Source organism: Neopsephotus bourkii, unplaced genomic scaffold (genome assembly GCF_033783945.1).
Source record: "Neopsephotus bourkii isolate Nb327-2 ecotype Australia unplaced genomic scaffold, CSIRO-AGI_Nbou_v1 NB_1825, whole genome shotgun sequence".
Lineage (NCBI taxonomy): Eukaryota > Metazoa > Chordata > Aves > Psittaciformes > Psittacidae > Neopsephotus > Neopsephotus bourkii.
Window position 1 is genome coordinate 11770728 of NW_026902298.1, and position 288358 is coordinate 12059085.

The following is a 288358-nucleotide window of genomic DNA, read 5'->3' on the forward strand; positions in this document are numbered from 1 at the left end:
ACTTCTCATGTAATGTTTTTAATGTGATGACAAAGTTTGAAGTTTATTTTTTTTTCAAGCAATGAAAATACTTTCCTGCTACTACGACGTTTCTTGTGGTTTGTCCTTTTACACCTCAGGTTCCATGCTTCTGTCACTGCCAAGCTTACTTGAAGCCCCTGAAGTAAGCCTGCCTGCCTGCTCCCCGCAGCCAGCCCTACAGTCACACTTTACACACCAACTGCTGTCAGCTGCTTTATGTAAAACAGTTATACTGCTAACTGCTGTCAACAAAGTTGTTCAGCTGAGTGCATTCATCTGACAAAGTTATACATATTTATATTGTGATATATAACATATATATATACACACATACATACACATCCTCTTGCTATGGAGTGGGACTGAACTGTCAGGGAAGTTATTTTTATTAACACTCACTCTTCGTCTTCCATGACAACTCATGGCATGGAAGATGCGGATACAATGCCATTTTGAAGTGGCTTAATAATGGTGCTGGGCTGGCTTGGGTTTCACTTACAGAGCAAGATACGATTACTATTTCTTTCTAATCCCATTTCTGTAAAGACTTTCAGTAAGACCTAGGTCTTGCCCTCAGGTTACTCTTGCCCAGCATCTGCATTTACACCTGCAAGATGGTGTCCTTGCTTGTTTGATTGCAGTGGGCGAGATCTGTCTTTCACTTGTGGGATTAGAGGGAGTTTCAGGCTTTCTCCTCCCAAGTTCCCTCCACTACACCAGCAGCTGTGTCCTCCCAGGGCATCACAAAGTCATTATCCTCCACAGTGCTTTTGGAGGACGTTGCCACAAAACAAGTGTAAAAGCACACTCGTATAAAACACCCCCAGCAGGTTTAGTAGCCTCTGAAGCACATACGTTTATGGACAATTGAATCTCTCACTATATCAACTAGGTGCGATAGGGCCAACATCTGAATGCACAAAAGCAAAACCTATAAGAGCAGGAAACCAGTGCTGCTCTATTTTAAACCCAGACTTTTTTGTTGCTGTTGACAAAATGCCAAAAAAACTTCTTAGTGGTTGATGCTTTTCCTATCTTTCTCCAAAATAAAATCGAACCAAAATTTGACACTTTTGAAAAGAACACAAAACCCCCACTGGTGTTAGATAAGCACCATAACAAATTGTTTTAATTTTTTCATTCACATACTGCAAATGATGGTTTATAAGGCTCCTTCTGGGTGTTATTATTAAGGTTACATAAATACTATTTACTTGGGATGGTTTTGTTTCTCCCTCAGTTCTATTCTTAGCGAAATTAACTCTCAAATCCCAGCCAGTTTTCCCCTGGCCACCATAAAAACAAACCTAAGATGAAACTCAGAAATAAAAAGCCACCTCCCCCTCCCCAAACATTCACCCTGTAGAGCAAATTATGAAAAACAAGCCATTGACAAAAAGCCGAGCAGATGCTCCCTGCTTGCAGTCCTTCCTCGGCAATGTGAAATAAACCCAACAGATGCCTCTCTTAATTGAGCACATGGATTACATACACACATGCACTCTGTCCTGCTTAAAACAAAACACACACAAAACTCAAACAGGAAAATAGCCAGAGAACTCTTCCCAAAGCCGAGGCAAGCAGGAATGCTAAGACCAAAAAAGACTCAGCTTTTCCTGCTCAAAACGAGACAGGAAACCGTATCTGTAGACAGAAGGGAGTTGAAATCCATTAAAACCCGTGGACCTGATTATGGAGATCCCACAGGGTAAAGCAGGTACAACACATGCCTTTGTGTAGCCACACAGGAGAGAGGAAAGAGAAAAAAGCATCAGCTTACAAGGAAATCTGTGAATATTTACTGGAGGCACGACTGCACTATGCAGCTACCAGAATAGATCACAGATCCTACACAGGAAAAACAGGAGCGGTGCCTGCTTCCACACAGGAGGAGATGGAAAGCATATGTGAATCTATGCACGTGTGCACATCCCCAAGTCCTTGCCAAAGAAACCACAAGCAAATTAGCTGAACACAGAATATGACCTGGATTTAACCCACAGCTTGGCCAAAAATGTCCTTACTGAGAGGTGCTGTGCCCTGACTGCTCATCAGCCTGGCCCCCTGCAGCGAGCGCATCTCTGAACCACAGTATATGAACTCACCAGGGGGAGCTCCGAGATCCTCCCTTCTGGGCTGTAAGGACTTGACCTGAATGTCAAAGATTTCTTTTGAGGGTCACAGATGATGCCAGGACCGCAAATGTACTAATAAAGAATGCCTTTTCTCTTAACAAGCTTATAGAGTTCTCAGGTCCAAGTGTACAACTAACGTCTCTCAGCATCATTCGCACCAACAGATTTGGCTGGAGTTCTACACCTAAACTTGGCTTTCATTTTCAAAAGACTCACTTAAATGCAACGTGACAAACCAACAATTTTAAGAACGGACTCTGACTGAGAAGCTCTTTGGTGTTCCCTTGTGTTAGCACCTGACAGAAACTATTTCACAGCCACACAGAGCCCTTCAGCCTAGGCAATCGCAGAGCTGGACTGAGCGATAGGGGTGCTGCTACCCGCAGCGCTTCACTGAAGTTGTTCCATGTTTGGCTACAGCCCTTCATTTACCTCTTCAACCGGCCCGCTGATTAGGGGAAACAGATGCTGGGATATACCCGTAGCTATAGCACCCACTGGTGCTGAGACAACACGCAGCAGGACTGTGCTGATGCAGATACAGCTCAGGGCATGGAGTTCAGTTAGGGCAGATGACAGATGCTTGTAGAAATTGTTTGATACAGATGTGCCTAAAATAGGATAAAATGGAGAGTCTTGATAAAATGCAGAATACATTTTATTATGCACAATACTTGTCCAGCAACAGCTCTGAATGAGCTGCTGAGAAAGCTGAGATTAGTTATTGTGCAACTGCAACCATGTAGTCCAACAGATGAAGCCATCTCTGTAAAAATGCATTTCAAGTATTTTCATTGCTACTCAGTCTTTTTTCATTACTTCATGCTAAAATGAGATGGGCATAGCAGTTCATTAACAGGTACTTTAGTGGCTTAAGAGACAGTTATGTATTTCTGTTTGCCCATCATTCCCTTATCTCATATACCTGATCCATAAATATAGACTGATTTTACGCGCAGGTATGACACTCCCAGCACATTTTGTTCACAATTCAGACTCTGGTTGTGCAGAACTGACATAACCCCGCAGCCCTGACATAACCCCCTGGCCCTCTGCCATGCTTCACTGTTGTCATAACTCCAGTTTTACAGCCTCTATGGAGAGTCAACATCAAGATTTCCCCCCTCCATGCTCTCTCTGTTCAAGTTTTGCCAGCTCAGCTCCCAGACCCTGCGGGCAGTGACCATGCTGGCTGGTGACGGCCAAAGTGCTGAGATTTCTCCTTGATCATCACTCTTGCGCCTGCTCTAACCCTGCCTACTCTGCTCTCAGACCTTGCCTGGGCAACAGCGTGACTCAGCACCATAAAACTATCCTTTCTCTTTCTCCTCCCTCTTGCTGGTCTTACCATCTCCTTCTGTCCTTAGGTTTCTCTTCCCCTGTGCAGCTCTGGGGCATGTTTCTGCAGCACAGTGGTCTATCATGCTGCAGGGTTAGAACAGAACTCTCTGATTCATTAGGTACATGATGGGGCACAGAACAATAATTTCAGATGCTTAAGCAGTTGTTCCATACACAGCATTTAATTCTGGGGAGCAGCACGTACCTTTGTTCTGTCCCCTTTAAATTTGATGGCAGACCACCACCTTCCCAAAGGTGTTCCCATTTCCACAGACAGATCAACCGTCCCTTCCACTGAGCTCTGCAATCCTGGGGAGATGCAAGGAGGGGAGACACAATGTCCTCCTGTCTGACTGGGTCACTCAGGGCTTCTGACTGACACATCATATGAGGAGGAACCTAACAGCTAAGGGAAATACAGTGGTCCATATCTGGAGATAACATAACTTTGGATGTTATGTGACCTGCATTATACAGGTGATCCCGCAATTACTATATGTCTTCCACATACTGTAGTGATAGCTTGCCTCTCACATAGGTAGCAATGTTGTATGTAGCTACTACAGAAAGGTTTAATCCTTCATTTCCTCTGCAAACACTGAGTCTGTCCTCCTGTCAACCACAGTGGAGACTGTGGTCAGACTCCATCTACCCCTGCAGCCAACCCACCCTGGAAGAGTCCCAAAGTGCAAACCAGCACCTTGCTCATAGTCATGTTTAGCAAATACATGGACAAGAGAGGGAAACACGCAGTTTGGGGAGAGGCTGTTTGGTGATGACATCTTTTATCTGTGCTTTATGACTTATTTATTGAGCTGTTGCTGGCTTCACAGTGGTTTTGTTGATTACGTTTTTAACTGCCTAGAAGGTCACAGAGGCACTGTGTTTGTTTTTATAAATTAAGTTAAACCAACTCATATTTAACATCCAAACAAATCTGCTGAGAGTTAGGTTTATAGCTGGAGAGGCCGTTACCAGTCAGAACAGGAATCGACCATTCCTGGCACAATGCAAGAGCTCTGACAATCCCTGTACTTGGGCACATGGCTCCCACAATGGTTTATGAGCAGGGTCAAGATTCCTGCTGCAAATATGAATCACTGTGCGTTTGAAATTCCTTTTCTATTAACACTCTTTAATATTTGCCTTACATGTTCGAAAATGCCAAAGCATTGCCAAAGCATTTTTGCTCCTGCCCTGCTCTTCCTAAACTCATTTGTTCTCTGGAAGATTGTCAGCAAAGAAACACATGACAATCTGAACAAAATGTATTTGGGGGGGATATGATCCACACAGGATAAAACTGTGATAATTACAAAAGAAACAGCCCTGCTCTAATCCCCTCTTTCAATTCAACCCACCAGGTCTCAGTATTAGCTTCATTATCAATAGCTTCTCCTCCTCTCCTGTCTCCTTAGAGTACAGAGGCTCTTTCCTTCCTCCAGACCACCTCACACCTCCCCCTTCATGTTGGATTACCCTGATTTTCACTCCACTAATGGTATTTATGTTTGTCATCAGTTGCTTAGGAGGAGGGGTTTGACGTTCTGACAATTCACAATGCATGGCTGGGTTTCTGGAAACAGCTAACTTGCATCCTAGCAAGAAGCAGAAATGCCCATGTGCTTATAGCTACAAAAAGCTCTTTTTCATGGATGCAAGCGTGTTTAAGAAGCCTTTACATCAGATGCACGTTTTTCATAGGTGGGAAGAATTTCCTCACTGCTCTGGCAGTTGCTCCACAACCTGCTCCATCGCCTTCAGCAGACGCAGGTTCATCTCACCTCGCCGCAGCCATCCACGCGTGAAGCGTCTACTTTAAGCCAACCGTGTGGTTTGTCCAGGGTCATGGAAAAGGTAAAACCTTCCAGCGTTCCCCCTGGAGAGGCATCTGACATAGCTGTGAGTGAAGGGTGACTCTTGGAAGGCCCAACGCCATTAAGGGAAGTGTGACAACTACCTTCATGATGGTTGCAGCCATGAAACAGGCATCCTTAGGCATGAATTTGAGGAGAAGGCAATGTTTCTATGGAGATGCAGACGCTTAACCCTTACATGCTCTTGAGAAAGCCTTCCTTTCAACAGCTGCCCTTCCCCTCTCCCGACACACAAGGTGGAGTTGTTAACACTAACATGACTCAGAGGATGCTGTGAAGACTCATTCATATCCTTCAGAGTCCTCACGGCTGCACAAGTGCAAACCAGCCTTTACCATTCCCATCTTATTGTTTAAATTGCTGTTCAGTGTAAATAGCATCTGAGCAAAGCACACAGCGATACACAGGCGCTCCCACTGCCTCCCCTTGCAGCAGAGGAGAGCTTTCCTTGAGCCTGAGCCCAAACCAGGCTGTGCAGTGTTGCCATCATCGCTTCCTGTTTGTTACCTCGCGACACCGTTTCCTGTTTCCTGCCTGATTACAACGTGCCAACTGTTTTTCCCAAGCCTGAACCAGCTTCCCAGCACCCCCCTTTTCTGCTCAAACACTGGTCTCGTGGTGAGGGGTGCTGCTGGCTGCCTATGAAGAACAGTCCTCTTCCCCAGTCCACACCTTCCCTCTCCCTGCCCGCTTGGGTGCCCAGTCCCAGAGTAAAGGAGAGAGTCTCACCCATCCCATAAAATGGGAGAGAAATAAATAAGGTGCTGGTAGCTCATAGGGGTTTATTGCAAGCAAGCACAAGGGAACAAGGCGCCCTGCTGGATGCAGAAGGTTGTGATGTGAGGGACACATGGGGTTCACCTCTTCAGACACCCTATATGTCACAGGGCTTTCTGTATGTTCAGCAACCTGGCACTGAGATGACTAAAGCAAATGGTGTGGGAAAGCACATAAGACATCAAAATGCAGGGAATTAATGTGGTGCCCAGTAGTTAGGCCCAGTGGCCCACCACCAGATGTTAGAAATGCTCCCACTTCTGTGGGATGTTAGAAGTGCTCCACCTTTCTCCTATTTAGGGCCTTACGTGATGTCCCCAGTCCTGCTTTGGTACCTGAGGTAGCTGAGCTCTTTCAGTCTCACCCTGAATGTCACAGCCTCCAACACTGAGATGAATTCCCTGGCTCAGGTGGGAAGAACACCTTCCTCCTTCTATTCCCTACCCTTGTTTACACCCAAGGACCACATGGACACCAGAAGGGGTCCCTTTTCCAACCCCCTGGAGGACTGCTGTTTTATTGCCAATTGCTTCATGAGGTACCCATAGTCCTAACAGGATCCCAGAGGCCTCTTGGAGACCGGCAGTAGCCTGCAGGCTGCCAGAAAGCCGTTCTGATTTCCAAGGGGCTGAGGTGTAGAGACGCACAGGAGAACAGCATGCATTTAATACCAATTCACACTTCAGCACACAGGAACCTCCTAGGAGCTGTTAAGTAACTCTGGTCCGTGCCTTATCCTGCTCTGCTGCAGTCACAACAGCAATGACCTCTCACAGCTAGATTAAGAGAATCCTCTTTAGCATCCAGTACCCAGTTCAGTGCCTGACCCAGCTAATGCGTATTGCCACTTATGGTGTTGGGTCAGCACCTTTCAAGTATGAAGAAAAATAAATAGCCTTTGCAGACATACACCAGAGGCATGTGCCCCTTTAAGCTTAACAGTGCTAGTGAAAACGTCTGCTGGCACTTTGTTTCTTCACATCCCACGTAAAGTAGGCAAAACTACCGCCAAATCCTCTCTTTTCCTCTGTTCCTTCACCTTTTGCCTGCCCTGTCTATTTAAACTGTAAATTACTTGAGGAAGGAACTGCCCTCTGCTGCAGTTTTCCTAATACCCAGGTGTTTCTGAGATGCAGCACAGGAAAGACCTTGGACATGCTGAACAGCAGAATGAAGACATCAAAGCGGCAATAACTGATCTACAATCAGAAAACTATGTCCCTTGCTGACCCTAAGTGAACATAATATAGCATGCCTTGGACTAGCTGTTTCTTACTAGAACACATGGAAAGAAGACTGCACCACTAGGAGTGGTCCCATTGCAATATAAAGCTTTCTGGCTATTCCATTTGAGCAGGCAATAGTAGCAGGGCGTTTGCTGTCCATTACCTTCACTACAGACTATCCCACCGTGAGTGACTGTGAGGCATGCTGCTGGGAACAGGCTGGAGACAAACAGATCATACCATGCAAATCCAAACTGGCAGCACGTGAGAGCTCTGGTGTGGAAGGAGCTCTTCACCATATACCAGCTGCTGCACTTACAGTTTGTCTCTGGAAACCCGAATACATTCATCTTGTGCCAGAGGACAGGGAGAGAAGTGGGAAAAGGATGGAAGGGGTTGCAGCAGTTCCCAAAGCCTCACACATGCACGTGTAAAGGAGCCTCGCAGCCTTACAGGAGCCAGAGCCGCAGCATCCCTGACCAGCGCTGTTCAGCCAGTAGAGGTCTGTAGAGGAGTCGCAGCCTGAGGCCGCAGCCCTGAGGCTTGGGAAGGCTCAGGGTAGGTGGGAGGCTCTGTGCACCTCTCGCAAGAGGCACCTTAACTGAGCGGAGCTTTAGGGTCTCTGGTGACTGAAGACACAGCAGGGCTCTGTCACTGTGCACTCTGTTTAATGGAGAATAGAGTAGTGGGGCTAACAGGGCAAAGTGCCCTGTGCTGCCCAGCTACAGGCATGTACTGCTACTGTGAGCAAGATCTGTGGCTACCAATATCAGGGTTGCAGGGTCACAGATTGAAGATGCCTGGCCAAAGTGCTCTTTTGGCACAGCTAGAAGGTTTTGCACAGCTCTGGGATCACAATGGGAAGGTCACAAGTGAGCCTGCAAATAGGAAGTCTGTATCACCATGGGAAGCACTCTGAGGTGTTGCAAAATGCTGCCTGCAAGGACAGCTTCCAGGTTGGAGTCATGGGAAGAGAGTGTGCAGCACCAAGACCCACATTACAATACAGACAAGGTATCAGGACAGACCCCTGCAGCCAAGGGGAGGCAATACAGGCATTTTCAAAGAGAATGAAAGCTAATCCCCTCTCCCAAAGCTGTAAGAGACAAATCAAACCCTACCCTATGAGAAACCTACAGGGATTGGGGAATTTATGCCCTGACTCTGAATGACTCATTGCTGTGTGACACTTGATGCAGTGCACCAGGTAATGCAACACATGAATTCAGGGCCAGGAAGGGCATCTCTCTGGCAGTCACTGCTCACGTTGCAGCTTCAGACTGCAGCTCTACACAAGGAGCATCACTGCAGAGCAGCAAACAGCATTGTTCCCCCTCAGTATCAGATTCCCACTGCAGGATCCTGCTCCCCAGCCACAAACAGGATCCCTGGGCTGCAGCTGTAGCATCAGGATGAATTCTTCACCCACAATAGACAGCTAACAAACAGAGAAAGAGGTCTGTGTGGGAGACAGCAAGCTGCAACTCTCCCCAGGCTGCTATCACAAAGCTGACTGGAAATAGCTGAACTAAAGGGCTGCAGAACAACCACCCTCTGGTCTGAAAGCTTTGAGGGGCACAGAGAGCTTCCTGGTTTTCTCAGTTGTTGCTTTAGGGAACACCTGGCTCAGCAGCAGCAGTGGGGGACCATCTCCAGCCCCCGAATGGCAGCCTGTGCTGCACAGCGTTGTGTTTCTTGTCAGAGGCTCATTAACACATCAATATTTAATCACTACCAGCAGAACACAAAGGAAGAGGGGTTGGGGAGTGCAGGGCTTTCAAATGCTTGCAGGAGAGGCAGCACACTTGTCAGTGAGGCTGCAGGCTTGAAAGCCTGACTCCCAGGGCAGCCTGAAGAAGGGTGGGAGAGCAGGCTATGTGCTTCTCTATGTGCTTCATCTTTGGTTGAGGATGTCAGCATGTCCCCTCACTTACTCACTTCTGCAGCATTGATGGTTTGGGGTATGGCTGGTTGGCTTCTGATTTCTTTTTCTCAGGCTCACACACAGGATGGAAATGATACCAGTGAAGGGCAGTTAGTGTAGTTTAAGGAGTATTTATAACCCTACAGAAAAGTGGAGGTTAAAAAAAGGTTACTGTTATGCACTGTAACTTACAGCAGTTGCTTGTACAGTGCTTTGTCAGTGGAGGCTGTGTTGCCATTAAAGACAAACACCCCTCTCCAGTTCTGCTGTCAGTGCCACCTTACCGGATGTGCCCAACTGAACGGCACAGCTCCTATCCTGACACAAGCAATGCGGTACTGAAGAGCCTCCTTTTTGCTGCAGAACCAACTGCCAATGCTAACTGCTTGTCCAAGAAGAGGTGTTACCACACCATGGCGCTGTGGCTCCTGTGGGCACTCCAGTTCCTCCATTCTGAGCTGAAAAGCATTTACACTGAGCAAGAAGAATTAAGAGAACATAGGAAGGGTTGGTCTTTACCTGGTGCTCCACTGGGCCAAAATGTTTTCAGCATCGTCCATTTTTTTGCTCCTTTCTTCCCCCTTCTCAACGAAAGGACTGCAGATCCTCACACAGGTACTGTCACACATAACACAAAACATCTACATGAAAGAGAGACACGGGCTGTACTGTGCCATAGAGGACTGTTTTGGTGCATAGCCATTTACACTTGCCTGACAGGTGAGACACACACACACATTTTCTATTCATGACTACCTCATTTAGGGAACAGTTAAGCTACGCTTCTGGTGACGTTTTCCCCTAGGGCCATGGGGACCTCTCAGGGGGTGAGAGAATGTACCCTTAGTGCTGTTAGACAATCACACAAGTCCTTTGAATAAGCCCGTAAGGAATTCATCCTTCAGCTCATAATTAAGAGTATTATTATCTCTATTAGCAGTGTACTGTGCAGTTTCCAATAGGCTATTGTCACTGTCCCAGGACTCATGCTCTCCAAATCATTGTGAATGCCGGATGCTGTTGTACGGCTTCTACTGGAATTCTCCAAGCCACGGCTCGGTACACAATCAACTTTGCTTCTAATGTTCACTTACAAATTCATCTGCCATAGAAGATGTCCATAGAGTAAAGGGAAACGCTATCTTTCCCAGTTGTGCTTTGCCATAGACACAGTGCCTACTGCAAGAAGTACCTATTTAGTCAATGAATACCTTGCTACTTCCAGGCTTCCTCTTCATATTCCAGGTCAGCAGCTGATAGTGAAGTTTGAGGAATGGCCATGAAGGATGAACCCTTCTGCTCTTCGGATCACAGAGGAGCTCACTTGTGATGCCTTTAAACCTACTCACTCACGCTTTCTTGCAGAGAAATTCCTACTAGCTCAGGATGACATTCCTGCCAGACTCTGAATGTCATCATATGGAGATCTGCTCCCACACAGAAGGGTGCAGAAAAGATGATGTGCTAATGAGCTACCTTCTTATCCCTGCTGTCAGTTCAGTGACTCTCCCTCCTCCTCTTCCCTTCCCATGAACTGCAAATGTAATTGCTTTCCAGCAGCACTGTGAAGAGCCCAGTCCATCTGCAACCCTGGAATCCCTCCAGAGGGCAAAGTCTTGGCTTTGTGCTTCAAATTATCTTGTCTTTTCTCTAGAGAAGAAGGAAGGAAATACCAACCAGGGCACTGATGCAGCCAGACTGAGCAGTTGAAATGAGGCCAGAATCCCTTTGGCCATTGGACTACCTAGGCTGTCCTGCCAGCACTCAGCAGGCCAGTGCAAGCCTGTTGCCACCATGTCACTAGTACTGTTACTCTGCTTGGCAGTGCAACTTGTGTCTCTGAGCCTGCTCCCCTCATGCCTTTCTCACTACCTAGCACCCAGCAAGCAATATAATAGCTAATGTAGAATGGATAGCCCAACGCTTCACTCATCTCCCATGTTCAATGAGGAACTTTACAACCGCTGGGTGCACAGGGTTGGGATGCAAGCAAACAGGGTACTCCAACATCACTCACACCAGCTGCCACTTAAACGTGGGCAAGCTACTTTCACCTCCCGCTCTTCCTAGGTGCAAAGTGGGGCTACTACTTACTCACCTGCATCTGAGACAGATAGTTAGTCTCAATTAGCTAGTGTAAGAAGAGTTCTGTGCATTAGTAGAGGACACTGATGCAATGTCTGAGCCTGCTCAGGCGAGAAGTATGCTCAGGCTAGAGGCAATGAATACAGCAAGATCAATGCTATGGTTCCATGCTACTTGTGGTCTACTGAAGGCACAAAATCATTTCAACTGTCATGGTTATCAGCATCTTTCTTCCATATTCTCTCTCCATATGCTGATTAGAGTGAGCTGAGTGGCAAATGGCTCTGCTTAGGGCCCTTGGAAACGAATAAGGAGAAAGGGATATCAGCAGAGGAAGAGAACTGATAAGTGAGAACCCTGCATGGGAAGAGGAGCAATTTGCCAGTTTTTTGGAGGATCCATAGGTGCAACATTTGACAAGCAACAGTATCCAAGAGGTTATTTTAATTTCTCTCATACAGAGGCAATATACCAGGAAAAAGATTTGTCAATAAAAATTTGATGAAAACCAGTGATGCTTTCAAATTGTGTTGTTCCCCAACTCCCTTGTTTATGAAATCTTTGCCAGCCATTTCAATTTAAAGGGTCATATTGAGAGCTCAACACTGTTTTTCTGCCCTCTCATTGTTTCTCGGTTTCCTATTTATAGCTGCTTTTTGACTAGCCTGGTCACAGAGTATGAAGCTATTTGTTTTCATATCCAGTGCACTTGGTTCTCAGCAAACAGCACAGAAAAACTGGAGGATTCAACTTGTACCTATTTTGATCTGATGTGTTCTGGGAAAAAGCAGGATTTTCCACATGGATTTCTCCCACTTTGCAGCTCTTCAGATGGTCTTTACTGCTAACACTCAGCCATCTGATGCAACCTCTGCTACATATAGCACCAATACTGTACCATGCCACAATGACCCTTCCACTCAGGTACTGAGTCCTCTCACCTCATTGCGTGAGCAATATGGAAAACACGAAGCTATTGCACAACCACACCATGACACCTTTCTTCCATTACTTCCACCACAGCGTCTTGTAATTCCTTTTTAATGGCTCTCATAATCTTCCTCTACCACATCTATATATAAAGCCAAAAATAGCTCAAAGCAAATAGGCAAATTCTGTTACGGGAAAGTGGCTGAATTTCACAGAGGGGTTACTTTTCAGGCTGAAGGTGTCACAGAGGATGCTATGGAGTCCAGTTTTGACTCTTCTTTGGTGCAGAACTCGTGATAGTGACAGAACTAGAAGACCCCCCACCTGCTGATGTTTGAAAGAAGACACATGGCAGAATTCTCTTTATGTTCAACATACACCAAGTCACCCTGGCTTGAAGGGAGCAAGTGAAGAGACCCAGTTCTTGGCTTGGATTCGCTCTCTCATATTTGTACTTCTTGACTGCATGAAGTGCAGTATGTAGGCATTAGATGAGTGGAACCCTCCTCAGCTACATCTGTCACCACTTTGGGCCACTCCGTCACCTTGCAAGCAAAATCTGAACCCAGGCTGTTGCACTTAATCTGCCTACCCATCTATTCATGGACAGTTACTCATTCATAGCCAAGCCCTTGACTATGCAACAGCCATCTGCTTCCCTCTGTCTGCTCACCCATGGAAATCCGAGGGCTAAGTAAACCCAGGGTTCTACTGTGGTGCTTTGCACTACATGCAAACTTGGAAAGCCATTTTAATGAGGCAGCTCAGGGGAAAAGGGGAACGTTGGAGGTGGATGTGTACTCTAAACTGCTGTGCCATCAGATGTGAGCTTAACCTGTTGAATGGCAGTTTGCTTGCCTTGCTTATTTAGGCTAAAATGTATACACAGAACCCTGCCAGCAGGTCTGGAGGGCAGTGAGGAAAAGCTGGGACAGACTGAGTGTGGTGAACTGTCTCACCAGCCAGACCTAGAAGAGAACAGCCATCCACAACCTTCGTTCAAGGAGATTTCATATTATAGGCCCCCATTTGAGCACAGAAGGTAATGAAATAGGGGACAGGAGAGGGATAGCTAACAATGATTCAACTAGAGGTGAAGAATTAAACAGTCACTGAACAACAGTTTGATCACCTCAGCCATCTCCAGGATCAGAGAGAAAAGGAACTGACAGATTTAGGGGGATTCTTCATACCTCTGACTCTGAAGGCACTTGTTTTGCATAGACTCAGAGTCATATTAAAAGAATCACTAACTGCTTAACCTTAAGTACATGATTAATTTCAGCATCAAGTGATTTAAACACATTCCTTCCAGTCTTCACCCAGGAACCTCTGATAATTTTGACCAAACCTTGCTTTGGCACGATCCTTATTTTCATGTGTAAGCTTTAAAACAGAACAGAGTCTGATCGTAACATTATACACACAGACAGATGGTCGGTCCATGAGTGGGCAGCACTATGACTACCCTTTCCAGTTTGAAACAGTGGAATATGGAATAAAGCTAAAGATTTTGGCACTAGCCTGCAGTGACAGACATCAGGAATAAGCCTGCAGCAACCAAGATCCTACATAGCAGAACACTTCTGTCCTCCCATCCTGCATCCATCTCTGCATTAAGCCTCTCTCCTCCAGACGGCATCTAGGTGCTCCAGCTGAGGTTGCAGGCTACTGGCTGCTAGATGCTAGAGTCTTGCCAGGTTGTAGCCGAGCTCTATGGGATTGGAGGCAACATCCTTCCTGACTTAGCTGGGACAGATTTCCTAAAATGGGACTTCTGTTAGAGAAGACTAAAATACATTGGAATATATACTCCTTGCTGTACCAGGACATGACATGCATGTGTGCCCTACAAGTAGGACTACAAATAGGCTGTGAATGTCCCAGCACTGCTAAGAGCAGTTTAACATTCATCACAAGCTGAATGCAAGCAACTGTACAACCACTTTGCTTCAATAGTCCAGGAGCTCTGTAAAGATGGACTGAAGGTACTGGTTTCTATGCAACACAGGCAACAGGACAGTCTTTCCTCAACACTCCAATCTGTACCAAGACGGGGCTCACAGGTCTTTGAGGGCTTAAAATACGCGTTAGCTGAGAGTTGTGAAACCTTAGACCAAGGATACCATCCAGGGAACATTTCGAGGCTTTTCCTCAAAACAAGAGGAGGAAAATACCTATCAAAACCAGCTGACATTATCAGTTGTTGTCTTGGCACCAGCCCAGTGTTTCCACCTCACAAAAATCTGGCTGTGCTCTCCTTAACCCAGTGTAACCTCAGGCTATGTGTAACATCAGGCTATGCGTAACATCAGAGTTAGTAAACAGGCGATGATGGTGCCTCTGCTTGTGTACAGCATTCCAGTCCAATCATTACGTCACATACCAACCACGCAGGTCATGACTTTGATATTCCACTGACACACCAGTCATCAGCTTCCAGCGTCCGTGCGGCCAGGGTGCCCACAGCTTTAGCCTGCCTCAGGAGAAGATTCTCCATAGTCAGCACTGTACAGCTCATAGCCACATCTCACACCATTAAACAGGGAGGGTGCCCTGGTAAAATTTGGGTCCGATTCATCCAAACTACACTGCATTTCACCCTGTGTTGTTATGACTGGCTGGGTGGCTCTGGGGGATGAATGCTACAGACGACATGGAGAGACGCACGTGGAGTTCAAATTGGATTAATTTAATCATAGAATCGACTAGGTTGGAAAAATCCTTTAAGAACATCAATTATAACCATTTCCACTTAAATTAAGTATATTACTTGCAAAAAGTACACGTAAGCCACGTAAACCACATCAGCCTCGCTTCTCACTCTTCAACAACTCCCCTCAGAAAGTCCCATTATTTTTGAAGAGCCCAATAGGCCCAGATGTCTGTATCCCTGCACCCACACTACCCTTTACTTTAGCCAAGGCAGATAAACTGCACTTACATTCTGATCTGGTCACATTGCCACTGCCACCATGCAGACAGACATTAACTAGGCAGGGTATTTGGCACTGGGAAGATGCCACAGCCCCTCAAACGACCAAAGAGCTGCTGAGTGCTGACATCAGAGGGGAAACAAGAAGGAAAAATCTGTCCTTTTTATAAGTAGATGAAGCTACTGAATTCAGCATGGCCAAGTTGAGCTTCTGCTCTCAGGTCAGTTCCAAAAAGCTCAGCATGTAGCAGGGGCTGGGATAAGGTTAGGAGCATGACAAGAATTAAACTCTGCAATGGAGAGATGTCACGGCAGAGCTGGAAAAGGTTACTGCCAGGTCAGGATCAATAACAGAACCAGAGCAGATGGAGAAAAACAATTTCATAGGGAGCACTGATAGGTCAGAGTCAGCCAAGGGAGCAGCAGTGCCAGGACATGGTCAGTGAGTACAGGAAAACGTTCATCTCATGCCACAGCAGCCAGAGGTACAGAGGAGTTACACAAGCAGATGTGAGCACAGGGTAACAGCAAATACCTTGTTCTGGCAACACTGGATGCTGTTTTCATCCACAGGAATCAAACACTGGCAAAGTACAACAGCTTTCGAGGGACAGGAGCTCTATTTGCTGGTGCCCACAGGTCACTGATTGCTGAGGAACTCCTAAGCAGAGCTCAAATGCCTTTGCTAGTGATCTTAACCAGCCAAGAGCTTGGTCACTGCCAGTCTGCACCATTCTGCTGTCAATCTTACAGATACCATGTGGCCCAGCACCAGTCCCTCAAGTCACCATGCTCCCCGTGCAATGCCACATGAGTCACTTTCCTGTTGTCTCCCAATTAGGAGCACAGACCACAGAACCGCACTGTCAACACTTCCCACACACTGCTTACATGGCGAGAAGGTGCAGCGGGAACATCTTCCCTCAGCCTGGGAAAGCTGTCAAGTTATCCTTCCTTACCACGCATCCCACCAAAAGGATTACAGTGACCTTCTCGCATGCGTGCTGGGAGCAGGGAAGCTGTAACTGGTTAGCAAACTGGCTGTTGAGGGCTGCAGGAGCTTTGCTTGCTTAGGCATTCAGACACAGCATGGCAACACAGCTACCAGTTCATGCACAGCTATGCCCAGGGAACAAAAGCAAAGGACACGGCCTCTGGGTAGTGAGTTCTTGTTTCTGCCCAGAGAAGGGAGGTGCAGTCAGTGCCTCCAGGTACAGGCATGTCCAGATGACACAAAACCAGGGCAGAAGCACCAGCGATCATGGTAAGCCCAGCTGGTACAGCCACACAGTCCAAGGCTCTTTGCATTTAGAATGCCATGAGTCATGGGCAGTAGAGGTGGAGTAGCCCAGCAGCTCCTGGTCTTCATACGTGCCTGGAGTCAGCTTCCCTGAAACACACCCCCCTGCACAGTGCAGCCACAGGGAATTCACCCCAATTTATGCTAATGCTCTGACTCACCCTGTTCATCAGCCTCTTTGCAGCCACTACAACAGCAGCCTTGGCTGGGCAGTCAAGCACCTGAAGCCTGGCCATTGGTGTTCCTCCCACCTTCCTTCTGTTACCACCATAGCCTGCGACTTGATGCAATATGCCCCCACAAACCTTCTGTTTCCATCTTAGGGCAGGACAGCACAGCCATTCTGCCACATGGCCCAGGTTTTTCATACAGAGCATACATCTTCCCTCCCACAAAGAGCAGAGTAAGACACGCTGGTTTTCTTTTTAAAGCCAGACCCAGACTGTGACCAGAGCCATTGCCAGTCTGGTACCAGACCACACAAAATCATGACTTCTCTTTAAGAAAAATCCATTTTATTTCTCCAGAAAAAAACTGTTCCCACATGGGCTACAGCTGCACTTTCTGACCCCTCATTCCAGAGGGCCTGGAAGCATCGTAGCTCCTAAAATGAAAGAGGTTTAATGTTGAAAGCATTTTATCTTCATCATCTTTAATAGTTTCTAAGTGTTTGAGAGTCATGATATCCCCATGATGGAAGTAATAACATTAAGCTTTCAAATGCTGCTACAGTGAACTGCCAACAAAGGTTATGAAACATGGAATGCCCCAGGACCATCCAGAATGGGTCACAGCCAACACACACAACAGCTCTGTCCAGGGAGATGCTTTTCCTGTTTTGATCTTGCATGTGGTTGAGTGCAGGAGGACAATGCCCATTACTGGCCATACAAAAAGTCCAGCAGCCAGATAACTTTTGAGTAACCTCAACTGTGCAGCCATGCAAGTTCTTGCTGTTCCCATACACAAGAAGGTGGCAGACACTTGAATTCACAGAGCAGCATGACTGGCACCCAGGTTACAGGTGGGAGCATATCCAACTTTGGAGAGCTGCTCAAGAAGTGACGGCTGGCCCAGAGCATGGGAAGGATGGTTCGGACGGGCTGCTGGGCAGCACACGTTACTGAAGCATTTGTGCTCCAGGCTGAAGGAGAGCGTTTCTGTGGAACCTGTGCGTATTCATGCACGTCCTCCATGCCTGTTATCCTGGCACTCAGCTTTGTCTTCTGGGGCAGAGAGACAGCCTGATCTGATACACAGATGCTCTCTCTGAATTAAAGAGCTGGCAGAACTTGCTTATCGTATTTGCCAGGGCACCACAAGGAAGACAGGCAATGCTTAGCAGGTGTGTGAGTCATTTCTTGGCTTATTAAGTGGTTTTTTTCCCATAACATTTTGTTCTAAATAAATAGCATTGTGCTTAAGGAAGGTGGTGATCACTGACACGATCTGCTCCTCGTCTTTGGGAAGAGCACCTGTAAATAGTAAGGACAGAGCTTCAGGTCTCCTGGGCTAACCACAAAAAGATCCAGAGGGGAAACTGCAGGCTAGGTTACCAAACTAAAGGGAGAAGAAGGCAGGATTTTACTTTGAGACAGCTGAGAACCAAGAGCCCAAAACCTAAGTGGACATGATTTAGGAAATCACAAAAGGAATGGAGTTACTGTTGAGCTAGTATCTGTCCTATTAATGCCACAACTCTAGACATGCTAGCTCATGTGCAACACATTTACAGCTATTTTTCAAACCTCAGTTTTCAATATAAGTCCTAGAGGTACTAAAATATACAGACAAATATTTTTAGCTGTTTATTAGAGGAATTTTCCCCAGGACTGCAAATTCCCTTCAGACAGAGACATAGACTTAGCATCAGAGCATAAAATTCTGCCCAGTGTGGCCATGCTTAAAGAGAAGTATTTCAGTATTCACCACTAACAATAATCTGCTTGGGTTTTTTTGTCACAGGCTTTTAGTAATTCTAGAAACAAGCAAATCTCATCTGCAATACAACAGCAAAAAACATTTTATCTTCCTCTGCAATGAGAATCACATTAGCTAGCTCAGTTGCTTGCGGCAACACTCACCTATTCAAAAGTAAGTTGCAGTGTAAGTGAGGCATACTTACACATTAGAAGCTGTAAAGGAGAAAGGATCCAATGCAGGAGCAGTTTCTTATCAAGATAACTACTTATCTCTCTTTCTCCGCACTGATCCGTAAGCCCCACATAGGGACTCGTTGGTTTATTGCTTTGATTGGATAGTCAATACACACATTTTCCTGCCCTGGAGCAATCAAGAGTCCAAACAGAAGCACTGTTACTACCCTCCTGTTTGCCTTCATGGGGGTTTAGATGAGTGGGTAGCAGGTGGGTTTCCTTTCTGTCTCAGGTGAAGACTATTACTGACTGCTGCAGGTACAAATCCTTCTCTCTGACCATACAAGGAGGGGTAGAGTATGTTGGGTGTAAAGGGGGGGGGAGAGTTGGTTCCTCTTTGTACTGGTTACTGTCATTCTAGACTTCATCCTTACTCATCCTTCATCTCTTTATGGGCCTTTTCCACACTTCTTTTGCTGTGTGGTTAATGGGCTTTGTTTCTAAGGAAAAGCCTCTCATGGCATTATTACTCTTGGGAACCTGTTGCCTCCTGTCCTCAGAAGGCATGCTGGCTACTTCTGGTCCTTTCTTAAAGCTTGGTGACAGAACTGGTAGCTCAATTCTCTGCTGGCAAGTAGAACATGAATTTCAGCTTCCTTTCACCCTGCAAAATTCCAGTGATACTGTAATGTCAGCTTGTGCGGGGGTTCTCAGTAGTCAGGGGATGAGATGGTGCTTCATGGTGTGCATTTGTTCTGCAGCTCTTGTTTTGCCATGCACCTCAATCAGATATTTCAGAGCTCTTAGTTTGTCTGGTTGGGGCTTAGGAGCCCCAAACTTAGCTTTGGTCATTCTCTGACTAGCTGTGTCTTGGGCTTAGTAAGAAAGAAATCCTTAACATCTAGGTCACACAGAAGCAATGCTGGTTATGAAGATGTTGTGATGATGTCTGCAAGAACAGCTGTTGGCAAATCAGGACAAAACCTTATCGTTGCAAACCAACAAAGCCCTTCTGACACCACAAATACGTGAAAATTCATCTCCCTTTAGCCTGGTAACCTTGGTCTGCAGTTTTCCTTCTGAATCTTTTTGTGATTACCCCTTCGGTTCTGAAGTTCTGTCTTTACTAATTCCAGGTGCTCCTGGCTCCAGCTGACTGAGACTACACTCAAGCTGTTCTCTGTGATGCTCCTGAAAAGGAAACCTTCTGCTCTTCCAACAAGAGCATCAGATGGAAAGGCGCTGTAGGTAATAGATGTAATGACATCACATAATCTCTCTTGCAGCAGAGCCTATATAAAGTAGTTGTTTTTCTGTTATTGACTCTTCATCTGGAGGAATGCAATTTTAAAGACTTGCTGCTCTGCAGGTTAGGATACTCTTTTCAACCTTCAGGCTATGCCACTGACGTCCAGTTAATGCTCTTACGCTTTTGTGCCAATTCAGTTTAAGTAACATCTCCCTTCTCCTCTTTCTCCCAGTCACCAGGATAAAGTAAGATGATGTAACTATGTCCTACTTCCCTGTTTACATATGGCCAGACTACGCAAATCCAGCATCTCCTAGGAGGGAGGGCTCTTCATGCCCTCAATCAGCCTGATAGCTCTTCCCTGATCTGTCCATGCTTCCAGTTTCGTTTGAACTATAAAAGCCTTTCAGTCACAGCTTCAGCACAGTATTGTGCACCAGCATTAACTCTCATTCATCTGACTGGTGTTCCCCTCATGCAGCCCAGAACCACACTAACATGTCTCATAATAGCAGCACTCAGTTAACACCCCCGTTTTGCTCTCGTCCATTGCAGTCATCTTTCCTTTAACAGTTCCGACTACATCTTACCTAGTATCTAGTTATGCATTACCCTCTTAAATACTTTGCTGAAGCCTAGACAAGCTACATCTGCATATTCTACTCCCTGCAGAAGTCAAATACTGAAGACAGTTGTGAAGTTAGCCTGCAGTTTTGCTAAGCCCATTGTATGTTTCAGCTACACTTGCATCCGGAGTTATTCTTTCTGTCAAAGCATATGATAGATTTATGTGCCATTGAGGTCAGGCTAACAGGGCTTCAGTTTGCTACATTGCATTTTATTTTTCATGTCTCAATACAGGCACTGCTTGCTATTTTCCAGTCATGTGGTACCTGTCCTGCTTAGATGTTTACATTCCTTGCTAACAAAGCCTTGGTTTGTGTCTATTCTTTCACCTCCTTTGACACGAGCTCCAGGAGTTTAGAACCGTGCTTTTGCTTCAGACGTGGTAACTTATTTAAAAGCCTCACAACAATCACCAGCCTGTCTTTTATTGGTGTGCATTTATATTTCATCTTGACAGTCACATCAATGCCTGTTTTCTCACTTCTTTCTTGATCCTCTTTTCATGGGATTAGAAAGCTTCCGAGTCTTAACTCTGCAATGTGTAAATTACCCCTAACTTCTGCAGCTCTTGCTTCATTCCATAGCAAAGTGCCGAAACAGAGGTTTCTCTATTGCACCCTTTTCCATCCTGTATGAGCTCCCTATTATTTCTTAAACCCTTTTTGAAATGAGCTGGCTACTTCCCTATTCACTTCTCCTTCCCTGCTTAGGATGCAAATCACAGATTGCTTTCTACCTTTAGCTTAAAGTTCGGAGGGTTTTCCACATTTCTGTCTTTGGACTTTTCAGTCTCTCTGCTTTTATCAGTCCTTCAGGTTTTTGTCAAATCAGCTTTGTTAAAATTTTAGCTATAAGCCCATTTTTCTTCTCTTTATACTGGAAGTGAAACTAAATCACCTCCTGAATTGAAACTAAATGACAAACCTAAATCAGCCATGATAAGGGGCTGACATTTATAGGCAAGGCTGAGGTTCCCAGCCCCAGGCATGTGAGCCCATGTGTCCTCTGTCTGTGTCTCACTTTAAAGGTGCCAACGTGGAAATCCACATGACTCCTCAAAATGCCCTTCTAGGTGCCAGCTTAGTGCCTGGGCAGCAGAATGGAACAAAGAACAGGGAGTTATGCTGCAGCGAAGGATGAGCCTATCTAGTTCACAGCTAGCACTGGCACTCAGATGAGCTCCTAGGCTTGGGATGCTCTGGGCTCAAGAAAAACAGGTTTCCAGCAGGTCCGTACTCAGCCTTTACGTTCAGTATCCAATCTTCTCATCCCTCAAGTTGTACTAGTTGAAGTGTTTGACTTTCTTACCTACCCTAAAGGAAGAAAAGACAAAATTCCCTAAGCTCCTGCTACAGCCTTCCACACTATCTCAATCTCTGCTCACTGTGTCTGCCTTTAACCAAGCCAAAATCCAGTCTAAAACAGGAGTTCCAGCTCTTTATGGAGAATACTTTTATGGACCAGTGCTGGGGTACCTCAGTATTGGACAGCAACATGGAATGTGACAGAGGGACAGTGTGACCAGAGCAACCAAGGGTTGACCCTGCCAGCAGCGTCAAAACTGCCCACCAGCTCCAAGTGAGCAGGGGAGGGGAAGCTGGTGAAAAGTATAGTGCATCAGATCACTTTGGTGTACGAGACCCAAAAGTCAAAACCATAATGCTGGGTTTTCTTCAGAGGCTTTCTCAGTCAACTTCCAGGCCACAGGCGATTGATGTCCCATTAAAATGCTCTTTGGATCTATAGATCTATTTTTTTTTTCCTCATGTAACTAATTCAAATACAAATCAAGTTTGTCGTGGCTCAGACACATCTGCCATTCCCATCTGTGGGCGCTCAGCAGTCCTTGGGTTCTGAATTGGGCACACTGCAAAATCTACCAATAGCCAACAGCAGTTACAGATGCAGCAACCGTAGGGGTGAACAGACTGAGCATGGAGTGGGTCAGCATCAGCTTAAGTGCTGTCCTGCAGAAGAATCCCCCCCAACTATTAATCCCATTATTAGTGTTGACATTCAGATAGAATCATAGAATGGTTTGGGTTGGAAAGGACCTTGAGATCATCCAGTTCCAACCCCCTGCCATGGGCAGGGACACCTCACACTAAACCATGTCACCCAAGACTCTGTCCAACCTGGCCTTGAAAGCTGCCAGGGATGGAGCATTCACAACCTCCCTGGGCAGCCCATTCCAGTGCCTCACCACTTCTTCCTTATATTCAATCTAAACTTCCCCTGTTTAAGTTTGAACCCATTACCCCTTGTCCTATCACCACAGTCCCTAATGAAGAGTCCCTCCCCAGCATCCCTATAGGCCCCCTTCAGATACTGGAAGGCTGCTATGAGGTCTCCACGCAGCCTTCTCTTCTCCAGGCTGAACAGCCCCAACTTTCTCAGCCTGTCTTCATACAGGAGGTGCTCCAGTCCCCTGATCATCCTCATGGCCTCCTCTGGACTTGTTCCAACAGTTCCATGTCCTTTTTATGTTGAGGACACCAGAACTGCACACAATACTCCAAGTGAGCTCTCACAAGAGCAGAGTAGAGGAGAAGGATCACCTCCTTCGACCTGCTGGTCACGCTGCTTTTGATGCAGCCCAGGATACAGTTAAATCACCTAAATGTGGAGACGGTTTTCCCTGCCTTGTTTGATTTATGCCTGAATCATGCTGTGTATGCCCGTTTCCTTGTTATCTTAGATATGTAGACTTTTGTTTTTCAGTCTGGTGTCCTTACTGTACTGTATCCGCTAGCGTTCAGGGTTGCTCCCTTTAAAGTACTTGTATGTTCTTTGCCATAGTTTCTTCTTTTTGCTTGGGACCAGAATTGCACACCATGAGTTAGAGCATTTAATGATGAAAAGTGCATTCCCTTTGGATGTAGCATACAAATCCAAATACACCGGTGACTACCATTCCATATGTAGTTCCTGATCCCATTGCTTTAACATGGAAGCTTTGACATTGCCACTTCTGTGTTTCCATGTTTGAAATGAGGATGATTGCATATTTATATGGTAAATGTTTACATCTGGAGGAGATTTGCAAATGCTGCAAGAATTGGGTTCAACAAACAGAAATAAGACCCTTGGTGATGGACATGGATATGGCATCATGAATATCAGGGGAATAGTACTGATTTACTGATCTACATCACTTTAAAATGCCTGTGGCATTGTTTGAACCTCACTTCCAGTTGCAGTAGCTGTCATCTTTGCTGAAGCCTCAGGGAAAAGGGGCAGATTTATTTGTCAGATTGTCCTGTTTGCTCACTATAGAGAGAAGAAAGCAGGGCCAAGCTGTTGGAGGAAGATGTGGTGGTACCTGCCAATGAACTGCCAATCCTCCTGTTCCCAGTCAGTATTTTATGAATAGAACAACCGGCAAAAGCCAGTGGGTGCCCTCAGCTTATTGAAGCAAATAAGAGCCTGAAACACGAGATGCAGTTAATGACAGTTTCAGTCCACTGTTACGTGTCCTGCCAGCCCTGTTGTTGGTTCCTCTGGCTCTGGGGTGATTCACCACTATCCTGAAAAACAGGCAGCTCTGGCACTGTTAGTCACCCTGGCCCGACATGGGAATGCTCACTCTGGGGAAGCAGAGCACATACTGCTAAAGAGAAACTAGCTCCTCCTTTTCCTGAAACCTGGAAAAAATAGTTGTAGGATGTAACAAATAAAGTTATGTTTGCCTTTTTCTCCTTCCTAAAGGTTTCCAAGCCAAACTTGTTTAAAATTGCAATTAACACAGTATGACCATTGTCTTCCAGTCCTTTTCCCTTAGTCACTTTTGAACTGTTGAAGTCCTATGTTTTTTTCCATCTCCTTCTATTGCACTCCTGAATCTACATCATGTTGCTTAACAGTTAAATCCATTGCTCCCCCACATCCTCCTTCACACCTGGTTAAGCATTCCTGTGGTTCAGTTTGGCAGGCTGTTCTTGTCTTATGAATGCAAGCTCCAACAACACTGAGAGACACTAAATCCTCTCCTTAGTAGCTACCTGCTTCACTTGCATAGCTGCATCTATACCATCTGCACTCACCTCTGCTGCTCAGCCCTTCAGCCCGGTGATCCTCAGGCCCTTGGTTTATTTAACCAAAGTACAATGACGGTACAGTCAGCAACAAGAAATGGAGTAATGAAAGCTTGAAACCAAAAAGATTCTTAACCTCTTGCTGTATATGCCACAAGTGCAGTAACAGTCTTCCCACAGGCTCTGCTCCTCATGATGGAGCGATATCCCAATGTCTTTACACAAGAAAATCAGGGACTTGGCTTCAGAAGGAGTCTCTAACCTCATACGTAACTGATTTGGGTGTAACAGCACTGAAGGGAGCAGAGGTCTGCAGCGTTTAACTGATGTGGGATCTGAAGCTGGTCCCCTAATGCTTTTGCTTTATGCATTGGCTCTGCATTGTGTATCTGGCCAAGCTATGTAGCAGAGCCTGTGGCACAGGCAGATACACAACTGAGGCAGCTCTACAACGGAAAGGAGCGATTGTCCTCCCACCTCAGCAAGCATGCAGTCACTTCTCAGTAGCATGGGTTTCATTTCTTGATTCCATTTTCTTCAGCTTTTCCTAGCAGATATCCAATGCTTTGTCTGGGAGACGTGCATAATCCAGCATGTTTCTCAGGTGGATAAAATCACATCCTGAGGAAAGCTGAAGAAAGAGGCTAGATGTTTTTCACTGCATCACTAAGACCAGAACCCAGCAAGAGCTTCTTCAGCTGTTCTTTTAGACACTGATTTGTCTGTCACTGTTCGTGCTGTTGCATGATAAGGATGATGCAGCTACAACCAAATATCTTAATGCTTTTATTGACGGCATATTGGGGGTTTGCTCAAATTTCCATGATTTTAGCAGGGAAAAAAAAAAAAAAGAACTAAATATGAAATATATACACTTGCTACAATGGGACACAGAGGACTGGTTTAATACTTAGTTTATACTGGTTTAACTTGATTGAAAGGACACATTCACATCGACAAACTGCACGGCTAAGGAAGGAGTCTTGTATCTTAAGAGCCAGGATCCGCAAGACTGGAAATGTAAGAGTAGAGATTTAATTCTTGTTTTGCCAAGCAGAGCTTTGATACAGACAGCTGCTAAGAAGGTCACTTTCTAGAGCACTTTCTTGTCTATGACTAAGACCTCCAAGTACAGCAGCTACATGAACAGGAGATGCATCCACATTCTGTTATGGAAAGGGACTGATGAGGAATCAGTAGGAGGCTGCAAGCCTGTAACAGCACAGGTGTGCAGTGTGAAGGGCTGGGGGGACACAGCACTGACCCCATTCCTTTGAACCTGAGTAAGACAGAGAAGGTGACAAGGAAAAGCGCAAGTGGAGAGGGAAACTCAGGGGCTTTGTGTTAAGGCTGGCCTCGTGAAGGGTCATCCAAAGCGTCAGGTCAGAGTCAGGAGTGAAGGGCAGGCTGTGTAGGGCACGGCAGACAGGCGAGACAGCCATGCTGGCTGTTGATGTCACCCGTGGTCTGTGTGCCAAGGTACAGGGAGCACCCACCATGGGCTGTGTGTGTGGCGGCTGCAACGCCCTATTAAATGGAAGGGAAAGGTGGGTGCTGGTTGGATGGGACCCAACAGGAAACTAAAGAAAAGAGTGTAAATAGACTGTCTGGAGCGATTAGAAGCAGAGGACAAGAACAATAATGAGAAATACTTCTACAACAATACCTCAATGGGTTCGCTTCTTGTTCTTTCCTCCCTCTTTTCTCTCCCACTACCAAAATGAACAACTCTGTAATGTGAGCCCGTGTCTTTGGATTCTTCAGCCATCACAACCTGCTTAAAGCTGATGTACAGCCAGGTCTCCCGCTAACACATAGGCAGCTCTTGGACACACATTACGTACCACAAGCCCACACTCCAGCCTGGATGTAGTACAAGGCAAAATGCACTCAACTGCCCACACTCCGCACCATTTCCTTGCACTTGTGTGGATTTCATTGCTTTGTTTCACTTACATGTCTTACACCTCAGCCCTCTTGACATAAGGAGCTGTTGCTTCCCCCAGTTTAATATTAACTGCTTGTTTTTCCAGCAGCAGCTGGATGAAGCCAAGGGAGTGTGGAGCAGGCTGCTGAGGGCTCATTCCGCCTCAGTTTCTCTCTTTCGGGCATGATGCAGCCTGCTCCATCCACCCCAGGACCCTCGCTAGGACCAGTGTGCAGAGTCTGACAGCGGGGGATCTCCTGGCACCCCAGGCGGGCATCCTCAGGCGGGCATCCCCAGGCGGGCATCCCCAGGCGGGCATCCCGCAGGCGCTACCGCGCTCCCTTTGACAGAGCAAGCCCCTCGGAGCCCACCAAGCCCCAGCTCGCACCCGGCCCTGCCCGAGCCGCTTCACCCTGATCAGAGCCCGGCTGCGGTCGGGGGTCCCTTCCCAGCGCCCCGCCTGACGCAACCCGCGCCCCGCTTTGCCCCACGGGCGGCGAAACATCCCGCCCTCGTTGCATCACCCGTGCGGGGCGGGGCGGGCGGCCCGGCGGCCTTTAAAGCACCGCGTCCCTGCCCGTCCCAACGCCAAACGTCGCCATGAAGCGAGACCTGCAGTGCCCCGAGGAGTGCCCCAGCCGGCCCGACCCCCCGCCGGCCCCTCGCATCCTCCCCGAGCCCACGGGGGAGGCGGAGGACGCGGAGCTGAAGTGCGGCTCGGCGCCGGTGTGGATCTTCGGGTACGGCTCGCTGGTGTGGAGGCCGGGCTTCGAGTTCACGTCGCGCAAGGTGGGCTTCATCCGCGGCTACAGCCGCCGCTTCTGGCAGGGAGACACCTTCCACCGCGGCAGCGAGAAGATGGTAAGGGCAGGGGCGGCTGTGCGGGGCCGGGGGAAGGCGTTGGGCCGCCGGTGGTGCGGGCTCGGCTCCTAACGGCTCTGCCTTTGCTCTCCCTCACAGCCCGGGCGGGTGGTGACGCTGCTGGAGGACTGCGGGGTGAGTACCGAGGGCTGGGTGGTGGTTCCCATCGGCTGAGGTAGCTGCAGCCCTCCCGGGATGGGGGTCGGGGGTGTTCCCCTCCTCTGCCTTCGTTATCAGTCGTGCAGAGATCACAAAGCGAGGCAGGCTTGCACTGAAATGTTAGCAGATGTGTCCACTGCAGCTACAGCATCCCATAACCACCTTTCTCTTCTTAGGCGTGCACATGGGGTGTAGCCTATGAAGTGCGTGGGGAACAGATCCCTGCGTCGCTCCAGTATCTCAACATGCGAGAAGCTGTCCTGGGAGGCTACGACACCAAGCTGGTGAAGTTCCACCCTCAGGAGAAGGATGCAGAGGAACCCATCCAGGCTCTTGTTTACATTGCAACACCCCAGAACCCTTCTTACCTCGGGCCAGCATCTGAAGAAGACATCGCAGCTCAAATCATTGTCTCAAGTGGCTGTGCTGGTCATAACATCGAGTACTTGCTGAGACTGGCAGACTTTATGCGTTACTTCTGTCCTCAAGCAGAGGATAAACATCTCTTTTCCATCGAGGAGGCACTTATTTCCATCCTTCCGTGCCTGTGCTGCACAGAAGAGCCTCTAGAAGAAACTGCAAGCAACTCTCAGAAGTCTAAGGGTTGAAATAGGTTGCAGGGTCCCAGTAGAAGGGACATAAGGGACAAAGCAATGGGGACAGTCTTAACTGATAAAACATCCTGAATAAAGGGAGCACTAGCAAGTAATAGGGGAGGGAGGAAGTGGTGTAAAACGTGCTTGCTATAGGACTTGCGATTACTATTTGTTCCACTCCACAACAGCTATCACAGCTTTCCAGCTGGGGAGCAGGGATCTTTTGCTGGAATTCTGCTCTGTGAGACTTGCTTCCAGGGACAAGCCTGAAGCACTCAGAGAAGAGAGGCTCCTTTTCTGTCTACTTCTTTCCTTTTTAGTTGGAAGACTAGTTGAGCAGGACTTGACTGGGTTTAAGCAGTATACATGTAATTCTACCTCAGATTGGTAAAAAGCTCTTTGTGTAGTGGTGGAGACTTGGGCAGGTTCTGCCAAATAAGACCTTTCATTTCCCCCCTGCCATGTCCCACCTGCAGTACAATGACCTAACACTAGATTTCAGGACTCTTGTGCAATATTAAATGAAGCAGCCTCTGTAGGCTCTTGTGGATCCTATTTCCTTATGTTGTGAAGGATCACAGCAATGCACTTATTTGCTAACATGTATTTATTATGTGTTGTATTTCCCCTAGGAGGGGCGTCTCAACTGCTCACGTGCCACAGCGGTATGCAGCCCACATTCAACCTTGCACTTGTGCCTTCTAGTTTGAAATCGGTTTCCTGAGGAGCTAAGCCTGCTTTAATGACAGCAGCTTTTCTCCAAGCTTCACTGACCTTGTGCTGCTGCAGACTTAACTGACCATAAGAAACGGTCCTGCCTGGGTGGGAAGTCTGTGCTGCCTGCAGGAAACACAGCAGCATTTTTAAGTAGCCCTGTACTGGGTGAACCTCTGGTGCTTCAGGATAACGTGGGTTTCTATGGAAGCATTTGAGGGTTCTGTTTCCACACTGGGGTGGCTGGTATGCGTTTATCTGACTGCAGAGGACCATGACTGAGCATACTTGCAAGCGTTTGAGCTATTGCCAAGCCTGCCTTGAGTGTGTTAAGCAGAGAGGCGCTGCTTCAAGCTCAGGCGTTCAGCTTCACATCATAACAGCATGAAACCCCATAGTATTTTGTAAGAAAACTTGCTACTGCAGCAAAACAGCTCTTGGGAGCTGACCCCTGGGACACTTGACTCCTCCCAAGTACCATGTGGGGTTTTGAATTATACAAAAGGATAGGGAGTGTTTGTATTACTGTGGCTTGTATGTATATAAAGTGGTACTGTGCTGTGCCCAGTAATAAACTGACAAAGTTAGCCTTTTGTACTTCGGTGTTGGTCTTTTTCATTACTGATTTAACTAAAAAAAGGATCAGCTTGAACTTAAACCAAACCAAAACCCAGAAACCTAAACCTTAGCTGGAAACGCTGCTGTAGTTCCTGTGATGTGGGGTTTCTTTGGTTTGTTTCAAACAAAACCCAACACCTTGCTGCTGGGCAGCTGGCCTCTGCTCTATGTACTGGAAGACACCCATTGACTTTCCCTTTGAGGAAAGCAGATTCAGTGACTTTCCCTTCCTGTTTTCCAGCTCTTGTTGATTCTGCAGCACTAATGCTGATGACAGATGCAAGCCAGCCCTCCTGACTGTACAGGGCAGGCACAGAAATTCAATTCTCCCTTGGCAGGACAAAGGATTTTTGTTCCAAGTGTAACTTGGCATTGCTGTGTCCAAGAGGTAATACTGGAAGGACAAGAACCTGCTGCCACAGCCAGATCTGCTGCCTGCAGCAAGGGAGACAGTTATTTCCCTTCTGCCTTGTGCACAGGGGCGATGTGCAACCGCCCTTGTGATTCCTCTGGCTGCCAGCTGCCTTAGCCCTGGCAGATCACAGTACAACCTGCCTCAGGACTTGAGTGATGGGGAGAAAATGAATTGAAACAACTGAATTTAGCAGTAATTAAAGGCAGTGCATGTTTCAGGGGGAGTAGATCAGGGGAAATACACTTAACCTGTTCTGTGGAGCTCTCACTGCAACCAAGCAGCTGCATCTTCCCATGGGGGCTGCATCCCCCAGCTGAAAAAGCAAAGGGTTAAAGAGCCAACTTACCTGCAGGGAAATGCTCCCTTACAAGACAGGGGTCAGGTACCAAATTATCGCCAGGTAAAACAAACATTTTCACACCTTTCAAATGTTCAAAGGCACCACTGACAGGAATTAATAGCAGCTGTGCCCTCAGCAACTTGCATGGAGAGCCCCCTGCTTCATTCATCCTCTTTAGACTGTGTGGCCCCATAATCTTTCGCATCACTGGTAAAAGACAAGCAGTGAGTGCTTGTGAACAACCCATCAGCTGATGTTTCTTCTTCCCTTGAAAAACTAAGTGTTTTAAGCACAGATAACACCACTGAACTACTGTTAATTCCCAATTAATTCTTTGCAATGGACTTCCAAAAAGGATCCCATTTTCTTCTCATCCTGTAACTGCATCTTCAAGTCACTAACACAGACAATGAGATAACATGTGAATTCTTTCTCCTGAGGCTTTTACAGTGCTCTGTGAGTCTCAGAACTGGTCCTGTTTTGATGAGTTGCTGAATTTAAAATATCAAGAGCCCAGATTAGAACTTTGGTCGTGTGAGAGAAGAGAGATGACACCCTGCAACACTTAGAATCATAGAATCATAGGGTGGTTAGGGTTGGAAAGGACCTCAAGATCACCCAGTTCCAAACCCCCTGCCATGGGCAGTGACACCACACACTAAACCATATCACCCAAGGCTCTGTCCAGTCTGGCCTTGAACACTGCCAGGGATGGAGCATTCACAACTTCTTTGGGCAACCCATTCCAGTGCCTCACCACCCTCACTATAAAAAACTTCTTCCATATATCCAGTCTAAAATTCCCCTGTTTAAATCTGCTACTCAGAGATGGGGACCACGGTGGCCTGCCTCTGATGAACCAAATGTGAGGAAGATAAGCGCTGCTTGGAGGCAGTCACACAACCATGGCACTTGGGAGTGCCAGGCCAGCAGTGATGCACAAGGACAGTGTCCTACCCCATACACATTTCACTACAGGCTGCCTTTCCCCATGACACGACTTAGACCAGGGCAGGTGGTTGTGGGTTTCTGGCAGCTCTGCTGCTGGCCTGGTGGTTGGCTTGGGAATGAGCACCTACCTTGTCAGAGGGTGAGACAAGTGCTCTCCTTTGCAAAGTGCTGCAAGGCATTTCTGGAGATGCATCCCTTTGCACATGAAGTTTTCTCTAATATCCCTATGACCAGCCTGTGCCTATCAGATCACCTCACATTAGAAACCGGTCGCAATAGAAACGTTTACAAGCACTGTAAATCACATTTAGACTTCCCAAGTCTTAAACCCAGCACAGCTCATGTGATTGCAGTCCCTTCTTCAGCCTATTCAGTTTTCCTGCCCAGCAGCTCCCACACACCCCTGGAACACTGGCCTGAGTCACCCTTTCCTTGAGTACATTAGGACAGGACCTACCCAGCTGCTTTGCAGTGGCCCAGCCAGCTAAATAAAGTAGATGACAGCAGTTAATCCAGCCCTGGCCTTCCTATGTATAAAGTGCTCCTGAGGACATGCGGTCCTTAATAGGGCAGGAGAAAGGATAAAGAAACTCAGCAATGTTAAAAGCATGCAGAGGATACAAAAACAGAAGGAAGAGTGTCTGGTTCTTGGGTACTACAGTGTCACTTCATCTTCAGAGGTGAAGTGTTGAGAACTGAGGAGACTTCACACAGGTAAATCTCAAGCAAGATGATTCCAGCTTTAGTAAAAATGTAGTTTCAATACAGCATCACTAAGTGTGAACTTACCCGTGCTTGGTGCACTTCTCTACATGAGATGCTGGATCAGATAACTAGTGAGACCAAACTCCTGTGTGTGGCTGGAGGCAATACAGGCATGCAGCCTGGCAAGGGAGGGAGATGACAGGAGAGCCCAGTGGCCTAGGAGAGGGGTAGGAAACAGACCAGCATTCCTCAGCAGGGTGCAACAGCAGCTGACAGCGTGGTTGAGTCTACTGGAGGAGAACGTATGTTTGAGCATCCAGCAAGTGGGACCAGCACAGAGTTTGAAGGCTATCAAGGAGCCAGCATGGGATCTGAGTGCCAGGAGGGGCTGAAGGGGAGAGGCACGGCATCTGATGCACATAACTGTCTTGAGAGGGTCCACCATGTGTGGTGGGGAGAGGCTTGCAGGTCAGAAGCTGGATTTAGCAGCCATCGCAGGAGCTGCACGAGTTACTCCCTACGTGTCTGCTTGCCACTCAAGAGACAGGCTGAACCGTGGATTTAGTCACTTACAGATGTTTCACAGGCAAATAAAAAAGCAAAGGATAAAACCCCAAAGAATGCTCATTGCTGCTCCTGGGCAGCCTCTGCAGGGGTACACAGGCTGAGCAGCCGGTGCTCTGCTGTTAGGAGCCTGTCAGGCTGTGCTCTGACACGTGCTCCCCTCGGCAGCAGAGGCTGGACAGCACTTGGTGCACACTGTACATAGAGTTGATGTGTCCAGAAATAACATCTGGCTCAGTAACAGCCTGTTCTGCTCCTGCTACCAGGAAAGGTTGGATGGTGAAGCAGGGGAAATTGAGAGGGTCTATTTAATAGGGAAATAATCTCTATAAGCGAGACTGACTTCGCAGAACATACCCAGCACAAAACATGCAGACCTGGTCACCTGTGCATTTGGACACTTCTCCATATAACATGTTCCATGTTGGGTGCCAGGATGGTAGCGCTGCCAGCATGTCCCAAAACCCGGAGTCAACCTATGCAGTAGCACCAAATCCAAAGGGGTTCTTTTCCAAGTCAAGGGTAGATGCAACATAAAGAAGTGCAGTCCCAGCACGCAAGTGGGCAGTGATGTACCAGCAGCATGCAGCCCAGCTCCGCACGGCACGGAACAGGAAGGGACTTAGTCAGGCCATGGAAAACTCACTTGCAGCAACACCAGCAGCTGCTGAGCAGGGTTTGGAATTTCCTACTAACGACTTGCCTTGGCTTAAGCGAAACCCTCCCTAATTTATATGCTGTATTAACGTTATGAGAGGAGCCCCGTGTGGCTTTGAAAGGGGGGAAGAGAGGGCGGAAGGAAGTGGGCACTCTGGGCAGCACTGGGAAGCTCTACATGCTGTGTTTACAAACCCCATACACTTTGTGTTTGGCTCTTGGCTGTGTTCTATCCCTGTTCATCTCATTGCAGTGCCAACCACACTGAGGAGCGTTTATGTTTGTGAATTCCTGAAGCACAGCCAGTACCTTGAACGCCAGAGAATGAGACTGAAATAACGTTAAAGTTCAGGGAAGTTCAAAGACACCGAGGTGCTGTTTTCCTAGCTGGGGACACCACACTGGTCCCAGATCACGCTCGGCTGTTCTCAGGACACAAGAACAAAGACTTCTCTCTTATGTCCTCCTGTTTACGCTGCTTTTTGCCTCCTTCACCTTACTGTTTTAATGGGACTCATTTCCATGGAGCTTCGATTAAAAGCACCAGGGATCAGTGTGGCCTGAGCCTGACAACTGAAGAGACACCTGATAGCTACTGGCACTTCAAACTCCTATCACCAAAGGAAAGGGGAAGTTTTCATCCTTAGGACTGCTCAAGCTCTACCAGTTGACATCATGGAGTGAGCCCCAGAGCGATGCTTCATCCACAAGCAGGTACCAGCTCTTGCAGCAGCCACAAACCTGTAAGCACCCATGGGAAGACAAGTCAGAGGATGACTTGACAAGGGGATGTTTCATTTAGCCTTGTTGCTTAGCAAGCCTGTGCTTCAGAACATGAACATGATGGATGCATACCTGAGCTGATGAAGCACATGGCAGGTACATGCAGCTCAACTGTGCTATGCAGAGTGGTCACGGGCAGCCTCCAGTGCATTGGGCACACCATCCCATGCACAAATCCATTGGTCATACTTCCAGTTGCAGGTTTCTACACACCTAGCACATACACAACACGATGTGCTCATTGGCACAGCCCTGCATCTGCCCCACATACCCTCATCTTGAGGGGAAGGGAGGTAGGGAACAGACCAGATTAACATGAGCACTGGGTTTCACTAGCTCACGGCCTCAGCTTTGCCTTGAGCTGGAGCCATGGACCGAGCGACACCACCAGCACAGACACTATTGCAGTCATGTCACAGCCTCGCATCCAACCCACTTACAGCAATTATAACCTCATCTACAAACAAACTGCCTTGGGGGGGGGGGGGGGGGGGGGCGCAGCCAGAGCCAGCTTGCTGGTATTGAGCTCTGTCTACACAAAACATATGTGACATTTGAAAACATTCAGAAAACAGACTAAAAATGCAGCTTTTTATCCCCTCCTTGTCTAGACCGCACTCCAGCCTTCCCAAACCCCATGCCAGCACCGATGGAGCACGTGATGCCATGGGAAGAAGGGAGCGGGATGGTGAGGAGAGGCAGGCGCTGCCTATGCATGTGTTGATGTTACCTCTGCTCACCCCATGGGCACCCCGTGCCAGGGCAGCGCTGCTGGGTGCGTGTTCACATGTCACAAGTGTCAGTGCTGCAAATGACCTGACAGGACCACGGGGCACATGCTGCTGGTCCTTGAGGTGCGGAGGGGGGGGAGATACTGTTACAGACAGCTGGGGTCAGCAGCTCTCTCCTCGGGATGTCACCAGCTGAAATCTCTCCCTTAGTTTTGTTTTCCAGTGAGGTATCCATTTCTTCCAGTAAAATTGAGCCAAAGGTGCATTTCAAATAGCTGGAAGGGCTTTAGATTGTACATTCATTTTAGATCATAGATGCATTCAGTTTAGATCATACATTTTACATTATACTTTCATTCCACCACATTTGGATTATAATTCATTCTTTTGGTCTGCTTTATAAGTATATATTTTTCTCCAAGATGTTCCTCTCCATAAACACATAAACCTGTTTTCAGAGAAGAAAAGAGCAGGAATGCCAGCTCCTCACAGCTGTGATAGATGCTGCTTTTTATCTTCCCTTTGACAGCAACCGGTAAGAGACTTGATTACTTCTGTAGGGCAGGAGCCTCATGAAATTGTGTCTCCTGTTGCTGCACAGCACAGTCAATTCTGGCAGCACTTGTGTCTCTAAACTGCATACATATTTAATCTATTCCTGGAAATACATCCTATAATTTTAGGGCAACGAGTTCAGAACAGAGGATAAAAAGTAACTGTGGGACGAGCCTCATTCAGAATAAATATGCACTGTATTCCTGCCTCATTTCACTTGATTGGAGGATGCTAAAAATGAGCAGCAGTTTGATTCCTTTTGGTCCTGTAGTCATTTATCCACACCTTGCTCCAAACGCAGGGGGAACATTCCCCATTTTGACTTTTCTTTGGCAAAGCACCACAGCAACCTTTGCAAATCACTGCAGCACCGTTGCAAACTGTAATTCCTCTTCACAGGACCTTTGTGACGAGGTATTATTTCCATCGTACGGATGGGAGACTGTGACATCAAGAGCATGATTTCAAAAGCATACAGTGACTTCGAATGCACAATGTGAACACTGAGGAATGATGTTTTCCAGAGTACTCAGAACTATACCTCAGGTATTCAGAGGCCATGTGGGCAAACAGATAATGTGTGCTCATGTAATCAGCACTAGCTCCTAGTGCAAACAAGCGAGAGTCATCTGAAATGCTCATTGTGCCAACCCTTATGTTTGCCATTGCCCAAAGAGGACCTGTGTGGTTGCCAGTTTAGCAGTTGTTTAGCATTCTTAAACCTTCACATACCTAAACTTGCATAATGGTTATTTGCCAACTAAAAACTAAGCTCAGAAGAGAAACATTTCATATAGCTAGGGATGGTTTTGCTTTATGCACATCACTCAAATCTGTGGCAGTCCCTTTTTGAGGCCGAGGCTCACAGCTGCTGGCAGTCCCACACTTCTCACATGTGTTTATTCCTGTAACATCTCAGACATGAGATCTGTTTTAAATTAAATTACGCAAACAACATTACTTGTCTCATTTGCTATCAATTATATCACTGCAAGGAAGAGCTGGGCTTCTCTAATCTGGGACTATTCTACCAAACCATCTCTCACCCTCACCATGTAGTTACTTGATTCCAGACACAAGGATACAAGGCTAAGGACAGCAAACCTCAGTGTAGCCGAGTGACGTTAGTTATAGAATCATAGAATGCTTTGGGTTGGAAAGGACCTTGAGATCATCCAGTTCCAAACCCTTGCCATGGGCAGGGACACCTCACATTAAACCATGTCACCCAAGGCTCCGTCCAACCTGGCCTTGAACACTGCCAGGGAGGGAACATTTACCACTTCTCTGGGCAACCCATTCCAGTGCCTCACCACCCTCACAGTAAAGAACTTCCTCCTTGTATCTAACCTGAACTTCCCCTCTTTAAGTTTGAACCCATCACCCCTTGTCCTATCACTACAGTCACTGATAAAGACTCCCTCTCCAGCATCTTTGTAGGCCCCCTTCAGATACTGGAAGGCTGCTATACAGTACACATTACATAATATATACCTCTGATTGTATATGCTAATAGCAACTTACCAGAGCTAGGGAAGCAAGCCTCCTCCAGCAAGGCTCATGATAGTGTGTTTCAAAAGCACGTAAACCACTTGGGGATATATATAGCAGCCAGAAGAGAAATCATCATCACTTCCAGTCCCAAATCAACACTGTTTAAAACCCCATTTGTGCATTACACAGTCAGCATCACAATGGCATTCAGTTTTCAGTTTGTCCATAGGAATTGAGCTGAGTAACAAACTACTAAAACCTAGGCAGCAAATATTTTTTGTGCTTCCCAGATTAAATCTGTACCACAGTGAAATTATGACAACAAATCAGATGTGGTAACTTCTTCCAAACTCTGAACAGAGAACGATGAGAGACTGCAGTCACCTGCACAAACAGACAACACAAAGCTCAGTTATTGCTTCAGCAGGACCTGAGATCCAGAGCTGGAAATGGGCCACTTTAGAGCTATTTCAAGATCCATGTCGAAGAAATACCAAAATACTTTAGTACTATGGCTGTAAATGAGACTAAATCTGTGAAAAAAATGGATTAAATGTAAAGAGAGCTCTGTAGGAATGCAGCAGCTGTCCACAAAAATGTTCATATTCTATGATTCTGTGATTGACAGGCAATAAGTAGAATGTCTCATCTTACAGTTAGGGAATGAAGATGAGAGAAGAATGCATCAGAAGATGGAAAGGGAGGCTTTTTGACGGCAGCACATCCCTTCCTTACTGCAGAAGGGGTACTGTGAGCATTTATAGGCCTCATGAAGGTTCCCCAGTGAAGCTGTGGCTACCCCATCCCTGGTAGCGTTCAAGGCCAGGGTTGTACGGCACTTGGAGCAACCTGCTCTAGCAGAAGGTGTCCCTGCCCATGGCAGGGGGTTGGAACTGGATGAGCTTTAAGGTCCCTTCCAACCCAAACCATTCTGTGACTCTATGTGAGCAATACGGAGACAGCAAGAGCCACAAGAAGCAGCAAACCCCTCACATCGGCGCCCATCAGACACATGGAGTGAACAAAAAAAAGGAAAAAGGTTTTTTTTCAATCTTTTCAAGCTTCTCTGGAGGCTCACAGAGCCCAAACATCCTCCTGCTTGCAAAGGAAAACCCTGGAGCTTTGTCACAGGCAGTGAAGCATCACGCAGGGGTGTGTCGGGCCACGTGCCACTGCATTTATAGGGCCGCAGCACACTCTGCTGAGCAGCACGTACCCAACTGCAGTCACGTGCCAAAGGATTAATGGAGCTTAAAAACATAATGAAAAGCAACATTGAGCCAACTACGTGTGAAATTCGCTGACTCTTCCGTTCTTTACACAAACCCCAGCAACCCTCTACAGGTAGAACATACAGACGAGCTCTTGGCACTGCTGTTTAGGACTGACTGCAGTGAGGACAAGGATTACCAAAGGCAGCTGCTTCAAAGACACTTCTGTGAGGAAGTTAGATGGGGTTTATAGTAACCTCGATAGAAGTTTGGGCTTGTCTATGGAGAAAAGTTACTTAAAGAATTATGTGAATTAGAGAATAGATGTTCCCAATTAACGTGAATGTTCTTACTCTGCATCAAGCCTACCTAGGAGGGGTTACTCAGGACCATTGTTGCAGTGGTTGTGTGACTGTCCAAACCAGTATCATGGAATGGTTTGGGTTGGAAGGGACCTTAAGGCTCATCCAGTTCCAATCCCCTGCCACAGGCAGGGACACCTTCCACTAGAGCAGGTTGCTCCAAGCCCCTGTGTCCAACCTGGCCTTGAACGCTGCCAGGGATGGGGCAGCCACAGCTTCTCTGGGCACCCTGTGCCAGCGCCTCAGCACCCTCACAGGGAGGAATTTCCTCCTAATGTCTAATCTGCCTCTCCCCTCTGTCGGTTAAAGCCATTCCCCCTTGTCCTGTCACTGCATGCCCTTGTAAAAAGCTCCTCTCCAGAATTCTTGTAGTAAGTTTCCAACTAGGTACCAGTTTTTCTTGGTTTTGAAAAAGCTGGTGAAGGTTTACTCAGGGTAACAGTGCACACAAAATACGTGCTTTGCTTTACCTTAGTTCACAGTCCTCATAATGCTGAGATGCAAGGCTAGGAGTGTCACACCTTTAATCAGAAACATTTCTCCTGCCAACCAAAAGCCCTGAAGACAACACTTGGGTCTTGAGAAGAGTTGGGTGAGTCCAAGGAGCAGGGAGGAAAAACCCAGGTGCTTGCCAACAAACATCACAGAGATGACAAGGGATACAGTAATTCCTGGATGCTTAGAAGCTCACATCGACTGCTGTCAAGTACAGTGGTCTTAACACAAGCAGCAGCCCTGTCAAAGAAGGAAGAGACCACAGGGAAACGCCAGAAGGCACGAAAACAGGGTTTCAGTGTTTTCCTCCCCTACCTCATTCTATCAGTGATGCTCATGAGCTGAGGAAGGAAGGAGTCATCATTTCATACCTGAGTGCTGAACCACATCCTCATGCCTGGGATGCAAACAAAGTCCCTCATACACCACTAGAAAAACATGATGTAAATAGAGTTTGGTACAAAATGCTGGAAGACCCATTAGCTTTGGAGTAACTTCACTTTCCTGAGGCAGGAGCTAAGAGGAGGGTGAAGACGGAGGAAACCCAACTCATCACACATGTCTCTGTTGTAGGCTTTGCAGAGGAGCAAATGCTCCATTGTACTTCACATGCAAACAGCATCCCTTTGGGTAGCGAGTTGCCCAAGACTGGAGAATTGTTTTTCCAGCCATTCCAGCAGAACTTTCCAAAGGACAGCAAGGAGTGCACCACCATCCCCTATTGAGCAGGAATGGATGTGCCTGCAAGGGTCCTTCAGAGTTGTTAGGTGTGTTTCAGGATGAATAGTCAACAAATAGACAGAGGTAGAAGGGAGAAGCTGAGGAGCCTGTAAGTGTATCTGGGAGCAGAAACAAGACAGCTTGCTCTACGGGGAGCAGGAGATCAGGACTGGCAGCGCAGTGGTCACAGGGCAGCATTTCCCAAATTACACTGATCCACATCCTGCCCCCAAGTGACTCTTACCAATTTGTGCTCTTCCTCCTCCCAGCTGCAGCTGTTCTGAGCTACAATCATAGTGCAGATCCCTATTCCTTCTGCAGTGAGCTTTTCCCACTGAGCTTTGTGTGCCTTCCCCACTGGGAAATGCTGTTAAAGGAAATACTTCAGGAATATGGGAATAAAGCAAGATACAGCCCTAGGCAGACAAAGCTTTCTACAAACAGAACAGGAGGCAGCAAAGAGCAGATATACAGTGGTGGGAAAGCACAAGAAAATGGGAGAAGGCATGGAAATAACACTGCATTTGGACAGTGCAGTATTAGTACCCTGAAGTTTAGACTTAAACAGCTCTAGGTGAAAACCCTCCTGCAGAAACCAGTTTATCTCCGCAGAACAGGATCTAGCAGCTGACTAAAGGAGGACGACAACAGACTTTGACCGTTGATAGAGAAAATGGCTTGCAAGGTAATTAATCTCCCCTTGATTTAGATAAGGTGGACTCCAATTGATAACACAATAATTAAAAACAGATGTTAAAAGAATTCTGAAGGCACCATGAAACCAAGGAACCAAACCATTTGTAAGAAGTGGTTTAAGAGTTTGTGTGCCAGGGACAGCACAGTGACTGTACAGCCAAACAGGAATTCAAGCAATGTGATGCAAGTCCCTGTCTCATATACATGACTTTGAAAAGTTGTCAAGAGGATACTGGAGTGCTCTACTTTTATAATGTCATAATCCTACATGCTGGCTTTCACAACCTGTCTGTGCTGAGCACGGACAAGCTTTTCCCTCACTTCTTCAATGCATCACTTGGCTTGGGACTTTTTCCCTCCTTGGTTTTGCCATTCTCTAGGGTACTGACAATGAACCACATGTAGAGAGAATATGTAGGGCAAACTGCTTGGGTGCTCATAATGGTACATTTTACCAGTGGCCTGGCTGGAATGTCCAGTCCACAAACTTAAGTGTTAAATTCAGCATCCTTTTCCCCTGTCTCCAACTACCCTGCAGTATTTCTAGAGAAAAGGTAACAGTTTCAATCACTTTTGCTTTCTGCCACTGCAATTTTTGGTGTTTAAGACTCAATTTTGTCACTGCTCTATAACCATGTGTGACAGCATGAAGAATAGGGACTCTGGGGACTCTTGTTGAACATCCCATGTAGGTTGAACTACAAAAATAGAATCATAGAACCATAGAATGGTTAGGGTTGGAAAGGACCTCAAGATCATCAAGCTCCAACCCCCCTGCCATGGGCAGGGACACCATATCACCCAAGGCCTCGTCCAACCTGGCCTTGAACACTGCCAGGGATGGAGCATTCACAACCTCCCTGGGCAACCCATTCCAGTGCCTCACCACCCTAACAGGAAAGAATTTCCTCCTTATATCCAATCTAAACTTCCCCTGTTTAAGTTTCAACCCATTACCCCTTGTCCTATCACCACAGTCCCTAATGAAGAGTCCCTCCCCAGCATCCCTATAGGCCCCCTTCGGATACTGGAAGGCTGCTATGAGGTCTCCACGCAGCCTTCTCTTCTCCAGGCTGAACAGCCCCAACTTTCTCAGCCTGTCTTCATATGGGAGGTGCTCCAGCCCCCTGATCATTCTCATGGCCCTCCCCTGGACTTGTTCCAACAGATCCATGTCCTTTTTATGTTGAGGACACCAGAACTATGAACCAGAAAATGTGTGTGTGGGACAAAACAGCACGTTTTAGTCCCAACTTGTCAGATGACCTGAGAAAATTATCACTTTTAATTGTCTTCAACAATAGTATTATGCAGTGAACTGTATTTAACATCTTTGTAGTAACTGACAAGTAAAATGCTGTAATCAAATAGCAGGAATACACAGCATGCCAAACATCCCCCAAACATCTAGTTCCCCATTCCAGCTTAAAACACAAACTCAGTTCGTTCGTTAAAACACAAACTCAGTTCTTTCTGCCACTAGCAAACACCTTGAGGTATTGCAGTAAAGTGACTTTCTGCCATCAGTCCCTAAGACAAGGACAAAACATGCAGTTGTAGTGAAAAGCTGCTCAGACTGAAACTTCGAAGAACAAATCTCCAACGTGCATGTCCATTTTACTCACTTCAACATAAGCATTTCCCAGTGTTGATCACAAAACTACCTCCACTTCCTTCAAATCCTTCCCCATCATTATCTTTCTAGCAGTGATTCCTTCTTCAAATCAAGAAATCAGAACAGCCATTGCATTAATTCTTCCTAATTCCTTGATTAATATCACAGAATCCCAGTTCTTCTATGATACATAGTACAAAGAATGAATCCGTTTAGCTATTTACAGAAACTGAACTGGATATCATCTAGTAGTTCATCCACTTCACTGCTGCATTAAATCCTCCTCAACCTTTGAGCCTGACACAAGCTTCACAAGCACTACATTTGTCACAACTTGTGATGCCATTTGGTATTTCTTTTGAAGACGAAATGACTTTAAATCTATTTTATATTACCAGTTTTTAAAACAGCAATAATTTAGTCTTCCAAAAGAACAGCATGCAGCAGTACACATTACATTTTTGCAATGTTTTTACCTTACCAATTTTTTTTTTCTCTCCACTTTGGATTACAAATTGATGCAACTGTCCAGCAGCTTGAAAATCAAGACTGCATACAAAGAAGTCATTTCTACTCCCACTAAAAAGAATAAGGGGAGAACAAAAGAACTGTAGAGAATGATGTCCCAAAACAATCAACTGTACTGAATTCAATCATTGTAGTTCAACTACTGTGTAATTACACATCTTACACTTGCTTCTGTTTTCTTGTGATGGGCTGCACACCTACTCCAAAACACAAAACAACTGGTGAATACAGACACTTGATAAGGGTACAACTGTAACTGAAAGGTTACTAACATGATACCTGAAGGAATGTAGACACTCTAGAGCATTATAGTAAGCAGCACACATTTCCAGCTGTTTCCAGATGTGCCCTCCGTGCTGTCTTCCCTAATCTTCTCATTCACACAGCTACATGCATAAAAAACACAAAGACACCGATTTACATAAAATTATCTCACTCCATTTTATTTAAGATTTTCTTCTCCAGTTAGTAAAAGAAAGATGTGTCTCTCTTTATACATATGTACAAGTTCAGTTATAAAAATAGACAGCACATTCAAAGAGAAAAAAAGGCTTGGCATTTGTCTGATTCCCTCTAAATATCATATATACATGTGAATAAGAGGGGAAGGGGGAAGTCTTCATGAGTTAATTAAACATCACCTCCCCCTCAATTATCCCCTGCAAATCTGTTTAAAAATCAATCTAAGCTCAGTTCTGCTATTTTCAGGTGTGCAAATTAGAGGCAGAGCCAACAGGAAGCACTTGCTCCACACTGTAGGACGCCAGGCAAAGGATTTGGGGTTGGAAAAAAATTATAATTATAATAATAAAAATAATAATGAAAACAAACAACAAAAAAGTAATCTTCCACTGTCACAGCCCAGACCTGCAACTCAACTCGCTTCTCTCTTAAGGGATGAAAGTGCCCCGGCAGAACAGCCTTTTCATTCAATGTGTCAGACAGAAGAACTGCCCCACACCTACATCTCAGTGCAATGCAGACAACACTTACAGCAAAGCAGGGGGCTACGGGAGGAGCTGTGCATTGAGAATGGAGAAGGAGCAACCAGAGACTGAGAACACAGATGGGCACTGGCAGCGCTGCCTTCTGTCAGCCTCATGGAACACAGCTACCGGTACCCGCACACTGTGGTGAACTCAACCAAGCTAGTACGTGTGATGATCACAAAGATGAAGGGAAAACACACCGGAGGAATAGTCAGGATGGCTGGGATAAAGAGACTTTTTGCAGGATTTGGCTGGAAGGGGGAATGGCACAGTTCTCTATCTCTTTTTGTTGCTCCTCATGCAGCACTGCAAGCCGCAGGACCGCACTCTGCTATGGCCTGGTGAGAAGAGCAGCAGCAAACTCTTCCTCAGCACTTCAGCTCTCCATCTTCTTGATACTTGTACAAATAGAACCTTCTTTTGTTTCTAAGCTTTCAAGAGTTCTGCACACCTCAAAAGTGAGAGGAATCATTTTAAACACAAGCGTTTGTGCTGATAACTCTGAAATGCAACCAAACCACTGGCGGCTTCTACTCTGTGAAGCAGAGGCAGTGCTGCTGCTCTCACCAGGCCTCCCAGTCTCCTCTGTATTCTGCAGTTCTGAGCCTTCTCCTGACAAATGGTACTGAAGAGAGACCACTCCCTGCAAACCCCCTGAGACACCTTCCATTGCATTTCAAACTTTTAAAGAACCCAGAGGCCCATGCTAGAAGAATACAAGTTTTTTTTAATCACACATCATCTTCAGTTTAGCCCTCAGTTACCCCTGCATGTACACACTGACCAGCTGCCAGCATGGAATCTTGCAACTCTACAGGGTATTCCTGGGGTTCAGATACCGATTTCATAAGGTAAAATGAATGCTGGGTTCCACCTCAAGCTACAAGAAAGAAAGTACACTGGTGTGACTTCAAGCACACACACAGCTGCAGGATATTGCATGGAGGAGCCAGATGCTTTCCTGGGAACCTGTGCCAGATGCATCAGTAAAACACAAACTGACACTCTCCCAGTTACCCAGGACTCCTCTCCCTCCTTCTTGCAGTGTCTGCAAAGATAGTTTTTTGGAATACAAATAATCAAAGTGCTCACATAAACCACCCACTCCAATTGTGCTTTGATTTTCTTTTCACACACGTGCTGGACAGCAACAAGGCGTTTGTCTGTATGCCTTCAACTGGCAGGGTGGTCTACTCTGAAAGCCAACACAGCTCAGACAAGCTTTGGGGGTTCAATATTACTACCGACCACCTGAGGTGTGGGCACCTTTGCTTTGCTTCCGAATTGGAGTTTCTGATATGAGACTGCTGGTCAGGTTTAAGCTTTTGGGGGTCCCACACACACTGTTTCCTTTGCTCAAAGGGGAACTCAAAGGAGAAGAGGCGCTTGAAGGTCCAAAATCTGCAAGTCCAGAAGGCCGAATAATTGCTGTTTGCAGAGGGCTATTTGCAGACATGCCTAGCAATGGAAAAGAGAATCAAACTCCATGTGAGCATATATTCCACTTACAATTCTCCCAACAACAAACAATATACTACCTGTCAGCCCTAAGACCATCATGTATAAATGATTTATGAGAGTTTAATGAAGAGGTAAGTCCCTAAGATATAAACCATCTTGCAGTCATACCCTGGGCCACCTGCAGCTGGTATGAAGCTGAAACTCCCATCACCATGAGGCGATGGAACCTGATGCTGTAACTTCAATGTAACAGCAGTGCAGCAAAGCCATACCCATGGGATAAACATCACTATCCAATTTGTCTGCAAGAAAACATTCAGTATGAGGTAATTTAAGGGGCAGACAAAACTTCTGCAGGACTAGCCTCTCAAGGTCATCTGTGGTGAAACCGGCTATCCACTCACACCACTGCCATGTCACTTGTGTATTGCCTGGATCTCAGAATATAATGGACAGGCAATACCAACAATACAATGTTTTTTATCTATGTTTTGACAGGCTGTAAACAACAATCACCCCAAGTCATGTGGTTGGTTCTGCTGCCTTCCCTTCCCCACATACCTTTTGAGACACTGTACCCATATGCTGCGTACGCAGCTGCCGAGGCTGCTGCTGCTCCTGCTTTGGCTCCTGCCATTGCAGCTGCGCTTCCTGCTATTGACTTCCGGCTTCTGCCTTTCCCTGTGCCCCCTTTTGAGCCACCGCTCGAACCTTTAGGACGACCCCGGCTTCGATTTGACTGGCCTCTTCCAGTGAGAGGAGTATCTTGCATTGAAACACCTTAACAAGAAAAGAAGATAACTGCTATAGTATTTCAGGTGACTCACAAGTGAATACAGCATCGTAACTACCTGCCATTGACATTAGTACTGCTCCCATCAAGTGATACTTTTCATTTACATTAACAGGAACACTGTTAGCAGGCAGTGATGGCATGAAAAGAAAGAATGTTTACATACTTCACTTTGTATGTATACAAAACTTCACTCTTCATTAACCACATTCTCACAAATTCCAAGTGCTTATCATTATTATGAATCCAATCCACAAACAGGTGGAGAATTCTGGGTTCTACTTCAGGATGAAGCATTTTCTTACTTGAAGACAGGAAGTTTCTTCCATTTGCTTATCTCTACAGAAACTCTCCAAAAACTATGGCTCTACTCATGTCAGTGTAGAAAACTATGGTAGTTAAAAACATCCACCATTATTTAAAATTACAGCTGCTCCAATCACCCACTGGAAATAGAGAACTAATTCTTAGCTCAGCAGCAAATTCAACAAAAAAGCTTAAAGATTAAAAGTTCTGTGGCTGGCTGTAATTTGGTAGTACGAACATAATGGAAAGAGAGCTCTCCATAACATGGCAACAAAGGACAACACTTTTAAGAGTAACTGACACAGAAGAGAAGAAAGCCTGGTGAATGAGACTATAAGCACATTTCCTATCTAATCAGAAGTAATTTCTCAATGAAGAGGCATTTTTTTTCCCCCATTCTTGTCAACTATGCATATACTCTGGTTAAAACACAGAAAATGTATTGCCTAGCCATACTAAGTCAATAAAAGAATACTGACCATTCACGGTATCTGAAACTGAGCCAGTAATGGAAGCAGGAGAGTTTGTTGCCCTTGACTGAGGTGCTGAAGAAGCTGGATCATCCACAATCACAAGCATATCACTACTGCTCTCATCGGGAGGGATAGAGCCCATATGTAATTCACTGCTGATGGATATCTAAATATGACAGAGAACAAAGCCATTAGCTTCTCAGGTTAGGAAAGGGCATGGTACAGTAATAAGATGATTTTTAAAAGACATACAATCACAAGTAATTAACTGGTACTTCTGTCTCATTTTCTCTATGTGAGGCTACGTAATCTGCCTAATCACACCACACCCTCTATTTACATGCTGAGCAGCAGTAAAGACCTCCAGGAGCTACATCATTCCAATTCATGAAAGTACACGTTAAGAAGCAGGAGACTAATGGGCTCATCAGAGGTTTAAGGAAATTGCTGTTCAACTCTGTACCTGTTCAACTGTGTACCTTCAACTGCAAGAGAGAAAGTGATAGAATTCTTAACCTACATTACTGCTAAATAAAAAAAAACTTGGTCAATAAGAGAATAATACAACTTAGGAGTCTTAATCAACATGGTATAGAAGAAAATGTATTTGCTGCCTAAACCAGTTTGCAGTTCTTTACAAAAAGATGAAGTAAAATGTGTGCCACTGAGAATTTACAATTTAAATTCCAGAGGGAAAAAAAAAAACCCACAGTAATTCAGAATCAGAAGCAAAGAAGGCAGTAGAGGAGACGTAAATGAGACTAGCAAGACGTACTTGCAAAGAAGCTGAACATCAAGCAGCTATTTGAGAGATACTGTTCAGGAGCAGACAGACACTGTTCTTGCTATGGAAGGTGTTGGTATGGGAGAAGGCACATGGTTATAAATGTAAGCATGACAAAGGCAGGAAAAAAGGGGAAAAAAAGTAGGAAGTCTCCAGGACTGCAGACGGGAATGGAAAGATTTCAGCAGCTGAAAGGAAGGAGTCAGGGTATGAATTCATTGTAAGAAGAGGGGCAGAGAGTGAATGACGAGGGGAATAATGGAATGTCCAATAACATGAGGTGCTGTGAGACAACTTACTAGCAGCTGTTATGTTTTCAGTATATTTCTTTCACTTCCATGGTTCACCTTTAAGACATTTCACTCCCTCACATACTCAAAGTTCTACACTGGCTAAAATAACAGAAAGTGAGAATCCTATAGGATGTAAGGCCACAACTGAGACAGAATATGTTTAAAGCAGCAGTGAGTCTTACCTCACTGAAAGGGCTGGGCATGGCAGAGTCTACACTAATGAAGGAGTCATCCCCATCAGCAGACAGGTTGGAGTTATCAGCTGAGGGAACAAATGGGATCACAAGGTTCATGCCCTCTTTCTTTCTTTTCCCATCTAATTCATCTTCCTTCTTCTTCTGAAATAAGTAAAGCAATACGAGGAATGAAAAAGACAGTAAAACAGGAGAAAGAGAATAAGCAACCCAAAATCTCAACATCTAATGCAGTATTATAACTGAAGGAATGCCATGTCCAGAATTTCCCAAAACAAGTTCCTGAAGGTCACAGTAACACATGCCTTAAAGGCTCCTTCTTTAGATTTAAGTAGGGGGTATTTTTCTGTCACGGCTCCCCCCCCCCCCCCATTCCTGTAATAGATGGAATAATAGAGAATTACTATTAGAGAATTACTTTGATTTCCATTACCTTTTGGAGTGAGCTTGAAATTCTTTACCATTACACAACCAATTCTAATGGTCTTTTTAAAACAAACTGGCCTTCCTTTTTTCCACAGAAGCCACATGGCTATAGGGGTTTTATCTGTGTTTGGTGCTTCATGTGGTGCTTTTTGCCCTTGCAGAACAAAATCTGGATTAAGTCACCATTTTATGTGCCACAGAATGATCAGTTGATTGCTTTGTTTTTTCATGCATGAGTCCTCAAATTGTTTGTAAACTACTGGTAATCACTAGTGTTGGTTGGGTATGCAGCACTTCCTTAGTTTTCAAGTTGCTAATGATTAAAATACAGATAACTATGCATTATGTGTTTTGTAATATCCCTCTTCTGTGGAAGGAAGTGCCACAGATTGATGTTCAGTGGTGAAGGGAAGAAAGCTTTACTCTAATATTAAACTGCCTTTGCATAAAATGTTTCCAAATCACGTAACAGTGAGTCTGAAGCTCTTCTGGCTCTGTCACTGACACAGGCAACCTCTTAGCATCAAAGTACCTTTTCAGCATATTTTTCCCTTTTACGTTTACGTTCCTTCACACGATTTGTTTCCTCTTGCTGTCGTTTCTCTTCTTGGCGCTGACGCACTGTCAGAAAAGAAATACAAAGTAGCTCACCACCATAAAGATATTTCATATCCTTTTGTGAATCTTACAAGAAATTCCAGTTCTAACAGAACTGTGAATTGAAGTCAGCTGTATTAAAACTAAAATGCATTGAAAACAATACTGTATTAAACTATTTGCATCCAGATTGCTAAAAGGTCTTACAGTGAAATCCTTCTTTCAAGCAACATAAAAGCATATATACAGCTTCAAAGGTATGATAAAATACAGCATTTTTACTAGTACTATTCTTGTCATGACCTACATAATTCTTGTTAAAGCTCTGTCATTCAGAAACAATGTAATGATCCTGAATGAGTGCCAATAAAAACTTTATCACATCATCATGTCTCTCTTGCACAACTTCATCTTTCAGCTCAGCAGTGATATGAAACCAGCTTGTACTAACAAGAGTTGGCAATACAAGAAGAGCCAGGAAACAGAAGCTGTTATCAGCAATACATGTGTTTGTAGAGATAAAAACACAGATTTCATAAGCTAATGAAGTGGAAGATGGGGAAAGTGCTCCAACATGAATTTCACATACATTTCTTTTCTAGTTCCTCGTCATCCAGCAGAAGGCTGACCACTTCTTTTGGCTTCAAGGTGTCAGGTTTGAAATTGCCACCTGAAATCACCATTCGTTGGATCTAGAAGGGAAATAAAGGGAGGAAAAAAAAGGAAAAATTACTCAAAAGAGCCATGAAACATTCTCACTACCCTTCACTGAAAGCCAGCCAAAAAAAGATGCCAGGGCATCTGTGTAAGTCAGAATTGACTCAAATTCTCTTTCATACCAAAGTTAGTAGCAAAATTTCAGGGAAGATTTATTAAAAGTATAATTAAGAGTATAAAACAGGAGAAACCATCAAGCTAGAAAGCAGAAAAATGACATCCCTTGTGCAAAGTTTCACTTCTTCTAAAGCACAATGTACTAAAAACCAAATTATAATAGCATTAATAAAAAAAAAGAAAAAAACCCCTTCAATATTCCTGTCAGGTCTACATTACCAGTTCAATTTTTCAGTAATCTGCACAAAGGATCATGCAGATCAGATTCTTAAAGGGTACAACATTTTTAGTCACTTTGAAAGCTAAATCTCATATTGGGTAGTGGCTCAGTTGCAACGACATATATAAAGAAACCCCAAAGAGCTGTAACTTAACAAAGGAGAAAAAGCTTTAGTGTAAGCAAATTGTGATGATTTGGATCATCAGCAAAAAAAACTATGCTTTCTTTTCCACGCTGGTGTCAGGTGACTCTAGTGCAGTATCCTAGAGAAAATGGGTAAGTCCCAACACGGGAAATGTGAATGCATTCAGCTGGAGATGCTTCAGTTGCTGCAGTACCATGACCAGAATTTAAGTAAAGACAAAAGCTAGAAGAAATCTCATGTAGACAAAACATTTTCATGCTGTATACAGTATACCTGCTGCTACCAAAGAAAGAAAACCCACTTCATTATTTCTTGCCAATAAAGATTCACAAGGTTTCAGGTTTCTAATACACTTACTGCTTGATGCTGCAAGACACTGAGCTCTTCTGGCAACCCTCCCACCTCAAATGATTTTCACTTGATTACCTTCCAAATTTCTTTAAAAAATCAGCTGGGATGTAACAGTTTAACATGAGAGGAATCAGTAGCCCTGACACAGCAAAGACAGACACTCTAGTCTTAAAGAATCCCATATCGTTTCATTGCATCATAAGAAATAGCTTCATAAAGTCATACTGTGAATGATTAGCTTCTTCCCAGTTCATATAATGCAGCTGCAGTGCTGCTGTGTTAGGGGCACAGATTCGTTTATATGAACAAAAACTTCTGGCTTCTGTCTCCCTATAGATACTCTTTCTGTTTCTTTACTCATTTTGATACCATTTCTGCAACTTCTTCCTGACAATTTCTTATTCCTACCTCACTCTTTTCCTTAGCCCTTTGTAAGATGCGCTCCTCAATGGTGCCTTTACATATCAACCTGTACACAGTGACTTGTTTGGTCTGACCCAGCCTGTGTGCCCGGTCCATGGCTTGCTGGTCTACTGTTGGGTTCCAATCACTGTCATAGAAAATCACCTGCAAAACAACACCAAAACAGAAAGGATTAAATAAACCTACACATTTACAGCACCCTAAATAAATGAAAATCCAATATCCTGATAAAATATACGTCTCACAGAATTATCCCTCTTCTGTAGGCTGTAATAACCAAGCTTTGCCCAGTCCTATGAAGTCTTTTCCATTGCTTTTCAGATAAATTTGAACTAATTGACACTGTATATGTTTCAACTTCAACAGAATGTCTTAAATATGTTCTTCAACAAGTCTGCTTCAGAGGCACAAAATTCCTACATTTGCCACCACATTAAATCACTGTCATGTAATTAATTACAGGCTTGCCACACCATGAACCCATTTTAATGTTACTTACCTAAAAAAAAAAGAGGCCCACAAATTAGAATTTCATACAAAAGTAATACTCCAATTTATTTTTCTTTCAAACCTGGATAAAGTCTAGTCTAGCACTTCTGGTGCTTTTACCATAAAAACTTGAAATGCTGCATTGCGTCCACATTGCCCTGTCATTCCAACAGTACTTTATACACAGGAAGCACATAACCCAAAACCATTTAAAAATAAATTTGGACACCAAAGTATTGAGAAAGCTACAAAAACACAGAACTTGTGTTTTTGTAACAGCAATGCTCATGTGAGGAGCCTGCAGGGCCATGCCTGTGCTTCCATCTGTTTATTTCCTCTGTTGAAGTAACTTCAATCGAGACAACTTTTCAGGTCTGAAAATGTTACAGATACTTGCTCTCTTCTGATTTCCTGTAAGTGACAGGAAGATCTGATGGGGTATTTTTAAAAAAGAATTATGTAATATTTTTGATTCAGAGTTCTTTGGCTTTGTGGGGCTAAGGACTACAGGCTCTCCTGGGGTCAAATCAGCATGCACACAAGGTATTGGGTTAGAAGCACAAGAACAGCTGTTACTGCAAAGATGAATGCATCATGTAAGTCAATATTCCTTCCCTAGTGATTAGTGACAGCTGCTGTAGAGTGCAAAGTCTTGTAATTCACCTAAATCAGTATGCCTTTACACCTCAGGTGAGTAACAGGGAGGAGAAATTTATCCTTCCTAAGTAGTTGATATTCAGCTACAAAATACATTGTACTGTCAGAGGCATTGCTTCATTCTTCTGTGTACAGGAAAGAACATAACGCATACTTGTCCTACTGATTCCTTTGCAGCTGAACCTTAGAGCAAACAGTCACGCATGAAACAGCATTCAATGTATGAAAATGTCAAGTGCATCTGTAGACACCTTTAGTCATCCCTCCTTTCTAGACTCTGGTACTGAAGTATGTGTGGAGAACGAAGATACTTCCAAATACAACCCAAACCTGTATACCATGTGTCCAGTATTCTACAACTTTACCATCAAGGTAATACTATACTGTAATTATGAACAAAGTAAACAAGGTTATGCAATTTCATGATGTGGATGGCTGCACTGAAAATACTGAGCAACACGCTGAGAGTGCTGGCTTTCATAGAGAAAGACCAATTTTCCTACATAAAAAGTGAGGCTGGGAGGCAGGACATGAGCAGCTTGGAAGGAATGGTGGTTGTAGGCATATGAGGCAGGAAAAGCGAAGCAATATTTATACTGAAAACTATATACTATATATATAAATACTGGAGTATTGTGTACAGTTCTGGTGTGTCCTCAACATAAAAAAGGACATGGAACTGTTGGAACAAGTCCAGAGGAGGCCACGAGGATGATCAGGGGCTGGAGCACCTCCCGTATGAAGACAGGCTGAGAAAGTTGGGCCTGTTCATCCCAGAGAAGAGAAGACTGCGTGGAGACCTCATTGCAGCCTTCCAGTATTTGAAGGGGGGCTACAGGGATGCTGGAGAGGGACTCTTCATTAGGGACTGTAGTGATAGGACAAGGGGTAAGGGGTTCAAACTTAAACAGGGGAAGTTTAGATTGGATATAAGGCAGAAGTTCTTTACTGTAAGGGTGGTGAGGCACTGGAATGGGTTGCCCAAGGAAGTTGTGAATGCTCCATCCCTGGAGGTGTTCAAGGCCAGGCTGGATAGAGCCTTGGGTGACATGGTTTAGTGGGAGGTGTCCCTGCCCATGGCAGGGGGTTGGAACCAGATGATCTTAAGGTTCTTTCCAACCCTAACTATTCTATGATTCTGTGATCTTTTAATTCTGTATTACTTTACCAAACTTCACTTACCGTATCTGCAGCTGTAAGGTTAATGCCCAAGCCTCCAGCTCTTGTGCTTAACAGGAACACAAAAATATCATTCCTATAGAAGGAAAAGATTTATATTGTGAGTGATAAACAAGAAATAATCACAGAAGTAAATTCTTTGGCCCACATAAAGTGATCAGGGCTATTTCTATTACTTGAACACTTCAGAACATTATGTGCTGCTCATTCATGGTCAAGTAAAAAAAAACCCATATGAATGAGAGAAGTTAATCTACAAATCAGGACTGTTGGAACAAGAAACATTCAATTTGCAATAGCATCTTATTAATTTCTACCAAAACAAACGAGGCCTTGTTTATCTTGCCTGAAACGGAAATTCAGATTTCATATGGACAAAGAACAATTCGTTGTTTCACAGAACTGACCACTGCTGAAAAAAATCTCGCCTGAACAATGCTCAATTGATAAAGAAAGATAAATAAATGTTGAAACTGTGTAGATGCAAGTTTTGTTCTAAATAGGGTGCTTTGAACAGAACAAACCAGGAAAGAGGTCTCTACAAAGGAGGACCAGGTACTATTGAAAATTCAAGTGGTAACAGTGAAATCAGGGTTTCCACAAAGGTTGTGAACCTCACTAGTGCTACTGGGGGGTCAGCAGTATTTAAAATTGTTAACCATAACCAGAACAACCAAATGGATCTGTGAACAGGTTGACACTAACAAAGCAGATGGTACTAGTAAGAAGTCCGAACAGGCTGACATACTGTACTTCAGCAGTGACAGAACAAGGCCCTCTGCTTAAGAGAAGACACTCTGCAATGCCACGTCCTTTTGGGACCAGACTGTCCATATGCATATGGCAGTCCAAAATCTAAGAGTACAAAACTCCACTCTGACCTATGGACAGCTGGGAGGAACTGAAGCTGAGCTGTCTATCTCTAGACCTCATCTTACAGGTACAAAGTCAAAGGAGCCAGCAGGTGCCTGCTCACAGTGTAGGTAATCCTTGGCTAGGAAATCTTTTCTATCTCGTAACAATAGTGGAACATGCAATAAAGGCAGTCACCTGTAAAATCCTTCTGGAAATGCCATATGAGAAGGAAAGAAAGTGGACAGTGCTATAGACTATGGGAACAAATTATCATTCCATAGCTACGTATTTTCTGCACCTTGCTAGGATATCCTGCAGGACAGTTTAGTCTCAGTCAGGCTTTTTTTCCTGGAAATATTTCTCATCAGTAAATAATGTATAAGAGGAACTTAACTAACATTTTAATAGGAATCTTTGTTTAGACTGGCTGACCTGTATTTCAAAAGGATTTCCTGCTGAAATGATTATTTTTCTTCATTTGTTCTATTCATTAATAAAAACACATTCTGTTCATTAATAAAAACAAATTTCTTCACTTCTTTTGGTTAAAGGACCTTACAGGAAAGTGCCAGGATTCCAGGAGGAACCCGTTTCTGACATCCGGAAAACAGGCAGAAAAATACTGCATGGTCCTCTCACTTCAGGTATTTGGCACACATTATTTCCAAGTTTCACTGCTCTGAGGAGTTCACAGTCCTTCAGATCTTTAAGCCTGAAAGGCTGTATACAGCTTCCCTCCTACCTTCAGCTATGATACCTTGGGACCACTAACACAAGGACTATTCGCTAGTCTAAAATGTTGCTTTCACCCTGCAATAAACAACCATCTATGAACCCAACTCCTTTGAAAAAGGGAAGTTCTTAAAAGCTCACATCAACATCCAGGGAGGATAACCCTACTGTGAATTACCATACCAAAGTGACATCCTGTCAAGCCACATCCCATGATTAAATGAAAACTCAATAACCATAAACTCAATCATTATAAATAATGTGCCCTAGTGGAGACAAAGTTATACTAAACTATATTAACTTCTAATAACATGATTACATACTTTTCTTTCCTGATGTGCTCATAAATGGATTGCAAGCATCCATTTTGGCTTACTAAATGAAAAGGTTTATAGCATATCTTACTATCCAATAAAATCCCCGTTTTATCACTTATATACTAGTTTAAGGTTTCTTAATAAAACATGCTTGAATGGCCTGTTTTGCAGAAAAATAGGTCATTTTCAAAGCTCTAGCATATGTGAGATTTTTCAATCTCATCTTCACAGTGTCAACTGTCAGGGTATATAACAACCAAAGAACATCTGCCTTTCTCCTGAGCTTCTTTATAAGCAATAGCATATTTGGAATGGTAAGAAGCACAGTAGGTGGGTATACTAAAATTGCTTCCAATACTGCTTCACTGATGACAAAATCCTAAACATCAACACCACTGACTACTGGTCAGCAAATCGCCTAGAAACTGCTTCACATGAGAGGCCTGTTTGATATCAGGGAAGGTAATTTAAGTGCAAATTTCATCTATTTCCATTACATCTAATACCAGTTCTCTATGTACACACGATTTAGCACACGCTGTACATTACCTGTTCTGAAAATCTGCTACCATGTCCCTTCGTTCAGAAATCTTTGAAGAACCATCCAATCTCATGTAAGTATGTTTCCTATAAACCATGTATTCCTGTGAAGGGGACACAGCAGAAAGATAAGAGTTGTTCTTGAAACTACACAATCTTCCAGAAAAACCCAGTAAAAACAGAATTGCTAATTGAAAAACAAAATCCCCTAAATTCCAGCAGCATCAAATATTCATGCAGAATATGATCTGACCCCTTATCACATGAACATAATGAGATTCTCACTGAAATTATGGGCAATTTCATATAGGGGAAAGCAAACACATTGAGAACAAACAAGCATAAGCTTAAAAAATATGAAATATACATCTGCATCAAAGAACACTACTTTATCCCTTTGTGTAGAAAGAATTTTCCTCTTTGTATTTATATGTGCCATTTTCTAATTGCTGAATTAAGCAGCAGTTCTTCAGCTGAAGGCAAATCAAATAAAGATGGTTTTATAACTCTGTAAACAAGGTTTTGTGATCTCTGCCCTGCATAGATTAGGTTAGTATGATACCACAGCACTTACACTGACACAGTTAAAAGAAATAGGACATATTCTGTCCTTTCATATTCAAGTAGGCAGAGGAGATGTATTTTGATCTCTCGGGTCGTATAGCTATGTCCTGAGTTCAGCAGTAGAAGTCATTTTTCTCCTTCTTAGCAGCCGGTGCAGTGCTACTGTATCTACTGCTATATAACTTCTGGAAGGATTTTCTTACAAAATGAGCCCTTACACTTGATTTTTAGCTTGCTTAACTCCAGCTTCTGTTATTTGGGTGGGGAGGAAGAAAAACTTGCTAGGTGGCTTATCCAACAAATAAAGTTGAACATTTAGGAGGTCAAATAGCAAAATGGTGTGCTCCCAAGCCTTTAAATGGAATGCTAACAGAAAACGCTGATTCCTTTTTCAGATCCAACCAAAACCTCAAACTTTGCTGTCCTCCACAAAAGCCCAGGGAAATAAAGGTATTTCTTTCTAACCACTGTTAAGTATCACCAATGGGAAACCAAATTAATAGTTCTCCTACAAACGTCTCTTCAGACCAGCCCTTTAGTTGTATGGTTGCTAATCAAATACTAATTTTTTTTCCCTTCTGAGGCAGATTGGCTGTATTTAAATAACAAGTAATGACTTAATTCCTAATTTCCTTCCTGTTGTATAAGCCAGAGAACTTCTATCAAACTTTGGCACAGGATTAAGATGATAGAGGGCAACAGTAGAAGTCTGCGAAATTACAAGCAACGTAAACAGCATACAGTTATTGACTGTTCTCCCTCTTCCTTCCAATGAAAAGGCACATGAAAATCATATGAAAACACAATGAAGCTGTTTAAAACCAGCAAAAGAGGATAACTGAGCTATGCAACCCCTCTTGTACATTTTTCACATAGCATGTGCTGCTGTACACTGCTGGAATCATTAACACTAGACTGGACCTTAGATCTAACTTTGTGTGGCAGTTCTTATTTTTTCATATTGATGCATTTAGTGTACATCCTTCACTACAATTTGAAGTCAGGTTTGCTGCATCCAAATGACAGTATTTTCTCCAAAACACTGTTGCTAAATTTGCATCTTCAGAATTTGTCTTCTGTAGGCTACAGCTCTCCTACCTCCAGCAAGTCAATCATCCGTGTCATCTGGGAGTAGATGAGAACTCTGTGTCCTTGAGATTTCAGCCGTGTCAATAGAAGATCAAGAGCATGAAGTTTTCCACTGTCAGTGATCAGACTCTCTTTGTCTAAAAGAAACGGATGAAAAGCAGGTAACTAATAAAGCCAGAACAGCTATATGCAACAAGCTAAATTCTAAGTTTTCCCAGCACTTCACTGCATTATAATCCCTAAAGTAATGAGCTGTGATCAAAGAAACTGCAACACCCCTTCTGGCTGACACTTACAATCACACTGCTAACAATAACTTCTGTTTGCTAAGATGGGAGTATATGAATATACCCACATGGCAAAATTTCATCACAGATTGATCTCTGCACGAGTACAGACAATCCTTTTTTGGACAGCCATTTCCCTCATCTAAGGATTCTGACCACATCAAAATCACAACATGTCTTGACAGCTGAAGAATTGTTTTTCATTTCTCATGTTAAAACGCTGTCCTTTGGACATTCGCTGCTACCTGCTGCTGAGCTTTGCATTCACCCTCAACAGATCTAGTTTTGATATCAAACCCCTCACACTAACATAGAAAGCGAAGAACAGGAACAGTTCTCTAGGGTGGCGAGGCACTGGAATGGGTTGCCCAAAGAAGTGGTGAATGCTCCATCCCCGGCAGCGTTCAAGGCTAGTTTGGACAGAGCCTTGGGTGGCATGGTTTAGTGTGAGGTGCCCCTGCCCATGGCAGAGGAGTTGGAACTTGATGATATTAAAGTCCTTTCCAACCCTAACGATTCTATGATTCTCTGATTCACAGCCCTGCCTTAACTCTTATTTTTCCTCCCTGCCCTTTGCCTTTAAGAAAAAAGAAAAAAATAAAGCTTGCCATCTGGAAACATTTCTTAAGTCACTTCAGATTTTATACTTTATGTCCTCTCTGTTTCAGCACTGCTCATGAAGTATTTTTCAGGAAGGAGATCTTCCTGTTTGTACATTCTGTACATAAACTTCAGTAAACAATGCACTACCGCTGAAAGAGGATAAAGAGATATTTTCTTCCAAAAAATTATCAGTTGGAAAGGCCACTGATGATTCTTTATTCTTTGGGATGTCTGATTTTAGGTTTACAGCCAAAACGGAAAGTTGACAACTGCAGATGGTGCAGGCTAGTACAGAACCCAAATATTTTCAACATGTCTAGCAGGTAACACTTCTGCACACTTCTTGTTGCACAGAATGAATTAACTCATGGGCTGAAGAAAATCCAGCTTTCTGGAAGGCAATTAACTGCCTTGCACAATATTCCAGCTACATTAAAAAGGTACATACAAAAATTAAATCATTCACCTGAACATTTGCATACAGCTAAAACCAAGTCCACACTAGTGGAACAGAGGAGTACAGATCACACAACAGTGCTCCTATAAAGGGCTTATCAGAATGGCAGGCAATACAGTCCACGAGTACCCAAGTGCAGTGATGCGGCACAGAGGGCTAAGTTTGACTCTTACAGGTGCAACAAGGGCTTTGGTAAGAAAAGCAGGAATGTAGATGTTGTTCTACACTTAATTCAAGAGGTCATTTTGAAATAATATGTCCAGGTATAACACACCTTTCAGACAGGCTGTAAAAACAGAAAACATTCAGGAAAAGTCCCCACTACTTCATTGTATTAAAAACCTTTTCCTGCAGTGAGGGAATTCAGAAACTTAGTTTGTTTCAATTCTTCAAAGGGCAAATGGCAATACTCAAAGTTCCTCTTTTGGACAAAGGTTTTTAACAACTGAAGAGAACCGTATACCAGCAGAGAAGGGCGCAGTATCCAGTGACTTACTTGAAATGTAAAACCAAGGCAAACTTCCCTCTTATCCTTTTAACAGTGAAGAAAAACTAGTCAGAAACACTTTTATCCAGAAACATGGGAGACTCTTCATCACTTTAATACTTCAATCAATATTTCTTTCAAAAAACTCCTTTAGCTTAAATATAAATAATGGACTTGATGCTAGAACTAGTGGGATCTACATTAGACATCAAAAGAAGGAGCCAACAACACTCTTTTCCGAAACTCAAGAAACTGAGATGTCAATAATGCTTAAAATTATCAGCTCTTCTATTTGCACTAGAATTCAATGCTGTGAACTCTCCTTCGGCAAGTTTAGACCCATGCTCCTGCAATTCGCTAGCTAAGAATCCAAGACAAGAGAGCTCTGCTCTTTCTTGCTCGTCTGCCTATCCAGACAGTCACTGTTTTTTCCTCCAATTTGCTCTCCCTTCTGAGGGTGATCTTGTTGCTTTGCCAGGAGCAAGTGCCACCTCTTTGAATGAATCATTAGCAACCACCTCAGGGAATCCATCAACTCAGGAGCTAAGCCAAAGAGATACAGTAAACTCTAGACCACAGCTCTGGATGGTATTTGTTCCAAGTGCAATGTATTTCTAATGACACACTCATCTCTAGGGAGAGCTCAATTACATACTATTAACTGTTGTTAATAGTTTCATGAATTCTTCTAAAGAAAAACAAGCTTAGAACTTGGGCAATTAAGTAAAAATGGAAATTACTTGCAGTTGTTTGGTTTTAAAATACCAAAAAAAACCTCCAAGTCTGCACAGTAGCAATGTTTACTCTATACAAAGTATTATTTTATCCTTTAAATCCATAAAGCCGTGGCATTCTTTCATTGTAATTGGTAAGCTTGCTGTTTCAGAACGAATTAAATTGAGTGAAGCAACATGGAAACTCTAGATACACATGACAAACTAATATGATTATTAACCAAAAGCCATCTGACTGGAAGGAAATGGAGAACAAACAGGGTCTGTTCAAGTGTCAGTCTTGACTGGCTCAGGTCAACATATTAACAAGTTTTTAAAAGCAAAATGCTCCTGGTGTCTCTCACACAGGCATACATAGGTAGAATTAAGTTTTGGTAACTGGAAACAATGAGTGTCCTTTGCTGCTGGCTCCTTAGGTCTCCATTGTGTAAGCTACTATTTTTAAATAGCAATAAAATACAAATTACAAGTAAAGAAATTATTTGCAGATGGTTTTACAGTCTGAAAAGTTACCAACTTATTAACAGCTCATAATTTCTCCAGTATCTTAGTGTCAGAGCAGACTGCACTGGTGAGAAAGTTGTGGGGTTTGGCTTTTTTTTTTTATGGTTGGAAAGCAAAACAGAACTAACAACAACAACAAGGATTTATCATCTCTGGAAGAGAAAACCATTTGATTTTAACCTGGCATCTCTAAATGTGCTATCTTGATATCACTGTGTTTTGTAAGATCAAATAGGTTTACATGCTTAAAGTCTGCCACCTAGTGCTTCAAAGGACAAATTCCGGGAAGTGGAAGAGAAAATGTACTTTACTCATGCCATCTTCAGGAAACACAAGTATTCAAAAAAGAAAGTGTCTTCTACCTCTAATTCCTGTCTATTTCTCATTCCCTTGTGTTTTGGAGAACAAAAAAGGTGGTTTACTTCTATTTTTATATGGTATTTCCAAAATTTGCAGTTCCACATTTTCCATTTTTAATGATTGGTGGAAAATTCCAATTACAATGTCTTTGGAGATACAGATATATAGATAGATATATATGTATTTAATGTTGTTTCTTAATAGCATCAAAAGAGCTTTTGAAATTTGAAGCCAGTCAGGAGATAGTGGTCCTGGACCGCACGTGAAAAAACTCTCTCTAAGATGCAGTTTTTGGGTTCTTCAGCACTGCATGAAATAAACAAGGAAAGAGAACCAGACCACAAAGAAAGTGTTTGTTTAGCTTTCAGTCTGAAATAAAAAGTCCCTGCCTCCAGCTATGCAGGGATATGGACATAAATTATCTACATTGGGACGCAGTGGGATCCTATGGCCTGGGAAGAACAGTCATGAATGATTATGACTCAAAATAACCCTTGTCAAAAGCTCTGGCTAACGACTGTAGTTGGGCTCAGTGCTCTCTGGAGAATGAGGAAAAGTGCCTCTGAGCATGAAAATGCAGAGGAAAGAGAGATAAAGTCTGGGTTCCAGTTGACACCCCTGGTTCCCCTCCCGACAGTCTGCACGGCACAATGGGGTCAGTGAGGAGCTAGCTGACTCTCACAGTAAACAGCCAGTGAGGCCGGTGCTTTTTATCGATGCTAAAAGGACTCAGACACTTCCTGCCATTTAATCCAGGACCATTTTTCTTTCAAAGAACAGGAAAAGCCTCAAGAGATTCCCACAGTGATCGCAGCTGAGCCTGCTGCCAGGGTACTGGGAACACCGACACTGGGAGAGGATAGATGAGGGTTAGGAGAGAGACATCCTTTGGTTCTTCTTGCAACCCATTTACTGCAGACCTTCACACCACCCATTCCATTTGACACTTGCTAGACTTCAGCCTTGTAAATGGTTCCTTGAGTGTATCAGTTGTTTTCTGTAATGCATTGTGCATGCTTCTGCACATATAAACACAGCTGTATGCAGAGGTATGTGCCCTTTCCTTTCAGATTAAGTTTAGGTTTGAATGCTACCTTCCACCTAACTAAAACACAGCTGTATGAAATTATTCTTCTTTAAATTCACTTGCAGTTCCAACATCTCCTAAATGCAGGCAGCTTTACACACACACTCATCCCAGCCATCAAAGTCATCAGCTTAAATAGAAGTCTTCTGAAGAGAATGCAGCCCTCTCTCAAAGCTACATCTGCCACTTTTCTTCATTTCTCTATGCATGCATCCACCTTAATTTATCCCTTCACTATTTCTCTCCTTTCTGCTACAGCAATTCACTTCCTGTTCCCAAATAATGGATAATTCAATGAATTCCTGAAAAAACTATAAAGGCATCAACTGTCACTTAACACTATAGTCTAGTGAGAGCTCATGAAAAAGGGTTTCTCCATTACATAGATACAAACATGCACGTGCTTCAAATGACTCCAAGTACTTATGAGGTACCTTCTCAAACCGGACTGTAGCAAGCAAAAGGCCATTTTCCTTCTACTGTACTAACTTCCCCTGCCAAACATCCTTGACCCAAAAGGGTCTGGGAATAACTTAGCATCTGGCAGTGTAAGCTGTTTTTCCTCTTGGCTATCTCTCAGATCTCTAGTACTTTCTGCAGAACTCTGCTCACTGCTCAGGACCATCTTCCGACAGCCCGAAGGTGTATGCCCCATGGAATTCAATGCAGTACTGGTAATCAAATTCTAGCAAATCTTGGATTACTTTAGTCTAATTCTAAAGGGGGAGGAAGTATATTTACAAGTACACTGGTACATTTTCCCCAGCTCTACCAGGAAACATGAGTAAGTCCTCTTTATTCCAACTGAAACTCTCTAGATCCCACACCACATGCCTTGTTGCCCAGGCCAATTTCCTTTAACTTGGTCCCCAAACGCATCCTTCTCATTGTACACTGTTACAAGTAATTTTTATCTTTTCACAAGGAAGACCAACAAAAGATCTTCTAGGTCAATACAAAGGCCTTCCAACACACTAAGAAGTAAGATAGGACTGTTAATTTTCCTGCAAGCTTCCTATCTCCAACCTCAAAACCGTATTTGGTTGTGAGAGAGGACTGCACTTCAGTAAGCAAATCTCTCTCTTTACAGTCAACTTAGGGACTAACATGCTAGGAGGGGTTTGTAAGCATTACAAGTTTTTGTGTGAGGCTTTCTCAGTACCCATGGACAGCTTTGCTGCAGATAGAGGATGTAAAATCATGGTGTGTTTTAAGATACCAGGGTTAACTTTCACTCAGGAGGAAAAACAAACACATAAACACACAACCACCCCCTCATAAAGCCCATAACCAAGTGTAATTACCACCAAAGAACAGATGTCCGTATTTATCTCATCTCTGTTCCATGACAACCTCCAAACTTACCTGGTATCCTGATATAAGACCAGCCGTTCTGAGGCCTGATCCCTAACAGCCCTCCTGGATACTCTGGGAAGAACTGGGAGGATTGCTTCAGCCAGTCAGCTGCTAGCTCAGGGGCTCCATTGAGTACACACTGCTTTGCTTCCAGACATCCTCCTTCCTTCAGTGCCCTGCGCTCGTATTCTGCACTTCGGTCATTGCAGTAGAACTCCAGTGGCACAGCTGTTACCTACAAGTAAAATAATCATCAATATTCCTGTTCAGATTTCCCCTCATCCCCACATTTCCAGTTCAGGTACCTTCCCACAGGATCAAATTTTAAGAATTAAAGAGTTACTGACATGTACAAATGGAAAAAATCTTAAGCTAGGCTTAAAATAAGCAAAGATGCAACATCTCCCCACACCACATAGAAGTCCTGTGAAAAACCAGGCACATACTACTTGCCTTTTGATGAACAATGCCTCATGCCAACTGCCACACAACTAATAGAAAAGCTGAGAATAGTATCCTTGCTGCACCTTTCATTTTTGCCTTTCACAATCAAGTATTTACCTAGCAGAGATGAGACTTACCTATCGTCCTTAACAGAAACTCATGTGATAATTTAATATTAAGATACATAAATTAGAAAGGAAAACAAATGAACAGGGAAACATCCCTATTTTGGAACAGCACATTTCTTGGGCTTGACAGCTGATCTGAACAGAAATGGGCCACAGGAACAGTGCCAATGAGCACAGGGTGATCTTTTTATTCTGGCCATTCTCCGAATTCCTTGCCCTATTACCTGCTTTAGTATATACAACCCAGCTGGACAGACCAGTGTTGCAAACACAGCAACTCTGATTTCATGCCATGTGAGCTGTTCTGGAATGGCTCCATTATCACTTTAACTCCCTCTGCTCTGCCACGTCTACCCAAAGCTGTACAGAAAGCAGGTGGTCCATGTTAGCCAAACAGCTGTATGCCAATGACTGCAACGTCCTTAGGTAAGGAGTCTGTTCCAGCAGACAGGGCTGTCCTTTGTACAATCCAGAGCTTTCTCTTACCTCACTCATACTAGGGCAAGGGACAACTTCAAGATACTGCAGTAATAAAAACCAAAAGCGGAACTGAGCCATGGTACACGCCACAACAGCCTGGGTTTTAGTTTTGATACTTCACCAAGAGTTAAACCACATGATCCAAGCAAATACAAGTAGAACACTCTCACACAACTATAAATACAAAACAGTTCACTTATCCAGCACAAGAATCATTCCAATAAAATGTGGATCACCAACTTCTATTTTTCCTGAATATAAATATGTTTTGGGCCAACATTCTGGGGTGTTTACAAAAGCTATTTATAAGCAAGTTTAGACAAGAAAGCTGGTAGAAACTTTCACATAGTACCTACAGACCTAATAATGTGTTGAAACTGATGTAAAATTGCATCTAAACTTTAATATTAGGCAAATTAACCTTACAGTATGGGCTTATAACAGAGAGAAGTTACAAACTTGCAATGCTTCGTAGGTTTCTTCACCAACATAGGAAGTAAATACATCATTACTTTAGAAGTCATTGTTGCTTTGATTTCAAAAGTAAAACAGAGAAAAAAGAAATCTATGTAAATCCATGTAAGTTAAAAATATTGTCATGAATCCCAACAGTGTGCAAATGACATTACCTATGGGAATATGAAAAGCAATGTGACAAATGAAAATGAACGCAGGGGAAATCAAGCTTGCAAAAGTTTTCACATTATAAAAAAGGAAGTGGATCTGTGTTGGAAAAAATAGTATGGGGGTCTTCTGGTTTTGACAGGGAACAGTAAGCAGTGGGGTTTCTGCACAATTGGGTAGGGGTGGAAATCAGTGTGATAATGGAAAAATTGAAACATTAAAAGAAGTACCTTTTTATTGCAGATTAAAAGCTTTCATGTATTTGGAGGGGTTTTAATTTTTTGTTCCAGCTTACTCTAGCATGACATCATTAACTGCTACATACTAAGAATAATAGATATGTAGCATTATATCATGCAAATGAAGGTATTTTAATGACTTAACTAAATGATAAGCAATAAAATAGTTTAAATATCACCAGTTTTAAATACTGTACTTCAGAATGGTAAGGTGAAGGGAGCAACCCATACCTCAGGACATACTGTCTGATACCTTAGATGTTGGCTGCACCTCTCTGAATATTTACCAGCTAACCCTAAGTAAAAGGTATTTAACAAGATCTTCTGGCTGCAAGCTGTGGTCCAGTCCTGTTTTACAGGAGCTCTGTGGAACAGATTCATCTCACAGAGACTTCTATATGCAAGAGCCAAACAATTATTTAAACAGATACATGAGCACAATTATAGTACATATTGAAATAAAACTAAAAACACAGACAAAATCTTAGCAATAATGGTAAAGTCACTGCTTTGCAGAAAGCCAAGAGCTATTTTTAAACCAGTCTGGCTTATGGGTCTACACATACAGCCACCTGAAACACTACAAGGTGAAACAGTCTGTGTTGTACACCTTTCCATCACTTAAAATAGACTTTTAGGGTTGATGCTATCGTGTACTGCCATCTGCAGTCAAAGCATAGGACTGATTTTGGGGGGAGATGGCAAAATCTCTCAATTCAACCCCAGCTCTCTCAGGCCTGTCTCCATAGCAGAGGTGCTCCATCCCTCTGAGCATCTTCATGGCCTCCTATGGACTTGCGCCAACAGGTCCACTTCCCTCTTGTGTTGGGGGCCCCAGAGCTGGATGCAGGACTGCAAGTGTGGTGTCACAAGAGCAGAGAAGAGGGGGAAGAATTACCTCCCTCGACCTGCTGGACACACATCTTCTGATACAGCCCAGCATACAGTTGGCTTTCTGAGCTGCAAGCACACACTGGATCTACTGAAACCAAACAATACTGCTTGAAACTGAATTAGTCACCTTCCTAATCAGAATACAACATCCATCCTCCAAGCTATATGTACCCCAGAAAATTGCCTGCTTAGAAAGAAAACTACGACACCGACTCGCCCCTCACCATCCCACAGCTGCTACATAAACCTGCGCTCCTATTTCTACCATTCACTCCATTAACTTCCCAAAATTCATCACAGGTCAAATGACAACAGAAGGCTACAGCTCCTGAGAACATATGTACCCTTTCTGCTGCTTCAGGTCTTCTGCACTCCTGCCAAAAGTTTCTAACAACCGTAAAATTAAGTCTTTGTATTCCTAGAAACAAAAAGCCATGCTTCCAGTTACTCATCAGCCAAGCCAAAACAAGTAACTTTTATTCACAAGGATAAATATTAGAGACAAACTCTCCTTGACCTTCCCTTGCCCTTCATATTAAGCCCCTTCTCCTCCCTGAATTCAGCTCAAGCAACAGCATGTAGGTAATAAGCACAGAGTCCTACTTGCCATCTACCCTTCTCCAGATGCGTATGTATAATTGCACGTGGACCCATTTGATCAAGCCTACAGCAATAACATCAACAGTGAGTAAAGAATGTAACATCTGTACAGTCTGGTAATAAAAGCATGTTTTGCTCAATTTTGTCAAGATCCGACAACATGGAATTCAGTATCCATAGACTTCAGAAGGTCTCTTGTGTCGGCCCAGGAAATTTCAGCCAAAATAATTTCCAAATTCAACTTATAGGTGATGGACAATCCCAAGCAGTACCACTTAATATCCAAAAGATTTAGAAAATGCCAATTCAAGTAATTCTTACACAGTGCAATTTGGTGTTTCCTTTTTGGCACATAAGCAGATGCAATGAGAGACAACTAACATCCTTTTCAAAAAAGCATTGCTCCTCAGCCCCCTTCTGTCATCAGTGTTGACCGAACAATCACCCCATTCTGTTCATAGCATATCTTCATCTCCCTCTTAGATTATTGGGCAACAATCTACTTAACCTGTTCTGTAATTTTACTGCTTTTGGTACTAGGAGAGAAAGTGAAATCTTATGTATCTCAGAACAACTCCTGTGAAGTACATCTCAGAACTCTCCTTTTCCCTTCAGGGCACATTACAGTCACTTCCCCTACAAAAAAAACTACTATTGAATACAGTAGCAAAAGGATATCCTCACAACAGTTTTGCCCAACCAAAAGAAAGTAATAGATCATCCTGTTCCTAAGACACAATTCTAACAAGATTTAAAACACAATAGAAAATACATAATTTACAACTTAACTTGGGACTTACCCGTGGACTGGCTATGCACAGGAAGGACGGCAGCTCAGTCACCTGGCAGCACCGTACACATGAGGTAGCTGATCTCCTTCGATGTATGACATGATCTGAATAGCCAGTAACTGCTTTACAGTGGCTGCTGAACACAAGGTTCTGAAAACAAAATTAAAACTACTAAGTTACTATGTCTATAAAGAAATACTCCTCTTAAACATTGTGACCACCCACGAGAAAGACAGACAAAAACCACTGACCAAGTATTTCTCTTTGTAAAAGGAGACTACACATCTTTTGCAGCGAGAATGTATAGGATCTTTGTGTAATTACCACGACATTCAAATCCTGAAACAGTTGAAATCAAAATAGCCCGTACCAATACCTGTGTTTATGCCCAGCTGGAATCAGAAACAAGTTTTAGGCTCTTTGAACCTTTTGACTTTAGCTTTTATAATGAAGGAAGGACAGGAATATTCTAGGTCTGCCCCTCAAGGTGTTTTCAAGCTAATCCTTGATCTACTCTGAAGCATAAGTAAAATGAAATTTAGAAGAGAAAAAAAATTAAGATTCTAAATGAGAGTAGTCTGGTACCCTTGAACTTTCATCTTTTACCCTTGAACTTTCTTCCTTTTCTGTGCAAAACAGCTCTGAATTTTAACCTGAGAACTTTCAAGATGGCAGCATGATTACTCATACACATGAACACACCCATGTATAAACCCTGGAACTTGTCACATGTGTATCAATATCCTTTTGATAGATAAAAATGTACTGATTCAGAACTGGGGCATTGAGATGCCCCAGCATTAAAAAAAAGGGAGAATTTTGAAGATACTCAACCCCCCACAGAAAAATATCAGAAAACTAAATTTTCTAGAGCAGCTTGCTCCAAGCCCAGTCCACAACCTGGCCTTGAACACTGCCAGGGATGGGGCAGCCGCAGCTTCTCTGCGCACCCTGTGCCAGCGCCTCAGCGCCCTCACAGGGAACGATTTCTTCCTAATATCTCATCTCAATCTCCCCTCTGTCAGGTTAAAGCCATTCCCCTTTGTCCTGTCACTACAGGCCCTTGTAAAAAGTCCCTCTCCAGATTTCTTGTGAGCCCGTTTTAGGTACTGGAAGACTGTTGTAAGTCCTCCCCTAAGCCTTCTCCAGGCTGAAGACGCCCAACTCTCTCAGCCTGGCTTCATAAAAGAGGTGCTCCAGCCCCTGATCATCCTCATTATGTATTATCATTACTTATAATTATTTTTTAAAGCACACAGGGCATTCTGCATACTACAGGAAACAAAATAATTTTAACCATGTAAGAGGTATACCTTTCATTGACCACAGGATGTGCCCTCCTGGCATTTCTAGCAGTTCACTTAAGTAAAATGTGACTAGTATGTAAAGCTTTGGCATTGCTCTGCTCCAGTTCCTAATGCACCAAAATCAGCTGCATGCTACTTCCACTTTACAGAGCCTCCCAATTTCCTAAAATCCCAGTGTCTGAAGTTATATACAACAGGTTACATGACAGAAGCAGACGCCTTGCCTGTAACACTGCAACTGGATATATGCATTCCTCCATATTAAAAGCGAATTAAACACATCCACAGCAGCACTTTATTATGGATCATGCATTCTGGGCCCTTTCCATTTCCAGAAGTAAATTCACTGGGCAAGATGCAGACGGCCAGCATGTATAATTTGGAACCTGCTGACAAGGGAAATATACCCTTACTGTACATATGGGCTAGCACCACCTATGAAATACAGTCACTCCTAGCATGTAAGTGGGTCTTTCAGTTGCTACCAGCATGACTTGTGGCGTGGAGCTGGCAAAAATAAAATGTGTATGCTCTGACTTAACATCTGCTCCTCCCTATAGAAGGTGAGTGCAGAAAGAGCTGACAATAGCCTTTCACTGACACTCAGCAGGGCTAAAAAGCACAGGTCAAAGCTTGGGCCACACTGGATATGTGATCCCAAAAGCAGGCTTTACTCAGCTGGCAATTCTTCATCAGTAATGCTGGCTTAACACAACTGCTTCACATGTTCACTCCTGTCCCCGCAGAGCCCCTTCTTGTTGACCTAGCTGTTTGTACTCCTTAAGATGCTGATCAAGATGAAAACAAATCTTTGCTCCTCCACTTCAAGTTAGTTTTGTGATCTGTTTCACCACCTGGTAAAACAGGCCGTGTGCTGAAACAGCAGAGTGGGAAATACAAGGCTGGGAGTACCTGGCTGTGGGCAACAGATGTGAATGGTGGCTTATTCATCTGACGACCAGAAGCGGTGGCAACAAAGCACCAGCACTGCTGCTGAAAAGGGGAGGAAGGAATCCTTTCCATGGCATTTGTGACACTTCTTGCCCAAGTTCTATCACCTGCCTATGCCTCCAAAAGCCTATTTATCTACATATGTAACCAAAGAACCAATTCAACAGGCATGAAAACAGTAAGTTTTCTGCAGTTGGTGCATACAGGATGTGACAGTGCAAGCCCACATCAGGGGAGGCAGGATTCAGCAGCTGGGAGTAAAGAAAGTACAGCAAGGATCAGAAGGGAAGAGTGACTTCCTTCCCAGCAACAGCAGGCTAGTATATGGACTCAGACCAACTGCCTTTGAGCTAAGTAAAAGCCCACTCACTGGGGGCACAACTCATTTTACAAAGAGGAATCAGCGTTGCATGCAGTCACAAGAGCTTTCCAGTAAGTCTTACAACACCAAGTGGTGGCATACTAATTGTGGCCCTGGTCACGAGAGGAGTTTGGTAACTATTTCCTGGAAAGCAAGAATACAAGAAATGGCTAACAAAGTGTAATTCCAAACCTATGCAAGTTTGTTATTTAATTCTCTTTTGGGAAAACAATATCAAAGAGCCATCAAAGATGGTTTTAGCCCTATCAGAAGTACCCAGGAAGAAACATAAAGGAAAACTTCCAAGAAGGTATCAAAAATAATTGAAAAATAGTACTTTTGCATATATAGAGTATTAGAAGTAAGTCTTGTACATAGGCATTAACCTGGCTTTCAGCGCTATGCTTCCTGCGTACAAATTATGAGCAGGTCACAAGAAACATCCCTCTCTGAATTCCCTGACATACGTAGCAGTTAAGTATTCATGAACAGAGCAGACATCAGATACAACAGGGACAGCGGAAACCAGCTTCCCATCAGTCACATACATGGAAAAGATGGGGTAAGGTTACAGAACTGAACACAGCCACAGCTCTGAAATGGATCCTATGCCTTAGTACAACAAAGCCAAGAACTCAAGAGGATTGTTAAAAAGTAAGAAGTACACATCTACTAAAACTGTGCAATCCAAAGGAAGTGTTGGAAGAGGCTTTCCCATACTGCAGAGCTCCACTTAAATATGGGTGATTGCTACCATTATCTTAAGCTCATTAACAATCCTACCTAATAGAAAAAAAATTAGGAAAGCAAAGGATAGAAGAGTTCATTTCAACAGATCAGATTTTACATTAATTTAAATAGAGTCACAGAATCATAGAATAGTTAGGGTTGGAAAGTACCTTAAGATCACCTAGTTCTAGCCCCCTGCCATGGGCAGGGACACCTCACACTAAACCATGTCACCCAAAATCAATGCATACAAATTAATACACATTTTCTGGAGGTGCTGAATAAGGGGAATGAAGAGACCTCACACTTCCGTGTTTATGTGAAGAAACTCATACTATATTTAGACAGATGTTACCTCAATTTCCGAAAGATCCATTAAAAATAAATGTGGGTTTTTGTCCACTGACTTATTTTCATGGTTTGCCTCTTATATCGGAAATGCTGATCTGAGCAGTTAAGAAAAGCCTTTCCAGATTTATACCATTTCCTTTTTCCTCTGTTTCTCCCCCTCCTCACTCCCTACACGTTACTATCTTATGAAACCCTAGAGAAAGCCTCAGGGAATTTTACACTGAAAGTTTCTCAAATCTGGGCTAAGATGAAAACAGTGAGTTCATTTTCACCCATGATGCTGCTCGCTGCTAAAAGGCATGCTTGTTTTGCACACCTTTTTTTTTAAGAGGTTCTACATATAAGCTCTGAAAACAAACAGGTTATTTTCAAGTGACTTCAGGTGGCAATTTGTCTCATGTGCAGGTTAGAAAACGGATCTAAAGAATCTGTCATAACTGTAGGGCTAAACATCCTTTAGATTTACTGGGGTTATCACAAATGCGCTGTATTGCACACAGTGATGAACTCTGCTTCTCAGCTGGCTCTTCTCTGTAAAAGGTAGTAGTTATACCAGTCACTAGCTACACATAGTCACAGCATTGGGACCTCTGAGACACAAGGAACGACTTCCTCAAAGGACAGAAATTATTTGGAGAAATCAAATTACATGTTTAAGTCATGCTAGGCTGTGGCACAGGTGGGACTGTAGCCTACCTATATGCTTTACATTTCATTTTTAATATTAAAACCTACATGTGCACACCCCACATTTCCTATTTAATGTCTATAACATTAACTCATCTTCTGTTCTCTAAGAAAATTTAACAACTTCAATTTTTTAGTATTTATACACACTAACCCAAAGGGTATACAAAGATCTGTATCTTTCTACATATGTAAAAATGAATGCTACCTTCTATTAGGGCATACAACTTTTTATACCATCTTCTACTCCTTTACTGTTAGGCTGCAACATTTATGATCCCACACAGGTTCTCTTTAACCATACCAAGGAAACAACAGAGCTACAGTGCAGGTATAGAGACAAGTATTACACAGTCACTATACCAACTGCTGAATGTAATCCCAAAAAGCTAACTGAAAGCAAATTCATATAGCACAGACATTTTATCGAGCTAGACATGGAAACATGGAATATTTGAACACCAGCACAGCCAGAGTTAACTGGCATACATGCTTAGTTGGCTTGCTCTTTGTTTGATAACTAGGAGGACTCATTTTGTTGGCTTTGCTGTTAACGCTGCAAAACATGACACCAAGTCCAAGGTTGGTTTCCTACTGCTTATGCGTCTTCAATTTCAACTTCCTCTACACGCTATTCAATTGAATTCTGGCTATCTCCTTTCCCCTTCCAGACCCATGAACAGAAGCAATATTCCCTAGAGAAATTTGGCACAGTCTGTTTCAGAAGAGGTTTTTTTACTGCATATCTGCTAACTGCCCCAGATGCTTTCCTGACTCTGTGCTAGCACTTTTGTGAACTTATTTCCCAGTGAAACAAATCAATGGAGCTATAACCTAACTCAGGAAATCAACAGCAATTTAGTCATAAAAAGACAAAACCTTCACACACATCCCAGGCAAAAGATTAGAGTAAATGACCTTGCGTTACACAGTAAGATGAAAACATCTGGAGTCTCTCAGCCAGCAGCAGAAGCAGATTTCAGAGAAAGACACCACTGACAATGCTTGTCCACCAACTCTGAAACACTGCTAGGCTGAAGTCTCTGCTTTCCCCAGGGCTGCAGTAATGTATTGAATTTGATCTGTTTCAGCCAGAAACCAAGCACCTTATATGTAGAAATCATTACAAAACTCTTAAGCTGACATGTAGAATCCATCCCTGATATGTCACGAGTTAGTTCTGCTGCTTCGGTAGCATTTTTAAGACTTCTAATTCAACTGATTTAGTCTTTATAGCAGTTTTGAAATGCGTCACCACATGGGAGGAAGATAGTAGTTAAAATTACTTCTCTGTTCATCTCTCTGAACTTTATTAACTGTATCTAATAAAACAGATAATAAAATCATCCTGCTTCCAAGTTTGTTTTCCCCAGTTGTATAAGGATAGAAAGGTTTAAATCATTTGTCAGTCATGAGGATTCGCTACTTGTCTCCAGGGCACAAAAATGTTGCTTACCTGCAGCAAAGTGCAGCTGTGCAAGTTAGGGAAAGACAGCGGGAAATTTACATCAAGCAAGAAATCCCTGTTCCTCAGAAAACATGACCCCTGCTGTTTCTCCCCTTCAGTTTCAACCCAGGAGCGCATGTGATGGAGCCTGTACGATGCTTTCAGAGACAGAAAAAGAGCTAACCACCTGAAACAGAACATAGGACATACATTCATTCACTGCTTTGTGAAAAAAAGGCTTGAGGATATTTACAGCATAACTATTTGATGCAAATGTTTCTTTCAGAACATCAAGCTTACAGTGTCCTGACTTAAAGAAATATTTTTTGCTAGACGTTTTCCAATTACATTACTCTTATTTTTTCCTAAGGTGGCTTAAGTGAAGTGATTAAATCAGAAGAAACTTCAAAGCACTTGTTTAAAAGGCTTGAGTCCGAGTTAGCCACTGCTACTTAAAACTGCACTCTGATTTCTCTGTTGTTCCATATATAAATTATTCATAACCTGCATAATGAATGCAGTATTTATAATATAGATCATTCAGACAGGTCCAGAGAAACTGGATTTATGTTACTGAAACACAACAAGAAACACTAGTCCCAAATAGCCACAATAAAAGAATATTATCCCTAAGCAAAACACATTTATTAATAAAGACTTGCTCTTAATCTCAGATTTCTTACAGGCACTATCTAACATCAGTCAGAGTACTGTCCATTGCATACACTGTAACTTAAACATACAGTTCACAATGCTAAAATTCCATTATCTGAAGCTTATGCCTTGGAATTCCATTACATATTAAAACCAGGTATGTGGAAAACAGACAACATGGTTCACAGTTGAAGAATGACTGCCACAGCACAAGTGTATTCCATCTGTGTTAAAAGACATGCTCAAGAGCAATTGGTAACCATTGCAATAAACTGGCCTTCAGAAGTCTGAATTTTGCACTTGCTAATGTCAGCAACCTACAGTATGATGTTAAGTAAACTCTTCTGTGGCCCTTTGACAGTCTTGTGTATTTACAGTGTAAAATCTTTGTAACAGGTTTTCTTTTGACAGAGGCATACAAATCACCTTGCATAATGGTGCCTGTAATATTAGATAATAGACAAATGGTAATATCAAAGAGGCATAGAAAATGCATGTTTATAGAGATGCCTCTGACATCACCTGTGCTTTTCCTACAACTACTAAAGGGAAAAAAAACACTCAAAAAAGTTGTCCTCACCTGGCTAAATGTCCCTGATTCATGAGGTTTGCCATTTCTGCTGGAGAGACATCAATAAACCGGAGGAAAGAAAAACAGCTTTCTTCGTTGATGCCTAACATCACAGAAATACTAAAGTTAGGCCAACACATTTCACAGACACTCAGCTGAAAACAGTAAACTTACTCCATCAATTCAAGATACGCATTCTCTCACATAATGACAAATCTAGGTAACTAAACAGGGGATCATAATTTAACCTGGATCTTTTAGAAATACTGGAAATTTTATCTGAATCACAGCTGGCTGATTCCAAGCTCTAGTTCATTTCCCAGTCTGGGCAAGAGAAAGGCGTTTACCAAGACAGAAGCCCCATTCTAGGCCAGAAAATCACGCAGCCAGTAAGGACATCGATTTCACTTTGTAAGAATAGATAGGCAGTGTGTACGTTTGCGAATCCAAACACGTATCTACCAGACAACTGACCAGAACATGCACATCTCAGGATGTCTGCCAGACATGCTCCCTCTCACCCAGCCAGCCAGCCAGCCAAATGGGTTGGAAGGAGATGCAGGAATTGACAGAGGAATATGAGTATGGGGATAACGATATAACAGCTATGGTGAGGATGATGGAAACACTGCAGTGAAGGGTGGGGAGCGGAAGAGATACCTTCCATTGTTAATTAAGAAAGCATTTCAGGCCCACCCATGCACACTGAGTATCCCCAGTACCATTTGTATCTTTTTTAAGTGCTACACAAAAACTATATTGCCAAACTTATTTTCCTTTTATGTCATGTCAAAAAGGGTCCCCAAGGAAAAGTCTCTCTCGTGAGACCCCACTTGGAGTACTGTGTCCAGTTCTCATGTTGGCAACATAAGAAGGACATACAGCTGTTGAAGCAAGTCCAGAGGAAGCCATGAGCATAATCAGAGGGCTGGACCACCTCCCGTAGGAAGATAGACTGAGAAAGTTGGGGCTGTTCAGCCTGGAGAAGAGAAGGCTGCGTGGAGACCTCAGAGCAGCCTTCCGGTATTTAAAGGGGACTACAAGGATGCTGGGCAGGGACTCTTCACTAGGGACTGTAGTGACAGGACAAGGGGTAACAGGTCCAAACTTAAACACGAGAAGTTCAGGTTAGATATGAGGAAGAAGTTCTTTACTGTAAGGGTGGTGAGGCGTTGGAATGGGTTGCCCAGGGAAGTTGGAATGCTCCACCCCTGGAGCAAGGCCAGGTTGGACGGAATCCTGGGTGACATCGTCTAGCGCGTGGTGTCCCTGCCATGGCATGGAGGTTGGAACTAGATTACCTTTCCAACCCTAACTATTCTATGATTCTATGATGATTCTATGAATACCAAAACAAGCAGAAAACAGAATAATCAGCAAGACATACAGAAGTTAAAATTACAGAGAAGCAGAGACTCCTATAGCTGCATCTGGTTCTTCATACTTGCAAAGGGTTTTGCATAACTGAACAGGGCCATACTAATGCAGCCATTATCTCTCTTGCTTTTTCTCCCAGTTTTTCCCACTCTTACAGTGAAGCAGTCTGATCAGCTCTTTTGAGAAAAAAAATCCATCACCTATTAAATTGTATTTCTCAATATAAGCAGCTTATGTGACTATTTTTGCTCATTGGTTAGATCCTGGGTCACTCGCACCTCATCTATTTTCTACTTGAAAGAGAAGTTGGCAGTTTAACATATGATACAGAATGTACTGAAAAGAATCCAAGATTTATCTGAATTGAATCTGTGAAAAAACTCACATTAAACTAAAAAGGCAGCAGTAATCCCTTGAAGCAAGTTAAAACAAGACAGGAGGAATAGAACAAGAGACTGCAGCAGGATTAAACAGTAACCAACTAACAAGCTGTCTCCATATAATTCTTCCAGCAGCTTCTATTTGTTCCTCATTGAATGTTGCTCCTCATATGTAGAAGTACAAATACTAACAAAATTTCATCAAATTTTAATCAGATTATCTCAGTAGACTAATTGATCCGACTAATTGATCTGAGTTAGTTACAGCACATAGAAGTGTGCATCCCCATTTACTTCCCAGCACTGTAAACCTACCCTTCCTATGGAAGAGAGACTGCTGGATGTGGTCTGGTGCAAATGGCGAAAGTGAAACCCGTAACCACCTGAAAATGAAAGCAACAAAACCAAATAAAAATCACTAAGGTGTTAACACATACAGTGTTCAATTACACGGTCAGCAGAAAATGCAGAGTGACCATTCAGCTCTCCACTGTAAGTATTTCAGCACTCTAGACAACTGTAATTGCATAGAAGTAAGAGAAAAGCATCATCAGCCCACAGGCACTATTGTTAATTTGGTGCCAAGACACCCCATTGCTCTGGAATTGCATTATACAGCGCAGAATAGTTAGTCTCATCTTCAAACATGGCTTTCTCATCTCTGCCCTGACTACTCCTCCTAACTGAATGCACACAAAATTAATCAGTAACTGACACAGTTGGACAAAACAGCAAACTGCATGCAGGCAGCTTCTGTTCATCTCAAGTAAGCATTAAAAGCTGTCAAGGCACTAGTAGATGCTGAAGATATACTGTGTCACAGACAACCAGATACTGATAGCTTCCTTAAACATGAAAACTCACTGAAGGGAAGCCAGGGCTTTTGGTTTTGTTTTGTATTTTTAAGAACTCTTTTAAAGCCTAATTCTATTACACATCATCAGCAACAACTCTGAATTCCTGTTCCTGACTTTCGTATTCAGAGGGATCTTTGATAATCAGGATTCCACCAAGGGTAAGAATCAGGTATCAGATGCTTAACAGCTGAATGAACAAAAGAAAACTAGGAATGCATTGCTTGGCCAATGTACGATAACATACATCAGGTAAGGGAGTTAATTAGCACTTACAAAACTAAAATAAATCCAAGTAATAATATTAAATATGCTAAACTGGAGAGGAAGTGGAATAGGCTTGCCTGTCCCGTGAGTGGTTGAAGACCCTGATCTGTCCATGACGGTAGATAAACTTTGAAATCTGGTATGGCTTTAGGGAGATGTGAAATGGAGACCAAGTTTCTTGTCGCTCAAACAGCTCTGGGTGATTGCACACCTATAAGAAAGAGAGCAAGTTAAACGCTGGGAGGAATTAATTTAGTCAGGTGCAGCATTTACATCCCAAATCAATACAACTATTGATCACTATAGTATTGCACAGCTATTTTAGTGTATCTACCAATATTTGAATACAGCCTCATATCTTTCCCTATTCACATAACAGCTGTTGCCTCTTCTTCCTAAGTGAACGATTTCCTCACAATCAATTTGGAACCAAACCAGTTAGCAGATGCATGCACCATTTGGCTAAAGCTCTCCTACCCCAACATCATGCTACACTGCATCAGCAACACAACTGAACTGTGCTCAAATTTGCTTGCCTATGCCACAATTTTTTTTATATGGTGCTTTCTAGTAGCCATATTTTAGTTCTGTGCTAATGAATGATTATTCCTTTTAAAATAGCCTTACCTTCCTGAACTGCATGACTAGATTCATGAGACTACTAGTGGTGGTCTGTGCTTGCTGAGTAGTGCCCATTGAGGACTGCAAGAGGTCATCAATAGAGATCTTGTTTTTCAGGGCTTGGTACAACAGCTTCTGTCGACTTGTCTGCTGGCAGTACATAAGAATTTCAATCTGAAAAATAGTAATTAAAGATTTAGCCTTTCGTGTCTCTGAAATGGAAGATGAACCACATCAGTACACACAAAGCAGAAATATATCTTAAGGAAAACATAACTTTCCCAAAACATACATATATAGGTGGCTAGATTCACATCTAATTCAGGATCCAACCTGGGAAAGTTTAGGTAATGATGTAGGAGACAGACCTTTAAAAGCATGTGAGCACAACTAAGTAAACAGATTCAGAAGAAGCTCTGAAAATATCAGATCTGCAGATGATCGGCTTAAAATCTGACCTCAATTTTACTATCCTACTGTTAAAATGCTACCCGTTTAGAGCTGTCTTCAACATGTGTCAGGAGCCCATGACAGTGACAGATGCATCACATAATTACAGTGTCTGTGGAAAGCTCTAGCTCTGAAACTAGTAAGAACATCACAGCCACGTACATGTCTCTTAACCAGTGGTCCCATAACCTGGGGACATGTTGATTACAGGATCATCCAGTATTGCTAACACCCCCATGAAGTTTAAGAGACTAACAAAAGGGAAGAGTATGATGTTGCCACTATGCATTTCTTGCTCTGTAAAGACAAGCAAAAAAAAACCCTAAATCCATGCCAAACCCTTCACAAAGACAACTGGTGATGTTTATCACCCAATCACTGCTGTATCAATCTCCTTCACCTCAATTAGTGATATTTCTGTCAACTTAATCAGGCTTAAAGGTTTCTATTTGTAACATTAACAAAAGGTTTTCTCTAGAAGAAAGGTTTATTAATTAGGGATTCTTCCGTTACATTCACATCTAATGAGATTGCTGGGATGTGGTGCCAGAAACCGAAGGTCTGTGAAAGGTCTACAATCAAACTTCAGGTATGCAGGCTGCCAAATGAGTTTGCAAAAACCAAATCAGAGAACAGAGCTATGACAATGACGTTGAAATACCCATTCCAGATAAATACTTTTTCTCACCTTATCTGACAGCTCATTTTCCACATCCTTCTTGATTCTTCTCAACATGAAAGGCTTCAGGATCATGTGCAAGCGGGATAGTTGGTCTGAAATAAAGGGAATGGGGAACAAGGAACAATTACTTCAAAGGAGAAAACTATATGCTGTTCTGCTACAAATTAAGTCCCTTACTCCATACAGCATGCGAGTCCTTACACCACCGAGTTGGTATTTCTGTGTTGGTATTTCTTTCTCCAAATGAATGCTGTGCTACACTATTTATGAATCTGAAGATCTGAATCAAGGAATGAAGTTCTAAAGCATTTTTTAATGTTCTATATTCCTCTGGGCTGAACAATATGGGCTTAAATATACCATTGACTATTAGCGCAAAAGAAAGTGTCAGATGAGACATTGCTAACTCACAAAGAGATCATTACAGTTTTAAGTCTCACCCACCAAAATTATAGCATCACAAGAACAGGGCATACAGCACTGACAGACAACTGCAATCTTTACTATAACCTGTAAGAATAAAACCTCTGGGTACTTGAGAACTCTTAAAGCCTTCACTTTGTGACAAGTTCCAACTGTGCTGTGTTCTACTCCAATTACATATCAACTATCTCACTCAGCTAGATTTTTCTATCCCCTAAAATTTGCTGTTAAGATTTCTGCCCCCCTCCAATTTTTTTTATTTTCTTCTGGAGCACAAAAGGTGTTTGGTTTGTGTTGCAGATACTTATATTTGTTTTCCTCTGTTTGGGAAGGAGGAAGACTGGAGACAGGCAGCAAATCAACACTTTCAGTAGAAGTTTTTCTATTCATTGTACAAGCTACATTACAGTCAGAAACACAAACTTGAGCATAAACTATGGACAACAATCCTAAACGTTCCAATCCCATTATGCACCCGCTACTTTAGATGATGTTTCTCATACAAAAAATGAGGGATAAAGTTTAACCATTAGCAGTTGCGAAAGGCAACAGATTTTTTTACATGAAAATTACTGCAGTTACACCCTGCACTCACTCTCATCAATGGCGGACTTGTTCTCTGCATGACTCTCTATGTCCTTGGAAAACCACTCATTGAACTCTTCATGGGAATCAAACAACGTTGGCATGATAAAATGCAGTAGGGCCCACAGCTAAAAGGAGAGGAGAAAACAGATCAGCAAAAGTCACCCTACTGTGGGCAAGGTAACTGAGGATCTCAAACCCTTGCAGGTCTTTATGAGCAAAATCACTTTGCTAGAGCACAAGACAGGGCAAAATTAAACATAAACACAGCTGCATGCTCTTCTTCCTCACCCACCTGACAAATGCCAGATATATCAACAAGACACCATTAGAAAGCAGTGAGAAACACACCACAGTGATTTCAGCCAACTGAAGGAAAAGCCACAAGAATTAGATTTCATCCTGAAATCTAGGTATTACCCACCACCAAGTATCTTCAGTTTCATTTTTATTTGGATGTGTGGCACATTTCTGTATTTTCCCTCCCAGAGCTGCTCCCATGTTTGTTTGGCAGTGGTCTGCCATAACCACACAAATACAACAGGTTTCTCAACTGTTCACATATATATTGAGTATATATTTTTGTTATAAAGAGAAGTCTACTCCTGTGAGCTCCTGCATACCTCAGCCATCGTGTTTTGGATTGGTGTCCCAGTCAACAACAATCTGTTTCGACACTGGAACTGTAGTAGGATCTTCCAACGAACACTGATGAATAAAATTAAGAAAGATCATTAAAACTGCTTTTTGTAGAAGGACATGAAACAAAGTATTTTAAGACCAATTGCTTCCAGTGACCTTGCCAAATGGTTTTTGGAGGTCACTGTGTAAAACTATCACAGCTACTCCCCAGTCTTTCAAAAGACAATTACAGGAAGAAGTAGCCTTAACCAATTACAGAGATACATGCATAATTTATTTTTAATAAAAAGTGTCTTTTTACTCATTTTAATACAAATGCTTGGGTATTAATATGATCTTATGATCAGAATAATTAACTTCCAGAAAGAAACAGTTATTATGAATCAGAATGTCACGTACTTGTCAGACTTTACAACACTGACTGTATACTTTTGCAGGAATGCTGAGCTATACATTACAGTCCTCTTAGAAGGGCAGTTTCCAAAGAATGCTGAAGAAACAGACTTTGGTCAGAGTGAGTCTGCATCTAAAGCTATCTTCAACTTACTGTGTACAGTGGCAACTTGGACAAAGGTTATGGGAAAGCAATTACAGAAGCAAAGACGGACAAATCATTACTTGAAAACAAACAGAAAACTTTCTGGCATCGAGTCTTATGACAAAGATTAGCCTTTATTGCAGCCAACAGTATTCACAGGGTTCTGACCTTCATTTGTGCCTGGAAGTGCCACTGAAGAAGGAATCAAAATAATGCATTTAATGGAGTCAATATAAGCAATTTATGCTAAAGACTGCGGACTGTTCAGTAGGCAGAATTCTGAGAGTAGTCAGGAAAGAAGGTGAACAGAAAGAAGCATTTCACACTGTTCTGTTTAACTGTCCTGTACTCCATGCAAGCTTCTCCTCCACAATTACTTTTTAATTACATTTTACATATTTGGAGAAGGAAAATCTAAATGCAAAGAACTACTGGATTAATCCAGCGACAGAGAATTATACAGATACTTAAGTAGGTTAGACAAAGTTGTCAATTTTAACTTCTGACAACTTATGGAATCCTGATGTTTTTGCAATATTCCTTCAAGAGGTTGATACAGAGGGCAGACTTTATTCCAGTTAATTTATTACCTGGAGCTACTCTTGAGTGCTTGTGCTTCATCCAGTACCATATACTGCCACTTCACTCGCTGGAAATACTTCACATCCTGTACTACTAGCTGATAACTGGTAATCACCACGTGGAAAGGAGCATCCTGAGTATACAATGTCTTCTATAAACACAAATAAGAAACAAACGTCAACATAAGGGGTAAATACGTTGTAAATAGTTCACTTTTGTGCACTGAAATTTCAGGCTTCTGTTTCATAATCTTTTCTCATTAATACTGCATTCTTCCCCAGCTGACTTTTTAAATTAACTACAGCACAGTTATTCAACTGGTGGATCTGGACTTCAGCCCATTACTCCCTGAACAATTTCAGATGCTTCTTAATGTGCCAGACAAGACCCAGGCACTGAACCCTACAAAACCCTGTTGTTAAATCAGGAACAATCTGACAAGCCTGCAGTGATGCTTGACTTGGGCATCCTGAGTTAGGTTACTCAAATAGAATGAACAGTCCTTGACACTGAAACTTCCTGCCTTATTTACAGAGCTCTAGTTTCTTCAACTGAACACCACACTACTGCATGGAGCCCTGTACAGTGCTGCTCTCCAGCATAAGGGAGGCCTTCTGCCTTATCTTAATGCAAAAGCTACTACGTGGATGAAGAAACAGAACTCTGTATCCACACATTGTTCAACTTGGTGGTGTGTAGCAACAGTTTCTGGTTTACTCTGAACAAATAACAAAGATGGCCAAAGTGCACAGACATGCTGGTATTACCTGACTCCAGAACTTCCTGATCACCTTTCTGTCGTGGGGATTTCCCCAGTAAGGAAGCACCTGGAAAAGTACAAAAGTAGAAAGACATTATTTCCAAATAAAGACATACCTCCTCTAGATTTTTATACTGTGTATTCTACAGAATGAGAAGACAGATCTCTTTCTCCAAACAATGAAAAGGGATCTATCTTTATTAATCGAGAGAAAATTCGAAAGCACTTAAAAATACTTAGAAACAAGGCACTCCAGGCAAAGGCATCAAGCAACTTATGCCTAATATAACAACTAGATCAAGGTATGCTGAGAATCTCTAAATGCCCAGTAGCATGTTACACCTTCTAGTCAGGTTTTTCTAAGAATTAAAAATGACACTTTGCCTACGGCAGAAAATGGTCTGCCCTCAACTGCCACAGTTAACCCTTACAGGACTAGTGAGCTCATTCTCCTGTTTAACATTCCTCGCTGTTTTCTTGGGTTCGTATTTCAGAACCGACAGCAAAAGCTGAGATAAAACATCTGGTCTGGACATATTTAATATAACAATTTTAAAAAAGTGAACATTACTGCTAAAGAAATCTGTTAATCTGTTTAGAGCTCAACATTTCGTGTCCTTATTACTCAGAACAGGTTTTTGCAGGGCACAGAAACGAGTCACTGATTAATAATGTTGTACTGCCATCTTCTGTCTGATGACAGTACTACACTCAACCAAGACAAAGCGAGGAACGCTCATTTCTGAGGTTGCAAAACCTCGTCAACACATCTCCATCCTAACTGGCAAACTCCAAATTTCAAAGTGTCTTTTGCTGACTGTTCTTCCAGCTGCTCTGAAATAAGGATGCTAGTAAAGAAGCTAACTAATCAAAAAGTGATCTGCCTTTAAGTTTACATATTCTGCCACAGACCTGAATAAATTGATTCACCATGATTTACTATAAGCATAACTGACCACACACTTCTGAAGCAGGAACAGAACTGGCTGAAAAAAGACTGATTAAAGTTTTAAACATGTGCCAATCATAAGTTTAGGGTTAGGGTAGAAGAAAGAAGAGCTATATGACAGGAAAAGGTAAGTTTTTAAGGTCAAAAAAGGGAAAATTATCTTTTCACAACCACCATGACTACATTTTTTTAATATTTTTTCTGTACTTCATTCACAAGGAGGAAGAAGCATAAACAATTTCTTGTCTATTCTACATGAAGAACTGATTCAAGGAAATGAGAAAGTAGGCAGAATGGCCAACCGCTCTAATATTTCCACTCCGACATTTTTAATCAGGGCCCCTATTATTCTGGACTATGCAAATACATAAAAGGATTATTTTTAGGCAAAGAACTCAGGAGAACAAAACAGTTTGCTTTTAAGAAAACAGAACTTCTTGCACATGCTCCTTACCTTAAATTTAGGTACAAATCTGGCAAACTCCTGGTGCCAGTTGTTAAGAGTAGAGGCAGGTGAAATTATTAAAAAAGGCCCCCAGATGTTCTCTCTCTGGAAAATTTAACACAAAATTTAAGGAAAAAATACATCCAGAACTTAATTGAGGCAAAGGGATATAGAGACAATTTGGTAACAGCTTTACAACTACTAAATGATGGCGGCTGCATAAAAGATGGAAATACATGCAACAGCAAAAATTCCTCCCAGCACAGTAGGTTATTATTAGCACATAGTAGAATCAAATCAAGCAGATCTAATGTTTAACTAAGTGTATTTCGTAACAGCAAATTTGTTCCCACAACAATCTCCTCTGTGTCCAAGAGCTGCCACCTTCACATTACTAACAATCCCTGGCATTTTAGGAAGGAAAAGAACTTCAGGTGGCATTGGAAAGCTTTGCTCCATTACACCACATGAGAATGCCTCCTGATGAATAACAAAGTTGATCCATTCGCATATTGGTACTTAGAAGCCAACTGCATAAGGGAGAGCCAGAAAAAGTAAAAGCCCTGTATAGGCTTCCAAAAATCTCAGGTTGCTGTGTAACAGGGAGACAAGCCTATCTGTTACCCCTTTGATACAGATGAGCTCCAGAGCCTCTGGCTCTGTACAGCCTTCCAGTATTCTGGTTGATAGTGCCAGCGGACTGGTATCAAAAGGAACATAAACAAATGCATGTAACTGTTGTTTGGTCACTACTGCAGCTACTTCTGGTCTCGGTGTCACTTAGCTGGTATCTCCTATTTAAGACAAGTGACTGCATGCCAATCCTTTTTTTTTTCCTTTAAATAAAGAATGTCTATTTCTGCATGAAGAAACAAGCTCCTGTTGCTTGTGCTGTTTTGTTTGTCTGCCCTGGAACAGAAGAATCACTGTGTTTCCCAAAAAAACCACCCACTGAAATATGGAACCACACTGCCATGAAGCTCAGAATTTGGGCTTCATTTCTACAAGTCTCTCTGATTTGTAAAACTTGGTGAACCATCAAGTGTACAACCTGTTCTCTCATCACGTTTTCACATTCAGTGTAAGTTAAAAGATACTGCTCTGCGAATAAATGAAAATTCTATTTTTATTTATATATGCATTTATATAGAAATATATGCACACCCCCACACCAATTTCAAAGGCTCTACTTTAAAACAAAAGGGTCTGCCCCTTTTAAGACACCTAACGTTTATAATCTAGAAAGCATTGTCAACTGTGAAAAGCATGCATCTTCCATCAGGAATAAACTATAATCCACCTACCTCAGCCAAATGTGCAAGGAGAGCAATACTTTGTACTGTTTTACCCAGACCCATCTCATCTGCCAGGATTCCATTGATGCCCTGCAAAAGAACCATAAATTAACACATTCATCTTACTACTTTTAACTTTTATTTGTTTCCTAAATAATCAAGAATACTAATAGGTGACTTACATTACATTTTCCTTTCTTCTAAAGACATTACAGATCGAGTACATGAGATCTGTTTTTAAACCCAGTAAATCTTTCTGACCAAGTTTACTCTAATGACTAATAACCCTAAAAAGGTAAAACATTTGCAAGATGTACTAACATACCTGCTCATATAGGTTGGCCAGCCAATTCATGCCTTTTAGTTGGTAACCTTTCAGTTTTCCATTGAAAATGGTAGGCTGTGGAATATCTTCTCCTGCTCGGATGGATGGGTTTGCTAAACTGTAGCTCTCTCCAAAGCCAGTACCAGACTTGTTAGCAGCTCGTAAAGCAGCTGCCCGACTCTCCTTTGCATCTTCATCAAATGATCTGGTCTAAACAGCAAGAGGAAAGCACGCATATGATGAACATATGTCAAGTAACTATAGTAAAAGGCTTTACATTTCACATTACAAATAGGATGTCTGCCAGAAACTAAGAGAAAACAAGCCTGTTCCTAAAGCCCAAGTATTTATACTCTGGGTTTCTACCTATTTAGCACAGAAAGTGACAAAGGAATTAATTTCAGATCTGACACCCAGGATTCAACTTGACTTAGCTGCTATGAAAGATCCTGGTTCTGTGGCCTCTACCAATCACTCTGCTTTCTCTTCTACTTCACGGATCCAAAAAACACATACCCGGGCCTGGTGAATCTGGTAAGCATCCTCAGCATTCTTCAGAGCTTGAGCCTTGTAATAGTTACTGTCTGAAAACAACATCTCCAAGTTAGAGCTCTGCAGCAACAGCATCGCAAATTTACACAGACATAAATTCCAGTAATTATAATAGTGCTTCTTACACAGAAGGATTTTACACTTGAAATTGTAAATCTGTACAATCATGTGGGGAGTACAGTAAATTTCAGAAGAGTGCACAGGAAGTATAGTAGATGAATCATTTACCATAATCTTCTTGGGTGATGTTGACTACTACTCCTCCGCCAATATCAATCTGCCTTTGGGTAGAGCTGTCTTCCAGTTTGCGCAGGATTTCCTCCTGTATTCCATCATGTCCCATATCTCGTTTACGACTCATAAAGTGGGCATATAATTCAGTTTGTGTGATCAGGAAGTTAAGTTTTCGCTGCTGTCTCTTAGCCTAGAAGAAGAATCACAGAACAGTTAGGGATGGAAAGGACCTTAAGGTCATCAAATTCCAACCATGGGCAGGGATGCCTCACACTAGACCATGTCACCCAATGCTCTGTCCAAACTAGCCTGGAACATTGCCAGGGACGGAGCATTCACCACTTCTCTGGGTAACTTGTTCCAGTGCCTCACCACCCTCACAGTAAAGAACTGCTCATTGCACATAAAAACACTGACCACCACCATAGACATCTATATTAAAGTATGAAATTGCTGTAAATTAAAAGCTTTTTTAAATTCAGTAATCATGGCAAACACCACCATAATTTAAAAGAAAGTTTAAAATAGGTGTTCACACTGAAAAATTAAAAGATTGACAAAAATAAAGAGGATTTTAGTGGCCCAAAGTGAAACAACTGAACAGCTAAAAAAATACTGTCATGACAACCTAACTCCAACACTCTGTTATTTACTAGTAAAGAGAATTATGATAGAATACATGAAATACATCACTAGGTAATACAGTTCAGATACTACCCTTGCTTTGCATTCAGCAAGACAACAGAACTGTTCATTCTTAGGTTCTGATTAAAAGCCGCTATAGTTAGAAGCTGTCTGTTAATCTAGGTCAGCTGCATCTCACTCACTTGTAAAGAATTTACAGTTTGAAGGCTTTATTTTTTACCATCCCTAGCTAACATTTGATGAATTACATTACAAGTTTTAAGACAACAGAAGAAATATGTGGAATAACCCTGAAACAGAACAAATAACATTCACTGTCTGAATTTAGAAACTCAAATTGTCCAGTTACTTCTGTGTCTCCTCAACAGATTAATTATCAGCAATCTGTGGGTTTCCTGTACCTCTCTCATCTCCTCATCCAGCTTCCGTTGTTCCAGAGCCTCTTTCTCAGCTCGCTTGCGATGTTCTTTTTCCACCTTTTCATACTTTTTCCAATAGAGAAGCATCTCCTTGGTAAGACGACGTGCTCGTGGTAGAGTTTCCTTACAGTTCTTCTGGGCCTGGATAGCAGCTCGGCGTACCTCCCTCATGCACTGATGGGCAAGCTAGAGAGAAACAACATTTTTGAGAAGTGGTAAAATGGGCAGCTTTTAAAGAAAGCCCATGATAAACACCAACAAATGTAATCATAACCAAGTCTGATCCTTCAGTAATGCTTCTGAAACGACACAAGAGACAGTGAACTTCCAAAAATCTCCCAGGATGTTTGAGAAGACAAAAACCTGAAGACAGTTTCAGCATGGTGTGATACTTAAAAGGACTGATCTAGGGAGCAGGTCCTTGGTAAAAGACTCAAGAGAGAGAGTTCAAGGCCCGCCTGCAACTCTGACTCAGCTATTCTAGACACTTCTGTGGTTCATTTCTCACTGTTCTAATAAGGCTGCTGCAGTTTTGGTGGAATGCAATCCCATTCATGTAAATACACTGAAAAGTAGGGGAGTATCCTTTATTTTTCCTACCATCTCATGAAGAAGCATTATACAATGTAATTTTTCATTCTAGTATAAACCAATCGATGCATTGTCATAATGGTCAAAGTTGCTTGGTTTGTTTGTGACAGGGTTTTTGTTTCCTCCAGTAAAATTTCCACATCACCAATTTTAACACACGGGTTTCAAATGATCAAACAGAATTAAAACAAAGGGGGGAAAAAGTGGAATTTGAAAGCCTCTAAGTCTGCTGCATCGCTCGCTTGCTAAAATGCAATTTGTGATACCTACAGAAACAACTGTTTGCCCAGACAACACAAAGAAATCCAATCTCGGCTAGCTAAGAACCGTAAGAGAGAACCTACCTACAGCAAAGTTTCTTTAATCTATACATGCAGGTCCTGTTTTCTGCATGTCTTACACAGAAAATGCTTCCTTTTTCCATTTTATAGGTACATTACAAAAAAATTTCTCTATCATCTTGTCTCTGATGATTCTTAGCCACACATTTAATTATCTTTTCATTAGCCATATAAATGAATAAGACACTTGAGCATAACACTTGAAAACTGCACTGAAAGCCATCACCAAGTGTTCTTAAAAGTTTTCTAGGTAGAAACAATGACACTTCTCAGAGAAGGCTCTGATGAGGAATGAGATGAATTCCTTTTGCAATCACTTAAGCACAAAATCATTCTATTTTTAATCTTATCTCCTATATATCTTTATGTAAATTAACACATTTAATATTCCAAGAGCTCCTTTGATTTAATCAAGAATGCTTGTACCAGAAAATTCTAGCTAGTGGATAGATGGGCAGTTCAAAAGCCAAAAGAGTGGACCAAAATCATTAACTTATTGCATCAAAGATCAGTAAATTAAAGATGTACAAACCAAACCTATGGAAGCCAAAAAAACACCTCATGAAAGAAATTCCTGTTGCTTGTTTCACCTTTTGCTTATGAAACATGCCAAAACAATACATCTAAAAAATGAAAAGCCTTATACTAAATGACATACAGTGCTTCCTCCTATACTGGCCAGCTAATATACTCAGTATTGTAAGAAAGAGAACAAACATACAGAAGTTACAGTTTGCTTACTACATCCAGTACAAGTTAACAGTATAAAGCTAAAAAACACTTACCTTTTTGCTGTTGGTTAGGAAAAGGTTACGAGCTGAGGCTTTCTGTTTGTATGCCTGTAAAAAAATACAAACCATCTTAAAATTAGTTAAAGGGCAATGGCTTCACAGTGTTTTAAAAGATCACCATACAGACTACAGCAGATACACATGCCACACTACTACAATTGGGTACAGGCACTGTAAGCATTTTTGACTGAAACAGCTTTTCACCCTTCTGTATTCCAGTTCGTGAAGGAAGCATGTAAAACATCCCCTTTTTCAAGATTGCTCCTTTAATTACTACTATTGCAAAGTAGGGTTCTACTTTTACACAGTTATCACTGAAGTAATCAAAAATTTCCACTATCTTCCAAATATGCTTAGGATTAATAGAGATCCTATGCTCCTTACATGATCAAAATCAGTGCTTTGAAAAAATAAGGTCTATCACACTGCACATATCCTTTGCCTGGCTTCATAAGGGATGGTATAGCCATCACTCATATTCAACTTCCTAGGATTCAAAGTCTATTAACTGTGAACTCCAAAAAGCAGGTTTGAAAGTCCACTATGATCACATCTCAGAAAACCAGTGACACTGAACCCAGCTTTCTACTTCAAATGTGCCTGAAGCTCCTTCTGTAAATAAGACACTTTTCCCTAGACTGTTTCTGAAGTAAGTTTCAAAAAATACATGTGCTACTATGACTGAAACACTCCTTTCCTGAACTTCGTGTAAAATCTAGACACTGGTTTGCTCTGCGTTGCTATCCTGTAGACCAGTAGGAGTACCTGCCAGAGTCTGCTGTGCTTTTCATAGAAAAGGGCTGAATAATGAAAGCTGTGGCAAAGCAATGCATGCTCCACTTAAACATCACTGGAGGTACGAAATTTGAACTACACTTTGCTTTCAGATTATAGAGTATCAGTTTGGTCATTGAAGACCACCAGAAAGATCAGCTCTTATTTCACTCTGCTTTTCCAAGTGTCAACTCCTCACTAAGCTTATTTTCCATTTCACTTTCTTGCTGTCATCACTGGTCTAGTGCCATAAGCCACACTCACCTTTGGCAACTCCTTTTTAACAATGCTAAGCCACACTTTCCTCCGACGTGCATTAAGTTGCTCAATACTCAAATGCTTTTTCTTGGACCCAGGTGGTGGTGTATCTTGAGAAAACTTGGCAAAAACTTTGGTCTGGTGATGGTGGCATCGTGGTGACTCCTCTGAAGAGAGTTCTTCATCCCGTCTCCTCTTTTTCTTTACTTTTTTCAACTTGCCTGCATGGCAACAATGATCATAAAATCAAATTCCTGTTTTTGGGATACACTTACTCATACTTATCTTTCCTGAATAAACTATTTTAGTTGATTTATGCATGGAACCAACAAGAAAGCCAAACTTATCCATGTTTTCTAACAGTGGTACCACCAATTTATCGTATTAGGTATTTTCTCATTACTTTATAATACAAATATCTTCCTGTTTAATAAATAAAATGGTGAAATGCAATTTTTCCACACAGGAAAATATGCTTTAGGAGTTAAAATGTCTGGAACCTGATGCAATGCCTGTTGCTTTGAGGTTAAATTGTAATTAAAGACATGTAAAGGTCAGACTTTTAAAGGTAACAGCATTAGCATTTGGAAGGATAAGTCTCAAACCAAACTTCTCAGCTGCTGGAAGAGGTAGGCATGTTATCATATATTACAGATACCAACTTTCACAAGAAACTGATACTGGTATCGGATACTAAAAATATTCCTTGTGAGTATGCAAAGTCACTGATGCTGCAAGATTAGTGCAGGACAAAAAAAAATACACAGTTAAAGGAACTTGCAGAAAGATAGGAAGGAAGGAAGCCTTGAATAGTCCCATTAAAACACAGCTCAAACTGAAGTACTTGCACTAGACAGTATTCACCTTACGCTGACAGTTCATAGCCTTCTCTTCCCGCTTCCTTACAGATTTACAGCTGCTGCCAGCTCAATCAAGAAAGGAAACTTGCAGTTCTCGGCAAACATGCAACTGAGAAGCTCCAGCTGAGAGGTTACGGAAGCAATTCTATTTTAACTCACACTGGACACCAGTTCTGAGTTCCCTCTGATTTCCAGAAAATACTCCCTATCATTTCTTGTTCACTAGAATTACACATTCAGGAATAAATGCAGCAGGTACTGGATGAGTTCTTAGATTTTCAAGAAACTACTGTGCTTTCAAACAACTCTGAGTAAATGGAAAATGCTACACAATGGTCCTTATGGATTCCAAAGCAACAAATAAAGCTGTAAGGTACTTACTGCATAATTCTTTGACAGAACTGGGTATTTCCATGCTAAACCCAAAAGTTTTGAACATTCATATTTATTCAAAGGAAATAATGTAGGAAAGAAGTTTTATCACAACAGCCATTTAAAAACACAAGGCAAGTGACTTTACCTTTTAATTTTTTCTCTTCTTTAAACTTCTTTTTCTTGGGCCCTAGCAGGTGGCGCTGCTGCTCATAGTAAGGATCATGTGTAGACAGCAGTCCAGCACTGTAGTACTGATATTGCTGCAACTGAAGTGGATGTAAATGAGCACAGTAATGGAAAACAGATATAGCAGATAACAGAGACAGCAGGTAAACAAGTTCAGATCTTGATCGTAAATAAGAGATCAGAAAACATGCATTTCTCCATATTCAGCATCATTATGAAGGATCATACAGTGTCCAAAGTGTAGCTACTCCCGGAGGTGGCCTCCAAGTTCTACACAGGGAGCCAAGCCAACCCAGTTAAGTAAAACAGAAAGAGCAGGCAGTGAATCATACACTTTCCAAAGATACTGCTCTTTCTCTTCCATACAGGTGCTGCCCAGCAAGACTGCACATTACACGAAGTGGTCCAATTATAAACCTTCTATTTCTTTTGTTTGCATTCCCAAATTACATATGTGTTCTATTTTACCATTCCAAAGAATAAGTTTCGATTAAAAATCTTTTATTTAAAAAGATTTCCACAACGACAAATAACCAAATAGCCCTAACCATTCTATGATTCTATGATTCACATTGTCAAGTAAAAACATAGTTGCCCCAGCATTTTTTCCCCACGTTATTAATAAAGTCAGTATATCACAAGCATTATTCAACTAAAATATTAAAGAACCATATACAGGTTACGTATAAACAGGCAAACTAAAGGCAGTACAGGTCAGAAAATAATAATTTAAAACCTAAACATACCATTAAGTTAATAAAAGAAGCTAAGACTATCTGGGTTTAGAACTTAACAAGTAAACAAAGGAAAGAAGCGCACAGAAACAAAGACCTGGATGGGAAAATATTTCTTTGCTCTTCTGGAGGAGTTTCAAAAGCATATGAAATAAGATGACAAATTTTTATTTCAGGCACATCCTCTTAGGAGGACTTCCTCCATCAGAGACTACTTTCTAGTGTAATTCAAAACAGCAATGAAAATGATTTCTGCAAAAGTCCTTACAATTTGAAGAAATAGACAACTAAGTTGTAATCAAAACAGTCATAGAATTTGGCCTTATATTAAGAAAAAGAAATGCAGCAGACTGTTTTCTTACAGGAAGGGAAAAAAGAGAATATAAGAAGGAAATCCAAAATAAAAAAGGTAAGAAAGAAAAAAAGTCAAGCAAAATCCCAATGAATGACAGAAAACAGTAAGAGAGAGAGTTCCTAGGTTTCTTCCTCATCATCTTCTCGCCATCACCTCAACAATGATCGAAGTATATTGCTTTAAGTTTAAATACACAATTTTAGTCTTAAACAGCAGCTACTACCTGTATTAGAACTTAACCACAGCACTTCACTTTTCATATATGTTATCCAAATTTTGCATTCTAGCACCCTGTATTTGATCTACTGTCTGGGACACAGCACTGTGGAAGCTACATGTAACACAAGTGCCAGTACCAGCTACATAAATTGACAGATTCTCAGCATAAGGCATCAACAGCTTTTCAGTCTATGTAATTAATTAAATAACACTTGTCTGAAACTGATGGTAGATTGTTCTAGTCTAACAAACAACAGGATGCTTTCCAATCAACAAAATATTACGGGTTTTGATAAAAATGTAAAATGTAAAATAATGCAGTTAAAAGAGAGAATAAAAATTAAGCTAATTAAAAAAATCTGGATTTTTACCTCTTTGTCTTTGCTATATTTACTTTGATGCAGTTTCTTGTATTTGTGTAATCGCAGCATATCATGAAGTTCCTCCCTTGAAAGGGAAAATTCTTCATCCTCCTCGCCATCCTCATCACTCAGTGAATCTGTGTCGCTGGAGTCATCGCTCAAAAGGATACTCTAACAAGTATAAACAAAAACTAACTTAATAATCACAAGTCCATATAGTGAATTGTTTATTTATGTTAATTTACCTAATAAAGGGCTGTGGGTCTGGCCCAACAACAATACTTAACATTTACGAAGTGTCTTCCATCTGAAACACCTCAAATGGAAAACAGTTTTCTGAGGTACAGCCCTGTGTAGCTGCGAATCCAAAACACATTTTCTGATCCGTGGGGAGCTTTCTGTTAGCTTGGTGAGAGTTGCATGATTTTAGAATCTACTTTGTGGTTTTAGAAAAGCAGCAGCAAGGAAAGTCACGATAGCAGTAAGGGCATTTTGCGATGCACAGCTCCAGGTGCTTTCCTACCCCATTTGTAGCTTGCCCTGCTATTCTACCACTTCCCTCCTGCATTAGTTGCAGCAGGTTTGGCTTTTGTCTGATCTCTTGGCAACCTGTTTTTGCTAAATAAAGAAGGCTACAGTACAGTGAAAAAGCAAGGATGGCATAAAGCCACCATTCCACACTCTCCTTCCATCCCCATTTGGACCTTGCACTGAGTTAAACTTAGACACAAATATTCAGCCAAGTCTCAAGGTCCGTTTAACATATTTCATAATAGATCATTTTAATTTGGACAGTGTACTAATATTACTTCAAGTTTCTGAATGCATACACACTGTGAAATCAAACTACAATGCTGCTGCTCACCCAAATTGAAATGCCTACTCTCCATTTCGCTACACAATGAAAATGAAAGCCTCCAGTCTACAGAGACTGTAACTCTGTTTTGCTCTACCCAAAATCTAATATGATATTTATTATCAACTGTCACATACTCTTCTTTCCTTCAATTTCCAAGATAAGAAGCCTCTGTAGAATTTATTTATTGCTTTGGGAAGTGTTTTTTTCTTAATGTTAAAAAATACACAGCCCCCCCAAAAACCCCAAATCCCCATTCCTTTCGTCTTAGCAACAGAGACTAACTTCAGTTACCTCCAAACAGAGCAGCAAACAAGCAGCAAATATAGAACAAGACTAGAGAATTCATTTGGAGCCCTCTTTTCAGCAACACAAAATATTACCACGTCTCTTTATCAGCTTACGACTTTTTCAGTGTGAGATTTTGCGTCATTAACTTGCATCACATGGGTTAGGGCAGCTCTTAAAGCACATTAGTCTAGCTTTCTGAGGTCTCAGTAGGACATTTAAAATAAAATCAAATGGACTACAGAGATAAGAACAAACTTGCTGGATTTGAAAAACTAATTTGTGATAATGTACTGACTAGTGCTCAGTGTATTTTCTTGTTGCTCTTGCTTGCTTACGTGTTTCTACACCATGACCTACATCAAATGACAAAATGGAATTACTTCTCACTGCTTACAGTGTGTTGACTGGAACTCTACTCACAGATTTCATAACAGCAACATTTCTCTCCAGTACTCTTACCTTCAGCCACTTTCTGCTTTTCTTCAGTTTGGAAAAGTTATACAAGCCTCCTTTTTCAGACTTTGGTTCTGTTTAGAGAAAAAATAAGAAGAAAGTTGTTAAGAAACAATGCTTAATGTTTTTCCAAACTTATCCCAAGGAAAGCAGAGATTCAACCTAGTGCATGTGTACCTGGCTGCAGCACTCCATTCAGGGAATGTGTGTTCAGCAGCCCAGAATTCCCTGCTCCAGAAGACTCCCCAAGCAATGAGTTTGAAGGCTCTTCTTTAACTTGCATCATGGGATCCCCAGACTGAGGCAGCAAAGGATTGTCATCCAATCCATCTTCACTTTCATCACTGCAAGAAGATAGTCAATATGGTGACAATGAAAGAAAAATACCCAAAAGAGATGCCCATGCAACTTTCTTACATGTGGCCATTTTTCTAAAGGTCTGAGAATTGAGGCAGCTTCAGATCTGGTTTTATACATTAGAAATATTGCTAGTAATAATTTTCTGTTAACCCTTCAGCAGTAGATAATTATCAGACCAGCCTGGCTATGTTACTAACCTGCACCTTCAGTCTTTAACTAGGTACCTACTTTGAGAAGCATGAACTCTACAGTTCCAAAACACTGATGAATTAAATGTAAATTGTCTTGGGAGAGAAACGTACCCTGATGACTCACTTTTCATTGCTACAACTTACCTACACATAAATTCTATCTGACAACAATCTTTGCACTTCACCTATGGCTACAGGCCATGTCCTTAAAAAAATCAACTTTGTGCTTCTCCATACTACATTTTGCAGACAAAAAAAAGTTTTGACTGCTCAACTATAAAAAAGAGCTTTGAAACATCATGCTAATTTGTACACAAGCTGGCAAATGCTGCATTATCAGCATCAGCTAAGAGAAGCACAGTCCAAAATCACTGAAGAAGAGTTTATAATGAACAAGTCAGTACTAAATCCTTAATATGATGTTGTCTGGAAACAATATTGTAAAAATGTTTGCCTTTTCATGGTATTCCCAAGGGAAAATGGAAAAGGTCTTGGTACCTGGATATACTCCTGTTAAAGATGGCAGAGGTCTGTCGTAAAAACTGATCCAGTTGCAGAGCTTTCTCCAGATACTGCAGATAAAGGGGTTTTGCCAGCTCTGAGCAGCTGCCATCCTCCCTGGCACCCAGCTCCGAGGCCATAGAACAAACTTCTCCTCATACACAGGTGCCTCTGAACACACAGCTGCTAAGAAGAAACAACAATCGTCACCACCACCTCCTCCAAAAGGGACCAACTTGGGGAGCAGGCAAATCTACTGCATACTACACCAAATGCTAGTACTTCGAGTAAAACATAACCAAGGTAGTTCTGGGCAAAAAGCTTAGGCTGCTGTTAACAGGTGTATTAAACAAACAGAAATTCACACTACTTTTCACCACAATATTACCATAGTCAAAAACTAGATTATTAGTTTTCTGCTTTATGTCTTCATGGATGCTGTTTGACAGGACTGAGCACTACACTGACCTAGTAGTGACATAAATATTCAAAGTACAATGAAGCCAGTTCTTGAACATTCGAAGTAAACTTCTACCACTACTAAAGATAACAGGTGTTCCTGCCCATGGCAGGGGGTTGGAACTGGATGATCTTGAGGTCCTTTCCAACCCTAACTATTCTATGATTCTATGCTTCACTCTGAGTAGAGGGCAGCAGCATATCATGGAAATTGAATGAAAGCAAATAAATTATTCTTCTTAAGTTGAATCACATATATAACCTTACTCCACAAAGGAATAATTACTGAAAATACTGTTTTTGCCATTCAGTTCATAGCTGTAGTCTACAAAATACCAACAGGACTTTTCCTTTATTTTAAAGCAATGGTACTCTTAGAGCGCTCAAAAGTGTTACCTGCTGACAAATAAGCTACAGATACTTGACCAAAACCCCCCTCAATCCTAAAATTCAACTGTTATCTTTACTATTTTAAAAACAACATATAATTAGCAATTTATTATGTACTTTGATATTTACACATTTAGAACCTATTCTAGCTTTATGGGTTTTTTTCAACTAGGAAAAATAGCCTGATTTTTATTTTTCCTTTGTTCTCAGGATTTTAAGATTCTTAAAGGGACACATCCCCTCTGCAATATCTGCATAATACGTACTTTAAAAACAAGGCTATCAAAACATTCTATTGCTCTGTCAACTGCAGTTTTATTTTCCTTAAACTACAAAAGATGTCATAACAACTGTTACAGTAATAGCTCTGTCAACTGGAATTTTATTTTCTTCAATCACAAAAGATGCCATAATTGTCATAATAATAGTGAGAAAGATCATTTTAAATTCCTTCCAAAGTCACAGTTGTTACCATGTAAATGAAAGTGCTGTCAATATCCTAAATATCATAATATTTAATAATAAATAAATGCCTTAAGCTTTTTCTTCTGGTGGAAGACAAGAATTAAAGCAGTCAGCTTTTGAAAGACCTGAATTAATTCTTCTTCTGAAGGATTCTTCTGGTTTCTAACAATTCTTAAGAATACTACAAAACCTGAAGCAAATCTCAGGTTAATTTCATTTGAAACCTTCTATATCTCATCAATTATTAAACTGTTAATGACTAAATCATTTTAAGCTTATGGAAGTGAAAACACAAGTTGAGTATCTGGCCTTCAAATTGTTCACTATTCACGTCTACAGTCTGAAAAACAACATCTGATTTTTTCTAAGTCTTTTATCCTCAAAAATGGTAGAACAGATTCAGAACCTTACAAAACCTGTGATAAGTGATTACTGCGGTGAGACTCTTGATTGTGGCTGAACAAGAGCAAATCTTAGTATTCCTTAATAAACACCCAACCTTAACATCTTTATCCATACAGAATAAACCAATGTGCCAGAAATGGTTAGAGGGCCAACAGCACTCCGTTAAAAACTGTTTTTAAACTGAAGCTATGTAGGTTCAGCTTTCTATACACGATATAGACCTTTGTACACTTAATAGTAATGACATGATTGGTCTCTGTTAGCAAATACCCACTTCCAGCAGACGTTAACAAAGCACCTGAAAGTTTTCCCTATGATAAGGGTATCAAGAATAATGTTTTCCAGGAAAATTTCATCTACATACATGGTATTTCTTAACAGCCATCTGGAAATAAAAACCAACCCCAAGCCCACCCTAAATTGTCCTCCAAGAGACAGGGCCATGAAGAAAGTGAAGAGGTTAGAAAACATGAAACATGCATCTCTGATGGAAGAAATCATTCATGAGTAGATAGAAAAAGATACTCAAAAGGTGAAAGTGGCTTTCCTCCAGATCAGCAATGAAAATGATACACATTATAAGCACAGGAATCAACCCCTGGTATCATATCAGTACAGTGACTTCTTTTACTACTCCATTTCAAAATGTATCCATCAACAAGAGCACGTGTTATGTTAACATGGTGTTATTTTACTTCCCAGCCAAAATGTCACATGTGACCACTGTTCAATGGTTTTACTCAGAACCACAACACACCTTTCACCTGTCTGCTCTTTGCAGAAAACCTCCGTCCCAAAACTCAGTGTTCACTGGCATGGTCTGTCCTTGAGGCACTGAGGGAAAGAAATGTGCCCCAAGGAGCATCAAGTACACAGGACCTTATCTGGATTCAACGGATCAAATGTACTCTTTTGCCCTCCCCGATGATCCTTGCCTTTACAAACCTATATAAGCTTAACAGCAAAATAAAGGGAATTACAATAGATTTGAGGTCAAGTTTTTAATTGGAGGACAGCAAACAGGCCAGAGACAAAACAAACACAGTCATATTCCTGATCTAAAATGAGTGACTGGGTGCTTTTCCAGCTGCCCAAGACACATTTGCCTAAGTGCTGGTCTACAGGGATCTACCAGTCTGTTGTATCAGTGCCCCTGCTCTACACAGGTGATGGTGTCCATCTGTCTCCACTCTCATACAGCTTAGGAGATAACCCAAGCAGAAGACTGTTTCTTTACTCACGAGATATAAATGATCCCAGGAAAAGAAGATGCTATCAGATGTGTCCAGTAATTAGAAAACTAAGATATTTTCTCAGGAGTGGCTCACTGCTACTGTATAGTTCCTAGGCAAATATGAAAGCAAGGGAGAACACTTTCTGTCTGCAATGACTGCAGCAACTGTAAAGCCTTGGTTTCCATTCCATCTCTTAACGCATTATACCCCCTCATTGCATACACTATGCTAAGTGTGGACATGTGGTATGTGGTACATGATAAACATCTGTCTCATTCATAATCTTTTCAGATACCAATGTTCTTAAATATTACTTCCCAAATCAGGAAACTGTATTTCCACATTTAATAATGTCCTCCTAGTCCCGATGCAGTGTAAACACTCTGCATTTCACCCTTAGAAAAAGACATGCTTTTGCCTGTCTTCCTATTTTAATTGTCCCATGAGGCTGCTGTACATACAGTTAATTATCCTTGTCCTCAAAACAGTTACTCCTCTCTGTGCAACACCTACCAAATAAACAAATAATCCCAGAAGAACTTGACAATATTCTTAAGTGGATTAACAATGCCCCAAAAAAATTTGTTACACAGCCATACTGAAGGGAGAAAAGCTCAGCCACTGAATTCAGCCTCTCATTTATTTATATGCTAACAGTCACACAGGGCTTCTCTGCTGGTGAAAGTAATAACATGGAAAGGTAACTGACAGATACTTCTTTATTCTCTGTTCTTTTGTTCTCATTCTAGGTTTTAAAAACCAAAGATTTCCAATGGCAAAAAACTGCTTGAATACCGAAGCAAGGGATGGGAACAAACATCCCAGAAACACAAAACAGCCGAACCCACTACAGCAGGTAACAGTGTTCAGGACATCACCAAGGCATTGTTTGAGGGGATTTACATGGTGATTACAACTTCATTCCATTTTGCTTTGTCATTTATGCAATGCATTTATCCTTTTGCATGCTCAAGGGGCCTACAGGGATGCTGCTGAGGGACTCTTCATTAGGGACTGTAGTGATAGGACAAGGGATAATGGGTTAAAATTTAAACAGGGGAAGTTTAGATTGGATATAAGGAGGAAATTCTTTCCTGTTAGGGTGGTGAGGCACTGGAATGAGTTGCCCAGGGAAGCTGTGAATGCTCCATCCCTGGCAGTGTTCAAGGCCAGGCTGGATGAGGCCTTGGGTGATACAGTTTAGAGCGAGGTGTCCCTGCCCATGGCAGGGGGGTTGGAACTTGATGATCTTAAGGTTCTTTCCAACCCTAACTATTCTATGATTCAATGAATATTGCAGAAATACAGATTTTCAGTATGTATTCATTGCTGATAGTAACACTTAGGTGAATACTTGTATGCTATAGGTGGTAAAGTGACTGGATGTTGCGGAGTAATCTTGCCATCAGGACTTCCTTATATACATACACCAATTTTATGTTACCTTTCAGTAATTATTTGCTTTTTCCATCTCTCCAAGAGTTGCAACAGTCTAGAAAATCAGCATGTGTAAATAAATAGTTGCTGCACTTCCTGGCTGGCACCTTGAATTCTCTAACATTCTTATTTAACCAGTAGCTCACACTGAAGCCATTTAATTGTATCATGTGGCCCTCTGAATTATTAAAAGCACAGGTAAATATCTGCAGGATCTGAGTTTAGTTATATATATACACTAGCTTCATACAAATAACTTCTGTAAATTTTTAAATTACTCATAATTTTTAAAGATGTAAGTTCAGTTCTGATGAAGCCTTCCTTATCCTGTTTTAAATCACACTGCTTAATCCAATGTTAATGTAGGTGTAGGGTTTCTTCACCCACTGTTTTCTCAAGTCTGCCCATTATAGTCTAGTCAGTAAGTAAACACCCAGCACTGGAGAAAAATCCTCCAAGGCCGTCCTCAGAGAGCAGAGCTTTGTAACAAGGTTTCCAAGTTTCATACCCATTGACCCCCACCACCCAAAAGCATAACCACCACTCTCACAAAGCAGCCTAGCTTTCGAAGTAGGTTTTTCCCCTTTAAACAAATACCCACTGTCTTATTTCTGAATGAAATCCAGCAAGTATTTGCTACTGATATAAATTTAAAGGAGAAGCCCCATAAAGTGGCAAGTGCACAGTCTAGCTGCATGTCAGAAAGGACCTCTTGTCCAGCTGCTTGAAATAGTACTTTTTCTTCCAGAAATCTCTTGGTTTTCTCTTTTTTCCTTCAGTTGCTGGCGTCTCTACAACTCAGGTAAGGCCCTTCTCTTTATGACTAACATTAACATCAAACATGATCATGAGCAATGGTAGCAACTGCACTCCAAGCTGAGGGCACATGCACACACACAAGCTGCCATGAAGGTGAAAGGCACAACACACCACCTCATCCACAGTACTTCTTGGGTACATACCCATGACAAACATGAGGCAAATCACAGCGATAAAACGAACTCAGCCTCACCTGCCACACATGAAGTGGATGCAGATGAAGTGTTACCAGCTCGCAGATGAGCACACTTACTTGTTCAAATGCTGCAGCCCACAAAAGCAACCTCCTACCTCTACTGCATCAACACATTTAAGCATACTGGCACTACATGCACATAGACAAAAACCTTAAATCCAGTTGACACATGGAAAGTATGTATTCCTTGTATCTCTACCTACAGCATTGAAGGGGTCATCCATAAAGCAGGATTAAAACTGGGAGCAAGAATACAACCTTTTACACTATCTTAACTCCCTCACAATTATAGCAGTTTTCTGGGATTTTTGTGCTTTGCATTTTGACATCAACTTACTAAGAGAGATTTTCCAAACTGATATGAACACCTAAGATACTTTTCTTTAAGAAAGTTACAACTGAGACATACAACTCTCATCAGAACAGCAGAATGCTCTAAGAATTTCCTGCAGTAACATCTCCAGAGTAACCTCTGACACAAACATACACAGATTTAGTCAAGATCTATACAGAAAGCTTACATTAATACAGTAGTATAAGGTAGGTATAATTTTGTCAGATTTCTTTATATGCGTATAATCTCTAATACAGCCAATCGTGGCATAAAAAACCTGAAAAGGTATCTTGCTTGGAGGAGAATCACACACTCTTCTTTCCCTATCCCATTTTAGCTTGCTTTGATGATTGCAAAGTTACACTGACAACCTTTGTCTAGAGTACACTATATGCCAGGTCTGAAAGCAAAACATAATACCCATATAGTGGGTTTTATGGCAGTGTCTTAAACAGAACTTTCATACATAAGAGATTATTGCTTTTAAAAAAGCACACAGGAGTGTATTTAAACCTAAAGCCCTTAGATTCCACTACTCAAGCTGAATGAATAGAAGAAACATGAGTTCACATCATTTTGATTCAAAATTAAGAAGCTTTAAGTGCTTTTCTGAGTAATGAAATCTATAGTTAAAACTAGATACTGTCTTATATATAGTACTTCAGAGTTTTGCTTTTGTGGTAAGGCTATATATTGTTTTCCAAGGAATGAGAGCACTGCATGGATCTCTGTTCCACCTTTTAACTGATTTTAAATACAGAGAAGACCCTGCGGGACACAGACGCTGAATTTTCTAGTTGCTGAAATAACTGTCGCAGACAGGGCCTGATTTACTATTTTTTAAAAAAGGGGGGAAAAAAAGGTAATTTAGTTCTACAAAAAAAAAATAATTGTTGGAAGCACATACATAAGTGTACAAAAGAATACCTTAAAACACACCCAATGTAGCACCTAGCATGCCACAGCTTTGCTTCCATATTTAAATTAGCAGAAAAACAAACCTAACCATTTAATTGTTCAATTAGAGTAAGTCTGGTCTCAAAAGGGCAGTAAACATCATTACAGAGGCCTCCGACAATGCCTCCATACTCTGCTTACAAACCAGCACCAACTGTTACCCTCACCCACTGCCATTGCTTCACTCCTCTTCTCTATGTACACCACACACAAAGTGCACAGTTGGTTTCGGTTTTGTTTGGTTTTCATTCCCTCCACCCCCAACCACAAAAAGGGAACTATATCCAAGAAAGCTCTGAGAGGATCACTTTCTTCCTCCATCTAGAACAGTTCCCAGTTTTTAATTTAGCTTGTCAAAGAGCACACTTGTTACAGAATTTACAGATTATGTTATACCTACAAATATTCCTCATTTGAACAGTCAAGAAATCATAAAATCATACAATGGTTTGGGTTGGAAGGGATCTTAAAGCTCGTCCTGCCCCAACCCCCTGCCAGAGGCAAGCACCTTCCACCAGACCAGGTTGCTCCAAACCCCTGTGTCCAACCTGGCCTTGAACACTGCCAGGGATGGGGCAGCCACAGCTTCTCTGGGCACCCTGTGCCCGTGCCTCAGTACCCTCATAATGAATGTTTTTTTCCTTGTATCTAATCTGAATCTCCCCTCTGTCAGGTTAAAGCCATTCCCCCTTTTCCTGTCATTACAGGCCCCTGTAAAAAGTCCCTCTCCAGATTCCTTTGCAGCCCGCTATAGGTACTGGAAGACTTGTAATGTCTCCGCAGAGCCTTCTCCAGGCTGAACCAGCCTAGCTCTCTCAGCCTGTGTCCAGAGCAAAGCTGCTCCAGCCCTCAGAGCATCTTTGTGGCCTCCTCTGGACTCACTCCAACAGCTCCATGTCCCTCTTATGTTGGGACCCCAGAGATGGATGATGCGGGAGGGTCTCCCCAGGGCAGAGCAGAGTGACAGGATCACCTCCCTCAATCTGCTGCTCACACTGCAGCCCAGCACATGGTTGGTTTCTGGGCTGTAAGCACACACTGCTGGCTCATGTTGAGCTTCTCACTGACCAACACCCCCAAGTCATTCTCCTCAGAGCTGCTCTCAATCCACTCTCCACCCAGTCTGTAGTTGTGCTTGGGACTGCCCCCACCCACGTGCAGTCCTTGTACCTGCTTAACTTCATGAGGTTTGCACCGGTTTGCAAGGCAGTGTTTTAAGCATCTTTATAATACATGTGCAAGAGAGAGACTAGTAGTCAATCACAGGGAATACCCTTAAACTCTGAGAAAAAGTTCAGTATCTTGCCAGCCTCTGGATGCCATGACCTACTCCTATAGATAAAGGAACGACAACACAAATCTGATTTGTGTATCAGTCAGATCCAGGCGTATCAGATGCGCTGTATATATCCATAGAGTAGATCTGTTCATATCAGAGAACTTGAATTCTAATAACGCACATAAGACACATTTCAGTATAAAGAAAAGGAACTTGACTTGCACCATTTTCTTCATGAAAAGATGAAAATAATCTAAAGGAATTTATTATCACCTACAACAGTAAGGAGGAGTCTTACCACACAAGATCAGCAACAGTCAGAATGTACAAAGTTAAATAATACTAATTAAAACAGGAATTGTATCAGGCAGTGTGTCTGCACTGAAACAGGAGTGACTTTCTTTACACCGTGGCTCTAAAGAGGTGTTTCCTAGCGCACACAATCACTAAACCACGTCTCAGGTAGACTCCTGTCTAGGAAGCGATGTCACCAGCAGCGGCCCCAGCAGCGGCCCCGCTCTCCAAACGGAGCTTCAGGTGGTCCCTGGCCTCCCCCGAGCAGGGCGCCCCCGAGCTCGAGCACCAGCGCCGCACGGGGCCTTGTCGGCAGAGGGCAGGTACAGGCCGAAGGCCCAGCCTACACCTCCGCGCCCGGCCCAAGGGCGGCCGGAGGGTCCCAGAGCCGCGCCAGAGCCGGAAGGACGCGGCGCGCACCAACCGCCGCCAGCACCACCCCCCCCCCCCCCGGCCCGTTCCCCTCCGCTCCGCGCGTCCGTCGTTCCCTACCCCCTTCTCTTCCCCCCCCCAACCCCCCGCGCACGCGCCACCGCCCGCCGCGCGCACGTGCGCCCGCAGGTGCACGGCGGCGCCCCCACCCCCCCCCCCTTCCCGCTGGTCCCGCCGTTCACCCCCGCGCCCTCCCTCCGCCGTGTGTTGGGGGGTCCCGGAGGCCGCCCCGGTCAGAGCGGGAAGGGGGGGGGCGGCTCCTACGGCGCTACATCGGGGCGCATCCGGCGGGCAGGGCGGGGAAGGGCCCTGTCTCTTTAAGAAGAGGCCCGGCTGCCACGGCCGCTGCTTGGCGGAGAGAGGGGGGGTGGGGGGTGTGGTGGGTGTGAAGCCGCGGCCTTGCCCCGGCGGGGCCCCGCTACCGCCTCTCGTCGCCCCGTCCCGGCGTGTCCTCGCCCGATCGCCCCGGTGGCTTACCTGTGTGGCGGGCTCGGCTGCGGCGCGGCGGCGGCGGCGGGGGGCTGGGGGTGTCTCCTGGGCTCGCTCCCCCGCTCGCTCCACCCGGCCTTTCGCCCCGCGTTGTCGGGGCTGGCGTTGCCTGTGTGCTGCCGCGACGCGCTCTCGACTCCTGCCTCGCCAAGATGGCGCCCGCGCTGCTGCTGAGGAGGAGGCGGCGGCTGCGGGCGCTGGGACGGCGGCGGCGGCCACTTTCGCTCACTGAGAGGAGAGGAGCAGGGACACGGGGAGCCATGGCGGGGGGGAGGAGAGGCGCCATGCCCAGGCCTGAACAATCGAGCCCCGCATACCTCCCCGCCACCCTGGCCCCGAGCGTGGTCCCCGTCGCTCCGCTCGCCTCGCCGCAGCCGCCGCACGGGTCCCATGCCCGCACTGTGGGCAACATCCCTAAACGCAGTCCGCGGGGGGCCCTCTCCCATCGATGCGCTCCTGAGATCGATTGGTAGAGTCTGGCAGTGACGGAAATTGCCGAAGAGACTCGGCCGAAGCGGCCGGGTGAGCTAGCGAGTCTCGCGCGAGGCGGGGTGGGCTCTCGCGATGCAGGGGGATGTGTACCGGAAGCGATGCGCTCTCGCCCTTGAGGCGCCGGAAGGGCGGTGGGGCGCGTAGGGAGAGCGGCGGGCATGGTGGTCTCTCAGCAACCTGTCTGGGGCCGTTTCCTGGGGCTCACCGCTCCCCGCCGCTGCAGGACGGTCACCGGGGACTCAGCCCCGCGGGGGCAGGCCGGGAGCTGCCCACTTTCCTCGGCCGGGAGCGTGAGGGGCAGGAGGTGGCATGTGCCCGGCCGCCACCGCGCCTGAGGGACAGGGTTGAGGCGCGGTCGGCCCTGGGGACCGTAGAATCCTGGAATCAGCCAGTTTGGGAAGGGCTTTTAAAACCCATCAAGTCCAGCCATTTACCCCAGCACTGCCAAGGGCACCGTTATTAACCGATGGCACTGAAGGCCTCATATACATGGGTTTTGAACACTTCCAGGGGCGGTGACTCCACCACTGCCCTGGGCAGCCTGTTCCAATGCCTGGCCACCTTTTGGGTGAGAAACTACCTCATTTCCAGTTTAAATTTCCCCTGGTAGCAGCTTGAGGCTGTTTCCTCTTGTCCTATCAGTTGTTAATTGGGAGAAGAGACCAACCCCCACCTCCCTACAACCTCCCATCAGGCAGTTGTAGAGAGAGATGAGGTTGCCCTGAGCCTTCTCCAGCCTAACACACCACCCCCCCAACCCCCCACCCGATTCAGTCATTCCTCTTCAGGCTGGTGCTCCAGACCCTTCTCTGGACCCATTCCACCACCTCATTATGTCTTGTAGGAGTAGGGCACAACCATGGTTAACGTTACCATGGGCAGAAAAGGGGATACGTGGTGGAGGGAAGCTCATTTTACCACATGCCCTTTGCCATGCATGAACAATTGCGTCAGAGGAGCCTGGAACAAAATAGGCCTGAAAGTGAACTGTGAGGACACTTTGTGCTTACATGGCAGTGGGGCTAGTTGGTGTGGAACACAACTGCCTCCCCAACCCCAGCCAGTAGTGCACTTGAAGTAAATCATTAAATGAATGATTAAGCCAGATCACTTACTGCCTGAAGACAGAAATTTCTACTTTGTGACTAAGCTGTGTGTCATCCCAGCACAAACAGTAGCTACTAGATACCAGAAAACAAAAATAACGCTTATAATAATGTTAATTGCCCCAGCAAAGCCTCACTACAGAGTTGTACTTAACTAGTTGTGGTACTTACATCCCTAACTACAACCAGCAGTTAGATTGATCAGAAATGTACACGATTTTGTCACATTATGAACAAACTCAAACTGAATACTAGCACTGAGAAGCATGAGAAGGTCTTATGGAGTATTACAAAATAAAACAAGAACTAAAACCAGTCCTTTCTCTCCTTTAAGAAAATGGTCACTTTTAATGTAGTGCATTAATGAGCAATCACTCAATTCCAATCTTATTTCTTTATGCCATTCCCAAAAGAGAACTAGGCAAAGCCACAGCCATGTTTACCCAGGCAGATTTTGCTACTTAAAGCAAGACAGTGGCACAGACTCAGTGACACTGTCCAGTTCCTGTCTGGAAATCCTGGAAATACGGTTCCAGATAGAGATTCGCTTCTTGGAAGAAGCTGAGAATGCACCTCAGTCTCTCAGAGAATGGAGCCTTCAGCAACTTGTTTGTTTCCTGCACAGAGGCACTCTAGACCATTCGTCTACATTCCAAACCTGATACCTTCACATCCTTACTTCCCTTCCTCCTTCCATTGTCTGATACATCACAGTTTCCTCTCTCTGCTAATAAGAGTGGGTGGCCTCAGATGCTTTCAGTTGTGGGAATACAATATAAGTGCTCTTGAGCAGTCTGGCTCTGCTTCGTGATAGCACTTCACTGCTTGGAAGAACCTTGCTCCAGATGAATGTGAGGACCTCCAGTGCTGGAGAAGGGCCTAATCCACCACCAGCATCTCTTCACAGACCAAGTGAAACACAGGCTCAATCTCCAAATTAAAAGCTGTAGGACAAACTCGTTTCAAACTTTTTATTCTAAAGTGAACTGAGACAAAAGAACTGTACACTTTGATTACAGAATACTGTTAAGGGTTTAAAAACAAATGTAGAAAAATGTACTGACAAAGAGCAAACCTTGGAAGTTCTTTACCAAGTTCTCTGCCACTCCTACAGGTAAGCAAGTCCTTTCAAAGAAGAGACATATTTAAATACTGCTGGTCTAAGTACTCTCTGTGGAGAGGAAAAATAAACCAAATCAAGCACAAAACCCACCAAAAAAAACTAAGGCACGTTTCCCCTAACAGTATTCAAAAGAAATACATACAGACAGATCAGAAGCATCTGGTCACACCAGTTTACACTCAAAGAAAACCATGTCAAATAGGCGTTGTATGTACTCACACACAGACATCATGTGCCTTGCAACCTGGTGTCATTACTAGTACCACATGTGCAGATTGCTCTGGGGCTGCAGTCTGGTGGGGACAGTGACTGTCATCTCTTCCACTCTTCCTTATTTTATGTTGCTCTTACAGTGTTCACCAATACTTATAGCCACAACCCTGAGAACAAAACCTTTATACTGCAGGGGTTCCCCACCCTGTCTGAAGCATCTAATGGCAAAACATGCCATATTTTTAATGTATTTAAATACATAACTGTGTATAAATTCATCATTTCAAAACCACAGAAGTTTCAACAATCTTGTGCTTGCAAGTCAAATACAGGAATATGCCCCTTTCCCCTTTCTCCCCCCCCCCTTCCCCCCCCCGAAATAATTCCAAGACTCAGGCATGGCCTACATTAATTTTCTCATGTGATAGAGTAACTACCCATTGGAGGAGCTTTACTTTTGGTGATTACCAGTGTTGTGGTTTAACAAAACAAAGATACTGGAAATAAACTGGTTTTGCCTTAATATCTAATTTTACTTTGGGGGGAAGAGGGTGCTATTTGTTAAAGCTAATTTAACTGCTTCCTCTTCCTCACCCTTTATACACACTTGTCCATCTCCATACCACATTAGTGTTACAGTCTTATCCAGAGGAGTTTGATAGAGCAGTGCTGACAGACAACACTCGCATGTAACCTTCAGTGGGAAGCTTCTTTTCCCAGCCTAAAATAACTCTGACTTGGCAGAAAAGTCCTTTTGATTAGTACAACCCTGGTTTTGCCAGCACAGTGGTTGATTAGGGTGTGATCTTTTTCACTCTATGTTGTGCAGCTATGACAAGAGACTTATCTGTATGGAAACCAAGCCCACATGTGATGGCCAGAAGGTTTTTTAATCTTTCCAAGACAACTCTTTCTAATCTCAATGAACAGGCCACTTACAGGCTCCCCTGTTTACATGTCTGGATTGAATAAGAGTTTTTACACACCTACAAGACGCAGTGAAAGAACCAATACAACTTAAGACATTGGTCTGATAAAGCAAGAACACAAAAAAACAACCCAAAACAGAAAACTGTTTTAAAATCAGAAATACCTTTTGAAAAAGTGGATCTCAGAAGTAAACCCAGAGAAGAAGAGCAAGACACAGAAGGAATTTCCTTCAAAAGAAAGGCTATTATTTCCATTCAACAATGGGTTTACCTATCATTGTAAAGAAGAGCTTTTGTTTGACACTTCTGCTTGGGGAATAGCCCCTTTTTTCATTTGGATGTCTTCAAATACTCAGTCTAAGCCTATCAAGTTACTTGTTCAGCCAGCTTGAGGCCGGTTTAAGGTTATTCCACAGATTTACCTCTTGATTTTGATTTTTCAAGCTTTTCTTGACAGAGTACATACCGACTGTAGAAGGATGCAAGATGCGACACTCCTTTATTTGTGGGAGAGTGATCCGTCTCTGTAGTTTCCATCCTCCTGTGGGTTGTTTCTCTTTTTTAATTCTGTGGGTGTTGGTCTGATCAAAAGACCATCCTTGTTCATTTTGTAGTTTCTGAGTGCTCTCTCTTTTCGCAGCGTTTGGGTATCTAAGAGCTGACGCAGCTCCTTTGGCAGCTCCATGCAAGTAGGCTGATAAGGAAACAGGAAAAGAAAGAGAGAAGAAATAAAATCAGTACATATGCCTACACATGCTCTGCTTCTGTTAGTATCAGATAAGATCTCCCTCTGTAATTAGCCAATGAAACAGAACAATCATCTCTTATTAGACCTGGAATATACCAACTACCTGCTTACACAAACAATACCTCAGGGGGAAAAAAGTCCCCCTCCCCTAACTCTTTCTTTTAAAGGCAACCTAAAGGGAAAAATATTAGACTTGCTTGTTTACTCCTTTATTATGAAGATCTTCAAGATTTAAGTAATAATTCACATGTGAGGGGTTTTAGATGTCTTCTGAGAAACCTTTTGCACAATGAAGTCGTTGTAAACACCCAAAAGAGGCATAACCAGTTCATGTTTCCTTGTAGGAAAGCTTTCCCAGCTTTTCATTTAAAACTACAGTATTCTATCCTAAGGGTAAAAGACACCTTTTGTGGAAGAAGCCAACACAGTTAACAGATCATTAAAACAGCTGCTTAGGAAGTATGTGAAAGAAGATACACTCCCTGATTTGGTCCTGAGCAGGGCATGGGATATTGTTCAAGATAATGCACTCAAGGATCTGCTCCTCAATAAGGGCTGCAGTGCTGACCATCTTTGTAGGAACATCAAAATCCACAATTGTGAACAGTTGTAGAAAGGGGAATTACACAAATAAGGAAGCTTGATAAAAACTAGTAAGAGACAGCCAAGCAAATTCAATCCTAGCAGGCAGCATGGAGACAACTTCAGGACAACATACAAGCAGCATAGGGTAAATGTGACCTAACAGCAAAAAAAAACCACAAAACAACACAGAAAGAGTGAAAGGAAATTGGCAGGACAACAGATTAGGGGAATAGAGACTATGAAGTAAGCATCCTTCAGGAAAGCAAAGCCCCATCCAAGTGAAGAAAATACTAAGGATGAAGCTACAGAAGATAACCAAAGGGTGAGCCAGAATAACTTTATCAATATTTAACAAAAATATAACAACTAATAGATTAAGCACAAAATGTCAGCCATTGCTGCAAGGTCAAGCTATGATCAGAATACAAAAGCAGCACAATAAAAACCTGAACAACAGAAGATGAAAAAGCTGAACTAGTAACTATCATATCTTGTCTGAAATCTGCCTTGATACCCAGGAAGATGGTAAATGTTTAGAGAAGGTCCCAGGAAAGATACAGGAAGCAGCATACTGGTAAGTCAGAAATCTGTATGAGCATAATGGTAGAAACACTAAGAACAGAATGAGTGGATATACAGATGTAATGCACTGGAAAAGACTTACCAGAGTGTTTGTAAAGGGAAGGCCGTGCCTCACAAAACCAGTGTCTAGAAGTGTGCACAGATCCAGAGGAAGGCTAAATAATTCAGGCAGGATTACAGAAAACCAGCAGAGCAAGCACTTGAAAACACCCGACCTTAAGTTCTGTTTAACCAGGAGAATGTGCATCCAGCCTCCTAACTATCCTACAGTGAGAGGTAATCTACGCCCTAAACCATTTAGAGTGACGTTGTGTGTAGTCCCACCTCACCTGCCAACCAGGAAAATTCCTGGTTCAGGCACCAATTATATTTAGACACAGAGAACAGAGTTTATGGAATGACATGTCATGAACGTGTTAGCTGGTATTATATACTGCACCACACCTCATCTGCTGCAGGTTTACCTTCAGTGCATTGGGAAATCAACCGCCAACTCTGCTGCACAGGGGTGTTGCTTTCTCTCTTATTTTTCTTCCTTAAAACAGATTTAGCTGAACTCAGACATGGAAAGGATTCCCTTAAAGTTAACTTTCATTGCTTACTCAGTGAAGAAACTGAAGTAACAGACCAGATTTAGAGTTTGAACATGCATGGCAAGCAGATTTTCAATGAGATAGAAGATACTTTCATTAGTGTGATCTTCTCACAAGATACAGAAACAATGATTAATAGGGAAATGATGCTGAAAATGGCTACTTTTACTATCCACACTACAAGATTTCTAAAGCAACTGCAGGAAGTATGATTATCAGATATGGTATCAAACAGATCTTCAAAATGCTGTTTGAAATGCTCAGGATAAGATTAATTCCTTGGCTAATCTTATGGAATAAATGGATTTACAGAAGGTCTGACTTAAGCAACCTGAGTACCACTTACAAAACTTCTACAAACAGCCCAATGCAAACCAGAATTTGTATGCTTTTCACTTTAACAGACTGTTCTTTTTCCTGTGTCATACCTACTTCTGCATGCATTCCACATGGGGAATGCAGACGTCAAGCTCATTTTTTTCCAGGAACTATGAACAACCTTCTTTTTTTTTGGCAGCTCTCTAAAAAGAAAAGGTTTTCAGATATGACCTCTTCTCTGCCTTCTATGAAGCAACTATGACCTCTTGTGGTTATCTAAACTAATCTCCTAAATCCTTAGTAATGGGATTTACTGCTCTGAGCCCTTAAGTAATTCCCAAAGGATTCAAGTCTATGCTTGAGTGCTTTCTTAAACCAGGGCAAAGAAGAAAACAATTTCTTTCAATGAAGGTAAACCTGCATTCTTTTTTCCCTAATACATATTTTGAGCCATTTACAACTGCAAAAATGAGGCAGTAACAAGATTTGATCAAGTTAGTTCAGTCTCTGTGATGAATGAGGATGTTTGACTGTTCACTTTTCACCCAAATTTAATGCCAGCAGTGTCTTACATAGTTAATCCCAAGATTACTTCATTGAGAAGACAAAAAATCCCCACACCATTTCTTGCACTGCTTCTTTCCATCAGTGCAAGAAATCATCTTTATCATCACCACCACCACCTCCCCCATATTAAAAATTAACAAGCAATTACACAGGAGCCACCCCAAGGTGTCTGGACCTGCCACACTACTGGTTCTATGTAACCAAAGATGAAAAGTGATTGATTTTCTTTATTTTTTAAGATAACACAGTTGAGAATAAATTAGGAAGACAAAATAACTCAAGAGATGCTTCTACAGAAATAAAAATCTTTAGTCAACAAGAGATAACATTACTGAGAAACAGCCAGTATATGAGAAATAGCTCCACAGTAAAGATAACAGAATAGGCTAAAAACAGAACAAGATTTGGGGACTAAATGTTACTACCAAATCAAAACAACTCTGGCAGCTCCAGGCACCAGCATTTTACAACTGCCTATGCCTCTTCATGCCCTCACACATACATGGTCCCTGTTGAGCTCAGAGGTTCTTAGCCTGAGATGAGTGAACAAAGGGCACATGTGCCCGTGCCCGTGCCTTAACAGAATACCCTCTGCTAATGAACATAAAATGCATCTAAGTAGATACAGACATCACCATATTTGCTGGTGCACACAGGAAATGAGCTATGTGGCATCAAGTAGGGTGCACAGTTGAAGAAAAGGAAGCTGCCATAGCTAGGTCCTCCAGAGTGCATCCATCAAAGACTTAGATCAAGTCACTGACCAGAGAAACAAGCAAACACTTACCTACCTTTGCGTTCCAAAGGTGATCTCCAGACCCAGAGCGATAAGCATTCAAGTAATCATGTACTACAGCTGTTAGGTCAGACAACAAGTTCTCCATTAGGGAAGAGTGAAGCAGCAAAAGGTGCATAGCCTTCAGAGCAAGTGCTTTAAGCAGCGAAGGTGGAAAGGGTCTCAGGAACCATATGTCAGGATTCTCCTGTGTTTCCCAATGCAAATGAAAACAGTTATTTAAGTAGCAAAAAAACAGAGCAAAGCTTGTCATCACATTCTTCTGCAGTTTACAACACATCTCCCAATGCTGATCCCTATTTTAAGTGCTACTGAATGCTTGCAGCTTCCAAGGTCATCTATGTACAAAGCCTATGTTAAAAAACAGGGAGTTTGGGAGGTGGTATTGCTTCCTTAAAAAAAACAAAACCCAATACACGCCTATTCCAGCATTTAATGCTAGATCTCTCTCACCCATCTCTGAAACAAGGCTGGATTCCTAAGAGCTGAGCTGAAAGATCTAAAGGGAAAAAAACCTCCCATCAAGGAAGCCAGGAAAGCAGCTGGGGATAGTGTCTTCAGCCATCACAACTGAAACCAGAACAACATGAAAATAAGACCCAGTTAAGCACTGCAAGAGTGATTTACACTGGTGTACTTACTACATACATATTACATGGTCATTTTCCACTTTTAGTCTTCAGACCAAGAGCACGATTTGGTCTAGTAAACTAAGGAAGGCTGAGATTTGCCATACAGAATTCATGCAGGTTTTGAGAGTCACTATTATAGTTCCAAAACTTACATAAAATTAAAGCTGTGTTCAAATTAGAGGTTTCACTGAGTAGCTGTTGGAGCAATAGTGATTAACATTTAATCCAGGCTTTTGAGAAAGGTTTTAAGTCTATGACCAGGCAATGCAAAACCACACAGATTTACTCAGGAAGTTACAAGGCCAGTGTGAAAGGAGAAAAAAATGATCTGGTAGGAAAGAAAATAGTTTCTATTCAGGAAAGAAATCCTGCGTATATAGTGGGGTCTCTTGTTTGTTTCCCCCATGCTACGGGCATTTGTATAGAGGCATCTGAGCAGAGCTCCAACTGAAGCCAGCTGATTTGCTGGAGTGGCTGGAGTATCTCTACATTGCTTCAAGCATTTATTATAGGTGTTGGCAACTGACTGGGTGTGTTAAGATGGAATGATGCCCCCCTCCCCCAAAACATATAGTTTAAAGCATCCTTGGCCAGTCTGGCAAGCCTCCTACCAAAACCGCTCATCACCACCTCCACCAGCCCCCAGTAGACCTGGCATACAAACTTGGGTCCCATGTTCAAGACACCCAAACCCCTGACTATGGCACCACCCTTCTAACCATTTATAACCTGGCCAATCCTCCTAGCTTTTTTAAGGTCCTCCCCTGTATCCTGGAGAATTGATGAAAAGACTATCTGACCTCCAGAGCCCCTAACCACCTCTCCCAGGGCTCTGTAGTCCTTCTTTATGATCTCCAGGCTACTACTATCTATATCACTAGCACCCACATGGATCATTACAAGTGGGTAATAGTCCATGGAACTTACTAGAGCAGGCAACCTCTCTGCAACATAAGTATACTTATGCAACAGAAGTATACTCATTAAGTATCTAGTTCCCATATTTAATAGCTTCCTTGGAACTCTGTCTCCTCCCCCCCCATCCCAGAAAAGCAATTAAAAACCCAGCAAAAGAGATGCCATAAATGGCACATTTATATATTATTTAACTAATTTGATACCCTTCTATGATACCCCCTAATGGATGAAGGCAAGGCAGCAGATGTAGTTTTTCTGAATTTTAGTAAGGCTTTTTAATACTGTCCCTCACAGCATCCTTCTGCACAAGTTGGCCTGGTTTCAGGTGGGATAGTTAATTTTCTTCCTAGTAGCCAGTACAGTGCTGTATTTTGGCTTTAGTTCGAGAGCAACGCTGATTACACACCGACGGTTTAGTTGTTGCTCAGTAGCACTTACCCTGATCAAGGACTTTTCAGTCTCTCATACTGTGCCAGTGAGGGGCACAAAAAGACAGGAGGAAGCAGAAAGGACACCTGACCCAAACTAGCCTAAGGGGTATTCCATCATGCCCAGTATATAAACTGGGGGGAATTGGCTGGAAAGGGCTAACTGTTGCTCAGGGACAGGCTGGGCATCAGTCAGAGGTGGTGTGCAATTGTACTGTTCAACGCATTTTTCTTGGGGAGGTTCAATGCATTTATCAATGATCTGGATGCAGGCGCTGAGTGCACCATTAGCAAGTTTGCTGACAATACCAAAATGGGAGGGGTCGGATAGACTGGAGCATTGAACTATGATTAATGGGCTAAAATTTTAACAAGTCAAAATGTCAGATTCTGCATTTAGGATGGATAACACTGGTGTGTTATCCTACAGGATTTCTCCAAGTTCTGTTACAATATGAAAGAAATTTTAGGGTAAAATGCAGCTGCTACTTCTAGGATGGACTGCAGTTAACATGCAGAGAATCTACCCTACAACAGCTCCCCAGACAACCCTGTGACCTTGGCATATGCCAAGGTAAACTGAATAGAGAGTGGAGCAGAGTGAAGACATCTCAGCCAGGCTGTTACACTCCTACAGATAGTGAAGAGACCATGTACTGATAAGGCATGTCACAAACAAGGATTGTCAAGTGAGAGATTTTCACACCAAAATGTGTATGACTAGAGCCACTGGAGCTCCATGGCATCTATTTAGACTCCATAATCACATGGTTAAAATTCCATAGGTGTTTAGTTAAGAAACTGAAATTTGCATTACTGTGAAAGAGCCTGAACAGATGACAGTGGCCTCTTAATGGGTCAGGAGACCTGAGAAACAACAGTGATTTATGAGAACTGATAGCTGGAGAGGCTTTGGCCTTGTGGGCAGACTAAGAAAAACAAGACCGAAGAAAAACAGAACTGGAGAAAATAAAACTGAGGAAAAACAAGCTTAATGAACCTCTAACCAAGAAAAGATGATCCTTGAAGTCTGCTACATCCTGACAACATCTGGACAATTGTCAAAATATGTTTTTCCATGAGTGAGGAGAAACATGATTTAAGTGTCCTTCTGGTGAACTAGCCCCATTACAATTTTGTTTTAATACAAAAATCACATCTACAGGTTAAAAGGAGCCCTGTCCAGGCTGGGAGAGCCTCCACTGACCATACATAGGTAGGCATTAGTTATGTACTCCTTATGCAAATTAGTTGACCAATTAAGGTTTGTGTAATCCTTATGCAAATTAGTTGTCCAATTGGTAAATTGTGGAAGGATTACAGGGAGTTACTAATTTAAATTAAACTATATAAATATGCAAAACTGGGGGGGTGGAGGGTGATTATCTGCTGTATTCAGCATTGGTGCAGCCTCATCTGGAGTTTTGTGTGCAGTTCTGGGCCTCACAACTTAAGAATCTTAGAATCGCAGAATGGTTTTGGGTTGGAAGGGACCTTAAAGCTCATTCAGTTCCAACCCCTTGCCATGGGCAGGGACACCTTCCACTACACCAGGTTGCTCCAAGCCCCCTGCAGCCCGGCCTTGACCACTGCCAGGGATGAGGAGTCCACAACACAACAAAAGAAGGATGTGAAGGTTCCTGAATGCATCCAGAGGAAAGCAACAAAGCTGGTGAAAGGGCTGGAAGGAGCACACTATTAAGCAGAGGCCTATGGGCTTCTCTAGCTTGGAGAAAAGGAGGCTGAGAGGTGACCTCAGTGCTCTCTACAGCTTTCTGAAGAGGGGAAGTGGAGAGGGAGGTGCTGATCTCCCTGGTATCCAGGGATAGGACACATGGAAATTGTTCAAAGCTACACCAGGGGAGGTTTAGACTGGACATTAGGAAGCATTTCTTTACTGAGAGGGTGGTCAAACACTGCAACAAGCTTCTTAAAAGAGGTGGTCAATGCCTCAAGTCTATTAGAGTTCAAAAGGCATTTGGACAATGCACTTAATAATATGCCTTAACTTGGTCAGCCCTGAATTGGTCAGGGAGTTGGATTGCAAGCATCAGATGATTGTTGTACATCCCTTGCAACTGAAATAGTCTGTTCCATTTATCAAGCTTATGTTCCCTAAATCTTAGGAGCTCACGGCCCATTAAGTTTTCCATTGCTTGTCCCCATCCTTTTGTTAATAAAAATTAACAAAACCAAAGACAATAGAGAATAACGATTTGGCAAATGCTGCTGAACTGCACAGGCAAGAAAAAATTCACCAGTCTCAGTTTTTTTCATTCTAATAGTGCTGGCAATAAAAGCTTTCCCTTTCCTTACTTGACTCAGGATTCTTTTTAACCAACTTGTTCTGTTGTTTCAAAATTCATCAGATATATTAAGATATTTTTTACCCAAGTTATATATATCCTCTATTGTATAACAAGAACCTCTATTTGTGGTTCTTCAATACCTCAATTTCAAATGAGCTATTAGGAAGTACCAGCATTAGCACTGATGCCACCTAAAGCTTGCATGTCTCCCAAGCCAAGTGTTAAACAATGTCCTTAACCAGAGCAATCAGACCACTGCATAGTACCATGTGCTTAAAAAACACCCAACAGTTGAGTCTTCAGAAGATGCCTCACTGAATCACTCACTGAAGCCATCTGCTGCCTGCAGTTCATGATGGCATCCCATTTGGAAGGTATCTTCAAGTGCTGTATCAAACACTCCTGTAACGTGCAGACATGGTGTGGAAGGAAGCCACCTGTTTCCATTGAGAACTGCAGAACATCAGCAACCTGTGATGAGAGGGATCAATATGCCATGACCAGTGTCTGTTAACCTGAAGCAAAGAACGTGGAGGTTTTACAGTGGAAATGCATATTACAAGTACTGCAAAAAAAAAAATAAATTAATCCTCTTTTTGACTGCATACAGGTGCAGATCTAGTAAACTGACTCCTTTGGCAGCACCCGCTCAGCCCCTGCAACAGTGACCACAGAATTGTAACTGCCCTTTTCTGGCCTCCTATAGTAAAGATAAATTCCAAGACCCATTCCTAACTTACCTATAAGATCTTGAGGGGGAGAGGGAATCCCTTTCTGTTCAATACCAAAGGCAAACAAGCTGGTATGATTTATTAATGACTAAAGCTGCCTCTGAGATATCAGCTAAATAGCTAACTGCTGCTTTCTCTGGGAGAGAAGCCAGGTATTTGCCAAGCTTACTAGAAGAAAGTGCTAAGCCAATCCATTCACTGAATTTCCAAGGAGTAAAAGATTGTATGAAGGTATTATGAAGAAATGCAAAATATAAAAGTGTCACAAGTAGAACAATCAATCTTGGACTAAGGAAAGAAATGTTGGCCCTCCTATGCTCTGTGATAGGACAGAGAATCTAGGGCTGTCTATATTTCTGCTGGTCTGACTACATTGCTGCAGTCCAAAGAAGTCTAAAACCACCAGGTGAAAAGGGGCAGGAAACACACCTGGGGAAAGGATCTGCAACAATTCAAACTGATGAGTTAACTGAAGAGAAGAAAACGGAGAAGGCTCAAGAAAACCCGGACTTCACTGGGTTATAAACACAACCCACCATGTCAAGAGGAAGTCTCCATCACTCATTACTAAACAGTCCTTTATATTGTACTTCTGACCACTAATACTTTCTCTGGCTTTTCACTCTCAGTGGCCAAACGCAGATGAAGAGAAACCTCAAGAAAGACCTTCTCAAAGCAAGAAGTTACTTTTACTCCAAGTCAAACTAAAGATGATGTTCAAATCTATGGAAAGGTATTCCCCTCTTCTAGATGGCTAGAAAGAGCACTTCCAGTAAAAAAAAATAAAAAAATATCAACACTTTTCAGACAAGGAGAGAAAAGACTTAAACAAAAGTGAAAGCATCTTTGTGATCAACATTTATAAAAATACTTATCTGAATGAACAAGGTTATAGAATAAACTTGCCCACAATGAAAACAAAGTTTTAGCTTTCACTGTGAAGTTTTGTCCAAAGTCACTGCATGCTCATGGTTTGGATTCAAGCGCAGAAAAATTACAGCACGCTAAAAAGTAGCCTATGTGAAACCAGACAGCATCAGTGACTTCTTCACTTGTATGTTTTGTGATTCAACCTTGCATGGACCTCCGTCTCATAGGAAGCCTACAGCTGCCAAATTTTCTTTACTCTTTCAGCACACACCTCTAGGAAGAATTGTAGTATTTCCCTTGGTAGTACACAGATATGCAACCAACAACATTTTAAAACGGGCAGTGATTTCAGAGTGCGAGAATGCTCTAGCCTCATGATGCAGTGTAGAAGTGTCCCAGAAGGCCATATTAGGGATGCAAGCACTGACAACAGCCAGTTGCTTGGTCACTATGCAGCTTTTTAGGCCCCTATAACCCAACAAGTTTCATGCCCCTTCTCCCTCCCAGGCAGTCAAATGTGAAATGGCAGTACCAGACTTCCACAAACATTATAATTCAAAGTTAGTTCAACAGGTGATGCTTAACTACTGTAAGAACATCAAAGGGGCAGACAGTGAACATCAGAAATGTTTCACTGTCATTGTCTACATATCAATTATATTAGGTTACTTATTGGAAGGAATAAACAGTTGCAGCAACTGGCCACAAACAGGGATAAGTAACACTTTTCAAATGATGCAGGTGGGATCCCTGCACCATTTCTTCTTTCATTCCACTGCTGTGTTTTTTAGGCAGTCTCACTTGTGCACACAGCCTGTTCCAATTTTAACAACACTAGGAAGCTGTCTCTAAGAAGCACTTCACAAAAACCATCTGTGAGAGTTTGCTCAGAGGTATCTTCTAGTTACTTGGTCCAGCAGTAGAAGATAAGACAGCTTAATTCCACAGTATCACATACACTGCAGGGGAGACAAAACCAGACTACTTCACTAACTTGCTAACATCAGAAGTAGGATTCACGCTAGTGAATCAGAGTAATTGAATCTAAGTCTAGATCTGTCAGTGCAGGGAAATCACACACGTCAGCTTACACAAGACAGCAGAACAATGAGTGCAATTCTGTGTACTTTGAACATGAGGTTGGATAGCTCTAGTTAGTTATTTCCACTGTTCCAGTTACATTCTAGCCAGTCCAGTTGAGAGCATTGGTGGGAATTTTCACCCCTACACTTTTCATGCAGTCAAGACTTAACAGTGATATTGACTGATACTCCATCTGTAATGGAATAACGTAATTTTTGGTGGCAAAAAGCCTAAGATCAGCAAGGGACTGCAAGAAATCTCTGCTCTATAAAGCTTACTACATAGCCCAGATTAGGGCCTTGAAGTGCTGCTATATGCAGTCATATCTATGACATGAAAAGTCAGTATATATGCAAGGACAAGTCATACATAAATGTGTGCAACATATCCATATCCAACAGGAAAGATCATAGCCACGATGCTGGGTTTTTTCTCTTTTTCATTCTCCTGTTAGTCACACATTAACTACCACAACTTCCAGGGCCTGCACCAGCAAAACCAAACTTTTCCTGGCCTGTTCTCTCACTTTAACCACTGCTTTTATTAGCAGGTGCTTCCAAGTGCTGGATACCTGTAGCCTGAATCTGCTTCTACATCTGAAAGGTGTAGAAAGAGTAACAAAGAAAATAAAGCAAAAGCTGACCTGGTTTGTTTAAGTCACAGTAGCGTCAGGTTGTGCCAAATCTAAGCAAGACCAGCTAATACAGCTTAACGCCCCTCCCCCATCAAACTTGCTGCTAATATTATATATTAAGTATCTTTTAAAATGGGCCTACAAAAGACTAACACCATCATCCTTGCCTGCTGGTTCTTTTTAACTAGAACAAAACCACTACGGTTACATGGCTCCACAACTGTCACATTCTAGTAATGTTAAATCTTCCCTGAGAGAATGCCCTAAACAAGGCTGAAGCTTCTCCTGTTGCAATTTTTGCTCCCAACCAGAATATTCTGAGGGTACCTGTGTATCAAAGACGTTGAAGAGGAGAACACCATATTGGTGGAAAAGGCAGTCTGAGATCCAGCGGCAATCATGCATGACCTGAAGCAAGAATGAGTTGTCAGGCAAACCTGTGTCCAACTGCAGCTTTTTTGGTGCAGCTAGATCATTATGGATGTATGTGACCTCTATCACCACAGACATCCTCACTCACCCCTTACCTTTAAGATGTTTTTATCTTCCAGCAACATTTGTAATCCATTTTTGAAAGCCTGTGGTCCCAGAAGGAAGATATCAAATAGATAAATGCGGCTCTTTGATGCTATCTACAACAAATTCAGTTGCAGAGAAAATGAGTGAGGGACAGAACAACAAAGGATGTGAAAGTAGAAGAGTGTACTGTTACCCACAAGCCATAAACCCTTACATAGAGGTTGTTAGGGAGATCAGGTTTAGTTTCCTTAATGATAATTCATAGAGAAGTCTTGCTTTTTCCAGAGATGCTCAGAGACTCACAATAGAAAGAATGGCCCTGTAGTCTATTGTACAAGTTAAATACAGCATTTTGAGACATATCAAGAGCAAACACTGTGCACAGTACTTAAAACAAATTCCTACACCTATTATGGTGACATTCTTAAAGAAACAACTTCCAACAAAGTTCTTGTGCCCATGACATTCCTTTCATTGTCAAAGACCAGTACCAAGGAAATAAAGGACATCATTTTCCATCCTAGCATTTGAAACAGGATCTCAAATTTAGGTTTTGCCTATGTTCAGATTCATAATAGTTTAACAAAGGCTGTCATTTGAAAGTGATTTAGCCATACCAAAGCAATAATTTTGTGGACACTTCTGCATAAACAAGTTAAGTTTGAAGGATGAACTCCTGGACAAGTTTTTTGTTTGAATAAACACTCACTTTAAAACCTATTTAAATATAAACTAGACAATTTTAAGCTAACATATTAAGTTACTCTCCTTTCAGTCCCTTCCTTTTCAGATACTGATAATATTGCAACTAATTAAGATACATGCATCTTTAGATGGACTTTACTCCTTCAATTATACTGGTGTTGTGATTAGGCCTTGGAGTTTTTCAATAGCTGTACTAGTGTAATACCTCTACCTGTGTACACATTTATAAAGATGGCAAACCAAATATGCTACCCTGCTATATACAAATGTATATAGTACATATAAGTTTAGTAATTTGTTTATTGCCTTATAATGGCCTAATTATTTCCATAACAGGTATTTTACTAAATGCCTGATCTGTCTTGAAGAAAATCATATCTAAAAACATTCACGAGTAAGTCTTAAACACAGGCTAATCCCCAAATCTTTCTCAGTTATGCCTCTGTTCAGTGGCACATATTGGGGAAACAACTGCCTCTTACCTCAAGCCATGACAGTTTTCCATAACGACACAAATTAACACCTTCTCCTGCTATACTGATCACACACTGCTGTTTTAGGTGCAGCACCTAATGAAAAAAAAAAGCAGGGGTAAAGTAAGTAGTGCGAGAGAATGATAGACATAGGGGCAAATTGTAAACCTAGTACTTTCACAGACATAAAAGGTTTTCAGACAATTAAGATAAAGCAACCTATAGTGCACGTGTAACACACAAGTAGAAAGCATAAACAGAAAGTAAAAAATCAGCTTCTTTTTCAAGTGACAGTTCATTTCCTCTGTAAGAAGAGAAATCTCTTTCTGTGGCAAAGAGCTTTTTCCTCTGTATGTGCAATAGATTTACCATACTAAGAGCCCCATACTAAGAGCCCAACTCCCAACTGATGTTACAAAATGGCATGGAGGACCTGTAGTATTGCTGGTACACTTCAGGATCTAAAAAAATGTTATTAAATGGAATAAAAATATCTGTCATTGGCAATGACTTTGGAAACAAAGCCTTTCTACCACACCCACTTGTGGCATACATGATTTAAGAGAAAAGTCCAGGCATGTCCGAAGTTCCAAACACTACAAAAACAATGCAACCAATTCCCTCACCAAATGCCAACAAATCCTCGCGTTGTTCCCTTCCTAAACAAAATAATTACATAGTAATACTGACTCTTCACCTCAATTACTGGTGATACAGTCTGAAAAATGGCAATCAACATGCACTGATGCAGATTCACGTTCACCCAGTGCAAACACATGCACTGCCATCTTTTCCTGCATCTACACACACTTTAAATGTATTCTGATGCCACCAGAGGTGCCATTTCTACTTGACTTAAAGAAGCCAGTTACTACCTATTGCTCAGATTTCACTACAGTCTGCAAAAGTGATTCCCTGCATAAGAGGTCCTGGAAGCAGTGCTTACAATCCTGTCACCTAATGGAACTGAACAGGATTAGAAGTCATATATGCTGCATAACAGCTTTTATCAATACTTACTGCTGGGCCAAATTTCTCATGGAAAGAATCAATAACTGTGTACTCTACATTCGCTTCTTCTTTATTCTCTAAAAGGAAGAAAAAAGAAATCATCAGATGCTTCCTCTACTCAAGTGAACTTTGCACAGGGTATGTACTTCAGGTGTATAATCATAGAATAGCTAGGGTTGGAAAGGACCTTAAGATTATCAAGTTCCAACCCCCCTGCCATGGGCAGGGACACCTCGCTCTAAACCATATCACCCAAGGCCTCATCCAACCTGGACTTGAACACTGCCAGGGATGGAGCATTCACAACCTCCCTGGGCAACCCATTCCAGTGCCTCACCACCCTAACAGGAAAGAATTTCCTCCTTATATCCAATCTAAACTTCCCCTGTTTAAGTTTTAACCCATTACCCCTTGTCCTATCACTACAGTCCCTAATGAAGAGTCCATCCCCAGCATCCCTATATGCCCCCTTCAGATCACTCTCCTAGTTTAGCTGTTTGGTTATTTTCCCCCTCTACGTCCCGAACACACCCAAAGAGGTTACTGAACCATCCAATTCAGATACATACAGTCTAGAGCATGACCCAAAATTCTGTTTTTCGACAAAAAGACTGTCTGTTTAAAAGCGAGTCACAGCATTGCTTCTTGTTTTTACGTTGCATAAAGGAAACAAAAAAGTTTCAATTTAAAAAATTGTATCTGGGGTTTTTTGGGGGTATTTTTTGGGTTCTTTTGAGAAGGACCTGATTCCCAGGCTTGTGCAGGGAAGGAAAAAGACTGAAATAAAGACAAAACCAACAGACAGTGCCACATAGAACATGGGTAGGTAAGTGGGCAAGGAGTTAAAGCGAATTTAATCCAGATTTTAATATTTTAAACACCTGCTTTACAATATCTAATGAACAGGCAAAGAAGGATTCTCTTAAAAGATTCTTCCTTCTCCTTAGGTAAGTTGCAAACATTAATAATAAACTAAAAAATAACAGTCAATTTAATGATGATAAGAACAAATGTTTAAAAGCTCCCCCAGATCACACTGACCTTTGCTTATTTTCTCCCCCACTACTCAGGTAAATGCAACTAACTTTCCTTCAACCTATGTGGATCTTGCACTCCTATCACAGCTCTGTGAGAACAGAAGGAGCTGATCACGTTTTGCATCTGTACATGTATATTTGTATACAGCATGAAGCACACAACAAAATCAATGCAATCACATGACAGCCAGCACAAAACCAAAAAGCAGCAGTCTTAGTGAGCATTGAGTTATCAAATACGCCACATACATTTCAGAAACAAGTATAAGATTAAAACAATCACAAGAGGAATGCTTACTGGGTAAAACACTTTGATTTCCCCAAAAGTTGTGCTGCTCAGCCATTTTTACAGTTGATGACAGCTACAGGATAAACATTCTAGGAAGCAGATGAGTTTCCTTCTGATATTGTGAACATTCCTGCAGGCAAAGAGCATGTCTGCCAATAACAAGCTCTGTACCTATCTTTCTGTGACCACTGTTCTTTCAGAACACATCCTGTTCTGGTACAGGCAAACCAAGAGATGACAGCCTCTGCAAAAGATGTTGTCTAGACACAGACTAACTGCATTGCTTGACTAATATCCACATTACCTGAGAGGGAGCATTTTAAGTTGTTTGAGGCTCTGAGCTGGCTCTCTATGGAAACAGGAGAACTACATGATCCACAACCTGCTGGTCCTTTGTCTGCTTGTTTGTTCCCTTCAACAGCTGAAGTGCACCTGTATGAACAAGGCAACCATACATAGAACAGATGTCAAAACATTACACATTCCATCAGTAAGGACATTTTAATAAAGAAAAATATTTCTTCCACTGCCATCTGCTTGTGACCAGACAATGAACCACTGCATATGATGCAATGTCCTTGTCCAACATGCATGGTTCTTAAAGATCTTGAAGCTATCCAACAATAAACTTATCTTGCACAAAAGGGCCTTTATTTAATATAAAATTTCATATTTATTCTAAAAGTAAAAGGTTAAAGCAGAATCTGAATAGATGTTTACTGTCAAGGTCAGCAATGGTTTCAAGGGAAGACAGTTCAAAGAACAACATACCTGAACTGATTACAAGAACCACACAATCTAAATATTTATGAGTCTTTCACACTGAATCAGTAGTATCTGATCTATTATTTAGTTACTGTAATTGAAGGGTTATTTTACAAGTTCACTAATACATAAAGCACTTATATTTGAAATTTTATTGTAATCAAATGGAAGTTATTAGATTATATAATTTTCATTATATTGATATAAACCCATCCCATTATGATTACAGAGCTCAAATTATGTACATATCTATCTCAGTAGAATAAAAAAATTAAAAAAGCCTTTCTAATGAGCCTTCAGGTATAGCTGAAGAATCTTGTACCTAAAAGTGTATTTAAAGGATTATCAATCTGATTCTGAGGTGACCATATTCAAGGATGTGTGAATGTAGGCTTACTTAACAGGGAAAAAGAAGACAGCAGCAAACCAGAAGATTGCTGCTAATCAGAATTCTATGTGCCTTTTAACTATATTTTAAGGACTATTCAGTAGACAACACTTCATTCCTACTTCTTTTAATAGAAAGAATAAACTATTCAAATGTGCTCTTGTGAGAAGACTCAAACCAAAGCCATCTAGGAGCATGGGTTAGGAGGAGTTTGAACCATATTTTTACTAGCTTCCCAAAGTCACATTTATATCTGATTTGAGAGCATCTGTGTAAGTGTAACCTTCCCTGTGTAATTGTCCTGTAACTGTTCCACCACAGAAGAATTGATTATGGGAAATCCTCCCTGAAACCACAAGGTGACAAGGAAACAAACTAAGCAAATTCTTCTACACTGGAGGTCTTCTGCTAACCACCTCTGTAAAGCAGAGAAATACAAACTTAGCACAGGTGAGTCTGAACATCAGTATCATGCTAAGTATAAGTGGTGGCTCCCTTAGCAAGTGCATCCCACCCCTTCTGCTACCATGAAAGGAAGGAAACTCTTCAACATACTCAGAGAGGACTGTTATTCCTTTCCCTGAATCTGGCTCATCCAGCAGTTCCACTGCAATAGAAGAAAACAATTTATGCTGCAGTGCTGACAAGCACTTGTTATCCCCCCCCGCCCCCCCAAAAAAAAAAAAGAGAACCGTAACTGATACTTACCACCACAGGACATAGCCGTACATGCAAAAAAAAAAAACAACACCTGAACTCAAAGTATAGTTTAAATAATTTAAAAATCACTCTGATGTACAAATCTATATAAAATAACTTCCATGGATAGCCTAGGCAAGGTGCGGTTCAGAATACTACCAGGTAAAACCAAGACTAATGCTTTAGCATCTCACTAAAACAAAGCCAGTATCAAACAAGTAATTACGTCAAAGACTACAAGGAAATTACTTTGAAGGTACAAGGAAAAAGGCAGAATGGAGTCAGTTAATCACTTGGTAAGTCCAGTAACTGCCTTCTAGCTATTTTCCCCTAAGAACTTTCCTCCTTATCCCCAGATAAAGGCAGATGTCAACAGAAACGCACAGGACTTTCATACACTAAAACATTTTTCTGAAATAAATCCATATTCTTATCACTAGTGAACCACAAAAAGAGGTTCAGATAAATAGACCATTTAATACGGATGCTTTTGCCTGTGTAAGTAAAAAGAACTCTAAGCAACTTCACTTGCCAGCGGCACATTAATGAAAGTCTTGCACCTATAAGAACATACACAATGAACGTAACTTGCCTTCAGGATATAAACACAGGATGTGATTATCTCAACTGATTACCTTCAGAGGAGTTACTTTTATTAGTGGTCTTACTGGATTTTATTAATTATTTAACTAATAAGCTTTAATGCAGTACCATCACTAGACGTTAGAATCATAGAATTTTTAGGGTTGGAAAGGAACTTAAGATCATCTAGTTCCAACCCCCCTGCCATGAGCAGGGACACCTCACACTAAACCATGTCACTCAAGGCTCTGTCCAACCTGGCCTTGAACACGGCCAGGGATGGAGCATTCACTTTCTTGGGCAAGCCATTCCAGTGCCTCACCACCTTCACAGTAAAAAACTTATTCCTTATATCCAATCTTTACTGCTCAAACTACCGTGGTATAACTCTGCTCTCCATTGCTGGTAAAATTCTTGCAAGAATACTATTGAACAGACTAGTACCTGCCATCGCAGAAGAACTTCTACCTGAAAGTCAGTGTGGTTTCAGGGCTAATAGAAGTACCACAGACATGGTATTTGTTCTCAGACAATTGCAAGAAAAGTGTAGAGAACAGAATAAGGGGTTATACGTAACTTTCGTTGACCTCACCAAAGCCTTTGACACTGTGAGCAGGAAAGGCTTGTGGCTGATCTTAGAACGATTAGGTTGTCCCCCCAAGTTCCTGAAAATGATTATTCTGTTACATGAGGATCAGCAAGGCCAAGTCAGGTATGGTGATGCACTCTCTGAGCCTTTCCCAATAACCAATGGTGTGAAACAAGGTTGCGTTCTCGCACCAACCTTATTCACAATCTTCTTCAGCATGATGCTCCAAAGGGCTACAGCAGACCTCGACGAACAAGACGGCATTTATATTCGATATCGTACCGATGGTAGCCTATTCAATCTAAGGCGACTGAAGGCCCACACTAAGACCCTAAACCATCTTGTCCGTGAACTGCTCTTTGCTGATGATGCCGCCCTTGTCGCCCACACAGAAGCAGCTCTGCAGCGTTTAACATCTTGCTTTGCGGAGGCGGCTGAGGTTTTTGGGCTGGAAGTCAGCTTGAAGAAGACAGTAGTTCTCTACCAACCTGCACCCCTAGAAGATTATCGCCATCCCCATATTACCATCGGCGAGTCAGAGCTTAAGACAGTTCAGCAGTTCAGCTATCTGGGAAGCATCATTTCCTCGGATGCCACGATCGACAAAGAGATAGACAACAGAATAGCAAAGGCATATACAGCCTTTGGAAAACTCCATAAAAGAGTCTGGTGCAATAAACACCTGAAGAAAAGTACAAAGATCAGTGTCTACAGAGCCATTGTATTGTCTACTCTTTTATATGGGTCTGAATCATGGGTCATCTACCGTCATCACCTGCGACTCCTGGAACGCTTTCATCAGCGCTGCCTCCGTACAATTCTAAACATCCATTGGACTGACTATGTGTCTAATGTCACTGTCCTCGAACAGGCAGGGGTCACCAGCATCGAGGCCACATTGCTGAAACTGCAGCTGCGCTGGGCAGGGCACGTCTCTAGAATGAAGGATCACCGCCTCCCCAAGATCGTGTTTTACGGTGAACTTGCCACCGGTAGCCGCAAGAGAGGTGCCCCAAAGAAGAGATACAAGGACTCCCTGAAACAATGCCTTAGCCTTGGCCATATTGACTACCATCAGTGGTCCACCTTGGCCTCCAATCGGGAGACTTGGAGGCACACCATACATAATGCCGCTGACTCCTTTGAGAGTTCACGAAGAACTAGTCTCGAGGAGAAAAGACAACACAGGAAGAATCGTGTCCCACCTGTTCCACCCAAGGAGACCTTCTGCTGTGCTTTTTGTAGCCGGATTTGCCTATCCCACATTGGCCTTCTTAGTCATCAGCGCGCCTGTAGTAAGCGTGGGTAAATGCCCTTCCCAAATCTTCGTTCGCGAAGTCAAGCCATGATATCCAATCTAAACTTCCCCTGTTTAAATTTTAACCCCTTACCCCTTGTCCTATCACTACAGGCCCTAACAAAGAGTCCCTCCCCAGCATCCATATAGCCCCTTCAGATACTGGAAGGCTGCTATGAGGTCTCCACACAGCCTTCTCTTCTCCAGGCTGAACAGCCTATCTTCATACCCCCGATTATCCTCATGGCACTCCTCTGGACTATTTCCAACAGTTCCATGTCCTTTTTATGTCAAGGACACCAGAACTGCACACAATACTCCAGGTGAGGTCTCACGAGAGCAGAGTAAAGGGGCAGAATCACCTCCTTGGACCTGCTGGTCACTCTCCTTTAATGCAGTCCAGGATACAGTTAGCTTTCTGGGCTGCGAGCGCACACTGAAGCCGACTCATGTTCATTTTCTCCTCAACCAACACGCCAAAGTCCTTCTCTGCAGGGCTGCCCTGAATCTCTTCTCTGCCCAGCCTGGAGCTGTGCCTGGGATTGCTCTGACCCAGGTGTAGGACCTTGCACTTGGCATGGTTAAACTTCATGAGGTTGGCATCAGCCCACCTCACAAGCATGTCAAGGTCTCTCTAGATGGCATTCCTTCCCTCCAGCGGATCAACCGAACCACACAGCTTGGTGTCATCAGCAAACTTGCTGAGGGTGCACTCAATCCCACTGTCCATGTCACTGACAAAGATGTTGAACAACACTGATGCCTGAGGGACACCACTTGTTACTTTCACAGAGTGGGGAACTACTACAACAACTGGGGGACAAAAGTAGTGTACTTTACATAACACTCAAATTCCTGCTGATTTTAGAAGAAAGTTGTGCACCTGAAGAACTCAGTGACCAAACAGTGGATTTAAAATGCTGAACTAAGAGCATGCACAATCCCTGTGCCCCAAAATGCAGTTAGAGAAGCCTCACCATTTACTATTTCAGGGCCAAAAAACATCTTTATTCCTGGACTGCTTCTGCCAGTTTCCAAGTTCTTAACTGAAATGAAAAAAAAAAAAAATAGACATACATCAAGTTCCACTTCACTGGTTGGGGTAGCAGCTTACCATTTGCAGAGCAAAGCAAGAACACAGGATCGGGTAGTACTGTTAACTAGGGAAAAAAAACCAAGCAAATCAATAAATGAGCTGTTTTCTGCGTCAGCTCTCACACTCTACACAAAGTTTCTGTATAAACACTGTGCACCGAGCAGGATACAGCTTGGGGCTGCTACACCCGCACAGCCTCACACCTGAGTGCACAAGCAGCTGCTACCAATTCCTACTTTTAAGTTTCGTCTACCCCAACGTTGAGGCTTCCCGTGCCACAGCAGCGCCTCCCCTCCGCGGCCAGGCTCAAAGCGCGGGGCCCGCCCGCCTTCCCTTCACCCCCCTCCTCTCCTCTCCTCACTGAGGAGGCGCAAGGCACCCTGAGGGCGGACGGAGCACGGCCCTGCCCACCGCCGCGGACGGCCCCGACCTGTCCGCAAGAGGAGGCTCCGGTCGGGGTTCACATGTTGCAGCACCCCTTGGAAAACGCCACATTTTAAGGTGACCTTAACGGTTCTGCCCAGCAGCGCAACCAAAGCCTCATTGGTGAGGGCCATGGCACAACCCAGGCCGCCTCAGCCGAAGCACCCCCAAGCACGCCACCACCAGCACTGAGGTACCACACCAAGACCACGCCCCCCGGGCGGGACCGTCGTAGCTCACAGCCAATCACAGAGGGGAAGCGTGCGTCGGCAGCGCGTGCTGTGCGCGTGCGTGCGGGTGCCCGTCGTCGGCCGGCTGAGGGGCGGGGTGAGGCGGGCAGCGAGGGCCGGGCCGAGCCGGGCCCGGCTGGACTCGGCGGGCGGGGCGATAAGAGTCGGTGCGGGCTCCCCTTCCGCCTCAGTACAGCTGGGTGGCAGTGGCTGGGCCCGTGGTGGGGGGGTTGAGGTATCGCTGTTGCTATTCGGCTGCGTAACTCTGTCCGCTGTGGAGCTCGGCCCTTCCCCTGGGGCTCAGCGGCGGTGATGGGTTCCCGGGCGTCCACGCTGCTGCGAGACGAGGAGATCGAGGAGATCAAGAAGGAGACGGGCTGTGAGTGTAGGGCTGGGAGGTGCGGTGGGGGCTGGGCAGCAGGAGCTGTCTGTCCGCCCCGTCGCGGCTGCGCGTCGAGCCCTGCCCGGGGCGGTCGGGTCTCCGCGGCGGGGAAGGCGAGCGTAGTCGCTGCGTTCCTGGCTGGGCAGTGCCTGGTCCCAGCTGGCCCCGAGCCGGTGCCTGGCTGTCCCTGCTTCTGCAGGCGGGCATGTCTTGTAGGCCTGCGGAAACCTGGGAAGCGGCTCTTGGTTCGCTTGGTCGCCGCGCAGGAGCGGCCCTCGGGGGCTGACAGAAGGGCAGCTCCTCCGGTCTGCCGCTCGCTCGGGGGTGGCAGCGGGCCCTAGCTGTATAAGTACTACTGTTGTCGTTTAGGGTGCTCCTTGGCTGGGCTGGGCATGGCAGTGCCAGCTGCGGAGGCTGGTTTTGCTTGGCGCACTAGAACGAGAAAGCTGCTGTCACCCAGCCTGCTGGGATCTGCGAGTCCCTTTGGGTTCTAGATGCGCTTGGAGCTGTAGGGGAGAGGGAGCTATCGCTGTGTGCTCGGCTGTTCAACGGCAGTGAGATCGGGTGGGGAGGGAGGGAAGAGGTGCGCCTGGTGTCTGCAGTATTGCGTTCGGTCAGACATAACTCGTTGGGGGTTTGAAGAGTTCTCAGTTTCTGGTGCTGGAGTTTCTTTCCACCAGCTGCTTTTAGCCCGAAAAGCCTCTCATAGTATAGTGCTTTTTTTTCCAAATGCTATGTTTCATAGGTTGTCACGGAAGTTACCTTAAGGGTATTCAGAATGAATGCTGAGTGGCATTTAAAACATAAAGGAGGTAACGCAGCTTGTGAAAGAAGTGAGAATCCCTATGCGAGTCAACAACCGGGAGAGCATGATTGAATCAGGACTGCAATATATAGCTACTTTACCTTATAGTTTCTGACCGAGTTGTTCTCAGTAAATATAAAGCACCTTAGAAAATCAGTGTCGTTAATTTGGCCAATAGAATGGTTGCCTCTCTGAGAGTATTAACAGATACTGAATGATAATAAATGGAGGGTGTCCTCCTAACTGGTTGTAGAGGGGAGGTCATAAATCATACGTATCGTTCTGCTGTCCCTCCCCTCTCAGATAAATAACGTCTTCCTAGATGAAATCTTTTCTTGCGTACGCTTGTTGATCTGCTCTTGCTACATGAAAACACCTTCAGTTTTCTTTGAAACAGAAATGGCATTATGTATTCCTTTTAGGTGGTAGTTTATTTGTGTCAGGAAAACAAGTGGCTACAGAAAAGGAGTGGAAGAAACTGAAGACGGTACTGGCTAACGTAATGGATAGCTGAGCAAGTTAACAGCTTCCATGATCCTTTTTCCATCTGTCAAGGGAACCTTCTCCAGGAAGGCTGTGATAAACAAGTAGTAATATCCAAGCGTGCCTATCCAGCAAGAACTCACTGTTTGGTGGTTGTGGGGTTTTTTATTTCTTAAATCATAAAGGTAGCATCCCCTCATTTAGAAATATGCTTTAAGAACCAACCCCCACATTTGGAATGTTCTTCCAAAAGGCTTCAGTCTTTGCCTTGTGCCAATAGTTGATTCATCATCAGTGGTGTTTCATTCCTAGAGTTTTACTTGCATGGTAGTTAAATAAATACCACTGAGATGGTTGTATAGGCATTCTAAGCAATAAAACCACTCAGCTCTAGTTGGCCTCTTATGTCTTCAAAGTAGGGAGCTTAACATTGTGATGAGTTGGGCTTCAGCTTTGTGGCCTGTATTTTGTACTATTCAATTTTGTAAGTCATATCACTTTTTTAATTGAGCATTGCTAACCTGAGTCATGCTTGTTGTCTCTGACTTTATCAAACACTTATTTTTTTTCCCTCCAACCTGTAACCAGAGTTTAAGAATGTGATTTTCCTCTGCCTCTTATCCTTCTCTAGGTAGATGGAAAAATTCCACCAAGCTCTTAGCACTGTTATACACTTCACATGGGTGCAAATATTTATGCAAGGTACAAGGTAGTGGGAAAACCCCAGGATGCTGGTTTATCTGGAGCAAAGTTCATGGGGAGAATGCCAAGTTAGTGTTATTGACTGGAATATCCTGTGGTTGTTAGAAACTTAATGCTGATGATATGTTACCTACTAAAGAGTTTGAGAGAGGGACCTCTTAGATATGTAACAAACTGGCAGTACATGTCCGTCCTGAACCCATGTTGTTCCTAAGGGTTCTTTTTTTTTGGCCTCCTTACTGTGAAACGTGACTCCATCAGTTCATCTGGGGTAAGTATGAAGTACTGAACAGAACACTTAACCAGTTTGATTGAGTAGAAGGGACCTTGTTGGGGTAGCAGTACAGGTAAAATCGTGTTTCAGTTATCTTTGAGCCTTAACCTTTGATTTTAAGAAGCTGTCATAAATTGCAAATTTTTTTTTTTTTTTTTTTTCCTCCTATGGTCGGCAGGGAATGACAAAGTCTTTATTTTGTATGAGAAGGCTCTGAAAAGTGTCTAGTGATGCAGCTTTCATGAGAGATGAGAGCTAAAAACGAAATCGTGAAAGAATATAGTAGGGGACCTGAATCATCTTCCTTTCTTTATAGTGATGATATGTTTTTTGTCTAGTATGAGATAAACAAAGGCATTTCTTCTTCTGTCAAGAGTTACGTACTATTTATCACATACTAGCTGTTATGGAGGTGTTACAGAAATGGAGTTGCTGACATTAGTTTGGAAATGGTACCTAAGTAGAATTTTCATCACCTCTGTTTCCAGGAAGAAGTTGAGAGCACAGGGCTTCTTACTCCAGGCTATTCTGTTTTCACCATCAGTTGTTATGGCATATCATATCTAAAATACTTAATCAGAAATGCAAAAGTCTTTAAAATACTGGTGCCTGCTGTTTAGTGTGCTTCTTAACTTGAAATTGTGGAGTGTTGGCTTAGGTAGAACTGATCAAATTGCCCAACCTTGTGCAAAGAATGAAAGTTGCAGAGGAGACAAGGAAAGAGGAAAAAAAAAGCCCCCCACAGTTGCTAGCAGGTCACCCTAAAGGAGGGAACAGTTGAACCTAAATAAATAGGCTGGAAAAAGAACAAACCTGGGGAAAAAAGAGAACCTAGTAAAATGCTTCAGTTGTCACAGATCAGATGACTGCTGTGCAACCTGTTCCCATATAAATTTTACCAAGCAGTTTTACCAGGTATTGTACATGTGATGTGCTGGTGAAGGCTTTTAAAACAATTGAATCTGCAAATGGCACAAGCTCCTAGTTTAACATTGTAGAAAAATCACATCTTCACTGAGTAAACATTAACATTCAATTCAGTCTTATTATTTATTAACTTCATCCAAAGAGGCTCTCAAAAGCCAAGATCTTCTGCAGGGCATTCTTTCAGTGTTAAAAGGAATTCATGTTCTAGATAGGTTTAACCTGCTCCCGTCATGGACTGATCTAATGATCTAGATATCTTGCATCTTGTCTAGTCTTGGTAATGTTGGCAGCATTATGCTAAATTTAATACTGGCTTTGAAATTTGTGTTCAAATTGCAAACTTAGGTCTGCAATAACTTCCTGCTTTCTTTGTGTCCTGACTCCTTCCCAAACTTCTTTAGAAACAGGCTTTTTAATTTTTAACTCAAAGTCTTAGAAGCTTGGAAATCACTTTAGTGAACCCCCAAATGAGCAAACTGCTTAGGTTCAGGCAGTCCAGTCAAGGAGGAAGAGTGATCAGGTGTGCAGTCTCTATGACCTCTCACTAGATGCAGGAAAACTGAGTACACTTTCCATCTTTAGGTGGAAAAAGACAACTGGAGTAGAAATAAGACAACAGGAGTAGAGATAAGTGAGAGAAGGAAAGATACTATAGCAGAGGCCTGCAGTGTCATGAACGATGTAGAGGTCATCAGTGGTGGCTGTGTCCGCATTATTTCTAGCGCTAGAGGAATTAAGGGAAACAGAGTGAAACTGTGACTCAAACACCTTTTCTTTTTGTGATCAGTAATTACCATTATGGACTCAGATAACCAAGGGATTTTGGATACTAGAAATATAAATGGGTAGAAGGCAAAGTTAGACAAATTTTTTAGGCTTATTTGTGGATTTTTGAATACTAAGATGCAATTTACAGCTCAAAGTCACTACTCTGCTGATTGCAGTGTGCTTCCAATAGAACTTGTTTTGTGTGATCTGTTTTTGAATGCAACTTCCGGCAACAGTGGCTCAGTGTAATGAGATCTGATTGAGGAATTGTTCTGATGAGGAATCATTGCCATGCTAATTTGTATTTCTTTCTTCTTTTTTCTCCTTCAGTCTCCCACAGTCAAATCACGCGTTTGTACAGTCGCTTCACCAGCCTTGACAAAGGAGAAAATGGCACTCTTAGGTGAGTATCTACCAATTCAGCTGTCCTTGCACTGACATTGCATATCTGTAATGGTGGCTTGCCATTGCAGGATGCCTGCATGTTTTCCTCATAGAGTGAATCAGTGAGGCTATTATAACAGATTCTTTCATACCTACTGTCTACATGGATATTCACATTTGTTCTTTTATGAAAGGTCAAGAGAAATCTGATTGTTGAACTTAGGTGCTCTAAATACCAGTTGTCTTTCCTGTAGTGCTGGAAGTTTGTAGCAGTTAATACAAGAAAGGTTGGATTTGGTATTCAGGGAATTAACAACAAATGTTCAGAAATGTTAAACCACATTTTAGATTATTATTTCATAGAATCATAGAATAGTTAGGGTTGGAAAGGACCTTAAGATCATCAAGTTCCAACCCCCCTGCCATGGGCAGGGACACCTTGCTCTAAACCATATTACCCAAGGCCTCGTCCAACCTAGCCTTGACCACTGCCAGGGATGAAGCATTCACAACCTCCTTGGGCAACCTATTCCAGTGCCTCACTATTTCTTACCTTTCTTTATATGTTGCTTCTAATAATTATTACAGGAATGATTCCACTATGTCATCTTCATCCTGGCTTTCATATAAAAAGATCATTTATATTTTTGGGAGCATGGGCTCTTAAATTGTTTCGGATACCCAGTGTCCTTTAACACTACTTTGATCTGCAAACCATTTACTGTTGTTAACTTTGTACCTCTTGTTAAATGCCCATGTCTATTAGTATGCTCAAAAATAAAAAGAGCTGGAGCTGGGACCGAATCACTGTGAATAAGCAAATAGATGATTTATTCTTAAAAATAGTAGTGCAGGATATTCCAAGGCCTTTGAAGTATTTGTCTTCTGTGTATGTTTGGAACACACAGGTGAATTGGCTTCTTACAGCTTAATCAGTTAAATAAAGATGAGGCTTAAACGTTTTCTGCAAAACACTTTTCACTTCAGACTGACTCTAATGGAAAGCATATTCTCAACTGAAGGGTAAACTCACTAGTTTAACAGGATGGTTGCCTGTTAAAATACATCTCTACGTGTGGTCTTTGTTCTCTAGCCTTTCCCACTCTGGTTATGGTACTGTGTGTTGATATTGCCTTGCTCTTTATTTAATGAACTAATTATGAATTCTGATTGTATTAAATTGCTTATTAGTCTTCTCTTGTGATGTTGCCTATGGATTGCGTAGTACTATGGAAACATGAGAAATTAGATCTGTCAGTGATTGCACCAGGGAGCAATTTTGCAACCAAGATAGTTGTTCTAAAACCATACTGCCTCTGAAAGTCTGCTTTTCCATGTTGATGGTATTCAAGGCTTATCTTTGGAAACTAACCTGCAGCATTGAAAACTTGCCAAAACTACTGCAGAACCAGTGCAGAACCAGGGAAGCTGGAGAGAACACAGAAAAGAATACGAAGGGGAAAGGGATTTTGTAGCATAGTATATGAGGTCTGGCTGGAACAGAGTTGATTTCTTTCATAGCAACTCTATTCCAGTCTAAACCAGTAAACATAGATTCAGGGGTTGCCTGGGGTTTTGAATGTGATTGTCGGATGCACTATAAACGTATAAAAGCTAGACTTAGTGTAAAGCGACAATCACTGCTTAGCAAGTGAAGGTGACAAGTTGTAAGATACACTGGTTTTGGCAGGACTACTGACTTACTGTAATTTCCTTTCCTGAAGGAAATACGCAGCTCCTTCTGGTGCCACAAATTGCTAACTTCTCAGTTAACATTTAAGTAACTGGTTGTGGAATTGTGCTGTAAACAGAATTACTGAGTATTGCTGGTTAAAAATACTCTCTCTCCCCTTTTGGCTTGTGTAGTGCTTTTTAAGTATTTTTAAGCTGACTGGCTCCAGTGACTGGGACTGTGGCTGTGCTGTAAATGTCTGGACTGCATAGCTGAAGGGATGACAAAATCAATTGTGGGTGTGGAAACAGTTGGGGTGGGATGGGCAGGAACTCCTTAAGACCACTCTGTCACCAAAGCCAATGTATCACGGAAACTGTAGCATTGGCTAATTGGCAATTGTGACATACAGATCAGCTGATGATATTGTAGGTAAGGTTAATACTATTTGTCTCACTATTATATTACTTGAAAAAGAGCACTAACAGCCTCTTCAAACTTTGTATGTGGGTTTAGTCTTCAGTTATGATAGCTGCCACACTAGTCTAGTATAGTTTGAACCTAGCACACATTCTTCCTCAACTCTTGTCTCTAACTTTAAACTCGCCTATTGAGCCCATAAAGTTTGTGTAAACTTCAGAGTGATTGTACTCGGTTTACGTAAGAGGAGTAATTAATTAAATATGCTGTGAATGTCTGTTGCACAATGCTTAGTTTCGTAGTGTCACGAACGAGAAGCTGGACTTCTATTGTTGATAATCACGTGGTACTTGGGAAAGGAAATGAAGTTTGTTTGGAAAATCCCAGTAACTGTGCAAATTGTGATCCCTTAACTTGCAGTCTTGGCCTCCAAGCATAGCCTGTTCCCAAACATGTCTGACAGTGGCATTCAAGTTTTGAAACCTGTCCCAGCACCCACAATATGTGGAAACCATTAAGTTTAAGTAATAGAAAACTACTTCCTGAAAAAAAACAACAATGAGAGCAGAGTAAGAACTGTAGCTTGGAATATTGTAAATGTTGGTTTCTGGAATACTGATCAAAGAGAGCGCGCTACTCTGAGGCAACTGAGATGAAGTTACCACTTGCTTACTAGCAGCAAACTGTTTGGAAGGCATGTCTTCTGTTTGTTTCCTGTGAGCAAGAACAGCTGTTTCCGTAGGGATGACTTACACCTTTGACTTAGAGATCAGACATGACAGAAGTCACTCATGTGACTGATCAGGAAAAGAAGTGGTAGGCAGTTCTATATGGCATGAAGTAAATCTTTAAATGCGTGCCACTGTTCTGAAGAAGGGGTTTGGATCATAAAATGTTAGGGTACTAGAGTAGTGTGTGCTTCCATTCCTTTCCTTTAGCACTTCTGTTTTGCATATGGTTTGTTTTCTTTCCATTGCTTTACTTTCCCTTAGCTCTAGGTAGCCCTACCCTTCTCATCCCTTTTGAGGGAACAGTACTCTGCTACTATTTAGAAGTAAAAATGATGAACAACCAGAAATACTGGAAGAAGAGTCTAGTAGGTTTCTTGCAGTCTTTGGGGTAAGGCAGAGCCACCTTTACAGTAGGGATCTGCTGTGTGCTTTGGAGGATATATTCATGCTTAGAAATAGTTGCCTGTCTTAGAATATACAAATTCCTTACTGCAAAGTGTATCTAAATATGAATGCACTGACATGTATATATTAAGTGGTTTGCCGGCATAATGGTAGCATGTAGTTAAAGGTTGCTCTGCATGTTACATTTAGGCAAGGATTTAATAGAAGCCAGATTCCTGGAAAGGTATTTTAGAAGAGCCTTGTTGCTATGGCACGTGAACACGGGAGAAATAAAGGGCATCTCGTTTCCTGTAAGCTCCAGCCTCAGCCAGGTGAAGTCGGTCCCTAATGACTGCAGGAATCCTTAGTTTATAAAGTGCAGAATAACTTGCCTCATGCATTCATTAACTTTTACGGCTGTTACAGCTATTCCAATTACAACACTTGCTCAGTAATGTGCTCTTAATAAGCAAAAATGGTCTACTTGCAATCCTGATAATGACAAGACAAATAGATTTGAAACCTGGGGAATTGGTTGTAGTTAATTGTTAATCTCCTGTTAGAAAGCAGAATAACCGGAGGCTGAAATGCCAAGTGTAAATTGAGGCTGTATATCAAAAAGTGATATGCAAGTAAAAACTTCTGAAGCATTAGGATTTTGCTTTAAATGACAGAGAGGGCAGCTGCTGCTTTTAGCTTGTAAATGTTATCATTGATGCTGAGCTCCTGTTGGTAAAATATTGTTACTAGGACACAGGCTTTCCACATCACTGCATCTTCTGCCGAAATGTCTAATGCATACTTTGCCTTTCAGCTATAGCTTAAAATGCAGCACTCCTGAAGGGGCTGGTAACAAGTTGATCATGTTATACAGATGGTAACTTTGCCTATTAAAAATAATTCAGGTCTGGTCAGAGCAGAAGTTTGCTGGAATAGCATAAAGGCAGTCAGGTCACTCTGTTAGAGGTCAAACAGTTTACCCATGTTGCCACATTTATCGTAATTGGGACTCTCAGCAGCACTGTGGTGTGACCGGGTGCAAGGTGTGCTTAAGAATGCATTTAAAACTAGAACATCTTGCTTCTTTACCTTTCCCAGCCCAGACTAGTAATCAGGTTTGCCAATTCCTTTTTTCACCTGTGTTTTAAGATGGCAGTGGTACAAAAGACCAGTATACTTAAAGTAATAGCAAAACCTGTTTGTGTTCACTTTGCCATTTTTTTGGTGTAATGACATCATGCATCAAACCTTGTTGCCGATTAATTCGTTTTCAAAAGTAGCAGACATTTAGTAACCAAGTTTGAGACTTTGACCCAAACTTCAAAACCAGCAGGACTGTATTTGACTTGCATGCAATTGCTGATACTTCAGGAGATTAGACAGGAAATGTCAAATTACACATCCAGACAGAATGGTTTGGGATTTTTACAGGTTCACCCCATTTCTGCTACATTTGCAATTAAGAATATAAATTATTACGGAGTACATCTTGTATTGACTGATAAATAGGTGTGCTCTGTCATGGAAAAGAAAAAGGAGGGGGGATGGACCCAAACATGATGACCACAGTATTCACTAAGACACACTTGTTTTGGTCACACCAAGGTTGTCTCACTTTCCTGCCAGTGACATTCTATTAGGTTGAAAGAAAAGAAAAATGAGTACAATTCTAGGGATAGAATGAACCCTGTCATGTTCATGTCATAGTGATCTAAACTGTGTTGACATCAGTACAGCTCATGAAAACATCCAGATCAGAAGCTATAAGAATGTAAGCATAGCTGTGCTTATACGGTACTGTCTACATACAATCATGAGCAGAGAAGGGAATGGCTGGCATAAGTATTGAGTATTTGCAATGTACTGGTGAAGTTACATCTGGTGTACAGGCCCCTCTCAAATCTAATTTTTCTACTTTAAAATAGGAGTGCTGCTTGGTTGAATCTAAAATCTGAAATTTGGCACTTATAATAAGGTATAAAGTTGTGCATAAATGAGAATTTCTATTAGAATATGCAGAACACCTGTGGTATGTTTGGAGGAGTATGGTATTGTCCCAGCTCTGGAGCAGGGTAGTCTGGAAAATGCAAACTCAAATGATTCAGTACCAAAATAATTATTAAAATATATATCGTTTTCATTTTGAAGCCATATTTTCCTTCAAAGCCATTTCATAAGCTTTCTTTAAATTGCAGACTAGTTGGCATCTTACAGGAATGTTTCTAGCACAGATAACATCTGAGAAGCACTGTTAATGTGGTAAATGAGCACCGGTGGTCTGTAATGTAATACAGCCTTGACATTGTCTTGTGTGCCATTAGTTGTAGAGAAAATGTAATTTAAAGAACTACACCTTAAAACCCACTAAGTGTCTGGCTGTGTCAACATTGACTAGTGGATGATTTACTATGAATTCTCTTCAAGGTACTTTTTCTCCTCTGACTTCAATTTAATGCAGTCATCTTGTGTTTCTTGCTTTACTCAGCCGGGAAGACTTCCAGCGGATTCCAGAGCTAGCCATCAATCCACTGGGAGACAGAATTATCAATGCCTTCTTTCCAGAAGGGTGAGTTCCAACAGAACAGGCACAAAATGTGTAGTTCATCAGAAGTTCCAATGGGACTGAAATGCTGATAATTAAAGCACAGATTTTGGATGTACTAATAACTGAACACCTCAAACTTGTCATGAAATGTGTGTGGGTACATTGTTTCCTCAGCATGTTTGTATTCTGTAATGAGGAACACCAACCTTACAAGACTTCTGTGTGCTTTGTTAGATGACGAACTCAGGCTTCATGTCAGTTTTCTGCTCTTGCTGTGCTGCTAAATGCTTAGAAAGCAAGCAAAGAGCATGTATTTACTTTGGTTCTTAAAGCAGACTTACAGCAATGCTGTTTTATGCTAAGTAGTATTGCAATTACTATTCAGTTTCATTTTTCACCTTTTAGCCTCTAAAGTATACCTTTGTTATTAGATCAGCTTTTTTGTTTCCAGTTTTTGATAACATTTAAGGCCTATCTTATGGCACTTCTAACACAAATCCAAAGAGATTATCAAATTTGCAGTACTCTGTTTTACCTCTCTAGATTGTTCTATGCAATCTGCTCCTGTTCTTGAACACATTTGCCATTACTGATTCATGAAGATTGGAGTGACTGATCAAGTCATAATATAGGCTGATACCAGGCAGACTTTCCTGAGTAGAAAGCAGGAGTCATGGAAAGTAGTTAGATAGCTGGTTCCCACAGTGTTAGAGAAGAGAGCTGTTTGTCAGAGCAGTGAGCAATGGCTACCCCACAAATATGAGCCAAGTGTGACAATAAAGCTGGCAGGGACAATGTACTTAATAACAAAGGGCACAGCACCTGAGCAAGAAAAGCAGAATAGCTCCAGTGCCTTGTCAGGTCAGCCAACAGTCCAGTGGTTGCCAGACAAGTTGACAGGTCAATCCAGACAATAGGGATTCAGATCAGCAAGATATACTGCCAGACTCGGGCACAGCTGCAGGATAGCTCAGGCAAGGGCCAAAGGTGAGGGCTTGAGCTTAAACAGAGCTTGCAAGCAGGGACTGGGGAGTCCTCAGCAAGACTTCTCACAGCTTCTTTTTTTTATACATCATACTTCATAACAGCGTGATCCCAGGTTGGAACTGCACTGTATCAGAGCTGGGTTTGAGCATAGGCAGCCAAACCCTGGGGGGCAGGAGTGGAAGAGTCTGCATGGTCTTGATGCTTTAGACATTCATACTCTCTACTGAAATACAAAACACATATAAGCTATGCTAAAACTGACCTGCTATAATGCTTATGCAGAGAGGACCAGGTGAATTTCCGTGGATTCATGAGGACACTAGCTCACTTTCGACCCATAGAAGATAATGAAAAGAGCAAAGACCAGAATGGACCAGAACCACTGAACAGCCGAAGTAACAAGCTCCACTGTAAGAAATGTGACCCTTTCTATAGGAGCAATTATTTTTCCTTTTTTCTGTGAAGGGAGTAAAGTGGCTTGGGGTCTTCTGTGCAGCTATTTGCTGTAGAAGGATATAGAATCATAGAATAGTTAGGGTTGGAAAGGACCTTAAGATCATGTAGTTCCAACCCACTTGCCATGGGCAGGGACACCACCCACTAAACCATGTCACCCAAGGCTCTGTCCAACCTGGCCTTGAACACCACCAGGGATGGGGCATTCACAACTTCCCTGGGCAACCCATTCAGGTGCCTCACCAGTAAAGAGCTTCTTCCTTGTATCCAGTTTAAACTTCCCCTGTTTAAGTTTTAACATGATTAAATGGCTTGCATGCAAAGTTACTTGAGATTTAAAAGCACCATCCCTTATGTGAATAGTCTTTTCTGCCATTTTCTTCAGTCTTCTGTATAATACAAGGCTTTTTCCTTACCTTCAGCTGAGTACTTTCTTTAGCGTTTGGATGACTGCCTACAGTATATGAGCAGACTGCTCTTGCTCACTAATCAAAGTTGGCAACAGTTCTCAGAGCACTTAAAATTTCTGTCTTATCTCATGCAGAATATAGTTGAAGAGAATTAATGGTAATGTATAAGTGGTTGGCTCTGAGGTTAAAGTACTGAAGGTATCTTAATGGTAATTATACTTCCATGACTTGGGGCTTTGTAGAAATACCTCTGCAAGCAGAGTGCTTCTGAAAGTATTCTTACTGAGTACTTCACTAAGTTTTTTCATTTCTTAGCGATAATTTTATTCCTGAATGCAGTAATAACACTTTTATGGAACTGAAAATGAATTTTTATGGGGAATTGAAATTCTAAGCTAATTCTCTTAAAATAACTTAGGAGCACTTTTATAGATACATAAATACATTGTTACAAGAAAAATAATAGCACTTGAATTAAACTGCTCATTCTTTTCTTCCCTGTAGTTGCTTTTCGGTTATATGATCTAGATAAAGATGACAAGATTTCCAGGGATGAGCTTCTTCAGGTAAATAGCACAGGGCTGCTTTGAATGACTCCATCGTAACCTTCTGTGTGATTACCCTCTTCATTCTAAATGGATGTGGATTTCCAACAGTCTTCTCAAAAGAACTCCTGAAGGAATTTGGTGACAAAAGTCTCATACCATATCTAAAGCTTTAAACCAGAGATAAGACATTCATCTCATTTGGTAGCCTAGGCTGTTCTTGCAGACTGGGAACGCTAGACTCAGAGCTAACCAGAGCGTTAGGCTAAGCAGATCCTATTGGAAATGATACCTAAATATCCAACAAATACACTAAGCCCCTTAAGAACTACCTTCTAATCTAACAGGACTTCACAGGGATAGTCACTGAGGTGGATTAGGTTGTTTTGCTGATCCTCTGTGCAGCCTCTCAAGAGAATAAAACTTCTTGAAATTGCAGCAAAGGTAATCAAAGTTCATCAGTGCTGCATATATACATGAAACTAGGCTTGAGCTAGGAGTAATTACATGCTACTAATCCTGGGAAGCAGACATGGTAATTTGTGGTTCCTGCTGTAGGACAAGGATTTGCTTTTGACTGAAATTGCCCTCTGTCTGCACAGGAAATACTAATTGTAGAGAGTAACAGCAGTTATCGTTTGATACTTAAAAGCTTCCTGTAGGCAAGTATCTCAAACAGCAGATACTTGATTAAATGTTGGTATGCTTTGTGGGGAAAAATACGGACAAAAGCATTTGATCAAAACTTCCTCATTCCTAGTTCCAAAAGCTTTCTCGTACTCTGCGTCTTCTTGCTGTCTAGTGAAAAAGTAGGATTCTTTTTCAAAGGTGGCTACAAAAGGAAACTGTCTTTCTTGAAAGCAGTGATGTACATAGGACAAGTAGAAGTCTATCTAGAAATTATTTCCATGAAAATCCTCTAGGGCTGTTCTTGTAGGGTGTTACTTTGACAGTGTACACAAGAGAAATAGCACTAAGAATACTTCTGTTCCTATATCAATAATGGTTATTTTATTTGCATTTAAAAAAAAAAGTAATCTAGGGACTTCTGTATGTTTCAGGTATTACGGATGATGGTTGGTGTAAATATTTCAGATGAGCAGCTGGGCAGCATTGCTGACAGGACAATCCAGGAAGCTGATCAAGATGGAGATAGTGCCATCTCCTTTGCAGAGTTTGTAAAGGTTGGTAAACTACATTGTTAATGACTAAAGGAAACTGCTCAGTAATGGGCAAGTCATTCAGACTTAAATGAAAATGGAAATTGAGAGGAAGTTATTCAAATAGTCCTGCCTGAATTTGGGCAAAGCAAGCTTTCTGCTAGCTCTTTCTCTTCCCATCTTCATTAGGACCTGCCTTTTTTTATATATATATATATATTGTCAGGATACTAATAATTAGTCCATGTGTTTCTTCATGCTCTTACATGAAGTAAGATATGCTGTAGCTCTTGCAAGCTGTGGCACTGAATACACTGCAGAATTCTCACTTTTTGCAACCACTTCTTTCTACAGAAGTAGCCTGACTAGTAGTTACAACACAGTCATTCTGCTCTGCTTGTGCTGATCAGTGTTCACTTGTAGATTTTTATCTGTTAGCAAAACAACTCATATTAGCATTGAAGTTCCTAGCTCTAGTCCTTTGAATGATATCTTTTGTTAGTCAGAAGTAGGTAATAGTAAGGAGCTATTATATAGTCAGTGGAGAAAGCTGTCCTATAGCAGAACAGTTTCAACTACCTAATGGGATGGCATTGACAAAAGGAACCAGACTTATCTTGGAGGTGGACAAGAGGCAACAGAAACAAGTTGCAACATAGGAAATTCTGGTTAGCTATGAGGAAGACTTTACCAAGAGGATGATCATAGCTTCTGAAGATGGAGAACCTCCTTCCTGGAGAAACTTGACTTAACAAGGCCCAAAGCAGCCTGATCTAGATGGCTCTGCTTTACGTAACAGTTGAGGGAGTTGGATTAAAAAACCTCAAGAGGTCTTTTCAAATTTAAGTTCCTCTAATCTTGGAACAGTGAAGTCTAATGCCTGAAACAGCCTGGAGCAGGCTGTCTTTGTACCTCAGTGTTAATAGCAATTCAGCGAATGAAGTTGTCAGCTTGGTTTTACAATTATCTGTGTTAGTGATGCTGTGCTCTTGATTTTAGCTCTTCATTGACTGCTCATGCCCCTTCCTCTGCTCCATTCTTCCTTCTGTTTCCTGCCTGTGCATTCCCACACAATCTAATTTTGGGAATGCAAGCCTTTCTGGGCTTTTGGCAGACTGAAACTGCATTAGTTACATGTTGGTTGACAGCCTTCGTCCAGCTTTAATGGCTGAAGTTGCTTTCCTTGGAATGACCTTAGTCCAGAATGAAAAACAGCAGTGTGTAGATGAAAGACTAGCATGCCAAATTGAAGACATCCCACGTTCCTGCCCACTTCCTCTACATTAGGGTACGAAACCTTGTAGGAGAGAAGTATGTACAGTAACTTAAGTAGCTGTTTCTGAATTTCATTGCAGGTTTTGGAGAAAGTGGATGTAGAGCAGAAAATGAGCATTCGATTTCTTCACTGATGGATGGAGAGCCTTGTTTCTTTCTACCCCTACTATATAATAAGTAGAACTTCATTTTCTCCTTAGCACCTTCACTCAGAGCGTTGCTACTGGTGCATATACACTACATCTCCAACCCCTCCCTGATTTGTTCTACCAATGTGAACATTCCCTGTGCATCAGGAACAAAGGGAAATGGCTGCCATGCAACTTGGAAATGAGCATTTTTTTAAATATTTTCCTTAATTTTTTTTTTTTAATGCTTTCTCCCTTGTCTACTCCTGCACTCCTGTTTCAGCAAAAATGCCTCTCCTTGTGTACTGCTGTTTAGTCTACAAACTGATTCTTCTGAGCTTTGAATCAGAATGGAAAATGGGAGCATGCCACAGAAATGCCCTCTGAAACATTTTGGAGACAAGCATCTACTCCGATCCTAGGTGCAGTGATAACAATTCACTTTTTGCTTCCAGTAGCAATACCACATTACAACTGCCTTCCTCCCCCCTTTCCCATTTGGCTCTTTACATGCAGATTTGTTTCTTCCAAGTCTGCCTTTTACTTGAGGACTTCTCAATTTCTACTGCTTCATTGTACAACTAGCACTGAATGCATGATGATAGCCTAGAGTACTTTAAAGTGCTGTGAATAGATTTTATTCTTTGTAGGATGAATTCACAGGGACAATAGGAGAACCTGTGGCAGAGACAGGCTGTGATGTCCTCATAAAGAATAGGAATTCTGCACTAAGTTGCTTAAATTGTTCCAGTAGCACATGCAGAAACTTGGTTTTGTCCTTGACAGCCACTGGACCCTAAGTACCCTCTCCAGGTTACTTTGCTTTAGGATCCCTCCTCTCAAAAGGGTTTTTTGCCTCTGGAAGTGTAAACTTGTTTACCAGTGTACATAATGCAAGAAAACTAGTCATGCCAAAATCTGGATTTGCAGTTCTGTCACTGCCCCTGGAAATGGTGTGAACTGGGTTGTTTTTTTGTTTGATTTTTGTTTTTTTTTTTCTTTTTTAATCATAGTGGCCTATAAATAATTATTTACATTTTCCAGTATGGAAGTCCTGGTGTGTTAGATTTGTGTTGAGGGTAGAGGCTGTATTTATGAAAGCTCTGGCTTTCATTAATACATAATATGTTCTTTCCCAAATTACATGTTCTTTCCCAAATTATATTCTTATCCCAAATATTTTAGGATATATTTCTACACAAATCTCTTAGCAAGTGTAAGATGATTTCATACTGATAATGTAGTGCTAAAAGTTCAAGTGGTAAAGATCATTGAAGATTCAATAGTATCATAATTTTCTGTGGCTGATCATCTCATCCAGTTCAGCTGAAGCATCCTACAGTCTTGGGAGATCCTTCCAATAAAACCAAAAAATCCAGGAGCTTCTTTGTTGAAGAATTGGTGTTATAACTGCTACTCTATGTCATGTGTTAACATTTCTATAAATACTTACCAGTCTCCAACTACTCTCAAATGTGCATTTCCTTTTTTCCCAGTTCTTTTAATCATCACTTGTGTTAAAGAATAACATGCAAGTGTCTGGAGGGTTTTTGATTTAAGGGATGGAAAAGTGAAATGTTGCCCTTCGTTGTTTTGCAGAGTGCAGCACAATTCCAGGAAAAAAATGTAAATTAAAAACTTCTACTCTGTATGAGAGAGGAGCATTATAGTTTTATAACAGTGTAATGTAAAATAGGAATTAACAATGTGAAAAGACTGAAAGTTAAACGTGTTTTTAGGCTTTGTGATCTGCTTAACAATAGGTGTTGCGCTCTTCTGGCTATATAGTTGTAACCTACAGTTGTGCCTTATTGTCCCAGTGAGACTGGAAACTGTATTTATCAATCCATAAATAAACCTTCCACTGTATAAACACTATCCCGCACCCCCCCCGAACTATCCTTTAATCATTAGAGAAGTTAAAATACCAGTAGAGTGGTGCTAGCAGGCCTTACAAATCAATTTCTTATCAATGAGCTTATTTTCAGCGTATTAATGATCCTTTGTTTGGCCGGTAGAGTGGAAGAAACTAGTGCAAAACGTGAGCCCGAGAAGAGAGGGCACGCACCCATACTACTGCACTGTGGATCATGTAACAACGGGAGCTTTACACCTCTCCGTGGCTCCAAATTAGGCTTTCTTTTTTTCCTCTCTCCACAGTGTTACAACATTGTTCTAATTAAAGGGTATATAATATCAATGGTAGTGATGTCTGTCCTTACAAGTCCCCACCTTAGACATCAGGTATTCCTGCTAATGTGCTTTAGGGTGAACAACAAATACTCTAATAGGAGTTTTAGAGTAGAGATCTTCAATTTGTTAAAGTTGTTCAAAGCTGAACTGTACACAAACAAGATTTCCACAACAGTCGTACTTTTTTTGTAGAAATTAAGTCTTAGGATAAAGGTCATCTGTGAAGGTTAAAGTCTGGAAAAGGAATAAGATTATCCTTATGGATAAGTGTGGCATGAGGTCTGTGCAAAACAAAATATTGTATTCAGTACAGCATTTGACTCATGAAAACCAGAACTAAAAATAATGTTAGTTTCCATAAGCTTACAATGGAAAATTACTTTCAAAGTCTGCTTTCAGTTCTTTTAATTGCCAACTTCGATTGGACAGAGCCTTGGGTGACATAGTCAAGGTTGAGGGGTCTGTGCCGATGGCAGGGGGACTGGAATGAGATGATCTTAAGGTCCTTTCCAACCCAAACTATTCTGTGATGCTGTAAGTAAGTGTGTGGATATAATACTTAAGTTGGGAGCAGTGTTTCACTTTAAGCTGCCAGTCTGCACTGAAACGCTACTTAGTAGCAAAGTGCGCATTAAATGGATTAAGGTTTCAACTGAAAGGGCTTGTAGTAGCTGTCTGCGATGAATCACGGTTAGACGGGGGTGTTTCTCCAGAGTTTTCTGAATGGGTAAGTACTCCACGCGGTTCAACGCAGCCACCCTTCAGCTTGAAGTGTAAAATTACCGCTGCTTAACGAAAAAAGAACAATAGTTTCTGCCGCTGACACAGACCCTGTGAGTGAAGGCTGTCGTTCAGACAGCCGCGGGCGCCGATGGGTCCGGCGGGAATCGGCGCGGATGGCGGCCTGAGGCACATTGCTGCGCAGTGAAATGGAGGACGGACGAGCGGGCCGTGCCTGCGGGCCGTGCCTGCGGGCCGGCAGCGCAGGGGCTGTCCTGGACATGGCCCCCTTGCCTCGAGTGCCGGCCGGCACCGTGGGCAGGCGGGTGCTGGCAGAGCTACCAGACCGGGTCCCTCGCAGACCTTTAACCCTCCCGCCCGCCGGGCCTGGCCGCAGCCCCTCACCCCGTGAGCGGCTCCTTTAAATCCGCCTGGAGGTCACCGCAGGCTTCGCTCGGACCGGCCCTGCTCGCGCGGCTCGAGCCAATCCTTTTCCAGGTGTGTGCCTTCCCCGGGGCCAATCAGAAAGGAGAGTCTTGGAGGCAGGAGGCCAGCCTCCGTGATGGACTGCTCTGGTGGCCAATCACTGCCCAAACTGGACGACTGAGGCATGCGTGCAGCACCCAATAGGCTTGCGGCTGAGTAGGCGGGCCCGGCGTCGCCGGGCGCTGCGAGCCCCCCGCCGGGTGGCCGCGGTGAGGAGGGGAAGATGGCGGAGTGAGAGGAAGAGGAGAGGAGGCCGGGGCCGGCTGCGGCCCCGCGGCCTGGGCCGTGCTCAGGTGAGTGCGGCGGGGAACAACGGCGACCTTCGGCGCGGAACCGCACCCAGCCAGGTGCCTGGTGCCCCGCTCCCTGATTGGGCTGGGTCCGGATGCCCGCGCGCCCGCCTTCCCGTCCTGCTCCGTGATTGGGCTGGGCCTGTTCGCGCCCGCCGCTTCCTGAGGCGGCTGTCCCCCGGCGCTCTGTTCCGCGGTCCCGGGCCGGGCCGGTGAGCGCAACTGCGCGGCTGCCTCCCCGCCCGCCCGCCTGCCTCACCTGGCAGCGCGGCCTCTGTGCCGGGGAGAGGGGGATTCGAGTGTGTGTGGGTTCCTGTGGTGACGGCGGGTGCCAGGCGGGGCGCGGCGGTGGGAGCGTGCCCCTTCGACCCGGCCACCGCCTAGAAAAGTCCGAGCAACTTCGGAGCTGGGGCGAGGCCGTGAGCGGGCGGGCAGCAGTGCGGGGCTGTAGCAGATGGCTGGGAGGGAAGAGCCTGCCGCCCGCACAGCAGAACGTCCGGACTAGCTGGGAACAGCCGGAACGCGGTTTCGGCGAACAGCTGCCGCTGGTAGCGACCGTGCAGACGAGAACCCAAAATGCAGCATCCGAAATTAGCCTGTTTGTCTCCGGCTGCAAGCATAGCGCTGGGTATAGTTATCGTTGTTATTCCTGGAATTTGTGTGCTGGATGAATTTGGCTAATTTGAATAGTTTTATCCTTCTTCTCTGATGTCTTTATGCTGTAGTGACACAGGCATGCCCAAAGGGGGTGGCTTCTAAGTCGTTTGACAAAATCAGAACGTGCAAGTGGTCTACAACGCAATACAGAGAGAGAATAGAGGAATTAATTGTAGCCTTATGAATTCTTGTGATTGTTGGTAGTGAGACAAAAAGGGCTTTGCATGTGCGGAAACATAAAACCAGTGTCTCCTTTTCGTGTTAGTAATGTGCAGGTTAGGTATGCCCTGAATGTTTCAAAATTATTGGAGGTATTTTGTACTACGGAATGGAACTTGGTTTAAATTAAAAAAGGAAAGGCTTCTTACTAAAATAATTACTTTCACTAGCCTGAAATTCCTGATGTGCTGTATTTGATAACAAGTCTTTAAATCTAGAGTTTGCAATAGAGTTTGAAGTGACTGCGTTTTCAACGTGCATATCAGGTAGAAGTAAGAAATTGAAGTGGTTAAATGAGAAGTATGGCTTTAGATCTTGTGGGGATGTGGCATTATCGTACATAATGTAATAATGAATTAGTTGTTTGTAACTGGTGAAGTAACTCAAAAAGAAATACAGTAAGCATATTCGACACAACCAGTTCCAAAAGCAGTAGCTGCTTATGAGAAAAATTTCCTAGGGTATGTTTTACTGGTTTCATGTGCTGTATTATTCACGTAGTAACAGTAATAGCAGCTTATGAGCAACATAACATTAAGGCACAATATGCTGCTGATGATGAATATTCCTACGTATGTGTATCTGTGTATGAATTGGTAAGATATACCAGGGGATTTGCGTTTGGCATATTGCATGTAAAGATATTTCTGCTTTATGTTATCATTAAAAGAATAATAACCAATCAACTTTCTTTCAGAGGAAGTTGTACGCTATTTTTGCAGTAAGTAAATTCAGTTGGATTAATATTCGTTCTTAAATGCTTTGAATTCACAAGAGCTGAGGGAAGTATCTTAGAAAGACAAGATGAAACAACAAAGATAGAGTTTTCTGTTACCCTGATCTGTGTCAGATCAGCTCTCTCCACTGCTTTACAGTCTTGCCCATAGCGCTGTGAGTCTGCAGTGTGAAGATTTGCACGAATAGGGCGTGCATCTTATGCTGGTGACCCGTCGTTCAGGGGTGTCAAAAACCGTGGGCCAACGAAGGGTAAAAATTCAGACCGAGCCTCTGAAGAGTCTGGAGTATCTCTTGAGCGCCTCCCACGTTCATTCTTAAAAGCTAGAAAAAGACCAGTGTTTGAAGTCAGCTCTGACATGCCGGAGCTTATGTGAATGCAAGATGTGTGGACTCGTGCAGTCTTAAAGAGAAAATGATGATGTCCCTAAAATAGGATGTGAAGGGTTGTTTCTTTGCCTGAACAGTATTCAAGGAGCATGTTACTACAGTTTGTGTGTCATGGGGTAGAAAGCTCAGCTGTAAAACAGCCTTTCCTGTTTTCTCTGCCACTGTAAGAAGTACTGTTCAATGTTGTACTGTCAGTGTAACAGTTACCCATTGGAAACCTCATAGGAGGGGAAGGTGGTTTTATTAAAAATATAAAGCGAAGAATAGCACTCACTTAAGCTTGAAGTCTCCTGAGTGGCAGAATGTGTCCTGTGCCCAAGATATCTGTCCACCAGACAAGCACCACAACAGGGGTGTTCAAGCTGTGTGCCCAGTGGTCTGGTGCTGTGTTGCTCATGTCCAGATGCTAAGTCTGCGATCCCTTACAGGTGACAAGGGAAATCAGCTGGCAGGTCCTTATGTTTTCTGGCCTCTTTCTAGGCTGGCCACTATTCTAGGTTTCAGATATGTCTTCGTGTACCCTTTTGAAGGTGATAGTGGTCTCTGTCTCTAATATGCTGCTGGTGTCTACCATCCAGATCTGGTGTCTTCTGAAGTTGCAGGGGGATGTGCTGGGATCTTGATGACCTGCTAACCTGGGTGCTGTTAACACAAGTGCTTTTGAGAGCCCTATTCCTGTTCGATGTACCTTTTGGTGCCCCCACACTCAGGCATTCCTGTTCTTAATGGGGCTGGTTCACCTCCCATATGAAGACAGCCTGAGAAAATTTGGACACTTCAGACTGGAGAAGAGAAGGCTAGGTGGAGACCTCGTAGCAGCCTTCCAGTGTCTGAAGGGGGCCTATAAGGATGTTGGAGAGGGACTCTTCATCAGGGACTGTAGTGATAGGACAAGGGGGTAAACAGGAGATGTTTAGGTTAGTTATCAGGAAAGCTCTCTCCAGTCATACCAGTCTTAGCCTTTCTATTATAGTTCTCTACATTGGGTTTAGATGACTTGTTAAAAGTTAACTAGAAAGTGGAAGGAGCACAGAGGCAGCTAATTTTTTTTTTTTTTTTTGCAGGACTGTAAGTTACTTCTATTGTATTTTGTGCTTCTAATTTAAGCTTTTGTCATTATCAGCTTTTCAGGTTAAATTTGACCCTTTTTAAGCCATGGGAGAAATCTTAGTGGAGTTGTGGTTTGCAGCACTAATTTTGCTTTTTGTATCTTCACACATCACCACAGTTAACTTCTAAGTTCTTGTGTCTTTTTACCTAAACCTGTTTCTAGATCTTTCCTTACTTCTCAGGCTGTAGGGAAGAGATTATCTTCTATGTCCCTGTTAATACTGCTCATCTCCTGAAGCATTTGCATGTGTGGGAGAGAAAGATAGTATTTTGGAAAGCTGGATTTGTTGGATCTGAGTTTCTGCTTACCGGTATAATTAAAACGAAGGGTACCTTAAAAAGGAGTGTGTGGGGTGGGGTGAAACTCAGTAACATAATTGTAAGCTGTTGATTTTAGTATAGTTTCCAGTTAAATGTACTGCTTATATCAGAACATTGAGTTTTTTTCCTCTCTTCTCTTTTCCCCCTTGGTGCATTGATCAGAGAGCATGTGGATCTATACCAAAAGACAAATGCTGCAGTTTTGGTGGTAAATTTATTTATGAGATACTTCATCTCTTTTTTTAGCTTTGAAATTGCTGAAGTTGCCTGTATCCAAGAAGTTGTCTGTCTGAATGTGAGATTTGAAGTTCATGGAAACTTAGCCTTTAGTTATGGTACTTAAAAAAAAAAAAAAGCATGAATGGGCAGTAGGCCAAAAATTAATAAACATAAAACTGTCTGAATTCTTATCATAATAAGATTAATATATTGTTGAGTTATGTGATAATGTAATTGAAATTTCATAAATATTTCTTGTCCTAGTTCAATTGATAGTATGTTCAGTAAGGTATGAAACAAGAAAAATAGTTCCTTTTTTTTTTTTGTTCATAATTTCCATTGGCTTTTAAGTGTAGAGTTGATCTTGTCACCCTCACTTTCAGTGCCTGCTAATTTTCAGTAGCCTTGATTTATATCCAGCTGCATTTGCAAGTTCTGTTGCTACGAGTGTGAACTCTGCTCCCACACAAGCTATGAAAGTCTGATAGAAAGCGTATCAAGCAGAGCAGTTAAAACCCAGGGCATGCAAAGGCAGTGAACTTGTTATAATGAAAATTAAAAATAAAGTAGATTAAAGCCAACTAAATTTCTGCATTGGATAAATCATTCCTTTGTATGAGTTGCTTTAAGTGTCAACTCCTGCTTTCTTATAGTACCCCTTACTACAGTATTTAGTTTAGTTAATTCAGAGCTTTAGAGTAAGTGAAAAACAACCCAACTTTTCAAAGATTGGCCTTGGGAATTGTTCCTCTTCTGATAAGTAAGTTTGGGGAGCTCCTGATAACTGTTCCTTATCAAATTAATTGGCTTGTGAATCATTTGCTGTTTGTTCCTCAACCTCTCAAAGCGGAATACTGCTTGGCAGGTGCTTGAGGGAGGATTTGAGTAGGAAGGGTCAGAATTGATAACATGAGAACAGAGTAACTACCCTGAAATTCTGGGATAGGGGTTATCTCTGGATTTTCTGAAGGCATAGGGCCCTGATGCTTGCAGAAAGGCTGTGTTGTGCAGGCGGTGCTTTGGTGAGGATACTGGGAAGTTTTAATAATGTAATTACCGCATGATGAAATAGCTCTGCCTGTAGCAATCCATTATTCTTGCAGTTAGGTTGTCTGCGCAGTATCCTGGAGAACAGTCATTAGGCTTCCTTGCTACAGTATTTTGTTATTAATGTGAAAGAATTTCCTGCCTTACTGGAGTCTGAAATAGTGTATAAGTTCCGATGAAATGTGTGTCTGTTGATGGTAGCTTACCATAACAAGGGCATTTATCTTCAGAATATGCACAATTAAAAAATTATTTTGGTAGTGGTGTATACTTCATGCTCCAGAGATAGTCAGTTGAGCATGGGCTGTGGCTGTTCTCAGTAAATAGAAACCAAGAAATTCCAGGGAAAAGGGGAATTTGGTGCTGTGTAAACTACATTCTGTGGAATGAACGATAGACATGATTTCATTCCAGGGAGCAGAATGGTTTCTGAGCAAAAACCTTTGAGGCATATGCACCTGGAATACTGCGCTCAGTTCTGGGCCCCTCATTACAAGGAAGACATTGAGATGCTAGAGCAGGTCCAAAAAAGGACAACAGAGCTGGTGAAGGGTCTGGAGCACAAGTCTCTGATGGGGAGTGGCTGAGGGACCTGGGGTTGTTCAGTCTGGAGAAGAGAAGGCTCGGGGGGACCTTACCACTCCTTGCAGCTGCCTGAAAGGAGGTTGTAGTGAGGTGGGGCTCTGTCTCCCAAATAACAAGTAATAGGACAAGAGGAAATGGCTTCAAGGTGCACCAGGGGAAGTTGAGATTGGATGTTAGGAACTATTTCTTCACCTAGAGTGTGATCAGACATTGGAACAGGCTTCCCAGGGCAATGGTATTATCACCATCCCTGGAAGTGTTCAAAACCTATGTAGTTGAGTCCCTCACTGACATGGTTTAGTGGTGGACTTGGCAGTCCTGGGGTAATGGTTGGACTTGATAACCTTAAAGGTCTTTTCCAACCTAGCTGGTTCTGTGATTCTATATGCTGCCTCTCAGCCTGTTCTTAATTCAGGTTTGCTGTCTTGGGTCTTTCATGCTTGGGCACAGTTCACTCCACCATCCTTTCCCTTAACTAAAGGAAGGGGGTGGCTATGATAATTTGAAAAGTAACATCAACATTTTTTCTGTAGAAGGTTTGAAAACATCAACTGATTCCTGGAAAGCACAGCTAATCTTTTGTGCCTGTGCACATAATCATGTATGAATTGAATAGCTTCCTAGATGCAAATTTAATCTCATTTGTTCATCTCTCTCTAGGCTCAATGAAGATAATGTGGATTGATCAAAAATAATGGTGAGTAAAGACAGAGGTACTAAGTATCAGGTATTAACTTGTCAACTTTGTTGGTTGATTTAGGGTTTTTTAGGCTTTTGGGTTTTTGTTTTGTTTTTTGTTTTGTGTCTGTCCAAAGAAGTCAGTAATTGAGATTTTAATATTTCATAGGATACTTTTTGAGAAATGGAATGTTACTACAGTGCCAGCTTTCAGCTTGGCTTTCAGTTGAAAGAACCTTGATTTATCATATATTCTAACAGGAATAAATGCTTTAAAGTTAGACAGTTCCTGTCCCATGATTTCCTTTTGCTCTGCTAAGAGACACCAATTGTGTGACTATTAACTTGGAGTAGTTATCTTAAAAGTTGTATTTGTTAAACAGTAGGACTGAAAGAATGATAACACAGATGTCAATTATCAAATAGAAAGAAGTACATTCAAAATGTCTAAGGGTGATCAACAACCTGTGGAGTTTTAATGTATTTTATTTTTCCATTGAGTGAAATAAAGATATTTTGGTAGTTAAGGTGTGTAATAGTGCTATATTCTGTTCTCAGCTCTGCCACAAACTTCTGGCATGTTTTGTTGCAGCTCTCCATGTCTGTTTTCCTCCATCTTCATAACAAGAATAAGACTTTCCCAACAGTGTGGTGGTGAAGCTCATGATCAACTGAAATATTTGAGTGCCTCAGAGAGAATGTGATGGTGATGTGTGCTCTATTTCCATTTCATGATCTACTTGCCGCTTTTAACATAGGAGTTGAAAATTGTCATGGGAAGATTATTTCTGAACTTGATCAACTAAAGGGTTAAGGTAATTGGAATAAGACAGACAGAGAAGAGAGGAAGGGGTTAGAAAATATGCTGTATCCTCATGTTCTTGTATGGAGAAAGAGAAACCAAAGGAAAAAAAATTCTCTTTCACATCTCTCTTTGTAGTACAGGAGAATGATAATAAATATACCTGGCACTGGAGCACATGCATGTTTCCTTCTAACTCACGCTGGCATCAAACTTAAAGCAAGAAAACAAAAATCGTGTCTTAACAGATGCTGTGACTCAGTGATACCAGGTGGGTGTCACCGTGAAAAGCAAGGAGATCAGGGACAAGATGAGTTAGGGTTACTAGTACCTAGTCTGTGTGATCTTCCAACTGTCATTTAGTGCTATTTTTTCTCTACAGCACTGTCAGTTTTGTGATTAACTAGGGGATAGTTTATGGTGTTTCTTTGAATTGTGACCTGCCATAGCATAACATACTTTGTGTATGCAGTTTGCATCCAGGTACTACCCCAACATTGTGATGCTGGGTGTTGGAGACACAGTTAAGGAGCCCTGTACCTAACTAACAGTGGTATATTTTTGGATGCAATGCTCCTGAGTGAGCATAGATTTCAGCATTTCTGTAGCATTTCCTTAGCCAGTTTATGGAGATCTACAGTTACATAAAAAACCTTAGAGCAAGGGATTATTGCAGTTTGGGAAGCCAGCTAATTTTGTCCATTAGAATCAGGCTTTTAAAGTAATGAACCAGTAGGCATGTTAATGTTGAATGTATTTTATTCTGATTGCTAATCTACCCCTCTTTTTTTATTTTGGGATTCCAGATCCTCTCCTGACATTCAAGAAGGTGGTCCTGTTGCTTGCTCGTAGGCTGTGAAGTGTTGATGTTTCTCTTCTAGCAAGCAAAAACCTGTCCTTCACTTCCATGGAGCTGAACGAACAAAGATCTCTTCGCTTCTTGTTTCAACCATCTCACCCAACATTTGATTCACCAGATGACTTCTCCCACAGAAGTACCCCATCATTTTATCACAACTCAAAAGCAGAGTAACAGAAATCAGCAGTTGTTTCCTGAAGAAATGTCCTCTGTGCAAGCTCTTCATCCAGCTCTTGGCATTCTGTTTTAAAATAAGAAATATTTTGTAATCAGGTTCAAGTGCAAGCTAGTATTCTTCACTGATACCTCCTTCATTTTAGGAAGGTTAAGTACTTCACTGTGTCGTATTGGAAGTCCTAGCAGATAAAGTGTCTGCAAACATTGCTGTTTCAAGCTGTCTTGATATACTTAAAAAAATGCAGTAGGAAAAACAGAACGTATTTTCTGCTCTGACATGAGGAAGAAACTTACCAAGCCATTGGAGATGTCCCATACAGGTATTTTCTAGTCCAAAACCCAGGCTTGACTTTGGAGATAGATGTCTTTGATGTCAACTTGCATAAAGCATCTAGTGCAGAGGAAAAAATGCAGAATTACCTTGTCTGTACTGTGTAAATGCCTTGACCAAGGCTGTGATCAAAATATATATTTGCCTGTCTAAACCTGATGTAGGTGCTGGATATGAAGAGCTTTCACCAGAAGGAGAAATTACTCTGCAGCATTTAATTTTTGGCAAAGAAAAGTGAAGCTTTAAAGGCCTCTGGGGTAACAAAATAATGATTAGGTTTATGTTAAATCATTCCCCCCTCTGTCTTTTCATGACTCCTTAGCTGCAAAAGGAAGAAACCCAGGAACATGTGGTAGAAGAAATGGGGCAGAACTTCTTTCTTTATTAAAGAAACTAACTTCTGGTGGGATAGAAGAGACCAGAGAGGTAAAGTTGCAGTTTATCCACTTGACTTCCTTGGCACAGTTTGAGTTTTCAATACTGCTGATGGAATCAGTTTTTTGATTCTTCTGTGACTCAGAACTGACGTGACCTGTGTGTTACCATCTATAAGGTAGAAACAGGCCCAAGAGAACAGGCTGTTACCACGTAAGAGGGGTGATTTGAGAGAGAAGAAATACTTAGGATGGGCCTTTTTTGGTTCCTCATATTCTTTCCCAAACTAAGATGCAGTCTGTTGTTCTTATGTTTACACAAGGTTCTTTGTCTCCGTCATTTGTGATTATATAGGATGTTTTCTGTCATTCTGAGATGGGAGTGTATGTTGATTATGTGCTCCCTGCTGTGGTATTATATATGGGAAGTAGGATTTCTTGGCAAAAAGCCCCACAACTGGGATATGTATTCTGTTCCACTTCAAATCTGAAGCTCTTCTTAGTGCACCTTATTCCGAGCTTGTGATTTAGCAAATGTGACTTACTAGCTAAAGTAGTATTTTCAAATCTGAATCAAATAAAGGTATATAAGTTCTGTTAATAGGTTTTGGGAGATGGTAGAGTCATTGGGGGGTGGGGGTGGTGTTTTAGATTTCTTCTTCTGTTTTTGCTTTTAGAAAACTGCTGGACAGAGTCAGACAGCCTGAAAATGGCTGACAAAGCCAACTGAAATCCTTAAATCTTAATGATGGATTGCAAGGGCAGTGTTCTGATACTTAAAATGTAGTCACATTTTATGGGACCAAGTTCCATAGCAGAGTAAGGGCGAGTGTTGATGTTGATCCTCCTTTTCAGAGTTAAGTCTGTGTTTAGACTTGCATTGTAACAATACAATTTAATTATAGCTTTCCCATTTGTTGTTTCTGTGAAGAGCAGACATGAAAGTGGTGGGCAAGACACTGCCTATCAAAGTAATGCCAAATGTAATGAGCACTAAAATTTTGTGTAACATTGCAATGAGCTGTTTGATCACAGTCATGTTGATCTTGATGAGGCAACCACCAGCTTGGCCTGACTGCTTTTAAAAACATAGGATTGCTGAATATGGTTTGAATTTTCTGCCATTGGAGGCTACTAGAAAAGCACACTTCCTTTTAAGGCCTCCTTAGGCTGAAACCAATGGGATTTAAAGTAGATGTCTGTAGAAGCAGGATCCATCTCTAAGTGATGGAAAATACTGTCAATATCGTAAGATTGTAAGTAGTTGGTTAGTATCTGGTGAAAGAAACAGCTGATTTTTAGGTTTGGGAATTTCCTTTTCTTCCTTCTGGTGTTAGGGCTAGCAGTTGTTTCTTGCATAGCTTGATGGCAAAATAATTGGGGGACAGGAAGGTATTTTTGTTTCCTGTGAACATGTATAAAAACAAAGCACTTGTCTGACTGGAGAGTAGCCACTTTAAGCTGTTTGATTTATTTTTCCATATAAATAATCCTCGCCATTTTGTAACCCTGTATTGTAACAAAAAATAGAATTGCTGACTTTTCCTGACTCTTCTCCATGGCAATGTAACATTAGTTTTCAAGTTTCATTTTAGAACAGAATATTTCTAGCAGGGCTAAGGATCTGTGGCTTTCACAGAAGTAATACCCATACATGCCCGGAAGACCCCACTGCCATACATTTCTGGCCAGCACCTTACATAACTGCTGTGTTGGGAAATGCTGCCTCAGCCTACTTTTTATTGTTCCACTTTTATTTCTCTGTTGGTTGGAAATCTTCCCATGTGAAACATGACAAAAACAAGGGGCAAGTGCAATAGAACATATATATATACATATATATATTTTAATACTTGTGGACAAAATGATGTTACAAGTTGTTTGAAAACAACAAAATCACCAATGTCTTCCATTTTGAGATGTGTATAGTTCCATAAGCATTAGTGCTTTGTAGCAAACTGTAGTGCCATGTTAGGATCAGTGCATGAGCCTAGTAGTATTTTTACAATTTGAGTGACAAATTTATTAATAAACAGTGATAATAATGTAATTAACAATAGAAAGGATACAATAGAAATGTCACAAACGTGGTCTAAACATGCAGTATCCTCCCTTTGACAATGGCAACGCTCTCTTTAGAAATGAAACGCCTTTACCTAATGGGCTTCATAGAATCATAGTTGACTTTGTGCTTTTAGTCTATCTGTTCAGCTGCAATAGTAAGCTGCTGTACGTAGGCATCCAGGATTCTCATCTCTTATTGGTGGGATTCTTTTTAGTCTTTGTTTAAGGTGTTTTCTTCCATGTGCAGCTTTTACAATTTTATTATTACCCATCCTGTTATAGACTCAAAAGTATGTTGATGAGTTTATGTGCATTTTGTGCACATCCCTGCTACTGTGAGATCATCTACAATATCTCTTGAGTAATTTTTTTCTTCAGCTATGACTATATAATTGTTACAACTAGTTAAACGTTAACCTCATTATATAATAAGTTGATATTTGCAAAATGCTATCTGCATAATAAAAGTAGAAGGCTTTTATCCATTATTGCAGGAATGGGGAACCTTTCTTGACTGAAGTTCTGTTGATCTATTAGTACCTGTGGTGGATCCTGCATTTACATACATCATAATAAAAGAAATCGTAATAAGGTCAAGGGCTGTTGAAAAACAGCACTGCAGACTGTATCTGTGCAGCAGGCTATCTCAAGCCTATGGGTCAGAGATTCCCCACCCCTGTATTACTGAGAAATCAATATCCTGTATTTTAGGTAACTTCTAGTGTTGCTTTCCAGCTCTAAGCTCAATTTTAATAATTTCTGTCTCTCCCTCTGCTTTTTTTCAGAAGAAAAGTTTAGACCAGGGGAGGTCCAAATGATTTTGCTCTCAATGGGCAGCTTGGACTGGTATGATTCCAGATGTGCGATGCTCTGTGGATGGCATCCTCTGATTTCCTAGGAGAAAGTCTTTTATTTGGTGACAGTATTGCTCTTCACCCATTTCTATCTTTTACAAGAACAAAATTCTCCAACTTAGAGAGGATACTGCATCTTTTTTCCTGAGACCTGCCTGTAAATGGCCATTAGGGGGAGGGAGGGAATGGGTAGCTTTGTTTTGATAAGATGTATCTCTAAAGTGATTAATCAAGAAGCATGTTCTTTGGTGCAAAACCAGTAACCGGGCAGAGTTAATGTATGTAACAGGGAAAGCAAACAAATAGAAACCCCTAAACAACCAACCCTCTGCATCTAATTGATTTCCAAGAAAATTGGTCAGGGGGGCCATTTACAGCAGCGCTCTGGGAACCTTTGCTGAGAGTTAGGTTCAGTTTTCTATGGAAGTAGCTGTACCATTAAATATAGTAGTTTAGTGCTTGGGAGAATCAATTGAAAAATACCTCTGAAACTGGAATGCAAAATAGCACAGTATGTAGGGGGAAGAATCCCTGATGCAAACAAAGCCATAAGATGATTTAATAAGAAAATAGAACTTTAGTAGCAATAACTGTTTTGCATGTGATAGTAAATAACTTGCATTAGCAAGATTGTACAGTAGAATAAGTGGGTAATAACCAAATAAGTTTGTGGCGCTCTGTGCTGCAGGGAGTTGCGTGAAGATTCTCTTCCTGAGAACATGGGTGAATTCCTCTTCTGTTCCTCTCATTGGAGGGAATTTAGCACTTGAATACATTGTTAATGAACCATATATATATATAAAAAAACCAAGAAAGCTCTGTGACAGATCTGAAGAACTGCAGTGAGTGCTGGGGAAGAGCAGACAGTTCTTTTTGAAGGGATAGCTGAAGTTTTCTTCTAGTTTTCTCTCTTTTGTAGCCTAGCACTTCTGTTTCTCTGAGAAGAAACTAAACCCTTCCAAATACTAGAGTGTGGTGAGAACCTGATTCTGAAGTTAAAAGCTTTTATTGTGGGATGTACTTTTTGTTTTCTTTGCTTAAAAAGACCAATTTGAGATGGTCTTTAAATAAGAAGTTAGAGAACACTTGACACTCAGACCATTTGTTACAGCCCCAGCACAACTGTAGAGGTCTAAAAATGTTGCTTTACAGGAAAATAATTTTAGCCTTGCTAAACACTGTTTGAAACCATAATTGATTTCTGTTGATGCCTGAAGTTTTGCAGAGGCAAGTACTGTGGAGCCTCTGGTAAAGAGTTATTGATCTACAGCTGTAGCCTCTGCACCCAGCAAAGTATTTCCTATGAAACAGTTACATAAAAGAGCCACAGGAGTTCTGAAATGTTCATAGTTGATGCTGCTTTCAGTGCAGATAGGTGCAGAGACAACATGGCCTAACAGATAGTAACTCTGTTCAGAACACATTATTACATCAGAGGTTTGAATCTGTCTGGCTGAATTTCTTCTAGGAAGCTGAGGCAGTTTGAAGTCTAACTTCCAGCTGAAAGGAAGCTTCTAGTGTTCTGAAATTATGGAGGTGAAGCCCTTTGGCTCTTCAGAAGTTGAGAATGGCACTATGAGGGCTGTGAGCATTTTTGCAGTATAAAGTAACCAAGATAAGCATGAGAATGTCTAAACTAAGTGTTGGATAATCCGGAATATGTGTATGAAAAGCTAATTGATGTGGGAGGTTGTAATCCACTCAAATTCCAGCTAATGAATTATTGATCAAATTGGCAGCTGCCCATAGGGGACTTTAATTTGATTGTTATCTGCTTGCATTAGAGAAATTATAAATTTATTCTGGTCTGTGGTCAGCAAATACATTTCCATAATAATGAAAACATGGTCATGTTCCTGCTTCAGAAATATGAACTTTGGCTGAATAGAATTCAAGGGTTTCTTCATTCAGAGAAGCATAAGTAGAGGGAGGTAAGGAATCAAGCCTGCTGTAGTCACGCAAGCTATCTGCATATTCTTCCCAAGTCAGCCTTATTATAGTGCTATGTAGTCTGTTGTCTACTAGACTAGAAATCACTGTTCACAGCAGCAAAAGGAATCCCTTTGCCTTTCAGCTCTTGTGCTATGGTATGACTTTTGCTCCAACCCCCTGTATTACACTGCTTCTAAAACTAAATGAAAGTGTTAGAAGCAACCACATTGCAGTGTGGGGTATCAAAGGTGTAATGACCAGTACTGACATGCCTCTTTGCAGAGCTAAACCCAGTTGATTACAAGCTGTTTCCACATCCATTAGTGCTGCTGCAGACGGTCTAGCCAGAACCTGTGTTGGGAATTGCACCTTCAGGAATTGCACCTTCTGCAAGTGAGGGTAATTGTCAAATTCAGAACAAAAGAGAAAGTCTTGCAAAGGGTCCTTGATAGTGAGTGAGAAGAAATTGTATGGAGCTTCAGGACACTGACATGTTACACAAGGGTTACGCTGTCAAGAGCTCGCATTGGTTTTTGGGCAGGAAAAGGAAAAATATGGAAGAACAGTTTCTGATGGATAATCAGGCTTGAAAATAACTGCTTCCTTTGTCCCTAGGAAACTGTCTGGTCTTCCTCCAAAACCAAGGTTCCTGTTTGTTGTTCAGGTGCAGAGCTGCATAATGGCAGTTCAGGTCAGATTCCATTTAATTTATTTTACTGAATGATCTAGCATTGTGCCCCTGTAGTGCTTTGAGTGGCAGACACACAAAGGCCAACAGTTGAACCAGGGTGTCTCATTTAACAGTGCAGAACACCAACAATGGGTTCTTATGTCTCTTCCCTTTCAGTCTGCTCTATACTTTCTCCTGAGTTTTGGAGAAGGTGTCAATGTTCATGATGTAGGCAGGGTGTGTTTCTGTGTCTGAGCCTATGTACCAGGTCATAATATAGACAGGTTCCCTATGGCTTTACAACATCTAAAGTTAAAGATAAAAAGTAATTTAGTGTTTATTGTGTCCTATGTAAATCCTGTGTGCTTCTCTCCACTTCCCCTCCAAGTGAGTGTGCTTGCAGGTCAACTTAAAGGTGTCTAGTTCATAATGCCTTGGGCATGAAGAACTGCATGGAGAAACTGAAGGCAAGTGGCACAGGCCCACAAACCAAATCTTAGAGCTAGTATTCTAATTATGCATGATTCAAAATGTCAAGTGTAACGTAGTTATTACCAGTAAATTGAGATATGCATTTATACATAATAAAGCAATAGGAATTAATATACCAATAGCTTGAACTTCCTGCTTTGATTCTCAGATTTTGGGGTTTTTGGTTTTTAGAGAATGTGCTGCCCTTGTAGAGAAAGGGGCAGAATGTATAGGTAGGGACAGAAGCATGGCACCAAAACTGTAAATCAGGAACTAGGATCAGCAGAACTCGCCTTTATAACCTCTTGTCTGGTTCAAAGTAGTGTCCTGAGCATGTGAAAAGCAGGGCATGGACTAAGCATGTTTAGGGGCGAGATGAGGTTCTCACCTGCTGCAGCTGTAGCAAGGAAAAGGGTGCAGAGTTTCTTACAATGTGCAGGGGGGAGCAACTGGTGGGGGGAAAAAACCAACAAGCAAACAATGGAAATCACAGATTCAATTTGAGTGTAGTATTTACCAGAGAGTAGATAATAAACTTGCTTGTGGTGAGAGAAATTATTTGAAGACTGAAATTAATAAGCACAGTACATACATTTCAGGTGTTGAATAGCTTTTTAGTAGACAGTATTTTCAGGTAACCCTCTAGCCACATAGGCAGCTGTACTGAAGCATACTGGTACCAGCCAGCAATAATGGCACCTGCAGGAATGAACCCGAAAATACTGGTAATCTTCTTGTATAGTTTTTAAGTTCTTTAAAGAGATTTTTAAAAGCAGTAACTGAAATTTGAGCACTGAAGGTCTTTCTCTTTGCAACACAGGTTGCAATAGTGTTGGTTTTCCTTTATTTCACTCTACTAAATAAAAGGGAATTTGGGTGCCATCTTTCTGTAGGCTTTTAGTGTGTTCTCTGAAATACTTCCCAAATCCTTCAGTGGACAGTGAAGTGAATTTCTGCTGGCAGTTTGAAAATAACCTAGAACATGTGGCATAGCCTATGTCACTAATACATTTCCAAGTTTAACCTTGTATTCAGACATGTAGAATACTAGCTTTTAGTGCCGATTTCCATACTTTTAGCTTAGCTTAATTTTGTAGATGGGCTTAACTTGTGCAGAACACTTCTCCATGTACAGGGGCACAGTCCTCTTAAATAGAAGGTATCTTGGAGGAAGAAATTGCTTGTCAAGTTAACTCCTGTTCATGCTTCATAGCCAACCATCCACAAAGCACCGTGATTTGGGTTAGAATGGGGGTTGTGTTTTTCTCATGAATGCTCTTTTTAGACTTAGAAGAATTGCCAAATGAAGCTAGGAATGTTCTAAGAGAAGATGACTATTTGATGGCATCAGAAGTTAGACAAATTGAAGTCCTTTGACCAACTTCTTCAAGCAAAAAGGGAATTTGTAGAGCAAGTTTAGCTCAGCGGTTAACCATGGTCACCTAGTTCTTAGTGGGTATTCTTTAGAACACTTTTGCATGCATTTAAACTTTCATGTTTTCTTTGGTGTGGTGAGTAAGCAGTTGTATCCTTTGCTAATGCTTATTCCCCTCAATATAAAACCTGGGAATAAGCTACTTTAGGATGTCAGTGAAGATGATCTTTTCAAAAGCATGGTACAACAGCAAAGGAGAAGTATTAGTGTTAGATTCTTAAAGATTACTTTAGTACTTAAAGAACAAACTAGAAAATACTTCTTAATGTTGAACTTCTGATGCTGTGCTCACATGGGTTAGTAATTATTGGTGTCGCTAGGAACTATGTATTCCCGTTGCACATGTTTTACATGGTAACAGTGAAAGAATGTCTCCCTGCAAAATCTGATGTTTTTCCAAAAGGCAGCTTGCTTTTATATCTATGCATCTTTGAGGATTTCAAGATAAGATTTTATTCTTTTGACACTGTAAAGAGGAACTGTTTAAAAATGAACTTGGAAACTCTGCACCTGTATACAATTTTTTTAGCAATAAAGCAGCACAGGCTGAGAATGCACTAAAAACTGGACGTGTCATTTGTTCAGAAGATAGATTAACCAACTTGCTAGACACTCCACTTCTGAGATGTGTTTGTACTTGCTATACCTTTGTGCAAACCCAACAATTAGGGCTGAACCTACACAAGCCGTGTATCTGCTGTTGGTCCAGCTGTCCCAACAGACCTCAGGCACACGAACCTCATGACTTCTTGGAAGGCAGCTAAAGAAAAGTTACTCCACTCATACTAAGATGGGCAACATGTCAGTTAAAACTTCAAGGGCTCTTTCGGATGATCCCAGAAAGCTTCTTGCTTGCAGACTGGCTAAATTAATAAGCCGTCTAGAAAACTTTCATCTGCATGGATTGTTTGTTGTTTTGGCAACCCCATGTCCGAATAATTCCTCCTATAGCTGGCATCTCACAACCTGCAGCAAGGCACAACTTCCCTTGCAGTTGGTGTCGAAATGCTGTAATACAGCAGGACACCAGCTCAGGAGGCTGTGCTGAAGAAGCCATTGGCTCCTAACCCTGCTACAACCTTTTCAAGACCTGTTACAGATTGCTAACCCTTAAGGTAGTTTGTAGAAGATTTTTACTGTGATTGTTACTTCAGTAGCATGTTCAACCACCTTTGTTTTATTTTCCAGTTGTTTTGTCTTCACATTCCAGAGAAGACAGCTCTTGGTGAGGCCTGACTTGTTTTCTAAGTGGCTGTATTCACTTAGAGAATCCATCCCTTCAAAGCCAGACTGGCCCTGGCTGCATTTAAAGCTGGAATGCGTTTCTCAAGATGCCTGGTTAGTGGAGATTAGGTCCTACACTAGAATAGGAACAAGTATTCACTGATAAACCATAGATTAAAAGGAACTTAAATCTGGCTGTGGGATCAAACGCTGAATCTTTCAGGAATATGTTTATGAGCATCACTTTGAATTACTGAAGAGAATGAACCTATATATTTTGATTTGTGGCTTATTTAAAACAGAATGCTGTTGGAACACTGCTGCTGTGAATGTCAGCAGGTACACCAGGCAACAAAACCCACATCATTTGACAAAGAGACATGAAGGACCATGGCTTGACTCAGCAGAGTCCTCCCAGTAACAAAGATTAATGTAGTTTAAAAATTTCCCAGCTATTATTTAGCACATGCTCATTATTTGTTTAAATTCATGCTATGTAATGTGAGGAACCATTAATTTAATGCTTCATAATGAAGCGGGACCCAGCAAGATAAACTGATGGGTTTTTCTGCAAACATAAGCTAAGGAAAAGAAGTGGGTTTATGACTCATGATGCAGTGATCTGCACAAAATACATCTCTGAATTTCAGCATTTACAAATTCTTTTCTTTACAGCTGTAAACATAATACTAAAACCCAAAGTAACTGGCAGCTTTCTTTTCCTTTTAGGGGTGGACACTTAGCTAAATGAAGCAAGACAGTTTAGCACTGTTGTACACAGTACAGATGTAAAGCATACAGCAAGGAACTGTCTCAATGCAGAAACCAGACTGAAAGGGCAAAAGGGAGTAGGCCCGTTGTCAGTGGATGGAATAACAAAAGGGCTGTCACTTGGAAAGTAATGCAAAGGTGAAGTTCTGCAATGGAAAACATCTACCTGAGATGCTTGCACAAAATGAGCTTAAATCCCAAGACCTCAGTTAAAGACCAACAGGCCCTTAACCATAACACAATGCAGAAGAGAGTAAACAACACAACTGTAAAGATGTCTTTGTTCTTAATAATAATCAACTACAACAAATCCAAACTGTACATTCATATATGCAGAGACAACTCAAAAGAACAACATTCAAGTGAAGGGTTCAGGATAGAGCTCATTTTAGAGAAGTTACCATTTGTCATTACAGGCAATGAAGCAGATGTCGCAAGAGTGTAATACTTACTTTGGGTAGGTACTTTTGATATCCTGAACTTAGCTGTCATTGAAAAGTGCTGTGTCTCTGCAGTTTTGCATATCAAATTTGTAAAACTAACAATAAAATCATTTACATAGCATACAGTAGTAGAATTTAACAGAGAGCACCCCTCTTCTCTCTGCAGAACGGCTGACAGTATTCCAACTTATTGCTTCATCAGAACAAACTGAGACAATCTGAACTCTCAATGAAAAAGCAGTAGCAGTGAAGGTACTGGCTGGCCACCTGAAGCCTCTGAGGTGGTTTACAGTAAGTTTTGTGCTCTGCTCCAAGGCCACTACAAGAGTTATTTCACAAATACAGCAATTAAGACCATGAAATACAGGGCGTACTGGTAGTAGCAGCAATGGGGAGTGCAATCTGCCAGTCATATATGGAAGCAGAAGTAAGGGGATGGAAAATTGCATCACTATAATTAAGTAAATACAGCCCTCTCTAGACTACTGCATACAACTGTTAAACTTTATGGAAGGTTTAAAGCATCGGTCTTTTAGGCAACAAAAGGGAGAGAAAACTGACCTTTAATCTTCCAAATACCAAGAACTGGGGTTAAAGATATGCTGTCATAAAACCAGTGGGTGTTCCTTCTTTTCCACCAAATTACTTTCTAGATGTTTGGAAAGAAGCAGCACCCTGTTTTTAATAAAACAGAGAGAAATACTGGTGGCTGGCACATGTATTGCCCTTGAATTTGAAACCCAAAAATTTGTGCTCCAGCCAGCATTGTGCCACTTGGTGCAGGTTCACGCACCAAGCTCTCTGTAGCTTCTAGGCCATGCTAGCTTGCTCTTTTTGCAGGCCACACACAGAAGCAAGTCTAAAAGAACTGATAAGGAGACCCTTTAGGAGTGCCTCACGTACCAGATGTAGCTAATGGCAGCAGCTGGCTGCCATTAACACAGTATCTCTATGAAAGGGTAGGATAAGAACTTTTGATCTCCATAAGAATGTTCAGTTTATAATAGCTCCTCTTCAATATCATCTTAGTATGTTTTGTATGTTGCAGAAACCTAGTTTTTGTATTTCAAAGCCTGGTTTTCCCCCTGAAGTCATGAGAGAGAATCACTGTTATACTGTCTTGGAGAGTGATGTGCTGCTTGGGTGAGCTATTCATTTTTCCAAGCATATCTTCAGGATGTCAGATTTTCAGGTGTTCCTCTTAAGACTGAAGGGATGCACTTAAGCATCAGTTCTTTTTGTGCAGAGGTAACATGACTTATCAACCCTCCAATCTGTTCTGGTGCATTAGTTCATCATAAGGAACAAAATCAGTAGAGATGCAGAAACAACTCCAGCAGTTCTTGAAATTGTGCACTATTTGCTGACCCTGACTATTCCACATTTTGGGAGTCGTCCAGCTGCATCTCCTGCAGAGCTCTGCCTTCCTGCCCACTGTTTTTTTCCTCCAGTTCCTTCAGGGTCTTCACCAGTGATTCTACACGTGTGTGGCTCTCCACAAGCTTCTCCTTCAGCTAGAAAAAAAAGAGAGAACTAAGAGTATTAAGTCTACAGAGAAACATCCTAACACTGGGTCTCTGAATGATCTGTACCCCACCTGCAGTGGTTGAAGAGCAGTTGACTTTCAAGACAGAAAATTACACTGGGCTTTAATCTCTATACTGCATGTCTAGTACAGCCAAAACTGGCACCCAAATCAGGCCTGTGCTACAGGAAGACAGATTAATGTGTGGCAGCACAGCCCTTTCAGGGATGAGGAAATACTCAAGGAGACAGGTTGCTGGAGCCTTTTCACAATCAATCCAATATTCCCTAACTCTTGTTTTTACACAGCCAGAGACATTCTTTGACAATATGAGGACAGACTGTTTCATCATTAGCTTAGGAAAACAGGTGGACAGTCCTTCAAAAATGCCGTTTTAAGTTAACACATCAAAAGCACAAGAGGAAAATCCTGCTGACATTGTGTCTCAAAAAGCAAAGACCAGATTCTTGCTCTTGTTCTACTCAACAAGCAAACTCCCCACAGTTACACGATCTGTGTTTGCAATCAAGTACTACTATTGTTTTACTTCAGAATAAAGTGTCTCAACTTTAAAAGTCTTTCCTGGATAGGATTTTTGCATTTTAGCCTCTCTTGACCTATAAAAACACTGATCTTACAGTCAGACACTGGAAGATGACTTTAAAGAGGGCAAAACTTCAGAAATGCCATGGGCCCATTTCCATGCTTAGAACAGAAGCTGAAAAGAAACAAGTTAATGTGAATACTAAATACATGTGAATACTGGATACACTGTCTTGTCTCCTACACACAGTAACTCTGAGCTACGGGACAGGCAATTTACTAAGACAACAACTAACCAAGTTACAGAAAAACATCCAATTTAAACACTTCTTTTCAAAGTACAGGAATAAAAGGATAACACACTTCGGAAGAAAACAGAACTGGATATGTTTTGGAGATAAGTGGTTCTAGAAAATGTTTTGCATGTCTTACACATTTAAGTCAGTCACTGTGTTATAAGTCAGTATTTCCTCCATCTTGTGCACTTAAAAAGTAATTGTATCAATATTTTTGGACTTATATGTATAAAAAAAAATCCTTTTTAATATTTTCCATACAAATTAATGTAGAAACTTTACTTTCTGCAGTCGTTCCCGTAAGGTCTCAGAAGGAAAAATCATATTAGAAGCTTCTACTATCATTTGGGATTTCAAGATGTAACTGGAAAACAAAAGGAGAAACAACACAAAGAAAAGCAGTTAAACACCCATAGTCGAATTAAAATCATAGAATGGTTTGGGTTGGAAAGGACCTTAAGATCATCCAGCTCCAACCCCCCTGCCATGGGCAGGGACACCTCACACTAAACCATGTCACCCAAGGCTCTGTCCAGCCTGGTCTTGAACACTGCCAGGGATGGAGCATTCACAACTTCCTTGGACAGCCTGTTGCAGTACCTCACCACCCTCACAGTAAAGAACTTCCTCCTTATATGTCATGGTTTAAGCCCAGCTGGTAACTCAGAACCACTCAGCCACTTGCTCACTCCCTCTGCTTCCTTCTCCCCCCTCTCCCGGAGGGATGGGGAGGAGAATCGAAAGGATGTAACTCCCACGGGTTGAGATAAATACCTCTTTGGTCAGTTTGGGTCAGGTGTCCTGTCTCTGCTTCCTCTCGGCTTCCCCTCCCTCCCTGGCAGAGCATGAGGCTCACAAAGTCCTTGGTCAGAGTAAACATTACTGAGTAGTAATTAAAAACATCGGTGCTATCAGCACTGTTCCCAGGCCGAAAGCAAAAACACAGCACTGCACCAACTACTAAGGAGAAAAATGACTGCTACTGCTGAACCCAGGACAGTATCTAACCTGAGCTTCCCCTGTTTAAGTTTTAACCTGTTACCCCTTGTCCTATCACTACAGTCCCTAATGAAGAGTCCCTCCCCAGAATCCCTATAGGCCCCCTTCAGATACTGGAAGGCTGCTCTGAGGTCTCCACGCAGCCTTCTCTTCTCTGGGCTGAACAGCCCCAACTTTCTCAGCCTGTCTTCATACAGGAGGTGCTCCAGTCCCTGATCATCCTCGTGGCCTCCTCTGGACTTGTTCCAACAGTTCCATGTCCTTTTCATGTTGAGGACACCAGAACTGCACACAATGCTCCAGGTGAGGACAAGAGCAGAGCAGAGGGGCAGGATCACCTCCTTCAACCTGCTGGTCACACTCCTTTTGATGCAGCCCAGGATACAGTTAGCTTTCTGGGCTGTAAGCGCACACTGAAGCCGGCTCATGTTCATTTTCTCATCAACCAACACCCTCAAGTCCTTCTCCACAGGGCTGCTCTGAATCTCTTCTCTGCCCAGCCTGGAGCTGTGCCTGGGATTGCTCTGACCCAGGTGTAGGACCTTGCACTTGGCTTGGTTGAACTTCATTGTTTAGATGGATTATTTAGGATTATTTTAAAGCAGATACAAAGTTGTTGCCAAAAGAAGTCAATGCACTATGAAAAGATTAAAAATGTAACAATGGTTTTACTTGGAAATCATAAAATCCTCTCATCACCAACTATAAGTAATTTACATTTACTATAGTTAAGTCTTTAATCTATCATGGAACTACTTTGACACCTTACGTTAGCTGCGTGAATCTGGAAGTGAAGTAGATTTCAGTATTGCAAACACATAAATTTAAACCTCAATGTTACATGAGGCCACTGAAGTCAAATGGAGTCAGGCCAACACCGACAATTAAAAAAAGAGGATACTAAAACCCCACATTAATGCACTTGGTCAAAAAAGAGCTGTAGATTAGTTGTACAGCCTGTTGTAATGACTTACAAACTGCCATGAAATCACTGACCATAAGAACAGAGCATGCTCACCAGAGGATGCTGTCCTTGAAGAAAGAGAAGAAGCCTCGCAGGTACGCCAGCTCCCTGGAGGCAGAATAAAGAATAAAGCCCACGACCAAGCCACACGACTGACAGGTCAATCTGTTGTAAGCACTAAAAGGAGCAAGGGGAAAACAGTATTAAAGAGAAGCTTCTGAAACCATACATAGAGCACGCTTGTGAGAGGAGAGCAAATCTGCAGTTCTACTAGGACAGCAAACCGAGGCATAATAACGCTTTCTCCTTAAGGAGACACTACATACAAAGGGAACATGAATGTAAAACGTTTGGGCACGTTGTGCAAGACATAATCTCTGTAATAAATGAAGTTGCAATTAAGGAAGAAAATAGATGTCTTATTACCACAGAGTGGTTTAGGCTATATTAGTCAAACAAGATTTAACTAGTAAAACACCACCTGTGCCAGATCATAGATGCAGCATTTCCTCCTGATAAAACAGATTATTGCCTCATACAGAGAGAGAGGCAGAAAAAAAAAAGGAAAAATTAAAAAGTAAGTCTTATATTTTAAAAGTTCCTGGGCCCTATAATTAGTGAAATACCCTTTAAATGCCATGTGAACAAACTACAGGTTCTGTAAGTCCTCAGGTGTCATTTACAGCCTTTGCATCAGACTCATCCCAGTTACCAAGCCTGTTACTAACTGTAGGCTTGTGAACAGAGTAGAAGTTAATAATTTTCAGTGTGTATATATATATATACATACACTGTGCTTTTTTATACATATGTATATAAAACATAGTGTGTGTGGATATATATATATATATAAAACAACGAACAACTAAACCCCGAAGAGAGATGTTTTAATTTAGGTAACAGACTTTCAGGGGAGCAGCGCCCTACAGGCCAGGCTGCCTGCTCAAACGCTCCTCTCCACCCAGGGCAGCAGCGAAGCCCACACGAAAGCTGCACCTTCAGAAGCTCCCTCGCTCCGCAGTGGGTGAAACACGGCTACGAGCGGCGTTCCGCATCTTACCCACCCCGCAGCACACTCCAGCCCGCTCAATGCCCCGCGGCGGCAGCTCCTGGCAGGCCGGTGCCCGGAGAAAGCAGCAGGCGAGCTACGCACCAACCGAGCAGGGGTCCCTCCAGGCCGATCGTGAGCGAGTCCTCCCAGATCACGTCCTTTGTGACTCCTGAGGAGAAGAGACGGACCCTTGAAACCCGGACCCGCCGCACCAACCGCCCGCCGGCACCCCCCGCTCCCTCAGGGCACCCCCCGCCCGCGGCGGGCACTGACTGTAGCAGACGAGGAGGCCGAGCTGCCCCTCCTCATGCGCGCACAGCTGCAGCGAGTCGCTCAGCACCGCCCAGCAGCCGCGGCACTGGAACGTGGCGCACGGCTCCAGCACCAGCCCCTGCCGCAGGGGTAGCGACTCCAGCGAGGCGGGCTGCGGCGAGGCGGGCTGCGGCGAGGCGGGCTGCAGCGAGGAAGGCTCCGGCGAGGAAGGCTCCGGCGAGGAAGGCTCCGGCGAGGAAGGCGGCGACACCTGGTCCGGTGCGGCTGCTACGGGCGACGGCTGCCGCTCCATCACGATGGCACCGCCGAGCTGCGAGTCGCGCATCAGCTCCTGCAGCTGCTGCCGCACCGCCATCTTCTCCCGCCTCGCATTCGAGCCCTCGCCCACCTTCCCAATTGGAGCGCGCTTCACGGGTCCGCGCTGCCATTGGTCAATGCTTGAGTCAATCCTCATCGCCTGAGACTATTGGGAAGTGGGCAGCACCGGGTCATTCTGTTGCCCAATCACGCGGGGAGGGCGGGGCTTCCTTTCACTTGGAGAGCCTATCGCGTTTGAACAATCCACGCACCCTCCCATAGCCGAGCCGCTTTTGGTGGTTTCCCTGCCCTTAGTCTCAACCCCTTTGCCTCACCCAGCCAATGGCATGGCGCGGAGGGCAAGTTTGAACGGCGGGGGCGGGCGCGGGCTGAGTCAGTTGGGCGCGAGGTTTGAAGCGCGGCGGTTGAGGCGGTCTCCGCTCGCCGCCCTGCCCTGCCTTGCCATGGCGTCGTCTCCGCTGCGGCAGCGGCTCGAGGAGATGAAATACGTGGAGCTGCAGCGGATCGCGAAGGCCGCCGGGCTCAAGGCCAACCTGCGGGTGAGGGCGGGAGCAGCGCGTCCTGAGCGAGGGGTGGGCGGGGAGGGGGAGCTCCGGATTCTCGCTCTCCCCCTAAAGAGCGACCCCGGCGATGGGGCTCCCGCACTGCCCGGCCGGGAGCTGAGGGAGCGGCTGTCGTGCAGGGAACACCCCCGTCCCCTTTGTTCCTGTTATGGGTACTGCTCTGGTGGGGTCGCTGCCCGGGCCCGCGGGAGCGGTGGCAGCTTCGTGTTAAAGCGTCCCTTCCTCCGGGAGAAGGTCCCGGCCGTTGGCTCCCTCCGCGGGGTGAGGCGCTGTGCCCGGGTGCCTTCCGGACGGGCACAGGCCCAGAGGAACAGCTGCTTTTGCTGGCTCCGTTTACTTGGAGGGGTTAAGGAGGGGACGTGCTCTCTGCCCATGGGCTGGGGCACCGCGGGGTTCACCCGCGGCAGGTGGCTGTGGTTTGGGTTCATTTTGTTTGTTTAAGTCTGGGAAGAACAACACCACTAGGGTGCTGTGAGGGATGAGGTGCGTGTGTTTGTTTACCGGCTGTGGTTAAGAACGAGGGATTTAAGCGCTCACCGGTGTTTAGAGCCACACGGTGATGCCCGTGCCCTGCCTCCCCTGGTGGGTACCTCACCGGCGGCAGTCACTGCGGCACCGCCGCTGCGGGAAGGCAGAGAGCCTTAAAGAAGGGGTTATTGTGCTGCCAGGACAAAAGCTCCACCCAGGGCTTTTAGCTCTGGGGGTTGGAACTGGATGATCTTAAGGTCCTTTCCAACCCTAACTATTCTATGATTCTATGATTTGGTTCTTGAGCCTCTAGTTCTGGTTTGATTTTATGCTGACCTTTCCCAAGAGTCTTTCATAGTCTAAAATGTCAGCAGCACAGTTTTGTTGCATTTTACTGCTCGTAACTGTTGAATAGATGCAAGGGGTGAGAAGAATAATGCTTTGCATGTACTTTGAGGGAGAAAGCAGTTTGTGCAGATATTTAATACATGCTCGGTTATGCAGTGCTGCTAAAACCAGTCTCATTCATCCCTGAATAATTAAACTTCCTGGAAAACAGGCAACCAGGAATAAAGCTGGGCAGGGAAAACTCTCTTTGTGTCTCTGGAGAATATGCTACTTATTTATCTGAGGCCTTAAGCACTTTCATTGAAAATCATCAAATGGTTTTGGTTGGAAGGGACCTTAAAGGTCACTTAGTTCCAACCCCCTGCCACAGCCAGGGACACAATTTGACTGACTTGGATGAAGTTTAGTCTTCCATTGGATCCAGGAACTGTTCTGCTTGTTTGCTGGATCAATTATAGGACACTGGCTGGGTTTATGCAATGTTTTGTTTGATGATTCAATGTGGTATTTGGTTCACATGTTGTCTGGTTTCTTTCCAGGCAGACAAACTGTTGAAAGCACTGAAGCAACACTTAGATGGAACCAAACAAGAAAGTGCAGATATGGTAAAGGATGATAAATAGACCATTTTTATTAAGAGACAGATCTAACTGTGACTAATAGAACAGGGCATGCACTGAAAGTTAACTTTTACCATGATAAGAACTGTAATAAAAATACTTTTTTTCTTCATGATGCCTTCAGTTTAATACACTCTGGTACTGATGGGAACAGATGTGCTGATGTTAGCTTTAAGTGGCCTCCTATCTACCCAAAGCTGATTTTGTTTCAGCTGCCAAAATGAACAATGTATTTTTCGGCATCAGTACAAAGTTATTCTCTGTGAAAACCAACATTTACATTTCCATTGAGCAGATATTAACTCTTACCTTTGTGAATGCAGGTGGTAGTCAGTACCAAATGTAAACATATTTAGTCTTACATGCCTAGATCGAAGGAATTAGATATTCATTGGAAAGCATTTTGCATTTACTACAGTTTACTTACACTGACACTATAATGAGAGTGATACAATTGTTATGTTTCCTTTATTTGTCTCTTCATGTATTGGTTTCTCTTTTAAGTTTTCTGTAAACTGAATCATTGGCTATGGTGATGGCTTTTAAGTTTCTGATCGCAAGTAAATTGGTATTTGCTTTTTTTAAATAGAATCGTTGTGAGCTTATTTTTAACTATAACAAGTATGGAGGTGCCTCTGAGCGTTCCTTTTGGTGAAGAGCATTCTACAGAAACATGAATCTGGGAGGGTCACAGCATCCTGCAGTCAGATTCTAAATATAAAGTGTTAGTCTTCTAGACTCTTACTAAAATATTCTATAATAAAATGACTCTAAGCCTTCTTTTTAAAGCCTTCAAATAATAGGCTTTGATATTTCAGGAAGCCTAGATAGTGCCAATTTCTTCATCACTACACTGTTAGATGCATGCTACTGCTTTTCCTCTATGTGAAATACTTCTTCCAATAATAAAATGGAAACTGTCTCTTTCATCTGTTCGTGTCAGATGTTCCACATTACAGTATTTTTCTGACACAGGACTCTGAAAAAAGTGTACCTAGTCTCATCAAATCAGATGAACTGAACAATGAGGAGGAAATGATGCCTGATTCAGTGGCCTTTATTACACGAAGATGTGGTAAAGAAAAGAAAGTAAACAGAAAAAAGAGGAACTCCGCTGAGGATATTAATACCAGTGAAGAAAATGCAGAGCTTTCTCAGGAGAAAGAGGTGATTCACATTGTTTGGCTTTGTGTGCTGACTGTCCCCTTCCCACAACATGATGTAAACTCACCATTTAGCAGGTGGTATAAATGTTATATATCTGTGTCTGTGTGTGTACATATATAAGACTTTTGTATGCAAGTATTCTGGTCCTGGTTTTCTGTACTTTGTAGTACTGATTTTGTCTGACTGTGCTATTCTGTAATGTACAGAGATTACTCACTAGTCACGGAAGTAAATTAAATTCCTCTAAGAAAGAAATGACATTTCAGACCCTTCACTTCATTATAGTGTTCTGAACATTAGACTAGTTTCAGAATTTACCTAAAAATAAAGCTGTTCTCTCTTTATATAGAAAAAAAGTTACCAGGAATTGGATGATTGCCTAAACCTCATAATCTTTAACTCCCACTCCTCCCAGTGGGTTCTTTATTCATGGCTTGTATGGCTGAGAGAGGGGAAGACACAGTGTGAGATGGGGTGGAATTGCTTTCCTTTAGCATTACATGCAATTAATGGGTGAGCTAAGAACCATGTGAAAGAACTTTTCCTGATTTAGAATGACAGAAGGGAAATAAGAAATGGGGAGTGTTAATCTGTCAGTGTTAGAGACTTGTACAGTAACCACAGCTACAATAGTAAAAAAGTAACATAGCCAGGGAATTAATTTTTACTTGCAAACAATTGGATTTGTCAAGAAGGTAATTTTATACTAACATGTTAGAGCTGTGCAGGTAAAAGCTTCCTAATATAGTTCTTGTTAAATAACAGGGTATTTCACAGGTTAGTTCAGGTTGGGCTTCAGAAAGTCTCTTGCTCAGTCTCCCAGTCAAAGCAGGGTCAACTATGAGGTTAGACCACAATGCTTAAGGCTTTATCTAATCTTATATAGAAAACCCCTAAGGATGGAACCTGTTCCACTGACTGCTCTCAGAACAACAGCTCTTCTTTATATCCAGCTGGAACAAAGTATTTAAATGAAGTATGTTTAAACTGCAGGTGCATTTGGAAATGAAAGAAAATGAGGTGCCTCGGGGTGAGCAAGGAAAGGGACAGAAGGTATTCCAAACTGAGGAACACGTAACTAAAAAGAGAGCTACTGAGAGCACAGGGATAGGTACTGCTCGGAAAGAACAGCCGAAGAGGACTTCTACTAAAATTGCTGGCGGTGAATGTAAGTAGGATATTCCGAAAAGGAAGTTTAATGACTTGTACTACTTTAAATGTACCCTTGGTTATTTTGTTGTGTCTGCAAAGATTGCTGTTGGCCTGTCTGGTGATCAGCACTTTATCTGAGGAGACCAGGAGAAAGATAACGATTTTTGTTTGATCTTACTATCTCAGGTAATGTTCTTCAGGCAGGAGGGAAGATCCCTGTATATGCAGGCCGTGCATCTAGGTCTGGGAAAAAGGGAACCAAAGCTACTACACCAAGTAAGCTACCCTACCACCTTTAGAAATAGATGCGCTGTGTGTGTGTGGTTTTTTACAACCCAAATTCTATTTCTGTCTGAAGAAGAAACCATTTTCTCTTTAAAAAGCAAGCAAAGAAAAAAGTTCTTAACAGTTACACTTTGAGGTTTATCTGCCAACTTGTAAGTTCATAGTAATAAATGACTCGCATGTATGTTATAAAACTGGTTATCGACCACTTAGGTGTCTTGGATCTAATTCATGATTATCAAAGCACAAAGACCAGGAAGATGTGCTGTTACACCTGCTTGTTTAATTTTACTTTATAAGCACCACCTTTGGGCTGCATTACTGTGTATTAGCTCACTTTCATCACTTCATAAAATACATTAGTTTGTTTAAAGTATGGAAGTATCTATATTTTTTATTTAACTGCAGAATGTGGTGGTTGGACCAGATGATCTTTAAGGGTCTCTTCCACCCCAAACCACCCTGTGATTCTGTGATTCTCCAGAGCATGCACCAGCTCTCTGGTGATGTAGCTGTAGAGGTAGATTCTATTTCATACTGTTTAGTTACCTGGGTATAGCTGACCTTCAATTAGAGGGTTATGTTATATTTTTCTGTATCAGATACGTGACTCTTCTTCTTTTTGGAACTTCTTAGACTTCAAGAAGTTGCATGAGGCTCACTTCAAGAAAATGGAATCAATTGCTGACTACATTGAGAGGAAAAATAAAATTATTGAAACCTGCAGCAGTTCTGCCAATGAAGTCAAGGTAAGTGACAACACTGGAAGATACACATTGTTCCCCTATCCACTGATTTCCAGAGTCTCCCTGTAAAAGCCTTGTAGAGTCTCTTTAGAGGAGTAAATACATGCAGTGTAATGTGACGGTCAGTGAAGTTTAACTGCAGTCCTATATAACTAGTTATAGATAGCTATTATGTGGTCATAAGTTTATAGATATTAACAGTGTATGGTTATAGTTACAGAAACCAACAAGTAACTTGTCAGTTCTGAGTAAAACCTAATTCTTTCACGATTACTGTCCTGGAGCTTTTGTTTGCAACTGTCTGAATTGCTGCAGAGTCTAACCAAGGGGGTGGGTTGTTTTTCAAAGAGTAGGAGCTCAATATTAAAGTTCCTCTTTTGTGCCTTAAAGCACCATTGTCCAGTGACTGCATATGACTGTCCTTTAAAATACATGTGATACGTTGTTCTCGGTAGCCTTGATTCTCAGTTCTTCTGTTTCACACTTGCATGGGTGAAAGCTGCTAATGGGCCTCTTTGAGAGTGTCACTAATGTATCAATGAAGATATGAATAAATATGTCAATGGACATGGAATCATAGGATTGCTAGGTTATAAAAGACCTTTAAGATCATCAAGTCCAACCCTTAACCTTGCACTGCAAAAGTCCTTATTGAAACAGTAAACACTGAAACTCTTGAACTACATTTCTCTTTCTAAGCTGTGCATTGTAACAACATATGCTTAAGACAAATTACTGTTGGCAGGTGCGGACCAAAAAATCAAGTAACTTACGAGCATCAGAAAAAGGCACTCCTTACAGCACTTCTAAGGTATGTGTTTTCAGGTCAGTTTTATTAAAGTACTTATGTTTTAAAGAAAAGACAGGGGAAAACTGAGGAGACTGTGTCTATCTGATTCACTATTTTCCCTTCCTCTTAGCTGCTTTTCTGATAAATGTTTAGCAGTCTGTTAACTCAGGATTTGCTTTTCCTTAGAAACAAACCAGCAGCAAAACGTTCTTATTCAGCCCAAATCCAGAAAGAGGCAGAATCTCCACCACCTGCACCCCCAGTAACCGCTATCACTCACCACACAGTTCTCTGAACACCAGTCGGAGTATTTTATCCAAGAAATCGTCATTTAACCCTTCTGTCCTTTCAACAACCAAAATGAACGTCAGGTAAAAAGAACAAACCAAACCCACTAGTGAGCTATTTGGTGTGATAAGCATGAAATAATCAATGCTGTGATTTCACTTCATTACTTCCGTTCCAAGCGTTACCTACATGAAACTAATTCTGGTTACTAATGTTCAGCCCAGCTTAAACCAGCCTTACTGTGCTGTTACAACCATGTTTCTTCATTTTGACTTCTGGCAGAGGAATCTTGCATCTCTTTCACCTTTCAGTTTCCTAAACCAACTGAGCCTAATTATTTTTCATAATGTGTTTTCTCTCTTGTCAAGCAAGCTAATCATCTCTTATATCTGAATTCCTAATATTACTTCCTGCTATTAATGATGGCTCCTAACTTGAAAATTGCAGGTGAAGTTTTTATTGTGGTTTATGCAGAAGGTGTAAATATCTTTTATACTTTCTACCTGTAAGAAAACTAGAACACAGAACCTTCTGTGTTCTGTCATATTGCTTCTGTTCCTTGTAGATTACTAACTTTGTCTTTATTAATAACTTTCAGGTTCTCAGAAGCCACAAAAGATAATGAGCACAAACGCTCCCTTACCAAGACTCCATCTAGAATGTCTCCATACCTGCAGATGTGCACACCTGAGAGCCACAAATCAGCAAGTCGGAAAACCAGTGTAGGAAATGCAAGAAATAACAATTCAACTGCAGCAAAGGGTAAAGGCGAGGGCGAGTGTTTGGCTTTTTCAGGTCAAGACTTTACTGAATTATAATAATTTTTTTAATAATCTAATATCTATAATCTGTAGACCTAGGGTTTAATTTAATTCCTCATTTATGACTGATTCTTTAGAAACTGCCTAAGTTTCTTTACTAAGCAAGTTAGGTGCTAAGACTTAAACATATGGTACTAGCTACCTACAGAAAAGGGGATAAAAATAATCTTATAGGGACTGTAGGAGCTATGTAGCTAAAGGTTTGTTTAACAGGCACAGGGAGATCCTGTGTGTGACAAGAGGAGCCCCTGATGCCTTTCAGAGGTCTTGGTCTCCTTGTGGGTTTGATATGTACCAGGCTTCTAGCTGTGTTTTAAGACAACCTATTATCAGACTTACCAACCCTGAGTAACTTGGGAACTAAAGCTCTGTGAGAAAAAGCAGATGTTTGTTACTGATCTCTGCACTAGCACAGGTCTACTACCTAACCACTGATGTACCACAGGTATATTGACACAGGTCAAGAACCCAGAGTTGCCTGTCTTGCAGTATGATGATACTGATCTTTTTGGGGGGAAAGAAAACTCCCACCGCTGATGAAGCTGGTGTGTTCTAGAACACTTCTTGTTTTAATGGAGAAAACCACTTGGTTCCAAATAGGCACAGAGGCTGGCAAACACAGTTTGTCCTGAAGTACTAGAAAATCATGTGGAGGTATACGTGCAGGGGTTTGGAATGAGATAATCTTAAGGCCCTTTCCAACTCAAACCATTCTATGCTTCTATTGTACAGCACAATCAGAGCAAAAGGGCTAATACTCTATGGCTCCTCTCTCCAGACCTCAAAGCTGCCAATTCAAGTGAGCTGTATTTGTGCAACTCTGTTTTTAGAGGTAGCAGATGGTATCATTTAGTGGCTCTTCGGTGTTGATACTTATAAGGTGGTCTTCACACGTTCCTTCTGACTTGCTATGTCAGTGATGCTCTTGCTACTATAATGAAGTATGGTATTATCATGATGTATTTTGTAGCTCTCACCCCCTTCAAGTTCTCAGCTCACCCTGCAGAACCCACAAGCGCCAAGAAGACGTTTGATCTCAAAGCAAGTCTCTCAAGGCCACTTCCGTATCAGCCACATAAAGGTACTATGAACCTGCGCAGTTTGTGTCGGTCACATCCCTTCTACTCAGCTGCTTAAAAAGCATTCACACAAACCATGACAATGAAGTTTTCAGTCTTTTTTCCCCATTGTTTTCCCTTTCTCTCTGGGTTCCCACATAGTCTGTGGACTAACATTAGATTTCTACTTGACATACGCTTTAAGAGCCTCCCTATCGAATCAGAAACCTTTATGACCAAACGTCCGTAAGAATAAACATCCTTGTATTTTATTGTGTGTACAGGAAACATATTCCTCATACAATTAAGGTTATTTTTAGTTTAGTTTATTAAAGCATACTGTTGTGTGAGAAGCTTAACTTTGTGTGCTGAGTGTTGCTTTTAAGTACAGATACCTGCTACTACTTGTACAGAATGAGCAGGTGAAACTCATAGTATAGCTGAAGAAGTATTTCATCTTAGAGTTGACTAGCAAAAAGCACTCTAGCCAGTATAAAACGCACAACAAGAAGTTAAGCACACAACTACAAAACTAGTGATTCAATAGTATTTTTTTTTTTTTTCCTGAACTTGTAGGACGACTAAAACCTTGGGGAGAATCTAAAGAAAATACCGTTCCAAATAAGCCTGGCAACATCTCTTCATGTAAGAAAGACTACAAACAGCCCCGTCTTCAGACAAGGTTAGTACACCACTGGCTTTCTTTGAATATTGTTACTTAAATTAATATGGTGACTCCTTTGTCTTTTTAGGATTTAAATATGCAAAGAAAGCTTTTGTATTAGTGATCTTTGCCTCCAGTAGTCTAGTATCAGGGAGGCCAACAAAGAGGGCAGCTCTGAAGCTGACAGGCTCTTATTCTATGAATGCTACTGGCTCTAGGATTTGAAGTTTTGCCTTCCCCTTGGAGGAAGCTGTGAATACTGATGTGCTGTTACCTTGAATGTTAGACCTGTATATCTAAGCAGAAGTCTTTGCTTCAGTGTCTGAAATCAGTCCAAACCAGCACTGCTCTGCCTGCTATCGGCAAACACAACACATTGGTTTAATGGATGCTAGGCGTTGGTCAGATTCCTTTGCTTGCTTCTGTGTCTGCCTTAACATAATTTCATGTGGTCTGTCTCTTTTTCCCCTTCAGGGAAGAAAGGCGGGAGAAACATGAGCAAGAGAGAAAGAAGAAAAAGGCTAAGGTTCTTGAAAACCGCAGAGGAATATCTGTGGGTTAGGAATAAGAAATATCTAAGCTATTACTGTAAATACTAGTCTTGTCATGTAAATATCTGTGCTGTGTGTGTAGTTCAGCTTGCTATTAGCTAGTAGAATCCAGAGAGCAGCGAGTAAGACTTCAAAGTGCATCTGAGCGTAATGTTTCAGTGATCAACTTCTCCAATTTGATGAGAGTTCTAAACTTTAAGGAGCTTATAACTATCTCTATTTGCCTCATGTTTTCCTTTAACCAAAACATGTTAAAGGAGAAAATGTAAGTGGAGGGGGGAAAGATGCTCAGGAAGTCTCCTTGCAACTTAAGCCAGACTTCACCTGAATGCATTTGTTACTGCTAGATGCATGCTTTGGATAGCAAGCCTTAAAGTCTTCTATTGGCAAACTACAATTAATTCAAGCCCCTTTCTCCAAATCAATCTTCCAATCCTGTGACAACAGTGACAGCAGTTATTCAGTGTTCCTCATTGCCTATGAGGTAGTAGGGAATTTCCAAGAGCTAAAACATGCAACTTCTCTGGAAAACTGAACACAATGTATTAAAGTCACAATTAAAAGGGGGCTTTACAAATGACCAGTGTAATACTTTGAACAGTCTATGTTTTGTTCCTGTGCTAAATAGCAGCTGTTAACAGAATTATTCTGCTTTTCATCTCTCTGCTGCTTAAAAGAGGTTACAGTAGTATTAAGGCACTTTCAGTATGTTAGATTTAAAAGCTGTTATTTTTACTTTTAAAAAATACATAGAGCTGTCTGGATTTATGATGGAACTGGAAAGGTACTTCAGCGGCTTTAATCTCAGCTACACTCCTGCGCCAATAATTCTCAGTGAATTTAGTGTCCTATTGAATATATATTGAAATGTCAAGAACAAGCAATTGTTTGTTTTTAAAAAACTTAATGTGGATAATAAATGTTTTGTACATATTCTGTTTATCACTGATTCTATCATCTAATGTATTACATGTAACTACCCCCTTAGTGTAGCACTAGTCTTGTTCGCACTTTTTTACTGCTCAACCTCTTTTTGTGACAAGTTTTCCTCACCAATGAGTCTGCCTATGACTTTATGAAATCACAAAGTGCTTCCATAAAGCATTTCGTTTGTCCTGGTAGCTTTAGAAATAACAACTATCACTCCTCTTCTGGTTCTATGCAAGGGGAAAATGATAGTACAAGACACTGCTTCAGCTTGCCCTTATGGTGGCCTCCTCCATATAAAATATAGGTATGTTTAGTATTTGCTAAGTATACTAAAGGTCACTGCAGCAGAGGTCAGTGCTTTGATTAGACAAGTTTATGATGAGTGAAATGGAACAATTCACACTTGTTCTTTGAAGTGTTTGCCAGGTCACCCAAAACCAGACTTCTCAGAAAGGCATTGAACCTCTGCCACCAGCTGCACCTCTAACTTCTCCCGGTACAGGCATGTTAATTGCTCAAATCAGACATACAAAGACTCTCATAAAAAGACAACCTATAGCTCCCTGAGGAGAGAAGAGGAATGGGGGCTTCCCCCAACCCCTCCATGGAGCACTACTTCTGTTCAGCAACTTCAGCTCGGGCAACTTGTAGGATTATCATCACCAGCTTTAAATCAGAAGGCAAGCCTGCTGCACAGCTACTGCTTCAATCTTGGCAGGGGCAGCTTTTTCTTTTTTTAGTTATTCAGAGAAGCCAAAGCTGAAGGTTGAAATACTTCTGCTTCTTCCACTTTTGGGGCTGCTCTCTGTACGTTTCAGCACTGAGTCCCGCACTTAAGCACCATTCCTCAGGGTATTAATTCTCCTCATACTTTTTCCAGTTTAAAACTAATGGATACAAGTGTTTTACAATGTCCACAAACCACAGAAGGTAGAAAATGAAATTGTCAAAGAAAGCAAAACTAAACAAACAAACAAAAACCTTCAAGAAGCTTGTGGAATACTTTTATTTCTGTTAAGGTCAGGACAAAAGCTAGAACTTACCCAGTCACCAGTTCCTACTGGGTCACCCTCTCCTCAGGCTGTATTCCAGTCCATGTATGTACAGTCTCTCCAGGATCCTGTGTCTGGTAGCTTGAAGGTGCCAACAGTGTCACTGTAATGTTTACTTAGAATCTTCAAGCTGTGATAAGCCACACCTTCAGAAATGTTTTATAGAACTAAAGCAGCTGAAGACTGTCCCAAAAGCCACCTGCCCAGCTTAGAGTGGAGGATTCTTTTCATATGTTTCATAGGCAAATTCTTCTGTATGAGCTCTATCATTCCACAGACCAATAAAATCAATTTCCAACTGGAACGGACCATTTACTTTATCTCCAATAGTGAATCCCAGGGTACTAATCTAATTAAAAGATACATGCATTAGAACAGTATATATAACATTACAAGCAAACACAGTTGTATCTACCAAATTTGTATTTTACAATTCATGGCCATAGAATCATAGAATAGTTAGGGTTGGAAAGGACCTTAAGATCATCAAGTTCGAACCCCCCCTGCCATGGGCAGGGACACCTTGCCCTAAACCATATTACCCAAGGCCTCATCCAACCTAGCCTTGAACACTGCCAGGGATGAAGCATTCACAACCTCCCTGGACAACCCATTCCAGTGCCTCACTACCCTAACAGGAAAGAATTTCCTCCTTATATCCAATCTAAACTTCCCCTGTTTAAGTTTTAACCCATTACCCCTTGCCCTACCACTACAGTCCCTAATGAAGAGTCCACCCCCAGCATCCCTATAGGCCTCCTTCAGATACTGGAAGGCTGCTATGAGGTCTCCATGCAGCCTTCTCTTCTCCAGGCTCAACAGCCCCAACTTTCTCAGCCGATCTTCATACGGGAGGTGCTCCAGTCCCCTGATCATTCTCGTGGCCCTCGTCTGGACTTGTTTCAACAGATCCATGTCCTTTTTATGTTGAGGGCACCAGAACTGCACACAATACTCCAAGTGAGGTCTCATGAGAGCAGAATAAAGGGGCAGGATCACTTCCTTTGACCTGCTGGTCACGCTCCTTTTGATGCAGCCCAGGATATGGTTGGCTTTCTGGGCTGCAAGCGCACACTGAAGCTGGCTCATGTTCATTTTCTCATCGACCAGCACCCCCAAGTCCTTCTCCGCAGGGCTGCTCTGAATCTCTTCTCTGCCCAGCCTGTAGCTGTGCCTGGGATTGCTCCGACCCAGGTGTAGGACCTTGCACTTGGCATGGTTAAATTTCATGAGGTTGGCATCAGCCCACCTCACAAGCGTGCCTGCTTCATCTGTTCAAAGTGCAGCAGCATTTCTGAAGGCTTGAACATTTCACTGTTGTGCTTCCACACAGCTCCCAGTGGGACAGTACTTCACATCTCCCTTTCTACTGTGTAGAGCCCTGTATTAGAGACAGCCTAAGCCTAAAGTAACACTGCAATTTTTACCCCTCAAGGTTTGTGTGTGGCCAGTTTCATCATGATTGGGTGTACAAACACGTTTTCATAAAGCCTGTTACAATCTTTCATGAGGTGGAAACACAGAGTATAATTGAGGATGGAAGGTAATGTTCAGTCTGGATCAAGTCCTACACCCGATATAGCGTGGAAGTGCACCACACCAGACGTTTTAAAATGCACAAATCTTTACTACCAAGTTCTACATTAAGGCAAGGTTCTTAGGCACTCTTTCCCAATTAGAATAAGGTTCTTAAGAACATTCCTTATTCCTTTCCCCTAATGGTCTCCCCCACCACTATTAAATAACAGAAGGCATCTGAACTCCCTGCTCTGTATAGTCTATTCCCCTGCAAGCCCACAACATGTTGGCTATTTCCTGACTGTATTTCTGCTTAAGAACGCCTTTCTTGGTTCCTGGGAAAACACAACAGCAGCACCATGAGGGACCAAGGCATGTTATCAACATTTTGATGCCTTCCCACCATTTCCCTATTTTCAGGTTTTTTTAACATATATTTGTACAACTGCACTTAATAATATATGCACAGGTTTTACTGTGAAATATTAAACATAAGGCAACAAGGAATCAAAAGTAAGTAGAAGATGCTTAGATCAAGCACTGTTCTGTTCCTTTAACTCCAGGTAAGTATGCTTAACACCCCACATATGGCTTGGTTTTCATTTACATTTTGAATGAATCTATATTCTAAATCCTGATAAAGTCTTCAGTGTCTTTATTTAAACACAGGCCTTTTATAACAGCTTTATTCCAAAAGCCCATTTTTAGTTTTAGTTGATCCACCTCCCTCGCATCATCCATACTTTCTTCCTACAGCCTCAACTTCTGGTTTAGAACAGATTTTTTTCAAGCTGTTAATCACTGAATTGCCCTCAAAGTTTTCCCAATTTGTTTGCTTTTGTTCTTTCATTACACAATTAGGAACCAAATGCAACATTATCATCGAATCGCAGAATGGTTTGGGTTGGAAAGGACCTCAAGATCATCTAGTTCCAATTCCCTGCCATGGGCAGGGATGTCTCACATTAGACCACGTCAGCCAAGACTGTCCAACCTGGCCTTGAACACTACCAGGGATCGAACATTTAACTAACACAATTCAAGTAATGGGCCTTTTATTTTCTCCCCATGTATATGTCTAACATTGTCTGTTTTCCTGTTGGTAGTCACTGGATATTAAGCTGCCCTCGACTACATAGAGAAGGGTCACTGAATTTTAAGAGATAAAACACTGTTTTCCAATGTCTTCCATGAATCAGGGAATTAGTTTACTTATTTGCACAAAGCAAATAAAAAATACCACATTTATTTAATATTTAGACTAGTATTAAGGCCCCCAAAACTAAAAAAGAGCCTACAAATCTATGCATTTACTAATCACCATCAAGGGCACATCCTCAAATAAAATCTCATGGTAGTCTTCTATTAGGAAGCACATTTACAGTACTTATACAGCCCAGTGCCAAGTGGCATTTGAGATTTCTCAGTCACTTTGATCATTCCTCAAAAGAACCTTACTAATCCTTTTCTTTCAAAAGCCAAGTGAGCTGTTTCTTGGTTATACAGATCTCTTAAAAATATTTTTGGAGCTTCTTTGAAGTAAATTGACACTGCTATCACAAAATAGGATAATGTAAATGCAAAGATGAGCATACAGGGTAAGTACTTTATAACAAGAAGCAGCCCTTCATTTTCAAATTCACAAGCATTAAAGGATTTGTAAATTATGACGATATAATCTTAAATGCAATTTCAGACAGATAAAGGCTATAGAAAACTTGCCTTGTCTAGCCAGATAGGATGCTGGTCATCCTGCACTCTTCCCCGACTGGAGATGAAGAATTTGGAGAACGGAATCTGACAGAAACAAACCAAACACAGAATTTAGTGTCACCAATACATAAAACAAAAGGCTTAAGAAAAAAATAAAAGCCTGCCTTAAGTAAATGAAGTAATGCTACGTGTGGCCCCACCACTAGCAGTGGGCCACATTAAACCCTTCACTGACCACCCACAGGCAGCCACTGGGTTTGTAGCCATCATGCAGGGTTGTTACCCTGTGAGGATACAAGGAGAGGCTGCAGCACAGAAGCTGCTGCTTACATCCAGAATATCTCCTTCCAGTAACGTCACCATAAAATGGAAATTAAGAAATCTAGCACATACATGTGTTGACAGCTCATCTGTACCCAAGTTGTCTATTCAGAGTGCAAACTTCATACTGAGACATCAGTATTCTAGGGTAAGCTGTTCAGAGTAACCTAAAAGCACTTTGAATGCAGTGGGAGCAAGAAAGGAGAGGCTTTGGTAACAGATAGAGAACAAGAGGGTTGGCTGATGAGGAGACGAAGACATGCAAGTCAGCAACAACACTCCTGACTCCTCACCTGTGAAAGAATGAGCTGTTCTCACATGACTGGATACAGTATTATGAAGCACTCGGTGCCAGTGGATAAGGGTGTGCAAACCCCCTCAACATTGCTAGCAGCAAATTACAGACATTCCCCAATTTTGATCAGAAAAGAGCCAAAATTCCAACAACTGTGTCACAGATTCAAAGGCCAAGAATGGAGAACTACACTGAGTCTGACTGATTCCAGGAAGTCAGTGGGTTTAGCAAATTGTGTCACAGGGTCCAAATCCTACCCCTGCCTATGTCCACTTTTACTACATAGCTATCACACAGAATGCTCATGGCAACACCTGCTAAGCTACAATAGCAGCATTGATTCCATTACTCCAGTAATAGCTCTAGCAGGTGCTCCACAAAGTGGGTCAAATCTTTAGTACAGTTTGTATGGTGTGCCCTCCCACAGCCCAGCCTGAGGAACTCCCAAGCCAAAGGCACATGCCAGTTGCACAAGGATACATAACAAACAGCAATACCAACAAGATGTGACTGTGGAAAGAATTTTCCTTCCACGGAGCCAGGACCTCAGGAGAGTCTCATTAGTTTAAAAGACTCATTAATTCACCTTTATTTCCTCCCAGTATGGGCCACCGCGGGTGAACATGAAGTAGTTGTAGAGGTCTTCCTTTTGGTGAGAGAAGTAAGGGTCTGTGTAAATGTTTACCATCCAGGGTCTGCCATCACCACGCACACGTAAATACAGACTGTTGAAGTTTGACCAGTCGTAATACTTCTTCCTAGCAAAAGATCCCTACAAATTATTAAGAAATAAAATTATTCCTCCTTAATAAAAGGAAATTATGAAGAACAGAGCACTACTGCCTTTAACATTGCCCTCATTATTACGTCAAATAGCATCCACTGTGACAGTGAAAACTGGGATGCCCTTTCATCATACCAGCTGCTGATCTCTCCGAATTTCCTTCAGCACTGTATCAGAGCACACAAATAGCAGTATTACCACTCTGCTGACTTCTGCTTTAACTATAAACCACAATCTTGCAACGATCAGAGATCAGACTTCCTTCCTAGGGCCAAAATCCCTACCAGGCAAGTACACAAACACTCCAGTGATGGATCAGTAGTGATGCAGTTCATTAAGTTTAATAGTCTGTGGCCAGTCCTAGATTATTCAGAGGAGATTACAGGAAATAGAAGAAGTGAGATAATTTATCCCCTGTGATAACTTTTCCTACTGAAGACTGATATAAGCACTGGAAGCACGAAATGTTCTCCAACACTTTATGTCATTAACTGTGCATAATAATTGCAAGCATGTCTAATTCTTTCCCCCCCCTAAGATCTTAAAAGTCCCAATGTTATGACTTGCACATAGGCAGATCCAAGAGTCTTCAGAGTTATACTGACGTCATCTGGAGCCATGAAAGGCAGGGGTCAGGTCTATTCTTGGCCAGAATTGCTTAAACCAAGTCAAAATGAGCACCGAAACCTCAAAGGTTTCCCCTTTATTTTACAGAACTACTACAGTCACCTATCAGCTGTCCTATCAACCCACCACAGAGGTAACACGATGAGTAGATCACCAATAATACAAACAATAATAAACACATTAATATAAAGCCTGTGGCCATTTGATTTTACGGTTTTGCCAGATTTGAGCCTTTTTACTTAAATCAAGAAAAGCCTTTGTATTTATGTTTTTATCCTCTGATTTTAAACCGCATTATAAAGATGGACTCATACACTCCACTGCTTCAGAATGAGGAGGTGACAGTCCACGCTCAAGTCCACAGCAAGATTCAACTTGCTGTTCCATTCCTCTGACACAGCGTCAACATTTTAACTGGTGTTCATCTGCCTCTTGTTTGCCCATTGATTTTGATCACTCATATTCTCTGCACTTCAAGATTCTGGCCCAGAAAAGATTTTATCTGTGTGCCTGTGCCAACTCTCAAACGATAGAACAGACTAAAAAGTTAAGCAGTTTACATACAGAGTCTAAATGTTCCTTTTCTCTTAAAAGTGCTTAAGTATAAGGAATAAAACAAGCAGTATCAATAATAAACACCTCCATTTCTGGTTCTATTTTGTCAGTTCTGGGCTAGCAAATATTTGTCTCGGGCTTTTTCTGATGCGCATTAGGAACCAGACCTTTGAAAAGTATGTTTCAAAGCATTATTCTCTGTGAGAAAAAAAGATGAGCTCTCTCACCTAAACCAAGTTTGATGAATATACCAAGTTAAAACCCCAGAAAATTTTTCCTTATGACACATTCTTCAAAGTTAGAGAGACATCTATTAATCAAACCGATTTTGAATATAAAGTTCATTACAGGTCCTTCATTTGCAAGGAGATTACAAACAGGGCTGTCTGATTGAGTGGTACCCTACTGTACATAAGCAAACAATCAAAAATTCCTTTTCTAAGACAGGAAAACAAATTCCAAGACAAAGTGTCAGTTCATACCAGGTCAGAGAATACAACAGCAATTACATCCCTGAAGAAATATTTAATACCCTTGAAATGGATCAGTTCCAACTGCAGCAAACAACGACCCGGTTGCTGTCACTGGGATTGCACAGACATGCCCTGGGATTCAATAACAGAAGCTATGCAAATACAAGGCTGTACTTACCACTAGTGGTTTAGATCTCATACTGCAATATCCACTGTATTTTGTCTCCCCATCACGAGGTACTTCTGTATTGAGGATTCCATACAGCAGGGCAGTCTGGTTATTCCTACCCAATTTGAGGTAAACTTCACTTTTCCCCCCAATCTCTACATCAGACGAAATAACCCATTTATTTAAATCTTCTTGGCCCCGAAACTCCCACACCACCCTTGTCTGTTCCACCATGTAATGGGCTAATGACCGGCCTCCAGGTCCAACTAAGTGATCTTCAGTCTCCTTCTTCAGCAGGTTTAGCTGGGTCTTTAAGACTTCAATGCTCTTCTTAAAACTGAGATCCGCATTTTGCCAAGTTGTTTTTTTCTCAGGCTGTGACCCTGGCCTCCTGTAGCTGCTGTATGATTTTGACATGGAATCACTGAGAATAGGTCCAAGTAAGGGCTGCAAAGCTTTGTGCCTGCAGCATCTCCCAGAAAAGTAAGTGTTGTACAGCAACGTAGCCGCCAGAGCCATATCGGTATACTTGAAGAATTCACTTCCAGTAAGACAGTTAACAGGTTTGAAACTGAAATTGAAAACAACAAAACTAGTACCCAGAACTACCTTAGTTTATCCCCACCTTTAATGAGAAAGAGAAAGATTTAAGAATTCCACATGGGAATTTTTAAAACAGATATTAACTAGAAATCTGAGCCACTGGAAAAAGGAATAACATCAAGTATTACACTTCCTTAGTGTTCTAGTTTACTTAATGATTTCCACCCTATGTGTTCCCCTCTCCCTGTGATATGATACCCATGCAAATAAGAAAAACTGAGTAAAATATTTCAAATAAAACTGAAAATAGGAAAAAAGGCATTCCCATTTACCCTTTTACTATAACTAAGTTTAGGTATTATAAGTAGCATCAGCAAAGATAAGCTCAAGAAGAAGGTTTCTGAAAGATTCCATCTATATAGCTATAAAACAGCATCCCCTTCAAGGAAATCACAAATTCACAACAGATAGAGCCTCTTGCTGTCTGGACCATAACGACAGTCTCATCTGACAGTCGTGGATAACAAAAGTTTTGACATATAAAGTCCTACAGCAGTATATGCAGTCCCATATACTCCTTCCTTAAGTCATCCAGCCCTTTCTTCCCTCAGTGTCTGGCATGGGATTACAGAGAGGCCTGTAGAGACCAAATAAATTCACAGAATCACAGACTGGTTTGGGTTGGAAGTGACCTCAAAGCTCATCCAGTTCCAACCCCTGCCATGGGAAGGGACATCTTCCACTAGACCAGGTTGCTCCAAGCACAAGGGGGTTGGAACGAGATGACCTCAAGGTCCTTTCCAACCCAAACCATTTTATGATTAGAATCATAGAATAGTTAGGGCTGGAAAGGACCTTAAGATCATCTAATGATTCTATGAAAGATGCAAAAAAGCACTGACTCGCCCTTGCTCCCTTCCCCCTCCCCTCACCCCAGGTACCATGAAGACGAAAACGGGAAATTTTAATACACTTTTGCCCGCTTTTCGTCCCTATGCAGCGTTCTACCACCACCAATCCACCCACCCTGCAGTTCCAAACCTCAGATTCCAACGACGACCTCCCTCACGCCTCACAGCACCCCCCCAACAGCCTGAGCACGGGGCTCAGATCCCAGCCCCCTTCCCGACATCCGAAGAGAAGAGGCAAAGACAACACACAGCAATAAGCAATAACGGCTTCACCACAAACGCAACCACCTCAAACTCTGCTCCGTGACCGACTCCCCAGCGCTGAGGTAATAACGGGTCACACCGCTTCCGGGCCCGGCGGGGCAACACGTACCACACCGCTCAAGTTCCGCCGGCGGCTGTAGACACCGAACTTCCCACCCCTACAGCGGAGGGGAAATATTCCTCCAGAGAGGTCGCTGCTCGGTGTAGACTATTAAAGTGTTCGCAGCACTGCAAAACCACCCTGAGGGTACAAGGACACGGATTAACCGACACCAACGGTCTATACCTGCTCCACGCCCCTCTCCCCTCACACGGCAGCAGCCCCGCCCTTCTTCCCGCCCCGACGCGGTGCGCATGCGTGGTGCCCTTTGTGTCGCGGGCGGGCGGGCGGCGCGGGGCAGGCCGGGCCGCTGCGAGCGCCGCCGCGCCGCCGCTGCCGCCGAGGGCGGGGAGGGTGGGAGGTAGTGAGGCGGAACAACCGGCTCCGCCATGGTGAAGAAGCGGAAAGGCCGCGTCCTTATCGACTCCGATACTGAGGATAGCGGTAGCGAGGAGAACCTAGATCAGGTGCGCGGGGCAGGCCCGGCCCGAAAGCGGGGCCTGAGATCTCCGGGCCCAGGCAGGGCTTGGTGCCACCATCCCTCCCTCGTTCCCTCGCTCCCGCCCAGGGGTCGAGAGCAACGGTCCTTCTCCTCAGCCCCATGAGGGACCTCGCGGGAAAGAGGCCCGTTCTCCTCCGCCGGATCCCTGGCGGGTTTCGGGGGGAGGGGGGGGCTCTTCGTAGCTAGGCCCGGTGCTTGCAGGAGGGCGGGACGGAGGGGACGATGCTCTGGAGCGGTTCAGGCCCGAAGAAAGGGGGGAAGCGAGGCCCGGCTGCCGTCACCCCCTGGGTAGTGGGGGAAGAGGCCCAAAGGGCTGGGCAACTTTTCAGTGCTGCTTTCGCGCGGCGGGAGAGCAGCTTGTCATACCAGGTCCCTGCGTCCCGGTGAGCCCCTTGGGGCAGGCGTGTGCCCGGTGGGGGTGGTTAATGCGTATTCAGTGCTCCCTCCTTCAGTCTTGGAGCCTGAGCAATATTGGTGGCAAACTGCACAGAGTTATGAGCCTGCATATACAATCACAGAATGTATATCCCATCACATGTTACAAAGAGAAGTATTTCGTTATCATAAAGGCATCTCGGATTGGAAGTGCTACTTCTGGTGTCAGTTCATAGAATCCTAGAATGGTTAGTGTTGGAAGGGACATTAAGACCATCCAGTTCCAACCTGCCTCACACTAGACCACGTTGCCCAAGGCTTTGTCCTACCTGGCCAAGGATGGAGCATTTACCATTTCTATGGGCAACCTATTCTGAAGTTTAACCCTCCCAGGCCTTCAAAGGGGTTGTCTTCCCTTTGTCTCCCCTTCTTTCCCCTACTTTCAAAGACTTATCTCTCTGTGTATGAGGTGGTGATGATGTGATTCAAATGGTAAATAAAGATATTGTAGGTGAATTATGTTACAGCCTGTATGACAGTGCTTGTTCCAAGAAGTTTGGCTGATTAAATATGCTGAAGCCTACATGTCAGATGTAATTTATGTGCTGGACCTTCAGGGTTTTCAGTATAGAAACTGTTGCTAAGTTGCAATAAAAAAAGCCTTCCCAAACACTTAAAAATAGTTTTGCAGCTTGAAGCTTCAGAAAAGTCGAATTGGAGGCTCTGTCAGACAAATACACTGGAGCAGAGAGTGCCCCAATGTTGATCTTGCATGCCTCTAGAGTCTTTAGAGCTGCCAGCATCTCACCACTAGTATATTAGTTTGGTAGTTTCTTTAGAGCTTGAAAATAGAAATGTTGGACTAGCTCTAGTATAGATCAGGCAATCAGAGCAATGGTGGCAGGAATAAACTCATAGTTCTGCTTCTGTGCCATCCTTCACTGAAAGCACGCATCTGCAGCTGTAGCCGAGTACCTGAGGTTCTTCCTTCTCTGCTGAGCTGTTTGTAGTAACTCTTAACAGCAGGGATACTTAGGTGCAAGGGTGAAGATTAGGTAGAAGGGAAGCAATGATTTTGTGGTATAGTTGAAAGATGAGAGTATATGAGTGAGGCCCCTGTAGGTTAAATGTTTTACAGCTTCCTTCAGAGATCTAGGCTTTTTGAATCCGTGGGAGCCTTTCTAATATAGTATCTCAGTAAACAGAACAGGGGTAGAAAGAAGGAAAATTGCTTGAAATAAAAGCAGTGGTAAATATGCTAAAATACGATCCAGGGAAAAGATAATCTGGGTTGAAGGACTACCTAGAGACAGTTGTCATAGAATTTCTGGAAAAGTTTGTAGAAAACATCAGGAGCTTCCTGAACAGCAGTTAGTTTTACAGATGTGCTCTGATATTGCATGCCTTCTTCAGAGAAAGGCTTGTAAAATGCCAACCCTAATGGAAGGTTTCTTTGTTGGTGAGTGGCCTAGGCCATGAGTTTCTGCAGTGTTTATATTCTCATTTGAGGTACTAAATTATAATCCATTTGGAGATAATCTTCCATTGTGAAACTAGTGCAAACATATCTAGTGTTGACTTCCCAACACTGCAGAAGTTGGTGTGACTGTATTTCTACGCACAGCTAAGGTTCAGCCCCAGAGCAATGTTTTTAAGAATAAATTATGTCATGGACTACAAAGACAGTAATGCAGCTTCAGAAATGGTTGTTTTATAATGCTGCTTCTGTCAAGGTATTTGAACAAGGTATGAACAGCAGATTATGAGATTATTTGAGAGCCCTTTAGTTCTTTGCACTGGTGTGTGTTCCCTTTGAAAGTGCTTCCTTTAGAAGAGAGCAGCTCTACTTAGTCTCACAGAGTTTGAGCTTGATGCCTGGTCTGTGTCTATCCAAGGCTTTAAGTGCATTCTGTGGTATGTAGGGACAGTGAAAAGGATTTGAACAGGCTGACAAATATTATCAGACATGACATTGTGGTGATTTCCCTTTTAAAGTGTTTAATTGCAAACATCTCTTATTTAGCAGAAGGAGCTGCTCTCTAGTGGGATGTGGCTTTTTGAGTTAATGCTGTGCAACTGTAGTTTGAGCATTTTTGAATTATTATCCAATCCAAATAAAACAGATCTGGATATGGCTCTGAAAGTAATCTGTCTTATGTCATGGAATCATAGAATAGTTAGGGTTGTAAAGGACCTTAAGATCATCTAGTTTCAACCCCCCCACCATGGACAAGGACTCCTGACATGGTTTAAGCCCAGCCAGTAACTCAGAACCATGCAGCTGCTTGCTCACTCCGCCCCTTCTTCCTTCCCCAAGGTGGGGCAAGACAAGAGACTTTTCCCACTTATTCCAGACTGCCTTCCCAGAGAGCCAAATAGTTAGGCTTTAAACCGTGGCAGCTCACACTGGACCATGTCACCTAAGGCTCTGTCCAGTGTGGCCTTCAACACTGCCAGGGATGGTGTATTTACTGCTTCTTTGGGCAGCCTGTGCCAGTGCCTCACCACCCTCAATGTCATTTATACTAAGAGTTTAATTATGGTAGTATGTTACAGTATTATTTACTTATTACAACTTGTTACCCTCAAATCCTTTTGTAGCATCCAGTAGTAGTAAAATTGTGTTTGTGTGTGTGTACATATATATATATATATATATGTTTGTGAAACACAAGTAGACTTTGTCCCTTTGACAGTGGGGATAATCCTATCGCTGGGATGTACTCAGATATCACAGACAAGGTGCATCTGTTCTGACCTGGATTGGTAAAACTAATTACAGTGTCTTATACTAAGTGTGGTTTTCCACACCAGGAGCTCTTGTCGTTGGCCAAGCGGAAGCGGAGTGACTCTGAAGAAAAGGAGCCACCTGTGAGCAAACCTACAGCATCTTCAGACTCAGAGACGTCAGACAGTGATGATGAGGTGAGTTTGTCATGCTATCAGTGAAATTGCCGTGGGTTAGTTGTCTGGTTGTACCTAAGCGGTGAAGGTGTATTATGCAGTGTGTTTAGCCCGCTGACTTCATAAAGTGGGACTGGCCACCAGTGGCACTGATGGAGACCCATTAAGCCCAGAGGATGTGTACTCCGAAATTATTTATTTATTTATTTAATTTTAATTCATATGCTGTGAATTGTAACTGCATGCAAAATAGGCTATGTGTCTGTAGAAAAGGTGTCTACCTGTTTAATCCCATGTTCATACAGTCTGAACGGTCTGGTGATTTACCTGCTTGAAACTAGGTTTTTTCCTGTGTAAAGCTTGGGGTTGAAGTAGCTATGACCTGCTTGCTTGGGGTTGAAGCAGCAGTGAAGCTGCTGAAGTTGGAATCTGAAATAAGGGAGAGAGGTTCTCAGCTTTAGAAGAGAGCTTCCTTCCTCAGGGAAGAAAAGGGTCAAGGCAGGTGGTACTATTTTATGCGTGGTAAAAATCTTCTGTTTAGTTGCTTTGATCTCCAAGAAGTGGGCTGTGAACTGGCTTGTCTGGTCATGTGAACATGCAAGAGTGTGTTTTTATTGGAATTTTGTAAGAAAGTAAGGCAAGGAAGAGTTTAGCATTACTTTGTTCTAGGGTTTAGTAAATTCCTTGTATCTGCTAGATCTGGTTTTATTATATTTTCTTGATACTCTAGAGCTGGTTAAAAGTCTCTGCTTTCATCTGTAAAGGAAAATGGAAATAGACTTATTAAAACAGAGGAACTGACAAACAGGTCATACAGGTATTTGAATAAGAACACCTTCTTGAAGGCTTACAAATGGCTTTTGTAAGGTTTCCACACATGCAGTGAGGTCATTTATACATCTGTTCTTAAAAATTCATCAGGCATAGGGGTGGATTTTCTTCCCTTGAAACTACAGAAAATGACTGCTGTCATTGTGACAACTTGAAGACCAATAGGGTAGGCCAGTGAGAAACTAGTAACTAGTATGCATTTGATAGTGTAGCAGAGCTCTGCCAGTAAGTGTAAAGAATGTGTGGGTTAATTTTCTTCCTGAGGCATTTTTGAAATAAATATACTAGGCACTCTGTTTCCTTCGATCTTTTTCTTGTTTTTTAAAAGGTGACTCTTTTATCTAATATATGCTTAAGACTTAAGGAGAGATAAAACTCTGGAGTGGGTATGTTAGATTTGCTTTTAGGTGACCGCTCAGACTGTCACGGTGCATATTCAGACTTGCTGGCATGCAGCTTAGTTATTCTAAGCTGTGTGGAGAACAGCTTGAGTGGAAAAGTAGACTTAGGTGTGGAAAATATGTCAGTGATAAAGCCTTCTGTGTTTATCTCCGAAAACTGACAGAATAAATAATATTAGTTATTTTTTAGCTTGTGTAACGACAAGACCTAACTTTTCATTTATGTAGAATATGACAATGTATCTCTTCACAGATTTGCACAGACTTGCAGATGCAGTAGTATCTCTGTTGCACCATGTGCATTTGATACTCTTTCTAATCTGTGTATAATTTCTAATTGATACTTTGTTCTTTCTGACCTCCATGCAGCAAGAGGAAAAGATTTAGAGAAGAGGTAATTAGGACAGTTGTTTCTATTCTTGTGCCTGAAATATGTGTTCTGAACTGCTGCTTATCACAGCAGACTGAGACAGACTGGGTTATAGCAGTTCTGCTTCTGCCAGTTATTCAGTTGTGTTCATCCCTAGGCTTGACTACACAGCTCCTCCTGGGCTACTTTGGTTTTATCAGTATTCTTGTGGTTGGTTTGAGGTTTGCTCAACCCTGGAGGCTGGGAGAGGGGCTCTGAGAATTGAAATTGGCTTACTGGACTTTCTGCAAGATGAGGACCTTGAGGCAAAAGCATGGAAATGTTGCCTTGGCAAATGTGCTTAATCATATCCATGTGTTTCCATACAGGTTTTGTAGTGTGTGCATCCTTTGTGCTTCCTACACTACATGTTTCAGGATAGTTGCTTCAGGTAGTTGTACCAGAAAGGAGCATAAATCTCCACTTCAGAGGTTAATGCTGCTCTTCTGCCTTTTATTAAAAGGAAGAATGCTTGTGGGTGTAGGGGAGAGAAATTGCATTTTGAATGACAGAATAACAGCATGTACAAACAATGCCACGTCTATACAATGGTGCCCAAGGGATTTTGGTAGACCTTTAACATTGTATGTTGTGTGTCTTGATGAAAATGCACTTCTGTGAAAGCTGTTATCCACATCAGGTATTGGTGTAGATCCTAGGTTCTGTAACACTTTAAGGACCAGTGTGGTTTGAATCAAATTACTTGGCCAAGGGACTGAAGGTGAGTTGCAGGCAATGAAGTGGGAGGGACGCTCTAAACCACCATCTGGTGGGTCTGTGGAGCATGCAAGACTGAATTGACTATGAACTGTTATTCAGGGAACTGATAGCAATGACTGCAATAAGAAGTGCTACCTTCACAAAGAGGTACTCTTAAGCCAGATGCAAATGTGAAGGTAGACAGCTCCTTTATCTGTGGAGCAACGTGTGGCCATGACTACTCAAGAGGTCACCATGCCAAACTGTTAGCCTGCTGCACGTAACCAGTTTGGTGTTGGCCATGTTACTGTTTGGGCAACTGTGCTAGAGGTGTATGTTGTGTCCACAAGGTACCCTTGTTGCTTATTGAAGACATTGTGTGGATGGTGTTCTTTAGTTGCAGTGGGTTAATTCTGGTCTTGCTCTTCCTTTTATCCTGGGATTGTTGTTTTCAAAAAGACAATTCTTTCTGTGGTATGATGAAGCCTGGATGACTTCTGCAACAACTTCACTACCATCAGTGTAGGTTAGACAATGTTGTAAGAGCTCCTGTTTTGTTTCTCCTCAAAGGTTTGTTGTTAGCAGTGCTGCCATAAGTCTGTGCAGTCTTCTACACTCATCCTAATGTAGTGCAGGGTTTAGTTGTGCCTTTTAACAGCTGCAGGGCAACAGCAGAATATAATTCCAGGACAAGAAAAGTTCTATCAAGAACGGTTGATACTAGCATAAAGTTTAGAGAGGAATATCCATTTATGCCTTTATTAGCAAAAGTGCAGATTCAGGAGGTGGCATAGCTGAAGATCTTGTCAATGGGACAGAGGAGGAGGTGAACAGTGGTCATGCAGCTAGTGAGGAAATCAGACTCCAGTAGGGGTCTTTTGCCCTGTTAAGAAGAAATGACTTGGAAGTTTGGATCTACCTACTGCACTTCAAGTTAGAGGGCTCTAGTAAACCACAGATTAGCAGAAAACTGCATGTGTTCCTTCTGCTTTGGGGATGTGTTTTGTGGATCTGTAGAGATTATGATGCTAAATGTCTTCCCCTTTCCCCAGAGTGTGCTTTTATTCTGTAATACTGCTTTAATTAGACCTTTGTGGGTTCTCCAGTCCTGTGAGGCCTTTGCCATACATTTTTTTAAGCTTAGGAAATTTGAAACGGGCTGTGCTTTAATCTTCTTACACACAGCCCTCCAGCATTACAGGCTGTGTGCTTTGTAAATTTGACTCTTCTTGGAAACAGTTTCTTTCAGCTGTTAATGGGTGCAATAGCAAAGTTTTCCTTAAGGAAGAGAGGTGCTGTTACTTCCCCCACCCCAAACAAAGGCAAATTCGAATAGTGGGCTCATTGTATGAAGGCTGGAATGTCCAGAGTAGCAACGTGAACCAGCTGTGGACAAAATAGGTGCAAAATTTGGTCTGCAAGTACCTTCTTAAAATTGCAGACTATAATGGGGATAGCTTCAGGGGTTATGTGTTATGATTTATGTGTCATGAGAGTCTGCAGGAGCTCTAAAGTGGAGTAGGTTGCTCCAGAAATAGACTCATGAAAAGTGTTGGAATGGAATACGGGATTTTATTTAGTTTTTTTTACTAAATGAACTTTTTCTTATACCCAGGCAGCAGTTCTTGCTGAGGCAAATCCAATCATAAGGCACTGTCTAACACTTAGAGAAGTCATTAAGCTTTTGTTAGTCTGGAATCATCCGGACTTGCTGGCTGGTGATATTAGAGCTATGCAAGGCACTCACTGACCAAGTGTTTTATGGCTGTTGCCATCTCCAGCTGTTTGGCCCAGGCTTCCTAAGTAAAACACTTCAGGTTTTCTTAGCCAGTGGTATCTCCAAGTTTGTTTTGATTATGGAGAGTGTTTCTGCATTGGCATTTGGTATATACCGTCTCAGTGTTGTCACTCAGCAGTCCATGCCATTTTTGCAGTACATGGACCTCACAAAATACTTCCAGGGCAAATGTTAATTTTGCAGTTTAAACTGAATTTGTACCTATTATAGGTTTCTTCTTTTATTTGCTTATTTGTGTCTGGTCTTTTTTGCTGGTGTGGTTTTGTTTGTTTTTTCCATAGTTACCTTCCTGTGAGCTCCTTTGAGCATTACTCAGGTGGAGTAGGTGGATCAAGTGTCTGATGATATTTTGGCACATGAAGCCTTCTTTCAGCCAGCTCTTTGAAAAGCCTCTTCTGCATCTTCAGAAGGTGTTCCCTTTATTTCATGTAATCGTAGAGTGGTTTGGGTTGGAAGGGACCTTTAAGCTTATCCATTTCCAACCCCCTGTCATGGGCAGGGTCACCTTCCGCTAGAGCAGGGTGCTCCAAGCCCCCTCCATCCTCGCCTTGCACACTTCCTCTGATCATCTTTGTGATGATCCTCTTGACTTGCTCCAGCAGGTCCACATCCTTCTTATGTTGGGGGCCCCAGAGCTCAGTGAAGTACTCCAGGTGGGATCTCACCAGAGTAGAGGAGGAGAATTCCTTCCCTTGACCTTCTGGACATGGTCCTTTTGATGCAACCCAGCACACAGTCAGTTTCTGGGCTATGAGTGCATGCTGCTGCATCCTGTTGAACTTACCAGCAAGCACCCCCAGGTCGTCCACAGGGCTGCTGTCAGTTCATTCTCCACCCAGCCTGTGTTTGTGCTTGGGATTGCCCCAAACCCCATGCAGGACCTTGCTCTTGGCCTTGCTGAACTTTGTGAAGTTTGTGCTGGCACACCTCCAGCCTATCCAGGTCCTTCTGAATGACATCCCTTCCCTTCAGCATGTTGACTGTACCACACAGTTTAGTGTCATCAGCAGACCTGCTGAGGGTGCACTCGATCCCGCTGTCCCTCCTCGCTGACAAAGGTGCTGAACAGCACCGGTCCCAATACCGACCCACAAGGAATGCCACTTATAACCAGTCTCCACCTCCAATCTCCAACAGCCATCTTTTGACCACAACCCTTTGAGTGCGACCGTCCAGCTAATTCCTTATCCACTGAGTGGTCCATCTGTTAAATCTGTGGTTGGAGACAAGGATGTTATGGAGAACAGTTGTCAAATGGCAATATTCTCTTATCATCTTTCCATTTTGCTTTTAACACCTTGAGTCTCCTATTTGTGTTTAAAATGGTCTTTTAAATCTTCTAATTGCTCCACTGTTGTCACTGTGAAGGTGTTCGAGGTGTCAGCATGACCAGTGCAGACCCTGAAAGACAGGAAAAGTAATGGGACTTACTTAGTATTTCGTTTTAATAGTGGTGATAGTGACAGTTTTCCTCCTTTAGCCCTTGGAGTGCTGTCTCTAGAGTTCTTCCATCTTTGAGAAACCCTGAGGACAGCAAATGCTGCCATACCTTCATATCTGTGCTGCTTCCTGGTGTCTTCAGACAGGCTGAAACTGCAGTTTGATGACTTGCCTGGAGAACTGCCTTTTGCTTTCCTGGTGTGAATGGAGGAGAATGGCTGAAAGTTTGTAAGCTAGGCAAACTTTATGTACCTTGGTATTCTTAAGCTGTCATCTTTTCATGGGCTATAAGTTTATCTGGCCTAAGAAAGGAACACATTCATAGGGGGCCTGTTGTGCTTTTGAAGTTATGGCTTCTAATTTGCTTTTTGCTTACAGAAGCGATATCCAGGAGGGAAGGGTGTTGCAATGACAGGCTGGCAACCTTGGCAGCATCTTTCTGGTTTGATGTAAAAGGGGGGAAAAAAGGGCAAGGCAAATGCTTATTTTCAAAATAAAATCTCAGTGGTTAATAGATCTAGTCACTGTGTTTCTCTATTCACACAGTACCTATGTGAGCAGGGGGAGCAAAACGATTCCACCGCTTTCTGTACTTTTGAGCTCACTTTTAGTTTTTTCTGTCCTTTTCTTTTCCCTTGGTCTCATCTTCTCAGTGAAAATATGTTTCAGGTTTCCTGAGCTGTTAATGGTTTTCTTCAATCATTTTGTGTAGTTGCTTTTGTAGAAGCTGATTTCTGAATCTGGCAGATTTCTAACGTGATGGGGTTTGTTGTTGCTGTTGGCAGTCCATTCTGAGTACTGTGGCTTAACTTGGACTTCTTAGAATCACAGAACATTTAGATTGGAAAAGACCTTTAAGATCATTGATTCCAACCATTTCTGGGGGGAAATATGCAAGCTGTTAGCACTGTGAACCTTGAAAGGAAGGGAAAATTTGAAATGCTCTTCTGGCTACTTCCTGTGACTGAACCATAAAGCTTTGTTGTTCGATAGTACTAAACAATAAGCAGAAAGCCAAGTTGCAGCACACTTCTGCATGGGGTTATTAACTTGCTGTGTCTGGAACCATCAAGCATTCCAGATGGTGGCTAAGGAGGCAGCAGTGAATAAGAGGAGCTGTTTATGGGAAGCATGTGAGAAGTGTTGACTGGCTGTGCCTGACTGGAACATGGAAGAGGGAATCTGGAGAAACTGCAGTAGAAGGCATATTTTGCTTATTGTTTGCAGTTTGAGATGCATGGAGTTAAGGGGAACAGAGCAAACAAATGCTTCTGACTGTAACTGTGTGTTTTTACTAGATGTTACATGCAAATATGTCATTGCCTTTCTGATTTCCACTGGTTTGCCAGAACTCGAGGAAGGGGCTCAAGACTCTGGATTGGACTGCAGGTTGCCGCGCAGTTCATGCCTTTCCAGTGTTGTTGTGTTCATGTTTTCCCATGTGTTGTGTCCTGTGTGTCCTGTCCCCTCCCCAGCATGCAAATCTCTGTTTATCTTCCTCTGCTGTAAGAAGAAACTCAATGTTGGTTAATTGTCTCTGAACAATACAGAGTGGTCATTCAGTATCCAAATGACAACTGATGCTTCTTGAGCCTGCAGAGCAATTTGTGAACCTAAAAGAGTATCGTGCCGACTATGTCCTTTGCTGATTTATTTGTCCATAAAGCTTGCTCAAACCCTTGTCTGGTCCTGTAGTGGTACCAGAAATGACCAGGCATTCATGAGAGATTGGGGTAACTAAATAACCCCTGAGGCACATGAGTTGGATGAGGAAAAATTGGCTGACAGCACTGAAACTGGGAGAGGACAACCAGTTATTATGGCTTATAGAAGGCATAGAGGTCACTTGCATAAACAAGCGAGATGAAGTGTAACCTTCAGGGTGAAATAGAAACCAAAGCAAAATATTCTAGATTAGGTCAGGGTTTTCCTTATTACTTGTTTTTTGTCCAAGAGGTGGTCACACAGCTTTCTCTTCAGTCCTGCCTTCTTGGACCCATGCTCTCTCAACAGTTCCACTTGTAAGTTAAAGGCTGAGAACAGTGATCTGTAATACATGTATCTACAGCTATTAAACATTTTATTAACAACTGAAGTCACACTGATTTTATCTGATCTTCTTTCATCTCAGTGTGACCTCTCGAGGTCTGGATAGAGCTGTGGTGTATGCTACGGCTTCCTCTTGTGCTTCCTTCTTGCTGTACAGCATGCTGATACAAGGTATAACTCAGCATTAGAACACTGAAAAGAAGTGGCAGAACTCTGGGAAGGAGACAATTCTGCTTCCCTGGTGCAGAGGGCTCTGCTCTTCATTGCTAAATGCTCCCTTTCTCACTGGTGTGTTCTCACTGGTGTGCTGATGGGAGGTGAGCTCCTGAACAAATAGCACTCTTCTGTAATACCTGGGAGGTGGTTCCTTAACATGGAGGTTTCATCAGATTCAGGTGAAGTACAAACTTGTTCTTTACTGATTTACTTGAGCATAGTGAACTAGGAATGTTACTAGGCAGCAATATTGTAACACTGAACAAGTAAAGCTTCAATGTGGAATCTGATAGAGACTTGAATGCAAGCTCAGGCTATATGAAGTCCTTTCACTTTCTGTGGGGTTTCTCACCTGTCATATGGACTGTAGCAGGCTGGGGTAACTGCACAGGGGATGGATTGCAATAAGGGCTCACCGTAAGTTAGCTGTACTTCCACCTCAGAAAAGATCTCTGACTGACACTTCTGAATACAGAGCTGGTGCTTAAGGATGATTATGAAGCAGCTGGTAATGTGGAAGGTACAAGGCTGACTGTGAGAGTAATCAAACCCAAGGAAATTCTAAAGGTAGTAGGTCAGGTAGTAGCTTATAACTACTTGGATGAGTTTCATTTAGAGTGTTTGAACAACAGGGTTCTCTGAAGATGGTGCCTAATCAGGTAGAAATCATCAGATTTGATGGGATGATTACTGCCTGCGGAAATGGACTTGATTCATCCCCTAGAAGGGGGTGAATAGATGAGAAGGCTGAAATTTGTGTTCACCTGAGGTCCAGTCTAGAGATTTCTTTTTTGTTCGTTTCCCCAGTTGGAGTGGTTTTGATCTCAAGGTCTCAGTTATGTAAAGAAGTATTTGCCCACTTGAATTAGGAATATATTTTTGTAGTAGACTGTGTGGTGGTGATGTGCATGAAAGATGAGAGTAATAGACAGGTACAAGGAGGGTAAGAGTTTAAATACATATACATTTAGAAAGAAACTGTCTTATCCCTGAAGGTCTTATGCCTGAAGAATTTCTAGGAGAGGTAGTGAAGTGCAAAATATTGTGAAGCCTTAAAATAATACACAGGCAGTCATTACAGGCTCTGTTCCCTTCTGGCTTTACCCAGTTAGTTGGGACCATGCAAAAATCCTGATAAGAAATCACACTGTAAGGTAAATAGTTCTCATCCTGGGACTTTGGGATTTAAAGTTGCTATTTGCGTGTGTGGTGGATAAGTCTTGTACTTGGAAACTGAAGTCTAAATTAACTGAAGATACACTATTAAGAGAAAATCAAGACTTGATATTTGGTTGTTTTTTTTTCTTGACTTCTGTGATTCTGATTTGATTCTGGTTTGTGTATGTAGATGCAGGCAGTGGCATTACCGTCTGTGGTCGAGTGTGCTACTGGGTTCTTGCATGAAAATACAGATGCTGTGTACTTTTGGTAAAACTGAGATTTTTGCAGAGTGCCATGTACAACTGGTGTGCCTGCATGAAATCTCTTTAATATCGTGAGACCCCACTTCAAGCACTGTGTACAGTTCTAGTGTTCTTCACATAAGGAGGACATGGAGCTGTTGGACAAGTCCAGTGGAGGCCACGAGGATGATCAGGGGTTTGAGTACCTCCTGTATGAAGACAAGCTGAGAAAGTTGGGGCTGTTCAGCCTGGAGAAGAGAAGGCTGCGTGGAGACCTCCTAGCAGCCTTCCAGTATCCGCAGAGGGGCTATAGGGATGCTGGAGAGGGACTCTTCTTCGGGGACAGTGACAGGACAAAGGGTAATGGGATAAATCTTAAACAGGGGAAGTTCAGGTTAGATATAAGGAAGAAGTTCTTTACTGTGAGGGTGGTGAGGCACTGGCACAGATTACCCAAAGAAGTGGTAAATGCCTGTCAGTGTTCTAGGCCAGGTTGGACAGAGCCTTGGGTGACTTGGTCTAGGTGAGGCGTCCCTGCCCATGACAGGGGACTCAAAACAGATGATCTTAAGGTCCTTTCCAGTCGAAACCATTCTATCATTCTATGAATATCATGCTCTTGAAGAAACTAGTTTTGGAAACACATCTGTTGCTTCTCTTGGATAGTAGTAAACTGAAGTAAACTGAAGCTAACCTTTACAAATGCGGTTGGTCACTTGTTTAAAATCATTTTTCTAGGAAAATGTTTTCAGTACCTCTTTTCTCCTGATGGATATTGCAGACTCTGAAGTCTTAATTTTTTTTAGTTTAAAAAACTAAAACTTTTAACTTTTTTTTCAACTTTTTAGTTTTAGTTTAGTCAGTTTAGTTTAGTCAGTTGTTTTTACTCCACTGTTTTTGGGGAGGGAGAAGAGTTCATGTCTCATGATCCCTTTCTTGGTTCTTTCCTTGCAGTGGACTGTTGGAGGTTCTAAAAACAAGAAAAAAGGCAAAGCGGGTAAGGCAGAGAAGAAAGGAACCATGAAGAAGCAGACGAACAAAGCTGCCTCTTCAGGCAGCTCAGATAAAGACAGCTCTGCTGAGAGTTCAGCACCTGAAGAGGGTAAGATAACACATGTGCATCTACTTACAGTATGAAGTTACCCCTTTGTGCACACTGAAGACTAATGTTAAATGATGAAGTTAAAGACTGTCTTCAAAGTGTTTTCTTTGTGTTACTGGTAATCTGGATGACTCTTAAACTTGCCATGGTTTGAAGTGCACATATTTTAGTATAGCATTGTTGTAAGCACTCTGTTACAACTGCCACACTAAATACTGTTTCAGCTGAAGGATGTATAACATGTCTCACTGCTTGACTTTCTCCTGGAAAATTCTCTCTTTCCTTCTAGCATGTCCCATCTGTCTTGTGGGTAGTGTTTTCTTTTATTCCCATTGACGTATTTTTCCTCTCCAAATTTCTTGTAACAACAGCGGGAGAGGTGTATGGTGCTGCATGATGCAAATAGCTTATCTTGCATGCATTTGCTCTGAATTGGAATTCTTGCACATTTACACTGACATGGAAGAAGAAAAATCATTAGTATGACTTTGTCACAATATTTTTTAACATAAGTATTGAATCTGTTCCACTGCTGGGCAGAATTCCTGTGTTTTTTCCTGTTTTCATCATGCCCATGAAGGTTTGCAGGGTGTTAGTTGCAATTTCAGTTGATACAAAAAAAACCCAGCAAAGTTGAGAAAGTATATGAAGGAGCCTACAGTATTAATTATATTAAGCACAGTGGAGACAGACCAAAGCATGAAATGATTGAAGGGGTATATATCAGCACTTAAAAGTCAAGTGTTTTCACAGTGTAAGCTTCCAAAGCTGGGAGTTTCCAGAAATACTGAGACCAGAATGAAAGTAAGAGAAAGAATCCTAATACCTGCTTTTGCCATTTGGTGTAATGTAGTAAATTAGCTGAAATAATCAAAGTGCCTGGACTTGGATCAAATTTAAAGGTGGTGTTACCCTGTATTATTGGGGAATCAGCTGTTTCTTAAGCCTAGCTGGGAGGGCTTGTTACAACAGTGGGCCATTATAGCCTTGCCAGTTCTGAGGATAACGTGTTTGAACTTTATCTTATGATGTAGTGACTTGTAGTGTTGCAGTCTTCAAACAACAAATTATTTTCTCAGATTGCTGTAACTGGGAGCACTGATGGCGATTAATAGTGGGATTTGAGGTGCACACATGCACTTAAAGTTATGGATGTATAAGCAATTTCTCAGGGACATAAGCATATCAGCTTAGAATCCTAAACTTAAGTCCCTGACACACTAATTAAAAAGGCTTCCTGAAATTTGCTTGTTCTATTAAGAATTTTTACTTACAACTCAGTTTGTGTTCACGTGTAATACCACTAATTTTATCATTTTTTTAGCATGCATATCTTACAGTAATAAAGTGTTTCCTCCTGGATTTAGTTTTCATGTTAAGCCTGGAGATTGGAAGCTCTGTATTGACTTCATAGCAGCCTTTCAGTATCTGAAAGGGGCCTACGAAATGCAGGAGAGGAACTCTTCATCAGGGACTGTAGTGATAGGACAAGGGGTAATGGATTTAAGCTTAAACAGGGGAAGCTCAGGTTAGATATAAGGAAGAAGTTCTTTGCTGTGAGGGTGGTGAGGCACTGGAACAGGCTGCCCAAATAAATGGTAAATGCTCCATCCCTGGCAGTGTTCAAGGCCAGGCTGGACAGAGCCTTGGGCAACAGGGTCTAGGGGGAGGCTCCCTGCCCATGGCCACGGTGCCGGAAGCAGATGATCTTAAGGTCCTTTCCAACCTTAACTATTTTCTGATTCTATGATACGTATGCTTTTAGTATAGTGGAGTAGGAGTGTAAAATTTATTCTAGGTATTCTTTGCTAACATGCTATGGTAGAGTGCTTGGGCTTGCTCCAGTTGAATCTTGCTGCCTTGTATTTTTGTTTTAGGAGAAGTCTCTGACTCAGAAAGCAATAGCTCCTCATCTAGCTCAGATTCAGATTCTTCATCGGAAGATGAGGAATTCCATGATGGCTATGGAGAAGATCTCATGGGAGATGAAGAAGACCGAGCTCGTCTGGAACAAATGACGGAAAAGGAGAGAGAGCAGGAGCTGTTTAACCGGATAGAGAAGAGAGAAGTGCTAAAAAGAAGGTAAATTTTACACCTGTTGGTATCTGGCAGCAAATTCATACAGGCTGTATGGAGAGCGTGCTTACTGCTCTCATTTTTTGGGTCCAAGCATTCAGCATTATAAAGTGAATTAAGCTTTATTGTAGGGTTGGGTTTTTTTGGTATAAACTGTCATTGTAGCAAGTTGAGAAGGATGTCTGAAAGTTACTGTTGTAGCCGTATTACTGCATTTTAAAAAGGGAAAAAATGAAAACCCAGGCAACTACGGACCAGTTAGTTTCACCTCAGTGCCTGAAAAGATCATAGAGCGGATCCGCCTCAAAACTATGCTAAGGCAAATGAGTAGTAAAGGGGTCATTTGTGACAGCCAACATGCCTTCACTTTGGGCAAATGGTGTCTGGCAAATTTGGTTGCCTTCTACAGTGGCAACTGTAACATTGGTTCATAAGGGATTGGCTGGATGGTCACACTCAAAGGGTTATGGTCAGTGGCTCTATGTCCAAGTGAGTGTTCCTTGGGTTTTGGATTGGCGCTATTCAACATCTTTGCTGGCAACTTGGACAGTGGGATTGAGTGCACCCACAGCAGGTTTGCTGATGACACCAAGCTGTGTGGTGTGGTTGACACCAGAGGGAAGGGATGCCATCCAGAGCGACCCTGGTGGGCTTGAGAGGTGGGCTCATGCGAACGTTATGAAGTTCAGTAAGGCCAAGTACAAGGTCCTGCATGTGGGTCAGGGCAGTCCCAAGGCACAACTACAGGCAGGTGGAGATTGAATTGAGAGCAGCTCTGAGGAGGACTTGGGGGTGTTGCAGTTTCCCTGTAGTAAAAGTATTTTTCTTTCCATGTGTCTGAAATGATACATTTGGCACATGTAGGGCAAGTTTTCTCCAGTTGCTTCTCACTTCAGTGACTTCTCTCTTTCCTCACTTGCTGAGAAATTTCTCTAGAGGACTGACATGTGAGTAAATCTTGTCAATACAAGCTACCATCAGACCATTTGTCCAAGCCATAGTTAGAGCCCTGCCTGTCTATGGTTTTAATACAGCTTTCAATGTCTTCTCTAGTCTGCTGCTATCCTCAAAGGGATCAGAATAAGTGAAAGATAGGATTTAGATCAGGTAGAAAGACACCATATTTTTTCACTTCATTCACTATTCCATGGTAACTCAATGTCTGTCCTTTAGAATGAACACTGGAGAATACTTGATACAAATAAGCTTGAGTTGCTGATTGAATATTAAACAAGTTTGCCCTATTCTATGCAAAGGGGTTGGCAGGTAGAATTGAGGAGGGGGGTGGTAGTTATTTAACTGTATGGTAAGTTGGATCTTTCAAAATGCTGTCTAGCTTTTTGTACGTATGTTGTGCTGTGAGTTCATTTGGATTACAGCAGGCACCGTGATAAAATGCTTGTGTCTTGTGTGATACGCTTCATGTTAAAGGTGTAAAGGGCAATGCGTTCATCTGGCATTTCAGTTTCTTCTCTACAAAATCCAGGTATAAAGGACCGAAGAAGAATGGACTGTATAATATGCATGTGGTAACACATTTTGAATTTCAGTTCTTGAAAGTTAAGTAATCTTTCTTCTTGTGTTTGTCTGTATGCACACTTCACTGAAGCAGTGACCAGTTCATGGTGCAGTGGCATCTCAGTCACAGGACAATTCTAGTGAAATCGCTACTCCTCTGAATACAGTGGCTGAAAATAAGATTTCAGGGTGAAATATTTCATGAAGGTAGAAATGATAGTGCTTATACTGGACTACAGAAACTGCCCAAGTTTCATTGGAATGTAGCTCCTGAAGGCAGCCTCACTGTGACTTCTTTGCAATCATTCTTATACAGACCAGTACTAGTAGAAAGCTGGAGTTTAAGCACTGAAAAAGTTAGCATGATAGTGGCGTTAAACACCCCCATTTTTAGCTGTTGAGATGCAAATGATGCAAAATAGCATTTAGAGTTGGAGGCAACATGCAATGGTTACTACACTGGAGAAGATGGAGTAAGGACAGATTTCTGGGGAGTAGCCGTTACTATGTGGTTTCATCAGCACTAAATGTTAGCTGTCTTGTCTGCACTTTTCTGTCTTCAGCTTTTCACCTTCTTTTTCTTGGGGAAGGAGAGAGCATTCTGTCATACATTCTTTTTGTTTCAATATCTGCCACTAGGTTTGAAATCAAGAAGAAACTAAAAACGGCAAAAAAGAAAGAAAAGAAAGAGAAAAAGAAAAAGCAAGAGGAAGAGCAGGAGAAGAAAAAACTCACACAGATCCAGGAATCCCAGGTAGGAAGTAAAATAGTCTTTAGTAACAAACCTTTTTCCCCTGGCAATAGGAGATAGGATGCTGCCTCTCTCTGCCCCTAGTATTTCCCCTTAATGTCAAGCAGTGTGGTAAAGCAGGTCACAATTTAGTTCATTTATATGCTCAAGCTATCTTTGGCCTTTCCAGTTCATCTAAAGAAATTAACATCTTTGGTCTGCTGAGGGGTGCACTGATAATTCCTTCTAATGAAAAATGAAAAGTTGCAGCTGTATCTAGAGTTGCTGTGATAGTCCTTCCATATGAGAACAGGAGAGCAACCTTTTGCAGTTCCTTTAGCCAAAGTTGTCATTCACTATGAAACATTACATGCCGTCTTTCTTGCAAGTGAAAGCTTCAGAGAACAGGCCAGAAAGTGATGACCTGTTGTCTTAATTACTTTGCATGCACATACAATGGAAAGACTGCTTATTTTCTACAGGTAGGGGTGTCAAAAAAAAAGCTTGAATGCTAGGAGGAGCAGAAGGAGTTCTATAGTTTATCCCCCTCCAGTAGAAAGAGGATAATACCAGTTGTGGGATTGAGGTTTCTGTAATAGAACTGTAGTTTCAACTGGCTGAATTGGCTGTGGTTTCAAATGGTTAAGACCATGACCTCAGCTATTTATAGAGTCTGAGCAGATAGGCTCCCACAGTGGGATGGGTTTCACCTGACTTTAGCCATCTAAGAACTAGTTGCTTGTTTGTACTTGTCTCCGTGCAATGAGGAGGGCATCTCCAGCTGGCAGTTCGCTCCATCTAGTGAAATAGATGTTTGACCCTTAGGTAAGATTAGGTGAAATGAGTTTTCCATTATGCACATATTAAGTGGAGTGAATCTCATCTCTCCACCCCCTCAACTCCATATGTATATACATGTGTGTATACAGTTATGTAGTCCCTTATGTAATACACAATGTGTAGATGTGTATTGAGACAAGGAGGCACAAAAGCACAAAGCTAATCAGTTCTAAGTAATGTTAAGTTTGATGGCTTTGTAATGAAAAATAACTGCGGTGCTTGAAGGTAGTTGACATAGTTTCAGGTCCTTAGGACCTTAGTACAGAAGGTGTAAGAAAAGCAGAATAGAAAAACAGGACCTGGGGATGGGGAGTAGCTGGGACTAGCAGATGTCCAGGATGGACACAGTTAAACTAACTGATAAGTAGAAGGACAGGATGATTGCTATGTTTGTGGTGTTAATAAAGCAATTAAGCTAGTGTAAACATCTACTGGGGAGTATCCCAGAGTAGCTGATGTCCAGGATGGGAGCAGTTAAACTAACTGATAAGTAGATGGGCAGGATGACTGCTATGTCTGTAATGTTTATTAAACTGGTTATGAAGATTGTTGGGAAAAGTAAACGACCCTGAAAGACCACCACATTTTTGTATGCATGCGGGAAACTTTCTGGAAAATGATGTAATATGCCCAGTGACCATAAAAGGATGGCCTGCATGGCAGTACAGGGACACACGTTAGGAGGAGCTATCCCCTGTGTCTTCCAGTGCTGCAATAGAGAATACCTGCTTGTCAGCTTGAAACTCTGTTGGTGAGTTCCTGGAGTTTTCTCCTAATCAGTATACACATATGCATATGTAGAAGGATCTTTGCAGAGTTCTTTTACAGTGCCTTCTAGAAATTCTTTTGACTTACCTCAAATGACTGTCTCTTATGCTTGTTATAAAAACTGCTTTCAGTGCTGCCTGGTATTCCAGGTAGACCCATTAGAAACTGAGAAGATTTAGAGGATTTACAGCATTCAAGGCTTGGATCCATATTGCAGACTTTACACACGACTTTATTTCTGCTTTAAATATTTTTTAATGTAACTTTTCTCTTTGCAACTGAATGAGAACAAGTGTCTTGATTAGATGAGAATCAAGACTTGGAAGAATATTCACCCAGGTTTTCCTCATTACTTGTTGCATAATTGCTTCCATTTTATTTCTGTAGTTCTTTTTTAACTTTAAGGAGGAGAGTTTTGAGACTAAAACTTGGTGGCAGAAACATTGAAGTGTAAATATGTTCATTGAAGTAGAAAAAAGAAATACTCTTTAGATGGATTTCACTCTCCATAGCCTCTAAAAATTAACTTGGGGAAAAAGACTATTTCAAAATGGAGCTTTCAAAGTGTGGAAACAATCTTTGTTTTAATGCATTTCAATTTGTGGATTGCACTTGGTGTTGAGGGATCTTCTGTGCATGTTTTTAGGTCACGTCACATAACAAAGAGCGGCGATCAAAGCGGGATGAGAAGCTAGACAAGAAATCTCAGGCAATGGAGGAGCTAAAGGCAGAAAGAGAGAAAAGGAAGAACAGAACAGGTATGAAAGCGTGTTGCCATTGCTACAATTTTGAAGGCATTATTACAGCTTTCTGAAAGTGCTACGTCCTGTCTCTAGTTAATACAACAGCCTTACACCTTGCAGTCAATGATTTGTGTCTGTGTTTTCCTTGCTCTCTTGCCCGATGGGATAACCTTGGGTATTGTTTGGGTATCACTGAAGCTGTATTTCTCTGCCTCGCCCCTCTTTGGAATGGTCTGAAAAGAAAGCAAACTTTCATTGCAGTCCATTGAATGGCACTTAGTAATGTTTATTTCGTGGATTTGAATTGGTTGCTTAGATTTTGTTATTTAATCTTTAACCATCCAAACTGTGTTTAGGGTACTTGTGCTACCTTGTCTACATTTGCTTGTTTCTTTGCTGGCACGTCATCTTGTCGGTCTTGCCAGACTTTTGATTTAACCTTGTTTTGTTACTCTGCTGGGTGTTACTGTGGTCCTCTCCAAACATGAGATATTTTTTTTTCCTTGCAAAATAACAATGAGTTGTCTGATCATAATAGTTTTGTCTTTTATATCCAGCTGTTACACCCATCTTGTATCACTATGTGCAGTCAAGTTGGGAGACTGAAGATAAGTACAGCTGAGAGTTAAGATGCTTTTAAATACTTTTGATTTCTCTCTGAACGTCTAATATGGAGTGCTTAGTTTACTAGTGGATTTGAACATGTGGCACTTGGATCCAGCATAAAATAAACAGCTACCTGCCTCTATTTTTCTGTTTTAAAAACAACAATAAGGTTTCAGCTCTAAGAGGAAGCTTTCATAAAAATTTACAGCTTATTTTTCCTTATTCTCTGTCCTCCTTCACCCAGCTGAATTGCTTGCAAAAAAACAGCCATTAAAAACCAGTGAAGTATACTCTGATGATGAAGAGGAGGAGGAGGATGATAAGTCTAGTGAGAAAAGTGATCGCTCATCCAGATCATCGTCCTCTGATGAAGAGGAAGAGTAAGTAATAAACACTACACTACAATTACTTGTAAGTGTGTATTCATAAAAGGATCCACTTCATGTAGACACATGCTGTCATAGAGGATTTTTTGGGGGCAGTTCAGTGTCTCTAAAGTGGTTTTGGGTACACCTGCATTGCTCAGATTTTGGGTCCTTGGCTTCTACATAATGGTGCATGGGACCGATTTACCCTGAACAGGCTTGCAACTGCAGTTTCCTGCTGTTACCTTGAGCCCCATTTACACTGTTGTTTACAGATGTGTTCAGTCCTAGAGCTGAGCAGCTGCAGAACCGTGGCATACTAGCAGGGCAGAGATGCGTGCTGGCATATCTTAAAGCACTGGCCTATAAACTGCATTGATGTATGAGTCTGCTTTGTGGTATCAGAGATAACAAGTCTGGGACTTTACAGTAAGCCTTTCTCATGAATGCTAAATCCACATACCTACAGTCAACTAGTGCATGATAAATCCTTCCTTTGACTAGCAATTTACATAGTTATCACTCATGCTGCACCTAGCTCAGGACCCCTTTTCTGATGATTATGCCTCTACTTTCTTTTCTTTATTCTTTCTCACCTTTCCCAAATCAGGAAAGAAGAAATTCCTCCTAAGTCCCAGCCAGTGTCCTTGCCCGAAGAGCTGAACCGAGTGCGGTTATCTCGACACAAACTGGAGCGCTGGTGTCATATGCCCTTCTTTGCCAAGACAGTCACTGGCTGTTTTGTCCGAATTGGCATTGGAAATCACAACAGCAAACCTGTTTATCGGGTGAGTTTACTTCCAAGGGATTTAGCTCTTTTTATAAGACTGTAATGTAGTATTTGCAGCTTTGCAACTCTTGGGTGCCTGTGATTGTTTGAATAATTAGTATAAAAAGATTGCTTAGAATAAGAAAATGTAGTTGCTGCTGCTGAAGTGGAGGAGACCAGCTAGGTGAAGAGAGAGATTTAGTGGGAGAGACAGAGCACTGGCAAAGCCTGTTCTTCCAGCTTTGGTTCATGCTGTCTTGTCTCATTTGTATTGCAAACTAGAGTTCAGTACTCTGCTTTGACCAAGTAAGGATGAGTAACATTCACTCCTTATTTCTGGGAATGTTCCCAAGTTATTGTCTGGTTTCAGTTCTTTTTACAAAGTGTTTCTACTACATCAGTGTGCCTCAGAAGAGAGGGTGATTGAGAACACAGTTTTGATTTTCTTTTTCATTGCTGTAACTGCACAATCATAGAATGCAATAATTAAAATTGCATTGTAAGAAGTCCCTAGAGGGGCTGTGTTTAGTATGTGAGCAGCACTGGTGTGTTTCATTTGGGACATATGCTAAGCGAAACCTGTGTTAATTGAAAAGGAAACGGAAAAAGTAGAGAAGTGAACACCATTCGGTCAGGAAGGCAGAACTGAGAGGTGAAAAAAACTGCATCAAGTACTCAGATGGTATAATTTGCCTACTCAAAGGTGATACATGCATTCAGATGCAACTAATTCAGTACCTGATAAAGTACACTGAAGAACCTTGCTTTTCTTGATCTAGTTAGAATTGTTAGTTACATAAAGGTTTTTGATCTCTAGCGAAAATGCTTGAATATGCCAGATATATTCCAGGACACAAAAAAACCCTCTTGTTTATTTTACTCTGTGATACAGGTTGCTGAAATAACTGGTGTTGTAGAGACTGCAAAGGTTTACCAGCTTGGTGGTACCCGGACAAACAAAGGACTACAGTTGAGGTAAGATACCAAAGTAATCCTTATCAGTTCATGAATCAGTGTCCTCTCTGTACCATAGTGTGTGGTTTGGAGATGAGAGCTAAAAAGCAGACTGGACCATATCATGACATCTACTGCCAGAATATTGGGGTTTCGTTGGTTGATTTTTTTTGGTTTTTCCCCCTTGGCATGATGGAAATAATGAGAAAAAAAAGAAAAATCTCATGCAGGGACCTGTGTTTGTGTTGGCATCTGAGCAGTTTGTACCTCTTGAGCTTCACATATCTTTTTCTCTGCTGCTGTTATCAGATGTGAGAAAATATGTATCATTTAAAGGCATACACGATTGGGACTGATATACCAGACTGATTATTGGGACTTCTCGGTTGTTCCTATGGCCATTTGTCACAGTCTGACTGGATAAAGTGTCAGACCTAGTGTCGGAAATGTTTTGTTTGTGATCCCCAGAGTGAAATTAAGACGCAAATGAGGTTAAGTACCATAATTGATCAGTTGGTTTATTATAAAAGTACGATGATTATTAAAAAGATAGGGATAGGACAGATGGGGGAAAAGGATAGAAATTGAGCAAGAATTCAGAGTGCAGAGGGGTAGTCACCACTGTGTATCCAGTGGTGTCCCGAAGATCTGTAGCCATCTTCAGTGGTGTGGGTGTCACCCAAAATCAGTAGTTGTCACCGGTGGTGGGTGACCTCAAGGGTCCATATTCATCATCAGAGGTATGTGGGGACCATGACGATTACCTTTTTCTCCTTTTATGTGTTGGGGGAGTACCTCTGTTCTTAATGTACTGTACATTCCTGGTGGATCACGTGCATCCGGTTTTGCTGGTCTTGCAGCCAGCTCTTCTGTAGGCAGTCCTTGGGATAATGGACAGAGGAGTCTTATCTCAGCTCCTCCCACCCCTCTCTCAGACAGTGGATTGTGTAGGGTCCCATCTCAGCTTCTTATACCAGTCTTTGAGACAATGAACAGTGGAGTCTGATTTCAGTTCAGTCTCTCACATCCTTATAAGAATCATGAGGTGAAGGTTAAAAGTTACAGTACAAAACATCCTGTAAGACAAAAAGACATTAACCATTGGGGAGAAACAGGAAGGCATGTGGAGAATGTCTTGTCTAAATCCAGTGTGACAACATTCAGTAACTTCTTAGGCTACCTCAGGAGAGAGCTTCATGCTTTGCGTGAAATTTACACCATGGCAACTAGTTTTAGTATTGCCAGTAGCAGTCTAGGAGTGGTAGTTAGGTGGCAGTGCCAAAGGCAGTGCTCCACAGACAGTGTTTAGTGATTTCTGGCTTTTGCTCGGCCAACAAATGAAAAATTAGACAAGGGGTGGCTCCAGCATTGTGTAATTCAGTACTGCTTAAAGGTTACTTCTACTGGTCCAAACATGGAGGAGCTTTGCGTTTCTGAAGATCATGCCATGGACCACCAAATATAAGGTTTAGGTGTGAGGGAGATCTGTTTGTTTCCTCCTGAAGGTTTTACTCCATGACTGTTTTCCTGCAGACTCAAGTCTGTATTCCTTTGAATTACTACAAATAGCTGATCTATGCTCCTGACCTGACTGAAGTCAGGAGTAGATAGCATGTGAGCCACAAGAGTAGCCTAAGCATCTGGTTTGGGGCTTCCTGAGTCAGTTTACACCTATAGATCCAAGATCACAGCCCTGCACCATCAGAGAGGGATGTTGTTACTTTCTTGTTGCAGGCATGGCAGTGATTCACGTGTGTTTCGTTTGGAGTTTGTCTCAAATCAGGAATTTACTGAAAGTGAGTTTATGAAGTGGAAAGAAGCGGTAAGTTTGCCAGACTTTAGTTGCTTCTTAGCAGCCTTCTGCCAAGAATACTTAGTGGAAAGTAACCTCTTTGTCTCTTGTGTTTAGATGTTCTCTGCTGGGATGCAGCTACCCACATTAGATGAGATAAACAAGAAGGAAGTGTCCATCAAAGAGGCTCTCAACTACAAGTTTAATGACCAGGACATTGAGGAGGTAAACAGTGTGTTGTAGTGAGGCTGTGGCAGTGCTTAAAGGTGACAGGAACTCATGGAGTAAAGCACTAGCTGTTACAAAGCAAAATGATCATAGTATTTGCTCCCTAAAAAGAAGAAAAAGGTTCAAAATGAAGTTGCATAACTGAATAGAGTGGCTTGGTGACCCAGCTGTTGTTTGGTGCTCACTCATCCTTTGTGCCTTGCTCCCTCCTCTTGAACTTGTGTTGCAGAGCTCTGAAGTCCTAACCTGAGTATGGCAACTTAGTTCTGAAGTTCTGGAAAGCTGACAGCTAACATGCATTTTTCACAGTTTCTGCAGTTTAATACTTGCTTAATACTGACCAGTAAAAGGTTTTTGTAGGCTGTAAGTAGGGGTCCTGGGGGTGTGACTCATTACCAAGTCACAGATTTAAAAATGCAGCAGAGAGAGCATGAGTAAAAATCCTGTGGCAGTAAGTACATTTCTAAAGTGATACTGATCTGCTGCTTCTAGTGTCCAAGTACTGAAATAGACATTTCATATTTGCATCTTCTTGTTTCCTCTGCATCTTACAGATTGTGAAAGAGAAGGAAAGGTTCAGAAAAGCACCTCCAAATTATGCAATGAAGAAAACTCAGCTGTTAAAGGAGAAGGTGAGAGATGAGATGATGCCTGCAAGCTTAATGCAGTCTTTGATTTTGAAGAACTCATGAAGAGCTCATCTGGATTTTGGCAGTAGTCAGCAGTAAGCTTGACTTTAACTCTGCAGCTAAAAGGTGGATCTCAAGGTTCATTGCTGAGTTCAGAACACTTAGAACCCAGTTAAAGCTATTGCATTTTTTTTTCCTAAGGGCAATTGCCAACAATTATAGCTGGCTCTTTTTGTGTCCTTTAAACAAGAAGGTCTTTGGCTGCTTTAGAAACCTCTTCCTTTTTATTTTTTTTCCCCCTGAGTACCCCATTTGGAAGTTCATTTCCTATACTTTTAAAAATAGGGGAAAAAAACGTCATGTTAAATTGTCTTTTACTCAGGGGTAACCGAATTGTCACTTTATATTGAAAATAATACATTGCCAAAAGATTTACTTGCCACTGAAGTGTTTTACATGTAGACCTCCTGTTACAAATAGATCTAATAGTCCTGAGTAGCCAAAGCCAAGAAGTCAAGAAAACAAAGTCTTCAGTATCTCTGAAGACAGGTGTAACACATTTTGGTTTTATTTGTGCAGCCCTTCTACCAGAAATTCGTGCTTAATATACAGTAAAAACAAAGAGTTTGACTTAATCCTTAGTTTTACATTTTCTGGTTTAACCTTGCTGTTTGGTCATGATTTTACTATGCACGAATATGTAAATCGTTTAGGTTTCCATTGCAGAAGGATGCAGTTACCGCGTGTTGTCACCAGGTGGCATAATAAGCTAATGTTGTTGGTCTGGTGGTGTAGTAGGGGATTCTCCAACTCCCTGAACGAAGTGGCAACTCATAGCTGCAGAAATGATAATTCTTTTCCTGAGCTGGTAAAAAGTGATGTTAAATCATCCAGCTGACTTGCCCTCCTCATGCTGGGACTAGTGTTCATGTGCCTTCCTTTGTTTAAGGGGTTTCAAAGGTTTTCAGAGTTCTTCAGAGTAAGAAGTCCTGTTTTGCCTTTAGCTGTAAGGAGAGTTTAGCTCTTTGTTTTATTCTTACCATGCAGGTTAGAGCATTTGCAGCTGGAATAGGGTTAGCTGCCTGATTCATGGGTCTATCCCTTGTTTCTCTGACTAGCTCTGAGGTAAGGAGTAGTGCCTAATGAGTTACTGTTTGATTGAAGGCTATGGCTGAGGACTTGGGGGACCAAGATAAAGCCAAGCAGATTCAAGATCAGCTTAATGAACTTGAAGAGAGAGCAGAGGCCCTGGATCGTCAACGAACAAAAAACATTTCAGCAATCAGGTAAGAAGCAGATACTGCGAACTTTCTTTCTTAAATTATATCAATCAAAATACACAGAGAAACTAATGCAGTACTGAATTAATGGTCAGATTTTGTCTCTTCTTTCCTGTACAATATATTCATGAAACGTGTATCATGATGGCTCTATTAGTGTTTACTTGTCTCTATCATTCAGTTAAAACTGTTAAAAATGTAAATCCTCTTCCACATACCCCAGATAGCAGTTGTGTTGCAATAAGAGTAATCTGTGATCAGGGTGAAGCTGCAAGAGTGCTATCAGGCGTTTTCTTGTGTAGGGATTGATAAATGACAATAACTTTATTTTTCTTTCCCCCTACCCTCCTTTTTTTATCCTTTCTGCAGTTACATCAACCAGAGAAATAGAGAGTGGAATATCGTTGAGTCTGAGAAGGCTCTTGTGGTAAGTAGTGCTGAATTAATACTTCCGTACAAGTAGAGATGAGACGATGCAAAGGGAGATAATTGCATGGTGAAGTTAGTAATTTTTCTAATGAACTGTAAACTCTTTCATATAGGCAAATGACATGATTTTAAAGCAGATTGCTTTCTCCTTTTGATCAACTCAGTTATCAGCAGATTACTGACTGTAATAATGACATAGTGCATGTTATCTGGGAATGAAATCAGAAAGGAGACTTCAGAGAATAAAAGTAAAGGAAATACTCAGTTCTCTGCAGTGACACTTCTAATAAGGAAAAAATAAGCTTGTTTAGCCAATCCTGAGAGTTGTGTACCTATTTGGTATGTTATATTCAACAAGGACAGTTTTGCGTAGGACAGTAAGTGTGTTCAAATCTTTCCAATCTAATGCTGTTGCTGGTTTTCCTCTGATGTTAATATTATAGGTAGCTGATGAATGCTTGCATAGGCAGGGTGCTATGGGAGGATTTGCAAGGGTGCAAGCAGCTAACTGAAAAACCATGTGCTTTTTCTTTTTCAGGCTGAAAGTCATAGCATGAAAAACCAACAAATGGACCCCTTTACTAGGCGACAATGCAAGCCCACAATAGTGTCTAACGTGAGTGCAATACTTAAGGGCAGTTGAGACAATTTGCAGAGAAACAAACCAATGTAATGCAGAAAGCAGGCGGGAAAATGTTTGTATTCATTTCCATCTGTGCTGCTATCAATGCTCCAAATGCCAGGGTGAGATACAATTGAGTGAGACCCTGGTTTCACTATACCCAAAGAAAGAAAAAGTACTGTTTTTTAATGCAAAGTGAGAAGGACATGGGTGATGTGGGTATGTACATAGGGAAGCAGCTGTGGCTTAGACTTCTGTCTAGTGAGTTCTTATATATAGAATTACTCAGATCAGTTAGCTGTGGGGCGACAGCTTGCTTCAGGTGTGAGTTTCACTTTTAGTTAGCGAAACTTTCCTGAAAGATCTGTGAAATGAGAGGATACCAGACGTTTTGGGCCTGTGATGGATAAAGTAGTTCAACACAAACTTCCCCATAACACTGTTGCAAAATCTGCTACTGTAGGCTCTAGCTGTATAAATGATGGATAGCAAGGTGGTCAGCTCCTACTTCTACATAATCTGACTTTGTTGAGGCTTATTCTGGAATAGTATATGGTTCTGATATCAGTACTTAAAGAAGAACTGGTCAGGTTGGATCTCATCCGTCTCCATAAACTGGCAAGGGAATAGAAAAGGAATCTTATTGCAGGGTTTGAATTCAATAATCATTTCTGAAACAATTCTTTATTAGAAAAGAATCATAATTGAGTAATTTTATTATGGTAGAGAACTGTTATGTAAAGAAAATAGTCTTCTAAAGATTTCTTTTCTCCAGTAGCCAGAACTGTAAACTGAATGCAAATACACCTAGTGGTAGTGTTAAGAGTGGTCACAGCAGCAAACCATATCAACAAGAAAAGTATTTCTCATTTTCTCATAAAGACTTTCTGAAGAATAGCTTTTAGTTTGTTACATTACACAGATATCAGGGCAATTTAGGTTGTGTCTTAGATCCTGAAGGTGGGGCTAACTGATCTACAGCCTCTTATGGTTCTAGATTCAGATAAGAGCCCTGTATTAAGAAAATGACAGTTCAGTTTTTGTGGATTTAAATAGAGTGATTTTTTTTCCCTTCTTTCTCTCTCATTTTTTGTTTTCTTTTTTTCTCTCTGCAGTCCAGAGATCCTGCTGTCCAAGCTGCCATTCTTGCCCAGCTTAATGCAAAATATGGGTCTGGTGTATTACCAGATGCTCCAAAGGACATGAGTAAGGCAAGTTTCCATTTTTGTCTCCGTTACATTTCTCCCACATCATCATTTTTCTCTAGAAGCCTATGACTAATAGTAGATGTGCATGCTTCAGTGCTAGAAATAGGTATCCTGCAGATCATTATCATAGAAAAGAAGCAGCTTTTTCTTTCTTGGGGAAAAAAATGTATTTCTCTAGCGATATGAAAGCTAAACTAAGTGTTTTTAAGTGTGTTTGTGACAGAAGTGGAGAAAAAGCTTTTATTATCTCTGTTTCTCTGGTCCAGTAAACACTGGAGACTTATCTGTAGTTTTTATTTCAGGGTCAAGGGAAGGATAAAGATGTGAACTCCAAATCAGCCAGCGACCTCTCAGAAGATCTTTTCAAAGTGCATGACTTTGATGTAAAGATTGATCTTCAGGTTCCCAGTTCAGGTGGGTGTTCCTGCTGAATTTGGGGTGTGATTGTCCAGCTCATAATGGTAGAGCTCACTTCTTCCAGAATAGTTCTTTCAAAATCCTTGGTGGGCTTTTGAAAATGGGAGCAAAGACTCCATGTTTGTTGTCTTGATGAGTATCTTGAACTGAGGAGTGGATGTGTGCTAGTGACATCCATTGAGAAAACAAGAACAATTGTATTGTGTGTCAGTGGAAGCTTGTAGATCCCCATATCCTTGTTCCAAATGCCTAGGGAGAAAGGTAAGGAGTGTTTTCTGATATATTCTTCCAGTCTACAGTGTCTGTCTACAGACTTCCATAATCTCTGGGGAGCAGACAAGAGTATTGTATTTAATAAGCATTGATACCTACCTTGATACTTGCTTTGTTAATTTGTCTAATCAAAGCATATCTGTACTCAGAAATGGGTTTCTGATGTCCTGTTCCATAATCTGTGTACCTGCTATGTGGATACTGTTCCCTAACATTGGTATTGCAGATAGTATTGAAGTAAAATTTTGGGGGAACCAAATTGCTGGGCAGAGAGTGAAGGTGTGCTTATAGGCAAAACTTGCTGACCCTTTCTCTTTGTGATCTTGACTTTGAGAGCCTGGGATGTGTGGCATTAACAGCTTAGTATCAGTAGAATCATTTAGGTTGGAAAAGATCCTTGAGATCATAGAGTCCAGCTATTAACCTAACACTGCCAAGTCCACCACTAAACCACTAAGCACCACATCTGCTTGTCTTTTAAGTACCTCCAGGGATGGTGACTCAACCACTTCCCTGGGTGGCCTGTTCCAGTGCTTGACAGCCCTTTCGGTGAAGAAATGTTTCCTAATATTCAAACTAAACTTCCCCTGGTGCAGCTTGAGACTGTTTCCTCTCATCCTGCTGAGCTGTTTTCCAGTGGAGGGAGAGCATGGGGGGTGTACCGGTGCTATTTGACTCATGAGGCTTATTGCTTCTCGCATTACTAGAAGGATTAGAGCTGTGAAGTTTCTTGGAGGACAAGTTAGAAAGTACTGTAAGAATGCACGAAGACTTAAAGCCTTGTCAAGAAGGGAAAGTAGAAGAGGTTGTCTTTCCAAAGTAGGTCAGGATTGGAACTCTGGGCTTAAGACTACAGAATGAGGTAGGAGACTTCCTAAAGCAGGTAGTGAGAGTTAAGAACTTCAGAGAGTTATCAGGCAGATGTTAGGCATTAGGCACTAAAGGATGCTGAAAAGCAGGAAGGGGACTGAAAAGAGAAGGACGTGAGACACACAGTGTAGCTAGAGGTTTAAGCATGGGTTTTTTTCTCAGAACCCCATTTTGGCATTTTGGTTTGTGCAGTTTTCTTTCTTAACAGAAAAACCTGGGGTTTGGTTAAAATGTGCATTGTAGGCATGGATAGGAAGTTCTACTTCTCTCCACCTATTATCTGTCCTTGTGCTTGCTATTCTCATGGGATAAGGATATATCAAAGATCCCAGAAAGGCCCCGAAGGCTCTGTTTGTATTGTGATTTCAGTGTGCTATAGAGTAGTTTTCTCAAGAAATGAAAGTTTGCTTATCAGCAGGAAGCTGGATTAGCAGAGTCAAAATTGCACATGCTTTACCTATGAAGATAAGCTACCAGATACTGCCTGTATTAACTGAAGGTCCAACCTGATTTATATGTGATTTTACGGTGAACTTGTTAGCAAAAGCAGCAAGTAAAAGCCTGTAGTTTACACGTATTTCAATCCTCATTCTTTTCTTGTCCCCAACAGAATCTAAAGCATTGGCCATCACCTCCAAGGCTCCACCGGCAAAAGATGGTGCCCCTCGGCGATCATTGAACTTGGAGGACTATAAAAAGAGGCGGGGGCTTATTTGAGCATGCCCACTCTGCTGCTTCTGATCCTGCATGCTCCATGGCGATGTCCTACCTTTTCTTCCTCACTTTTCAGTTCTTCCTTCTGGGTTGGAGCAGCAATGGAGCTGGGAAGAGACTCTTTAAAACTGCCAGTCATCTGTAACATAAACCATTCAACTATTTACTGTATAGACCTCCCTTCTTGCCCTTTCCTCCTGCCCCCCTCACAAAAGTGGATCTGTGCTATTTGGGGTCTCCCCATCTCTTTTAGTTTGAGTTTTGTTTTTATTTTGTTGATGCAGCTCATTGGTCCACTCTGTGTTCAGTATTAGCCTGAGGTCTGGATTCCCATAGGAATGTCTTGGTGGTTGCAGAATCGGCACTTGGTGATCTCCCCCCAGATACCACCACAGGCACGATGAATAAACATTGGCGCAAGACCTTTGTGGCTGGAAGGTCATCTGCACTTTCTTCCTCTTCTTCTTCCTCCTTCATCCTAGCTTTGGAGAAGGGAATCTTCAAAAACTGGCTTAGGTTCAAAGTGTAAATTTTTTTGGGAGGGTCGTGTGACTTTTTTTCAGGTGTTTTTTATCATTTTTAAGCTGCAGTACTATTTGTATCCGTCTGTCACAGTTCTTTACGGCTGTTCTGAATTTCTACCAGCTGTACTTGAGCATCTGAAATTGCAAGAAAGAAACTCATTAAATGTGATTCTTCTTACTAAAACGGCTTGGCTGATAATAGCTGTTTAACTTCACGTTCCCTTTCTTAATTGCACGTAACTGATGAGAGAGAGGCACGCAGCTCTTGATGTGGGACTTGTCATCTATAGCACGTTTGGAGTCTCCAACTGTAACTGAGTGGAGTAGCTTTTTCTGGGATGGCCCTGGGGTGCTCATTGATTGGGCTTTAATTCCTTCTCCAAGCCTCCAGTATAATGCATTTGTAAGTCATCATGTCTTCACTGGGCTCCAGCTCACTTTGTTTCTTGCTTTGTGAACCATTGAAACAGGGCTTCTATAAACAAATGAACAAACAAAATCACTTTGTGTGGAAGGGGAAGGACACAGTAAGGACATAATAGAAAGGTCAGTGGGTAATGTATGAGAGGTAGCTGATGCTCATTTTTCATATGTAAACTGGTAGAGGAGTGCAACACTAGCACAGGAATTGTATGGCTTTATGGAATATTTGACTGGACACGAAGTGACAGCTAAATTATCACTCAGGTGTAAAAAAAAAATAATTTAGAAAATCAAAGTGTAAATATAAGTGACATTTAACAAAGAACTTTTCCAAACAAAATGGAACTGAATATATGGGGCTAAGAACTAAATTAAAAGAGAATTAGAAGTCTAAAAGGTTAGAGGCCCTCGTTCAGGTAAGCGTGCAAGCACGTGTTTGTTCCTACTCAGGCCAGTACGTATCTAATAACTTAAGCACTGAACTGGATAGGAATGTTTCTGGGGGACCCTGAAGAGGGAAAATGCTGATGCTCTTCTTGTGTCAGAGCATTACTGTTTTTCTGAAATCATTCACCGGTTGTGTTTAAACCTGTGTTTGATACTTTCTTGTTGGATTCTTAATGAAACTTTAATCTAGTTCTTATTTAACTTTCTCTTCCAGTTTTTTTTTTTAACAGTAGCTTTAAGGAAACATGTAATTGTGTGCAGATTGATACTATGAACTGTGTATAAAAAGAAAACCTATGAAGCAGCTCTTACCTATCATGTAAACAAATAATCCGAAGTCCTCCAGTACTTATTTACTGAATAGTCCATGTTTCTAGGACACATGTGGGTTATTCTGTAAATATGTAAGCATAGACTGTTTTATTTGGTGGCCTATTTTAGCAGCTTCTCTGGAGTTGTAGTAGGCTCAGGTATATGTACTTTTAACTTTTTAAGAATGAATTTATGGAATCTGCCATACCAGCTTCATAGGAGACATCATGATTCACTGTGTACATATGCATTTGAAATGATTTTGGTGGGGTTTTTTTTCCAACAGCTTCAATGATGTTACAGATTTGTAATTAAAAAAAAAATCTAAACTCATTTTGCAATAGCCAGTTTTCCAAACAATCACTCTCCAATGCTGTGCAGAGATAATGCCAAATCAGGAACTGCTTTTACCACAGAAATGCCTCAGAGCTCTGAGGCGCAGTGACAAGGGGTCTCAAAAGGTAAAGTCAACACCAAGTCAATATTTTTAATATGCTTGCCCTTGATGTATTGGTTTTAGGTAACTTCTACACTTGGTAACACAAGAATAGGTTGTACTACAGCCAAAATGTCAATGAGACCCATATGGTGTTGCAGGTAATTTTTAGTGGAGATAACCAGAACGGTGAGTTAAGAATACAGACCTGAATGATGAATTAATCTTGGTTATCTGCAGCTACGAAACTGCCACTTACCCTCTCAAAATCTCTGGATTATGCTGAGATACTGGTTTTAAGAGAGGTAACAGTAAATTACCATGCAAACCTCTTATATCAAGAATAATACATCAAGAAATTACTCTTGAATAGTTACAGAACTGTGTATGAAAGCTGTATCTTTTTTCCTTTAAGTGCATGTAAAGGTGAGTGACTACATCTCCCACTTGTTAGAGAGGGAGAGATTTGTTTGCTTTGTTTCACTGGTGTCCTAGCATAGTTCATCACAATTGTACAGACTTCTATAAATAAACTTGGTTTGTTGGTTTAATAAGGTTGATTGTTTATCCCTTATCTGAGGTGCTAAAGGTTTCCTGTCTGGACATTCTTACTTAAAATACTAATACTGCAAGTAATGAAAAGTAAGCCTCTTTTGCAAGAGTGACTGTTGACTCCTAAATCACTCTCTAACAACTCTTAACTATTCCTAGAATCAAGCAGAGCCTCTTCAAAGGTCAGTTCACTTGTACCTCTGCTGCATCTCACTGAAAACGCAGACACTGCTCATCTTGTGGATATCCAGACTACTTCTGTAATCAAAGATGCTAAAGCACATAGCTGAACTTGGAGAAGCTACGGAATGAGATGAAGCAAGGCTGTTCTCGGGGTGCTTGGTGGGAGGGTGAGGCATACAACAGGCATAACTTGAAATGGGACAAGATCTGTCAAGAAGTAAGGAAGAAAAATCTCACCCTTAGGACCTTAGCTCCTAAGGTCCCAGTTCAGACCTTAGTGAGAGAATGGACTAGGTTGCCCAGAGAGATTGTTCTGTCTCTATTTTGGAGGTTTTCAAGAGAAGGCTGGATTAAGACATGAATAACATGGTCCACCCTTGCAGCTCAGCCAGCTTAGAGCAGGAGGATGGACTAGAGACCCCCTGAGCTCCCCTCTGACCCAAATGTTCCTACGATTCTATAAGTAATTTCATACTGCTTTCTCCAGTTTTGCCTGTTAGCCCTGTGTGCATTGACCCCATTCCCCTTCCTACATGCACACACAGTTGTCTTTCAGACATGGTCAGTTTTTACGAGCTGTGTGGCTTTTCCTAACATACGGGTACTTTCTGGCATTCTCTGGGTGTGTGTCTCATACTAGGGCTGTGCATGAAACAAAATTCTCTCCCTAGATTTATCACTGACCAGGTTGAAAGACTCAGCCTGCTGCACTGTAGAGTGAAGAGCTGTAATTGAGATTGATAGCAAAGTGTTCCTGTGATGCACTTTGAACAACAAAATACATTTTGAGTCTTCCACCTCCTTATGAGCTTTTTCTTTAATGCATATGCAGGGTCCCAGATCTTCAAGGCACCTTTAGGATACAGGGTCTTGAGGATGAGTTGACAGTGGTTTAACTGGCTTTGGGAAGGATAATCAAGCAGAGGAAAAGATGTGCCTCCAAGGAAGAGGAATCAGCGAGCTGTGATGAAAGTGCTTCATAGCTTGTTCATTCCCAGCAGAAGATGGAAGCAGAAGGTGAGAACAGAATGAGGAGTCTGCAGAAATGTGTCGCTGGTTATACAGACTGGGGAGTAAAAAGGCACGTGGAGGTCATCTCAAATTTGGCCTTTGGCAGCTTTGGTTTTCCCTCCATCTTAACTAGAACATCATTGCACTTGTTCAGACAATTAGAAGCGTTGAATGTTAGGGTTCTTAATTGTGGGCAATGTACTGTAAATTTTAATATTTAAACTGCTGATACTTATGCAGCCTTGCTACTTTCAGCACAGTAACTTGGTCTTTAGAGGGAGATGCTTAAATAGCCAAAAATGGGTGAGATTTTCCCTTTTTTTCTTAGTTATAGCTGGTATAGTTTAGCACTCGCTGGTTCTACCTTAACCACCGTCACCAACCGCTTGAGATTTTAGCCCCCCTCCTGCTCAGTGGTGAAGGAATATCAATATATTAGCCATTTCTTTACTCTTAGACAACGTGGAGTGACAGCGTGGAGTTATCTGGGTTAAAAAGAAAAAGGCAGCTTTCTTTTCTGCTTTGTTATTTGGACTGCAGAGGTATAAACATGTACACTTGTGGTGACATCTTGAACTTTTCCAGCTGTTTGAAGCCGGCCATTGAGTTCTTTGAGGTTCTGTATGCCTTGACAGCTATAGGCTTCTACGGCCCTATGGAGTCAGGCCATAACAAGTAGGTATTTCTCATGTGCCAGCCTTTAGACACTTGACCATTTTTCATTCGAGTTCTTCCTACTGAGTAGGAGCAGTATCCCAGCTAAGAGAATGAGCTAGTAAAGTAGGAGCTTCCCTGGAATAGCTAATATTTTGCAGTTACCTTTGAGTAACAGAAGGCAGCGTGAGTATTGGTAGTACTTATGATGGTGTGTCTGGCATTTTGTATTAGACCAGTGTAGATCACTGTGTCTAGTTTTGGGGTTTTCCAGTTCAAGAAACTACCTGAACTACCTGGAGCAAGTTTAGAGAAGGGCTACCAAGATGGTCAGGGGTAGTGGTGGTTCCACTGGAAGATGGTAATGATGTAGCGCTGTAATACCATATTACTGTGGTTAGTAATGGGCCATAAGCTTAAGACTGAGTCTGTAAGGTGAAAATAGCAAGGTATAAACAACATCTGTAGAGTAACAGAAAAGGCAGCTTTAAGAGGAGCTAGTAGCAGCCTTCCACTAATTGTGGAGTAGTTGTCTGCTTTGTGGAGTAGTTGTGTGTGGTGGGAGAATGAGACAACAGCACAGTTTGAAACTAGAGTTCCTGATTAAAGGTAGTGAAACCACTCTGGCTTCTCTAACTATACAGTCTACACATAATGCACAGAGCAGTTCTGCTACTATAGCCCACTGCTGGGGACAGCGCCTCTCTCCTTAACCTGGAATTTAACAACTGGATCTTATTCTCATAATCCTGCATTCCAGCAGTCTGTGGGTGATAAAGTGTGTTTTCTGTAGAGCAAATAATTAATGGGAGTGTGATTAAGTGGGGTAGAATGTATTCTTTATCATTACCGTTGCATTCAGTCTTCAGGAGTGAAACATGAGAGGAATTACTGGAAATGGAAAAGGACCGTGTTCTCTTTAGAAGTGCTGGCACCTGGTGTCAAAGAGTGAGCTGAATCCTTGAAGAGACTTAATACCCTTATGCAGTATGAAGTAAGGCATTGTAATTTGCTTTCTTAAAGCTGAATAGTTATGGAGGGGGCTTCTCTGTGGGTTATTTTATATTTTTATTCATATAAAGCTTAAAAATATTGAAAATGACTGACTTTCCTTATAGTTTTTGATCCTTTCAATAGCTTATGTCCCTAATTCCTGAAAGCTGGCTGCAGAGTCTCTTCTCTACTAAAACTATTTATATGCCATTCTGAGCTGCTGTCTCTCCACAGCCTCATAATCCCCTGACAACAGAAGAAACACAGAGCCCCAGTGAGGGTGGAAAAGAGTGGTCATAACCTGGAAAGCACTGAGAACCTTTGATCCTTGAGGATAAATACTATGCAAATTTCAAGACATAATATGCACTGCTGTCTGATATCTAGCTTCCAATCTCTGACAAATGTGACACCTGGTTTGAATGAACCGTGTTATTTCCACCCATGTTGTAGAAAACCATCATGTAGCGATGGTTTCTGAAATGATTTTTAAGGGAGGTTAAAGTTTCCAAATGGGTTTATTGGGAAACTGGTGGTTACTCACACAAATGTTCGCAAGCAACATCAGTGACGTAACTGCATGTGCACAATTTACCATGGATCCTGCACAGGTTTGTTTGGTCTTCGTATATGTATAACATCTTGCTATATGAGTACTATGTTTTTGAGTACTATTGTGGAGAAATTACAGTAGGCCAGAGCAGAACCCCATGATCACAACAAAGGAGAAAAGGAAGAAAACCACTGGAAAAATTGGAGTCTCCTTCTCTGGAGACATTCAAAACCCGCCTGGACACGGTCCTGTGTAACCTTATCTAGGTGTTCCTGCTCCAGCAGGGGGATTGGACTAGATGATCTTTTGAGGTCCCTTCCAATCTCTAACATACTGTGATACTGTGATACTGTGAAACCTTGCTGGAAGTCTCAGGTTAAAGTCCTAAATATCATGTTAATTCTCAAAAATATCAACATTTCCTTATTCTTCCTGGTGCAGGTTTTTGGTTTGTTTGGTAAACCCCTCTTTGTTTGTTCTGCAGAAAATGCAAGGGTACATAGGGTAACTATGTACCCTAGTAAAATTACACTGCACAAAAGTAACTTTGCCAAGTTGCTAAAGCACATTCAAGATTCATAAATATAGCTTAATACTAAATAATGTACATGAAAACCAAGAATACAGGTTCTTCTTTGGCACAAATTTATATACGCACAATGACCAAAATGCATGAAGTCTTTGGGGAGTTCAGGTTTGTGGTTCAGTGGGTTGGAGGAAGGAGCAGTACTGATTAGAAGGTGGGAGTGATTTGCCTTTGTAAGCAGCATAAACAAACCCACTGTGCCTTCTTTCACTGTGCCTTTGAAAGAAAGAATTGAAAGAAATTCCAAAGATCTTCACTTAGGAGCAGGGAGGGGGAAATCTCCATGACTCTGAAACGTGCCACTAAATCAAACAGATAAAACTTCATCTGAAATCCATGATGATTGTGACTTTGTGCTTTATGAAAGGACTGTTCTCAAATCATTTGTTTGCTCTCCTTCATGACTATGGTCAACCAGGCAATTGCTAGGTAGCCCACCTGGGGCACAGGAGTATTTCCCTTCAGTGCGATAGCGTAAGTGGTGTCTGCTTTATCCCTTCTATACAACGCTTCCCAGTGGCACATATGCCAACAGATAACTCACTTCCGTTATTTGTCAAGGTGAATTGCTGTGTAAAAGATCAGGTGTGAAAACCAGATGTGTGGCTGTCAGTTTTTAGGTGTTTTACTGGAAGTGGAGGAGTACAGGGTGATGTGAAGTCTGCACACCAGTGATGCAGCAACCGATGTGTGGACACTTCCTCAGTTCTAGTGAAGCCTCTGCTGCTTACCTATACCTGGTATTTCTCATGTTAATCATGCAACAACTGACTTAAAATAATTACTGGTATGGCAATTAGAACAAAATTGTTCATTCTATCCCATACGTGCTTTAGAATATTACTATGAATAACTGTGTCTTCTCCCAAGAGCTGGTCCTGATGCAGTGGGGGTTTTGGCTTCAGTTAGCACAAACATAAGCTCAGCAGTTGGTTTAGTTAGCAGTTTAGGGGCAACCTTCCCCCTCCTTGATCTACAAAAACAGGCTTATGAACAGCATAAACACAAGAAAAGAAAAATAGAAGTCTTTGTTTCATACTTTGCTCTTGAAGACTTAATACTAGTCTTAAGAAGACATTAAAAACTGAGAGTAGCTATTCTTTGTGTAATGAAGCTCTCCCCTCAGAAGTATTATAATGGAGGCAAATTGTTTTTCCACTATTAAAGTAAACTTCAACACTTAAATAAATGCTGTCTTCACCTGAAGAAGACTGGATTAGTTTCAAATGCAAAGCAGTCATTTTCAGTTCTGCATCAGGATTAGCTGATATTTAGTTGATTTTTATTTCCATTGCAAACTTCCACAATATTTTCCCAAATGATCAAAGTTGATGATAGCAAAGTGTGACGGTAAATACAATTTAAAGTAAGCTGAGAACAATTTTAGCATTTTGTAAAATTGTTTTACTCCCAGTAGAGGATCTGCTGTGAAGAGTTCTGCAATTCAGCTTAGCAAAGTCTGGGAGTAGGAATGAACTGTTGTAACAGCATGGGATAGATGCTCTTTAACAAAAAACTCTCACCTTAAGCTAAAATCCCTTTGCTGCTTACCACTGAGCAGCTTTTAATATCACAACATTAATGTTCCAGATTGCACTCCTGGGTTCCCTGTCGCTGTGCTGCCTGCTTCAGTATGATCTGTTCGCAGCAGGTAGTACTCCTCCAGAGGCAGGTAAGAGTAATGAGAGAGAGAAATGATGTTTATATATTGAATCTTGAAACACTCTAGGTATGAATGGCCAGAAGCCTGAAAACGCACAGTTCCAAGTATCGTATAGCAGTCTATTTAGCCTCTGTTGCAGTGGATGGGAAGACTCTGTGGGAGGCAGTGGGAATTGGATAGAGTGCTCCTGAAGAGTATTGTCACTCACAAGTGACCTGAACTGTGAAGTCACAGGACAGGACTGTTCCTGTGGTGATTACTTGGTGTTACATACTGAAAGCTAAGACTGATGTCTTTGTAGACTGCCACACACTAAAGTTTTGAATCCTGGGCAGAGACAGCCTGGTCTTTGCTCTCTTCATGAAGTGATGCATAACAGGACACACTCTAATCTACCGTAAAGTGAGTCATTGCTCATGACAAGGTTGTTGATGCCTTACTAACCATAAGTTATGACTATAAAATTAGAGAGTATTTAAATTCTGAAGGCTGCTTATTGCCCCTTTGTTTTGTTGTGTTCCTGCTCAACTTTTGCCATGAAATAAAGTCTTCATTTTTTCCTAATATTTACATTGGATATTAGTTCCCTTTTTGAAGGGAACAATGACGCTAACCTACCCTTGGAGGCAGAAACCAAGTCTTGTTCATTGATAGAAGATTTTAACCCATATGTCGGGTTTTCTTTACATGTACTAGGTCTCAGCTAACACTGTTCCTCAAAGTACCTGGGTATTTTTGGCCTGATTTGTTGGGGATGGTAGCAGAGGGCCACAGCAGAACAACAGATGGGTTTTGCAGATGCTAAAAGAGGGCCAGATTGACGTGTGAGTTTGTCAGGAATGTAACTACATATCAAATGTGATCTCAACCTCAAATTTGAAGGAAGAGGCTAGCAGAGGGGCTGTCAAGAGGATGGAGCGAGTGGTCCATGCTGTATGAAAGGATTTCTAACTCTTTGGCTGAGTATGGGCTTTCTCAACCCCAAAAATGTAGTGTGAGGTCTAAGCCTTACTACTCTCCTATGCTTATTCACTTGAACTCTGTGATGAGGTGGCAACAACAGGAACCAGAAAGGAGGCACAGCAATTGCTCCTCAAGCAACATTTTTGACTGTCCCTTCATTCTGTACCTTTCCCCCTCTGCGATGGGGGAGCATGGGGCTCAGCAAAAGCAAGGTCTGGGGTGCTGGGGTGGGGTTAGGGGATCTAGTGATGCTGAGGCTGTGGTGCTCAGGGAGCAAGGAGAATGTTAGGCAGCACCTCAAAGGCTGACCCATACAAACCTGGGAACTGGTGTTCAGAAGCAGGGCCTGGCTTTGCCTTCTCCACTGGTGGTCTCTTGACTTGTCTTCCCAGTTCCCTGAGTTCAGGAGAGCACGAGGCAATGCTGCTACAGAGCATGCTCCTAAGCACCCTTCTCCAAACGCCTTCACTGGCTTTTGGCATGAATTTGTAATAGCACAGCTGTATTTGATTAGTTTCTGGAAGAAATGTGCCTGGAGTTTACTATTGCCTTTGGTTTCTTTATAAGATAATGTACATATATATGTATATTCCTACTCTTATTGCTGTGGCTGAAAACTAATCCTGGGAAAAGACCAGCATGGTATTGTAGAAAGTCATTCAGTATTAAAAAGAATCTATTCTTCAGGGAGGCAAAGCACCATTCAGCCATGGCAGGGAGCTATGGTAACCATGCACTTGGGCAAGCACGTTCCAAAACATCCCTGTGAGGAGCACACAGGGTTTCCTTTAATCTCTCTTTAAAAAAAAAAAGAAGAACTAAAATAACAAATGGCTACAGAATGCACTCATCCAGGAAATCAACCCCATCAGAAACTCAAGGTTCTTCAGTAAAGCAGCTGATGAAAGTATCTTACCTGGAACTCGTCTCTGTAAACAGAAGACAATGGAAAGCTCAGCATTTAGAAAACCTGGTGCCTGTTCCAGAAGTCCTGTGGCTGAAATTAGACTGTTAAAATCTGAGACAAAGCTACTGAGTGTATTGGTGTAGCTATTAGTGAGCAGAAACAGACACACACAAAACCAAAATCCAGGGAGGAGTTGTTTTTTGCAAGTGGCCTGAGCCACATGATTTGACCAACTCTCCTTTTAGTGGATTAGCACTCAGGCTGGTGTTACAATCCCAGGTGCTTTTCTAACTCTAACACTGAGCAAGGATAGCAAAAGCTGAGTTTCTTGTGGGGTTTCCCTCGGTGTGGGAGGACTAAGATTGCAGGGTGAGTGAAACTGTTGGGTTTGACTGCATGCCTGTGGAAAGAGCTAATGGCTCTCTTGCTGAATGAGTTGATAAAAATGTTTGTGTTCTTTTGGTCTCCTATGTCTTGATCCAAGACTTTATGCTCAGATGTGAACACACGTAAGACAAATGTAATTTGATAATGCAAGAAGGTCCCTATTTGAGTAAGAGAAAAAGAGGAGGAACACTCATTTGTAATGGTAGAATACTTCAGGTGAAATTTCCTCTTCTATATGGTAGCAGATCACGAAGCTACAGAGCTAACTGACACTGGATGCAAACACTGCAGTTGGTGTCCACATATTAAACACAGACACTCCTGAAGCTGGTAATCAGGCTGGAGGGACAGGACTTCTGCAGGATAGTTTCTGATCTTTACATTTATTTGGGATTCATTTAAAACAGCAGAAAGCTCATGAGGATCTCTCTGAAAATGTAAATGTTTCCTGTGTGGGACAGACACACAGCTACCATAAGCGTTACTTTATCTGACTAGGATGCAAGAGATTGATCTCTTAAGGCTGTCAGAGATTGATCTCTCTCTTTTCTATCAAGGGACTGAAAGTTTCACAGTAAAATTCTGTGGTGAGGGATAAACAGAGTAGGTTTTCTAACAGCTTCCCAACAGGAGGGACTTATAAATCCTGCAAATCTGTTAAGTGGAGAAACAAAGATGCCAAGTGGGGAAGGGCTCCCACAAGAAGGCAGTTAGACTGACAGAAGTTTTGCCAGGGAATACTCTATCGCTTCTTTAGAGAGAGAAGCAGCATTCCTCTTCTAGGTGGGGAAGGGCTGCCATCAGAGCTGCCCTGCTGAGCCTAATCAAATATCCCTTTGGGCCATCATCGTGTCTCAGACAACAGCCAGTGTGGGATGATTAGGGCAACAGTATAAGAATTAGGGCACAAAGAAAGTGCTCTTTTCCTTTGAGGTTGTCTTCCAGCTTCTCCACATCCACAGTTCAGGGACATGCTGAGGTTGTTTTGAAACTCATATACTTAGTAACCACCAGCAGACCTAGCAGCTTTGGGTTTGTTCACCATCCCTTTTGGAAGCAAGACGGAGTAAAGGGGCAGAAACCACCACATTTTTTACAAGCAATAAACGCTGAGAGACATGGAGAAGAGCATGAGATCTGAGATCCACTGATAAGAGTCTATTGGAGGAGAAGCAAGGGTCATAGAGAAACTATGATGGTCTTCATTGCATCCAAAATCTGCAGAGTATAGATGTGATTGTAGACTTTAAAGTAGCAGATCTGTTGCTAAAAATCTTTATTATTTTTCTTCTTTTTTCTTTTCCTAAGCAATAAATAGGTGAAGAGGAACTAAGAGGAAAAGTGGTACTGGGGGAAACGGATGTTTCAAGTACTTTTCATCTGTGGTAGTACAGGTACGTTTGTGGTGAGCAGATTTCAGTGGTACATTTCAAAACCTCCACTTCTTATGTGGAACAAGAGAACAAAGGACAATGTGAGAGGTGTAGGAGCAAAGCACCTGCCCAACTGGCTGGTAGTTGGTGTGTGTTCCCTGCTGTGGTGTGAGCAGGACCTCTACAGGGATTTTGCTGGTGAGGAGCAGTGAGCACCATTCCTCTGGCAGGCAGCTGTGCTCACAACTCCTCTGCTGCCAGGGCTGAGAAAAGGTTGTGGAGAAGTTGTTACAGAGCCCCAAGACATTGCCATCTTTCTTAATTTAATTACAAGATAACTGTTGGGGACATGCCCAAAATCTTTTTTCTTGCAGTTAGGTTGACAACATACAATACACTCTCTTTTTTATGAGCCCTTTACTGGCATATACTCTTCTAATTACATCAAAGATTGGCTATATGCCTTCATTTTCAAGGCATTCTGCTGTTTATCCCCACCCTGCTAATTACCTTTCACCATTAATGAGATACCAACTCCTGCCTCTAATCTCTATGGCCAACTTAAACATCTTTCAGACAAGCTCCTTCATGCTTTTTACCGTGCTGCTCCTCAGGTTTTGGAGGCACTTTGTGCAAACAGTGTCAAGGGTCTCAAGTCATTCTTCTGTTTCCTGATTAAAATGTTTGGGTTTTTTTCCCCAAAATCTCAGGATGTTTTTAAGGGGGTTACAAGAAAAAGGTTAAAACATACAATTTCAGGATCTGATTGGCTGAGGAACTGGTAGCACAAATCATAGAATAGTTAGGGTTGGAAAGGACCTTAAGAAAACTGGGTGAGTTCAATTTACAAATGCCACTCAAATAGGTAATGAACATACGGGTTAATTTCAAGGATACTGATGCCTTGTCTGCTAGTGTCAATCCAGTTTGGAGCAAACAAGTATTTCCACCTCATATCTTACTAGCACAAACAAGCCCATAGAGGAGCTCTTGTAAGAAGTGTCAGATCTGTATCACAGAAAAGGCACAATGACTTGATCCCTTTACTCTGTTCAGTACTTGAGTATTTTTACTCATGTATTTATCGTCTGAATGAACAAAGCAAATATCTTATGGGAATGTATTTTATGTGAATCAAATCTATGAGTTAATTACTCTTTCTTACAAGTATTCATTCCAGTCCTTCCATGTATAAACATAGGGCTTGAAGGAAAACTTTTGTCTTAAAACATTGCTTCTTTTATGTTTGTGCCCACTTCCAGCCTCCTGAATAGGCATCTTTGTATGGACAGAGGACATTGCCCAGTGCAGTAACAAAGCCTAGCTGTGGCATTCTGTGGCTTTGGAAGACAATGCTCTCCATTCAAACCCCAGGCACTTTAACATATGCATTAAAACTATGAAAAAGTTAAAAAGTCATCATTAAGTTGCTATGATTAGAGCTCAGAGATTACTGCTATAATAAAGAAAAGCAGGTACTTGTCCATTGTATCTACAGTTTGGAAGGACTCATAGCAATGAAATTTGTAATTTACTTGATTTTTTTGACTGTTTTATTGCAGTAAAGCCAAGACTCCCCTTGGATTAGGCAGTCAACAACCATCTTTAGTCAGCCGTTAGAGCCCTTGTATAAGCACAAAGTCATGGAATGGTTGAGGCTGGAAGGGACCTCTGGAGGTCATCTTGTCCAACCCCTGTGCTCAGGCAGTGTCACCTACAGCAGGTTGCCCAAAGCCATCTTCAGATGGCTTTTGAATATCTCCAGGGATGGAGACGCCACAGCCTCAACCAAGAAACTCTTCCAGTGCTCAGTCACCCCCACAGTAAAATAGTATTTCCTGATGTTTGCAGGGAATCTGGTTTCCAAGATTAGTTGTTTTATCCCCTTCCCCAGGATCAAGATGGTGCCGACCGGCCTGTGGCTCCCTAAGTCTTCCTTCTCTCCTGTTTTGAAGATAGGAGTGATGTTTGATGTTTACTCCTGAGCCACTTGTCCCAATCCAAATGATAATTCAATGATAATCAAGTGGCCTCACAATGACATCAGTCCTCTCCCTAGCACTTCTTCATGGTCAGGTGGCCTATAGCAGACACTCACTACAATGTTATCCAGAAATCTCAGATCATAGTCCTTATCCATAGGTTCTTGGTTGGCTCATCATCCATCTAGGCGAATCTCCATGCACTCAACAGTCATGCTCCGTGACTGTTCTGTCATATAGAGAGCAGCCTGTCCTTCCCAAGAGCCTGCATCCCTCTGTTGGAGCACACCAGCCATGTGGGCCATTCCACCGTGTCTCTGTGACCCCTAAATGATCACAGCCCTAAAAGCTTCACACAGATCTCTGATTCCTCATGTTCAGTCCCCATGCTGTATGCATACAGGCACTTTGAGGGGGGGCACACTGGCTTGCTGGTGGGTTTTCCCATAACAGTGACATTTAGGCACTTCCTTGATGACATGCAATCGCCTGTAGGCAATTGAGATGACCTTGCCTAACCCTTTGTTGTTGATTTTAGGTTCCCTTACATTCACGTCACCCTGGGCCCTTCACTTGTCAACCCTGTCCAATACTCCCTCACAGGGCTGCTGGTTAACTCTCTGCTTTCCTAGTTACAACACACATAACTTTCTGTTCCATCCTCTAGAATAGCTGTTCTGCAGAATTGCTTGTGCCTCTTGGATAAACAAATCCAAGACCAAACCAAGTTTATTTTAAGAATGCATGATAGACAGAAACTTCTGTCCTTGTATGTTTATGCTTACTGGAGTTGCTGGTCTTGTCATGCTCTACAGGAAAGACTACACAATGTGTGCTATTTAAAGGTAGCTAGGAGGAACTGTCTCTTTAACACAAACAAATGTTACTCAAGTCTCTTCCAAAAACCTGAACCACACAATAAGCTTTGACAGAAGAGAAATGGCTCACTATGTTCACATGTTTATGAATATTTCTGAATAAACTCAAAGGTCATACAGTTCTCAAGTGGTCGAACAATGGTATACCACAGTGGCTGTTTCATCATCTCTCTCTCTCTCCTTCTGTCTCTCCATCCAAGCCTGAACATGCTTTCAGCTTCATGCCATAGTCTAAGTGAAGATATAAAATGTGTTAGGGTGAGGACTGAATGTTTCTGACACACACAATATGAACTTCACAGAAAACTGAGAAATAAAGAAAACTATGACTGTCCTCTTCAGAAATCTGTCCTTTTAGATTCAAAAGAGTCTGTGGTCCAAGCTCATGATAATAGATTTAAACCAATGAATAATTTGATCTAGAAAGAAGGAAAAGGGTGTTACAGGAAGATTTGCATTTCACTCAGGAGAAGCTGAAACCCTGGTGCAAAAATGCTATGAGAACCTGATCCATTAATGTTGTGATCTGCAATAGCTTAGCCTCTGTTTACTCTGGGCTAACATGGTGCTGGTGAACAGTGCCTGTCTTTCAGCCCTGCAGATGAAAGGCTTTTGTCCATTCAAGGAGCACATACTGTGCTCCCATGGTTGCTGCATCGCCTTGATGCCAGGCCCTCCTACCTGCCCTGGAAAGAGGAAACCTTGTGGCAAGAGGCACAGAGACACAGAGGTGCCCTGCCAGCAGAGCTGGTATTTTCTTATTAAGGGCTTTTCTTAACTCTAAGCCACCAACTCTGACTTCATTCTGGCTACCATGGAAAAGCACTCTGGGGTACCAGGGGCATCATCCTCATTAGCAGCCAGGCACAGGCAATTGTGCCAGCAGCAGAGTAGGAAAAAGAGTGTGTCAAGAAGCTGCATATGAGGAGAGAGAACTAAAAACCCTGAGTGTCTCAAACTGCACAGGACTGTAGCAGGCAAATGGGAGATGCTCAGGTGTGAATTGTGTCTCATCCGGAGCTCCCCAGAGAACCATGTGAAAAAGAAGTAACACATCTGTTAAAAAAGGTATCTGTCAAAAATACAAGGAAAGTTAAGAAAGGTCAATTAGGTACCAAAGAACACCGAATTTCCATAAATAAATAAATACACTTAAAGTGCTTACAGTACAACTGAGTAAAAAGATGTTGGGAAGAGCCTGTCTGATCCAAGTACGTCTTTCAATAAGATGTTGACATCCAAAACTGTGGAAAATATAGGTGGAATTTCCCTATTTAAACTTAGAGAACAAAAATCAAACTGCACCAGGATGCAAAACAAAACCAACAAAGTTCCAAGTGTTGGAAGGGGAAAAGCCTGTGTTAGCTTGGATTATATTAAACAAACACCAGGAAAAGAACAACAATGAAAATGGGCAAAGGAGAATGGAAGTTAAAAGGTCCAAGAAGCAGTCTGCCAAAGACAGTGATCATACACTAACAACAGGGAGCAGTGTGTTGGGCTGCACAAGGAAATATCAACGGCTAAAGCAGCTGCCAGTATTTGCAAAGAGACAGTATACTTGTCAGGAGCAAAACTAGTTTACAAAACCTAAAAGCAAGGACTGAAAATGCTCACCAAGAAACTAAGTAAATGTATTTTGTACAACACATTAGAAATATTCTGATGATACTCTATGATTCTATGATTAAAGGGAGTGCTGTATCAAGAGACTGAAACATCTACTTACTGAAAGTGAAATCTTAATACACATTTACCAGGCAGTAGGCTATTAAGTTAACGTGCAGCAAGAAAAACAATGAGAAAAATGTATTCTTGTTAAACATGATTCACAATGTATAGCAGAGAAATAATTTCCCAGGCATAAGTATATATAGATAAGTATATATAGATATAAAGATGAACTAAAACCTTGGAAATAAATGGCTTACAACTGATTTTGAGATGCAAATATTTATTCCATGCCTGCAAACATGCCAAGGCTTGTGAGGAGGATGTGTATATTAGGTAGGCATGTACTCACAGACACAGTGATCAATTTAGAAATATTTTGAAGTGCAAGAAGGAAATTGATGTAATATAAGATATAGTTGTACTGCCAAAAAAAATTTATCTACAAATGTTCCCTTAGTGCTCCAGAAATGATGTAAAGAGGAATCTGATAAATATAATAGCAAAGAAAAGCCTATTAAATGGCTTAATTCTGTAGTAATTGTGGAAAATGAAGGTGTAAAAGTCTGCTTAGCTTTAGCTCCAGTATACTGCTAGCCTGAAATGAATGGAGGTGTAGAAGTATAGCAAAGAATGTGAAATGTGAAAAAAGCAGAAACGTCCAAGAAAAGTTTGTAATGATAACTGCACAAACTTCAGATATGCAGTTGAAAATGGCCTCGATTTGTGTGCATGTGCTTGAAAGAAATTCTGTACTAGTTTGGATTACTTTCTCACAGAAATAGTATTGCTCAAGTACAAAATATGTAGTCTAATTAACCCCCCCATAAATAATATGTGGTATGTTTGTGATGCCATACAAATATGATACCTGCTTATAAATGATACCCAATTTGATTCTTGTAAGTTCAAATGTTTTGCAAAAGGATATGGCTGTACCTGTTTTCTATTGAGTATAGGAGATCCACAATCCAGTATTTAGTACAGATGTTTTAAAAGACTAGGGAGCTAAGCCCAAACTCTTAATTGACATAGCTGAAAGTATTTGAAGCTGGGAAGGGTTCAATGAAAAGCTGAGAACAGGACTTCCATACAGAACAATGGGCAGTATTAAAGGTATGAATACTGTGGTCTGTTACTTGCATAAGGGAAAATAAAACTGAAAATGTTCTAGAAAAAAGCAGACTTGAGACAGTGGCAAACAAGGTGGAAAGGACTGGAGGCTTTTCTAAACTGACATCAGGTCTCTGCAAGATGGTTACTGAACATGATAAGTTACATAAAAGGAGTAGTGAACATTTGAATTCTTGCACAGAAAGGGAAAGGAGAAAAAAAAGAAGTAAGATCTTCTAAGTTAAAAAACAAGACAGGCTGTTAAAATCTGACATATTTGAGGGATAGGAGTGAGGCAAACTTTGTAGTGAGAAAGTGTTAGGAGCTGTTCTGGAAAGTCATGAAATGATGTATGAAAGTGCATTGTCTAATCTTTTTTTTCCTTATGTAAGACAGAGTTGTAAACATAATTGTCCCTTTATGAAACAACTTGATCGATCCAGATCAGCCACTGATACGAAGCAGCGCAAGATATGTGAGGTTTCCGTCAATACTTCATTCTGCCCTACTCTCCTTTTTTCCCCTCCTACAGTCTTTTAACTCCGTGTTAAAAATACACCTTTCTTAAAAGTTCAGAATAGATGGGATGGTGCAATCATTTATGCAGAGAACAAATTAAGCCAAACAGTTTAAAAATAGACCATGTTAACTGGATTATCCATGAACTGGTGGATTGTTTGTAACAGTTTGGTGCAGAAGTTATTTCTGTCTTACTCACACTCTCCTCTTTTCCAGTGGAATAGTGGGAGTGAGGCCCTGAACAAACAAGAAAAGGAACAAAAAATAAAGATTTTAAACTTGAATTGTGAACGGAACATTTCAGAGGATTAACTGAGGGTCTGTTAGAAGCTGAATGAAAAGCAAACACGCAGTTATGGCACAGCAGTGCGATTGTTTCCATTCACCTTTTATCTGAGTTTTCTCCAGCAAATGAGATTAAAGCTACAACAGCAGATACGGAATTTTATTGGAAAGGTCACTTTTAAAAAATTATTAACTCCATGTGCATGAGAGAACAAGGACTTGTGGCCATTTCATGGGAAACCAGAGCCTCAAAAGCCTTACCAATACAATAGCTGCTGCAGCACCGCAGGGAAGCCATGTTGTGAAGTCTGTTGCAGCCACCGAATTTGTGTTAACCAGGGTTTAGATGGAGGAGTGTATGGGGACCTATGGAAAAAACAGTCCATAGATTATTTTCATCCATAAACCCAAGGAAGCTGCAGCTCCCAGAGGTGAGCGGGATCCTCTTGACTCAAACATCGACCAACCTGAGCAAAAGGATTCAGCTTAAGGAAAATGTTTCTCGCAAAGTGCAGCAAATAAATTAAAAGAATGCAAAACAAGCACTGCATGAAAGAAATACCAGGAGTACAATAAGCAGAAGGAGAGGGAACTCAACACTGAAGTTGCAAGGCTGTTAGGGGGTGATGGGTCAGGCCCACAGCTTGCAGCAAGCAGTGGTGTCAGCTTAAGGCTTCCCTCACACGGTGAGGGCCAGGCCCAGGGGACACCACAGGGTCCTGTGATGGCTCTCCCTGGCCTCAGATGGGGCCTTCCCACACCCATGGGCCCTATGTGAGTGCAGCCCAGGGCCCTCAGCCCCTGCCTGGCCCGGTGGGGTGCTGCTCTGCAGCTCAGCTCTGCCTGAGGAGCACCTTGCTCCGAGCCTCCTCCCTGGCTGCTGGTATGGTCTTGTCCCCATGGCTGTGCTGGGAGCAGAACCCCTGCAGGGTGGCTTTTTGCACTGCCCCACCCAGCACCATGCTCCTGTCAGTCAGACCCAGCTGCTGCCATTGCCCACAGGCAGCAGGACAGGCCCTGCCGCCCTGGGCATCCCCTTGCACCTGCCCCTGAAGGAGCAGCCACCATTGCTGCTCCCTGGCCCAGAGCCGGCAGCTTCTCTGTGCATGCAGGCTTCATCTGAGGAATGCTCCCCTGAGGAAGGGCTGTGGTTTTAATGTGTAATCATTAGTGCAGAGCTGTGCTATGACAAACAAGTAAGCAGGTGAGTAGTGTATTTAATCTGACTCCCTGTTTCAGAGCAAGCCAGGCCAAACCTTTGCCTTGTGGTTGTGTTTTGTGTTACCTGAACCCTGCATCTCTCTCCTCTGTTCTACCTCTGCAAGATAAAATGTTTAAGCATGTTGTGTTTGCTTGTCTATTAACTCCCTTTTTCCCCTCTGCTCTCTTCTGGCCTAGCTTAGTTAAGAACCTTTGTTTGTAAATTGATGTGTATACTGTATTTTAAAGTTGTAGGGTTTTTCCCTGCTTCTTTGTTAAGTGTTGGGGAGGGGTGGCTCTCAAGACACTGACAGGCAGATTCCTTTACCTGAAATGGTGACAGAACACTGGAACAGGCTGCCCAGGGAGGTTGTGGAGTCTCCCTCTCTGGAGACATTCAAGACCCGCCTGGACACGTTCCTGTGTAACCTTATCTAGGTGTTCCTGCTCCGGCAGGGGGATTGGACTAGATGATCTTTTGAGGTCCCTTCCAATCTCTAACATACTGTGATACTGTGATACTGTGTGAAACTCTGTTCCTCTTAACAAGAAACTTCATGTTTTCTTCCCCAAAGAGTATCCAGTGCTCCCTAGACTAATGAGGGAAGCTTTCAGTCTAACACTTTAGACTCCATTCTTGATCAGTCTTATACCAGAAGATCCAGCTCAGGTTATTTATAGGAAAAACTTGGTCTGACTGCCTGATATTAGTGATCAGCAGAAAGAGGTTTCATTGGAGTGTAACAACTGCTCCTTTAATTCACTTTCCTAAAAACACAGCACAGAGCTTTGCATCCTCAGAAAAACAAGTGGTAGTCACAGTCCCATGAGTCAGTTCTGACCTATCTTTGTCCAGTGGTTCAAATGGTTTATTTACAGTACCAAACTTCTTTAAGTTATGTATCAGCTGGACCAGAAGAAACCCAGAAACTACAGCTTCTGAACACGTATCAGGTTCAGAAGAGCAGCATGCCTGAAATTCTCCCTTTTTTTTTTGCTCCAGGCAGATGCTAGGGTTGAGAGTCACGTAAGAGGCAGAAAAACTGGCAGAAGATGAAGATATGAAGATTGCCTAATTCTGTGAGTAAAAACATCAAAACCATTCTTGCAGGAAGACTCTCAGGTAACTTTCCTTTTCACGGCTAACATCTTGTCAGTAGGCACTTGCAGCGTTTTACTACTTCAGGACTTTCCTTAGGATATGGGCATCTATGTGCAGGGCAGACTTTGTCATCTCATTGTTTCTGTATTCTTTCATCTGCCTTCCCAAATCAAGATTCAGCCAAATCCCTGCAAACAGTCTGAAATCTTAATCAGACTTCCTGTCTTTTTTTTCCGATTGGAAGCTTCTTAGGTGTCTGGTATCTATTTTAAGGACAGGGGAAGGATTAAAATCAGTGTTTAGCCTGACTTACAATTATTGACCCGGAGCTTCTCAAGAATTTGGGCACTTGAATGTCTGATGGTTGCTGAGGTCTTCCACATTGGTTCTATTAGCTACATTGCTTCCAATTAGGGTAGCATAGGCACTGTGCTTAGTATCATATACAACGATTAGCAAGTTATCTTGCTCTTTGCAGTCCCAAACTTCACCTTCTAACCTTGAAGGCAAAATAAACATCTGTTTTTCCTCCTTTAGGAGTGCTTTTGGTACTAGTTCTTCAGTTTTGCTGAGGTTTCTGGCAGGGAAAGTAAGGGTTTTTCCTGTGACAAAGACATGTTAAGGCCCCTTTACCAAGAGTATGTATGGTACTAGGAATATCTGGATATCCATACATGTTTGCGGTATTGATGTCAAAGAGAAAAATGAGGCAACATGGGATCTTTTCTTGCAGAAGCTGCTAAGTCCTTTACAGCAGTACTTGATGTTGGCAGCAGACCACAGTAGGCACCATGAGTGCCAGCAGCATAGATGCAGACTTGTTTTCCAGTCCTACAGATTTTGTTATGAGCATCAGAGTAAAAATAGTGAACCCAATTTCTCAGACAGTTGCTTATGCTTTAGACTGTCCTGTTCTTGCACACCTTCCATGCTCTCCTGCAAAGGCTGAAGTCTTCTGTGTAGCACTGTTTAAGGTTATAAAACTACATCCTGGCAGGGGTGATATGGGTAAGACAAATAAATTAATCCTGATCTTCCTCCAAGTTATGAAAAATGTGAGTTGTAAGTGTATAGTGGAATTTGAGAATAGGTTGCACAATGGCTGTATCGTACGTGATTGTACAGAGATACTATCAGAAAGCTGGCAGTAAACTTGCCCTTACTATAAAGCAGAGGAAAGGAATCCAGACACACTGTATGAAAACCAGTCAACGTAGCTGATGGTAAGTGCTGGCACTGCACAGCATAAATATGATTTGATTTAACCCATCAGCTTGTTCTCTTGTACAAGCTGTACAGCAAGAGGCTATGGAAAAGATCGCAGAAGAGTCAGATATGTAGATACCTCCCTGCCTCTGAAATGGGCATAATGACCATGCTGGTATTAAGGTAAGTACACAGACTTTCTTAGGAGGTGTCACTAGAAAAAAACCTGTCCTCTCAGGTGGGGACTGGTCGAGATGGTCAAGAATAAAGGCCTGGATGACTGCTACTGGAGGTGGTATGGGTGCAGTACTTTCCTTGTTTATCAGGGTTACGTGAAAAACTTTGTTAAATCGGATTCTGAGCAACCTGATATAGTTGAAGATGTCCTCACTCATTGCAGGGGGAGTTGGACTAGGTGGCCTTTAAAGGTCTCTTCCAACCCAGACTATTCATCAAGCACAATCCCTTCCTGAGCTTGCCAGAATCTAGTGAGTGTGAACCGATCCTTTCTCAGTGGGATAACTTATTCTGAGTGCCAGGGAGAGCTTCCTGTTAGCAGTTTCCAAACCTTCTAGATGACAGCCTTCTCTGTGATTTCACTTCCAATTCCACTATCTTATTTTCACAGCTAGCACTTCTACTAGCAGTGAAACATCATCTGTGACCCTTCATGAGGCTTTAAGTGTTAATTTGGAGCACTTGTTTGGGTGAAAACTTTATTATGAAGCAGAGAAAAATATAGCTATTGTTTAATATTGCTTGTCTTAACATGCCTTGTTCACATCAGATTTGTGTTGAATGATCCAGTTTGTTCTGTGATTTTGTGAAAGCAATGGTAAATACACAGCTAATGGATGTTCTATTTTGCAAAGTATGTAAAAGATAAACAAGGAGATTATTTTCATCGGCTGTCTTCAGACACCCTTATGCTGTATTACAAAGACTAGAGAGTAGAAACGCATGTGATCAGAACAGTATCCAAGGGCTTTTATCTTCTTACCGTTAATACATCTCAGTGAACTGTTCCAGTGAATGAACACACTGTTTGAGGTGTAGTAGTACCATTCTGTGGTACCCTCTAACTTGCTGTGCTTCAGTTTTTCAAGACTTATCATAGAATTACAGAATGGTTTGGGTTGGAAGGCACCTTAAAGCTCATCCAGTTCCAACCCCCTGCCATGGGCAGGAATACCTTCCACTAGACCAGGTTGTTGAAAGCCCTGTCCAACCTGGCCTTAAACACTTGACAAAACTGTGGATGATCGGTCTGGTATCAGTGATTGTCCCACTTTGAGGAGGAAGGTGCACCAAGTGACTTCCAGAGGTCTCTTCTGATCAGCCCTTCATGTTTTTCTTCTTGTGATTTTGTAGTCTTTGATTTATTATCTATTAGCACAAGGGCAGCATTTAAGCAGTGAATGCAATATTCCAAGAAAAGCATGCAGACTGTCAGGAAACTTTGTGCTCTGATTTGACAAAATAAAAGTGGATATACAGTTATGGCAATGAGGAAGCTTGTTAAGAAAAAAAAAACAACCAAAACCCAAACAAATTTTGTGGGTAGATAAAGAATTATTGTCTGAAGGCTGGGATCCAAGCACTGTTCACCTACACTATATTCACTATATAAGTAAAGTGAGGAAATAAAAGATTGCACCAAATTCTGACAGCCACAGTCTTGATTACTACATTTCTGTCACAGTTAGTAGAGAACCGTCAGAAGCTTTCTAAAATTATTACACTGACTGGTGCCAGCACTATTTTACTTTCTTTTTAGTTTAGCCACAGCTGATTGAACTTTAAGAATTGAACTGCATCTATACCTTTCTGTAACAAATCTTCTCCCTTTGCACTGGAGCCCAGAACATATCCGTGGTCTGATTTCTTAGCAGCAAGAGAAACCAAATTATTCATTATTGTAACTTCACTACAGTGGACTCTGATTAAGCTTTCTGTGGAGCCTAAAAGGGTGGATGCAGGGTAAGTTACAGGATATTTATCCCCTTTTTGTGGCATATCCCAGGTCTTCTGCCTGGTTGACAAATGCATTCTCTTCATCTGTTGCATAATACATCTGGTGGTGTATTCACATCTGTAGAGGTATGGGATGAGATGATCATCTTAGTGTGCTGATAGGTGATCTTTGGCATAATTATGACCCCTGACTTGATTAAGAAATGCTCATAATGCTGGAAAAAAGTAAAGCTTTCTTTTCCTTAATGTGTGTGCTTCAGGCTTTTGGAAGCACTCTACTAACAGTTGTTTGCATCAAGGATTAAAGTCCTTGTTCTTGTCTGTCCCTGGCCACTGATACACCTATTGCGCGGTATTCACCGTTGAGCATGAAAAAGCAGCAGCCCTGGTGCGCATGTGTGGGTGTATGCAGACTTTCCGTACAGAACAGACTCTTAGCCCCTGTTGTAGGATACCAGAGCAGAACAAATCTCCTTTGTATGGGGAAGTAATGATGGTTCCCCAGAGACAGCTCTGCTGCTGGTGTACTGCAGCTACATGGCTGTAACTGAGGCTGTAGCATAGGCTGGGGCTAAGGACAACACGCTCTGTAAGAAGACACTCCTTTCTCCCTCAGGAAAGTGAAAACCAAAGCTCTCTCCTAAGTCCTCCTTGGTTTGATGGAATCTGTCGTGAAGTGCTGCGTCCAAAATTGAACAAAACATATGATAATGTCAGGAAATCATGTCAAATTTGTTGCCCCAAATGTTGCAGTGCAGGAGTATGATGCCAGTGTCTCATTATTACAATGTGAACCCTTCAGAGTGTAGCCTAATAGTGTGATACTAGAATCTACTCTCAGTCCTGGTTTGTTTACGATGCAGACATAATGCTATTGTGCAACTGACTGCAGCTCCCTTAGGCCATTTAGAAAAAACCCTAACTGTAACATCCAGCAAACCCACTGAGATGCAGTGTTTATTAAAGAAGGTTAATATTTTAATTAGTGAGAACTACTTGGAGTATGAAGTTTTGGAGAACTGACCATTATTTCAATAGCTGTTTCCTGTCTCCTTCATTTTCCTGTGGATGATGACACATGGACACATGACATATGGAGGAACATCCGTATTCTTCATTTATTTGAAGAACAGAGAACACCAATATTGACACAATTAACTGCCCTGATATACCAAAGCTAAAGCACATTTTCTCTTCTTAATTGTATTCTTTCCTTAGGTGAAGATTGTCCCTACTGTAGTGTTATAACTAAGAGTTGACATGACTAGAAGTCATGTATGCTAAAGATTTCAGTTAGCATTCCATGCCTTTGAACGTCCTTTGTAATAACATTTATACGTTGTATGCATTGGCAGTCGCACCATGTTGTAATGGATTTTTTTGTGACAGCTAAGCAATTTATTTGTTGCAAACTCAGGTATACATTTCAGAAAGTGTCCCAGGGTTCCCCAGTGTCGATGGTGCTACTGCAGAGCCAAAAGTATTAGGCTCAGTATACAAAATATGAACTCATCCAGAAAAAAATTGAGTCAAAACCTGTTTCTTAGATCTACCAACACTGAAGTTTAATCAAACTTTATTGCTTTATCAGCCTTTTAGTAGAAATGCCAAGTATTACTGAGCAATATCAACAGTTCAGCAGAACAGTGACTTCTGTGCCTGCGGTCTGGCACTTGTAATGCAGCAAAATTCCATGTGGATGTGAATGTCTTTCAGGTACACTGCAAAGATCTGTGGAAAGAACAGGAAACTGTTTATGCAGAGATGACCAACCCCATCTGGGAATAATAGACCATTGTGTGTTCTTCCACCACTTCAGTGAATAATCCTGAGAAACATGATAAAAGAATCCACAGAGTGAAATATATTAACGTTAAACATGTCTCACTTTTGAACAAAAGCAAAGTTAAATCATTGCAAGACTGCTCTGACAAACTTTAAAGGTTTTCTACATTAGTAGAAATGATGGAGTTTAATAAGTAACCTATCTCTGTGCTCCAACCTGTATCAGTAGTCAGCAGTCAGAAGACTGTTGCTTATGAAAGTCATACAGGAGCTCATTAATTGCCACAGTACTATATGAACTGTGTTTCTATTTTCCTAAGACAACTGCATCTTGGGTTTCTTGTGTTTTATTTAGCTTAGTTTTTCAACTTAAAATTACTGACCACTAGATCTCAGAATTTAGACAGTAGAATAAAGACAGTAAAAATGTCTGGAAATTTCTCTGTAGAAAGTCTTTCTTTAATCAGTAGGAGGTTTCTTTTGCCATGTCCCCATGAGAAAAAGTAAACAAATAAAGAATAGGTACAATTGCTCATTTAGAAAAGTCAAAGTATAACTGAAGTGTTACAAAAAAGAATTGGAGAGCACATAAAATATGTACATACATTTAAAAGTGAACAAAGAAAGGTAGAGGAACAAATCTATTCTTCCCTAATTGCAAGGAAAGATGAAAAATTCATATTCCTTAAAACAATGTTAGAATATAAACCAAAGGTTTTTATTGAATGACCCCATATGGAGGCTTACAGTTCTCTTTATAGAAAAATGAGTAAAGCAGGGGTTTGATCAAGTTTGCCTGTAAGGATTTAATCAAAAACTTCTTGAAACTTGTCATTCTTGATCTTTTATCTGAAACAAACCGTAGCAGAAGGGTAAGCTTATCTGATACCTTTTGCTATATGTTTGGCACTCTTTCTTGCTCTACCTGTTTGTTGGCTACCCTGAAATGTGTGACTTCTTTAAGGAATGAGGTTTTGGATACATACTTGAACCCAGAAGAATTCCTCTAACACAATGGTTGTAAGAATATCCTAGAGGGACCTTAGATATAGTAGTTATTTAACTAAGAGTTTATCAAATGGATGTTAGAAAGTATATGCTAAGAAGTGCAAGTAAAGCAGAGTCATAGCTGTATACATGATCGTGATATAAATACCCCAAAAAGGCAGAAACAGAATTTACATGGGAACTTCTGAAGTTTAGAGGAAGCTTTTATTCAGGATACAGCTTTAGTAAGCTTGATATATCCAGGCTTGAACAAGATGCTTACACAAGTATATGCCAATTAATAAACACAGCTTGTGTATAGGTAAGCAAGCAAAACACTGCACAAATGTTCTTTTGAAAATCTGTGATCAGCTGTGTCTATTGATTGCTGATGCTCTTTTGGTCTCTGTTGGCACACAGCAAAGGAGAAAATAGCCCACAGAGATTGCAATCACCCCACATCCAGAGGGTTAATTCTTCCAGAGGAAGGAAACACTAGTTAGGAGATATTTACCTATACCTGCTAAGGCTTTAGTCTTTGGTGTCATTCATCTGTTAGTACTTGAAGACAGGAAATTCTCTAAGATCCTCATCTGAGTCCTGTTCTGGCTTTCTCTTGGGGCATTAAAGAAAAATGCCTTTTATTCCCTTTTTTTTGTAACATATTCATATATTTTAGCTTCTATTAAGGAAGAATAAACTCAAATTCTATGTAAGGAGAAAAACCCATGATCAGTCAAGTGCATATGCCAGTTCCTTTAGTATGTGTACACAGGGACTGACAGAACTTTGAGTATAGGGATATTACCCTTAAGAGAATTCATCACTGAGTTAGCCAACATGGCAAATTGTTTTGAAGATCAGTAAAGCAGAAAATCAGAAGTGGAAGACTCCATGATTATATTAAATAGTTCAAATGAGAAGAAAGAATGCATTCGTTTTTCTTTTCAAGCCAGCCAAAACACTTCAAGTATTTGAGTGCAAGTCTGTGGAATGCAGGCGCTTTGCCCACATTGAAAATGAAGTTATAGTGAATTTTCTTTGAACAGCTATAGTCCTGTCAAGGCTATGGAAATGATTTGACTTTGATTTTTCTTTTTGATTAATGGAAACTGCTCACTTTGATCAAATAAGCCTTTGAAAAAATGCAGCTTTCTTATTAGCACAATTGTTAGATAACCAGATCCCAACATACAAATGCTTTTGGTGCTAGTGGGGAATGGGCCATGCTCAATCCGCTGTGGCTCGATTGCTTCAAATCATGCATTTTATAGGACTATCAGTTACTCTTCTAGCAGATACTATACCTATATTAAAGAAGGACCAGGAGTGGCAGGAAAACTGATCCAGGCAGCAATAAGGCCATTAGTCTGACTCAACAACGTGCAAAGCTTTAGAATAGATTTTAAAGGAAAGAAGAAATTAAGTTTTGACAATAAAATGGAACATATGTTTTTCCAAAGGTAGATCATGCTGTACTGATCTGATATCTTTAATGGAAGAAATTATCTAGTTAAGAGAAATGGTGTTGATTTAGTTTGCCTGAGCTTCAGGAGAAACTGCAATGTAGTACCAGTTTGAAAATCTTGCAGTAGAGAGAGCTGCACTTAGGATGGACACAGTAAATACATACAGGGTCTTCAGAGTCATTGATGTGTGGTATGATCAAAATGTAGGATAGAAAGGAGAGAGTGCATGTGACAGACTTGAAGATTCAGAGCAGCCCTGCGGAGAAGGACTTGGGGGTGCTAATTGATGAGAAAATGAGCATGAGCCGGCTTCAGTGTGTGCTTGCAGCCCAGAAAGCCAACTGTATCCTGGGCTGCATCAAAAGGAGTGTGACCAGCAGGTTGAAGGAGGTGATACTGCCCCTTTATTCTGCTCTCGTGAGACCTCACTTGGAGTATTGTGTGCAGTTCTGGTGTCCTCAACATAAAAAGGACATGGATCTGTTGGAACAAGTCCAGAGGAGGGCCACGAGAATGATCAGGGGACTGGAGCACCTACCGTATGAAGATCGGCTGAGAAAGTTGGGGCTGTTCAGCCTGGAGAAGAGAAGGCTGCATGGAGACCTCATAGCAGCCTTCCAGTATCTGAAGGAGGCCTATAGGGATGCTGGGGGTGGACTCTTCATTAGGGGCTGTAGTGGTAGGACAAGGGGTAATGGGTTAAAACTTAAACAGGGGAAGTTTAGATTGGATATAAGGAGGAAATTCTTTCCTGTTAGGGTGGTGAGGCACTGGAATGGATTGCCCAAGGAGGTTGTGAATGCTCCATCCCTGCCAGAGTTCAAGGCCAGGTTGGATGAGGCCTTGGGTAATACGGTTTAGAACGAGGTGTCCCTGCCCATGGCAGGGGGGGTTGGAACTTGATGATCTTAAGGTCCTTTCCAACCCTAACTATTCTATGATTCTATGATTCTATTGAGTACAGCAGGGTAAGGCTACATCTATAAAGGCCTGAGAAGAGGCAATGCTAATAACTGATGTGTTAAGGGCAGCAATCTTGTGTTATATGTTTTATTTTTTGAGACATAGTAACTGAGGAACTCTGGAGGTTTCTCTGCATATTCTCTTTGCCTTTTTGCATTTTTTTTTATGTTTTCCTATGTTTTTTATGTAATGAATATTGCTTTTTCCTGTGTAAGAAGTGTATGCTACATTCCCTCCTTTCCTCTGCCAGGAGGGAAAATATATCTCTTCCATACACAGATCAGAGCAACAACAGTTGCAGAACCAGTTTATAAAATACCAAACCCAAATATATTTTGCATTGCTTATTTAAATAATAAACTTTAAATAGCTTTGAATTACGGAAAAGCTGGGTGGCAAATCAACAACCCTGAGATGAACAGAGTTTATGCAGAGAATGCCGCCCAAGCACTAATCTTGCTATCTGCTTCCAGAGGTCTTGCTGGCTTCTTGTTAGGTTACCCTGTCACTTCATCTATTTGCCTCAGCACTCAAACATATCAGTAACATATAGAGGTATTACTGTAATCTTATTTTTTACATGGAAAATCTTATCCCCACATCAAGTGCTGAAGATCCTCCTGTTTGACTGTGACCAAGATTTTTCCCTGCCAAATGTTTGTCTGAGACACACCTGCACTTACAAACGTAACTACAGGAGATTTAAATACATATCATCCATTTTCATTAGTTTACTTGGGGCAAATAATACACTGGTTTGCGTGTAACTGATATGATTATGTTCTGGGCTACCACGAGAGTATAAACGTTAATGGTTATCCACGTATGGAGGTAAAGGGTGCCATATGCAGATACTCCTATATATAAATTTATGCAACTTCTTTCTATTGTAAGAGTTTGTTAGTGATAAACTTCCCCAAATTTAGTTGTTCAGATTGAAAATGCACAGGTTTAATTTTTATTTGTTACTTTTTGCAATTAAGACTAGAATTAATTTGATATTTCCAAAGCAAGATTAGTGTATTATGTTGCAGGTCACTGTTTTAGAACATAGAAGAGCAATAACTAATGCCTGCCGCAAGCCATCAGGTGACAAGAGTGTATAAAGTCAGCCCTTTAGGCTCCTGTTTGTTACATTTTAGGAAAATATGCATTTCAAACATGGACTTAATGAAGCTGAATGTTTTCTCTGTGTTACTGAGAGGTGTATTTTCCTTGCACCAGCTCCAGTACTTCTGTTTGTACTTTACGGATGATTTTAAAGACTGGGGAGGGTCATAAGAATAATCAAAGTACCTGAAACATGTTTATGATGAGTATATTTCCAAGTCACCAGCTGCTTTTCCACCTTGCAGACCAAAGTTTGATTGCAGAAGCCTGTTCATTCTGCCTGGAGAAATGTTTAATGAGATTCTAGTGCTGGTGACTGACTTCAGGCAAATTCAGGTTGGGGAAAAAGGAGAAAAATGTTTATTAGGAAGAATATGAGCAGTGGTGAGTTAAAATAGATGAACTGAGGATGGACTCCTTATTAAAAACAAGGTATTTTCTTGAAAAATATGTTTTAGTCCAAACCCATGGATTTAGTTTCAAGCAATAACTGAATCATGTGTGAACTCTTCAAGGAACTAGGTGAGATAACCAAAGTCACTTGTCTCATTAGATCAAGTAATCTTTTCCCCATACTAAAGCTCTTGGTCACTTCACTAGGAACCTCTCATACATCTATAATGTGAACCAGAAAGTTATCAATGTTGTTCCAGGAATGGGAAAAGAACTTTGTGAAAATACATTCATATTTGGATGCTTTAGATCTCTCTAAATAAGTCTTTTAAGCCATAGAATTTTTTGAGCTATATTCTTCAAGAACTGTGTGTATGGCAAGCAGGACTTCCTAGGTTTGCAGGAGATGTGGGATGCTGTAATACAGGGTACCACATCTGAAAACATGGGCACTTTTTTCCTTTGCTGTAATTTCTCCTTTTCCCACCACAAGTGGAAGTTAAAGTGAATTTAAAAAAAGCTCTACTAGAGAGAGCAACAAAGTTACTTAAAAGACTTAAAATATCCTCTTCAGTTTGTACCATGTTATTCTGTATTATCAGCATTTGCTGATCTCTCTCACGTCTGCAAATGTAAGCAAATCAAAACACTTTTTTGTGGTCTGCTGTTCCTTTTCTGTAACATAAATATATATCCCCATGCTTTTGATAAATGCATGAGAGTGAGATAAAGGAAGAAAAAGCCCTCTTATTTCTCCAATACTAAAGATACTTACCGTGATACGTTGGAAGCTTCTGCTTAGGCTCCCTAATATCAAGTTCACTCCCATCAGGATCAGCTTGCTTTATTAGTACTCCTTTTAATTTAGGTTTTCTGGGTGTGGATTTGCTTTCTGTTGTACTTGCAGATAAGGACAACAAGCTTCTGATGATTCTCTAGGTATTTCTGTCGTAAAAACATACCTGATGATTTTTACTTGTTATGTCATACTTCTGTCACAGTTTGCTTGGTTGATAGTTTAACTTGGGAAGTTTTATAGGTAACATATAACTGATGCACTTGAGGTTTTAGCTGAAGAGGTGTTGCTCTGCCAAACAGGATACAGGACAAAGATCATCTGGAGATTATTCAATCTTAAAAGCTTATTAAATTATGATTAGCCAAAATAATAAAAAACTGGCCTTCATCCATCAGAGGATAAATAAATCATAGAGAACAAAACAAATGTATTGGGGAGCAAACTCCAGTGAATTTCTGTAGCTTTTCTTCCTTTTTTTTTTAAATGAACAGTAGTTAACATAGTGCTATTCCTGCTGAAGGTATGAAATCATCAACTTTATCAAGAAAACCACTTAAACATTTTTTAATGGAAACCATACCACTTATTCTCTTTACAGGAATTGAACACATCTGGTTTGTGCTGCGGACTAGGCTCTTAGGGTGCAGTCTTTCCCTTTGGATAGGTGTGTACCAGTGATACACATCTTTAGGTGGTGAGTCTGATCTAGTGATGAAGTCTGATTTTCGTTTCCCAAACTAAACTCTATTGCAGACTGCAGAGTCTCAGTTTTGAGGTACAAATAAGGGTGTGAAGTGAACTAAAAGACAAGCTTAGGCAGAGATGTTGATGCAAAACTACAGGGAGCTACTGTGTCCCTAATCAGACCTAAAGCTTTTGTGAGTTCAGTTTGCTGTCAGTGTCAACACGTCAGGCTTACAGAGTCTAGTTTAAATCATACTTCTTCCTGCTTACAACAAAGATGCAGTCACAGTACACAGGGTGCTATGTGTATGATAGCCCTATTTTCTGTTTACATGTTTGTTAAAGAATGTTTTCCATAATATCATCAGTGATCTGCAAGAGGGTTAAGGACTGGAGAAAGATTTCCAAATCTCCCTTTTTGAAGTAGAAATAAACAGGTTGCATAGAATGGAGGAAAATGTTTAAAATTAAAGAAAATATTAAAAATGAAGGTAAAGGTCACTCAGCCCAAATATTTTCTTCAATTTTTTCTTAGGGTCTAATACAACTAAGAAAAAAATTCAAACTCTCTTGCTAAAGACAGTTCATAATGGGTTGTGCTGCATGTACAGTATTCAGGGATACACCTTCTTTCTATTTGAGCTGAGGCATTAAGTAAACAGAAAGCAAACTGGAGCCAGAGCTCTGCAAAGTGGTATCTGCACAGGAAGCTCCGGAGGCAGAAAATGTTGTAGAGGTACTTTCTCTTCTTTTTTTAATATTTCTCTTAGAACATTACCATGATATTTTTATTCCTTTGAGATGTTTGCTGGTAAATCAAAGTATTTTTATTCTCTATTTGTGTTTTAAAAGGTACTGTGTTCTGACTTCAAGTTTAGTAATGTCAAAGGCTTTTCAATTGATCTCTACAGACTCATAAATAATTTTGCGGTTGTTAATGCTTTGATGTGTTTCTGATTTTGTTTTTACATTGCCTTCATTGCAGTGAAAAGAAAATAATAAGCACTCAAAATCTTAGCTAGATATCCAATCCAGTAACTAAATCCTTTGACCTGAGCATTGTCTGTAATCAGTATAAAAGACAAGCATAAATAAGATAAAATGCTAACTATTCTGTAGGTAATAGATTTAAAATAGTAGTATAAAGAAGAAATCCTGTTGTAATTTGTAGACTATTCTAACCTTCACAGATATTCTACATTTTCTCTATTTCTTTTCTGTCTGCCTTGATCAAAAGCCAGGACACAATCTTATTTAGCATCTCCAGTTTCTTCTTTGCTACCTAAAACTTTTAGCTGCAACTCCCTAGAAAGTGCTCTCAAGGCAGAAGCATTTTTGACCTTCTGAATTTTTGACCTTCTGAAATAGATTTATCTACCAATGTGATGTCGTAAGACTATTTTTATGCTTGTGCAAGGACATTTACTCATGAAAACATACAGAGTACAAAAATACACCCAAGTATCTTCTTTTACTGCCATTTCATTATTGAGATTATTTCCAGAATACTCTTTCCTATTGTGTCACAACCTGAAGCTGCCTTGGAAATCTTCTCATAGTTAAACTTCTGAGCACTCGTACCTGTCGGATGAGGGCTACTATGCTGTTTCAGAAGTAGTAAACTGCCTTTGTTTTTCAGCTCTTGCAGTGATTGAGTAAGAGTTGCCAAGGCTTATTGAGATTGAAATCCATTACTAGTTTCTATTTCACACTCTGCTGTAATCTTTTTTAAATTTTAGATTTTTGAAAGGTGTTAATAGTTCTAAATTTAGAACAAAGAAAATTGAAATGAAAGGTCACCTTGGATTTTTCTAATCAGGCTTCACATATTCTAGGAGTGCTTCACTAGTTAGAAACTCTTGTCAATTGTATTAGCAGATTTTCTTGACTAAGCACATCAATGTAAAACAGTGGTATGCTTTATACATTTAGTCATTCCTGTGTTGTGTGGAGAAAGCAAAGGATACCTCTAAAAGGGCCATTTAATTGTGACTGCACAATGAGATTCTTCTATTTTCCTCTGTCATTCATATTGACATTCTTCATTCTGCTATGGTGACTAAGCCCTGAGTGAGCCAGGCATATGTATGTTTAGTCACTGTATTATGGTTATACAACATGATATCACATCCTGTTTCTTAAATAACTGTAAAAAGGGCTATTAAAAGCTGTATTTTCTGTGTATTGCTGTGTTGAGGCTGAACTAGGATCTGTTAAAAATAATAATCAATGTAGAGTGAATAATTTAAAAAGTTATGATCATTTCAGAGAGTATCATTGCAGGCCTTCATGCAGATGTCCTTTTCCAAGGCTACATTAGTTATTCTAAATCCAGCTGCTGCTATTGCTTCTTTTCTTTTTGGAGGGGTAGAAGCTGTGGGAAAGCTGAAGTTTATTGTAATTGTTGCTTAGTTTTAGATACTGTTCTTATTAATTAGCATAGTTGAGACTGACATCTCTCATCTTTGCAGCCTTATAAGAATACTGATACTGTGAAACAATTCCACATTGTCACAAAAATCCATCTTACATCTGAAATACCAACGCATCTTTTATCCTTGAAGGACCAGCTATTGCTTCGTGTACTGGAACTTAGGGCATGGAACTTTTAAGTTTATCAAACATTTTATTACATCCTCCACTTCACTGGAAGATGGGATCAGGAGCACAGCTATTGGCATGTTGGGCCTCAGTCATTGATACTGATGGTATGTTACAGCTGAGAGGACTGTGCTCAGGCAGGAAGACAGATTGCCTTTATATGTAAGGCTGTTATGGGGTCTCCACATAGCTTCTCTTTTCCAGGCTGAACAACCCCAGCTTTCACAGCCTGTCTTCATATGGGAGGTGCTCCAGCCCCTGGTCATCCTCTTGGCCTCCTCCAGACTTGTTCCAATAGCTCCATGTCCTTTTTATGTTGAGGACACCAGAACTGCACACAATACTCCAAGTGAGGTCTCACAAGAGCAGAGGAGCAGGATCACCTCCTTGGACCTGTTGGTCATGCTCCTTTTGATGCAGCCCAGGATACGGTTGGCTTTCTGGGCTGTGAGTGCACACTGAAGCTAGCTCATATTCATTTTCTCATCAACCAACACCCCCAAATCCTTCTCCACAGGGCTGCTCTGAATCACTTCTCCACCTAACCTGTAGCTGTGCCTGGGATTGCCTCAACCCAGATGCAGGACTTCGCACTTCACACTGTTGAACTTCATGAGGTTTGTGTTGGCTTGTGTCTAAGACATGTCAGGATCTCTCTGAATGGCATCCCTTCCCTCCAGTGTGTTGCCCACACCCCTCAGAACCTCACACTTGTAAACACATGTAAAACCAAACACATTTTCTCCTACAGATAATTTCTCATTTTTGTCAACAGCATTTTGGATTTAATGTGTCCTGCAATGTGTTACCTGTTCATCTGGGCTTATTGTTATCTACAAGGTTGAAGGACTTTTTCTTTATCCAGGTTGTTACTGACTTGGGCCATTATCTGACCAAGAGCAGATCCAGATGAAATCTCACTGATTATATTTTTGGACATCAATAGCAAATGATTAAAAACTAATCTTAAAGTTTGTGGTTATTTCCCCCCTCCCTCTTTGCTCCTTCCCACCCTGGTAGCCTGCACTCTCCCTGAAATAGTTTCACTTTCATTTACTTTTGAAAATGTTATGATTTAATATCAATAACATTCTTAAAATTAAAATATACTACATGACCTTCTGCTTCTCTATGAGACTTGTTGCCCTGTTATAGAAATTAATAGCCAACATGTCAAAAATATAAAACATTATAGCTTTAAAAACTATTTCATGAAAAGGTTTTTTTAATTACAGTATTTTTCTCAGAATTTGTCCCTTCCTCATTTTTTTGCTTTTTAAATCTGAGCAATGTGGTCACACATTTCTCACACAACTTCTGAGATTATGCAGAGGAAGGTAACAGCTCTGAGCTTGCTTCACTCTGTTCTCAAGGTATCTTCATATGCACTTCCTCAGGCCCAGCTGTTACTATGGAGATAAGACTTATTTCACCTAAATTTAGCTGCTTATAAAATAGCCGTCTATATCTGCGCAGAGATGTAGGTTCCTATCACAGTCAAGGGAGACTTAGTGCAGTCAATGACCAGTATAGAGCTCTTCTGGAGACATGTTGTACAGGTGTACTTGAGGATGAGGTGAACTGCAGTATTTCCAAATTATTCTCAGACCTTTTCTTTTCCTTTTAGATTAATTCTTTCTTACTAATTTTAGTTATTAGTTGTGTAATTACTGGTCACCCTTTTATGAAGAGTGATGGAAAATGTACTTAGTCTTCTGCAAGTAGGCTATCACAAGGGTTTTCTTTTTGTTACAGAGTTTTCTTGCTATCCCTTACGTCCATTTCTTTGTGCAGTTAAATCTGTGCTTTACCCTTTCTGACTTTGTTTCAGCATCTTGCGCTATTCTTTCATACTTATTCTTAGGAGTTTGACCTGGTTTCTACTTGCTGTACATTTCTTTCTTGTGTTTCAGGTCATTGAAGACCATGTTGCTTAGCCAAGTTGATCTCTGACCATACTTCCTATCCTCCTACTGTGTGGGATTGTTTGTGTTTGTACCCTAAACATCATTCCTTTAGGGAACTGCCAACTCTACTGAATTCCTTCTGCTTTGGCCATGTTTCCCATGAGAGCTTACCTTCCAGTTCCCAGGGTTTATTGGAGTCTTCTTGTATAGAGTCCCTTGGGTTTGAATTGATCCTTTCTTTTGTCCCTCATCTAAAAATAATATACATTATCACATCACAGTTGCTCTCAACCAAATTACCTTTACCCTCATGTTCCCAACCATCCTCCTTCTTGGTTGCTTAGCAGACAGCGTCTTGGCAGGCTGCTGTTTAGGGGTTTGGCAAGCTCTGACAGCTGCTGTAGACCATACACAGGGAGTGGTTAAATGCTGCTCATTATACGCAGAGACAGACACATCACACTGCTTTGTAATATGCAACTGGAGATGCTTACCTAAACGTTCGCAGTAAAACACTTGCATCTTTTAGGTAGATGTTTAATCAAAACAAAGACAAATACTACGTTTACAGTGTTTCAGATGCTTTTCTGGGAAAACATCTATGTGGAAGCAGAAACGCTTTGCCCAGCTTTGAAGTCCTGGTAAGGAGAACACAAAAGCCTCTTCCCTATTTCCTTTGCAGACCTAGGCATAAAATTAAAGTACTGTGTCTCTTTGTATTGATCTTTCTTTGGCTACTCTTTATTTTCTATTTGCCATCACTCAGAGGAATGGGAAATCTCCACTGAGGTTCTCTGATAGGGTGAGTAAAATTGTATTGTTTATAGTTTTTTATGTTACTGTGATTTTCATAGTATAGTCAAACCGTCACAGAGAAAGATTTCTTTGTCATAGAGGTTTTTTGGGGTTTGCTTTATTTTTTTCATTTATATATTTAGAAATTGCCATTGAATCTCTCAAGAAATAAACTGAGACATTACTTAGCATTTGAAATCACACCATGATGAAGTGAAGGTACAGAGGATTTTTTTTGGCTGTCTATTTTTCAGTGCTGTAGCTCTCCTCAGTTAAGGACAGGGGAGTTTAACATACAGCTAAAAGTTGGTGCTGCAAGGATTCTGGTGCCTGAATGAAGAGACAGAGGCTCCCATTCACTTTCTGTCTTTGCTAATGGTGATAAGCACCTTAACTCTTCTTGTTTCAATACAGTTTGCAGCTGCATAGGATTTTCTCAAATTTCAGGTGTTCAAACAGAAATTTTCCATGCTAGGTATTTGCCTCAGATAACTTTTAAAAGCCTTTGAGCAAAGATAATTTATGTATTTTTATGCAGAGCATTTGGAAACTATTCTCTTTTTTCTCATCCTAAAAGGTTCCAGTGACCTCTCCTCTAAGTATTGCAGGGCTTTAGAAAAAGCATTTGAAAACTGAGGTTAAGGGGAGATTCCTCTAGTATATTCTCAGTGAAACCTTTGCTGGACTGAGGTGGCATAGAGGAGTAAACCGTCCATTTTAAATAAGAGGGCAAGCGCGAGCAAGATTTTATGGGGGGAAAGTTGGTGATCAGTGGTGAAATAGATTCGAAGAACGAAATAAGCAGGAAGAAGCTGTGCCTTGATCAGTAGTGTGAAAATGGATGTGGGAGGGAAGAGAAAGGAAAATGTGTCAGTACAGTTTGGGAGATACTAAAATAGCTAAAGGAGCTGAAGTGCAGAGCCTGGGACTAGCTGAGTACACGGCTGAGAGCGAAAAGCAGTGTGGCTGTGTGGGAGGCTTGGAAGAAGGAAAGACAGATCTGATGAGCTGGGTTCGGAAGTGTGGGGGGCTGTGAGGCTGACTGAGGAGACTAAGGGAGGAGTCTGGCAGTGGGAGCCAGGAAAGAGCTGGCTTGTGCATGGGGAAGACTGAACAGCAGAATCCGGATGAGCTTGGATGGGCATTTGGGAAGGTGGAAAACAGGATTTGCTGGGCAAGCTGCCTGGAAACAATACAAGGATGGCTTTTGGAGGTAAGGGTTTGCTTGAGACCGGGTTAAAATTTAGCCTGAGGAGTGGAAGCAGAGACTGGGGAAGGAGTCACACCTGTGGTGGAAATGGGATGGGGAATGAGGGAAAAGCATTGGTGTCCATGCAAATTATGTCCAGCAGGAGGGGAGCTCAGTTTTTGAGAGCTGCTAGGGAGTGTGGTGCAAAGAGGTGGAATTGGGGGTATCAGGAGTGGAAGACTGGTCAGGCTGGTCTTCCAGTGCCAGGGATGGCATCCTGCATGCCTCAGTCTTGCCATTTTGTGGCTGTCAGCAGGTAAGTCTGACAAGCTTGGGTCTCATCATTACTGATGCTGGGTTTGTTCAGAAGATAGCAACCTGCTGCCACTGTCAGTTATTCCATTAGAGTATCATAAAGTCAGTCAAGGGAGCTAAATGATTTACCACCGATAGTGACTGTTGTGCATGGTGTTAAGATGCCACATGAATACATTTTTCTTTAGTTTTTTAACACTTGTGTTTAAGAAGGAAAATATCCCACACAACTTGACACATTCCGTTCGCAGGATGGACGTGCTTTTGAGGTGCTCTAGGGCTGTGTAGTAGGATGAGGGAAGGTGTGCAGTGAATCAGGCAAAAGGTTTTAGGGTGAGAGTTTGAGCTCTTTGTCTGCCACAATGATTTCAAATGGTGTGGAGCACCCACCTTTTCAGACACTCATTGACTGTCTATTCTTCATTTTCTGGGTGCTTGAGCAGGCTCTGGAAAACAGATTTGCAGATTTTTTGAGCATTCATATCTGTAACTGAATCGGCAAGACTATTTTGAACTTAGAGTGTACTGTAATGTTAAATACTCTGAGATGTCACCTCTTTAGTTTCACGACTGTGCTGCCAAAAGCCAGCTGTACTTCACCCTATGCTCTCTGATTTAGCTCATGCATCACTTTAATCCTATTCTTTCCTAACTTCTTCATATTTGCTACTGCATGTGCCATAGTATGATGTAAAAGCATGTTTCATATAAGCAGATTTTAAACATTTCTCCTGAACAGCTTGTCCCACAATACAGAGGAGACCAGAAAAGAAAGGAAAAACAGGCCTAGATTCATGTAGGAGGGGAGAAGAATGCATGCACGCAGCTTGTCAGGAAGGATGTTTCAGGTGAAGAGGCTATTTCTGTAAAGGAACAGGCATCAAAACACTGGTGTAAGTACTTGTACATGAGCATGGGAGCTTTTGGAGGGTCTTAACAAAGGAAGAGTTGCGGGGAGTGAGAATAGAGGTATGGCTTTGAAAAAAACAGTGTTGGATCCTGAAAATGAGGGTCAAAAGCTGGACTAGAATGATGGAAGAAGCTGATGAGATGGGTGGAAAAAGGAAAATAATTCCAGGAGAGATATTTTGTATGCACTGGAGTATAAAAAGAGAAAGTGAGATAATGGATGCCATCAGTTATGGTAGAGGGGTACTAGTGGAGGGAATACAAGAAGGCTATAAATGAGGTGAATAGAAGCCAGGAGGTTGCCTGGGGGTTGTGTGCTAAGAGGCTGGGCTATTACAAACAGTCTGGCAATTGGTGTGCAATGGCAGGAATGAATGAATCAAGTTTACACAGGGAGGTGAAGAGAGGAAGGAGGCAGAGAGGATCTAGGGTTGAGACAAGGTACATAGACTTCAACGGCAAGGACAACATTGCTATTACTGACAGTGCCTGAGAAATATGGGAGAGAACTGTAAGACACATGAAAAGCCAGAGACCTAGTTATCAATACAGTGAGAAAAGCAGGGGGATTTTGTGAGGCCCCATGTCCCAGAACCAAGCCTGACAGGAGGTCATTCATTGCCCCAATAGTAGGAGTACATCATGTTCTAAGCTTTTCTTCCATGCTCTCTTTTCTTTCTTTCTTCCTACTTTCCAGGTTTCTTAGGCTCATCTAGATTCCCTAGAAGAAAACTGTAAAGGTTGCTGTCCTATGGTTAGTTTTATAGTGGATTAAATGGCAGTTGATATGTGCATGGGACTTCGAATTATGCATTTAGATAAGAAGTCCACACAGTCCATTACCAGGTAACCAAGTAGAGAGGATGGGCTTTGTTCTCATATTATCTGCCAGGCCCCAAAAGCACTAACAGGGCACCAGGTATCCCTGCTCAGTCCCCTTTGGGGCTTTTTGCTGTTGTGGATTTCCCCTACCCTGTCCACAGCCCAGGGCCCCATGTCAGCCCCTCAGGTCATCAGTCCTTGCCCAAGCAATGCTGCTGCAGGTCCGGTCCCCGGCTCCCCATGGCCCAGCCAAGCTGCGCCCACTCATGAGCTGATGTTACTGTGGTGATGGTCTGGCTTCTTGGCTGAATCTGGCCACCATCTCCAGGTATCACTCTCCACAGGTGGTGTGGGATTCAGGCTGGTCAGGCCTCTGCCACGCTGGCCAGGTGGTTATTGCACTTGTCTCCCAGCTGCCATCTGAAGGGAAGAGCTGTCCCTCACTGCTTCCTGACAATATCAGTAGGAAGTGGCCATACGTACAGAATCAAAAGCCTGTAGCCTTTCTGGCTACAACTACAGGAAGAAAAAACAGACAAGTTTGATCACACAAGGGTTGGGTTCCAGTGCATGAGTGACTGCAGTGCATTTAATCTGTTTGTTGATTAGTTTTGCATAATCCTTTCTGTTCTCATTTCCTTGAACTCGTTCTTCTCCATCTTCACTGAATTATACTTCACATCTTTTCCACTCCCATTCTCCACCTCCCTTTCCCACAACATCATTTGAGCAGTCTACACAGCCTTTCTGTTTCCCATGGCCTGGGCTCTGCCACTAAGGTTGCTGCTCCCTGCTTCTTTGGGACTTTATTTTTGTCAGACTCTGTGCTGCCTTTACCCATGTACTCTTTTTTTTTCTCCTCATTTTGGTTCTTTTCATCCCCAGATTGGCTTTTCCTTTAGCTTGCTCTTTTGTGGGCTGTTTGGTAACTGTTCTAGCACACTGGCAGCCTAACTGCTGTTGGCATCCCTGAAAAGAAGGACTTTAAGGAGTGATTTTAGGTGAAAAATGTAATAGCTCTGTAGGTGCTTCAGAAAGAAACTTCTTCCAAAAAGGGGGAGAGCAGAGGAGAAAGCAGGAGCTATTTGTTATGGAGGGCTAATGGTTGCAGGGGCTAGCAGTATGACTGATCAGGAGGTAAAGGTGAGCTTTTAATACTGCATGAGAAATGACAGGTAAAGAAAAACCTTGGAAGACAAGACAAGGAGATGCCATGGGATGAAACAGGGAAGGAGAAGCTAAAATGCAGACATGAGAAGGTGATGTAATGAGAATAATAAGCAGTTCAATAGAGGAAGCTAGCTCTGCAGTTGCTGAGACCACAGAGAAATCTAATGCAGTACTGGAGAGCTGAGATGACCACTGCAGGGAACAAGAGTTTTAGCTTGTGCCTGAGCTGGAAATTGTGACTTTGTACCCACCTAACTGCTGTGAAGTGTGCTACTCTGAGACACCCCTCAGTCTCTTCCTCAGTAGCTCCCAGTCTAGCTCATATGTTGTCTCCCTACTGAGATTGTACCTGAGCTTCCACATACTGAGCACAACTCCTTTCAGCCCTTGCTGCTGCAAGTGAGATGATGTCAGACCTTGGCTCTTGTTGGCAACATGAACCATATCAGAAGGTTCTCCCAGCCCTTGGCTGACTGTGGCCTGTTGAAGGTCCCTAATCCACTAATAATTTTCCAATAAGTGGAGCAGACCAGCCTGCCTGCTGAGACTTCAATTTCTGGGGTCTTCCTCCCTCCCTCCTATCTACCCATAGCCAGCAGAGGAGCAAGGTGGGTACAGATTTAGATGAGCAAGGCTCTTGCTTCTAAAGGCACAGTTCACCCTGTTATAACAGCACAATCAGAAGTTCATCAGCAAACCCTGTTCTTCCTGTTTGTTTTTTTATTCTGGCTGCCCCTGGGGGGTTTCTACACGTCATCTCCTCCTTACCTTCTGTGTACCCAGGTACATATCAGTATGTATGTATTTGCAGTTGTCTTTTTGAAGGGATTAACAGGGTTTAAGTACAGAATGGAACTCAGCGACTGAGAATGCTGTCTGTTTCCAGAGGTTTTCCCTGCTTTCCACTGAGCTGCACTACTGGTACCTTTTCTAACTTCTGGCTTCAAGTGTATCAGGAACACAAAAATGCATTGTTGTAAGTTCACTCTTTTAATCTGGCAAGTCCCAGTTATCATCAAGTGGGGTACAGAGGATCACTCCATATGCTCAGCTGTGACCAAGGCCTGTCTGCAAAAAATCAGCTTGAGACACACCTTTGTAAGTTTATCAGCAGGAGACTTTAAATCCTTATCAAACTACTTAGTTAGTTTACTTGGAGCAAACAATGCACCAGTATAACTGATATTAATGTGTTTCTGAACTACACTTGTGTGTGTATTTATATACGCATCCATATAGTTCAGAAATATATACACACATGAGTGTGTGTACATGAATTTCTGTACTTGGGTAATAGGTACCATACATAAAGACTTAACATTATTCAACATTTCCAGTTATAGGGCTTCTAATTTTTTAAAGGATTGTTTTTTTCAGACTGATTTTTTTAATACTTCTTTACAAACTGCAGATTTTTCATTTGGTTCAGGAGAATGGAATAAGGAATGATTAAGGAATGCTATATTATGAATCATTGTTTTAGTAGTGCAAGGACAGAATGATGCACCAGTGATAGATGTTCAAGGCCATGCAATGTACTTCTTGGGTGCTTGTACTAGGAATAAACCTGCATGGAAGGAAGGAGAACTTCAATCTGAGTGTGATGTGCAAGTAATTTACTTATATGACTTTCTCATTAAAATATCTTTGGACTGTCTATTTCTTAACTGAAACAGTACTAGATATTCTACATGAGACCTTGTTTTGGTCAGAGGAAAACAAACTCAGTACAAAGCGAAGGTTGGTGGTTGAGTGTGAGTAGTTGTGGTGTGGCTACATATGGTATAAATAGTTAAAGTCCAGACCACAAACAGACATACGGGATGGTTGCAGAAGATTTAGTATCACAAAATGGAAAGCAAGTATGAGGTGAATGAATCAAGAGAAGGGAACTTAACAGAAAAAGTTACCTGATAACTCGAGCATATGACAATTCTGTGGCTGTCCTGGAAAAGTACAATCTCATCGAAACACAGAGCTCTTCTGGGTCAAATGATCTAGCTTGACATACAGGGATGTGCAAGTAGGTTTCCAGCCACAACTCCATATCCAGTGTAGCACACAGAAAAAGGGGATGTTGAAAATAATTAAAAGCAGAAAATTGTCATAAATTTCTTGAAGGGAACAGAAGAATGGAAAGAACATTTCATGATCAGCAAACTTAAGGACAAAGACACAAACAATATGATGTAACTTAGTTTGGTTTTGCTGTGAGGAGCGTGTGTATCAGGAAGAAAAGAATCTTGACAATGGATTAGCAGAGGGAGATGGCAGAATTATCAACAGTGCAAAGAAGGCTGGAATTCAATAAAAATCTCTCATTTTATAAAGGCTTCAGACATTTTCCCCATCTTGCATGAACATAAGATGATTAGCATTGCTTTATCCAATAATCTGTTCCCCATTTGATACCATTCTTGGCTTGAGCAAGTATGGATTATGTTATAGCAGATGGATCTCACCAAACTGACTTACTGTTTTTGTTTAGATTTGGATGATTAAGGTAATAACATTGATGTAGTGGATTTAGAATTGTATAAAGCATTTAACTTGATACTACAGCATATTTTGGCTAAGAAACTAGAAAGTCATCAGATCAGTTGGGTACATGCTAAAGGAATTCAGCACTACCTGACAGGCCTCAAAAAATCTCATCAGCTGATAGAAATGCTTCCGAAAGGTTTCTGCAAGAGCTCTGTGAGGATCATTCATCTTACTCCCAGGTGGTAATGTCCCAGAAACTCATAAAAGGATTTCTGATGAAATCGTCAGAATCCAGTAAGGCAGTGCAAGGTGTCCCTGCCCATGGCAGGGGGGGTGGAACTGAATGATCTTGAGGTCCTTTCCAACCCTAACTATTCTGTGATCCTATAATTCTACATGCAGAGCTGGAAACATTAAGCCATAGTGATGAACTGTTGATCTATAATGATGTGATCTGAAGAACAAGCAAAACCCAACAGTTCAGGGTACAGCAGTTATCTAGAAGATTTTATGCTTCATTAAAAATGACAACCAAAAAATTCCACAACTCTCCCCCCCAGCTATGTGTAGTAATGACAAGGCAGATTAATGCCCTATAATGAGTTTTTAGTATTTTCTCCTCCCTCTGGGTGTATGTTAGTTTCAAAGAGACATTTAGATCTCTATTTGCTGTGCTACTTTTCACTGTATTTCTGGGGGGCGGGGGGGGGGGGGAGGTTGAGTTCTATGATACTGTTGTTCTGCTTTGCTTGTGGGAGTCTGTTCTGCTGCCCTTTGGTTATAGCAGAACCAGACTATTATGGAGTTGTTGTGTTAATGGATTCACCACACCTTGACTGAGGAATGCCTTGTAGTTACCTAGTTACCTTAAATCACACTTAATTCAAGGTAGGATGAGGTAAAATGCAAATAGAAGGATTAATTCCTTGCATCTAAACCAGACAACACAATTACAAATATCTGGAAAACACAAGTGAAAAAATTGAAGAAAAAGTTAATCTGATCTACTGACACTGAATGTGTCACAAAGGTGGGTTTTAGTTTGGGTTTCCCTCTGTTTTTTCATTTCCAGGTGACTTGTCCCTCTTCTGACAAAACAGCTCTCAGAGTTTTCTTTCCTCCTATTCCTCAGGTTGCTTTTAGGTGATTTTCATCACTGAAGACCTTGCATTATACAGAACTCTGTACTGGAGTGCCCCATCAGGAAACATCTTCAGAAGAAGCCTTTGGACTTCACCTTCAGGTAGCTTCTCTTAATTATCATTTTGACCTCACTTGATACTGGATGACTTTAGCTCTTAGAACCAGTCTGCACTTTGAAGTTTTCTAAGGGGTCCAGAAAGATTTTACCTGTCACGTTTTAGCTTGTTCTATCCCTCCTTATGGTCTGACCATTGTCCTCAATTAAAATAAGGATTCTTTTGCTTCCACAAATGTTTTAGTAAAGGAGTTGTCTCCTGTGTTTGACTAGCTCATAAACAGCTTCTTTCCCTCAAGGAGGCAAGTTTCCTCTGGTGACTCATTGACACGTTTCAACATGAAATGTGTCTTACAGCAGACCTTATATTATGTACCAGTAATTTAATTAACAAATATATATGATAGAAGTATCTAAATAGAGTAAATTAATCTGGTTAATTTTCTGATTCCTGAGACAGGTATGGTAACAATAACTACCCTTATACTCTGAGGTGACAGCATTTAAGGTAAATGAGGCCCAGTTTCTTTCTCCTAACTATACTCTAACAAGGAGTCCCGTTACAGAATTGTTTAGTGTCGTATTTATTTTGGTTGCTACACAGCATGAAATAGTGTCTTCAAACCACTTGTGAAGAAGAATACAGAGGGATCACTCAGTCTTGGACCTCATGAGTTCAATGAACAGCCTGTCTGACATTAGCTGCCCTTGAAAGTAGCCTTTGATGTGTTAGAAATCAATAGATAACATGGTGAAGGGAGAAATGATGTGCAGCAAAGCAAAGGTTTAAGGCTAAAGATCAACCCTTTTTTTTTTCTTGTAGCCTTTCTAATAGTCTTATTCAGCCAAGAAAATACAAAAAAATGACTAAATACCACAATATGTAAAAATGTTGCATTGATTTGAATGAATATTTTAACAATCGAATGTAACACAAGTATATTATTAATATATGTGACTGCAGATTTGTTCATAATGATGTTTACAGGTCAGAGAGGGTGAACAGTCACCCCCCTCCATTTCATAGGTCATGCCTAAACTAAGATTTAATCATGAGTAATGCAGTTAACTGTGTGATTTTGAAGATAATTTGGGTAAAGATGCATGATACAATAATCAGCCATCATCCCTGAAAGGAAGAAGCCTTGTGTGCAAGTACATTGACAGCAATTTAACTAGTGCTGCCTCTAGTGCTGCCTCAGAACACCCAGGAAAAGTTTCCATTATGGCAGATGGAGTTCACATACATCCACACTTGAGGGGATGAGGGCATCACAAATAACTTCCAGAGTGGTCCTGTTGTATCTCTGTAAAAACAAAACAGAAAGAAGTTACGTCATTAAGAAATCCAGGCAATGATGATTTTATTGCCAGCAGGTTCTGGGTGAAAAACTCAGAAGTGGAAAAGGAAGATCGTGCAGACTTTATGAGACAGAAATAGAATGTCACATTTGCCAGTAGTTACGGTTTTGCACTTAACTTTGCTATTTCAAACAAAAAAATGATGAATAGCACGCTGCTGAAGAGCTTTCTAATGGGGGCAACATAGGAAGATTGCACAGAGGACTTAGAGAGCTCTCTCTCCAGGAAGTGCAAAGGGACAAAACGAGTGAGCACAGGAGAGGGAATATGTAGAATGTTGGACTGCATTGGTCTTCTCTCCTTTTATCTATGAACATGGGACATTTCCTTGCTGCTTCTATATGCTTCCTGCCACAGTGAAACACCTGGGAGCTCTTATGGCAGCAAACATAAACACTTCAATGTTCTTGGGAGAGAGAGAATGTGAGAATTCATCTATTACTAGTGCTTAGGATTCTCTGGATTGTGGATTCTCCTGCAGTGAATATTATTTGCACAAAGTGGAAAGCTTCAGGGCAAAAGAAGGGAAGAATCTCATCCTGAATGTATCATAGCCTTACAGATACCCTGTTGCAGGTTACAGCAAACTTTGTACTCCCAGATCCTAACATATAATGTTATTTTTATAAAAGAACACAACTCTGTAATCATAAATGAAGTTATTGTTACACAATATGAAGGGATAGTTTGCTTGGCAGAAACACCATATTTACATGAGGAGAAGGGGAAAGCATTTGCTCATACACACTCCACTGTTCTAAGAATGTATGTTTTAAGTTTTCTAATACTTTGAAATGGTCATAGTATTTGTCTGTTCAGCTTAACAGTATAATTATGGTGAGTCTTTTTCATAGTAGAATTTTTACTTATTAGTAAAGCCTGTTTTTATAGGCTTAAAAGGTCTTTCTGATATTATAAAGTCTGTAAGGGAATACCTTGTTATCTTTCTTATATCAGTCATACAAAATCTAACTTGCATTGTTTTTCCTTGTTGACAGAAAAGCAGATTTCCAGTTTAGAGTTCATGTCATCCTCCTTCCTGTGAAAATAATATGAACCTGAAAGTGTTACTTTTCCTTCTCCCAAATTTTATTTTTGGGATCTTTCTTTTTGGCTTTTTTTGTAAGAGACAAAAACCCCTAACAGGTGAGTAAAGAATTTACCAACAAAAAGACTGAATGTATTTTAGAACCAGGGACACCTTTCTCAAATGTTTTAGAAAGTAACTACAGAGCCTTAGTGGTAAACAGTGTTGTGAAAACATCCAAGGCCATGCCACTTTTGCTAGCTTAGCAATGTATGAGAGGGAGAGCACTACAAAGAATCAGTTGACAAGTGTTAGAGCATCCATCTTGACTAAAGTAATACTCTAACTTGTTGAAAGTTTTCATTTTAACAGACTTTTCACTAAGCAGAACAGTTTATTGTGGGTTTGCCGTAGTGGAGCCTGGTGACAGAAAACAAAATACTGATTTTAGCATCTTCATTAGTTTTTATACACAGGACAATAGATTGAGTGATGTGAGTGTCACAAAGAAAGAGACTTAATAAGTCTATTTCACACTAATGGTTTAAAGTTCTTTCTGGATTGCAGGTGTTTTTCCTGATCCCACTGAAGACTGGCTGGCAATTCAGAATGATCGCAAAAGCACACTGGCTTCTCTCTGCCTAAAGAACGGCCTCCTCAAATTAAGAAGTAAATTGGATTCTCATGTCGCAAGCCAGCTCTTTGTGGAGCACAAACATAAATTTATCTACTGTGAGGTGCCCAAGGTAGGCTGCTCCAACTGGAAGAGAACTATTTTTATTCTCCAAGCAAACTTAAATGCTGAAGCTTCTGAAATTGAGCATGACCACATCCACCAAACCTCGCTGATCAAGAAGCTGGTGGCATACCCTCCTGCCATACAAAAAGAATTTCTGAACAACTACACCAAAGTGATGTTCACCAGACATCCCTTGGAACGCCTGGTTTCAGCTTACAGAGACAAACTTCTTCACTCTGAGCCATTCTACAGTATCACTGTGGCTAATGAGATTAGGGCCATGTTCAGGAAAGACAAAAATTCATCTGAAAAAGTGAGTTTTCAGGAGTTTGTCAATTTCATTGTAGCAAAACCACCAAACAGTCTTGACATCCACTGGAAACCAATGTTTCTGCTCTGTGATCCTTGCAACATTCACTATGATATTCTGGGTAAGTATGAAACTCTTAGCTTAGATTCTGAGCATGTTCTGACGGTCATTGGAGCACCAAAGAGCCTGCACTTCCCCAGCTTGAAGAGGTACGGCTCAGAGAAACGAACTAATGGTGATATCACCTTGGAGTACCTCAGACAATTGAACTCAGAACAAATTGAGAAGATCAAAAAATTGTATCAAATGGATTTTTTCTTGTTCAACTATACTATGGACTATGAGGATTATTTTTCCCTGAATGACTAATGTAGGTTAAACAAAGAACAGTTTCCTCTGTACAAAACGGGCCGAACCTGTCCTCACAGGTGCTTGATATGTGGATTGTTGACTGACTGCTGCTGAGATTCTACTGGTGTTTGGTGATGTGGTTAATCATCCTAAGCACTCTTATAACAAATCCCTGCCATGATCTGTTGTACTGTACAGTACTTTACCTATATGAAATTATTGTCTTCCTGTTGATCATTAATGAGTATGTTTGGTTCATGAAGACTGTTTATAAATAATAGATTTTTGCCTGTTGGTAAGAGGGGAAGGGTGGAGAGTGTTGATTTCCACAACAAATATTTTTAGGACATAATTTTTTTTACATTAAGGACTTCAATATTTTATTAGAAAAAGACATAAGAAGCAATAAACTATCTTCTTTAGAGTCAAACCACTCGTCTGCAAGAGCCTCAATCATGAATCCTGTAGAAAAGAAGCAAATAACTTCAGATGCTGGAAGCTACATTGCACAGAATTTAATGTCTGATTATATTCCCTTTTAGCAGTGCTGTCACCACAGCCCACCAGCCTCATCTCTCAAGCAGCTTGGTTGGCAGCAATCCAGCCAGGGTTTCCCTTTTATCTCTTCAAAATCTTCTGATGAGCAGCAGGTCTGGTGTTCCTGGTGACTTTGCCCTCTTTTCACCATATTTGTGAGCATTATGGTCTGATGTAAGAGGGAAGGCCTGAAAAAATACATCTTTTCTTTTGAGAAGTAGGTAGATGTGCCCCTAAACTGTGCCACTCAGGTGGTGCAGGATTTAAACCTTCAGTGGAAAGGTGACTCTTACCTATTCTCCAAAAGCATTTACCACCCTGTAAACCGGCTGGGCAGTCAGCACAGGCGGGACAATATTTGGGCTTTCCCCATTTGTGCCTGCTGGAGCCCATGAGCCCTTGGGACTGGGCTGAGCATGGCAGTTAGGTGGAGCTGGGTAACTTCAGGTAATACATTTGTTCTGCTTGCTGCTTTCTCACCTCGAAGGAGATTGAGTGCAAAGAAATTGATTGTAGTATTATGGTAAGGGGAGCAATGAAGCATGTGTGAGAAGCAACTCAAGCCATTATCCACTTCTTATATTCCTACGTGGCTTTAGTTTTAGATCTGTAACTGCTATTAAGTAAAAGACTTGCTCCATTTTTTTGAAAATCAACTGCCTAGTCACACTGGAAATTAATTTGTGACCATATTAATTGTAGCCAGTTTTAGAAATTAATGAGTATTACCATCACCTTTAGGGGATGTCAGTCTCTCAGGAGCCACCTTAAATATCTCTCAAATGCACTTAGTTCCTATCAGCTCTATCTGCAAATGTACAAAGGCTGTCAGGCAAGTCTTGGATCCAGAGTTGGCTCACAGCTTCTCAACACATAGAAAATGACAGGGACAAAACAGCTTAATCACACTGCAGCCACCAATCTGTACAGCCTTTGCTGCCAGCAGCGTGGCCAAGGGAGAGGGAAAAGGAGGCTGAGAAAAACGGATGCAAAGGGATTTGAGTCACGAGGGTTGTGAAGACAGCTTCCAGCACAAGGTGGTCTATCTCAGAGGGAAGATGCAGTGATATATTGAACATCAGCTGGAGACACTGATGGGACCATAGTGTCAGTAGGAAGCAGAGGGAGAAGCTTGCTACATCCCTCCTTGATGGCAGATGGCATACAAAGCCAGGACTACTGCTCAGTACATCTGGCAGCTCTTGCGTGGCTGACTATTCTACAAATGGGGCAGCTTTGCACAGGGAGAGATCCAAAGTGAAAAGGCCAAGCAAGAACAGCAAGAAATTAAAAGCTTATCGTTTCATGTAGCGTGTGATTTGCATTTATGGTTCTGGATCTTACCCTCCCCACCACCATATTTGGGGTCCCCACAGTCCTGTTACCCCCCAGTACTGGACTGCTCGTGCTGCCCTGGCAATGCTGTAGTTCATGTGAATTTCTTTTACTTTTTAATGATGCCGAGGCAGAGGAAGCTGGAGATTATTCCCATCAGAGCTAAGGCTATGCAGAGGGAGGCAGTCTCTCTCTCCCCTTCTCCCCCGAATCAGAGCCATCTCCAGCTACCTGCTTCTCTTGCTTTCTTTGTCAGATCACGCGGAAGAAGAGAAGAATAAGATTTGCTTCATAACTTGCTTCTACATGACAGATCCCTCCAGAACTATATCTAAAGCTGTAAATAGATCTAAAGCTACTTTAATTTTCTGGCACTAACAGACAGCCCAGAAAAAGTGAAGAAATGATACTGACAGTTTGATAAGTGTCTTTGTTATCAGCACTGGAGTAGTTACCACTCCCCTGCAGTTTCTTGCTGTTAGATGCAAGTTGCTTTCTATTCTTAATTTGTCTTTCACACAGGATCTCATGTTCTTCCTGCAGTGCTGACAGAAAACGGATGGCTAATTCATTCATCACAAGCACTAGTCAGTAACAGAGGCTATTGGTGCAGAAAAAATCTCAGTAACTATTCACAACGGACTTTCAGATTTGACTTTTGCCTCCAGGAAACTGTAAGTAGCACATTGCCTGGAACCACTGGCTGTTGTAATGCTGTTAAATGGTTTGGATCTCAACAAAGGAAACCTGCAGAACATGTGTGTGCATGTGTGCACATACAGCAACAGTTTTAGGAAGCAAACTGATTTAAGTTGTACATTACCAATGCTAACAAAATGAGAATAGCAGGCTGATATCTGTTGGAAAACAGAAAAAAATGGACATTACCTCATAAAGGATATTGTAACATTCCCATGTAGGCATCTTTTAATTCTCAACCCAATCTACCACATTTCCATTTCTGTGAGCTTGAGAATACTTCCTAAGACCCCCCACCCAAGAGCTGCTGTGCTATGGTGCAGGAGTATGTAAGAGCTCTGCAATATGCCTCAGAGTTAATGAAAACAATGACCACTCGCTATATGCTGTAGAAAGCCTTCACAGCTTGTGAAGATGGGCATGGAAGTTCAGGCTGTGCTCAAAACATGAATCTGCGGGAAAAAATTGCTAGGTCTTTAGTAATTGCATTGAGTTGGCTGTATTTTTTAGTGATAGCTGTCAAGTGCTTGTGGAAAACTGTGGTTTATAATATTTTTCCTAATGTTTGAGCAATAGAGCAGAGTGGGGATTGTAGCACCTTAGTTATTTCCCAGGTGAATCCCAAGACTCATTCCACTGGACAGCATAGTAAGTTTGCTGATAAAAGGGCTTATTGTTACTTCATTCTTGATACTGTAATGTAACAAAAGCTGATGAAGACTCTGGAGCTTGTCCTACAAGAGCTGCAAGACACCTGCACGCTTTCTCTCTCTTCATGTCTCTTCATGGCCTGGGAGAGAGCTCTCCTGTACAGTCTTCCCTACAAGTGTACTGTGCAAAACAAAGGCTCTAAGCTGAGCTGGCCTCTCTCCTGCCTTTGCTTAGAGAACACTCAGTGGAGCTTCTTTCCTTCAGATGTTGACTCTGGATGATGTTTTCCTGGGAGGGTGGGTGCTTGCAGTTGGGAGCAGGGATGGAGGGCTGTGGTGGGGTTGGAGCTGAGGTTCTGTGGTGTATTCAAAGGGGTAGGAGGTGCTATAATTAATCTTCTGGTTTAATGTTATATTCCTGTGATATAGCCATTGCTATGTTTTGTTTCTAATTACCTTAATAAACCATAGTGAGTGATGAAACATTAATCTGTTTGTTCATCCTTCTCAGTAATGTCTGATTAAAACAATAAAAAGGACCTGGAGATGTTCCATCAAATCATAATATAGGGCACACCCTGTTAGACAACAACAAACACAAAGCCTCTGCTTTGGTACATTAATATAAAGCTGTCCCACGGGACTCTTAAAGAATTAGCAAATACTAATGAGTACTCCCATTTGGAGAAAAAATGGATCAAAGCAGGTAAAAGAAGGGAAACAGAAAATCTCATGAAGTCAAGCTTGCAGCTTTCCCACAAATCCATCTATCAGCAGGGAGGAAATAAGTGAGATCTTCCTATTCTCATGGATATCCACACAGACATCCTTTCAGGATAGGTATCCACAAACCTGACACCATGCTTGCTTTGTGGAAGTGTAACATAGAGATCTGATAGCTGGTCAGTGCATGTCAGCAATGGAGACCATGTCACCAGTTGTTCTTGAAGCAGGCATTTCCTCCATTTAAAAGTGATGATTCTGCCCATAGACAACCCTAATTTTTCACAGTGTGAGTCTTAACATGTTGACTGTGATGAGTGGTTTCTTACTCAGAGAACTTCCCATAGCAGGACAGCTGTGAACAGAGGAAAAGGCATGAGCAAGAAACTCCTGAGTGTTTGCTGCTCCACAGAAGTGTCTTCTGACCGAGGGAAAGAAGAGGAAACCCACAGGGAACAAACTGCAGCTGTCATGGCTCCCATCTAGAAGGATATTCTATTTCTGCATTCAGACTGTCAGTAAGTCAAAACCTTAAAGTTCTGTCAGAGAGGTAGAACAGGAAAAGGAAAAAGGAAACAAGAAATGAAAGCTACACTGATGCTCTGTGGCTGTGGTGTAGGCCTGGCATTACTTCTTCCTGTCACAGTACTTCCCTTCCTTCCTTCCTTCCTTCCTTCCAGAATTATATGCCAAGTCATGCTTTAGTATAAAACAAAAAGTTATTAGACAGTATAACTTGCATAAATTAATGTAAACCAAATAAATACAAACAGGTGGAGAATTTACCTGATAAAAATATCTGGAATTTCAGGAAGTCCTCTTGGAAGTTTTGACTGAGTATCACATGTACACAGGGGTGAAACTGCAGTGCTGCTTCTAGTAAGAATGATTTTTAAAGAGAAAGCCCAAGTCACCACCGACCTCAGTCAGTATACTGAGACTAAAATTCCAAAGAATCAGCAGACCAAAATGAGTGCTACCTCACAGGATCGGGTATGTGAAAACAGCCCAACGTCATTTCAGTGCTACCCATGCACACCTTTGTTTACAACTACTAGAATGCTTCCTTTGTACCTCCAGGATTCTTCTTGTAGGTTCTTCTGGAGATGTATCAAAGTTTAGCAGGATGTAAAGGCTTTCTCAAAAGGTCCCTTCATCCCTCCCCTTAGATACGTTCTTAGTGAGATTATACATCATCTGGTGTCCCACACAAAGTTCAGCCAGGTCTGGAGCTCAGAGCGGAACTTAGAGTACCCAAAGCCAGGCAGGCATACTCCAGTTTATATTTAGCAGAAGTATGGGGAAAGCTTTTTACCTACAAACCTATGACTGAGTCTCACCCACAGAATTGCTCCCCCCCCCCCCCTTTTTTTTAAAGAATCACAGAATAGTTAGGGTTGGAAAGGACCTTAAGATCATTCAGTTCCAACCCCGCTGCCATGTCACCCAAGACTCCATCCAGCCTGGCCTTGAACACTGCAGGGATGGAGCATTTACTGCTTCTTTGGGCAATGTGTGCCAGTGCCTCACCACCCTCGCAGTAAAGAACTTCTTCCTTATATCTAACCTGAACTTCCCCTGTTTAAGTTTGAACCCGTTACCCTTTGTCCTGTCAGTACAGTCCCTAATGAAGAGTCCCTCTCCGTCATCCCTATAGGCCCCCTTCAGATACTGGAAGGCTGCTATGAGGTCTCCATGCAGCCTTCTCTTCTTCAGGCTGAACAGCCCCAGCTTTCTCAGCCTATCTTCACACAGGAGGTGCTCCAGTCCCCTGATCATCCTCGTGGCCTCCTCTGGACTTGTTCCGACAGCTCCATGTCCTTTTTTATGTTGAGGACACCAGAACTGCACACAGTACTCCAGGTGAGGTCTCATGAGATCAGAGTAAAGGGGCAGGATGATCTTTTTCCTGTATCTCTTCTTCATTCACATGAACTGCATGTATGGACTCCCGCTGAGTTCCCACAGTTAGGGGCCGGCAAACAGGTACTGCAGATGCTGACTTACCTGGGCACAGACTGCTGCCAGGTGCATGGTGCATCCAGGTTCTGGATGTATTGAAACCATTGTAAGAAGGCTGATTGTGTGAGAAAGTTGTTCAAGCACCTGCTCCATGAGTGAGATACTAAAACAAGGTGAGATGTGCATGTAAAATGAAGTATGTTTTGAAGGCATTTCCTCATTAAACTTATCTTCCTTTCAGGTAGGTTTAGTGAGTAAGGGAGAAAGTTTATTTGGGGTTCACTGACATCAAATCTCAGAGGCCCATGTTAACAACAAACCGAAAGGGACAGGGAAACCCTCTCTCATGAAGGGACATCATTCTCTGTAGCGTTAAATGTTGTTTACCCACAGAGACTTGTGAGAACTTGTCCCTAGGGTTGCCTACATCCAGTTTTCGATAAGCATGCAAAAGTAGAGTGCTTGAGTTGGGAGAGAATCCACGTTACATCTAAACATTCAAAAATTGGTTCTGGGTCCATCCTGTTCCAGAAAGCATGGGTAAGACATAAAAATGGGGAAAATCAATCAAATTAATATGAATAAATTATCTTAAAGATTTTTGGCATGCAGTAACTGTATTGTCCAATTCTTGCTCTTTGTTCATGAGGTTCCTATCCAGAAGGCTGAGATCATAGGTTTGTTTTTTTGGGGGACTTGCTGCATAGCAACTATTGCTACAGGTAGTGCCCTTTAGGTTTTGTAATTTTAAACAAAGGCTGACAACAAAGCTTTTATTTGTAGTAATGTTCTTCGTTGCTGTTTAGAGCCAGATACCCACTTAGCTGTTGATGTGCAGAGCCAGATACCCACTTAGCTGTATAGCGTGTCAGAATTTGGACGTGTTCCCTAAGTTCCTGTTATTTACCAGTTGCAGGACTTTCAGGATTACCCTGTTTTACTGCTGGCAGCTGACTGTGTGCTACGTGTGAGGCATTTGTTACAGCCTCTGTCAAGGCTTTTTATTCTACTCAGGTCTTGGTGTTTTGTTTGCACCCGAAAGAGATTTGGCCTCCACATTCTGCACACTGCAGGTTTTGGAGCAGAGGAGAACATTTAGTCTCTCTAAGTTTGTATTAATACACATTAAAAATAGCTCTGAAATAGCTGTTTTAACCACTTCATATGCAAACTACATATGATTTTTTTATATGAATTTGTTTCAGCCTTAGTAAAGACCATGTATTGCAATTCCTGTTTGCTTATTTTTTTCCCCAATTTTGTTCTAATAAAGCTTGGATTTTGTGAGTTTAGAAGGCAAAGGTGTAATCAGGTCTACCTGAAAGGGCCTCTGACACACACACCACCCTGCAGTAACAATTAACAATTTACATTTATCATTGAAGGAGAATGTGCCTATATTGATTATTTCAGGTTAAACACAAGGAAGAAGCTATTTACTGCTAGGGTGGTGAGGCACTGGCACAGGTTGCCCAGAGAACTGATAAATGCTCCATCCCTGGCAGTGTTCAAGGCCAGGTTGGACAGAGCCTTGGGTGACATGGTCTAGAATGAGGTGTCCCTGCCTATGGCAGGGGTTGGTACTAAATGATCTTTAAGGTCCTTTCCAAATCTCACCAGTCTGTGATTCTGTGAATTTGTATAATGATCTTGTGGTGTCTGAAGGATAAAATATATAAGCAGATTAGTACATCAGTGAATATTTGCTCCTCTCTTCCTCAGGATAAGGCACCTGAAAGCAAGGAACGGATGCACCGTACAGGTACTGGTAATATTTTAAAGGGCTGTACTGCAGTGCTTCATGTTCCTGTCTGACTATGGAGGCTTCCACAAAACATTCCTCCAGGGTGGGAGACAGATGAACTCTGAAAAGCATGGCAATAATTTTTATACAGAAATAGATCAGCAAGCTGGTTCAGATGCTTACACAGCATTGTATCAACCCATCAGAGGAGTGAATACGGCTTATGCTACAGGTATGTATGTGGAGTGCTTTCCACATTTCAATTAAGGCTAAAGAGGACTCTAGAACAAAATTTTTCACCTCCAGGATTAATGCTGTAGGCTGAAAAGAAAAGTAGGATTTGGTGCTGTAGCTGTTGAGTCTTGGGAAAATCACTGTCTTTTATGCGTGGGACTGGTACATCCTGTACACACTGAATGCCTCAAGGGCTCTGAGCTCAGGATTGCCCAGTCTGGACATTTCAAGTGATTGTAGACAGGAGAGAAAACAGATGCTTGGAAAGCAACTTTCGTTGATATCCCCTCCTCTCCTGAAGCACGGGGCCCAAAACTGGGTGCAATCCTGTAACTTTACAAGTGCTGTCTATACTGAAAGCATGAACTCTGCTATGCCAGATATTACATTCCCATTTGTACTGTCATTTCAATGTCACTCTTGTACTAGGGCATTGCCTCTTATGTTTTTAAGACTGAACAATGACACTGCATTCAAATATCCCCAGGACTTGAGATGTAGATTCTAATTCAGCTTTTGAATCTGGAGCTGTTCAGACTCTCTAGCCTCATACACCCAGACTTTTAGATGTTACATTTAGTTTAGTTTTAGTTTAGTTTTCTTCCTTTTCCTTTGGCAGCTCGCACCCTTGAAAACGCCGTACGCCTTTGCAGCAAGAAGCCAACTGCTCATCCAAGTTCAAGTGGGGCCACCTGGTGGTGCAGAGTGGGCCACGCAAGATAGGATTACGCGAAGGGAGGCAGGTACTTAATGGCTCGTGTGTTTCAATTCTTCTGATGTAAAAGGCTCTCATGCCTGTTCTTTCTCCCCCTCTGATTACCTCCTTCTTTCCCTGAGTTTCTTGTCTCAGTAGTTGGTTCATCAGTTTGCCCCAAGTTTTCCTCCCTAATTTGCTAAAAGATGTGAAGACTGTGCCGGCAACTGGGCAGGAAAATACAGCATAATGGATTTGATTTATCAGCACCTTCATTAAGTTCTAACTGAACTTTATGGCACAATGTTGTATAAAAATGAATTATGAAGCAGTTAATTTTCAGTTGCTGGCATTTGAAAAGGCATGTTCTTTTGTGTGCTTTGATACTTCTCTGGTGTTTTTTCTAGGGGGATATTCAGCCTCTTTGAATATCTCTTTGAGTTTGATCTTCATGAGACAATCTGAAAAACATGGCATGATATATGGTTACGTTTGAACATCTGATCTGCCATTAGACATTTTCTGTGTGAAATGCAGCTCCATACCTCTGTTATTTAATCTCAGCCAATATTCTGCTGATGTATTTACACTATTAAACCTGCAGATAACATTGTTTTCCAGTAATCCATATGCGTGTGTATCAGAAAAATGGCTTTCATGAAAATGACCAAAAACTGCCTGTGAGGGAAAAGGAGTTCCTAGAACAAAAATGAAACCCAGCAAACAAAGCCCTAGACACTCCATATATGTTTCTCTGTCTCATCTCAGCCCAGTGTTTCCACTTCTGAAGGTGCTTATGTCCTCATAAGGCAATTTTTCAAACTCTTTGGCAAGAACTTTGATAACATTGTAAGAGAAATGGGATTCATTATTCCTCCAACTGATATACCTACCCCCCCCAATAAACCATTAGTTTCTAGTTAGTATATATCGTAACTAATTAATAGTCACCCTTGCCAAGTTCCAAGAAACAAACACCACCGCCACCACCACCTCTCCCCAGAAAATGCAAACAAAACCCCCTCAAGGTAACCCCAAAGAAGGTTTCTTCAGGTGGATAACAACTCCATTTGGGAAGCAAGGGTCTCCTCCTTGCAATTTCAAAGAGGATGTGGGGGTTTGTGTTTCCTATCTGGTCATCATGCAGCCTTGCGGAATGGTACTTACCTAAGGCAATAATGTATTGGAAGCATGAGCAAAACACCCTTGGCAATTTTTCTTTGTTTTGATGTATTTCTTCCATGATGTTAAAGACCACATTAATAGGTTTTTATACCAGTAAAAATATGTAGTATTTTCCCCCCTGTACTTTTGGTTTTCACTGTTTATTAGGACAAACTGCAACTATTCCCATTGAAATGATGGAACAGTGGAAAGGACTATGAGTTTAGGAGGCTGGAGGAATGCCTGGTTGCTGAGCCACCTATTCTGCCACATGAATCTAAAGAATTTGCTGGAAGATTGACTACCCTGGCTTATAATGCAGTAACGTAATTCCTTACGTCCTTCAGGGATGGTTTACTCCTGTCTTGTTTTCAGTATCTTCTTCCAGCAATCTGCTGTCTTGGAACGAGAAACAGAGATGGAAACCAAATCTAATGATCTGCAATCTATGAAGAGAACTCTTTGTGCTCTTAGCAATGGCAGAAACACCAAAGACAAGTGCCAGATATTAGCTCAGCACACAGATATGGCAGCACTAACTTTTGCAGCAGCGTCCTGAGTAGTTTGTTTATGCACACAACTGAAGAAACCCATCAGAACAACAGTGTAGGAAATGTCATCATTTATCTACTTGGATGAAGGAGAAAATAAAGTAATTTCTATTCTGATTTGAAAAAAATAACAAATGAAAAAGGTCAACGGCCCTATGGAAAGCAGATCCTCTAATGGCCCCCATTATTGATTTACTTTAGCAGAAATCGAGACTTAATATTTCTTTAATGCAAAATCAGGGACGATTTTCCATTCAGCCTACTACCTGCTTTAATTTCAAAATAATAATATGAAAAAAACCTTCATGCACATTACCATAGAAAAAGCTTAGGAGAGCCAGAACTTAATAATACCTTTTACATGTTATTTTATCTACTTTTATACTGATTTAGTCTTGCAGCATTTTGTGCAATGGGCTGGGATTGGTTACATGGCATCGATGGTAATGCCATGCTTCTGTTAGTAGCATCATTATCTTTGAATCATAGAACGGTTTGGGTTGGAAAGGACCTTAAAGCTCATCCAGTTCCAACCCCCTGCCGCGGGCAGGGACACCTTCCACTAGAGAAGCTTGCTCCATGCCCCTGTGTCCAGCCTGGCCTTGAGCACTGCCAGGGATAGGGCAGCCACAGCTTCTCTGGGCACCCTGTGCCAGCATCTCACAGGGAACAATTTATTCCTAATGTCTAATCTAAATCTACCCTCTGTCAGTTTAAAGCCATTCCCCCTTGTCCTATCACTACTTGCTTTCATAAAAAGCCCCTCTCCAGCTTTCTTGTCAATCCCTTTAGGGACTGGAAGGCTGCTATTTATTTTATCATTACGGTTACAGTGTTAGTGTTGCTTGGATGTTTAAAAACCTTATCAGACACTTTTTAGTGGCATTACTAGTAGCAGTGGTTTTGCAGACTTGTAGATGATAACAGAATACGGGTTCTCTGTTTTGAGGTCAGAACCACCAACATAACTTGTCACAAGCATTAAACTTTCTTTTGATTTTACACACTGCTTTGGAACCATCAGCCCCGCAGTGAGCTGCCCTACCGAAGCAAGCTGCCCTTCGATGCTACGGAAACCCCAAAGCTACACTTTCTGGGAGGAAGGGTCGGTTTGGAAGGCGCGGGTGTCCTGGGACGGGTGGAAGGCGCCCACGGCCACCGGCAGCTTGTGAGCTATCCGCGGTGCTGAAAGGGGCCCCTGCCCTGCGAGGCCACGGGAGGGATCAGTTTAAAGCCATCCCCCTTTGTCCTGTCACTACACGGCCTTGTAAAAAGTCTCTCTCCAGATTTCTTGTAGACCCCCTTTAGGCACTGGGAGCTGCTTTAAGATCTCCCTAGAGCCTTCTCTTCTCCAGGCTGAATAACCCTAACTCTCTCAGTCTATCTTCATAGGAGATGTGCTCCACCCCTCTAATCCTCTTCATGGCCCTCCTCTGAACTCACACCAACAGGTCCGCATCCTTCTTACGTTGGACTCCCCAAAGCTGAATGCAGGACTGCAGGTGGGGTCTCACAAGAGCAGAATAGAGGGGAGAATCACCTGCCTCAACTTTCAGGCCACACTTCTTTTGATGCAGTCCAGGATAGGGTTGGGTTTCTGGGCTGTGAGTGCACATTGCTGGGTCATGTTAAGCTTCTCACTGACCAGTAGCCCCAGGCCCGTCTCTGTGGAGACAGTGTTCTCACAGGAGAAGGGATAATTGGTATATAAATCCTGAAAGATACAGCAAGGCCATGAGAGGCCCAAGGAAGCCCAAACAAGCAAGATAAGAAGAAGCTGGAGTTAATGAAGCTAACGAGAACTGTGGACTGTTGGCAAGCTTTCGAGGTCAAGTTCTCACACCTGTGCTTCACCAATTATATGTTAGTCACTAAGGGTCTTCAAGACATGTATCCAATCATAATATGCCAAATCACTGTAAGTGCATGTAAGAAACAGTATATAAGGGGTTAAGGCTTTGTAATAAACAGCTTTTGTCTGATCATATTGATCTCTGACTGGGTCCATATATTTTCTGCGGCACTTCTCCTCAGGGCTCAACACAGCTTGTAGTTGTGCTTGGGATTGCAAGTCATTATGCAATACGCTCCTTTGCAATACCCTTCACATAAAGAATATACCAGTGACATGTACTGTAAAACCGTTTGAAGACAGTGACAGTAAGCATGTGTTTACATTAGTGCCAAATTTGTTCCTATCCTATGACTTTAAGCAAGGAAAGCATGTGTAAGTATGTCTCACAGGCAAATAAATAAAAAGCATGAAGATATTTAATTTTATGAAACCACAACAAATATCCCAAACTGCCTCCTGAATAGTTTTGCAAATTATTCCGATTTTTATTCCATCTTGTATTTCTACTTTTATTCATATTTCAGTTGATTCCAGAGGACAAATTATCAAGTCCTGTGAATAAAAATCCCTGTCAAGTTCTCCATCACACTCTGATCCAGTCTACAAAGCTGGGCAAATGGGTGTGCCAGCAGAGAAAGGTGAGCATTGCTATAGAAAGATGTGCACTACTTTGCAATTAGGTCATGCCAAAGAGCACCTCTATATCCTAAAAACCTCTAAAAAACATTGAGTAATTTTGCACAAGTGCAAATGAGACCCTTGCATTAAAACAAAGTTGCTCGCTCGTTGTTTAGTAATTACTCCTGCTTACTTTTTGCTTAAAACACACTCATATGGCATCATTAATATCACTGTAGTGTGCCTATGCCTTTTCAGGATGTGTTTGATTTTTAGTGCAGCACTGTCAGATGAACTGGCAAAGCAAACTGTGGACAAAGAAATCTTTAATGTACTAAACCTCCCTCTCTCCTCTCCCCCCAACCCCAGCTATTCAATTGTTCAGCATGAAGTTCTAAGAGTTTTCCATAAAATTCCCTCTTGAAAAGGGAAATAAAAGCCTGTGACTGTTGGGATATAAATTTTTGATCACATATATGTAGTAGCATTCTTCATTAAAAAGACTATTTCAATTCAGGTATATTAAATTTGTTGCTGTAATAAATACTACTGCT

At 41.9% G+C, this 288358-nt stretch overlaps 10 protein-coding genes and 2 long non-coding RNA genes across 23 annotated transcripts in view; 8 read left to right on the forward strand and 4 right to left on the reverse strand.

Moving 5' to 3' along the window:
- The window catches only part of DLL4 (delta like canonical Notch ligand 4), a 12642-nt gene extending 12561 nt beyond the window's left edge, over positions 1-81 (forward strand). The window contains exon 12 of the mRNA XM_061343783.1: positions 1-81. This exon is cut by the window's left edge and continues 1809 nt beyond it. The gene's annotated coding sequence lies outside the window, so the exon portion shown is untranslated.
- Positions 82-27055: 26974 nt separating this feature from the next.
- Positions 27056-29411, forward strand: CHAC1 (ChaC glutathione specific gamma-glutamylcyclotransferase 1). The gene is made up of 3 exons (XM_061343303.1): positions 27056-27345; positions 27445-27480; positions 27681-29411. The coding sequence occupies exons 1-3, from the start codon at positions 27085-27087 to the stop codon at positions 28110-28112; spliced, it is 729 nt and encodes a 242-aa protein (XP_061199287.1). The 5' UTR covers positions 27056-27084; the 3' UTR covers positions 28113-29411.
- Positions 29412-42670: 13259 nt separating this feature from the next.
- Positions 42671-104944, reverse strand: INO80 (INO80 complex ATPase subunit). Of its 2 annotated transcripts, none has more exons than XM_061343416.1 (36): positions 104801-104944; positions 95619-95804; positions 94747-94913; positions 94576-94643; positions 92979-93140; positions 91259-91379; positions 89885-90099; positions 88841-88894; positions 87106-87309; positions 86054-86249; positions 85790-85857; positions 85274-85483; positions 84958-85038; positions 83663-83758; positions 82267-82326; positions 81508-81650; positions 80361-80445; positions 79748-79865; positions 78736-78821; positions 77604-77771; positions 77054-77187; positions 76171-76238; positions 74108-74201; positions 72883-73060; positions 67050-67190; positions 62850-63075; positions 56975-57102; positions 55322-55416; positions 52872-52944; positions 50529-50687; positions 49160-49262; positions 48506-48594; positions 47536-47691; positions 46283-46442; positions 45266-45484; positions 42671-44701 (listed from the first exon to the last, which is right to left on the reverse strand). In XM_061343416.1, exons 2-36 carry the CDS (start codon positions 95759-95761, stop codon positions 44484-44486), a joined length of 4686 nt encoding a protein of 1561 aa, XP_061199400.1. In that variant the 5' UTR covers positions 95762-95804; positions 104801-104944; the 3' UTR covers positions 42671-44483. The 2 variants fall into 2 exon arrangements, with proteins under 2 accessions (XP_061199400.1, XP_061199401.1); XM_061343417.1 differs by lacking the exon at positions 104801-104944 and adding an exon at positions 103896-104087.
- A 3878-nt stretch (positions 104945-108822) lies between these two features.
- On the reverse strand, positions 108823-130476 carry EXD1 (exonuclease 3'-5' domain containing 1). The gene is given in 12 exon segments (XM_061343449.1): positions 108823-109195; positions 109197-109369; positions 112860-113051; positions 117479-117622; positions 120797-120877; positions 120997-121101; positions 122176-122262; positions 123187-123254; positions 124808-124935; positions 126212-126263; positions 129801-129869; positions 130350-130476. Coding segments are annotated over 12 exon segments (1341 nt in total). The 3' UTR covers positions 108823-109080.
- A 355-nt stretch (positions 130477-130831) lies between these two features.
- Positions 130832-147888, forward strand: CHP1 (calcineurin like EF-hand protein 1). The gene is made up of 7 exons (XM_061343695.1): positions 130832-130951; positions 135244-135316; positions 140990-141070; positions 142319-142446; positions 143407-143468; positions 144509-144631; positions 145963-147888. The coding sequence occupies exons 1-7, from the start codon at positions 130885-130887 to the stop codon at positions 146014-146016; spliced, it is 588 nt and encodes a 195-aa protein (XP_061199679.1). The 5' UTR covers positions 130832-130884; the 3' UTR covers positions 146017-147888.
- A 1595-nt stretch (positions 147889-149483) lies between these two features.
- On the forward strand, positions 149484-163509 carry LOC133207037 (uncharacterized). 7 transcript variants are annotated; one of them, XR_009723931.1, is made up of 4 exons: positions 149484-149702; positions 155643-155679; positions 156253-156366; positions 157269-163509. It is a non-coding gene; the product is annotated as an uncharacterized LOC133207037 (long non-coding RNA). The 7 variants fall into 7 exon arrangements; XR_009723932.1 differs by lacking the exon at positions 149484-149702 and adding an exon at positions 149993-150327; XR_009723933.1 differs by lacking the exon at positions 149484-149702 and adding an exon at positions 150339-150841.
- A 5921-nt stretch (positions 163510-169430) lies between these two features.
- On the reverse strand, positions 169431-174073 carry OIP5 (Opa interacting protein 5). Of its 2 annotated transcripts, XM_061343455.1 has the most exons (6): positions 173990-174073; positions 173719-173914; positions 173548-173614; positions 172449-172571; positions 170714-170795; positions 169431-169581 (listed from the first exon to the last, which is right to left on the reverse strand). In XM_061343455.1, the coding sequence occupies exons 1-6, from the start codon at positions 174071-174073 to the stop codon at positions 169441-169443; spliced, it is 693 nt and encodes a 230-aa protein (XP_061199439.1). In that variant the 3' UTR covers positions 169431-169440. The 2 variants fall into 2 exon arrangements, 1 of the variants encoding a protein (XP_061199439.1); XR_009723923.1 differs by lacking the exons at positions 173548-173614; positions 173719-173914; positions 173990-174073 and adding an exon at positions 172876-173178 and having other exon boundaries at positions 169525-170795.
- Positions 174074-174479: 406 nt separating this feature from the next.
- Positions 174480-183673, forward strand: NUSAP1 (nucleolar and spindle associated protein 1). Its single transcript, XM_061343315.1, has 12 exons — positions 174480-174575; positions 175955-176020; positions 177011-177202; positions 178196-178370; positions 178541-178630; positions 179276-179388; positions 180131-180196; positions 180362-180546; positions 181062-181237; positions 182234-182365; positions 182919-183024; positions 183481-183673. The coding sequence occupies exons 1-12, from the start codon at positions 174480-174482 to the stop codon at positions 183566-183568; spliced, it is 1485 nt and encodes a 494-aa protein (XP_061199299.1). The 3' UTR covers positions 183569-183673.
- A 1801-nt stretch (positions 183674-185474) lies between these two features.
- Positions 185475-193972, reverse strand: NDUFAF1 (NADH:ubiquinone oxidoreductase complex assembly factor 1). 4 transcript variants are annotated; one of them, XM_061343796.1, is made up of 5 exons: positions 193822-193972; positions 192004-192565; positions 189973-190158; positions 188780-188854; positions 185475-185888 (listed from the first exon to the last, which is right to left on the reverse strand). In XM_061343796.1, exons 2-5 carry the CDS (start codon positions 192511-192513, stop codon positions 185748-185750), a joined length of 912 nt encoding a protein of 303 aa, XP_061199780.1. In that variant the 5' UTR covers positions 192514-192565; positions 193822-193972; the 3' UTR covers positions 185475-185747. The 4 variants fall into 4 exon arrangements, with proteins under 4 accessions (XP_061199780.1, XP_061199781.1, XP_061199777.1 ...); XM_061343797.1 differs by having other exon boundaries at positions 193737-193972; XM_061343793.1 differs by having other exon boundaries at positions 193722-193972.
- Positions 193973-194096: 124 nt separating this feature from the next.
- On the forward strand, positions 194097-228468 carry RTF1 (RTF1 homolog, Paf1/RNA polymerase II complex component). The gene is made up of 18 exons (XM_061343637.1): positions 194097-194279; positions 197504-197614; positions 207794-207941; positions 209819-210023; positions 212175-212289; positions 214520-214631; positions 215467-215602; positions 216198-216375; positions 217249-217331; positions 219045-219132; positions 219220-219327; positions 219885-219962; positions 221124-221245; positions 221609-221666; positions 222207-222284; positions 223406-223501; positions 223801-223912; positions 225669-228468. Exons 1-18 carry the CDS (start codon positions 194202-194204, stop codon positions 225773-225775), a joined length of 2013 nt encoding a protein of 670 aa, XP_061199621.1. The 5' UTR covers positions 194097-194201; the 3' UTR covers positions 225776-228468.
- A 16553-nt stretch (positions 228469-245021) lies between these two features.
- LOC133207076 (uncharacterized) lies at positions 245022-257842 on the forward strand. Its single transcript, XR_009723944.1, has 3 exons — positions 245022-245391; positions 246391-246467; positions 257774-257842. It is a non-coding gene; the product is annotated as an uncharacterized LOC133207076 (long non-coding RNA).
- A 15297-nt stretch (positions 257843-273139) lies between these two features.
- On the forward strand, positions 273140-276852 carry LOC133206961 (carbohydrate sulfotransferase 9-like). The gene is made up of 2 exons (XM_061343318.1): positions 273140-273757; positions 274206-276852. Exons 1-2 carry the CDS (start codon positions 273664-273666, stop codon positions 275054-275056), a joined length of 945 nt encoding a protein of 314 aa, XP_061199302.1. The 5' UTR covers positions 273140-273663; the 3' UTR covers positions 275057-276852.
- Positions 276853-288358: the final 11506 nt, after the last annotated feature.

Bases quoted from the DNA above. Each gene is read 5' to 3' on its own strand.
- CHAC1 (XM_061343303.1), top strand. From the start codon at position 27,085: ATGAAGCGAGACCTGCAGTGCCCCGAGGAGTGCCCCAGCCGGCCCGAC. The intron at 27,346-27,444 runs GTAAGGGCAGGG...TCTCCCTCACAG, and splicing joins ACCGCGGCAGCGAGAAGATG to CCCGGGCGGGTGGTGACGCT. The intron at 27,481-27,680 runs GTGAGTACCGAG...TTCTCTTCTTAG, and splicing joins CGCTGCTGGAGGACTGCGGG to GCGTGCACATGGGGTGTAGC.
- INO80 (XM_061343416.1), bottom strand. From the start codon at position 95,761: ATGGCCTCGGAGCTGGGTGCCAGGGAGGATGGCAGCTGCTCAGAGCTG. The intron at 82,327-83,662 runs GTAAGGAGCATG...GTACTTTTCCAG, and splicing joins GATTTGTACCTAAATTTAAG to GTGCTTCCTTACTGGGGAAA. The intron at 73,061-74,107 runs GTGAGGACAACT...GTTCTGTTTCAG, and splicing joins AATCAGGGACATTTAGCCAG to GTGGTTAGCTCTTTTTCTGT.
- CHP1 (XM_061343695.1), top strand. From the start codon at position 130,885: ATGGGTTCCCGGGCGTCCACGCTGCTGCGAGACGAGGAGATCGAGGAG. The intron at 130,952-135,243 runs GTGAGTGTAGGG...TTTCTCCTTCAG, and splicing joins GATCAAGAAGGAGACGGGCT to TCTCCCACAGTCAAATCACG. The intron at 143,469-144,508 runs GTAAATAGCACA...TGTATGTTTCAG, and splicing joins CCAGGGATGAGCTTCTTCAG to GTATTACGGATGATGGTTGG.
- OIP5 (XM_061343455.1), bottom strand. From the start codon at position 174,073: ATGGCGGTGCGGCAGCAGCTGCAGGAGCTGATGCGCGACTCGCAGCTC. The intron at 172,572-173,547 runs GTGCGTAGCTCG...TGCTCCTTTTAG, and splicing joins GAGGGACCCCTGCTCGGTTG to TGCTTACAACAGATTGACCT. The intron at 169,582-170,713 runs GTAAAGTTTCTA...TTTTTTTTCTAG, and splicing joins TACGGGAACGACTGCAGAAA to CTGAAGGAGAAGCTTGTGGA.
- NUSAP1 (XM_061343315.1), top strand. From the start codon at position 174,480: ATGGCGTCGTCTCCGCTGCGGCAGCGGCTCGAGGAGATGAAATACGTG. The intron at 174,576-175,954 runs GTGAGGGCGGGA...GTTTCTTTCCAG, and splicing joins GGCTCAAGGCCAACCTGCGG to GCAGACAAACTGTTGAAAGC. The intron at 182,366-182,918 runs GTACTATGAACC...CTGAACTTGTAG, and splicing joins TCCGTATCAGCCACATAAAG to GACGACTAAAACCTTGGGGA.
- NDUFAF1 (XM_061343796.1), bottom strand. From the start codon at position 192,513: ATGGCTCTGGCGGCTACGTTGCTGTACAACACTTACTTTTCTGGGAGA. The intron at 190,159-192,003 runs GTAAGTACAGCC...AATAATTTGTAG, and splicing joins TGAGATCTAAACCACTAGTG to GGATCTTTTGCTAGGAAGAA. The intron at 188,855-189,972 runs GTGAATTAATGA...TGTTTCTGTCAG, and splicing joins CATACTGGGAGGAAATAAAG to ATTCCGTTCTCCAAATTCTT.
- RTF1 (XM_061343637.1), top strand. From the start codon at position 194,202: ATGGTGAAGAAGCGGAAAGGCCGCGTCCTTATCGACTCCGATACTGAG. The intron at 197,615-207,793 runs GTGAGTTTGTCA...CTTTCCTTGCAG, and splicing joins CGTCAGACAGTGATGATGAG to TGGACTGTTGGAGGTTCTAA. The intron at 215,603-216,197 runs GTAAGTAATAAA...TTCCCAAATCAG, and splicing joins TCCTCTGATGAAGAGGAAGA to GAAAGAAGAAATTCCTCCTA.
- LOC133206961 (XM_061343318.1), top strand. From the start codon at position 273,664: ATGAACCTGAAAGTGTTACTTTTCCTTCTCCCAAATTTTATTTTTGGG. The intron at 273,758-274,205 runs GTGAGTAAAGAA...TCTGGATTGCAG, and splicing joins GAGACAAAAACCCCTAACAG to GTGTTTTTCCTGATCCCACT.